The sequence below is a fragment of the Alosa sapidissima genome, chromosome 20, assembly GCF_018492685.1.
Source record: "Alosa sapidissima isolate fAloSap1 chromosome 20, fAloSap1.pri, whole genome shotgun sequence".
Lineage (NCBI taxonomy): Eukaryota > Metazoa > Chordata > Actinopteri > Clupeiformes > Clupeidae > Alosa > Alosa sapidissima.
The window spans coordinates 6,928,347-7,146,177 of NC_055976.1; the positions used below are offsets into that span (position 1 = coordinate 6,928,347).

The 217,831-nt window shown below is 42.9% G+C and overlaps 28 protein-coding genes across 61 annotated transcripts in view; 16 read left to right on the plus strand and 12 right to left on the minus strand.

Annotated features, from left to right (window-relative positions):
- The window catches only part of nlgn3a (neuroligin 3a), a 111,954-nt gene extending 111,055 nt beyond the window's left edge, over nt 1-899 (plus strand). For all 3 annotated transcript variants that reach the window (XM_042074824.1, XM_042074826.1, XM_042074825.1), the window contains one exon: nt 1-899. This exon is cut by the window's left edge and continues 47 nt beyond it. In XM_042074824.1, coding sequence (XP_041930758.1) covers nt 1-872 — 872 coding nt within the window. In that variant the 3' untranslated portion in view covers nt 873-899.
- A 9,309-nt stretch (nt 900-10,208) lies between these two features.
- Nucleotides 10,209-13,206, minus strand: si:dkey-27i16.2 (regulator of cell cycle RGCC-like). Of its 2 annotated transcripts, none has more exons than XM_042075110.1 (5): nt 13,045-13,206; nt 12,738-12,914; nt 12,160-12,240; nt 11,274-11,336; nt 10,209-10,902 (listed from the first exon to the last, which is right to left on the minus strand). In XM_042075110.1, the coding sequence occupies exons 1-5, from the start codon at nt 13,064-13,066 to the stop codon at nt 10,895-10,897; spliced, it is 351 nt and encodes a 116-aa protein (XP_041931044.1). In that variant the 5' UTR covers nt 13,067-13,206; the 3' UTR covers nt 10,209-10,894. The 2 variants fall into 2 exon arrangements, with proteins under 2 accessions (XP_041931044.1, XP_041931045.1); XM_042075111.1 differs by having other exon boundaries at nt 12,738-12,911; nt 13,045-13,173.
- Nucleotides 13,207-14,010: 804 nt separating this feature from the next.
- pcdh20 (protocadherin 20) lies at nt 14,011-18,655 on the plus strand. The gene is made up of 2 exons (XM_042074526.1): nt 14,011-14,140; nt 16,037-18,655. Exons 1-2 carry the CDS (start codon nt 14,117-14,119, stop codon nt 18,539-18,541), a joined length of 2,529 nt encoding a protein of 842 aa, XP_041930460.1. The 5' UTR covers nt 14,011-14,116; the 3' UTR covers nt 18,542-18,655.
- Nucleotides 18,656-21,737: 3,082 nt separating this feature from the next.
- On the plus strand, nt 21,738-28,210 carry plp1a (proteolipid protein 1a). 4 transcript variants are annotated; one of them, XM_042074680.1, is made up of 7 exons: nt 21,738-22,245; nt 23,614-23,800; nt 24,299-24,455; nt 24,719-24,887; nt 25,181-25,254; nt 25,438-25,503; nt 27,483-27,727. In XM_042074680.1, exons 1-7 carry the CDS (start codon nt 22,242-22,244, stop codon nt 27,552-27,554), a joined length of 729 nt encoding a protein of 242 aa, XP_041930614.1. In that variant the 5' UTR covers nt 21,738-22,241; the 3' UTR covers nt 27,555-27,727. The 4 variants fall into 4 exon arrangements, with proteins under 4 accessions (XP_041930614.1, XP_041930613.1, XP_041930611.1 ...); XM_042074679.1 differs by having other exon boundaries at nt 21,742-22,245; nt 26,066-27,727; XM_042074677.1 differs by having other exon boundaries at nt 21,743-22,245; nt 27,637-28,210.
- Nucleotides 28,211-28,361: 151 nt separating this feature from the next.
- Nucleotides 28,362-32,818, minus strand: rab9b (RAB9B, member RAS oncogene family). Of its 5 annotated transcripts, none has more exons than XM_042074683.1 (2): nt 32,736-32,818; nt 28,362-31,657 (listed from the first exon to the last, which is right to left on the minus strand). In XM_042074683.1, the coding sequence occupies exon 2, from the start codon at nt 31,613-31,615 to the stop codon at nt 31,004-31,006; it is 612 nt and encodes a 203-aa protein (XP_041930617.1). In that variant the 5' UTR covers nt 31,616-31,657; nt 32,736-32,818; the 3' UTR covers nt 28,362-31,003. The 5 variants fall into 5 exon arrangements, with proteins under 5 accessions (XP_041930617.1, XP_041930615.1, XP_041930618.1 ...); XM_042074681.1 differs by lacking the exon at nt 32,736-32,818 and adding an exon at nt 32,581-32,663; XM_042074684.1 differs by lacking the exon at nt 32,736-32,818 and adding an exon at nt 32,569-32,586.
- Nucleotides 32,819-33,464: 646 nt separating this feature from the next.
- Nucleotides 33,465-37,589, plus strand: fut11 (fucosyltransferase 11 (alpha (1,3) fucosyltransferase)). Its single transcript, XM_042074847.1, has 4 exons — nt 33,465-33,634; nt 34,087-34,752; nt 34,895-35,517; nt 36,894-37,589. Exons 2-4 carry the CDS (start codon nt 34,087-34,089, stop codon nt 37,039-37,041), a joined length of 1,437 nt encoding a protein of 478 aa, XP_041930781.1. The 5' UTR covers nt 33,465-33,634; the 3' UTR covers nt 37,042-37,589.
- A 269-nt stretch (nt 37,590-37,858) lies between these two features.
- Nucleotides 37,859-39,783, minus strand: LOC121694641 (zinc finger protein 185-like). The gene is made up of 5 exons (XM_042074848.1): nt 39,594-39,783; nt 38,954-39,007; nt 38,764-38,841; nt 38,329-38,428; nt 37,859-38,194 (listed from the first exon to the last, which is right to left on the minus strand). Exons 1-5 carry the CDS (start codon nt 39,629-39,631, stop codon nt 38,096-38,098), a joined length of 369 nt encoding a protein of 122 aa, XP_041930782.1. The 5' UTR covers nt 39,632-39,783; the 3' UTR covers nt 37,859-38,095.
- A 10,345-nt stretch (nt 39,784-50,128) lies between these two features.
- scyl1 (SCY1-like, kinase-like 1) lies at nt 50,129-58,751 on the plus strand. The gene is made up of 18 exons (XM_042073871.1): nt 50,129-50,317; nt 51,000-51,140; nt 51,695-51,817; nt 52,015-52,235; nt 52,530-52,620; nt 52,902-53,057; nt 53,208-53,366; nt 53,451-53,558; nt 53,874-53,987; nt 54,140-54,295; nt 54,508-54,696; nt 55,172-55,247; nt 55,469-55,666; nt 55,815-55,951; nt 56,490-56,579; nt 56,909-57,247; nt 57,650-57,731; nt 58,226-58,751. Exons 1-18 carry the CDS (start codon nt 50,210-50,212, stop codon nt 58,348-58,350), a joined length of 2,613 nt encoding a protein of 870 aa, XP_041929805.1. The 5' UTR covers nt 50,129-50,209; the 3' UTR covers nt 58,351-58,751.
- A 1,144-nt stretch (nt 58,752-59,895) lies between these two features.
- LOC121693988 (phospholipase A and acyltransferase 3-like) lies at nt 59,896-62,956 on the minus strand. Its single transcript, XM_042073874.1, has 5 exons — nt 62,801-62,956; nt 62,071-62,155; nt 61,849-61,957; nt 61,168-61,436; nt 59,896-60,722 (listed from the first exon to the last, which is right to left on the minus strand). Exons 2-5 carry the CDS (start codon nt 62,083-62,085, stop codon nt 60,600-60,602), a joined length of 516 nt encoding a protein of 171 aa, XP_041929808.1. The 5' UTR covers nt 62,086-62,155; nt 62,801-62,956; the 3' UTR covers nt 59,896-60,599.
- Nucleotides 62,957-64,465: 1,509 nt separating this feature from the next.
- Nucleotides 64,466-68,520, minus strand: LOC121693987 (phospholipase A and acyltransferase 3-like). Of its 2 annotated transcripts, none has more exons than XM_042073872.1 (5): nt 68,386-68,520; nt 66,497-66,581; nt 66,274-66,382; nt 65,668-65,936; nt 64,466-65,529 (listed from the first exon to the last, which is right to left on the minus strand). In XM_042073872.1, the coding sequence occupies exons 2-5, from the start codon at nt 66,509-66,511 to the stop codon at nt 65,407-65,409; spliced, it is 516 nt and encodes a 171-aa protein (XP_041929806.1). In that variant the 5' UTR covers nt 66,512-66,581; nt 68,386-68,520; the 3' UTR covers nt 64,466-65,406. The 2 variants fall into 2 exon arrangements, with proteins under 2 accessions (XP_041929806.1, XP_041929807.1); XM_042073873.1 differs by lacking the exon at nt 68,386-68,520 and adding an exon at nt 68,134-68,366.
- Nucleotides 68,521-68,588: 68 nt separating this feature from the next.
- ints5 (integrator complex subunit 5) lies at nt 68,589-72,982 on the plus strand. The gene is made up of 2 exons (XM_042073870.1): nt 68,589-68,869; nt 69,439-72,982. Exons 1-2 carry the CDS (start codon nt 68,790-68,792, stop codon nt 72,485-72,487), a joined length of 3,129 nt encoding a protein of 1,042 aa, XP_041929804.1. The 5' UTR covers nt 68,589-68,789; the 3' UTR covers nt 72,488-72,982.
- Nucleotides 72,983-73,478: 496 nt separating this feature from the next.
- Nucleotides 73,479-84,743, plus strand: ganabb (glucosidase II alpha subunit b). Of its 2 annotated transcripts, none has more exons than XM_042075054.1 (24): nt 73,479-73,581; nt 74,349-74,450; nt 74,639-74,747; nt 75,393-75,520; nt 75,814-75,996; nt 76,293-76,362; nt 76,550-76,637; nt 76,833-76,929; nt 77,063-77,243; nt 77,707-77,860; nt 78,082-78,317; nt 78,532-78,658; nt 79,151-79,230; nt 79,747-79,887; nt 80,276-80,372; nt 80,551-80,652; nt 80,851-81,094; nt 81,431-81,495; nt 81,663-81,739; nt 82,081-82,155; nt 82,367-82,480; nt 82,621-82,733; nt 82,931-83,031; nt 83,207-84,743. In XM_042075054.1, the coding sequence occupies exons 1-24, from the start codon at nt 73,562-73,564 to the stop codon at nt 83,311-83,313; spliced, it is 2,811 nt and encodes a 936-aa protein (XP_041930988.1). In that variant the 5' UTR covers nt 73,479-73,561; the 3' UTR covers nt 83,314-84,743. The 2 variants fall into 2 exon arrangements, with proteins under 2 accessions (XP_041930988.1, XP_041930989.1); XM_042075055.1 differs by lacking the exon at nt 73,479-73,581 and adding an exon at nt 73,630-73,764.
- A 120-nt stretch (nt 84,744-84,863) lies between these two features.
- Nucleotides 84,864-91,004, plus strand: si:ch211-114c17.1 (pre-mRNA-processing factor 39). Of its 7 annotated transcripts, none has more exons than XR_006025880.1 (14): nt 84,864-84,996; nt 85,606-85,853; nt 86,043-86,168; nt 86,349-86,467; nt 86,665-86,832; nt 87,009-87,195; nt 87,288-87,392; nt 87,505-87,753; nt 87,854-87,980; nt 88,321-88,592; nt 89,233-89,417; nt 89,548-89,642; nt 89,766-89,894; nt 90,195-90,268. XR_006025880.1 is itself a non-coding variant. In XM_042075062.1 (14 exons), exons 1-14 carry the CDS (start codon nt 84,891-84,893, stop codon nt 90,630-90,632), a joined length of 2,208 nt encoding a protein of 735 aa, XP_041930996.1. In that variant the 5' UTR covers nt 84,864-84,890; the 3' UTR covers nt 90,633-91,004. The 7 variants fall into 7 exon arrangements, 4 of the variants coding, with proteins under 4 accessions (XP_041930996.1, XP_041930998.1, XP_041931000.1 ...); XM_042075062.1 differs by lacking the exon at nt 89,548-89,642 and adding an exon at nt 90,558-91,004 and having other exon boundaries at nt 89,820-89,894; nt 90,195-90,360; XM_042075064.1 differs by lacking the exon at nt 89,548-89,642 and adding an exon at nt 90,558-91,004 and having other exon boundaries at nt 87,009-87,192; nt 89,820-89,894; nt 90,195-90,360.
- Nucleotides 91,005-91,899: 895 nt separating this feature from the next.
- ubxn1 (UBX domain protein 1) lies at nt 91,900-95,499 on the minus strand. 3 transcript variants are annotated; one of them, XM_042075069.1, is made up of 10 exons: nt 95,438-95,499; nt 94,894-94,956; nt 94,717-94,770; nt 94,501-94,631; nt 94,319-94,409; nt 94,024-94,215; nt 93,466-93,517; nt 93,229-93,354; nt 92,710-92,887; nt 91,900-92,281 (listed from the first exon to the last, which is right to left on the minus strand). In XM_042075069.1, the coding sequence occupies exons 2-10, from the start codon at nt 94,950-94,952 to the stop codon at nt 92,241-92,243; spliced, it is 924 nt and encodes a 307-aa protein (XP_041931003.1). In that variant the 5' UTR covers nt 94,953-94,956; nt 95,438-95,499; the 3' UTR covers nt 91,900-92,240. The 3 variants fall into 3 exon arrangements, with proteins under 3 accessions (XP_041931003.1, XP_041931002.1, XP_041931004.1); XM_042075068.1 differs by having other exon boundaries at nt 95,391-95,497; XM_042075070.1 differs by having other exon boundaries at nt 95,384-95,488.
- Nucleotides 95,500-101,671: 6,172 nt separating this feature from the next.
- On the plus strand, nt 101,672-112,988 carry ehd1a (EH-domain containing 1a). Its single transcript, XM_042075067.1, has 5 exons — nt 101,672-102,465; nt 105,774-105,871; nt 108,818-109,230; nt 109,844-110,008; nt 111,683-112,988. Exons 1-5 carry the CDS (start codon nt 102,068-102,070, stop codon nt 112,211-112,213), a joined length of 1,605 nt encoding a protein of 534 aa, XP_041931001.1. The 5' UTR covers nt 101,672-102,067; the 3' UTR covers nt 112,214-112,988.
- Nucleotides 112,989-114,746: 1,758 nt separating this feature from the next.
- Nucleotides 114,747-130,934, minus strand: LOC121694748 (schlafen family member 11-like). Of its 6 annotated transcripts, XM_042075057.1 has the most exons (6): nt 121,139-121,497; nt 120,524-120,589; nt 118,782-119,860; nt 118,559-118,675; nt 117,552-118,236; nt 114,747-115,933 (listed from the first exon to the last, which is right to left on the minus strand). In XM_042075057.1, the coding sequence occupies exons 3-6, from the start codon at nt 119,857-119,859 to the stop codon at nt 115,120-115,122; spliced, it is 2,694 nt and encodes an 897-aa protein (XP_041930991.1). In that variant the 5' UTR covers nt 119,860; nt 120,524-120,589; nt 121,139-121,497; the 3' UTR covers nt 114,747-115,119. The 6 variants fall into 6 exon arrangements, with proteins under 6 accessions (XP_041930991.1, XP_041930992.1, XP_041930993.1 ...); XM_042075058.1 differs by lacking the exons at nt 120,524-120,589; nt 121,139-121,497 and adding an exon at nt 130,760-130,934; XM_042075059.1 differs by lacking the exon at nt 120,524-120,589 and having other exon boundaries at nt 121,139-121,143.
- LOC121694923 (schlafen family member 13-like) lies at nt 126,492-129,952 on the minus strand. The gene is made up of 5 exons (XM_042075321.1): nt 129,185-129,952; nt 128,531-128,647; nt 127,459-128,143; nt 126,660-127,247; nt 126,492-126,525 (listed from the first exon to the last, which is right to left on the minus strand). The coding sequence occupies exons 1-5, from the start codon at nt 129,822-129,824 to the stop codon at nt 126,492-126,494; spliced, it is 2,064 nt and encodes a 687-aa protein (XP_041931255.1). The 5' UTR covers nt 129,825-129,952.
- A 4,507-nt stretch (nt 130,935-135,441) lies between the features above and the next one.
- map1lc3cl (microtubule-associated protein 1 light chain 3 gamma, like) lies at nt 135,442-136,613 on the minus strand. Of its 2 annotated transcripts, none has more exons than XM_042075073.1 (4): nt 136,423-136,613; nt 136,316-136,332; nt 136,075-136,181; nt 135,442-135,768 (listed from the first exon to the last, which is right to left on the minus strand). In XM_042075073.1, exons 1-4 carry the CDS (start codon nt 136,478-136,480, stop codon nt 135,609-135,611), a joined length of 342 nt encoding a protein of 113 aa, XP_041931007.1. In that variant the 5' UTR covers nt 136,481-136,613; the 3' UTR covers nt 135,442-135,608. The 2 variants fall into 2 exon arrangements, with proteins under 2 accessions (XP_041931007.1, XP_041931006.1); XM_042075072.1 differs by having other exon boundaries at nt 136,277-136,332.
- Nucleotides 136,614-144,162: 7,549 nt separating this feature from the next.
- On the plus strand, nt 144,163-168,709 carry si:ch211-107m4.1 (heterogeneous nuclear ribonucleoprotein U-like protein 1). The gene is made up of 16 exons (XM_042073791.1): nt 144,163-144,178; nt 158,913-158,918; nt 162,014-162,802; nt 162,917-163,034; nt 163,134-163,210; nt 163,329-163,468; nt 164,044-164,146; nt 164,370-164,482; nt 164,957-165,223; nt 165,570-165,692; nt 165,854-165,955; nt 166,078-166,246; nt 167,703-167,900; nt 168,104-168,174; nt 168,309-168,362; nt 168,540-168,709. The coding sequence occupies exons 3-16, from the start codon at nt 162,073-162,075 to the stop codon at nt 168,615-168,617; spliced, it is 2,343 nt and encodes a 780-aa protein (XP_041929725.1). The 5' UTR covers nt 144,163-144,178; nt 158,913-158,918; nt 162,014-162,072; the 3' UTR covers nt 168,618-168,709.
- si:ch211-168f7.5 lies at nt 146,070-153,312 on the plus strand. Its single transcript, XM_042073790.1, has 4 exons — nt 146,070-146,711; nt 149,429-149,597; nt 149,940-150,152; nt 150,615-153,312. The coding sequence occupies exons 1-4, from the start codon at nt 146,472-146,474 to the stop codon at nt 152,993-152,995; spliced, it is 3,003 nt and encodes a 1,000-aa protein (XP_041929724.1). The 5' UTR covers nt 146,070-146,471; the 3' UTR covers nt 152,996-153,312.
- ttc9c (tetratricopeptide repeat domain 9C) lies at nt 153,476-158,465 on the minus strand. The gene is made up of 4 exons (XM_042073801.1): nt 158,308-158,465; nt 154,736-155,054; nt 154,251-154,433; nt 153,476-153,980 (listed from the first exon to the last, which is right to left on the minus strand). The coding sequence occupies exons 1-4, from the start codon at nt 158,308-158,310 to the stop codon at nt 153,835-153,837; spliced, it is 651 nt and encodes a 216-aa protein (XP_041929735.1). The 5' UTR covers nt 158,311-158,465; the 3' UTR covers nt 153,476-153,834.
- On the plus strand, nt 159,123-161,597 carry zgc:153018 (uncharacterized protein LOC767701 homolog). Its single transcript, XM_042073798.1, has 4 exons — nt 159,123-159,883; nt 160,028-160,165; nt 160,319-160,397; nt 160,593-161,597. The coding sequence occupies exons 1-4, from the start codon at nt 159,561-159,563 to the stop codon at nt 160,812-160,814; spliced, it is 762 nt and encodes a 253-aa protein (XP_041929732.1). The 5' UTR covers nt 159,123-159,560; the 3' UTR covers nt 160,815-161,597.
- A 2,849-nt stretch (nt 168,710-171,558) lies between the features above and the next one.
- On the minus strand, nt 171,559-175,693 carry nudt22 (nudix (nucleoside diphosphate linked moiety X)-type motif 22). 5 transcript variants are annotated; one of them, XM_042073794.1, is made up of 8 exons: nt 174,651-175,327; nt 174,089-174,145; nt 173,964-174,053; nt 173,060-173,684; nt 172,762-172,875; nt 172,556-172,653; nt 172,327-172,420; nt 171,559-172,067 (listed from the first exon to the last, which is right to left on the minus strand). In XM_042073794.1, exons 3-8 carry the CDS (start codon nt 174,047-174,049, stop codon nt 171,948-171,950), a joined length of 1,137 nt encoding a protein of 378 aa, XP_041929728.1. In that variant the 5' UTR covers nt 174,050-174,053; nt 174,089-174,145; nt 174,651-175,327; the 3' UTR covers nt 171,559-171,947. The 5 variants fall into 5 exon arrangements, with proteins under 5 accessions (XP_041929728.1, XP_041929730.1, XP_041929729.1 ...); XM_042073796.1 differs by lacking the exons at nt 174,089-174,145; nt 174,651-175,327 and adding an exon at nt 175,358-175,693 and having other exon boundaries at nt 173,964-174,052; XM_042073795.1 differs by lacking the exon at nt 174,089-174,145 and having other exon boundaries at nt 173,964-174,052.
- On the plus strand, nt 175,003-185,024 carry dnajc4 (DnaJ (Hsp40) homolog, subfamily C, member 4). 2 transcript variants are annotated; one of them, XM_042073799.1, is made up of 8 exons: nt 175,003-175,096; nt 178,828-178,892; nt 179,157-179,291; nt 180,917-181,007; nt 182,297-182,475; nt 182,594-182,755; nt 183,605-183,691; nt 184,080-185,024. In XM_042073799.1, the coding sequence occupies exons 3-8, from the start codon at nt 179,200-179,202 to the stop codon at nt 184,171-184,173; spliced, it is 705 nt and encodes a 234-aa protein (XP_041929733.1). In that variant the 5' UTR covers nt 175,003-175,096; nt 178,828-178,892; nt 179,157-179,199; the 3' UTR covers nt 184,174-185,024. The 2 variants fall into 2 exon arrangements, with proteins under 2 accessions (XP_041929733.1, XP_041929734.1); XM_042073800.1 differs by lacking the exon at nt 175,003-175,096 and adding an exon at nt 178,334-178,361.
- Nucleotides 185,025-186,074: 1,050 nt separating this feature from the next.
- Nucleotides 186,075-197,909, plus strand: vegfba (vascular endothelial growth factor Ba). 3 transcript variants are annotated; one of them, XM_042073495.1, is made up of 8 exons: nt 186,075-187,190; nt 189,735-189,777; nt 190,357-190,553; nt 191,755-191,818; nt 192,464-192,496; nt 193,560-193,646; nt 194,642-194,837; nt 195,014-197,909. In XM_042073495.1, exons 1-8 carry the CDS (start codon nt 187,113-187,115, stop codon nt 195,033-195,035), a joined length of 720 nt encoding a protein of 239 aa, XP_041929429.1. In that variant the 5' UTR covers nt 186,075-187,112; the 3' UTR covers nt 195,036-197,909. The 3 variants fall into 3 exon arrangements, 1 of the variants encoding a protein (XP_041929429.1); XR_006025598.1 differs by having other exon boundaries at nt 186,079-187,190; nt 191,755-191,828; XR_006025599.1 differs by lacking the exon at nt 192,464-192,496 and having other exon boundaries at nt 186,076-187,190; nt 191,755-191,828.
- Nucleotides 197,910-201,357: 3,448 nt separating this feature from the next.
- On the plus strand, nt 201,358-209,564 carry stx5a (syntaxin 5A). Its single transcript, XM_042073494.1, has 11 exons — nt 201,358-201,467; nt 202,537-202,779; nt 203,308-203,378; nt 203,604-203,659; nt 203,750-203,820; nt 204,013-204,129; nt 204,268-204,324; nt 204,499-204,580; nt 204,780-204,886; nt 206,439-206,560; nt 208,095-209,564. Exons 2-11 carry the CDS (start codon nt 202,711-202,713, stop codon nt 208,252-208,254), a joined length of 912 nt encoding a protein of 303 aa, XP_041929428.1. The 5' UTR covers nt 201,358-201,467; nt 202,537-202,710; the 3' UTR covers nt 208,255-209,564.
- A 412-nt stretch (nt 209,565-209,976) lies between these two features.
- Nucleotides 209,977-212,210, minus strand: zgc:162144 (RD3 domain-containing protein). The gene is made up of 3 exons (XM_042073496.1): nt 212,028-212,210; nt 211,057-211,361; nt 209,977-210,622 (listed from the first exon to the last, which is right to left on the minus strand). Exons 2-3 carry the CDS (start codon nt 211,359-211,361, stop codon nt 210,259-210,261), a joined length of 669 nt encoding a protein of 222 aa, XP_041929430.1. The 5' UTR covers nt 212,028-212,210; the 3' UTR covers nt 209,977-210,258.
- A 937-nt stretch (nt 212,211-213,147) lies between these two features.
- On the plus strand, nt 213,148-216,855 carry LOC121693835 (centromere protein F-like). Its single transcript, XM_042073497.1, has 4 exons — nt 213,148-213,329; nt 214,662-214,906; nt 215,630-215,826; nt 216,724-216,855. Exons 2-4 carry the CDS (start codon nt 214,745-214,747, stop codon nt 216,833-216,835), a joined length of 471 nt encoding a protein of 156 aa, XP_041929431.1. The 5' UTR covers nt 213,148-213,329; nt 214,662-214,744; the 3' UTR covers nt 216,836-216,855.
- Nucleotides 216,856-217,831: the final 976 nt, after the last annotated feature.

Sequence of the window (217,831 nt, forward strand, 5' to 3'; positions counted from 1 at the left end):
AGGCCAACCGCTTCGAGGAGGTGGCCTGGTCCAAGTACAACCCCCAGGACCAGCTGTACCTGCACATCGGCCTGAAGCCGCGCGTGCGTGACCACTACCGCGCCACTAAGGTGGCCTTCTGGAAGCACCTGGTGCCCCACCTGTACAACCTGCACGACATGTTCCACTACACGTCCACCACCACCAAGGTGCCGCCGCCCGACACCACGCAGAACTCGCTCTCCACCCGCCGGCCCAACGGCAGCAACAAGGCGTGGCCGTTCAACACCAAGCGGCCGCCCATGTCGCCGGCGTACAACAGCGAGAGCGGCAAGGAGCCGTGGAACAGCGAGGAGGCGGCGGGCCCGCTGGTGGTGGAGAACCCGCGCGACTACTCCACCGAGCTGAGTGTCACCATCGCCGTGGGCGCCTCGCTGCTCTTCCTCAACGTGCTGGCGTTCGCCGCGCTCTACTACCGCAAGGACAAGCGCCGGCAGGACTCACAGCACCAACCGGCCAGCCCGGGGGCGGCCGCCGCGCAACAGCGGCAGGCCACCGCCAACGACATCGGGCACCACGGCCCCGAGGAGGAGATCATGTCGCTGCAGATGAACCAGACGCACCACGAGTGCGAGGCCAGCATGCCGCCGGCGGGCATCGGCGGGGGCGGTGTCGGCGTCGGGGTGGGCGACCCGCTGCGGCTGGCCTCGCTGCCCGACTACACGCTGACGCTGCGCCGCTCGCCGGACGACATCCCGCTCATGACGCCCAACACCATCACCATGATCCCCAACTCGCTGGTGGGCATGCCCAACCTGCACCCGTACAACACCTTCACGGCCGGCTTCAACTCCACCGGCCTGCCCCACTCACACTCCACTACCCGCGTATAGCTTTAAGGAGCCGAGCAGGAGCCTAGGGCCAGGGGTGGGGGGAGGGGAGGGGAGGGGGGGAGGGGATGGTGGAAGGAAGGCTGGGGGTGTGGTGGTTTTATAAGCATCATGGAAGCAGGAGAAGGGGAATTGAAAGAGGAATAAAGCGTTTTAAATAGACTTTTACAGAGGGGGGAGTCACAGAAGCTCTTTCTGGATGTCAAGTTGTGCAGACCTGCCAAAACAGAACTGCTTTCTCTCTGCCCTTGTGGAAGGGTCGGGCCTTTCAGCAGTATTTTTTTCTAAGAATCATTTTAAAAAGAAGCCTTTTTAAGCAGACTGGGGAGATATCAACATTTTTTTCTTGAATAAATAACAAAAAAAGAAAGAAAAGTGCTTTTTATTTCCCATTTTAGTCTGTGGGAAACTGTTATCATAAACTATGGCCTCTAAGATATCTGCATAATATTTGTGTTGCTTGATTTCATTTTTTCAATGCCTTACAGAGAGCTTGTTTTTTTTTTTTTCTCTATTTCTATTTTTCCCTGAAGGAGCACGTAGTGTGTTGTTCTGAATGATTGGATTGACAAACAAGAGGAAACGCAGATGTAGAAAATGCATATAGGATTGAATCAGCACCAAGCAACTGTTTTTTTTTTTTTTTTCAGTTGCTTACCCTGGAAACAACCACATACGTTTTCTTATCTTTTTTAAATCCAGGATTAAGGGTTCGTCTGGAATAGACTGCACCAACAGAGGAGACTGTGCAGATCATACTATGTTACTGTGATTGTTTCGTTAAGGGAGAAAAGTACATCTTTTACATCAAAACGATCTCTATCTCTGAGCGCCACACACAGCACACTTACACATAATGCTCCGGGCACGTGTGTGTTTGTGTGCACAATAAGGGAGCATCTGGACATGTCAGTTTTTTGAAAATGAGGATACTCTGTGTGTGTGTGTGTGTGTGTGTGTGTGTGTGTGTGTGTGTGTGTGTGTGTGTGTGTGTGTGTGTGTGTGTGTGTGCATTTGTGTGAGTTTGTGCATTTGCGTGTGTGTGTGTGTGTAAACTCATATGGCTGTGTACATGCAGGTGTGTGTGTGTGTGTGTGCGTGTGCGTGTCCTCTTTTAGTTTTTTGAGTGTTTGTGTTGTGAGGGAGGGACGGGTGGGGGGCTTGTTTATCATGTTGATTTGGTTCACCACAAGTAGTGTTTCAGCTGCGTCTCTGGTTGTCTGTCTTTGCGAAATAGCACTTTTGTTCTTTTAAAAAAATGTTATATATGTCTAATTTTGCTTAAAACAGATTTATTACAAAATTACAAAACAGATTTATTACAAAATAAATCTATTATTTTATGTGTAAGAGGAAAAATAGCTAAAGATTCAAACTAACTGACATGATCCATTGACTTTGTAAGAGTTCTGCCCAAAAAGGGGGACAGTGGCCTGTCTGCACTGACTAAACTTCAATCAGAGCAGACGTGTGTTTCTTTCTATCTATATCTATATATATATATATAAATATGGGCAAACATTCATATATGTATAGGGCTTTTATGAAGATTTAACTCCAGGGACCTGATTCAGCAAATGAGCACAGAAATCAGATTGAATGCATCAATGTTCTGACGACAGAGCTGTCATTTAGTGTTTGTGCTATTTGAACTCCTATGTCCATCCGCTGAGACAACGGCAGACATCTTTTTAAAAGCTCTATGTATATATTTATGTAAAAAATATATTTAGTATTTATTTATGTATACCAGATGTATACATGCTTATTGTGCCATGTGCCAAATTAAAACCATAAAACTGGAGAAAAGAAGGTTTCATAAAATACTTCTTTCTTCACGCAAGCTTTTTCCCTTTCCTCTCTGAAGTATGTCAAATACTGATTTGTTCAACTTGAGTTGCCATTTTAATGGAATTATTAGTGAGCTTTCAGTCCTCTTCCCCACAAGGACAATATTTTGTACCACAAACTCTGCTTTCCTTAGTCACATGGCCTGGGGAGAAACAGAGGCAGACACTTCTGTGAGTGCAGATAGAATTACCAACAGGAAATCAAGAAGAATGATTCAACAGTCAAGAGGGATTTCAGTAGCGCACACACCCACTTCATGGTAGAACTGTCTCTTCATATTTCACCAGGTATGAGTGCTGGATTTGGATGTTTGGTTGGGATATGAGAGAAAAACACTCAGCTCTTACTATTGCCTCAGAGAAACATCACAGGAGATGGAGACTGAAACCTTTGCCTTCATATTGTCCAGCAAGGGGCCTTGTAATTGTTCTGCTCTCTCTAATCAACCCCTTCTGGTCTGACTCAGCAGCCACAGGCTTAAGTGACACAGTCCACCTAAATCTTTGCTCGGTTCTACTATTAATAGTGTGTGAAGTTTGCTTAACAAGGTCACCTGCTGATCGTCTGTAAAAAAAAAAAAGTACTTCAAATCATCCACCGAACAGCACTGTTGTCGTAAGAATTTAGCAGGTCTCTTCCCAGCGCCACCACAGCCGCCTGCAACCGTTTGTCACCGCAGCGACCGAGCAACAGACAGGAAACCACATGCGCGCGTAGCGCCTAATGCAGATAAAGCCTAATGTTGTGCCAAATAGACACGCCGAGCCATTGGCTTTGATTAGGCCGAGCAGGAGAAGCACTCAGTCATCAACGGGTCCAGCGCGTCCTGCTCAATGAGGGGTGGACGTGGCGCTCGCAAATCCACAAAAAGGCCTGCATCCTCCATTTCAAGTCATCAGCCGTCTTGCGGGGTGCAAATTTGTCTATATCGGCCAAGTGGGTAATGAGTAGTCACTGGCTCTGAGGAGGCTTGGGCCTTTATAGCTGGCTGGGACTACATGGGTCCATTAGTAATCAAAAGACAGGAGGAAAGAGAGAGCACCTTCCACCACAATAACACACATTTTTGTTATTAGTAATTCTTCCTATTAGTATTTAGAGACTCCACTATTTTGGTAAAGGTAAAGTAGTTTTATTGCGAGATATTTTCAATAATATGGTGCATATTAATTAGACCTACTCTGCTCGGGGGAGAGAGGATCAGGATGGAATGCCAGTACTACACATCATTTGTGTTTTCAGGGTTGACCATGCAGAAGTCAGATTGCGTGCCAAATATCATTGTGCCACCCACTGGGACTGAAGGCAGAATGTAGATGTGATCCGGTACATTTGGCAAGCCAGTCAGTTGGGAGCTGGGTGCCATACGCACACCCACACACTCATCCTAGCAGAACCACTGTTAGGCTGGTATTTGGTGAGTTCATACACATAGTGAAGCCAATTATGTTGTCTGAATAGCATGTTTGGTCTATAGGTCACAGTTGAAATGGTGGCATTTTATCCACGTTCACAATAATTTTTCAAGAAAGGAAACTATGAACATTCTAACAAAATATTCTGTTCCGCCACAAAATGAGGAATGTGACAGATTTAATCAGATCTTTAATCAAATACGGTGATTATCTTCACCGATTACATAAAATTGGTGTGCAAAGTTCAATCAGACTACACGGTTTAGAGTTTGTTTGCATGTAACCACATTGATTGCCTGTGCTGTCAGTGCATTCAATTTCTGAAGTTTGAAGTTGGAATTCTATATTATGTGGGGGATCATTTGACCGCTTAGCTAAGCCAGGCAACGGATGAACGGGCAGTGGTGGAAGTCTCTGTTTTCACATGGGGATCCACTCTTCACTTTCACACAAATGTTGGTGTTTTTTTTAGGCTGAACGTTTAGTTCACAAGACGCTGGGCTGTTTGAATCATCTCATTTAGGTGTTCTGAAAATCTTTGTTAAAAAAAAAAAGAAAAATATGTGAAAGATCAATAAAGACTCCAAATGCTTTTTAGTTATATGTCTGAGGTTAATCATTCTCAGTAATCACTGTACAGAACAGTTTTATAAGAAGCCCTGTTATGAATATATCTATGTTATGTCCATAGAATGTATTTATAATTGTGCACATAAGAAACATATACAAAAATAAAAAATATCTATACATCTTTACACACAGCATTTCATTGTGGGTCTTTGAAAAACAGGAAACATCGCAAGTAGCTTTTTTCTGCAGACTTTGTAGTGCACACATGGCCTAGTTCCGCTCTCAGAGGGCACGTGCATGTGTGCTCACACACACACACACACACACACACAGCTCTCCTGCAGCTGCATGGTTGTTGCGATGCGAGTAAGAAAAGGAATATATTCAGTTTCCATCTCCTTATTGAAGCCGACAGGAATAATTGACCTCTGATGGCTACATAGAGCACTACGAACATCTCTGAAATCCTTATCTAATCGGTTCCCTGAGGCTTCATACCCTACAGGCGTATGTAAAAGTTGGTCCTATGGTCATATATACCACCACATCTGCTGTACTGGACATGGGGTTTTTGCTGCTTGCAAGATGCAGGCTGCTTATACATCATTTGCTAATACTGTTGTAGCATTATAAGGGAGTTGTTTATCTTTTTATCATGATAAAGGAACAAGGACATTAATTGGACAGGGCTGTGGAGCGGCGACTGGAAAGCTTCCTTTCTGAGGGCCAGAGGTCCCAGCTGCTGCTGTGACTGGTACTATAATGATCCAATCTCCATGATGGATGGCTGCGAGAAGCTACAAGGCTGTACTGAGACCAGGAAGGGGGGGGGGGGGGTGCTGTGAATACCCAGCACCCCCTAATCATCTGCGCTACCAGATAAACCCCCAATTACATTACAAGTTATTAGGTACGATTCAGTCTGCCTCTCAAAGCAGGCACGTGTCCATTTAGGAGGCCTATCAGTGATCTGTACTAATTACTGTGGGCAGCAAATCTTCAGGGCACATTCAAGGCAGGGCCAGCAAGCATGCACTCAGGCGTTTTAAAGTGATTCCGATCCGGGCCCAAGCTAATGACATGGCTGAACCTTTATTAACTTTATGTACGGCTGATAACGACCCCAGATGCAGGTTTCGCCCTAACCCTTTCTCTCCCTATCTCTCAAATGAGCCATAAAGCCGACTCTTTGGCTCCGACTATTGCTCAGAGGGCCGTGACAAGAACAACGGAGTCCACCGCCGCAGCAGAGGGCAGAGCGGGGTTGCGCAACCGCTGGAGATGGCCGCCGGGAGCAACGGGGGAAAGGAACCACAGACAATGTGGCTCCTGTGCAGCAGTAGACGAAATATAGGGAGACCATTAAAGACCTCCAGCCGATGCCTGGGCCAGCGGAGATCAAGCAGCATATCACAGGCGCCGGGGAACACTCATCATTCACCCCCACCCTCCCCGTGGGAGCATATTTCACAATGGAGCGTCATTCCATTGTCTGTCACAGACTGCCTGTGTGAATCAGCTGGTTCAGTGGCAGTTCAATGGAAATTCCTGGGGAGTCCTCTCCAGGCAACAGGTGGATCGGTCGAGATCCGGGTTAAAAACATTGGGTTTGCCCTGGAATAGAATATCACAACAAAAGGTGATCAAAAAATATTTTAAAATCATCATCAATTTTAAAATCATTTGAAAATGGATGACCTTTGAGATAGTGTGCTCACTGGAATGTACATCATAATCATGAGGGCATTATGAGTCTAATAATAAATAACTATAATTGACATTGTTACTTATGGAAAATATTAGGCATGTTCACATTCCTGAGACATTGATGTGGGCTTTGTCATGCAGGCATTCATCTCTCATGCGGGAACTATGTAATACAGTTGCATCAGTTGCAAGAGTCTGACCATCAGATGGCGGTCATTCATGCCCTATACAGCCTGCTGAAGCAGAAAGGTCTAAGAGTCTGGCAAAGATTAACTCTATGATATTCTGTATTTTAATAGACTGAGGAAGATATGTATTTGGTAACTGGGTGCAGAAAACACTTCAAATATTTCTGGATATATTCAATGAAGCCTTTTTGTTATCCTTTTTTATTTTAGGGTTGTCTTTCTGTTAGTTACTTTTTAGTTCATGTTTTGCTTTGTTTTGTTTTTGCTTGTTGTTGTTGTTTTGCTGGTTGGTAGTTGTCAAGTTATTTTGTCGAGTTATTTTGGTCATGTGAGAAAAATAACACATTCAGTCATGTGTCGGGTCTGACATGATTTGAAGTTTTGTTTGTAATGCCCTCTCAGGTGACATTTCCTGAGCACTGATTAACAATGTGGTGGAAATGGCCCTGCACATACTGCAAAGGAGATGGCAAAGGGTAAACTAGCAATAAACAACGTCTCTGAGTCTCTTAAGAAAAAAAAGAGCTAAAAATTCCAGTCACCACACAGTGGAATTCAAATACCTCTGAAGTAACCATTCTCGCTAAAGAACTCTGTGCATTTCCTGTTCCTCCCAGTGCGCTCTGGAATGAAAAATAGCCTGACGGCAAGTTCAGTCATGGAAGACAGATCTAACTTAGCAACCTAACTGTGGTTGCCGTTGCTACCTTTAGATATATTTAAAAAAACAAACAAACTGGTTGACCGAGAGGGGGAAAAAGTTCATTCATTTCAGATGGTGGCGGAACCCCTGGGCCCAGTAGGTTTATTTTCTTTGCACCAGCCGTCCAATGTAGAAGCCTGACAAACCTCCAATAAAAACAACTCCCTGGAACTGTGGGTTCCTTTCGGTTACGTAACGTCAGCGCTCTGCTGCCTTCATTAGGAGGTGGCTGGTCTCCCTCCCTCTCTCGCTCCTGCTCTCTCAGCTCCTCACACAGAAGCCGCTCGCTGGGCACGCGTGTGCGCTCGCGTACGCTCCCAAGGGCACCACACTGCTCGGTCTCCTCCATTAAACAGACAACATGAGGCAGCATGAAGCGCGCTGCGCTCGTCTCTTAACGATCCACCCAACAGGGCTTCCTCTCCCGCCGCTTTGGTGTTGTCTTTGTTTTCCAATCCCAAGATGGGCCATACGGCAATCAAAAACAATTTACATTTTTGTGCTTAATTGGGTGAACAGGGTGAAGCCATAGCAACTGCTTTTTTGTTTTGTTTTGTTTTGTTTTTCTGCCATACGTACTATTGAAACAAAACAGCATGCTTAAATCCTGTCTAGAAAAAAAACAAAGAAGAAGAACTGTGTATTTTCATATGAATGGAGTTGAAGCAGACGTGCCTCCATTCATGTTCAAATTGATAGCCACTCATCCCTGCGAGCTGTTTCTGTCATGCAGATACACTAGACGAGGCACCAGGCCCCGACAACCGTCTGCTCTCACAAGCTCTCCATCCTCACTCCAGCCGCACATGCTAATTAAGCAGGGCATGGCTGCTAGGACACAGCAGGCCTGGTTCAAGGTGATGCGGAAATTTTCAACTATTTATGAATTACAGCCCTGCAAAAGTGTTAAGTCATGTCAAATACTGTCCACAGTGTGTTGTTATACACACATACACAAAACATCACATAGATTATTGATATTTGAGAGGAAGACATCTAGAATCTAGTTGAGAATAAAAAAGTGTCAATTCCGTGAACACATAATGTGTTATGTTATAACCGAGACAATGGCCACTGCAGTGCTTTTTCTTTCTATTTTAGTATTTTTCAGAAATTGCTGGAACTTCCTGTTTTGTAGCTTTCACACCCTCTCTGTGCAAATGCGTTCCAAAACTTTGCCATAAAAGGAAAGTCCCCAAACCCAGAAGCCAAGAAAGTTTCGGATTCCTAAACAGCTGTGGCCTGAGTGCTGCGTCCACCCCCACTCTTTGGCTCTCCCTACCCAGCTACCGTGGACAGAGGTCAGTCTGTGGCCAGCAGAGTCAAGTGCCAAGTTCAAAGCCAACTCCTTGAGGAGGACACTAAGGAGAATGGCCAGAACACAGTGTCTTTAAACAAACTAAGGACAGGATGCTCACACTAAATACTGAATAATGAGCCCTCTCTTCCCCCCCTTTTAGATCCAAGGCGGTATTGCGTAACAGAGGAACCCAGAGTATCACTGTTGCATTGTTTCACAAATGGATCACTGTTGCATTGTTTTTCCCTTACCAAAAAGTAGCTTTCTGTCATCATGTGTGAAGAACATTCAGTAGTTGTCCTTGTATTTATTATCCCCAACAGCAGATCCTGTGGCCTATTTTTCACTCTCTCAAATCTGTTCACCCCCACACCTGCAAATTTGACACTGACACACACCTGTCGTTTAATATCAACAACAACAACAACAACAACAACAACAACAACGCCACATTGAGTAGTGGGGCTTTTAAATCTTTCAAAACGTTGTACATGGATAGTTTCATCAAGTTGTGCTTTGATGTCTCTAGCCTAGTTGAGATTCTCTATCACCACGGAGATCCTTAATGTGTCAAACATTGCCTGCAGATGATATGAGGTTTTGACAGCCTGTGGTTGACTAATTGAGCTAGATTGAGCAGGGCCTGACTTTAGTATTTCATCACCATTTAAGAAAAGGATTCTATTAACGGTTTGAAGGATTACTCAGAGACATTACAAATTAACCTGCGCTCTCCTACTCCTAGCCCTACCCTAAGGCAAAGGTCGAAAGAGGAGACGCAACGTCAGCAGAGACATTTTAGCCTCTCTTGCTCATGTTTACCAAAAATAACTCAAGATTCTGCAATCTTGTCTGTTTGTGTGTGATACCCAGTGTCACATGCAGTTGTGTGAGTAAATCACAACTAAAACCACAAGACTCTTAGGAACTGATTTCATCATAACTGTCACAGGTTTTAGCTATCCTCTGATCTCACAACCCAATTTTAGCACTACTCTTTGTGATGAGAAGTGCCATTGTTGGCCTTGCTGTTACATAATGTTCAATATCTGCCTTGTGACATAATGTAACCTAAACAAGCTAAAAAGGCACATCTTTCTTCATAAATTGGCAAATGGCTCTGCTATGGTCTTGTTCTCTGTACTCTTCTGTTGGCGTAGCTGTGGGACATTCCAGGCAGTATTTCATCCCACTCTAAAACATGGGCTTTCAGAGGGCAAGCAAGTGCCCCCATGACTCCTCAAATAGCCCCTGACTCTTGGGCAGACACAGACAAAAATGCTCTCTATTGTTTTGCACTCGGCATGGTTGACGCACATCCTGTCGAAGACATCCACAGACTAGGGTCTTTGTCTTTGTTGATTTCCTTGTGTGCTCTCAGAAATGCTCAGTAAAACATAATCAAAGCACGGCGATGAAGGAAATAGAAACAAAGCATAGCAGACACACAATGCATGGCAGGCACGGCTACTGACACTTTACAGTCTCTGCGTACCTCATACTGTAAACACTCCAGTAGGCTATAGAACATGACTTAACATAGATATTAAAAGATGATGGCGGAATGCATTGATTAAAAAATACGACAAACATATGACAAATGAATGCATAGATAAAAAGCTTTATTGGTCTGTACATTCATCAGTTGAACATAATCCAGTTAAATATGTCTGTGATGATTTAAACATGACACAACCTCCACAACAGAAGAAACAAATTATACACCATTATATGACATAGGACTTCTGTACAACACCTTCATCAACCATATTCCATCATATTTCACAAAGTATAAAATGCTACATCAAATTAAAATTCAATAGCCGTTTTAGCTCTCATAAGAAAAGTATATAAATAGGGGGACATCTGAAGAAGGGTTAGTAAAAAAATATTTTGAATGGACAATGTAATGTAAAAGCCATTTTTTACTGGGGACACCGCAGGCTGGTCTGATTCCAATTGCTCTTACTAATTAGACCACAGCATGGGGTCTTTTCATGACCCACCATTAAAGCGGGAGTCTTAATTAAAAGACATTTAAAAGAATGTCACACTTCCTTGTCAAAGGGTGAAGATGATGTAGTCCGGCCACCATTCCCGACAGAGCCCTCGCCGACATGATTTTCTTTGTGGCCCTGAGGTTAACCTCTTGTAAAGGGGGAGTGGGGGGTGGAGATCGGGAGGTGTCGCAGCAGCGAGCGAGGATGTCGACTTGTCGCACTCCAGTTCGCTTTGTCTCTATTGAACTTCGGGCTTGTTACACTGCCAGTCACGTGGACCCCTTTTCCCGCTCACATCTCTGTCAAGGAGATAAAAGTTGTGACAGCTTAGTGGAGGAGAGCAGTTAGGATTTGCATGTGCATGGCAGGAAGCGCAGATGTTGGGGGAGTTATGATTCACGAGCCGCACTTATCTGTACACCCACAGATAACACAAGCTGCTCAGTGGAAGGCCATTTAAAAAAAATCACTATCTCTATTGGTATGCTGCACAGGAATGTGGCTTCAGCAACTTGAAAAGCCCACCAATGATGTCACCTTGCAGCTGATACTCTACTCTGATGTTATTGGTTGAGGGTGGTCTAAACGGTGACAAGTTGTGATGATGACTGATCTTTCTACTCAGGGTTTTTCTACTACCGGCAAAATAAGTCAGGGGTTTTCTACATACCAGCAAGTTCACGGTCCAAGTTGTCGATGAAGCTCTGAAGGTCCCCTGTGTCCCCAAGTTTGGCTGCAGAGAGGGAGGAGGGAGAGGAAAGAATGTGAGTGCACAGCAGCAACGCTCCCAGCTGCACAGAGGCAGTGCTCAGAGCACTGGCATTTCCTCTGGAACATACCGAGTCGCCCATAAGAAACGCGATCTTCCACTTGAAATTACATAAGGGGATTGAGAGGGGGGGGGGGGGCAGTGCAGGACGGGAGGGAAAGGGTAGTAACATCTAAACCCCCCCCCCCCCCCCCCAGTACATTCTTTTGTGTGTGATAGAAAGGATGAGATACATTCGTGGCCACACATTCAACTGGCTTTGTCACATTGTATCATAAACAGCCCATAATCCCGTGAGGCAGTCACGCCTGCGGCCCACCTCGCCATGCACCAGGCCAAGGATCCTATTGAAAGGGTAGGTCCATCAGTGGCGCATGTGAGCTAGACAACAGGCTTTGTGCTGTTTCCATTCTCTGGGCTCTTGTCTACAGGGTCTTGTATTATTGATAAGATTCATGCATTTAAATGAAATGATGCTCCTCAAATTCAGATTCCTACACTGAAGCCCCCCCACCCACCCACACACACACAGACACACGCACACACACACACACACACACACACACATTCACATACACACATACAACACAACAAGGCAACACAAGGCAAAAAAATGAAATAAAAAAAGTGTTGTATAGCAATTAAATCGAGTGCAGATAAGACGAAATAGGGTGACTGAGTACCCAACCAACCCAGGGTCAAAAATAGTTGGAATTGGGGGCAACCCACCCTCTGGCATTGTTGTGTAAATGTGATGGCTATCTGGATAGAGATGTTATGGTAATACCTTTAGGTGCCGCCGTCATTCCTGCAGTGTTCAACTCCTCCTCGCTGGTGTTTAAGCTGTTTCCAAGAGACGGTTCACTGCCTGGGGAGAGTACACCAGAGTTATACAACTCATTCAGTGTGAAGTTTGTCATTTTGATCTGTAATCTGTTGACACTTTTGGTTTGTGGTCAGAGAGCAGTTGATGAAGAGATTTTATTCTCTGTGTTGCAGTTTGATTTCTGCCTGGTATTGGGGAGGATTCATTTAGAGTGATGTCAACGAGGTCACTGCATCACATTTAACTGAAATTAGCTTTTTCATGATATGACACACAAGTATTGCATTGTAGACACTGTTCAATGTTAATGTAAGTGAAGTGTTACATTGTGTATAGCCAGCATATTAAATGTCACACACAAAAGTAGAAAGTAGCCAGCTTCATGGTCCCTGATGAATAAACCAAAACACTGAGGTAGTGCTCTTGTTTGTTTGTTTGTTTGTTTGTTTTACATGTTTAATGAAGAATTTATGAGGTCAGACGTGACTGAATTCTACCACCTCAGCAATCACTTATAATATAATATGAAAATAACTCACTGTAGTCGGAATCATCTATGCCGCTATCGCTCACACCATCATTAAGTCCAGTACGTCGCTTTGCTTCATTAAGAAGGTGACCATACGCGTATGGGGTACTTTGCGCCGGGACCCTCAGTTCTTCAGCAACATCGTTGAATTCTTGAAGCAAATCCCCCAATTCTATATCCAGGTCTTCTAAGAAATAATCGCACAAAACAGTAAATACTGGAATATTTGGCATAGCCTATGTATGCAGCAAATCATAATTTTGCAAATAGTTGGTCTCATGAGCTGCTGACATTATGGCTAATGATCAATTCCTCACCTGTGAATGTTTGGCCCGACATCCTTGTATACTTGCTTGGTTAGACAGAGGTCAAAAGTAGAGTGGACTGAGAAACTGCTTACTTGGACGTTCAACTCCCCCATTTATTCGGGCGCTCCGCCTGCGATGGAAGGCGCCTCCGTAACGTCCAATGAACGTTCAATACAGCTTTTGTGGTTTCCCTTGTGCATTGGGGGAGGGCGACCAAACTTTCCCTCGTAGCGAAATCGGAACATTCCACTAATATAGAAAGTGACGCAAATCTAACTGGGTCTTCATGGGTGTGAGAGAGCGAGTAAACGTATGCCCTAGACACCATTCGGATCAGTGACACCCATTTCTGAAGTGTTCTACTCTGAACAGTTCAGTGAACTAAGATATTGCAATTTCTACACATCATTCACAGTCAATGAGAATTTAAAAAAAAAAAGATAATGTGTTAGCACATTTTGAATGAATTCTCTGATTCTATTTTCATCGTAGGCTAGGCTACTTTGCTTCATGACTGATTGCTGATATTCAGAGTCTGTATGGAAACCATTGCAGCATAAATGACAACTGTGTAGGCTAATGTGTTAGGCCGACGAGTCTTCTTACACCATGAAAAGTAGGCCTACACAAGGTGACCGCATGATGGCGGCAGCTCTTCATTGAACCGGGTTGTGCGGTATCCTATCTGTGGTGTTCTAGTTGACACGGGCTACAAAATAGGCTTAATTGCACATATTTCAAATGAATGCTTTACGATGTTTTTTTAATGAATTAAACATAACACGTCGCTCCGAGATTAAATTCCAGTGACAGCTGTCACCTGTGCTGCTTCTAGCACAGCCACCTAAGAGTTAATGAAATGGAATACGAATGTGAAACCTGTTTTTTGATTGGTCACTGTAGGTTATAGCGTTGCTAAACCACTATTTGTACAGTGGAGGCCACGCACCTGAATTGAAGAGGGCGGGGACCATTCAAAGGTAGACTCCGTGTCTTGTGGTGTCCGGTGCAAGCACATTGTGGCTTCTCACCTGTTAACATGTTTTAAAGTAGCCAGCTGGGCCATGGGATTTGCGATAACATGAATACCGTTGTCCTACTACAGGTAAGACTCAAACATTGTTCTCAGTTAAGGAATGTATTTTATTCACTCTTGTGTAGCCTAACACGTGTTAGTATGCTAAAGTCATACAAGCATGTTAACAGTGAACATTTAAGTTTGACAGTAATGTTTGTATGACTAAATTAACTTGAAAATAAATGTAATTCCAGGGAATTACCATTGCATGTAGCCTAAAAGCAAAAAACTGCTGTGTAGAACATTATACAGAATGATTATTCAGATTTCATAGACTTACAGTATTCTTGAAAACCACTTCCTTGGTTAGATGTTAGCTTAGAGTATATGACAGTCAGTACAAATTGTTAATTCAATATTGATCAACATTCTTTGTTTTAATACAGTAGGCTACTGCAGAAACAGCAGAATGATACTCCGAACACACTAATGAACACTTAACAACCAATGCAAGCTTAACGTCAAAAAAATCAAAGTTGTTGAAACCAATTTTAAAGTTAACCAGTAATGGATATGGGAGAAACCAGATGTCTACTGAATTTGCATTCTTACAGAACTTGATGATGCCAATCATATTATCCTAAGACAGATCTATTTATCAGTTTTAATTCTGAACTGGCAGCAACTGCTAGAGGCCTCAGTTAAAGGTGCCATGTGTAATGTCCGCCAAAAAATCAATTCATACTCCACATTCCATAAAAGATGGGGCAGTATACCTCCAGAAAGTGAGTTGGTCTACCCTAGAGTAACAACCGAGACACGTGTATTGCAGTTTGGCTGGCAGTTATGTTGCCCGCATACCGCCTCCCATGGCCGAAACTGGTATTATGACACCTGTCGGGCTGTGGCTAGTAATTTAGCATGCTAATTTAGGTTGATCTCTCTGCAGCACTATACTTTGTTATTTTTTTAATGACATCATCACCCTTATTTCTTCTCATTCTTTTGATGTGTGTAGCTCATTTTTTGGATATTTTTACCTCAATTCTTACACATGGCACCTTTAATGGTAATAGGTCAAATTTGATGGTGATATACAGAAGAATAAAAGAGTCAGCCCTTCGGATGATCGGTTTTAGACAGAACTTAGGTTAGAATCTTAATTTTCACACAGTGAAATCTTAATTTTCGCACAGCTCAGGTCTAAAAACAGAGGTCTAACAGCACAGCTAAGTTTCACAGATGTCACATCACAGGTATGATTCAAATGTATGAATGGTTAACAAATATGATTCACAGGTATACAAGTTCCATATAGTTAGTCAGTATAGTCCTCACACAACAATATAGTTCTCAGAATGTCTCAGTGTAGATCTCAAATAAGTCTCAGTATGGTTAAATGGTAAGTGCACAGATATGTTGAGATATGGTCACATGTTGTTAGAATGTATGTTAGTAGGTATGTTAGATAGATAGATAGATAGATAGATAGATAGATAGATAGATAGATAGATACTTTATTGATCCCCAAGGGGAAATTCAGGAAACAACAACATTGCTAGCAACATTGTCAGAGATGTATGGTTGACAGGTGTGCACAAACAGGCACACACGCAATGTCATACATGGTCATCACCACTGGTCTGGTCTGGGACCTAAAAGACAAAAGCAAGCAAGTTTAACAGTTATACCAAAATAATACAAGGAATGTCTGCAATTGTACAATACACATTTACATGCAATGCAATTAGTTAGTTTAGTAGAAATGTAGGCCAATGGTATTAACCATGGTTACACATTATGGCCTACATAGGCCAGTTAACTTGACATAAGTGTTGACTACAGTCTGGTCCATGTGCTGGTTATGAATGAAGTCCAGCTCCTTCAGTGTGTAGGTGTGGCATTGCAATACATGTAATAAACCTCAATAAGATCATGAAAACGGTTCCCTGTTTCAGTGCTTGTTTTTCTCTTTCCTTGTAGAAAGTGCTTTTTGTGGTTATTTTAAAGCAAACAATGTGCAGTACACTGCGTTTCCAAGTCGAAGAGGAACAGCAGGAAGGTGTCTACATTGGAACTATCAGCAGAAACTATCTGGGCCCATACCTGCTGCATGATGAGGACTTCATTAGTCTACATGAAAACACCGGCAACCTGTATACTACCAAGCAGATCATAGATAGAGAGAGCGTGTGCCCTCCTCAGCAGCATGGTGATTGCACCATAACCCGCTATGCTGTTGTTGGCCCACAGAACATCACAGAAGTCATAGAGATCATACTGAATGTGGCAGACATCAATGACAATGCCCCGTATTTCCCTGAGCATGCCATGCACTTGAGTGTGGCAGAGGATGTAAGTGTTGGGACAAGTTTCGTCTTGGATGGTGAAGCTCAGGATATGGACTCTGGAATCAATGGTGAGATAAGTTACCATTTGCAGGATGATAGTGAATTCTTCTCTGTGATAGAGGATGGACCCTCTCTGGTGCTTGTTTTGCAAAAGGAATTGGATCATGAAATTCAGGATAAGCATCAGATGACTGTTATTGCTACAGACCATGGTCAGAGACCACTCAGCAGCAGTGCCACAGTGATAGTTACTGTGTCTGATGTCAATGATAATTGCCCAGAGTTCGATCCAGACATTCCCCATTCAGTGACCATCAATGGAAACACCCCCAAGGGCTCATTCATTGCCCAGATGAAAGCCACAGACAGAGATGCAGGCCGCAATGCCGCCATAGACTACTCGTTTAGCAGGAAGAACTCAGAGAAGGCCATGGCCTTGTTCCATCTGGACCGACACAGTGGACTGATCACCTTAGCTGATGACGTTCAGGCTGACAGCCCGCAGGAGTTTGTGCTGAAAGTCCTCGCGAGCGGGCCCCTCTGCTCCCCCGTCGCCTCCAAGGTAACCATATCTGTGCAGCCAAAGACAGGGCCCGAGCCGGTGATCGAGATCAGGTTCATAGCCGAGCATGAAAACCAGACTATACTGTTACAGGAGAACATGCCACCATCAGCCCTGGCCCTTTTAGAGCTGCGAGACGGCCCCAGCGGCTGCACCCTCTCCATCGAGGAAGACGTGCCATTTTCCCTAAAACCACAAACTCAAAATAGTAACTATCTCCTTTCAACATCAAAGTCACTTGACTTTGAAATGCGTTCTGAATACCATGTTATAGTTGTCATTGCAAACACCCAGGGCAAGCATCTGACACAGAGGAAGGTGATCAAAGTGCTGCTAGTTGATGTGAATGATAATGCCCCGCAGTTCAGTCAAACACACTATCAGGTACATGTGGAGGAGAACAATAAGCCAGGGGCCAACATTCTTCAGGTCAGGGCGTTTGATCCAGACAGTCAGCAAAATGGAATGCTATTTTACAGACTGAGTGAGAGCACATCCCCGATTTTTCATGTGGACCGTGTGACGGGTGAGCTGACGGTGTCAGTCTCTCTCGACCGAGAGCAGCGTGAGTTTTACTCAGTGACTGTGCTGGCCCGAGACAATGGCTCCCCACCGCTGGAAACGGCAGCGTCTGTGTCTGTCCACGTGCTGGACCAGAATGACAATGTGCCCGCTTTCCTCACACCTCACTTCATTTTCTTCGTGCTGGAGAGCGTCCCCCGTTTGGCGCCTGTGGGAAAAATTGGGGTGACGGACATGGACCAAGGTGGCAACGGGCACATGGAGGTGCGCGTGTTTAACGGCACTGGCCCTTTCGTGATGGACAACGCCCAGGGAATGCTGCGCTGCACGAAACAGCTGGACCGTGAGGAGCGGGACCATTACGAACTCTTCCTGGTGGCGGTAGACGGGGGCAGCCCCGCGCTGTCTGCCACCGCCCAGGTCACGATTTACGTGGAAGACGTCAACGACAACTGGCCCCAGGTGATCCTGCCCCGCAGCAACCTCACCTGCCTCACCGTGCTGCCGTCCACCCCAGCCGGCTCTATGGTCACTCGCATCTACGCTGTGGACGACGACTCGGGGATCAACTCAGACATCACCTACCATCTTGTCGGCAGCGAGCCGGCGCAAAACTGCCCGTTCCAAATCGACCCGCACTCGGGCAACATTTCACTCGCCCAGCGTCTGATGGGTCAGGACTATGGGATGCACCACCTCTTCATTGTGGTGAGCGATGGGGGGAAGCCAACCCCACTCCAGACCCCAGTGTGGGTTAACCTGCTGGTCAATGAGACACTGGCGCAGTGTCACCTAAACAGTGTTCCAAAGAGCCTGCCAAGCACACTCCCGCGGCCCACTGTGCCAAATCGGTGTGAGACCAGTGAGCAGTATGGTCAGAATCCCAAGTTAATACTACTCCTTGGCTTGGGCATGGTCGTTTTATCTCTGTGTCTCTTATCAATTGCCGTGGGGCTGTTTGTGAAGCAGAAGAACATGAGGCATCATGTAAAGGCTCGTGAAAGGATCCCTCTGAGGGACAAACATTGCTCTGATCACTGGGAAAAAGACTGATTCGTGTAGTTGCAGAATCATTTACACCTTCAGCTCTACGGAGAAAATATTTTTTATCTACACAAATCTCTATGCAAATCTGTATTCTGTATTAAAAAGTATTTTACATGTTTATATTGCGTACAATGTTTACATTAAGAGTTGTATGGAGACAAATAGAAAAAGTAACAGAATACGACAGGTCGTTTTGTCACTCATTGAGTCAGATTTCTATAAACCAGTTTAAACCACTTTAAAAAGGGAGATAATACTTTTTATCATTTCATTCTTAAGAAGAATAACATTCTCCATCTTGAAGGGTGACTTGAGATTGATGATCTCTGATATGAATTACTGTTAGGATTCCATGGTAAACAAGTTTTTCCACTGAGAGTTTCCTCAGTAAGCTTTCACTGATTGAGAGCATTGAGGTTTACCTTTCGTGAGAAGCACAAAAGAAAGGAAATTGGCAGGTCAGAGATTGATTTAGAAATTGTACACATTTTGATAACAATGTCAGGTTTATATTTATGAAATAATCAGGGAAGTGCATTCAGATACTGTGCAACACTTCAATACTGTGAGTTATTGAGTGGTTTACTGTCTCTATTGTCTTGTACTGGATTTATGAGTTGATTTACTATCTCACTCAACTGCTTTTAGAGAATTGTTTAATGAATGTTAATCTTATTTGGCATGCCCTACCCCTTGGAAATGCTATAAATGCATCCTGGAACAAACTGACAAGGGGAGAGTTTTAGTGAGTGTAATTCCTGCTATTAGGCAAGTGGACCTGTTGAATTAGGTAATCCTCTTCTTAGGGGTCTCTCGGATTTCTCCGCTATAATTGATGGAAGTCTCAGGTAATAGTGAGCACAAAGAGGTTTAATGTTTCCCTTCAAGGTAGGTGATGAAAGTGTCCCAAGAACCTGGCTTGGAGGCAGGCCAGAGGAAACTAGGGGGGGTGGCACGTCAAGTGAGAGCGCAAAGGAGGTGCCCTCCATCTCAAGTCACAAGGTGACACGCTGTTATACGATAGCGCCGGCTCGCTGATGCCCCACCAAGATAGATCTCTAACGATGTGCTGCTGTATGGTAGAATTTTGTTGGACAAAATGATTAGTATAGGGATATAAACATGACCATGTTTCAAATTATGTGATGTGGTTAACTAATGATCTGATCTTTACAAACTGTAAGATCACTCATGTATTATTGATCGACTTTTTATGTGAAACAGTTAAAGAAGGGCGAAAAAGACAAAAGGTAATTTTAAGTAAAACCTTAGTCCTTGTCAATATTTCAATTAATATATTTGGCCATATTTACCTTAGAGAGTGTTTGGTCTGCTTAAATGGCATCGCGGCCTACTTACTTTATGTATATATATATAAAATGCATAAACATGGAAACCCATTTCCACCACTTGGGGAGAAAATGGACAAAAAGTCAGCATTCTGAGCCAGTTAAATTCTGAACTTTTGGAGATAAAATGTGCAATTATTAGATGTATCGCACAATTTTGACTTTTTATCCCAACTTAATGATCTACATCACCTCAAATGATTGTATAGGTCCAATTAATTAAATCTTAATATGTCATTTACAAATAATCTAATTTTAAAATGAATGTGACCTTGAAAGTAATTGTAATGTTATGATCCTACAATATTTTGGAAAGAAAACTGTATTGCACTGCATAGTGCTGCACTTTATACAGACATACAAAATCTTGGACATGAAAATGTACTGCATTGTACTTTACAAAAATTGTAGCCTAACTTGTCCATCACAGCATTTGTTTTGTAAAAATGCAACAATCTTAACAGTTACTGTTAAATTGAATAATTTAACCCTTTGACAGTAGCTAAGAACACATTTTAATGTGATCTTTGGCTTATTTCCAACTGAACTTCCTCATAATTTCCATAGGTGTGTCATCAGGATAACACATGACATTGCTACCATGAAGCACTTCAGGCTATTGCTATTATAATGTGAGTGAGTGAATATTCCATGTAGAAACTTGTAGAAAGTTGTTGTACCTTTCCCATGCCCTTAGCAAAATTCTCAGGTCCACTGTCAATGTTTATTCAAGCAATTATCAGTTCAGAAGTATCAAACGAGTCAGTCACAATACATTTTCAACAAAGCTGAGCTGTAGCTCATACTTTCTTTGTAAATGTTTGATTCAAGAAAAATATTGCAAAGTTGGCAAGATTGACATATTTAAATCATTTTCTTCTAATAACTTTACTATGCCATCATTTAATTAAGCTTTCTTTGAAAATGTATTCTTGTAAACAGAAATCCCATCAATCAAGCACAGTGGGGAAGACTGCCATCTGGTGTTTAAGAATGACAGAACATGCATTATGCTCCTCTGTACTTGCTGACATTACACCACGCAGTTTCTGAAACTGGGGCTCTCTCTCAAAACTACACAGAAAACCAAATATCTTGACATTTCATTCAAATCTATATAACGTTATATCACATTCTATACAATAAGAACATATTTATTTCCATATGCCAACTGCACTCTTTTGACAAAACATGTAGACCTATATTGTATGCAATCATTCAGAACAATTGAAAAGAAATACAAAGGAGAAACAAAAAGTGTATTTATTTTCAGTTGGCAACACTCATATCCATTATAGTTTTTCAGATACAATAACACTGAAGATGGCATTAACATAGTTAGGCCTACTGTCAAAATACAGTAGGCCTATATCGCAATGAAAAGTTCTTCTCGTCCACAGAATCAGAATCAGCTTTATTGGCCAGGTTTGCATAAACAAACAAGGAATTTGACAGGCATCTGACCACAGCACCTCATCAACATCACGAGCTTTGGCCAGATATCAGGGTATCACCTATAGTTTTGAGTGACATGTCCAGCCCTGGCATGCCACCACACCAATGCCACAGGCCTCTTCCATCACCCAAGGGGCAGGAGAGCTGTCATTCTGCACTTAATAATAATTAGGCTACCCTTTAAATAATTGCAATGGGCCAGACAGACGCAATGGAGGTTGATGAGGGGATGGTTGGTTGGTTGCCTATACAATGTATCAGCCATATCGCATGATGAATTAGCATATAGCCTACTCATTGATGAACAGATTTTTATCAGGAGAACTAGTTTAGAATGTCTTTGAAAATTGCGCTGCACTCTTGGGCTTGAGAAATTCTCATAAAGTTGCCATAATTAGCCTAACTAATGTTAAACCATCTGGAACAGGTGCCGTCAACATAACCTTAGGCGCGTAGCCTATGTTCACATATTAATATGTTGCAGTGTTTTGGATGTAGCTTAAAACAACTGTACTGAATATGATTCAGCAGCACCAAAACCTTCGTAATATTTGATCGTTTCTTTTTGCATTATCTGCTAGAAAATTGCCCCTCCAGTGGTGCAAATGAAGGCTACGCCGCTAACAATGAGGTGAACCGAGTTAATTTCTCAAGGCGTAAGGAACCTTGACCCTTCATTATTCGCCGACTTGAACTCAGGCCGCTGTGGTGTGAGCCAGCAGCACATTCAAAGGCCACATTGTTTCTTCAAGCCTCGACTTTGAGGCAGCAACGAATCTGCTCATTGTTGAGGAAGCAGAGCAAGGAGTCAGATTGATAAACGGGGAACTGCAGACAAATCGCACACGATATCGTCGGATCAGGCGCTGTGTTGGTGAATAAGCCCAACAGACGTCCTCGAGATGGGTAAGTTTAATGATGTCCAATGCTTCAGCATCACTGAGACGAATTAGGCAGTGATTTTATTTAAATAAAAATGTGTGTTTGACCCAAAAGTAAACTCTACAAAGATATATGGTTGGACTGTTTATTTAAGTTCCATAACTTTGTTTTAAAGTAGCCTAGCTTACATAATAATATTGTTGAGGATTCTGTTTCACCTGTTACAATGTGGTAGCCTACATAGCAAGGTTAACTTTACTTTAACTGTGCAATCGTCCAACAGTTGATTGTGGGACCTCTTGTTGCCCCACCCCCCTCTCCCAAATTGAATTTTGACTTGAACAGTTTCCCCCAAAATTTAACGAAAGTATTGTGTAGATATTTGGATTATCTGTGTTAACTGTGTCATTGTGTGCTTGAAAGGTTGATATTTTGTAGCTGTGGTAACTGTAACCTCATCATTGTTCCATATGACTAAATCTGTTTTAGTTCTAAATTATTGGGTAAATACATTATTGTGAATTGTGACGTGATTTTTATACATTTATTTCTCATGTTTCTCATCGTTGTGCAAGGTGTTGTATGAAGTCCTTTCAATAGACCCTTCTTCTCTTTTTGATGCATGGCCCAGTTGTCAGCTTTACTGGCACCAGCCCCTAACATGTGTGCAACTCCAGCAAGCTGGTGTCTGACGCCACAATTTGCCTTTTCTCCACCACCTTGGTCTGCTATCCCTTTCCCTGGCTGACGATTCCCATCCCACCCCCTCCGTGCTCAGGCGTGGATATACACTGGCCCGTATGAGGGATTGAGGTGGCTCTTGCCTTTTGTTTGCTTGACACTGCTGGCCCTTGTGTCCCCACTCTGCAGTGGGACAAAGACTATTGTCCATGAAGTCACAAAAGGAGCCTCTCTCTCTGTCTCTTCGTCAGGGAGCTTGCTGGACCTCCTTCTTTTCTCACACTCTCTTCGAGGCACAGGCCTTGAATGGACAGTGGAACTGAACTGGAGTTGGTACAGGCCGACCCATCTAGCCCCAGTGCTCAGATTCAATCAGCACATGACTTTCTGAGGCAGCATGTCTACTGAGACAGCACAGACAAGCACTCAGACCCACATGAGAAAAAGCTTCTATTTTTTGTCCTTCATATCTCTGTGCCTTTAGTAAAGTGGTCTGATGTGGAGGCTGTTGTGTCTTTTCATACACCTGCTCTCTTAGTTACAATACGCAGCCTAATGGGCTTGGGAACGCTCTGTAATCAGGTGGCGAGCACAAATAATAATGTTCCTGCACCAGAATACTCCACATCCTTCTTGGACAGTGTGTTTTATCTTGTAATTTATTGGAATATTCTGTGCATGGAATCATAAGGTGTTTTTTGATTTTCTTAGGTTGTTATGAATGCTGCATGCGATGCCTCGGCGGAGTGCCCTATGCCTCCCTGGTGGCAACCTTGCTGTGCTTCTCTGGCATCGCCCTATTCTGTGGCTGTGGGCACCAGGCTCTCACCGAGACCGAGAGGCTCATAGAAACCTACTTCGCCCGCAACCTGCAAGACTACATTACCCTAGCATATCTGTGAGTGTCCATCCCAGTAAGACTACATTACCCTAGCATATCTGTGAGTGTCCTGCAAGACTACATTACCCTAGCATATCTGTGAGTGTCCTGTAAGACTACATTACCCTAGCATATCTGTGAGTGTCCTGCAAGACTACATTACCCTAGCATATCTGTGAGTGTCCTGTAAGACTACATTACCCTAGCCTAGCATATCTGTGAGTGTCCTGTAAGACTACATTACCCTAGCCTAGCATATCTGTGAGTGTCCTGTAAGACTACATTACCCTAGCATATCTGTGAGTGTCCTGTAAGACTACATTACCCTAGCATATCTGTGAGTGTCCAGCCCAGTATCTCCACAGCTTGTCACTGACATCAGATCCTTTGACAGTGACTCAGTCCTAACTATTTAGATCACATTAAATTTCAATTTAGTTGAAGATTGTGTTGCTAACACGGTTACCTCCGTAGAGTTCTGTATCACTAAGAGCTCTTTGTGTTCCTCCCCCTCAGAATTCAGTATTTCCAATACATCATCTACGGCCTGGCCTCCTTCTTCTTCCTCTACTGCATAGTGCTGTTGGCCGAGGGCTTCTACACCACCAGTGCCATGAAGCAGACCTTCGGCGAGTTCAGGAGCACCGTGTGCGGCCGCTGCCTCAGCTCCACGGTAGGATCAGCAGCTCTGGCATGACATTACAGTTCAGTGACATCTTAATGTCTTACGCAAGCACGTTCCACACAGAGGTGGGCCGGTTAAGGAGCACGGTTTGCACTTTGAATTGGAACCATTAATTTCCCTGTACATTTGTCTCCTTTTCAGTTTTTATGTAAACATTCTTTGTCTGAATCAAGCAAAAAATACACAAATAAATTCCTAAATAATTATGATGTCTCTGAAGTCTTACAATGGCCTCTTGCATCCATTCACAGTTTATTGCGGTCACATACATCCTGGCTGTCATCTGGCTTTTAGTCTTTGCCTTGTCAGCACTGCCAGTGTACTTCTTCTACAACATGGATGCCACCTGCCACACGATCGATGATCTGACTGAGACACCAACAAGCATCAACCAGCTGTGTATCGACGCCAGACAGTATGGTTAGTGCCCTGCAGATCTGTATGGAAGTTCAGTCAGATCAAGTGCTGTGCGTATAAAAATATATTTTCCCCTTGGATACACAGTCAAGAATCATATTCAAAATTGCACAGTGAAGGTGGTGTGTAGCTCTGTCCTAGGCCCTGTCTGTTAAACCAAACCCCTGTGGAGAGTATTGCAAGTAATTTCATCACTTCTTATAGATCCGGGGCATCCACTTCTATTCGTCTACTAACACTTGCTCTGACAAAAAAAAAAAAAAAATCAAACAGTTCTTGTTTCTTGTCTCCCTAAGGGTTGCTACCATGGAATGCTATTCCAGGGAAAGCCTGTGGAATGACCCTGTCAAACGTGTGCAAAACAAGAGAGGTAAGCTCAGCCTAAGGCTATGTGTGATTCTCGACCTCCCAAGTGAGTCCGTCGGGACCTCCATCAAAAGCCTGCCACAAATGAAAGTGACACTAAAAAAGAAACCACCCCCCCCCCCCCCTTCCTTCTGGCTTCAGTCGCCCTTTGCTCAGACACTGTATTTTCTCCCCTCTCGTCTCGCAGTTCTTCCTGACCTATGACCTGTACATAGCAGCATTTGCGGGCGCCGGGATCACACTGCTGGCTCTGGTGAGTACACAGCTTGGGGCACGGCCTCTCATGCAACACAATGGAGCCGTGCCCTTAGGAGCCGCTTGTAGTGGGAGTTGAGGAATCCAGCTTGCCATTAGTTATGCACATTCAGACTGTGGCCCATCTGTTCCCCACTGGCCCCGACAGTCTGACTCAACCAGCTGAGAAGCGTTTTTGCTTTCAACCAGCTGCAAAGTGTGGGGAACATTTTTCCTCAGTAAGATAATGTCGTGACGTGTGTATGAAACTGAATTTGACCTTTATGTTTTTTCGCCTATACTAAAGCTCTGGTGTCTTCTCTCTGGTGTTTCTTTCTTTCTTTCTCTCTTTCTCTCTCACCAGCTGACCTATATGGTCTCCACCACCTATAACTTTGCAGTGCTGAGGTACTTGGGGAGAAAGGGCATAAGTCCACGGTGTTAGACTGTCCTCCTCTCCTCCCTATCCTTCCACTGCTATGAACAATGCACGTCAAGGCGCACACTTCCAAAACAAAACTGGACTTTGTGAACTTCTTAGACTGGGCTTGTTGCTAAAAATGGGCATTTTCATTTTTCAGCAAGTGCAAAGCTGTAGGATCTATACTTCTGTGCTTTATCACTGGGTCAGATTTCTCACCTACTCACGATAGCACTGTTATGGCAGTTGAGGAAGACCATGAGGATAAACTTGGACCTAATCTATGTTTTTGTAAATGTTGCTGTGATGTTTTTGGAAAGAGGACCTAAACCATATTTTTGTGATTGATTATGTTTTACACTGGCACTGTTTGCTTGTTTCAGGCCAGATTCAAATGATATTGCCAAATGTTGGTCACTGCATCTGTCTTTTGCTGTTTTTGCTTAGATTTTTTTTGTCTTTCATAACCAACACTTTGTTAGTTTTTATTTTAATTTTTTTATCATTACGATAAGCTGTGACCTTAACGAGGAGACTCGTTGCCCCCAAAAATGTTGATATGACATACTGAAAATTTGCCGCTGAGGCCTTCAAACATGTAGCACTGGAGATGACGATGGGTAGTGTGAATACCATTACTTACATCTGGTTGCCATGGCGTCAGACAAAAAAACTAGTACTTGCAGTCTTGCAGGCTGTGACCTCAGTGCCTCTTTCTCACAGTCCTTTTGGTGGGCAGTTGAAAGGTTCTCACAATAGAGCAGCGCCTTCTCAGACAGAGAACCAATCAGGGGGGTACTCTAGCGCAAACCTGTCACTGTGCCCCATGCAAGGGGTCATTTTACATGTCAGAGGAGAGCCTGCGCACACAAAGAGGGCCTGAAATGGTTCAGCTGCTTGAATGGAACCCTTATGTGACGGGCACATGGCTCAAGAACAGCCCCTCTCCGGTGGTAGGCACGGCAATGGAGTCAAATAGTTGGGGTGAGCTCTGTCTTTGTCTCCGATGGCAGCCAGATGTCTTGGGGAGTCAGATGTTCGTAATGGTTTCCAACAATGCATGAGAGTGAAAAAGGGTAGAACGGTGTATTATTATTGTTATTATTATTCTGTGCTCGGAATCGGATGTTTGCTTTTTAAGATGAAGAGTAGCCTTCGTTTAACAAGGGAATAGTGTGAATATGTGCCAAGAAGATGGCTATATGTTTCTGCAGAACCGCAGGTGGTTTGTGTGTGTAGACTCCTCCCAGTGTTAGCCAAATGCCATCTCTTTATGCAAATGTAATGTCATCTGAGTGGATCTGCATGGTCTTGATCAGTAACTGTCAAGTGAAAAATTAGTAGTTATTGTATAACATGTCTTCTCTCACCTAAGGCCAATGTGTAATTATTCCTTACATAAAAATGTAAGTTATATTCCTGTGAGTATTTTGATGTCCATTACTAACAATATTTGTTGGAATTATAGATAGATGATATAGATAGGCCTATTTGACACATACCATGTCCAACAGTACAGGTTACATTTTCTAACCTGGTGACTGTAATTTGGAGAACTTTTATTTTTTGCATCTTAGAAATGTGTATATTTTCAATATGAAGTCATGACCTGTCAAGACAAGTCACGTCATGCATGGCTACAGATGTAAGGTGGTACGGTTCTGTGTACACGCCTCGCCTCCACGTCACCTCCAGGTGCAGGTGTGTAGCCGCCTCTTCTCTCCCCTGCAGGTCCACTACTCCACACACCTGGCAGTGACCCAGGTTCTGCTGAGGAGGCAGCAGCAGCACCAGCGCAGGAAGGAGAGCAACCAGCTTGCCCTGTTTGGGAACCTGCTGAAGGACCGCAACGGAAACCTCTGCTCGCCCTATGCCCCATCCATACTGGACATGTAACCAAGCAACAGCTGCCTCACTCCCATCACCCAAAGAACAGGGAAGGTGCAAACACTGTACTGGAAAGAACTGACCAGCTGAGTTTAGAAACATAATGTTTAGTGCATAATTGTATTGTGATTTAGCTAGCTAAATATTTTCTTTAAGGTAGCATATTGTGACAACCTAGATGACGTTTTAAGTCAAACAATATTATAATTTGTACAATGTGTCAAAAGTGTTTTGAAGTGCCTCTATTATTTTCATTATGGGATATAATTGGATGATGAACTAAAACCCTTTTCTAGTCTAGAAATCTAGTTGTAAAGCATCTATCAGATTATTTGGATTTGTTTACTTGTTTCAATTCAGAGTGTTTCAGTTAGTTATTGTAACTTAAATGATTATAAACAACCAGTGATGTCACATACCCACAAGCACTGTATTTTTTAAATGTCTTCTTTACTTTTGTCAGTTACTACAACAGTGGTCAGATCATGGTTAAAAAAAAAAAAAAAAAAAAAAAATCTCAAGTTGCATTTTTCTTGTCCATCCTGAAAAGAGATCACTCAGAAGGCATCTTTTGTTTGGTATTCTGCATGATTTATTTATAGCATTGCCACTGGATATTCACCACTAAATTAGTAAGGTTTGTAAACAAAGCCAGTCCTGACCTCCTTAGTGCAACTGAAGAGATGATCGGAGATGGCGAAGGTTGGAGGTTGAGGGTTGGATACACGAGGCGCTTTCCAGCCATTTTTTTCAGGGACCATTAAACAATTTGTTCTCAGTTCAAAGCATCTACTAGTGCAACACTCTGTGTCGTAGGAAACTGTGGTTTTGTCCAGTGTCAGTTAGTGCAGTACTTACGAATAAATGCCCATTGCTATGCGAATCAGCCACCTGCTTGCCAGAACACTCTAGCAAGTCTGCACAAACTGCCACTGCTTACATTCTATGCAGTCTAGCCCTCTGAAAATCAGATTTTGGCATCACTTAAAAAATCATGACTGGTGCAGTGATAAACAAACATAATGCACAGACCAATGATTCGAAACAGAAATATGATCCAACTTTGATACCCATAAGGACTTCAATGACAAATATCCTCTTCACGCTATTTTGAAAACAAAAAGTAATATCCAGAGAACCCTTCGGGGCTTCAAGGTTTTCCAATGAGGAAAAGCCATAGAATTATGTGGGCACCTTTCTTGTAAGAGTGTACCGATTCAGGCAGCATGCTATAACTCATATCCAAGTATTGACTGAGCATAAGGCAGGCTGCAGGTTTATTAATTAATTGATGCCCACCTGGCTTTAAATATTTTAACAAAGTTGGATAGACAGTCAGCACTCCCCTAGAGGGATTAATTTAACAAGCCCCCGGGAATGTAACGCATAAAACAGTAAGACTAGTAACATCAAAGCGCAATCAACCGATCAGTTTTGCATTCATACTGACACCGGCTGCTCTTCTGTTGCTAACATTTTGTACCAGACTGTGAGCATATCATACAAAATCATTAAATACTGTTAAGTGTGTTTTTGAACTCAAATGCAGACAAACTGCTTTCCATAAGCTTAATTCAGTACCACAATATTACAGTGGAAGTAACAGTGTTTTACAGAGTTGTCGTTTCCTATTCACAGTGTACCTTTCATTTGCAACACTGAAGATTCAGACAAAAAGAAGCAGGGAAAGAAGAGCAATGAAACGGACATATCACAATCCTAATCAAATAAAAAGATGTCCTGCAGATGTGAACAAGTATGAAAACAATCCCTAGTGTATAGGCGTTGCGGCAAAAACTTATTATGGTTCTACATTGTAACAGAGCACATAAAACAATTATTCACTTAGAAATGTCAGATTAAACATAAAACAATAATATCCCAATAATTAAATTATTCTAGATTGCGGAAATCTATTCCAGACTATGCAGCAGAGTGGTGGAGACAATACCTTGTAAATCAGGCATATCAAAGGACGGATACATTTTTGGCTTGGGGATGAACAGATAAGAGCCAAGTCACTGAAGTTTCAGATACCAATCAAAACAAAACAGAATTGTTTGTTAAAAAAAAAGACAACAAAAAGATCATGGGCGTCCACTCAGCTCCACTGATTTGCATACAGATTTGTGTAACAAGTACAGACTAGATTTGTGTTATGGATTCAGAGACTGGAATGTTCTCAAACAGCCTTGTCAAGGCACAAGACAGCAGTAGAGGAGATACAGATGTCAGCTACACTGGTTCAGTGTAACATGGACCAAGTCTCATGGATTAAGTGATCAATACGTTTTTTTGTTGAGACTTGAGATGGGACTTGCAATTAATTCCTGTCACTTTGAGAAACACTTCAAAAGGTATTTTAAAAGCCATGCAATAATTTAAGGAGCAAAACAAGTCAGCTGTTGTAGGGCATCCTATTTGTTGTCATTGTTACATGGGACAAATGCCCTGCATCACAGGTTTTATGAACCAATCCACACACACACACACACACACAACACTCCAGAAAGGAACAGGTTGTGCAGTCAGTAACAAAAACCACCCAGTAAAGGAGAGTATAAAAAAACTGTAAAAGTTTAAGATCACTGTAACAAAAAGAGGATGAAAGAAGTGATGCTACCGACAGGTACTCAGTGTTACATAGACCTGTATAAAATCCATGCAATAAGAGAAGCCCTAATGTCTATCCCTTTCCAAAAAAATACATACATTCCCTTTGTACCCATACACTTTAGACTTAGTACAATAATGTAATATGTCTTCTCTGACTTTTCTTAGTTTGACACAGAACTCAATAGTAAGTAGTTTTATGCAGATGTACGTTTGTCTTTCCGCCATGTTTAGTACTGTAATATGAGCTGTAACACTGCTGGGAGAGGAGACTGCATGTCAAGTACCGGTTACAACCTTGAAATGTGAAACTGATGTGCAGCAAGCTGTGCTCTTGGAAATACTTTAAGGTATACCGACAGGGGTCCATCAGAATTCTGAAATGTGTTTTAGTACCAGGCAGCAAATGTATAATGTAAACTGAACAGCATCTAGGACCATAGTGCCACAATAGTACCATGTCTCAATTACACTCTTATTATTAGCAGTTGTGCCTGTACCTGTGAAACAACATAGGCCGGGGGTGAGGGGTCAACCAAGCAAGGATGGGTCAGGACAGCACAAGGCCTGAGGCAGAGCAGTTCAGGATGGAGCTGACTCAACAGCAGCCAGAGCGGGTGGCTTTACGGTTCCCATGGAGGTCAATGGTGCTGCTGAGCAGGGAATGGTCAATCTGGTCCTCGCCTTTGATGACCTCTCGCACGGCTGCCTCAAAGGCCGAGCCCACGTTGGTGTCGTCCTTGGCGCTGGTCTCAAAGTAGGGGTAGCAGCCGTTCTCCTCGCACCACGCCCGCGCCTCGTCTGCCCCGACCTCGCGCTCCTGCTCCTTGTCCACTTTGTTGCCCAGCACCACGAAGGGGAAGCGCTCTGGGTCGCGCACGTCCGAGTAATACATGAACTCCTTCTTCCAGCAGCCCAGATTCTGGAAGCTCTGCAGGTCGTCCACGGCGAAGGTGAGCAGGCAGCAGTCAGCGCCGCGGTAGAAGGGCGTGCGCAGGCTCTTGAAGCGCTCCTGGCCGGCCGTGTCCCAGATCTGTAGTGTCACAAGGCGCCCGTCCACCTCCAGGTCACGGTTTAGGAACTCCACGCCGATGGTGTGGAAGGACTGGGAGTCAAAGCGGTCTGTCACATAGCGGTTCATCAGAGAGCTTTTGCCCACGCCACCGTCGCCCAGCAAGATGACCTTCAGCAGCAGGCTCTTCCCACTCATACTGGCCCACTGGCTGGTTGATTACTGATGGATTATGGTAACCTATCAGGAATACAGTCTGTCAGGATAGCCTCATATGAAATCAAATTCAAAAACGTATTACTCCCACTTTTCCACATTTTTTAAAAGCTAGAGAAAATGAACACGACACACACAGGCCTACTACTTGTTTACTTATAGCCTACCACAGACTGTAAAAAGGTCAATGACCAAGCATGTTACAAAAGATGACCACCCTCTCCACATACAGCATGGGATTGGTCAGCTATGATCAATGACAGTTGCAAACTAAATAAATAATTAATAGGCCTACAATAGATAACCGGTTTTGTTCTATCATCGGTTTGTGCCTATCATCTGCAAACTTTCAACAAGTAGCCTACGCTATCAAATAACATGTGTTCTCCTTAAGGATTGACAGTAAATTCTTCGTTTCATTCACGAGACTTCAGAGCAGATCAAATCTAAGGTTGTCTTTAGAACGAAAATTAATGTTTTCCCGATATAATTGTCCCTTCTAATATTAAGGTTTCTCCATAAAACAGCATCAATGAGTCAGACAGATGACACCGAACCAGGAAGTAGCCTACCAAATCTGCGCATGACCAGCTAACAGACCTCAGCAAATGTCTGGCTAAGCCTTACCATTAGCTATTATTTCGAAGTTGCAGAGAAATATGTTAAATCTTCAATCGCACTTATAAAACGCATGTAGTGTCTGATTAAAACGGCCCAATACATTACAATTTACCAGAGACATACTTTGTGGAGAGTCGCTGGTTAGATGTTAAAGCGGTTAGTCATTGCTCTCCTAGCTTGTTATTATCGGCAGCTGGCTTGTTTGATGACAGAATCACAGAATGAAAAACAAACAGAAATTCCTCGCGTAAACCTAATTTGCAAACACCGGAATTAAAACGTACACTTAAAACAAAGTTAAACTGTAAACCAACCCAATAATTTACCTCATTCTGTACCATGATATAATGAATCCTTGCTTGCACAGCTCACCACTGTGATTTAATATGCTATTGAACTGGCAAGGGATGCGCCCTCCCGCATCCCAGATGCCACGGTCCTAGAGCCCATCATCGCATGTGATTGTGCAGATATCGCTTACCTGCATCGGTTACACTGTGGCATACACCGAGCTTCAAAGTTTTCTCTTTAATTTCACTTTGCGGCTAGCGCCCACACGCTGTGAATCAGTCTTATAATTAGATAGCAAGTCACGTTCTCTCCTTGGGAGAAAATTAGTCTTAACGTTAGACCACAAACGTCACGCATGACTGATTATGGCCTTACTTATCACATTAAGTTTGACATTAGGCCTACGTGCCGTAATTTCATACTTTCAAATCACTAGGAGTAGGCTACCGAAGGATCTGCATGTTTTTGTCTTTCCATTCGTCCTTTCTTGCTCTGTGAATTCAGAAGCAACTACAAATAAAGTCGAAGCCTTTTCAAGAAATTGTCACAACATAAGGATTCGACATATAAATATATACCCTGTCTTTGGTTTTGGGATGGGAATTTTCTGTGCAGTAGCCTATATTGAACAAGCCAATTTCATAATGTAGGGTAATTAGCCTATGTTTAAAATAGTTTTAAACATTTTGATAGCCAAATTGTTTCCAAAAGTATTTCCTGCACTTTCTAGTGAAGCGAACTGTGCCTGCGGTGTTAGGATGGATTATATTTATTATATTTATATCTGAATTTCAGAAATCGTATCCCTATCCACAATATTAGTATTCTGACTTTAGGGCTTTTGTCCGATCAGTGGAACAGTGGACTTTTATTTTGAAATTGCCACACAAACTTTCAAGGAACCGGAAATATATTTCCCTTTAATAACGCCACTATTTTCCTGTTGAGCAGTCACAGACGCCTATCCATATAACATGTATTTCCATGGTTAAATCGGACAAAGGAGGAAAATATATGCAACATGCGATGTGTACATTAAATTTATTTGATAAGGGTTTGGAGCTTCCCTAGTTCTGAACTGTTGTAAAGGTAACGGCAATTAAATTGCATTACAACTTCTCTGGAATGCACCTCCGAAAAGCATGACAAAAGTGAACTACTGTTCTTATTACTCTAACTGATGCAGATGCATTCTTGTTACTCTAACTGGTGCAGATGCATTCTTGTTACTCTAACTGGTGCATCATTCTTTTGCAGAGGACTATTCTCATTAGCCATTTCCCAAATGTAATTATATACATAGTTTTGATGGTTTCATGCTCTTATGTGCCAGCAATTCACTGCACGCCACACACTGGGGTTTATGTCCCATTTTGTCCGATCTGGAAGGTCTGATATTAGATCTGATACGGTATCATTTTAAATATGTGTTTGTTTTGTTTTTTTTAACCACAAGCTCCGCGACCCACCCAGAATGGTTCCCCGACCCACCAGTTAAGAAACACTGCTCTACAGTTTATCAAAATACGTTTGTTTCACAGATGGGTGTTGTCAGCTTGCTGTTACTGCTTCACTCACTCCCATGCTGGGGTCAGGAACTGTTGCACACTGGGGACCATGGAGCATTCCTGCCTCAGAGTGCTTTGACTGACATGGAGTTCACCTCAGTCAGCTCTTACCGAGGCCCTGGCAACAACGACTCCCGGGGCAACAAAGAGCTGCCAATCATCCTTTGGTGGAGTGCTGGCCTCTTCCCCCACTTCCCCGGTGACACGGAGCGCATCGACTGTAACCACTCCTCCTGTCTGGTCACGCGCAACCGCAAGGTCCAGCTGTACAAGCGCACAGCAGCCATCATCTTCTACGGCACAGACTTCCGGGCCTACGAGGCCCCCTTGCCCCGGTTGCCCCACCAGACGTGGGCACTGTTCCACGAGGAGTCGCCCATGAACAACTACGTGCTCTCCCACGGCCCGGGCATCCGGCTCTTCAACTACACGGCCACGTTCAGACGGGAGTCCGACTACCCCCTCACCCTGCAGTGGCTGCCCACGCTGGAGTACCTGCTGCAGCCCACGGCTGTGTCTCTGCAGGAGAAGAACCGCTGGAGACGGGCCGGCCTGGCCCCAGTGCTCTACATGCAGTCCCACTGCGACGTGCCGTCCGACCGGGACCGCTACGTCCAGGAGCTCATGAAGTACATCGAGGTGAGGGCACTTCCTGCGCACTGAACTATGAAGAGACCGTGTGACCGACAGCATTTGTACAGTTTTTCATTTTTTTGTTATGATTTGTGATTCATCTGTCTGGTGCATCTGCCTTCTCCCTCTCTCTCTTCTGTTTTGTTAGATCGACTCCTACGGAAAGTGCCTGAACAACAAAAATTTGCCAGAACGTCTGGAGGACACGAGCACAGCCACCGGCGAGGACGGTGAGTTCATGAGCTTCGTGGCGCGTTACAAGTTCCACCTGGCCATGGAGAATGGCCTGTGCTCAGACTATATGACCGAGAAGCTGTGGCGCCCACTGCACCAGGGCTGCGTCCCCATTTACCGAGGATCCTCCTCCGTGGCCGACTGGCTGCCCAACTCACACTCCGCCGTCATCGTCGACGACTTCCCTAGCCCTCGCAAGCTTGCAGAATTCATTATGGCCCTCGACGGCGACGACACAGAGTATTCGCGCTACTTGGAGTTCAAGACTCCCAGTAAGATAACCAACCTGCGGCTGCTGGAAGGACTGGAAAGTCGGGAATGGGGCGTCAATGACATGAGTAAGCCCAACTATCTCAACGGCTTTGAGTGCTACGTCTGTGACCAGGAGAACAAACGCCTGGCAGCTGAGAAGGCCCACCAGCAAAACCCGGAGCTTCACGCACCTCCCTCACCAAAGACGGCCAACAACTCCCACATGGGCTGCCCACTGCCCAGCCCAGGCTATGGGGAAGTTGACGATATTCATCCAAATGATGGGTAAGATGATAATGTGACCTAGTCCTAATCTTTTGCTATTATATATTATACATTAATATTTATTTTCATCCCAATGCATACTGGCATACTGGATCAGTATTAGAGCCCCTGCTTTTCTCTATTTACACCACTTCCTAAGGTGAGACCATTCGCTCCCATGGATTTGACCATGCGGACGACACTCAACTTTACCTATCTTTCCCACCTGATGACTAGCGTTTCCCATCGGATTTCTGCATGCCTTAAGGATATTTCCGCTTGGATGATCGGCACCTTCAGCTTAATCTATCAAAGTGTTTGGTGTTTCCAGCTAAAACAGCTATTCCCCAACAGATTAACATCCAGCTTGACTCAACTTCACTGACCCCAACTAGATCGGCACGTAGCTTGGGCGTTGTAATTGATGACCGACTTAACTTCTCTTTGCATGTAGCTTCAATTGCAAAATCATGTTGGTTTATCCTTTACAACATTAGGAAGATCAGACCTTATCTGACACAAGATTCCACACAACTTCTTGTTCAGGCTATGGTCACCTCCAAGCTGGACTATTGTAATTCACTATTAGCTGGCTGGCTGCTTGTGTAGTAAGATCGTTACAGCTGATTCAGAATGCTGCTGCATGCCTGGTCTTAAATCAGCCAAAGAGGACACATGTAATCCTCTCCTAGTTACTCTCCACTGGCTCCCTGTAGTAGCCAGAATTAAATGTAAATCTCTCACTTTGGCCTATAGGACACTGACTGGATCTGCTCCCTGTTATTTGAATTCAATGATTAAGATGTACATCCCCAACCACCCACTGCGGTCTTCTGATGAGCGTCTGTTGTGTCGACCAGTCATAAACGCTAGGTCAAATTCAAGACTCTTTTTCCTCAGTGGTGTCATGTGGGTGGAATGAGTTTCCCAGTGCTCTCCGTTCCTGTGATAGTTTTCATTTTTTTAAGAGAGGTCTAACGGCATATCTGTTCATCATCTACTTATTTCATTAAGCGCTTCTTATGTGTTATGGTTTGTATAGTATTGTTTATTTTCATTGGTTGTTGATTAACATTGTTGTTTTTATTGATATTCTCGTTAATGTACTCTTACCATGCTATTGCTATTGTTATTATATTATTGATTGAATGGACATTGTTTATTATTGCTATTTTCCTTCATTTTCATTTTTTATTTCATTAGGCTGTTGATTGAATGGATATAGCTGATTATAATTGCTATTGTCCCTATTGTAGTCTGACCAACATTTTAAATTGTTCCCTGTTAAATTTTGTTTTGTATTTGTGTGTCGCTTTGGACAAACGCGTCAGCCAAATTCTATAACTATAACTAAATAAGTGTGTGTGTGTGTGTGTGTGTGTGTGTGTGTATGTCAGTTGGCTCCAGATGTGGCCCCAAGATTACTGGCAGAGCTTGGACCAGGCAGAAGGTCTGGAGTCTCTTATCCGACTGAATGAGTCTGACCCTGGACTGCTGTGGCATCACATACAGAAGATAGCAACGAGAAGAGCGAAAGGTCACTGACTCTGAGCTCTCACTCGGACAACATTTGTCCCATCTAGAGACTTCAAAGCCTCAAAGTCTTTTTACCGACTTTGATGCAAAAGGTGACAGATTGGTGCCTTTAGACACAGTCACCAGGAAATGTTTAAGTGGTGCATCTTTTTAAAACACTAGGTAAGTGGCAAACATGTACACTAGGAGAGAGACAATCTTGTAAATGTCAATATCCTTTTACATGAAAAAGGGAAACAAGTATAATATTGAGCAGTAAGTCAGAAAAGTTAAGTCAGCAAAGCACAGCCACCAAACTCTTGGCTCTCAGGAAATGGACATGGATATCTATGTGATAGACACACAAATATATTATTAGAATACAAGCCTTCTGAGTGGGAGGCCAAACTGCAGAGTTCACCAAATCCATATTATGTAGCTATTTGTAAACACACAGTTTTTATTGTTATCAGTAAACAGTGTTATTCAGTGCTGTAATGTTTATACAACTTTTTTACAATCATCTGTGCTTTTTATGTTTTTATAAGGCAAAGCATGACATAAAATGATACAACACACTTAATTTGAACAAATTTGTATTTTGTTGCCAGAATGCTACAAGGTATACAGAAAGACTTAAGTGATATGGCCACAGATCATAACTTGATATGAGGTATCAGTTACAAACAGTTATGTTGTAACATAGGTTATGATTAAAAAAATGTACATATTTCTAACAACTCAAAAAGGATCAACAGCAGTGGTTTTTGACAACATTGCTGAGGTGATATGTCTCATACAAAAAAAATCATTTCTTCATTCAAGTATATATTTACGCATTGCTTCCTTCAAAATGTTAAAGTAACATGACTTAGCTTATTTGCCTTCCAGCCCACAGTTAGATGAAAGGATGCACACCTATAGCTAATAGGGATCTATAGGATAACTGGTGTTACTTCCTAAGCTAATTTCTCAAAAACTTGGCGTATACCTTTAGGAGTTAGTTCTGGTGATGATGTAAGATGTTTGAATGTACAGTATCTCACTTCTACTTTTGCATCTGAACTCTAATTTACCTTTTGCTTTAATTGACTTTTGCATAGCAGTTCCCACAATGAACTGTCCCTTGACGCAGAAACATGTTACCGAGCAGGTCCCCCATTGGCTTGCTGCATATGCCACACTGCAATAAAAACCATCTACAATTACTTCTGTTACAAACAAATATTGATGTAATGTTAATGTGATGGCATTTCATGGTTGTGATGCCATTTTTATTTAAAGGGCTCCCAGACTTTTACTTTTCAAAGACTGTACCTTGAAACATGAGGGGTGGCAGGATGTGTTGAGGTCCTCAATGGTGAGTATGACATCTGTGTCCACAGACTCTCCGCAGTATGTGCAAGCAGTCTTTTCACTCAGGAGAAAAGTGCAAAATAATTATTGTTACCCTTTTGGAACTCCGCACATTAGCCTCTTGAGCAATTAACCCGTGGAAATGATACTCCTGACAGCTGGGTTAGAAAGCAGGCCTGCTGCCAATATTAATGTTCTTTGAGCACTTTAAACTTAAAAGGGTATTTTATAATAAGATAGACAACCTGCAGGTTAACAAGGCATTTACATCTAAGTATTCCCTCAGGCATAAACATACTAGAAGCCAGAAGACCATAACACATCCATCTGCTGAGAGGATCTGAATAGACCTGCGTTGTTAATTATTACTCACTATATGTCCTTTTGTGCCCTTACCTGCCCACAACGTTATGCTTCAAGTCATGTTTGGACAGCGCTGATGTGTTGACATACTCCTTCAACAGCACAACGCCCCTATACATAGACGTTTGAGGACAATATCAACACTTTCAGTTATTATATGTTGATCACTTGACCTGAGATTCCCCTTCCAAAATTATACATTCCACTTTTTCCATTCACATACCTTTTTGAATAATTGACTGGGTACTTGTAGGTCTGTTCTAAGCCTTCTAACGATCTGTGGGAGGTATTGTAATGGAGATAAGATAAGTCAATTTTGCAATGATTTAATTACACAAGGACCACAGATTTCTTCCTGGTAAACATTGTACTGTCATGTCATTGTATGTTATTGTGAAATTCTCCCTCAGGCTTCATGTTCCTAACATGACAAATTAATTAAACATACTATATCAAAACAATCATAATACTATTTATTGACCAAGGCTCTTTCAAACTGGGCTGGGTGTTGATTGACATCTGACACCCTAGTTTTACACGGTTTGTTTGTTTCTTCCCAAATGAGGATTGTGCTAAGAGGGTGGTGTAATTCAGCAAATAACACAACGCATGGTGGTAATGCTAGATTGTAATGTGAGGATCTAGAATGTTCTGTTCAATTCAGCTAATGAACTACAAAGACCACCCAAAGCGACCTACATGGGAAGAAAATGTTTTAATCCCATTTGTGCTGTGCCACACAGTCAAGTAACAAATCTGTGTAAAATAAAGTACTATAAGCTAAACCAAACCTTGTAGGATGTTGTTATTGATGATGAAATAAACAAAGGCTTTTATCATACAGTGCAAACCAGGTAACTCACCTATCCGTGGAGATATCTTCCGTCTCAATTGATTCCATTTCAGCAGACTAGTCTCTGCTACTCTTTAAAGCAGGGGATTGTTTTTGATATTAAAAAAGTAAGGAAATGTTTTCAATACATCCTAGTGCACTGCCTCAACCTCCCTTGAGATGATTACTACTATTACTACCATTACTCCTTTCCTTTCCTCTCCACACCCACCCCCATTATTCTTTTAGTCAAAGAGGTGGAGTCTCTCTTTATGACCTCTTTGGTGTCTCTCTTGTTGAGGTCCCTTTAACCTTTGCTCAAGTTTCACTGGCATCCATTCCATCATGTAAAAGTAGGCCTGGGTGGGGTACCTTGACCTTTACCACCTCTCCCAATACCTGAATACATTTACCTCTTTTATATATACATATAGTATATATATGCACACACACACACACACAATAAAGGCAAATGAGACAGGATAGAGAATAGACTGACAGGAAGTGGAAGAAATGACTGGTCAGACTCTAACCCAGCTCCCCGTGGGCACCTGGAGCCGAATGTGGTATGGGAGCTGTAGCTGTGTCCCCCACAAACATGTTCTTTGAACAGTTTTAGCATGACCTGAGGATCATGCGTCTATTCCACTTTTGTCTCTCCTTGGGTTATTGTCTGACTATATGGCAGTGGCCAGTGATGAAGAGAATGAGTGTGGGGACTGTGCACATCACTATCCTCTTAAGATGCTCATGTTTAAAAATACATCTGTCTGTGGCCAGTGCACCGACATGCTGAAATTCTATTGTAATTGCCCAGTAGTAGCAAAGGAAAGAGTTCTTTGTGACCAATTCCACTGTACCTGACCTAGATCCAGGAATGCACAACTAGATTGGGTCACTAAAAACATTGTGAGCATGAATAATAGAGGTATGCAGTGAGGCAGAGATGAATGCTTTGCGCAGGGAAGCATTTGAGGTCGATTGAAGGTTCCTCTTCTTTCATCGACACACATACGCACGCACAGGGTTAACATCAAGCAGGAATAGGAGAGTACTTCTGTCCAGCAACCTTCTTTGATCTCTACCCACCTCATATCTTAGCACGATACGTCCTGGGTTTTAGTGTCGGAGGGCTAGCAAAATCTGTCAGTGCCAACTTTGAGAGGAACAGGGTAGAATAAAGGAAAACCATTCAGGTCACAGAAGAGACCGTCTGTGTAGGAGCAAGATTGTCTCCTGGTCGTCTTGTCTGTGCTGACAATACCTTGTGTCTGTCCGTGTCAGTGAAGGTGACACAGCACTGGCTGGCACACTGTCCTCGAGATGTGAGAGGAAGATTAATGAGTAACAAAGCTGTCTGCATTCAAAACAACATGACATTCATTGTTTGAAGAGGTTATCTGAGGAGTTTTATGTCAGAGACAGATTGACATTGGAGCCGCCATTAATAAAATGGGTTGTTTGAAGAAAATACACATTTATGGTTGAACTGTATATTTGTTTTGCATATTATATATTTTTACAAATCTATAACTAAAAAATAAGTGTTGAAGTTTAATAACCTTGAAGCTTTTTATATGATGAGGAACTACATTTGATTTAAAAAGCACCTTTCATGTCACCCAAGGTCACCCCACAAATGCAAACATACAAATACAATTTATAAAACATTAGTATAACAGTAATGTGTCATATTTACAACCAATATAATAAAAACCATGCTAGCCCAAAGAGATTTATATTACTTGTAAAGACTGCAATGGATTCGCAGTGCCTGATGTAATGGGGGAAAGGTGAATTCCAGAGCTTACGGGTAGTGTGACTGTACTGTCCCATGGTGGTGAGGTTTGGTGTTTTGAGTAGACCAGGAGGATCGCAGTGACCGGGGCAGCGGGTCAGTGAAGTACGTACGTGGGAGCATGATTCTGTAGGGCCTTATATGTTAAATCAGCAATGATTTTAAATTGGATTCTGTAACAGGAAGCAGTTGGATGAGATCAGGTGTTATCTGGCTTGTGGATTTTGGAGTGTGTGATCCTTGCTGCAGAGTTTTGAATTAATTTGAGCTGGTGGAGCACTTTATTTGGGATGCCAGACAAGCTGGAGTTGCAATAGTCAGTGACCAGGACTTCTGCTCTGTGCTGCTGGACTGAGGGCTTGGTGTAGTCTTGCAATGTTCCATAGGTGAAAAAAGTCACTGCAAGAAACATTGTGATGTGTGCATTAAATGTCTATGTCTATATTATGAGAATATTGTTCTTTCCACTTCCTAAATTGTCACACAATGTCACTTTGTTGATAACATTAAATGTTTAAAATGAGCTCAAGTTCAATTTATGTAGTGATCAGACAACAGAGTGTACCTTGCATTCTTCACCATCACTGTTACAGGAAGTGACCCATGCCCACCACAATGACCATCTGCAGTGCCTCCCCTCTGTGGCGCGGGAAATGCATGACACAATGTAGATTTCACATTTGCATCTTAAAAGCCCTGTCTTTAAAGTTGAATTCTTTTTTTTGCATGTTTTGTGAGTTATGTGGGTTTTTTTGCATGCATGTGCATATTTTATCTATCTTTTTATCCATCTATTCATCCATCCATCAGTCCATCCCTCCATCAAGCTAACTGAACTGGAATTGACTGACAGGCTGTTTCCTTTTTTCTTTCAGGATGACTAGTATTTCTTTCTTATCATCGGATAATAGCAATAACGGCGCCACAAGACAGAAATCAAACTATCTGTTATTGCCACAGAGTCAGATAATTGACTATAAATGCAGCCTATAAATCAGTCTTGTTACTTGGATGTGGTCTTCGTCAAAGAATTAGTTAACATGTCTACATGTTTTTACTGTGTTGGATACTTGAATACCTTTAGGCTATGGCACTTGAGTGTGATAGAACTTCAAACACTTACCATGGTTTATGTTATGACAGTGGCCATGGTAACTCTATACATACTGATGTTAGTGCCCAAACAAAGTTGTTCTTTCACATTAATCATGAAAAGTAGTGTTTGTGAGTAACTTTGACTGTTCAGTCATTTGCATCAGTCATTTACATGGCTTCTGTTCCATGCCTAAAAATATATTTGATGCTTTAACAATTTTTAATTGCTTACATTAAATTGTTACACAATATTTTAATCACTTCCAAGGAGACTTTGTGCACATCCCAGGTGCTGAACAAAAAAAGGTCAAGTTTTTTTAGGAAAAAGTTCGCACACTCCTTGGTACTCTTTTGTTGAGTTTATTTTCTTATTATTTGGCACATGACGTTTCGACCTTGCGGTCTTCCTCAGATTCACTTGCAAACACAGGCTTGGTACATCATCTAAATCACCTGTTTAGAGGGGTGGAGTCAGCTCAGTAATTCGTTAACCCTTGCAGGTACAGCATGCAAGCTTGCAAAATAAACTCAACAAAAGAGTACCAAGGAGTGTGTGAACCTTTTCCTAACAAAACACAATATTTGAAACCTGTCACTCAAACACCATAACCACACCATCTGCAAAACCTAATTCTCAGCCTTTGACTGAGTTGTCAATTTCATAAAACACCACATACTCTCTACCCAATTTCAAAACTCCATGGAGTTCATTGTATTTTTGCTTTGTTTGTTTTTTTCTTGTTGGCTGTAAAATACTATTTTTACAACAGCAATTTATTTGTAAAAAACAATATTTTGGTTTCAATATGGCTTACATGTTTACTGTGTTCAACTTCTCACTGTAGATGACTTTCAGTCTTGTAAGGAAATATACATAAGCCCCTGAAAGACAGAAGAGGTTTTGAGCAACAGTGTGTACGATGTATACAAAATATCATTATGATGACAAAAATGTTTATAATGTGAGGTGAACGCTAGAGATGTGTTTATGACATTTTGAATGGTGTGTGTCATTTTGCTTGAGATTTGAGGCATTTTGTGTGAGCATTGTATATTTTGACAAATAGACAAAGAACTTTGAAAATGTGTGTAAACAGTTGTAAGAAAAAACTGTAAGTGAGTCTTAACGGCATTCAGTCTCTTACCACAAGACTAAAGGCTTCTGGGAACATGACCCACAAGAAGAGTAGCAACCAGTAAACAGTAATACACCAGCTACCTACTGTATCTACAGGGGAAACAAATCTCCCAAAACACTATAAGCAATACCTTATCATCTGCAGTTTTGATTTGGAATGACATATTAGGCTATAATTCAACATAAGTGAGAGGGAGGGGAGATGTGAACAAACACAAGGTGCTCTCAATAAAATGATTTATTTGTAATTATATCATTCAATTAAATTTGAAAACCGCGTAGATGTTTTACAATAAGGTTCCTTCACATGTTGAAACTGAACTAATGGACCTAGAGTGCCCTCAAGTGGAAAGTTAGAGCAGCATAGTCAACAAACTCTTTGTCACATGTTTCAACATACTGATCTTACTGACCACTGATCTCATCACAGGTGAATCACATCATGCCATCCAACTTTACATGATGCAATCTCAACTTTTAGCACAATAAATATAAATATAACAACTGTAAAGGAGGCAACATGATTCTATAAAGTGTAAGTGAGCTGTGAAAGATTATGGGTTATTTTTCCAGGGACCTGTTGCAAATACAGTAACATCTGTTTTTACATGCATCTGCTCAGTGTCATATCTTCCATATGGTCCAATAAATCAAAGGACGCAGGCTTTCACAACACCAATGTTCAAATATGTTTTCTGTCCTTCCCCCTCTAAAATGTTATTGCTTATTTTGTTTTGATTCATTTGTCCATTCACTACAACTATTGTCTATTTCTTTTGTTGTTTTATTGTTGACATCAACGAAAATTAGGACTATCCTCAATGAACTTCCAATAAAGACTGATAGGCCGGGAGCCACGTATACCCCTCAGGATGTTTTTTGCTATGTTTTTTTCACTATGATTTCCTGTTAGCCTATACCCTGGGCCATAACGAGTTGATAGGGACAACTCCCAACTCGGCCCCGTTTGGTCTCAGGGCCCAAAAAACCATCATTTAAGGAAAATCTGCAGGCGAAATTATATAGCTGTAAATATTAAGGTACTGCAACTGCAAAAATGGTCCTAGAACCCTGTAAATTTACATGGATCACCCTGTCACATAGGGGAACCAACCTGAAAAATGTTTCAGGTGCTTTTCTTCTGTCAAATATCATCTTTAACATACCAAAAAAGCCCAAAAAATGCTTGTCCGCCTGTCAAATTGTCTTCAAATTTGATCATTTTCAACTCTGTTATGATATGCATTAGTGATTAGTCCCTCAAATGTAAATAGAAAACTACCCAAGTTCATGAGCTTCAATTTAAGTCCAAGGTGACCTTTCTAGCTAGAGTACAACAGCTGCTATGTCCAAAGCTATTCACTGCAGCCTATCCGAAAATACTAGCCTCCTGGCCGGCATTCAGACACTTTCAGGCATTACCATTTCATTTGGGATTATGAACATCAATTTCACATAAACCATATTTTTAAAGTGACCTTGACTTGAAAATGGCTATGAATGAAAGTATGAAGTGAATAGCATCAAAAATAACTAATGTTACCACCTATTGGTGGACTGTGAACAGGATGCAACACATGGTACTATCACACAAAAGGAATGTATCAAATGAGAAATGTATGTAAGGAATGGTTTGTATTGTACAGCAGTAGTGTAGAATGTGAATAAGAACTTTCAATCATCATTTAATAATCATCATTATCATCATCATCAAATATATGTGAGAAATATTTTCCACCAGGGAATCTGGGAATGCCATTTAGAATTATTCATCATTTAGGCTAACAAATACGCATGTTCAACGACAACGTAGTCTAGTCTAGGCATAATGATTTTTAGAGGGTGTAAGATAGCGATTTTTGGATCATGCATGCGCCAGACCACACCTCGCTAATTACCACACCCCTGGCGCAAGGTAAACTAAAGAGGAGCACATGGTGAAAAATCCACACTTTATAAGATAAGAATATAAGCTTTGCGTCGTGCTTTGCGCCACCTTGTGCCGGGTGCACGATAGGGACCTAAGACTTTGACATTTTCTTTGACTTGCACAAACATCAGTGCCACTTCTCTGATAGCCAATCACATCTTCTCATTACACAGCACTTTGCAGCCTCCTCCAGGGACTTATAAGGAGGAGACTGACAGAACTGGTGTGAAGAATTCTATTAGTCTATTCCAAAGGGGATGTCAAATGATGTGCTCTCCACCAACCTTCATTACTCTGTCTATGCCGTAGTGTACTTATAGCTGGTGTAATTAGATTGGGACAGGCTGTTAAATTAATTTCCAGGAAACTTGAAACAGTTAGAGTTTCAACAGTTGAAACAGTTAGAGTTTTGGAAGAGTTGTGGGTATAAGGTCTGTAGTTGCAGGAGCCGTTAGATTAGTGTATTAGTGTGCATTTTTCAGTTAGATTTAACAGACAGTTTGAATATTCACAAACGAAAGAGTAAACTTCACAACGTTATCCATCTCATCAGTGTTCAGTGTTTCATTTTTTAGTCTTCAATTTCTCCTTTTTCCCTTGCCTTCCCTTTCCCTTGATACACATCTACCCAAAGCTCAGCAGGGTATATCACATTTACATTTATGCATTTAGCTGATGCTTTTGTCTAAAGTGAGTTGCAGAAAATGTAGACAATCAACAGTGTAAATACAAGACAATAGTGTAATGATAAGAACTACCTTGTATAAGAAATACTATGACAAATACAGTCCATTTAAGTCAGGGATATTTAAAGCATAGACAGGATAGAGAAGAATATCATGGTAAGTGCAAGTTAAGTGTGTTGGGTTGTTAGTGGTGTTAGGAGAGGAGGTATTCTTGGAAAAGTTGGGTCTTGGGTCTTCAAGAGGTTTTTGAAGATACAGAGGGACGCCCCTGCTCTGATAGCAACTGGTAGCAACTAGTAGCAGGTTCCACCATCAGGGGAACCACCGAGGAGAATAGTTTGGATTGCCGTGAGCATGCGGATAGCAATGCCATGGTAGTGTTCTTTGGAAGAATGCAGTAGGTGGTAGCATGTACCTTTATGAGAGCAGTTCAATCTTTGAGAAGTTCCGTTTCATCCATGAGGATAATATATTATGTCTGAGACATTCAGAGATCCGAGGTGTCGTCTGGTGAGTATTACAGAAGAGTTGTGTATCATCTAGGCCATATGTATATGAGAAGCTGTGTGAACGAATAATCAAAAGAGGTGGTGTAAATTGCAAAGATATGGAGCCCTGGCACTGAGCCTTGGGGTACCCCTGTGATGAGGTATTGGGATGCAGATACTCTAAAAGTATTGGATCACCTGCCTTGACACGCATATGAACTTAAGTGACATCCCATCCAACCTTTGGGATGGATTGGAGCGGAGCCTGAGAGCCAGGCCTTCTTGTGCAACATCAGTATGTGACCTCACAAATGCGCTTCTAGAAGAATGGTCAAAAATTTGAACACACCCCTAAACCTTGTGGGAAGCCTTCCCAGAAGCGTTTAAGCTGCTATAGCTGCAAAGGGTGGACCGACATCATATTAAACCCTATATGGATAAAAAATGGGATGACACTTAATTTCATATGTGAGTCAAGGCAGGTGACCCAATACTTTTGACAATATAGTGTAGCTGTCCCTTGAAGTGAATTCAAACAGGAAAGTGCTGCCCTTAATGTTTAAGAGTATAGAAAATAGGGAAGTAGGGGAGTAAGATTAAGTGGATATATTAAGTGGAAGGCAGCTGCTAATTCGAAGTATGGGAAAGAGGAAAGTGAGTATAGAAAGTACTGTATATCAAAGGCATTCAGCTTTAAATAGCGACCTGTGTCAGGATTCTGGTCAGTGATGGACCTCCTAAAAATGAGGTTCACCCTAGGCCTGCATCCCTTATCCCTAAATTTGTATTGAGTCTTCACACCTGCCTCATACCAAAAAGTATGAACCAAAAACCTGTAAATATGACGTGTCAATAAAAAATAAAAAATGTAAAAACTATTTGTGTTCATAATGTATAATGTCTCACTGTGATAATGGGTGTATTTAGAGCGAGAGGTAGCCTCTTCAATTATTATTATGATAACGCATTATCTGGTGTTGACAGGCGAGTTTCGAGATTTGAGTTCAGCATTGTTCAGGAGTAGGCTAGGTGATAATGATTGCACCTGGGAGAGGTAGGCTACATTCCCTTTATTATTAAAATCACTATTGATAACGCATTATATACGGAACAGGCGAGAATGCATCTCGATCAGCAAGTGTTACTGGGTTTCGCCTGAGCGTTGTAGATAGATACCAAAGATTCTAAAGCTCTGTTCTAGAATCTTTGATAGATACCTTTATATGGCTCTGGGTTAAGCGATTTGATTTCAGCATACGCTCATTTCTAAAAGATGCATTTAATCCGAAGTCATGTCAGCTCTCTATGCAGGGAGTAGGGCTGTCACTTTTTATTCGAACATGACGTGAAATATCCGTAGTCGAACTATAAATAAACTATTCGGTTTTTAGTGCGGTGTAGCGCATTTCTACAGTCTATGATTAGTTTTATTTTATTGTTTGCCATCTCATTCAGTGCTATATGATCCAGGGCTCATGTCCAAATCAAGCCAATATAATAGCCAGTAGCCACAATGAGCCCATGCAGCCATCCTGTTTCGACAATCAAAGGTAACGCACAGAACGGCCAGCAGACAGATAATTACGTCCCCAACTCATCTAAAATGTGGTGTCTTGAAATACTTTGGGTTCTACACCATAGATGGTAAAGTGACCGTTAAATATAATGTTAAAGAATGTATCTGTGGATTGTGGCTTTACATCGGTCGAAGTTGACTCCATGTCGTGGTGTCTCACGTAACTCAAAGCCAGGCAAGCTGAGGACAGGCGCTCTGTTCCATCGTCGTTATGGTAACCAAACAAGTCTTCTTCTGTCTAGGTTTGTTTCTAGGTTTAAGTGTTGTTCTTCTATGTGGTCCACCTACTGGAGGGAAGTGTTTACAGCAGTTCCGTTTCACACATGCGCAGTCTACGCGTCACTTTGACGCACGGTCTTAAATTTCGGTCGACTCAAAGACGCGACGCATGCTGTAAAAATGACGCAAATCTCGTCACGCGCTCACCAGTGCCGCGTGCGCGGGACGCAGACGCGGGACCGTACCATAGGCTTTAGCCTGTCAGCGTGAGGTGTTAGTCCGGCAGCCAAATGCCATAATTTAGGTGAACCTGGTTTTGTCGGTTAAAGTTTTTTTTTTGCTGTTTCTTGTGACCAAGGGGTAACTCAATAAGATTAGAGAGGGTGCCCGGTGATATCCCTTGGGCAATTCTCGATATTAAGCCTTTCTTGTCCAATGTGTTGAATATAAGGCGAGGCACCACAGGTGAATAGGGTAAAAAAAATAACTAGCAGATATCACTATGAAACTTCCCCAGTTGATTACTTACATTAATATGAAAAAATAATGTATTACAAGTTATCTGTAATATAAAGTTTGAATATGCAAATTAAGCATAATCCAATTAAATATGTGCTGATTTGCATAAACTAAAAAAAACTAAATCGGAACATTGGATGAAGCCAGGTTCAAAATTACTTTTTCATTGTGTTGACATACTAGATGAAAAGTCTTTACACAGGGAATTAGATATCTCTTTTATTTATTCCGTAAATCAGAAAGTACTGCCAATAGCCTTAAAAAATAAATTTTGTCCATGTTTTTAGGAATAAAATGTCATATAAAAAGGCTAGGAATAATATATCAACAAACCCCTCTGTAGAAGCCTTCTAAATATAGTTAGGTATAAGACTGGAAAGTTTGGTATGTAGGTGCTTCTGAAGTACAGATTTCATTCTCAGAGTGGGGGAGGAAACTAATCCATGGGTGCTACATGCTAGCATCTCTCGCTAGCACGTCTCTTAGGTGTGGATGGAGGTTTACCAGAGACTTTCTAATGAGGAGTCACAGCACTCCAAAAATCCTCCATAGAAATGCATGGGGTTAGTTTGTAACGCCAATATGGCAGTTGTCTACACATATCCCGCCCCTTCCGCGGCAAAAAAGTCAACATGTAAATACATTGTGCCAATGATGTGGTGTGTTGTGAATACATTGTGCCAATCATGTGTTGTGATCTCAGATTCTTCAAAAAGAAAAACTTTAACCGACAAAACCAGGTCTGACTCCATGGCTGCCGGACTATGTCTAATAGGTTGTTTGTAGCCTAACCTATAAAACTATTTGTTGCTGATGTAAAACAATGTCTGAAATTAAAATAATTAGTAAGCCTAACACAATAGGCCTATTGCATGGAGATAAGTGCCTGCATGCACTTATCTATTTCATGATTGTAGGCTGAGCATTGCAGTTTTTTTCTTTCTTCACTATCCACTGTAGGCTGTCGATGTGATATTCCACTGTCTTCATTTCCCACCCGTTGTAGGAGGTGTGTAGACCTAATGTTCCAGGATGTTTGACTGTAGAATAATGTAATGGGAGTGTTGCTGGCAAAGTTGATTCTTTGAATGTTTAGTGACACTCTTTGATGCCTCCTCACGCCCCCCACAGGCTAGAGTAGATCCAGCTCATATCCTCCGCCATTACCAGTGTTTGATGTAGACTTCCACATATAAGGATGTGGTCGTTTTTTGCACGGGATCCAATAAAAGATTTTAATTATGAGATTTTACCGGAGACCCAAGAGGCCTCGGGAATATGGACTCTACACCGAGGCAAACGAAAGGTAAGAATACCTCTATAATAGATGGATTGGGCGACAAGTCATGCAAGCTGAATACAGGCCATTAGCAAGCTAGCAAGTCCACGGGCTGTATTTTAGCTAGCAAGTGTAGCCTAGCCTATCCATGATCATCACTGATCAAACAGTACACACACTTTGGGAATGTCTGTCTTCGTCTGTTGTTGATGTAACTTAAGCATGCAAGCGCATCCAACTCTTTTTAGCTCATCACATCTCAGAAAACATATAACTAACTGACCGGTTGGTTGGTTGGTGTTCACAACCAAGCTAACAAGCAAACAGACCTGGAGAAGCCACGTACTGTACCGCCACGTCAATCTCCTGATCAACAACACAAACCAGCTAATGTTAACGTTAGCTTTGGAGGTATCTGACAAACTAGCTTGCCACAGACTGACCGTAAAATCAGTTCGTTTTGTCACGTCATGTCAAACCAACATAAGCATAAGTAGAGTTGAATGTACACTATGTGACATTAGTCACTATGTCTGAATATGTGTAACATTGAACATTAGCAGTCAGGTTATCTGACTGACCGCTAGCCTCTCTGTTCAGACTATGATTACAGGGTAACGTTAGCGTGTTATTTGCATACCATAATAAATTATGATACATATTTAGGGAATGTAATGTTTTCAAGTCTCTGTCACATCATTTTATGCAGACGACTGGCGAGCCGGTGTCAGTCTTTGTTTACGAGGTGTCCCAGGGAACGGAGGCCCAGACCCAGCTGGCCAAGGCAGCGTTCAAGCGCATGAAGACGCTGAGACATCCGAATATCTTGGCCTATGTGGATGGACTGGAGGTATACTTGAGTTCTTTGTATCAGTAAACAAAGGAGCCTTATCTGAGGGGATATTCGATAGACATTTGATGGTGTGATTTTTGGTAACACTTGACAGTGCGAGTTTGTTTCTTAAGCCAGTGAGTTAAAAAAAAAAAAAGACAGGCGTTGATATAAGTCAATAGACCCAGTAGCCCTAAGTTAATGTTGCAGATGTTTCTGAAATATGACTATCATATTACACTTTTTAATCATTTAATTTGAAGTACAAGTCATGTAATGTATTTACTACACTCGTAATGCAGTCCATGTTTGAAGTAGCCTAGTAATTTTGCTCCATCACAATCAACTTGCCTTTGTATTTTCACCCCTCAATGCAATATCTTGTGCAGTCTGAGGTGAGTGCCAAAGAGATCTGTACAGGTACACCTTTGTTTAACCCTGTGACCCTGTCCCAGTCTTGTAGAGCTATAGCTAGAAGACTCCTCAAATATCACCATGTTGTTCATCAACTCGGTTATGAAAACAAAGTATTGATTTCACTCATGTTTGTTTGCATCATGTTTGTGTTCCAGACAGAGAAAAGTTTGTACCTGGTTACAGAGCCAGTGATTCCTCTCTCCACCCATCTGAAAGCCCGACCTGATATGGGTGGTTCTGGAGAACTGGAGGTGTCTTGGGGTCTTCACCAGATTGTGGTAAGAAATTGTTGGGATTGATTTTAGATCCATTTAGGATTCCTAGCCTCCAACCCAAAGTCATCAACCACTCTTGATCACTACAATTTACCCAGCCTTTTTGCTAAACTGTAAGATATCATGCCTTGTTCATGCCTTAACTTTTGTGTGTGAATTACTTTCTGCTGATGGCTTAGCATCTTACCTTCGTCTTACAGAAAGCTCTGAGCTTCGTGGTGAATGACTGCCATCTGCTTCATAACAACCTGGGCATTTGGACGGTGTTTGTGGACCGAGCCGGCGAATGGAAATTGGGAGGGCTGGACTACATGACATCTCAGCAGGGGGACACCTCAGGCTTACTCCCACCCAGGACCATACACCCTGACCTGGAGAAGTATGACCCACCTGAGAACCCCAACAGTGGTGGAGAGAAATGGTGCGTAGTAGTGCACAGTACATTACACAAATGCAGTGGGGAGTGGGAGGGGGCGTAGTTTATTGGTTAATGTAGTGGGGATATAAAAAAGTTTTGGTAGCAAATGGTTTAATTTTAGATGTGTATATTTCTCAATTTTAATTAAGTTATCATTCTTAAATTCCACCTCATCATTATATTACCATCGACCAGTCTTGTAATTGTTTGGTTAGGTATTTTCATCCAACTATCTCTCATAGTCTTTCTCTCTTTCTCTTTCTCTTTCCCCTTCTCTTTCCCCCTTACTCTCCTCAGGGCTGGGGATGTGTGGCGACTGGGTTGCCTTATATGGGAGGTGTTCAATGGCCCTCTTGCTCGGGCATCTTCCCTACGGTCACTGGGAAAGGTACACCATTCTGGACCACTGTGCACCATTGCTCAAAATACGTCATTATCATTCATTCATTCATTTTTTATTCTATTACTGTACAATGCCAGGTCTATTTCAGACGTGGTCATTGTTCACTCATTCTAAAGAGTGATGAATCACTAATGAAGTGAACTGATGTATACTTGTATCTGTGTATATACTGTAGCCTTTGGTCAGAAACAAAAACAATAGATCAGGTATTTGGCATTTATTAACGCACCAAATAACAACAGTTCTCTTTCATATCAATTCTCTAGGTCCCTAAGTCCTTGGTTCCGCATTACTGTGAGCTAGTTGGAGCAAACCCCAAATCCCGACCAAACCCGGCAAACTTCCTCCAGAACTGCCGTGCATCTGGAGGTTTCCTCAGCAACAGCTTTGTGGAGAGCAATCTCTTTCTGGAGGAAATTCAGGTGATTGCACTCCTCTGCACTAAAGAACATCTCACCGACATGTCCAACCTGTTTCTCTCATTTATCATGGTTAATTGTGTCATAGGATGCACATATGAACATATTCAATATTGACATGTAGTGACTGTGTGTGTGTGTGTCTGTCCTCAGATAAAAGAGCAAGCAGAGAAACAGCAGTTCTTCCAGGACCTGAGTGAGAATCTGGACTCGTTCCCTGAGGATTTTTGTAAACACAAAGTGCTCCCACAGCTTCTAACGGCCTTCGAGTTTGGCAATGCCGGCGCTGTGGTCCTCACTCCTCTCTTCAAGGTATGTGATCTAGAACTTTCCATTGACCATTATACATTTAATTATGTTTGTTGCATCTTCAACATAGGGCCCTGTGTTTGCCAGGTGGGGAAGTACCTGTCGACAGAAGAGTACCAACAGAAGATCATTCCAGTCATAGTAAAGATGTTCTCCTCTACGGACAGAGCCATGAGGATACGGTTACTTCAGCAGGTGAGGAGGTTTATGGATACCTGTCTGGGTTTATTCTGTAGGTGGTGACAGACGGAGCTGCCCTTTAAGCAATGTTGCTGGGCAACCACATAACTGGTTCCATTTGTTCTGATTAGATGATCATAATAATTTGACTTCTAGCAACAAAGCCTGTGCAAAGATATTCAGGAACATTGCCCAGCAACATAACTCAAAAAGTTGCCATGTGCGTCATCAGCTTCAGGCTGAATTGTGTCTGATGGAGACCTCAGGAATTTTTTTAATATGAGAGAGAAATGGGTGAGTAACTTTCTCATTTCCTTTTTGTTTTGTCAGATGGAGCAATTTATTCAGTATCTGAATGAAGCTGCAGTCAACTCTCAGATCTTCCCTCACGTTGTGCACGGTTTCACTGACACCAACCCTGCCATCAGGGAGCAGACGGTCAAGGTAAAGGCAGTACATTCCAAATGCTTAAGAATGATGGTCAGCAATCATTTAAGTGCCTAGATTTAGCACTTTACTGTCACTCTGTCGCAAACATAGCTACCCCCCCACACCAACTTGACTGTCATCTCTCAATCTGCCTTCCTTCCCTGTAGTCTATGCTCCTTCTGGCCCCCAAGTTAAACGAGGCGAATCTGAACCAGGAGCTGATGCGCCACTTTGCCAGGCTGCAGGCTCGTGATGAGCAGGGCCCGATCCGATGCAACACCACTGTCTGCCTGGGCAAGATCGCCCCCTACCTCAACTCAGGAGTAAGGGGCCTTTATTGGCACTATCTTCCTTTCCCCTCTTATCACTGTCAAATAAATAACGAAAATCTTTTATTTTGGTATAATTTTGGTTGATTCAGATCATTGCATGATTTGTGTGTGTGTGTGTGTGTGTGTGTGTGCAGTGAATGTTTTAGCCCACATTTTGATTCTGTTTTGTAATTTGGGGATATTTGTCTCTCACTCTTACCCAGACGCGGCAACGTGTTCTGATCTCGGCGTTCTGTCGGGCCACTAAAGATCCTTTCCCAGCGTCCCGCGCTGCAGGGGTCCTAGGCTTTGCTGCTACACACAACTACTTTAGTCTGGTGGAGAGCGCCGGCCGGATCCTCCCCACGCTCTGCACGCTAACCGTCGACCCAGACAAGAACGTCCGAGACCAGGTACATACTCCTGAGAGCTTCTTTTGGACTCGTGCTTCACTGAGGGAAATCCGCTTATTTGCTGTCTACTCTAGTGTTCTCTCCAGCTACTGACGAGCTTCTAACTGGTGTAACCCACTCCCAGTGAATTATGCTAAGCTAGGCCAGCCAGTGGCAGACTGGGTTATTGCGCACACAGAGAAGAGACAGATGTATATTTCCTCGCTTCTCACTCTGGCGTAGACCACACAAATAAGCTTCTTTTTTTTTTTTTTTAAGTTGGCGAGGTCAGAGAGATCAGTGCCAGTGTCTCCTTATGTTTGGAGTCAGAATGTAGTGTTATCTTGGCAAAATGCACCATAATATGTGACAAATAATGAAATGAAAACAATCATATGTGTCTTCTGTCTTAATTCAAGTCATTGTAGCCATTTCAGACAGCAGTGTAAAGCAGAATGGTGGTATCATCACAGTGCGTTGACTTTGTTCCTTTTAGGCATTCAAAGCCATTAAGAGTTTCCTCAGCAAACTGGAGACTGTATCAGAGGACCCATCCAAGCTGGAAGAATTAGGTACTCTGAATGGCTTTTGATGGGCTTGCTAATGAATGCCATATTGTCTTGTTTACTTTATAGAAGTCAATTTGGCTCCCTGAATGTTGCCCGATCTGCATATCTGACATTTACAATTTTCACAGTTTAATTGAAATTGATGAGTGGGAAGAGTGACTACAGGCTGTGTATTGGGAGATGTGAGGTATTTATCTTGTCTCTGTTCCTGCCTGTTCCAACAGAGAAGGACGTCTTGGCAACGAGTCCCGGGGCCGCAACGTCCGCTGCCTCCTGGACTGGCTGGGCGGTGGGCGGAGTCTCCTCTCTCACCTCCAAACTCATCAGGAACGTGCCGGCAGGTGCTGAAGGTGCGGCCAAGGAGAACGCTCCCGCAGCCACCGCCAACGCAGGGACCCCTGTCCCAGACGGGGCCAGCAAGGGTGAGGGGACGAGATGCGCTTATCTGCTTTTCTTTTCTTTCTTTCTTTCTTTCTTTCTTTCTTTCTTTCTTTCTTTCTCACATGGAAGCTTTTTTTTTTCTCTTCTGTTTTTCTTGCGTCGTCTGAATGATCTCTCGTTTTCTGTCAGGCAACGCTGAACCAAAGGTGCCCAGGAATCCTACCTCCACACCCCCCGCCAGTGAGCCTCAGGCTTCACACGCGCCAGAGGAGCCGGACGAGCCGGTCGGGGATCGCTGGGAGGACGAGGACTGGGGCAGTCTGGAGGTGAGACACTTCAACAGAGGCTGAACGGTTTCACGCACTGTGCTATCGGCCCTATGAAGTTCAGTGTTCCCAGTGCTCAAAACCCTCGGCGGAGACGGGTTTTTTTTTTTTTTTTTTCAGCGCTCAGGGTGCTTCAGGTTGAAATCAACTTTCAGAACAGCGTTGGGCTCATCAATGTCACTTCTCTCTTGCTAGCCAATTAAAATCGAGGAAGGGGCGGGACAAAATGTACAAAGCCTAGAGGGATGGCCTTCTCTAATGCCAAATGAGCTCCTTTTGTCTGTCATGTTTTAATAAGCAGAGTTCTGAAAAATTGCAGCCAATTTTTAGTTAGCTAGTTAATTAGCATTTAAGCAGCGTTCCAAAAAGGAAGTGCTCACCGGCGGTTTTGGCAACCTAGCAACAATAAACACTTGAATGTAGCACTCTGAAAAAATGTGGTTGAGGGTACTGTCAGCTCAAAAAACACGTTTGGTGGACCTAGTACCCATAGGTGATGTTTGCTGTTCTCACCTCTGTCTGTAACCTCTCACAACAGGACACTGAGAAGGCCCAGACAGACCCTGAGGACTGGTCAACGGGTTGGTCAACGGTGTCATCAGGCAAGAAGAAGGCCAATGAGAGAACTGTAAGTGGATGCTAATGATAATATCCATATGATATCTTCTTTAAGCTCATCTTTGGCATTTACGTATGATCATCTGCATAGTATTATGTCCTTCAGAACTACTTTAGACTGCTTTTTGAGTATCCTGTTAACATACTACTAGTGCTGTACTAACTATTTGTAGTATGAGTAAATGTATTCAGAGGTCATTGTCTTTTTGTATTAGTACTGAATGCAGTCTTTTTTTCCTGTGCATTAGCATTAAATACAGCCTTGTTCTCCTTCACTCATTCTGTGTCTTACTGGATTACTGCAGCTCATGAATGACTCGTGTCTCTGTCTCCTCACAGCTGGGCGGGGCTTCCTCGGCGAAGAAGCAGAGCTCGGACTGGAGCAGCTCGGGCTGGGACGCCGACGACAGCTGGTCCAACGAGAAGGAGCCGGACAGCCAGGACCAGACCTCGCCGGCCGACGAGGGCTGGGGCAACGACTGGGACGAGGACGGCGGCCTGGGGGACAGCTTCATCCCCACGCCCAGGGAAGGGTCCTCAGCGGCCGTCGCCCCCAAGAGCGAGGCTTTGCAAGAGGGCGTGCGGCTGGCCAGCGAGTACAACTGGGAGAGCGCCGGAGGGAAAGGAGAGATGCAGAATGACCTCTTCGCCAGCGTGTCCCAGAGGACGGCGCCAGCGGTGAGGAAGGAGGGATGAGCTTAGGAGGGAAGATTAGCTTAGGAGGGAAGAGAGATGTGTCCTTTAAAGGGAAGAGAGATGTGTCCTTTTAAGGAGCTGTGTGGAACTCTGTCTGCTCCAGTTGTCTTGAGCGCAGCCACACGGAACTCGTCCAGTGATTTGTATCTAATGCAGTGGCTGGCCACACATGGTACAGCGTGGTATTACCAGAGCTGAAGGGTCCGCGACATGATTCAGTTGTTGCATAGATTGTCTTTTTTAAAAAGATTAATAAATTGTAAGTCACAAGGATTAAAAAGTGAGGCCCTGTGTTATTATTCCCCCTCTAATGACCCCGAGTTTATTGAACCTGGAGTTTCCACCTGATTGTTTGTGTGTGTGTGTGTGTGTGTGTGAGCACAGAAGGCAGATGAGGGCTGGGGAGCAGACACTGCAGGAGACTGGGGGGCCGAGGAGAACTGGGAGTCCTTGGATGGGGATCAAGGTCAGTGTTGTTCCAGATGATCGGACAGAATGTCACTAAAGACCAGTTAACACTGATTGGACTAAAATTTTCAATTTTCGGGAATGTAAACTTCCAAGTCGAGTTCTATGGAAGGAAACACCTAGTTGATGTGGTTGGTGTGAACTGGGCTTTAAAATTGTATTCTGTAATGAATAGTATATAGTTGTCCTGAATATAAATGTTTTATGTCGTACCACACTGATATAACTCTCAAATAACAGTGAAAATGAAACATAGTTCCTGTTAATGTTCTTACACATTATTATACATTATTATATTATATATATTTGCAGTGTCAAGAAACCAGAAACACTGTCTTTAAAAGCAAAACATTTCACATGTAGGGAATCCATTTAAAAACATTACAGAATGGAACTCAGCAAGCCAGGGAGTGTTCCACAGACCTTCAGTGTCCAGTATGTGTGTCTGAACTTTGCTGCTGCTTACCTGCCACTTCTGATCTTCCCTTTCAGGCCTCAGCAAGGCAGAGCTGGCCAAGAAGAAGCGCGAGGAGAGGAGGACTAAACTAGAGGCCAAACGGGCCGAACGCAAGGCGGTCAAGGGTCCTCTCAAACTGGGGGCCCGCAAACTGGACTGAGGCGGTGGGGTGGGATGGAGCAGGGTGGAATGCCAAAAAGAGAAGGGAATTGGTGGAGGGAGCCTACTGCGCTGTGATTGATCTGGGCTCATAGTCATCCATTCAGGACATTGCTGGATATGGCGTTGGGCTGGAAGAGTTTGAGTTGGAAAGCTAAAAACATTCCGTGATCCTGCAGATGACAAATTCCTGACGACAATGGGAGGAGCAAGAGCTACGGACATGCTAGTGCTTTCTTTCTTTTTTTTGCCCCCTGGCCGAGGCCAAATGCCAAGGGATGCAGTTTTCCCCTGTCACTCGCTGGACTGTGACCTAAGATGATCAACTATGACTTTTTATTTTGCATCACAGCAGTTTTGTTGTCCTGGATGTTTTTATAATAAAGCTGATATTAGAATCTATTTGTGTGCACCTAGCCGCACAACTAGCCATAAAGTCCATAAAGAATCAAATCATTTTTACAGCATAGATATATAGAATTATTTATCTCCATAGCACCATGAGTGTATATGTGGAATGTATGTTTCACATAATCCAAGTGCTTGGCTAAGCGTTGAATGTTTACCAACCAAGCTGACTATCTGGTTTTCATGTACCCTACATGCCCTTCCCATTCTAACCGTGTGCCACTCCCTTTGACTTCAGAGACATGAACTGAACAATAATTCCAACATGAGACTAGTTAATGGAGCCACATGGGGAACGAGTCGAGTGCTTATGTAGAACAGGCCTACCCCTCATGCATGCCTCCCCACCATGTGCTTGACAACATTGCAGTGGCTGTCAGGTCCACATGGGTTGTGGTTATTATGGTAATAGTACATTGTGTGAGCCTCAGGGCTGGGCCTCCCTTTACTGCTGGTGCTTGTGGACCACTGGCTTGCAAGCACTCAGCTGTCAGGTATGCCCCAGAGACATACACTTAGAACAGTCAAGAGTCAGAACTGGAGGAGTCTGGTTATGGCTCCGATTCTGACTGTTGGCATTGACAATTGAAGGGACACCTGGCAGACTGTAAAATCACCAGTGTTAGGTTTGTGCCTTGTTTTTATTTGGTGACAGTACTGTACTTGAAAGAGCAGGGGTTGTGTTGACTTCAATGTCAGCTGTTGTGAGAGGTCATACCCTTTTGATCCTGTGCAATATTATATAACAAAGGGGGTAATCATGTGTATGATGCAAACAACTCCGAAATACAGCTGCGAATTAAATGAAACCGTGTGCATGCTGTGTGTTTACTGGGAAGAGGTGTGAGAACATGATTTACACCTGTCACATGAAAACAATGTCGCTAGTAACTGGTCATAATGACTTATTAGCTCTTGTAATGTCTTATCGATACCAAAGACCAGGGATACAGTTAGTTCAGTTAAAAATCAAAAAGATGTAGAAGCTGAGCAATAAGCTTAGTCACTGAACATTATGGAGCTATGGGAAGAGTTTCGTTTAACAGGGAAATACTGTTTCCCAGTAGAATAACCAACCTGAGGTACATTTGCTACCAACGTGGGAGCACTATAAACAGAAGTGAAAATGGAACATCTGTTCAAAAGGGATCTGATTACATTTATTTTTAAGATCATATGCAGAATGAGAGCAGAGCATCTCTCAGCAGAACACTCGTGTTGGACACTGTGCCACTGTGCAAGCATTGTGACACACTGAACATAGTGATAAAGAAAATATTCATATTTTGGAAATCAGTGAAATGCACCACTGTGTGAGCACCTGAGCTCTTGAACTCACGCTGTACAGATAGATCACTGTGAGAAATAACTAGCTGATTTCGATAAAAGCATCACAAACTAAACTAAAAATAAAAGTCTGTTTGCACACAGAATGCTGGCTTATATTTATTTAAATACACCTGAATAAGACCAATCTTGGCATTCAAGTGTAAAACAGTGCAAATAATACACACCCCTTGTAAAGGCTGTGGGTAGAAATGTCTTCACTCACCAAACAATAGCAATACTTGTGCAATTTTGAGCACATTACTAAAACTGAAAATAAATCAGTCAGCAATTTGCTGGAAAGCAATTTGCTTCTAAATGGCTCACTGCATTGTGGCTGTACCTACAATCGGAGATAAAATTGTTTATTTACAAAAACCTTTTCTTTTTTCTGCTAAATATTTCAGCCCATCATATTTCAGTAGTGGATTTGTGGTCTTTTTCACATTTAGTTCTGTAAGGCCTGCTGGTGTTAGAGTGCGTTCCCCTGAAGGCAGATACAGTAGGCTTTTCTATTTAGCTCTTGTTTTTCCTCTCTTTGCTTCCACTTCCAAAGAAGGCTGCGGCTGCAGCTAGAACACCCATTCCCACCATTGCAGCTACACCGACCCCCACGCCAACTTCAACAGCACGGTGCACCTGCATTAGGCAAAGTACAGACAATACATTCGAGCCAATTAGTTAATAAAACATTATTAACATTTAAACCTGTAAAAAAAAAGGTCAAAAAACTGTTCCAACTATTCATATCACTTAACCAGCTGATTCTAATTAACACAACTCTAATAATTGATATCACCTGTGTTAGTTGCACTGGCCGAAGGAAAATGACATGGCTTTAACTTTATGGGGCTTGTCCACCTGTTCACTTCAGGGTTTAAATGGGGAACTCATTGCATCATCCATTCCCCCTTTTAGGACCACCCAAAATAACATTGTGTAAAGAAAGAACAAGGTGCACCCCCCTATCCCCCCCCCCCCCCCCCCCAAAGCAAGTATCATTGGGCAAAATTACCCCCTTTTAAGTCATCTTCAAAGCAAACAAAAGCACCGTTCCCCTTCCACTCCACCATGTCTCCCTCACCTGACGTGACTCAGCCTTGCCATATCTCAGCTCCGTGGCAAAGTGCTCGCAGTTCCCTTGGAACACGCAGAACGGCACCTCCTGGCCCAGGAGCCTGTGGGCCTCCCGCTGGATCACGTGTGCCGGCCGCGGCTCGTACTTATTATCCAGGCGATTGTTGATGCTGTACTGGTCCGTTCCCACAACATCCCACAATTCCTCCTTCTTTATGACAGCCCTGTCGGACAGCACAGACATCATGCTGCGGGATCCACCGCGTGCCTCTTCAGCTGGGGAGGAGAGAGTGATCAATTCAGTCAGTTACACTGAGCAATAATATAAAATGCTATTGTCTTTCCATAGTAAGGTGCCTGTTTCGAAGTTAACTGATGGTCAAATCAATCGAAAATCTGATATTGTTTGCACCTCCAAGTGGTCTGTGACGTAAGTTTGTGTGAAAGAATATGTTTCATAGTATACATTTAATGTCGAAGAACAGGTGTTCTATCCTGGCAAATATCCAGCATAGTGCAGTGAGATGCCCTATTTTATGAATTATTTCACCCAACAGACCTGTCTGGTCTGGTCCCTTAACAGACCTATCATTACTACAGGTTATGTACTGCCAGTTCTGAAGCTTGTTCTATTCACAGAGATAATTTTGACTGGTATGCTGGTAAGAGCACACTGATTGGAACTCACAGGAGGGTGCCACATGAATGACACATCCATCTCCAATGTACACGGCCCAGTGCTGATACGTTCCTCTGAAGATCTCTATCAGGTCCCCAATCTCTGGCTTCTCATCATACTAAGGAAAATCAGACAGAAAGAATTTCAGTGAAAACATAAAATGAAACACTAATTGTCATGCAACTAATGCATAAAAACCCATGTAACCTTCTAGATGTAGTCACACTTTACCAGAGTGGGTGCCATGACCTCAGTGAACACAAGTGAGGATCTTGGCTGGAAGACACAAGTGGATTGTTTTCCTTCCCTTTGCTTTCTGTATAACATTATACAACAAGGCAGGGGTACATTATTATGGAAATCATTGATAATATTAAGCAATACGAATGTAAAATTAAGTACTTTAAAAGAAATCCAGCTGTTAAATTTGACTTGAGCATTGTCAGCAGCTGGCAGGTGGGATAGCTCAGCATATAAAACAAAGAGGCCTGTCATTTTTACATTGATTCTATGCAAAGAGCTTAGATGGTTTGATACACTTTTGGGGAACTTAAACTGAAATAAGGTTTTTTGGAGAGATACCAGTAGTTTAGCACAAAGAACAGCCATAACTTGATGCAGTAATTAAAGTGTAAAAGGTCAAAGTAGGCCTTCTTCTTTTGGATACTCCTAACTCCTCCTGGGTTGAAAACATCTGAGCAAGTTAGCTAGCTAGCTAACGTTAACTAATTTCTGCTAGTAATCCTAAAACACCTCCATAAAACAAATGTCGTACATGATAGTAATAAACTGTTGGTGTTTTTGTAGCATTCTAGACTAATGTTTCATTACAAAAGTATTCATGTGTCGAACATGGATGTCGTGTATTGTCGACAGACACCGTTTGGGAATGTTCCCCAGGCTAATTCTCTCCTTCAAACCACATGAAAAACAGAAGATATTAATCAGTGATTATATTTACCTTGGTAAAGTAGCCTACTTGGTCGATCTCCGTGAGCCTGTGGCCTAGCGAAAGTTAGCTTGAATCAAAATAGACTAAGTTACATACTTCAATCACCCTGTCGTAACTTGTTGCTGCGAAAGGGAAAGAAGGCCGAGTGACGCAAACGTACAGTACGCGTCAAAGCAGAATGTAGCAGTGGTAGTACCATTTCTATAACGGGAGAGGGCGAGAAAGATCTAGTTTTCACATAACTAAGAGACAGCGCAGAAGCATTGTGATGGATTTGAATAAGATAAAGAAATATTATTTCAAACTCTCATCACTCAATTCGTTAGTTTGTGAGTTAGATCTCTATGTATTGGATTGAATGAGAAGAACTGTCTGGAATCCTATCACCAATAACACTTAGCCTACCATGCAATACTGTAATGGCAGAAGCCGATAAGTGCCAATCATGCGTGTCAATATCTGCAAAGCTGCCGGACCTGATGGCATGTCATGCGCAGTGCAGTTGGCTGGAGTGTTCACAGACATATTCAACCTTTCACTTTCCATGCAAGAAAGCAATTTGTCACAATGGTGTCAGGAAAACTCTCACTTTCAGTGTCACCATCATCACTGTACAGTCAGACCTGTGTCTCTACATAACAGAAGACCTCACCTGAGACATGCACGCTGACCATGTGGTGAAAAAAGTAGCCTACAGCAATGCCTCTGCACCCAGCTGAAAAGGTTTGGCATAAGGACCAAGACCCTAAGGCTTTCTACAGCAACACAACAGAGAGCATCCTGACTGGTGGCATATCTGTATGGTCTGGAAGCTGTATTGTCAACAATCAAAACATGCTGCAGAGAGTTGTGCGGACAGCCCATACCAGGGCATCAGCGCGTGTGAGCTTCCTTCCATCCAGGACTTGTACCTCATACAATGTATCGTTTAAGCCCACAGAATAATTAAAGACCCCAACATCCACAGTACCTTTCAGCTGCTGCCGTCTGGCAAGCGCTATTACAGTACCTATCCTCCTCCCTCCCCAACACACACACACAACACATACTTCCCCCCTTACACACACACAGACACAACACACACTTCCCCAATCACGCACTCTGACACTCACACACACACACACACACACAAAATACATACTTCCCCATCACACACACACACACATAATTTACTCAGACAAAGCTGCTACAAAGACAACATTAGCACATACTCTTATTTATTGGAAGGAGGAGCTGATACCCAAGATTTTTACTCTAACCACGTATGAAGTTTATCAATAAAAGAATCTTGAAGTGTTAATAGTCCTAATACAGAAACCAGTTTACACCTTCTTGAACAATGGACAGTGGATATTTCAATAAGCCAAGCTGTGTGTGCGCAATGCCACTGTACTTGTTTATGGGTTGACTGAATTGTCATGAGATCAGTATTTAAGAGGAAGGGTAAAAAGAACGGAACTGTGTAAAATGAACCGATATCATTGCTGACCTTAAGATGGCCACTTGGAGTTGCTCAACAGCAACAGTTTCTAAAAAGCTTTGTGCCACAGGATCTCAGTTAACAAATACTCTTTTGTTTTGGCCACGGGTGGACAAAGGAGTTTTTCAGTGCATGACAGCTTAATTTGAATACATCTAAATTATTGTTTGACTCTGTGAATAAGACAACTCTCCTTTGCACATGTTTCACAACATTTTATTTTCGACAAAGGGTTTGATGAAATGTATCACATAGTAACATTGTAATGTTAATAAACAGTCACATTTATTACTATTTTACATAAAAGCTGTGCCAACTATGAAATTCCAGTCTTCTGTGAACAAATATTAGATAATGCTGCAAAGTTATTTGCATTCCCTTTTAACTATATTAAACACCCTGACACCTAGTAAATGATAAAATCAGTCACTTTTTATCAATCAAATGGCAATCAATAGCTAAGAATTGTCAGCTGTGTAGCCTAACAGATCTGCCTACTGACAGTAACTGAATTTTGACTCGGAATAGAAAAGAATAGGAAATCCTGTGTGCAAAAGTTTTTTTGCATAAATTTGCATAAAATCTTAAAAACAGTATATGAAATCAACGTTCTAGAGGAGGGTATCCCAATTCCCATAGGGTATAATGCATAGAGGTTGATGGAAATGGGCATTTGTTGCAATTTTATTTAGCTTTTCTGTCAAAGTTGCCCTGACAACCATTATGTTTTGATTCCAGCTGATACACAGCTGTGCACAACTTCAGTTTCTTTACCTGAAAATGTGCTTGAGTTGGAGGGAGACCCAGTAATTGTGTTAATTCTGATCATTTGTCACAGAGTAAGATGTGCATTAACTGACTCAACAGTTTTTACATATTAATTTATATAGATTTACATGAACAGAAAGCAGCTTAATCAATATTTAAACCAACATATGGCACCATCACAGAGAGAGAGATAAAAACCTATAAAATCTGTCAAATCATGACTGACAGTGTGTCAGCTGATCCATACTCCAGTCACGGATGTATTTCAGGGTCCACGCCAGAGAGATGTATGAGAAATGTGGCGTTTTTATTGTCAGAAAGGCCTGGTGGTGGTAGTGTGCTTAGTATTACTTCAAGGAAAGGATATTCAGCGCTTACTTTCCTTCTGCTTGCTTCCACCTCCAAACATGGCTGCAGCAACAGCTACAGCTCCCACACCAATCATAGCAGCCATTCCCACTCCGACACCAACCTCAACAGCTTTGCGTACCTGCACATAAGCACAGCATTATAATTAGGTAAATCATGACAAATGCTTGACAGTGAAGATCACATGTGCTACGTATGAGAGCAGTTTTAACTACCCTCTAGCAGATAAGAGCGTATCTTTGCATGCTTCATGGCTCACCTGGCGTGACTGGGCCTTGCCGTATCGCAGCTCGGTGGCAAAGTGCTCACAGTTCCCTCGGAAAACACAGTAGGGCAGTTCCTGGTTCAGAAGGGTCTGGGCCTCCCGCTGGATCACGTGTGCTGGCCGCGGCTCATACTCGTTATCCAAGAGATTGTTGATGCTGTACTGGTCCGTTCCCACAACATCCCACAATTCCTCCTTCTTCACAATGGCTTTGTCACACAGCACCGACATCATGCTGTAAGCCCCACCACGTGCCTGTTCAGCTAGAGTTGTGCAAGTTGACATTGAGCAACATGTAATACTATGTGACGCTAAAAGATGTAATGATTTAGTAATAAGTTAGTAATAAATTAGTTTTAAATCATCACATCAAACAATGCTGACCAGGAGTAGCCTAATACAAGAGGCACAATAACAATTATTGGCACAGCTTCATGTGTTAGTAATTATCAAAATATCATCAGTCTATGTCCCTTTAAAAATCTATTGTTGGTCAGGTTATCCTGTCTTAAAATAGACCAGTTAATACCAATAGACTGGTTTCACAGGTACACAACCTTGCTTTTTATATATAAAAAACAAAAGCAAGTGATGACTCACTGGGTGGCGCCAGGTGAATGACGTATCCATCTCCAATGTAGACGGCCCAGTGCTGGTATGTTCCTCTGAAGATCTCTATCAGGTCCCCAATCTCTGGTTTCTTATCATACTAGAAGTCAACATATAAATAGTCTTTGTGAAATGAGGCCATTATTTAAAAAAAAAAAAAACTGTCACATTTGTGTAAAAAGGTTATCTAAAATCTAAAAGTGCAAACATTTACCAGAGTTGGTGCCATGCTGACCGAAGCTCAAATAAGGTTTGCCTCAAGGACACACTTGTGTAGTGTTTTCTTACTTCCCTTTGCCCTGTGAGGAATTACACAACATCATATTTATTGAGGAAAAAATGAAGTGCAAGGTTAAGGACAGAAGGGATTCATTTAGAATGTGAATGTCGTTAGATATGTGATCGAAAAAATAAATATATTCTAAGTCATGCTGAAACATTGTCACATTCTAGTAATACAATAGTAACACTTATTCCTACAATAACCATTTAGCCTATATAAAGTTATTCCTTGTCTTTGTAAGCTGATAAAATAAATTTGATAACCACACAGGCAGAGTGGCATGAGGTACCCTTAATCCCATGCTTTAAAGAGAGGTTTGGATTATCTGAATTAATCTGAATTTGTGCACAGTGCAAAGCAAACTGTGAAACATTGCTAGAACCTTTGGTGCAAAGTGCAAAGTTTAGTGGAACAGCAATCTGCAAGTGAAAATGGAAAGTGTCTTAACTGGTTACCTTTAAAGGAGAATTCCGGTGTGATATTGACCTAAAGTGTATTGAAACATGATACCGAGTGTGAACGTATGTCTCATAGCCCATCTCGATTTGTCCCCTGCACTCCAAAATCTGGCGCTAGTTAGCCGATGCTACCAACAACTTTTTCAGTAGTGGTGCTTCGGCATCGGGCTAGCCATGCAAATAAATCACTGTTTTACACCCATTTACGAGGATCAATGTATCTCCACACTTCATTGGTAGACTTCCTAGGGCCCTGACATTTAAAACGAGACATTGATAACTTTGAAAAAGCACTGGTAGTTTACTTACAAGACGATTTATACAGACAGTATCTTCACTGAATTTAGTCACGATAAGTCGAGCAACGAGTAAGAATGAACAGGTATGATAAGGGATCAGATTCCAAAAATAATTCAGTGGAAATGCATGGATTCCAGTTTCTTCCAGTAGCAGCAACTGGAATCCATGCATTTCCACTGAATTATTTTTGGAATCTGATCCCTTATCATACCTGTTCATTCTTACTCGTTGCTCGACTTATCGTGACTAAATTCAAGATGGCTGCAAACGCTAAACTTCGTGAAGATACTGTCTGTATAAATCGTCTTGTAAGTAAACTACCAGTGCTTTTTCAAAGTTCTCAATGGCTAGCCCGATGCCGAAGCACCACTATTGAAAAAGATGTTGGTAGCATCGGCTAACTAGCGCCAGATTTTGGAGTGCAGGGGACAAGCCGAGATGGGCTATGAGACATACGTTCACACTCGGTATCATGTTTCGATACACTTTAGGTCAATATCACACCGGAATTCTCCTTTAACCTAGGCTACCTGCTAGCATTGTCTGTAGGCTATAGAAACCCCCAGAACTGTCCCAAAATAACAAAAACTAATTTTATCTTAGGACCGCCTGCGTTACAACCACAGCAAATAGCCACAACATTTATCACAATCAACATCACAGGAAAAGGTTAATAGAGGGCATTCTCAAAATAATCGACATCTTGAAAATATCTAGAGATAAAAAATAATAATAATAATAATAAAAATAGCATGGCCTGTCATTTTGCCTTGAAAATGACCATTTTAATGAAAGGTCACTGTCTGTTACCTTTTTCGTGACAGCCTCTTAGTATTTTCTGTTAACAGAAACGACCATCTAGGCCTAGCCTACAACGTTAAAGCCTGTTTCCTCGGCATCAACAGCTAACGTCGTGTTAACGGTAGGCTACTATTTACCATCTTAAACTCAGAACGTCCCAACGAGCATTGCCCAACGTTACATTCTAAATAAAAATGGTTTTATCTGCAGAAACACCAATGACATCAATCGTCTCTTATACAGCTCACTGTTTATATTTACCGTGGTGATGAAGGCTACAAGGTTGCTTTCCGACAACTTCGCTCGGATTGAAAGTATCGTGCCAAATATCATCAGTCAGCTGAGCAGGAGGCAAGAGAGCGGGTAGGTGACGAAACCACAACAAAGATTGTTAAGGCGGAGCTCCGCCTTAACAATCTTTGACCACAACATCAAGCAGTACTTCTTCCACAACTGCAGGGGTCGATCAAGTTCAGAGATGTCGAGTATGAAGGAAAAAACGGATTGCACTTCCGGCGGTTGGATGCTGATAAAAGAGTTGTAATGTTGATTTGTCTCTAGAGTTAGCGAGATATTTCAGATAATATCAGCCTTACATTCTGTTCCATTAAATTACGGTCAACTAGACATCTTAAATGTGGTATATGGTGATTAAAAAATAACGTATGATATCTGCTATGTTTAATGGCTCAACTATGACAGCGATGCAGACCACGCACAGTCACACGCCTCAGAATACATATAGGTAAGTAGTTTGATAAACAGACATTCCATTGCCCTCGAAGTTAGAATATTAGTTTAAAAGTTAAATGTTTATAGATAGGCACTGTAGGACGTGTTCCTTGCTTTGTCGGTTCCTGCTTTATCATCTTAATATGCCGGAGTACCTCATTCTCAACACATATTACACTTCTGGAGTGGCAGTAGGAGCAAAAACTGTACGGTTGTTGGTGACGCGTGCCACTTGCCAATTCTTTCTAACCATAACTCTAACCCTAACCCATGTAACAGTTGGCATGTGGCACTGACCCTGCCACTTGCCAACTGTTACATGGGTTATAGTTGGAACACCTGGCAAGTGGCTTGGGACAGTAGGCAAGTGGTAAGGTAGGCTATTCTGGTGCGGGAGAGTAAGTGGTATGGGGCAGTAGGCAAGTGGCACAAGACAGTAACACCAACAGCAGTACAGCAAAGATTTTGATAGAAATAACGTCTTGTTCCTTTTTGTAAAGCCATTTTTTCTCACTATATAATTTAAAATAATTGTGCATTTAATATGCTAAAAAGGTAAACATGCATTGTCTTGCTTTGCAGTCCCCACGAACTGGCCTTGGAAATAAAGGCTTTCATTAGTGGGGTCGACCAGACACAGGGACGCAAACTCAGTGTCCGTGATCATGCCCGCTGTGCTGTCCGCCTTCTCTGCACGGTGCCAGCGTGCCGAGGCGCCGTGCTGGAACACCTGAGGGGTGTGTATGATGAGTATGTCTCGGGCTTCCTGCAAGATCTGGAGACAGAAGGCGATCATGAGGGTGGCAGCAGCATGGACTCCAACCTGGAGGATGTCATCAAGGAAATCCACTTGGTGCTGTCCGAGTTCATCCGCCTGAATCCCAAAGCCTGGGCCCCGCTGGTGTCCACCTGGGCCGTGGACCTGCTCGGTCAGCTCAGCAGCAAGCACGCCGGCCGCAGGGCAGCGCCGCACTCCTCCAGCCTCAACGAACTCCTCCAGCTGTGGATGTCCTGCGCCGCCACGCGCTCCCTCATGGAGATCTACTCTCAGTGCCTCGCCGCCATGCTGGCCTGGTGCCCCGACGCCTGCGTGGACGCCTTGCTGGACACGTCCGTGCAGCACTCGCCGCACTTCGACTGGGTGGTCGCCCACATCGGCTCGGCCTTCCCTGACACCATCATCAGCCGAGTGCTGGCGTGCGGGCTGAAAGACTTCTGCGCTCACGGCTACCCAACCAGTGCCGACAGGACAAATCTGCAGGGCGCTCGCGCCAGTCCTACTTCTGCGCTGGCGGGCATGGACAAAAGCAACAGGGTTCCCAAGATAGGATCGGTGGTGGGTATCCTCGGACACCTGGCCTCCCGACACTCGGACAGCATCAAAAGGGAGCTCTTTCGGATGTTTCAGGACAGTGTGTCCCCCCCGCCGCAGCCACCAGTCTCCACGCCGTCGGGCACGGCTGCCTGGGAGAGCTCGGCCCACTTCCGCCATGCTGCCGTGCCCTTCCTCCTACAGCTCATCGCCCTGTCCCCGACGCTTCTGGGCGCGGTGTCGGCAGAGCTGGTGGATTCCTTGCGTCCGCCAGTCCTCCTGCAGCTCCAGTCCCAGCTCCAGGGCCTACCCCGGGAGGAGCTGGAGAACTTGCTGGGCCTAGCGGTGCATCTGATCAGCCAGTTTCCCGCAGGGGGAGCCAAGGTGTTGCGTTTCCTTGCCGACACGGCCACTCCGTCCTCCGTGATCATCTCCGGACCCTCCCCGTCGCCTCACGAAGGCGTCCGAGAGAGCTGTGACCGCCTGCTGCAGATGCTGCTCATGCACCTCCACAAGCTTGTGTACAACCGGCCTGATGGAGACGAGCCGTACGCCCACTCCTCCTTCTCCCCGTCTGTGCCACCCACCGCCCGAGTGATCCCTTTCCTGGAGGAGCTGCAGTCCCACATCGCCGATCTCTGCGGCGAAACGTTGCGACTGGAAAGGAAGAGGCACCTGTGGCTGCACCAGCTTCTGTGTCTGCTGTCGGTGTACGGGGGCCCCACCGTGGCCACCGAAGCTCTGTGCCACCTGCTTACCCTCGCCCGGAACCCGGAGGAGCTCGCGCTGGCCTCGCAACTCCACGCCCCGCTCTCCAGCTCCATCCCGGGGCTCATCCCGGCTGCTGTTGCGCGCTGCGTAGCACAGATTCACACCCAGAACCTCAGCAGCAGAGAGCTCAGCCAGCTGCTCAACAACCTGGCCACAGCCGTGCAGAGCCAGGAGGAGGACAGGAAGGGAGTGGGGGCGGCCGCATCAGTGCAGGCGTCCATGTCCGTTCAAGTCGGGGCAGCCGTCTCTAACCACCTCCACGATTTCTGTCCCTTGCTCCTTCACGGTGACCATCTCGTGTCGCGAGCAGCAGCTCGCCTGTTATCATGCAGCCAGCTGCCCCGCAGTGCCTCTCCGGCCCACATCCTGGTCATTGCGAGGGCAGCTGTGGCCCATTTCTTCCTGGCCCTCCGGCAGAGGGGAGTGTCTGGACTGCGAGATGGGGGGAGAGGTGGCAGTGAGGCAGTGACCTACTCGATGCGGCTTCTGTCTCGACTGGCGGCGTATTCCCCCCTGACTCTAAAGGCTGTGCTGCAGCAGCTTGTGGAGGGCACACTGCACAGGGGCCACGCCGACTTGTTTGGGGGCCAGGCCACCTGTGACGACACGCCGCTCTCACCCTCATCTGTTCCGGACATGGGACCCTCGCTGCTGGACATCAACTGTAAATTTGGCACCACGGTGAACTTCTCCAGCAGTGTGTGGTCAGTGTTTCACGCCGGAGTGATTGGGAAAGGGTTGAAACCTCCAAGTGTTTCTCCACAGCTGGACCCCGACAAAGTCACTCAGAACCTTCAGACCTTGCTGGCGGTGACCGTCCAGTGCTGCAGCTCGGCCGGAGTGGGCTCTGGAGCCAATGCTGGCAATGGCTCGGGCGCAGGTCCTTCTAACGGCTCCCGCTTCAAACAAGGTGCTGACCCTGATGAACCTGCCCCAATCAACGCTGAGGCAGCTAAGGCCATCGCTGTCGCTCTGGTGGAGAACATTTGCCCTGAAGTAACCAATGGAGAGCTTGCATGGCCACCCGAAGAACATGCCAAAACCACAGTGGAGCGAGACATCCACATACGCCGTGCCTTTGAGGCAAACCCCATCCTGTTCCACCTCCTGCGCGTGGTTGCGGCTGGACGCCCTGCCCTCTGCTACTGCTCAGTAGTCCTCAGGGGTCTCCTCGCCACTCTGCTCTCCCACTGGGAGTCCTCGCGAGAGCCCTTGGTCGTGGACTCCCCCTGGCACCTCCAGGCCTCCTGCCTCCTGGTCTCCTGCATGGGTGAGGGCCAGCTCCTCCCTCCTGTCCTCAGCAACATCCACGAGCTGTTTCCGCATCTGACCCCCTTCGAGGTCAGGCTTCTGTTGCTTGGAATCTGGGAGTACATGCGCGGCAATAGTCCCATGCCCCAGAAGTTCACCTTTAGTGCAGACAAAGGACTTTTCTACCGAGATTTCTCCCGGGATGGGGATGTGGCACGCTACATGGCACCCATTCACAGCGTGCTGCATAAGAACATTGACCAGCTCGGCCATTTATGCTGGAGGTTTCAAGTCTAAGGAACGTGACAGTGTGATGTACATTAGAGCGGTTTGATTGTTGTTACAAGAAGATGCTTGGGTGTAAGGTCTTTTTTGTGATGTTCGCTTTCTGTTTGCGATATTTTCTTTGTGGTGTTTTCTTTCTATGTACCTTTGTTTACACTTTTGAACACACAACACTTGACATTAAGAATACTCTCTAACATTTCCTTTCACTTTTTGTGTGTAGGCCTAATAATGTTCTTACTTTAAGCACACATAATTTTAATTTCTCAATTACATTAATACTGTGTGTGAGGTAGCCTGATGTATGATCTTGTTTTCAGTCATTCAGTACATCTTTCTGCACATTTCTGTGTGAAATATCAGTTTTATAATATCATAGTCAGCCTTTTGTAAGTGTTTCTGCAGCACTCCAGGACTTTTTTTCCATAGTGACATTTCACATTTGTTATAGTGATGTTATTATGGTGTACTGCAGATTCTTTTCAATAAAAATGTCTTCAAGTCAAACATGTAAATCAACATTGATAGTTTTTTTCCGAATCAGAATTAGAATATTTTCAAATATATTTTTCCAGTTTTTTTTTATTGTAATTTAAAAGAGAAATAATTAATTCATCAAGAAATGCCTGTTATGCATGAACACTACCACCAGGAAATGCAGAAAATCAGCCATGAACCTGACCTTGTGAAGTCTTGTTTAGCCTATAGCACACACTCTCATGGCGAGTCCCGATTCATTAAAGTAGCTTAGAATAGATGACCCACACATTGTACATCTAGGGTGCATACGCAGGTCTAGAGCACTTATAAAATTATGAAAATGACGACACTAAACTATTAACTGAAGTGTCCAAGATTATAATAGTTGGCCGAAATATACTATTTTGGGGCGCAAAAGATTAATATTAAAATATTTTTGTTCAATGCACTGACTATACTAGAAAAAGACATAGGGGCCGGTTATATTTCCCTCATTTGTCACCTAGGTTCCCAGAGGAAAATAAATATCTCATGAGACTCATTATTGCTTAGACTCGCACTGTTTTGGGGGGCTGGACTACCATTGGGGGTTGGAATATACCCAAGATGGCTGCCTTCATTGAGAGGTAAGAGGGAGATAGCTAATGGTAGTTATGGTATTTTCATTTATTGCACATCTTTAATTATAACATTTCGATATTAGCACCAGTTACGTAGAGGCAGGACTCGGCACACTTGAATTGTGTAGGAATTTCGAAATAGGTAGTGCAGTGATACGTAAACGTTAATAGCCGGCGATTGCGAAAGAGGTGAGCATCCTTGGATTATCAGCAAGTTTCCCCATTCAGAGCATCATACGGAACTATTGGAAATACTGGACTGAATAGTTCAGACAATAAAACAATCGACTATATGTATTTTGAGCAAGCTGATAGCCTAATTTAATACAGCTCTGCCTTGACCGCTCACCATTCATTTTAGCTAGCGGTGATTGCAAGCTAGCTCACAAGTCGGTTAGCGCATTAACGTTACAGCGGATGTCATACAAAGGTGGTAGCTTGCACCTGTTTCAGTTTAAAATTATGTAGACATAACATTGGGAAGAATTATGGCGGAAGACATGATCAATTTCATATCCAGAGTTTTTGTCCCGTTTGATTAGGGAGCAGGATATTCAGCTAGTTTATTGATAAGCTAGCTCATCTTTCTTTCGTAGGCCACATATGATGACGTAGCCATATGAACCTATGAACCCATCAACATTTCACAATGAGATTTCCTCATCTTGTGTTTTAAGAGAGGAAAAGAGAGTTTTAATGCGAGCTCTGATTTGTCATATGTGTTGATTTCAAAATTAAATTTGGCTCTAAATCGACTTTCTTGTTCTTTCAAGAATGGGGTTGCTGGTCTTGGCCTGTGTTTCATTGTTGGTGAGTGGCTCTTTGGCTGTGGATCGAGGAAACTTCAAAACCTGCGACCAGAGTGCCTTCTGCAAGTGAGTAACCTAATGATTAACGATGCCCACTCTAGTTCAAGTTCAACCTTTCAGAAGTCGTTGTGACCGCATTTACACTTTTCCGTTAGCTTAACTAGCTTTCCTTGTGTTGTCTATATTACCGCAAAACCTGACAATCCATGCTCTTTCCTCTTTTTATGTGCGCGTGTGTGCATGTGCTGTCACAGACGTCAACGGGCTCTCAAGGCAGGCCAGTCGCCGTACAGAGCCCTGCTGGACACGCTGGAACTCAGTGATTCCAGGGTCACACTACAGCTCATCAATGACAACAACAAGGTCTGGCTATCAGCTAACTTTGCATTGAAAGCCCAAGCTCTCTCCTTTTTTCTAACCGCAATTAGATAGATGGATAGATAGATAGATAGATAGATAGATAGATAGATAGATAGATAGATACTTAGAAGGTAAAGACCTAAATGGCATAATTGGAATTTATTTTGCATGCATATAATCGAAACACATCCCACAACAGTTCGTTTGTCGACTAGTTTCTGTATTTTATATTTGTAAAATGGTTGGAAGGTTTTTTCATTATGTCTGAGAGACAATTTCCTATTTGTGTTAGCCACATTCAGCATACTTTCTTCCAAATCAATGAACCCTCCATTAGAGAAGTGTCCTGAATATTTTCAACCAGTTCAGAGAATGTTTATGGCTTTGACCATTTATTTGTTCTAACAAGGGAAAGTAAAAAGGTTTTTGTGTCAGTGAGAGAGCCCTTATGCGTTGAGTTGAAGGTGAGATGTTAGATGACTCCTCAGCACTATGAACTGCTGAACCTCATACTCATCCATAGAACCTTTAGCTTTGTAGAGATCCCATGTACAATTACTCATGTACAATTACAAAGATCAGATGACATTTTCTGTAATGTACATGGTGCTCTTATTTTACTTGTATATCCCCTGTACCTCTGCACAGGTGCGTCTTCTGCTGGAGCTGTACCGGCTGCAAGGCAACATGACGCGGGTCAAGATCAACGAGCTGAAGCCACTCAGGCCCCGCTTTGAGGTGCCGGACGTGCTGGTGTCCGACCCACCCACTGAGCCGTAAGTATTTCAGCCTAGTAGGCTCTCCCATGGATCAAGGTCTGAGAACTAGTCCAGTAGAACTAAATGAGAGAGAGGGATCAAAGTAAGACTCCTTCTACCATGGTGATTATTATGGCACAATAATAGTCAGTCAGTGTGTATGATTCGTCTGTATTGTCTTAAGTGCTAACTTTTTTTCTAACTCGCTCTTTCCCTCTCTGTTTCTATCACTCTGTCTATGCCTTCTGCCCCTCCCTTCTCCCATAACCTCTTCTCTTCCTGTCTTTCCCTGCTCTCCACCGTGTCTGTAGTATGTCGCTGTTGTCTCAGGATGATAACGGCGTGGTGCTGTCCCTGGGCGTACAGCGGCAGCAGAGGCTGATTGTCAGCGCTCGGCCCTTCCGGCTGGACATCGTGGAGGGACCCGAGGTGCTGATGTCTCTCAACTCCCGGGGCCTCCTGGCCTTTGAGCACCTGCGCATGCGCAAGGACACGTAAGTCCCTACCTGAGCTCTCAAAAGTTCTGGGAGAGCACTTGAACTTGAGATGAATCAGACAGAGAATTTCAAGAGATTCTCATGAAAAGTGCTCAGATTTGCTTGAATAAGTACATTGTTTTGCAACAGAAGTCCTGTAGTTGAACATTCTGACGGTCATAGTTTTTCCTGTTGGATTCCAGTATGTTTTTCCTGTTGGATCAGTATGTTTTCTGATACCGTGACTGGTTTCAAGAAATTATGAAATTCATGCCATCTTTTTGTCTGCATGTGGTTTATGGAACAACATGCAGTCAGGCCAATCCTGAGGGTGGCGAGGCGAAGGAGGAGGCAGATGGAGAAGAGCAGCAGGTGGAAGCAAAGGTACACACACACACACACACGGCTAGTCTGAGTTACGAGTTACACGCTTCCTTGCCTTGTTCGTTCACGACTGCTTGATGTGGAGGGTAAGATTCACATACGATTTTGAGATGTTATTTAAAAAAAAAAAAATTGTGTCAACCAAAACCTGTGTCCTCGGTCTCATTCTGTCCCTTCCTCCTTTCAGGAGACCGCAGAAGAAGGTGTTAAAGAAGAGGAGATGGATGGCATGTGGGAGGAGACATTCAAGTCGCACACTGACGGCAAACCGAATGGTACACACACACACACACACACACCATCTTAATAATCCATTAGATTTAGTTGGTTCACTGTCTGGCTTTGTCCCAATTTGTGTGTGTTAATGTAATATGCTTTGCACTTTGCTCTCTTGATGTGATCTCATCTGGGTGTTTGCTTGGAGCTCTGCTTGTGTTGTGTAACTCAAGAGACAACTGTCTGCCCTACAGGGCCGACCTCCATCAGTCTAGACTTCTCTCTGCCCGGAGTAGAACACGTCTATGGCATTCCAGAACATGCCGACACTCTCAAATTGAAGACCACAGAGTAAGGAGTCAACGATACACCTTGCCGAACCATCTCAAAGCCACTATAGACAAGACAAAGTAGCCAGTGAAGTCATTAAAGCAGAGAGTTGTTGTAGATGGCTGTAATAACCTAGCTTTTTTTTTTGTTCTAGCGGTGGGGATCCCTATAGGTTGTATAATCTGGACGTGTTCCAGTACGAGCTGTTTAACCCCATGGCCCTGTACGGAGCTGTACCCGTCATGCTGGCCCATAGTACGGCACGCACCATGGGCCTCTTCTGGCTAAACGCTGCAGAGACCTGGGTGGACATTAGCTCCAACACCGCTGGAAAGGTATGAGGACCCAGTCCACCGCCTCCTCTGATGGCACATAGAGGAACCTGGTGTATTCTGCTGTTTCTGTTTTGCAGTTTTAAGTGGATGCACTAGAGTTGTGCAATTATATAATTAATCAGCAATTATGACTTCCAATGATATTGAAAACTACATAATTGAAATATAATATTCTTTTTTTCTGCAAAACAATGCTATTACTTTCTCTTGAGTTCCAGTGGACCCCTTTAGTGGTTACTGTTGTATACATGATCTTTTTTGCATGTATTTTTTTATTTGAATTATATTTAAAATTCAATTTAATCTTCTGTACTTTTTAAAGTTTAGAAAATGTTTCCAAAATTATTGAGTAATGGTGTTTAATAATTGTGTAGTGATTTCAATATTGACCCAAATTCTCATGACTGATTTTTGCCGTTATCGAGCAGCTCTAGCGTGCCCTCTTGTCCTCTTTGCCATGCAGACCGTGTTTGGGAAGATGCTGGACTACGTTCAGGGCGCCAGTGAGACGCCACAGACGGACGTGCGCTGGATCTCCGAGAGCGGCATCATCGACGTCTTCATCATGCTTGGCCCCACTCCCTCTGACGTCTTCACCCAGTACGCCTCCCTGACCGGTGAGAGAGCGTGCACGGAGACACTGCAGTATAGACACAGCCTTTTTTGTCTTATCATGGGGTTGTCTGATGCCTTTTAAGGACAATGGTGTCACAAGTTATTTGAAATTAAGTAGACTAATAATGGATATTACGAACCAATATACAATTGTCATCGCCCTTCACCTTCCTTTGGGCTTCTGGCTCTCATTCCTCCATCTCGTCCTGCTGATCTATTACAGGCACTCAGTCTTTCCCCCCCATCGCTGCCCTGGCCTACCACCAGTGCCGCTGGAACTACAACGACCAGGAGGACGTGCAGGCTGTGGACAAGGGCTTCGATGAGCACGACATCCCCTACGACTTCATCTGGCTGGACATCGAGCACGCCGACGGCAAGCGCTACTTCACCTGGGACCCCCACAAGTTCCCCACCCCCAAGGACATGCTGCAGGGCATCATGGACAAACGCCGCAAGGTCAGCGACCAGAGTACATTCTTGAATTTCCTCTGGGGATCAATAAAGTATCTATCTATCTATCAGATGGATAGGAGGGTTTCACAGCTCAGAGTTCCTCTGGCTCAACTGCTAAAGTAAAGTGTAGCATCATTAAAATGCTAAGGGGGAGGAAATGTGTATCTGATTCTGCACTATGCTGTTTACACTAAGCTTCCGTTCCTGTTTCCTCCAGATGGTGGCAATCGTAGACCCTCACATCAAAATAGACAGCAACTACAAAATCCACAACGAGATCCGGGCCCAAAACTTCTATGTCAAAAACAAAGATGGAGGAGATTATGAAGGCTGGTGCTGGCCTGGTAAACAACCATCACGTTTTTGTGTATTGTTGAGCAAGTGATATATGATATGATATGATATGATCTGATATATCAAGTGTTGAAGAAGTGTTTGTTGGCACCGTCTTCCACAGAAGTGTTGTGTGCTTTGGCACAAAGCAAGCGTATGTTTCCAACCACAGCATCCTCTCTGAGGTTCGCCCGGAAATGTTGCCTTATCTTTTTAAGATAGCAAATGTATAATTTGCAAATAGTTCTAGTAGTCTTTTATGAAATACCAGCACACTTTTTTTTTGCTCTCGGTTCAGAATAGATCCTATTCAAATGAAAGAAAACATTTGTGAGTTGTGCCTAAAACTAGCACACTAACAAGCTTAACAGCTGAAGGACTTTCCTCCTACATATCAACAAACAGGATGTTTAAAAGCCTGTTAGCTCGCTAATTGATGTATCAGTGTTGTGGCATTCTGGCTGTTTGATTGTGTGTAAATGTTCATGCTTGTCTTTCTCCAGGGAGTGCTGGTTATCCAGATTTCACCAACCCCCAAATGCGGGCCTGGTGGGCTAGTATGTTTGCTTATGACCAATACGAGGTGAGACATCTTAGTTGATGTCAATGTTTGCATTTGGTTCATGTTTTAGAAAGCGTTTGTCATGCAGAAATCAGAAAGCATTATTATTGCCTCAGTTAGGTTGACCCAAATCCAGAAAAAAACATCTACTGTCCGTTTGAATCTGCAGTTGTTCTTGGGTTTAAAAACGTGTATTATTATTATTATTATTATTATTATTATTATTAATAATAATAATTTATTATATATCATTGTTTTATATATTATATAATATAATAATAATAATAATGGCATACACAGAATGCAGCAAAGTGCTTTACATTTGGAGCATTTAACACAATAATAGAGAAAAAAAGTAATAATACCAACAAACAAATAAAACATCAGAGATTGAGAATTAAGTAAAAATGAGAATTCACAAGATGGGAAGGAAATAGATACAGCAACACATACAATACCAATACAATACTTGCTTGAAGCATCTACATGACTTCTGCTTCCCAGACCTAAATCTGTGTGTGTGTGTGTGTGTTTCAGGGTTCTATGGAGAACCTGTACACATGGAACGACATGAATGAGCCATCTGTTTTCAATGGACCAGAGGTCACCATGCATAAGGATGCTAAGCATGGCGACTGGGAGCACCGTGATGTCCACAACCTCTACGGCTTCTATGTGGTGAGACATACTTAATGAAGAGGATGACAGACAGACAGACATAGACAGACATAGACACAGACAGACAGACAGACAGACTGCTTGATTCCCATTCATCTCTGATGCGCATCAAGGGAGAGACTGCATGATCCATCAGCTGCTCTAACAAGGAAATAGTTTTAAAATAGGGTTTACATATTGACAACAAGAAATGATGTCAACCCTGGTGCCTTACATTATCCATGTTTAGGAACAGTACAGATATCTACTACACACACACACACACACACACACACACACACACACACACCAGCCCTTCACATATACTTTTACCTGAAGAAAATGCATTTAACTGGACTTTAAGTCAGATGAAAAAGACCTATGAACCTGGCTTCTCTGATCTCCTCAGCAAATGGCTACTGCTGACGGTTTGATCCGCCGCTCTGGGGGAGTTGAGCGTCCGTTCGTCCTCACCAGGGCCTTCTTCGCTGGGTCTCAGAGATACGGTGAGTTCCTCTGCACGCTGGTGTCATTAACCCACAGTGATTGGCTTAAGGTTTTAGGCTGGATTTCCTCTTATCTGTATTACGTTGTTGATGTTTTGGTTGCTTTGAATGACTCTGTAGTTGTTTGAGAAGGTCTGCCCCCTGTCTAAAAACTGTGTGTGTGTGTGTGTAACCTCAGGAGCGGTATGGACCGGTGACAACGCGGCAGAGTGGGACCACCTGAAGATCTCCATCCCCATGTGCCTCAGTCTGGGCCTGGTGGGCATCTCTCTGTGTGGAGGTCAGTGACACACACTCTTTTCACTTGCAGTGCGTGCATGCATGCAACTTATACTGTGCATGGACTACATGTTATGAGCGTACAGCTTTAGTAAGTCATTGAATTCTTTTCTGTCCTTCTCCTTTCCATTCCATCCAAAACACTTCACCCTTGTGGCCTTGTCCCTCTCTCCCTTTCCATGTCCTGTCTGTCTGTCAGCTGATGTCGGGGGTTTCTTCAAGACGCCCAGCGCCGAGCTGTTGGTTCGCTGGTACCAGACGGGTGCCTACCAGCCCTTCTTCCGCGCCCACGCCCACCTGGACACCCCCCGCCGTGAGCCCTGGCTCTTCGGGCCCGAGAACACGGCACTGATCCGTGAGGCCGTGCGCCAGCGCTACGCCCTCCTGCCCTACTGGTACCAGCAGTTCTACCAGGCCTACAGGACCGGCCAGCCCGTCATGAGGTGAGGGAGGATTGGGATTGGGATTTTATTTGCCTAGCACATTTCATATGACGAGCACAGACTCCATGTGATTTAAAGGACAGAATAACACATCAAACATGACAGAACCGGAGAGTGTGCTGAGAGAGGTAGTGTGTCCTCAGCCAGTATAGCCAAAGATCCTTGATTCCACTTTAATCCTCTCTGGTATAGTTATCTGTTGGTTTAGTAAGCGGGAGTGATCTGAATATGTCAAAGCTGCATTAGTAAGTTCACACATAAGTCTTGTTTTTGCCTGTCTTTGATTTTGAGGTTATTTGTGTGTGCATTTTAAGTCATGTACTTTTTCTTTCACAGACCATTGTGGGTAGAGTATCCCAAGGACACAGCCACGTTCACCATGGATGACCAGTTCCTTATTGGTAAGTCATTCAAAGACTCAGCCTGTAAGTGAGCAAGCAAACAGCCGTTTACACAGAGAATTTGATAAGATGGTGGTGTTGGTGTATCATATGGCGTGAGCATGGCTAGGTCCACAAGTGAGGAGTTTCACTTTGCCGGCTCCAGTTTCACTCTGTCTCTGCCACAGGGAAGGACTTGCTGGTGCACCCTGTAACTGAGGAGGGCTCCCGGGGCGTTACGGCCTATCTGCCAGGACATGGAGAGGTAAGTGCCGCCACAATGCCCTCATTCTCCATTCAGAGGCCGTTCCTCTGCTCCACTCTAGTTTCTCGCCATGTTTTATGCTGTCTCTCGCTTAAGGCAGGCTGTGTTGGACTAACAGATTGTTGTTTGTTTTGTTTGCGGTATCTCTGAGGATATAAATGGGCCACTTGTTTAAAGCAAGTCAGCTAGCAGGTGGAATGCTTAGCAGTATTTGTTGTAGAGAGTAGAGACTGCTTTGTGCTAAAAGAAGTTGCTATGTGATCTGCAGCTCACAAATTGTTAAACGTTTGCACCAATTTGTGTTATAAATTGTGTTTGGTACATTTTTTTTTTTTTTTCAGGTCTGGTACGATGTCCACACATTCCAGAAACACAACGGAGCTCAGAGCCTGTACATTCCTGTTACCATGAGTTCTGTAAGATAGCTTTTTGACTTTTGCCAACATAAACTATTCATGTCACATCTACTCATTTTAATATCTAACTTTGATTGGTTTTCCACAAACCAACAAATACTGCGATATGAATTACGTATGAAGTAAAAGGAAGGAAATGAAGTACATGACGCAGTGCTGCTTTTCAGTTTCTTCCTGTTGGCTCATAGATCCTCATCCTGCTCTTTCATAGATTCCAGTATTCCAACGTGGTGGTTCCATTATTCCCAAAAAGCTCCGGGTCCGGAGGTCCTCCTCGTGCATGGAGAACGACCCCTATACTCTTATTGTGGCTCTGAGTCCCCAGGTTAAACATTCATTTTGCCTCCCAATGCGGTCAGAGAAAGTCTCTTCTCAGAAACCTGACCACTGTTTTGGTTTGCCTTGTTTTAGTTGTGGTATAAACAGCATTATTTAATAAAGCTCTGTATGTCATGGCTACCATAGAGGACTGCAGAGGGAGAGCTCTACATTGACGATGGCCACACCTTCAGCTTTGACACCAAGAAGGAGTTTATTCACAGGAGCCTAACCTTTGCCAACAACGTCCTCTCCACTAGGTAAGACACCATCCTTCATCCTAATCACTTACATCCTCCTATGTCTCTTGCCTCTCTCCTCCTAGCCCTCACTTCTCTCCCTAGTCTCGTTTTCATGTCTAAAGTGACCTCAAAAACAATAGTTAAGCAAAACTGTACAAAAACCATGACCTGTTCCATGTGTCCTCAAACATGTGTTGTAACAACCTACTCTGCAGGAACCTGTGCCCTGAGAGCCAGCTCTCCTCTCCCTCCTGGATCGAGAAGGTGATCATTCTTGGGGCCAGTAATCCCAAAGGGGTCAACCTTAAGACTGATGGTACGATACACATTTCTGCCTCCTCCTCCTCCTCCTCCTCCTCCTCCTCCTCGAACACAACACATGTTAATTGTAGTACACCATTAGAATAGCGATTTCTAATTCACTATATAATATTTGAAAATGCCTAATTTTCAGTTTGTTCTGTTTGTTTCTCCCCTCTCTCAATGTCCAGGTAAAGTGACTCCACTGGACTATGAGTTTGATGCCTCCATGTCGGTGCTGACCCTCCGTAAGCCTGGCGTGAACGTTGGTGCAGACTGGACTGTGGAGCTGCTGTGAGGCTGGTGGGGACTGGGCTCAGGATCCATAGGGTGGATGTGGCCACAGGCTGTGGTGACCACACGTGGATAAATGACCAAGGCAGGGAAGCTTGTAAGAGGCACATGGAGACCAAGCTGATCGAATATGGGACTACGATCACATACACACACACACACAGACACAACACATACTTTCCCCATCACACACACAGACACAACACATACTTCTCCCAACACACACACTGATGTTCATCAACACAGAAATGCAAGTGAATTTCCCCGAAGTAGACCAATGGGTATGGGACTCTTTAGAAGCGAAACAATCACACACACACACACACACACACACAATACATCTATGATCATCATAACAGGTGATGACTTATCACCTTTGCCATCCAGGACCACAACTGAGTTATTACTGCGTGACCATGTCATTAAAAAATCTTAGATGAACTCCTAGGACTAGGTGTTTTGATTTTCCTTTTTCTGTTTTTATAAATGTCCATGTCTGTCAATTCAATCTTGATCATGTGATTGTTGAATATATATTTAACTGACAAAGTCTAAAGTCAAAATGTTTTTGTTTTTTGTTTTTCTGAGAAATTTCAGGCATTTCATCTGAAGGTATTTCATCTGGATCTCTATAAATCATTTTAGTAACCTAATCATGCCTTGTGAAAATCAGTAAGTCATCATAGCATGGTTGAGCCTTTAGAAATCGTCACCCATTTCTTCTTACTATCCTGAACAACACAGCACTTGGTATTGTGCCAGATTTTTCTCTAATTTGGGAAAATATTGAGATACTGTGTCCTTAACTTCAACTTGAAATACTTGAGAATTCTTTGGGACAGTTTAAATGACTTGCTAGTACTGGCTCTGTGTATTGTAATGTGATGGGTGGGTGAGGGGAAATGTGGCAGCTTAAGCAGGAAATTAAAATCAAAGAGTTGTTACATGTTTTCAGGGGAATAAACCACTGAATCTAGAACAACTTCATTGTTTTTGTTCTTTGCATTCTGAGATTGTGTTGAATTCAGGATAAGGTGAGAGTGAGTAACTGGGGGGGGGGGGGGTTGCAAACATTGTTGCAATGTTTACAACAATAACCTGTAATAGAATTTGGGTTGTGGGTTTGTAGAGCCTTATTGACTGCTGTTATAATGATTTTATCTGTGTGCAGGTGCAGAAATATAATGCTACATTGTGGACTTCTGGTTGTACGGAAATGTGACATGTCACAAAAGTCAACCAATAACTATGTTATTTTTTTCTTGGTAGTATGGATTAGTGTTGATTAGGGATCTTGTTCAAACTAGGGCTCATGCCCTCTTTCAAATAACACATTTGTAGAGGATTGCCTTGAGAGAGGTTACTCACAAGCTAATAAAGACTAATGTTTGATTGTTGGATCTGATGTGGGTAATAAAAGTGTATTATACCGAACGTTGGCATGTGATTTCAGATAAGCCTGTGTTGTCCGCAAAAGATATTTAAGCTAATGAACACAATATTTGTGTAGTAGATCATAACAGAGAATGTCCGTAAACGAGCTCTGATCCGATCATGAACAGTAAAGGCATGAATGAATGAATGAAAAGACCGTCGTGGATTGATGACGTCTTTGTTGTAGCCTCAGACATGGCGGCAGAAGGTTCTGAAGACCTCAGTGGCAATGGAGAAATGGATATCCCAGAAGGTTGGGTTAATTTTATTTCAGAGCATGGAAAGTTTATAACTTCTGTAACTGCCCGCTCTAACTGTGGAGTTTCATTCATCTGGAAAATATTACTCATTAGCGTCCTTAGACACGATGATGGCTAACTAGCTCACAGGCTAGCTGGTAACGTTAACAGCAAATGCCACATTATCTTAACGTGAGCCAACGTAGCGAAGTTCCCCTGGTCTTCCACCTATTAGCAAATTTTCTATGTACAGCATTTTCTGTTAACTGTAAGTATTTACATTAACCGTTTGCCAATTGTGTTAAGCAATAGAATCTATGAGGGACTGCTAATTTAGACACGCAACGTAACACGAAGCTATTAACGTCAGCGAGCTAGCATAACAATTGTGGCCGCAAAACATTTTCAGAAGTTAGGTGACCATTCAAATGAAATGTTTAATAATAATAAAATGTGTCTGGTGATTGTTCGGTCGGAAATTAGAAGTCATTGATGTCATGCTGTTTACCACAAGTACATAATAGTCATTAAACAACAAATAAAATAGTTTGAACATTGTTTCTTATGTAAGAAACATTTCCGCATCATTAGGCTAATTATCACTGTTTGGTATTGTTTCTCAGGAGAGCTCGGAGACTCTGAAGTCTTCGTGGCTCCAAATCCTGAGAGCCAGGTTTCTGGTGACACCGGAGGTACAGTGATGGAAGCGGCTGAAGCTCCTGCTGCACCTTACGCAATGCCCACAGTGGAGGGCGACGAGGAAGATGAGGGCGAGCTCCCAGTGGACTTCGAGAGGCTATGGAAAGCAGCCCACGACAACCCCCAGGATTTCTCTAGTTGGACAGACCTGTTACAGTACTGTGAACAAGAGGTGAGAACTTTAAGATTAATCCATCTGCACATTGATGAAGAATTTGCCTTTAGCACATTGTAATACACTTCTCCACATTGGATGTAGATTGTCAGTTCTCAAGTTATATGTAATGTACTGTGTGTCATCTTTTGTAGTCTATGACTGGAGTATTTGGGACCTCTTATTTACCTGTCCTCCTTCCTCTAGGGTCACATGACTGCTTCCCGCAGAGCTTTGAATGCCTTCCTGGTGCGATACCCACTGTGCTACGGCTATTGGAAGAAGTTTGCAGACATGGAGAGACGAGCAGCAAATAACGTCAAGGCAGAGGAGGTAAGAGAGGGCGTGCATTGTATTGTTTGGTGTTGTGATGTCAACCCCATTATGTGCCTTTGGACACACTGAGGCACAGTTGTGTCCATGAGGAACTGCAAGAGAGCGAAGAGCTGTTGCCATTTAGAGCAGCAGGGAGATCTCTGTGCTCTGGTTGATTGTGTGCTTGTTGTGTTTCAGGTGTGTGTGCAGGGCTTAAAAGCCATCCCTTTGAGTGTGGACCTTTGGATTCACTATATCAACTTATTACTGGGGACTCTGAACATGAACCTGCCTGAGTCCACACAGCGCATTCGCAGGTGTGCAGTTCCCCACAATCGTCCTGTCTTTATCACTCCTCATGTGTCTGTCCACTTTCAGTGAGCATGTTTAAGATCCCTTCCCTTGGGGTGGCAGGTTGTTCCTCTTACGTTTTAAATACGGTGAGAACAAAAATGGAAAGCCCCTTGTTGAAACCCGTCAAACTGACCTAGCTCCCCACTGATGTTTGCTGCAGCGTGTTTGAGGAAGCGGTGGACGCGGCTGGGATGGACTGGCACTCTGACCGGCTTTGGGACCTGTACGCTGAGTGGGAGAAGGAACAAGGGAACCTGAAGGCCATGACTGTGGTCTACGACCGGGCGCTCAGAATGCCTACACAGCTCTACCGAGGACACTATGACAAGTAAGGCAGCCCCACTATGTTCCACTGACCAAGGCCTCGGCCATTAATTGGCTTTAAAGTGCAATTAGAAGTGGCAAGCTTATGGTGTTAATGGAAATATCATGAGGTGTAGGTGATTTGTTTTGCTAAGGCAATTCACTTGCATTAAAGATGTCCCTCTGTCTACGTCTTTGCAGGCTGAAGACTCATATTAGTTCCAATCCACCTCAGGAAATTCTGTCTGCAGAAGAATATGAGAATCTGCGAGCAGAGTATAAACAGAGCCAAGCTCAGGGAGAAGGATCCAACCCCACAGAGGAGGAAGAGGAGAGACCACCGGGAGAGGAGGAACCCGCAGACAACGGCAACGGCAAAGACTCGGTAGTGTGTACCACCTGAGCGAGTGTGTTCACCTGCCTTGCCTGATTTTTTTTGTCCAGGGTGTAATTCTTCATTTCTCTGTTTCATCCAATCAGGAAGAAGCTGTGCAAAAGATGCAGGAGCTCCTCCTTGCCAGCAGGGAGAAGGTGTTCCAGGACAATGAGGCCGAGGTCCGCAAGAGGTGGACATTTGAAGACGCTGTGAGTATCACTCTGACTCCCTCAATACACAGACTTCAATTGGAAGGGTGCTGAGCTGGTAATTTGTCCATGGCAATTCCGCATGAACCTTGTCTGTTCCTGTTTGCGGTAGATCAAAAGGCCATACTTCCACGTCAAACCACTGGACAAGGCTCAGCTGAAGGGCTGGCAGAGCTACCTAGACTGGGAGATGGCCGAGGCCCAGGGTGCGAATGAGCCCCCGGAGACCACTGAGGGGGAATCAGCGGAGGAGCAGGAGGTCCCAAAGCCAGCGGGAGGCATCTCTGACCACAAGCGAGTGCTGATTCTGTTTGAGCGCTGTCTCATCGCCTGTGCCCTCTACGAGGAGTTCTGGACCAAGGTAACGTACGGGGGGCGTCTGGCAGAGGACGAGGAGTCCAGCAATGGATTTTTTTTCTAACGGGGCGAAAGTTAAACCGCGTGTGTTTGCATGTGTGCAGTATGTCCGTTACCTGGAGCAGTCGAGTGTGGAGGAGGCACGGATTGTGTTTAGGAGAGCCTGTGAGGTCCACCTGCCCTACAAGCACTCCATCCACCTGCAGTGGGCCACGTTTGAGGAGAGGCATGGTGAGAAATGTACACTATGCATATGAAGGTGACCCTAATGAATTAATGCCTTAGGTCCCCTTCAGTACTGAAGTTTAATTGAATAATTGCAATTATAATGCAATTATATAGTTGTGTAATGGGCAATTCCATGGAAAATTGTCACGTCCATAACGGCAACTAAATACCACGGCATTGTGTTGGCGTTATGGATGTGACAGTTTTGCGCAGAATTGCCCTAATGCATTGTCTTGGTATATTCCTAATGCCACAGTCCTATTTTATGTTCTAAATGTGCTTGCTGTCCATTACATGAGGGTGTCTGGTGCTCTCATTGTCTACTGTGATGTGTCTCCTGCAGGTAACTACAGTGAGGCGCAGCGTATTCTCGAGACCCTGGAGCAAGCCATGCCGGGATTGGCCGTGGTGCGCCTGCGCAGGGCGGGCCTGGAGAGGCGATTGGGCCATCTGGACCGGGCAGAGACTCTGCTGACGGAGGCCCTGGAGCAGAGCAAAGAGAATCCCCAGCTGCACGCATTCTACTCAATCAAGCTGGCCAGGCTGCTCCTCAAGCTGGGCAAGAATGCGGCCAGGGCCCGCAGTGTCCTTCAGGAGGCCATAGACCTCAACCCTGTAAGTCAAAGTCCACCACTCACTGTGAGCATGGGCCATGGTGGGCACTGGTAGTGTTAAGGGACTTGGCTGGCATGCAGTGGTCATAAAAAGTTATGGGTTCGATGACTCGCTGAAGGCACTTAACCCCAAGTTAATCCAGGGATACTGGCTACTGCAAAGAGTCGCTTTGGATAAAAGTGTCATCTAAATGTATTAGTACTCACGAGACATGACTGAGAGCTCTCAAAGTTTGAGTTGTATCTGTGACTCTCAGTCCTCTTGGAGGTCACAGTTTGATTAGTATTGCATAGACTTGAGAGTTATCCTTTGGGGCAGCCGTGGCCTACTGGTTAGCGCTTCGGACTTGTAACCGGAGGGTTGCCGGTTCGAACCCCGACCAGTAGGAATGGCTGAAGTGCCCTTGAGCAAGGCACCTAACCACCTGCTCCCCGAGTGCCGTTGTTGTTGCAGGCAGCTCACTGCGCCGGGATTAGTGTGTGCTTCACCTCACTGTGTGTTCACTGTGTGCTGAGTGTGTTTCACGGATTGGGATAAATGCAGAGACCAAATTTCCCTCACGGGATCAAAAGAGTATATATACTTACTATACTTATGAAGGAGTCTTGTCTTAACTTGTGTAATGTGGTGTTTGCTGTAGGACAACAGTAAGCTGCACCTGAATTTGCTTGAGCTGGAGGTGTCGGGAGACCCGCGCACCAACATTGCCGCGGTGCAGCAGTGCGTCACCCGGGCTCTGGCTGCCCCGCTCTCACCCCGAACCAAGATTCTCTTCTCCCAGCGGGGCCTGCAGTTTGCCGAAGACTTTGGCACCACCGTGAAAGGGTAAGCAGCACCACACAACCGAAGAAAGAATGACTTCTGCAATCTGATTTTTAAAAAATCAACAACCCGAAAGGGGGTCTTGTCTGTCCTTGAAGTTGTCATTGACACGGACTTGAATGTTCTGCTTAAGGAGTCAGGGTTTCCCCCTTGCCGCTCTCAAAATCTTGTCCTATACCTAAGTAGCAACTGCAGAGCATCAGATAGCTGCTACAGCAGCTGCTAAAGGCAAGTGAGTCAGAGCATCTCCTACACTGACACCTTATTCATTCCATCCCTCTCCCACCATGCACCTGGCCTAATTAATACTTGTGTATGTATGTGTGTGTGTGTGTGTGCGCGCGCGCCCAGTGGGGTGCAGTATGGGGTCACTTCACTCACTGGGTGTTGTGTGTTCTCTCCCAGCGTGCTGACCATGTATGATGAGCATCAGAAGCTGCTGAAGGAAATCGGCCCGAAGAAAAGGGGAGCAGAGAATGGGTGAGACTGAGCATCATGAACAGAACCTTACTTTCTAAGAGTTCCACATACCCTCTAGTTTAACAGCATCCGTGGTAATTATGGCAATACCAGCAGCTTATTGTAATAATAATAAGTGGTGGTGTAGTTTTGGATGATGATGATGATGATGATGAATGAGGACAATTATTTGATCTTTTGAACAAACCCAGGGCCTTTTCCAAGGCCTTGTTTTCCTCCAAAATACTATTCAGGGCTGTGAATATTGAAGAGAAAGTAGTGCCATCAGCTGTCCTGTGTTTCTCATTGCCTGTCCTGCAGAGATAGTGATGACCCAGAGAAAGTGAGCCGCGCAGACGATGGGTCTGCCTTGGCCACTGCCCAGACTGCCCCACCCACTGTACCACCTGTTCCCATGACCGCGCCCCCTCCTCCCATGATTGGGGACATGAGCAGCTCATACGGAAGCTACAGCAGCTGGTATCAGGTATGAGGAGATGTGAGCACGTCACATTACTGCTGTACTTACAGCTCATTTAACAGGGACCGTGTATAACTGAGCCAGATTATAGCAGAGGCTCATTCACATCTGTAGTCTCTGGGCAGGAGTTGATGTTATAAAAGTTCCACTATCAGCATTTATTTATGCCCTTTGGCCTCTTCCACTACTTTCTCTCTCCCCAGCAACCTCAGTATGGAGGGTATGGAGGATACCAGAACCCATGGAATCAGTATAACCAGTATTACCCACCCAGCTAGGATGAAAGGCCTGCATGACTCACGGCTGGCCACAGGAATTCTGGGATACTGTTTGGTTTCATAGAGATATGCACCCATTCACTGTCGCAATATCCCGGGAAGTGATTAGAGCGCTCCTTAAAAACAACGCTTGACCACAGGAATAAGGATAAGGATCAAAGTCATTCAAGGGTTTGAGATGAAGCTTTACAAATCTTTAAAGTTACGATTTTATATTCATTGTTTTCTTCTGTGAAACAGTGTCTAAAAAGAGGACATCCAATATCAGCTCCACATTGAAATATTTTAACAATGTAGTCATGTTTCAAAAGGCCCGATTCTTCCCCTTCATTGAGATTTTAAGGTGTAAAAAGTTTGTAATTCCCATATAAAGTCTAGTTTTACATCGGAATTAGTATGATGAAAAATTAGAATGAAAAATTGGGCTCAATGTGTTAATTCATGCTGGGTTTTTACTATCTGCAATAAGGAGCACATACATTGGTATTTTAAATCTTGCATCATTCCGGCAGAAAACAGGGCGTTTTTTGTATGTACAGATATTTTAAAAATTTGAATGGTAAATACTCGCAAAACATCTCATGATTTTATTTTAGTCTGGACCCCCCCCCCCCTTTGCATTCTTTAGCCAGTGGATCGAGAGCTGATTTTCAGTGCTTCAGCTAGTCATCACGTCGACTACCTCCCCGTACTGTAACATCCATTTGTCCAGCATATATTTGTCTGTAAATACATTGACACAAGAGCTGCCTTTGTTTTACTTTTGTACCTAAGAGGCTAACTGGTAATGTTTTGAAGAGGTACTGATTTTGTATTGCTGTATTTGGGCATTGAGGAGGGAAAAGTTGCTATGGTGCTGCAACAAACCGAAGTCATTCTTAGACTAGAGATCTGGACAGAGCCAGCAGGGTACTAGGTATTGCCATGTCTGTGTGAATTTACTGATCAGCAACTTTGAGGCAAATGCTGCCTTGCTCCACTCGTTATCGAGTGTACCAATACCATTCCAACCTCTTCTGTTGTATGCTTTATTGTTGTGCAGGCAGTAAAACCACATGTTTTACACACTTGTAGACATTTATTTTTACAAACAGAACCCCATAAGTGACCTGCTGGCTGTTTTGTTTTTAATTATTATTTGAATGTCTTTCATGCAAATGTGTTTTTTTACACAGTGCTTAATAAAAGTGTCAGTATACCACACAGGCATGTCTTCTGCATGTCTGTTTTGAGGTTGATTTGTTGCTCTTTGCAGGAAGACAAGTCCTGGGAAAATATTGTTGATTTATTTCAAATGGCAAAATGGTGGGTAATAAGCAGCGGAAACATCATTATTCCTGACAGCACCTGGAAAATAGCCCATCGTCATATCCTTTGACTTCTTGGGATGCTGTTTGTTTATTTACTTTACAATTGTAACAGAATCATAACTGTACCTCATCTTAAGGTGCTTGCTCTGTTTTGATCAACTCCAGTATTTAATCATTAAATAAGAAAAGAAAAGTGGCGGAGGGGGGAGGTCCATTGCTGAGTCAGATGTACTCTCCATGTCAGTGGTAAAACAAAATCTGGAAGAGCTGCGTCATCGGTTTTGTCTCTGGAACCCCTTTACTTCTTGGTAACAACGAGGACTGCAGAAGGCACCAAACCTGTCACAACAAAGCACATCATAATATATTACATTTTTTGCACTGATATTTTGGTTAGGCAACCTCATGTCTCTGTTGGACCAAAGTCCTTTTAAGCAAGTCCCTCCACTCGGTGGCCATATTGTAACGCTTTTTGGTCACTTATTGGGAATCTATTTCCACAGAAATGTGCGTATGCAAGGCTTCACAGCAGCAAGATCACAACACATGATTGGCACAATATATTGACTAACTTTTTTTGCCACAGAAGGGGCGGGATGTGTAGACAACTGCGTTACAAACTCACCCCATGCATTGACATTGCCATCCTCCATAGAAATGCATTGCCGTTACAAACTAACCCCATGCATTTCTATGGAGGATTTTTTGAGTGCTGTGTCTCCCCTTTAGAAAGCCTCTGGTTGGACTCCCTGGTCCTTGTTTCTCACCTAGTTCCCGAAGCGGCTTCTCCATATCCAACTCAGTGTAGACGCGGCGTGGGTATGGCGACAGCAGGCCGAAATCTTGATCGCTGCCTCCGTTCATTTGTATGTAGACCCGCACAGCTGCTAGTGGCTCCTGGGCTTTGAATGTGGCTGTGAGTGCTGAGCCGTCCAGCATGCGCACCTGGACATGGCATGAGCTTAGTTTCACAACTCAGTCCTGGCTGAAGCAACAACACGCCTGTATCTTTTTTTTACATTTATTCATTCAGCAGATGCTTTCATCCAAAGTGACTTACAGAAAGAGAATAACATTCAGGTTAAAGTGCAAAAAAAGACCTTAGCTATTAATCATTAATAGACGGGCGCGTTTCCCAAAACCATAGTTGCTAACTAAGTAATGCAATTTACCATTGTATGCAATGCAATTTACCATTGCCAATCAACTAAGTTGCTAACAGGTTAGCAACTATGGTTTTGGGAAACACAGCCCAGAGTAGGCGTAGGGCTTTTCTGCTTCTTTACCTGTATCCTGCACTCATCGTAGTCCTTCTTGGCTGGTGGGGGGCCCTGGTTGTCTGAGGGGGTTGGTGAGGTTGCCTCAGGTGGGGGAGAAGAAATGCCAGTCCCTGAAGCATTGCCACCGCCAAACTAAGACAACATGGATGGGGTTAGTACAAGGGTGTTGAAAGAACATGATATGGCAACATATTTCCAAGAGTAATGGATAAGACGGGTCTATCAAGAATCCTGGCACAATACCTTCTGAGCTCTTTCCTCTCGATCACGGGCTATCTTGTCTCGGACCCGCTGCCTGATTCACACAGCAAAAAAGTAAATGTAAATCAGGTTTATAGGCCAAATATATTTGCATATACAAGGAATTTGGTTTCTGCATTTATCCCATCCGTGAATTAGTGAACACACAGTGAGATGAAGCACACACTAACCCAGAGCAGTGAGCGGCCTTCCTACAGTGGCGCTCGGTGAGCAGTGAGGAGTTACAGTAGGTGCCTTGCTCAAGGGCACTTCAGCTGTGGATGTGAGCAATGCTCAACCACTTACCCCGCCCACATTTTTACTACTGGTCAGGGATCGAACCGGCAACCCTTCGGTTTCAAGCCCTAACCAGTAGGCCACGGCTGCCCCGCCAGACATTTAGAGGCATGGGTGGAACTTTTATTTACTCATTTATTTTGATCAGCCTACCATGAATCTTCCAAGTCTGGCCTGTTTATCACTGGAGGCATCTTGATCCAATCAATACCGGCCAGAATCTCTGCGGCAGTGTCATAATACCTTGTGCAAGGGGGCTCTTACTTGGCTAGCCGATCCTCCATCTTCTCCTTCCTCCGCTGGTCAGCCAGCTTCTTCATTTCGTCATCCTGGAGTTTGGATTTAATCTGCAGGAGCTCCTGGCCCTGCTTCCGGCGCTGTTTCTCCCGCTCCACCTCGTCCTTGCGCTCCCTCTCGCGCCGCTCTTCCTGCTTCACCCTCATCAGCTCCTCCAATCTGGAACAAGAGACGGGGCAAAGTGGTCCGTTTTTGTTTTGTTTTTGTACTGAGACCACACCTGTAATTCTCATGAATTAAGTGACCAAAAACATTAACCAACCTTTTCACCTGTGCAATCCTCTCTTCCTCTGTCATGGCTTGCTTGCCATCTCCCTCTCCCTCTTGCATCATTGCAATGTCATGCTCCGTAGCTATCAGAAGTGAAAGTAAACGTTCAGTTAAGTTTAGGTGCAGACAGAGACAAACTGAGCTTAACATGCATGACACCATGGCATCTCATACATTCTGAAGGTTCTGAAGGTTCTAACGGTGGTTGTGCTGCGCTCTGCTGATCAGTTCCTCCGCCTACAACATTCCCTGCCGGTGGCACGTATGGCTCATCGATGTCTGGGTCGTTTTCGTGTTCCATCAACCTGGAGTGAGAGGTATGAAATAGAACAAACCATTCCAAACATGTTTACAAGTAATAAACTAATCATGGTCCAAAGATTCACTCACCAGTCCATTGCTCTTTCTATTCCCTGGTTTCCTGTGTGCGCCACAGCCTTCTCTCTAAGAATAGATAAACAAAGAGCCAAAAGGCCCAAACTGAATATGGAAACATCCGGACTTCTGTGATGATGAGCAGTATGTAACAGACAACAAACACTGAATCTGTTCAAATATTAAACTTACGCTCGGTTTCTGCTGAACCCCATTTCAAGCAGACTCTCTAATGTAGTGCATTCGGCCATGGTTCTGAGGACATTCCAAAATAGTAAATAAATATACAGCCTAACTACAAATGCTACAACTTTGGTGTGACCACTCTAGCTTGCTAGCTGTCTGTCTCTCACCAAACCGGTACATCAGTGAAAAATCACTTATAGTCTTATTTCAGAGGACACATTGCTAGATAGTAAAGTTAACAAACAAAATCACTAAATATCGCCCAAATATGTCACATCGTTATGATGACAAGGATTTTCATGTGCAGTTTCAGAGATAGCTATAGCTGGCTAATGTTAGCCGCAAACTCATTAGCTAAAGCTACAATGCTAAGCCAACTAGGATAATATAACCAACTGTTAAGTTGACAGTTGGGCCGTAAAAGGTGGGAAACGAACTTGAGTCAAAATATTTCGCGTTACTAAAAGTATATGGCAATTCAAATATATAACGATACCACGAACTTGAAAGCAGTGTGTCTGAGTCTCCAAGGTAAGCAAACGCTTCTCACATTGGGACAGGGTTTCGTTGTTTCCCCCGTCGGTTTCATGCACCTACGACTGCCTGACGAGGACAAACTGTACGTCAGTTACAAGAAAACTCATTTTCCTGAACGAATGAATCAGCCCAAAGCCTCTTTGAGTGCCCACTCCACTTTTGTTAAACGTCTCTTTATTGGCAAGAGGAGCCAAAACAGAATCTGACAGAGCAAGTTGTAGCATAAAGATATTGTGAATGTGGTGTGTGTGTGTGTGTGTGTGTGTGTGTTTATATGACTATCCTACAACTATCCTAAACAAGGATGCAAGATGTGTTGTTGAGAGGTTAATCGGGTAATGGCTAATAGACTATCTCTCACAGGAGCACCAGTTATACATTGGATGGGTGCTTATCCATTGGAAAATAATTAATTTAGATTATCAAAAGGCTGTCATACCAATAGTGCCTTTGGTGTTGGTACTAGCTAAGACATACCTGCCTCTGCCACCAATGCTTATCTCATAAGAAGTGAAACAAATGTTTGCTGTTTGTTGGTTGGAGAGAAGAGGGTCGCAGAACTTCTCCACATTTTGTTTTTGTTGGGGGGGGGGGGGGGGGGGGAGGTTAGGGTTAGGTTTTGTTCGTTTGGTTTTTCCGACTGTTTCCCGAACATGCTCGTAGCGTGAACGCGCGTGCACTGCTCTTAAGATGCTCTTAAGAGGAGCTGTCCACGTTAATAGTTCTGAAATATCCTCTGATTTGATGATGATGTCAGACAGCTATAGGCCTACCATTTAAACATCAGATCTACACATTAATTCACATCAATACGAAAATAGAAACACTTTGACATCTGCATGTAAGCATCCCAAGTAGGATATACCACACACAGACATAAATAATTGTAATTATTTAAGATTAGATTGCAATACTTTTTCGCTGTGTCAACGTTTGAAGAAGTCGATTAAGAAAGTGAGGAAATGTAGGCTTAGATTTTGATGCATAGGCCTACAGACTAAACCACATGTTCCTTTCTCTGCTTGTACCCTTATAGGCCTAATAAAATATAGCCCTCACTTAGCAAAGATAATGGCAAACTATTCTGGCAACGTCTCGTTTCATAACTTGATTGCATTTTTGTCCGCTTTTCATCACATTATTATGACCATTAAATTTAGGCTATGCTATTTTGCAGGCTAAAATCTAATTCATCACAGGTAAACACAATAAAGAATGGGAACGTAAATTGGATTATGTATTCTAAGTTGTAATTCCTCTGTATGTCCTGTTGGTGACCTCAGTGAGAAGTAGCATACTGTTAGACGCTCTTAGCCGGTAACGAGAACTCTGGAGCACTCGTAGATCTACGAGTGTTTTCACGACGCTCTTAAGGTACGATGGTTTCGGGAAACAGTCGGCAAATCTTAAGACGTTCGAGAGGGACTTTACGACACTCTTAGACTTAAAATGCAGACTTAAAATTTTTCAACAAGTTCATCAGAAAGTTCACCCACCATTTGATGTAGTAGCCTATTTGTCACAGCAGCACGAGGCATGGAGTCATTCATCTGGACTGAGAAGCAGGAGGAACGGTTGATAGGCAGAATTTTTTTAGACCCCTCCTCTGCCTTGCAAAAACATAACATTTATCGTTGTCTCTGCTTAACATGATCAGTGCACTGTATATTTCACTTAAATAGTACAATCAACTCATTTCTTTTAGTTATGACATAGAGTTTTCACAAAACACACAAACATTAGTAGTGACCACCTAACATATTTATTACAACTAAATCTGGGTTTAGAGTGTTGGAACATGGAATGGTGGCTGATAATGTAGATATTGCATTAAAGATTAACCATTTCTTTCTACAACAGTCAAGAACCCTTTTGCAATTATGTAAGCACATAATGTAATCGGAAAACTGCAGCCCTGTTTAAAAAAAACAATGCAACTGATCTCAGCTGGTATTCAGTCATATTCACCCTTAGCTGGGTCCTTCTTTTCTTTTCTCTATAATTGTCTAACATTCTGTAAAGCGCCATGAGACATGACTTGTGTAATGTTTTGGCGCTGATATTGAAAATTAGATAAGATAATTAATAATAATATAATTCCGTCTAATGGAGTGGAACTGGAGTGAAACTTTTGACCGATAGTGTATATATCACTGTATATTCTTAATGTACTATGTTACAGCAGTGTAAAACTGCTTGTAGATTAACTTTGTGTGCTACGTAACATATATCACCTGCTTTACAGCATAATGTGAATTTGTGTATTTGGGTGTTTCTGCAACTAGGGACTTAAAGTCCCATACTGCAATTTGAATTTCTTTCAAAATTGTGTCATATTGGTTCATTTAGGCCTACACTGTGTTATTATGTATTTTTATATTTTGACTTGAATATTATTAATTAATTATTAATACTTTGAATATTATGAAAATGTGATTATTTGACTTCAAGTTTCAGTTGTGTGAAACTATGATTAACTATGATGCTGAACTTTCCACGTCAAGCTAGATCTGCGCCAAAGATTCCTAAAAGAGTGTGATGGCTCGGTGGAAGATGGAGGAAAAGCTGCCTGAGATAAACACTGCACTCAGAAAAGTGTACAGGAGAGATGGAGTGAGAGAATGACGGAGGGGAAGAGATGAAGAGAGCTGATAAAAGAGGAATAGCTGATTTTTTTTAAGCTTTGATACTCCAATCTATTTTCTTTTTCTGAATCTCTCTTGTGTGTCAGTGTAGCTGGCACCGTAAAAAAAACAACAACAAAAAACAACCTGGGTTAAAATCAGAATCAAAAACAAAGTCAGCTCTCATACATGTTTTATCATTTTTTTTTTTTTTTTTTTTGTCTTCAGTTCAGCTCTGGTGTCTGTTACATGTGTTCTGTCGTCACGCTGTGTGTTGTCCAGTTGCGCTGGTGTTTGCACAGTTCGTCACACACATTGTACTGTTCTGCTGCTCCTGCTCTTTGATACCTTGGTGTTTTTTGTGACCCTTGGAAAAACAGGGCCGTGGAGGCTGTCCAGGTAGGATCAGTCACCGCCACAGGGGGGCGCCATTGCATATGAATGCAGACGACTCACTTCTCTGCTCTCCTGTCTCTTCCTCTCATTTTTCACTCACTCTGTTCAGTTTGGTCTTGGAAGAGTATGCCACGGCGAGAGATGTCATGAGGGTAAATTATTAAATCCCACCCTAGAACTTTCTGGAACTGGAAACAAACTTCATGTTTAGCTGGAGGCCATAAGTCGGCACACACAGAAAGAGTCCATAACAGCTTTGGAATGACCAAACAACAATGTGTAGTGTGCCAGTGGGATCCACATTTTGTAATCAACTTCACCCACAATGTCGGGGAAGTCTGAGTGTTGTCAAGCCAACGGCTTTGTTTTTTTTTTTTTAAAGTAGGCCTATATTTTTTGGGCTTTTTTGGAGATTGACAGGAAGTGAGTGGGAGAGAGAGTCGGGGTGGGATCCGGAAAGGACCACAGGGCGGGAATCGAACCCGGGTCGCCGGCGTACAGTGCAGATGCCCCAGCCAGTCACGCCACTGCTGGGGCCAGCCAATGGCTTTGTTACAGACACATGGGCCCTCTGGTTGTGCCATCTCCTTCATGCCCATGTTCTCCAGTTCTCCTTCTGTTATCAGTTTAGCTTCACACTCATAAATCGTCCCTCTATCCAGCTGGCTCAGTTTTCTTTTAGGTTAGGTTCACTTTTAACCTTAGTTTGTTTTGCTCTCCCTTCAGTTTTATTTGCTTATAGGCATCACTACTTAATCACAAGAACCTTGGCCACAATCATCAGGGTTTGCGTCTCTGTTTCTTGTTTCCTTTGTCTATAATGTATACATTGTATGCATTATTTACAGATGTACTGTGAGTGAATATGAACAGGTCATTTGTGATACGCGTGTGTTGGCGTATGACCTGCTTCTGTTTTGGGTTTATCGGGGGGCCAATTTACAGATTGACCTTTACAACCAGGTTCAGCAGTGTCTATCTAGCAGTTGAGTCCATGCACATATTTTCTACACAGTGAACCTGTGACCATGATCACCACATCAAGCCTTAAAGGGGCATGAATGAGAGATAGAACGAGACTCCATTTTATGAATGCCATGCAATGTTATGATCTGTGGTATAATTTTTTAACAGTGCATTTGTTCCATTAGTGGTGAGTTGCTCTCTGTCCTCTTACATCTCTTGAAGGGATGTGAACATTTTAGATTCACATCGGTTCTTTGATGGATGATGGACTGTCTTATGAGATGTCTTTAGATCTAAATGCTTTTGTTTTGTAGCTGTTTTCATTCTTTTTTTATTGCTGGAAATGTTAAATTGCACCTGAATCACGTATGCCCACAACCAAACCACACAAGTGAAAATAAGGAGTGCCACATCTGAGCTATAGAGCCTTCAGAGACCTGATGTGGTTTGGTGAAGATACAATGTTTTTATTTTGCTTAAAGGCAGAATTGTGTCTGGGAGATGTTTGATGAAAACATGTTTGTAAAATGTATTTACTTGAGGAACATTTCAAAAACCGATGACTGAAGTGCTATCGATCATACCACTGTAAATATAAATGGCAGAAATGACAAATATCTGAATTAACACGTATAGAGTCCAGCCAAGATAAACATGTGAACAGTGCATCAAACATGTGAACAGTGCATCAAACTCATTACTTCCGTGTTTCCGTCCAAATCAATGGCGACGCGTGTAGATACAGTCATGGCAAATGCTGTTGTTTTTCGCTGTTCTGTTATGTTGTTAGCGGAAGGGCTAAGGAGAGAGACTGCCATCATCAACACTAGCAGACTTCTAGGCAGTGTGATGTCTTGATCCACAGACACAGCCACACAACTGCGGGATATCAACAGGAAGTAAGACCTGCGTGATGCCCAACACACTGAGAGGAAACCACTGAGGACGCTCCTCCAGTCTCTCTCATGCTCATGCCATACACCTGTGGCCCCTCACTGTACAGATCGCTTGGCCACTCGGAAGCAGAGAGTATATATAAAGAAAAAAAGGAGAGAAAGTCTATTAAGGTTTTAACTATTTGAAGGTGTCGTTTCTCCCCCCCCCCCCCCCCCCCCAGCTTTGCTAAATGCAACCTTTTTTCTTCTTATTTCATGGTTCAGTTTGGTTTGGTTTAATGTCCAAACAATGTGTTTTGCACTTTTTTTTCCGTTTGTTCCATTTGGTATGCTTGTTTCTCAGCACTGAATACATTGTATTGTGTTAACTGTGCCAATTAAACATTCAGAAAACAAACAAAAAGAAAAAGCTAGATCTGCGCAGCACTGCTAAGGCGCTGCATTGTGCTTGAGTAGAACTACCTTAAAACGCCACAAGAGTACACTGGTGATACAAAAGATGTTCGCTTAAATTCTTGCAAAAGAGGTTCTTCCAAGTCAATGTGACTGAGAGGTAGGACTGCATGTAAAGATATTGACCATTATCTGAGGCCCTGAATAATTGTGAGACTGAAATAAAAATGTAAACTGTACTTTTTGTGTGAATCAAAGAGAAACTCTTGAGCATTTCAAAGAGAAACTCTTGCGTATTTATTTTGGTTATGCCCTCATACTAAATTACTTTGCAGTAAATTGTCTCGGTAATTAGCTGATCTTATTTACCCTGAACTCTCCTTGTACTGGGAAAATAGGTTATTATTTGGTTTCATTAACTATAACACAAATCTCACCTCTCAGTTTTATTTAATCAACCTGATTTTGATTTTGACCAAATTTTACATCCATGAGTCCAAGTTCCAAAATAAAACACCTTCATAGAGTTCTCCATTCACATTAAATACTATATTTCTACTATATCATGTTGCAGTAATAAGAAGGCTGTTAGAACACACACACTATTTGTACTTTTCAAATGCTTTATGTAAATTGAGTTGTTTTGTTTCTTTTTTATTGTTATTATATTTTTTGTATCTCCCCTGGTGTACTTGACCTGTTTGACCTGTTGGTATTGTATACACACATGACTGTCTTCTTTTGCTTATATATAGGCCTAATATATAATAGAAAATCTTTTTAAGGTTAATTATAGATTGAATGGTTTATTATTCTTAAATCCATTGGTAAACATATATTTTTCTACTTTCAAGTTCAACATGAAATGTTTTTATAGGCTACATTAGGCTACCCTTTCACGATGGGCTACTGCCAGTGAAGGACTTTTATTCTGACACGTGCTATACACCTCAATGTCACACGCGGTTTCCTCTGTGGGAAAAAAATCGGGGGAAAAAATGCGAGAGGTAGCCTAATGGCACAGCTAGCACCAGGACGTTAACGACAAAGTTTCGCTCTAGTGGTACGGTACAGTCACGAGAGAACAAGCAGTTTTCACAGGTAGACTTAATTAAATGTCATTTCCGGTATATAAGGACGTTTGACTATTCCTTCTATGAAAAATCTGCTGTTTCATTCTCCCTGCGGGACACACGACGACATTTCTTCACTGTATGAATCAGCCGTAGTTGCGCTGTTGTAGGAGGGGTGGTGGTAAGCTAGCTTAATTACTGTCAAAACCTGAAACTGAACAGTCGGGCGGACATCCTGGTCATAGCACTTGCATTTTAAAGTTCCTGTTGTATCGGTCAGTGCCAAAGTCTCATCATGTTTAGCTGGTCCAAAAGAGACGGGAAAAAAGATCCAGAATTATTTCAGAATGTCACAGAGGGGCTACGTCGGTTGTACCGAACAAAACTCTTTCCACTGGAAGACGCTTATCGTTTCCATGAGTTCCACTCACCGGCACTGGAGGACGCCGATTTTGACAACAAACCCATGGTACTCCTGGTTGGTCAGTATTCAACCGGCAAAACAACCTTTATTCGGCACTTGATGGAGCAGGACTTCCCAGGTATGAGGATAGGCCCAGAGCCAACTACAGATTCCTTTATTGCCGTAATGCACGGTGAGCAGGAAGGTGTGATACCTGGAAACGCCTTAGTGGTTGACCCCAAGAAACCCTTTCGTAAACTCAACGCATTTGGCAACGCTTTTCTGAACAGGTGAGTGTCCTTTTATTAGCTACATCAAAGCCATGCTACAGGGGGGATACATTGGTGAACGTTATCACTGAACAAACTTTTATATGCCAACACTAACTTTTAAAGGGTTCAAAGGGTGCTTCATTTTGGTCAGGCAGTAAGTTAACTTTATCCAGATTTGTCACAATTGCTTTGCTTCATGTCAAATCAAGCTTCACTTCATCACAGATACCAGACTGAAATTGTGAAACTAGACACTCTTGGTTGGAAAGCACCCTGTCAGGTCATGGTCTTAGTAGGGCATGTTCATGTTGCGCTGCACCGGATATGGTAGGTGATCGTTCTGTTCTGATGACACTTCTGGTGCTTTCTGGGTCCACAAACCGATGTTTATTAATATTTGGGGTGGATTGCTTTGGGACATTTTTTGCTTTTCGGACTTATGTAGGCTATAGATTATATGAGGCTACTATGTGTAGGCAACACATTAAATCCACAACCTATATCTTTGGCTTTCCTATTATTTCACTGACATTCATTAGTTTGGGGAAGAGCCACACCCACTGGAGCTTAGGTGTCCCACATTACGCAGGGTCCCACATTACGCAGGGTCCCACATTAGGACATTTATGCCTTGTCTTCCCCGTAAACACATGGCCCCCCTCTGTTCAGAAAAACTTTTTTTTTTGTCAACTGAGTCCATGATCTCATCCGGAACTATTAGATAAAAGAAATCGTGTGTGTTGGCGTCTACAGATTGTGCAACACCTGTTTTAGATCGTGTTTGCGCCCGTGTATCGGTAGATCTGTCATATTCCACGGGCCCGTGCTTACTTGTACTGTATGGAATTGAGCAGTCACATTAGCACAAAGGCAGCAACTCAGAAATATACAAGAGCAGCTGGCCTCATTACTCACACCCTCATTGTGCACACACACACACACACACACACACCCATGTTGGTCACACCCATGGCATAGTCGGATATAAGGTGGTACCAACTGTCCAAGAACTTGACCAGCACAAATGGAAGTGACCCAAGCACAATCCTAACCCAATGTTTTTGGGGCAAGTCCAGGTGTTTTATCTTCTCAAGAGGATTATTATTGCCTGGGATTAGACACTGCCCTCATTCGCCATATGCTAGTTAAGATTAAACTGTTTCCGATTGGTGCCACAGGATTACATCCATGGTGTGAAGAGAGAATTTACTCCAGCTGAGTCACCATTTCTGTTGTGCAAGCTGGTCTGATGGCATCCTCATAAAGTGGAAGTATGACAACAATTATTTCAACTTCTTCAGATTATACGCACACAAGCCCCCCTTCTTTTTGTTTATTAAAGTTACACCATAAGTAACATTCCTAGCCTTAAGCTCTTCATCAGACTGGTTTATTAAAGTTACACCATAAGTAACGTTCTGAGCCTTAAGCTCTTCATCAGACTGGTTTATTAAAGTTACACCATAAGTAACATTCCGAGCCTTAAGCTCTTCATCAGACTGGTTTATTAAAGTTACACCACAAGTAACGTTTCGAGCCTTAAGCTCTTCATCAGACTTGATTAGTACTTATGGTGTAACTTTAATAAACAAAGTAGGGAAGCCTGTGTGCGTATATTCCTTCCTATTTTTCACGATATCACTTTTTTATCCAGCACCTACTTTTGGATGTGCACACATTACGTTTCTTTGAATCTTCTTCAGACTACCTTCTTCTATAGATGTGCATCTTATTATAGCACTTGAGGCCTCTATCTATAGGAGCTAGTCCAAACCAACACATTTGTAGTCGTCACCTGAGAGGCAAGTCAGATTTAATTTTAGTGTTCTCTCAATCAAAGACAAATGCAGATTGCTCACGGCCAGCTGCTTTGCCAAACATGATTCATCAGTATGTGACGCAGAACCGAACAGGACTCAGGGCTGAAATGAGTTGACTCAGGGGTTTGTGTTGTCGCCTGTCACATGACTGTGTGGCTCCCGTCAGGAGGAGGCAGACAGAAGCCATGTGTGATCGTGCTGCAATCCTGGGGCTCTGCCCCTCACACCCCCCACACAGCTCAGCCAGGAAACCCCTCGAAAAAGAGAAGCTGATGTGGAAAAAGTCCACGTCCCCGAACTGCGCGGAACTATTTCTCTTCTCAGTTCCATTGTTTGCACTTCCTCAACACGGATGATGACTTTGCAGAAGGGTCTTTTTGAAAGGTTGACAGACAGACAGAGAGCGAGAGGGAGCGTGCAAGATCACACAAACACAAACAGTCACACAAACACAGAGGAGGAGAGGAAATGGAGAGAGGGAGAGGAAGGATGGATCAGAAAAGGATGGAAGTAGGATCAAGGGGAGATGAAGGATATGTGTTTTTGGCAGGTAGTGGCCCTGAAAAGCATTTTTCTGATATTATGAATTTATTTCATAAAGTCCAAAGCTCAGTTGAAGGATGTCATATAGCCGATGTAAATAGTCTCTTCTTCTGCACGCTAACAGTATGCTTTCCCACTTTAATACAAGCAGGGTAAAGGAAGAATAGCTTTCCTGAGACAGATTCTGATAACCACTTTGGAAAAACCAGGCTTTTATCCCCCCCACCCCCCCACCCCCGAATAGTTTTCATAGTTTCCACTTTTGGTTTGGGTTTAAATAAGCCCTGTTCTATTGGCCCCTCTTGTACAAAGAATGTTCTGGCATAAAACGAGAGTCTCATGACCAGGATCCTCATCTGAGTATTAGCTCCAAAAGAGCGGCCGGCTAGACTGGGGCACTAGCGGTATGTGGGAACAGAGAAAATGTTTTAAGAAGTGTAAAAAAAAAAAGTGAAAATTTTCAAAAGAAACAAACCACTTTCTAAAGACCTGACCACAGATCATTTGGTTTCCACCTCTCTGTTGAAATTTGGCTTTATCCTGATCTTGCAGTGTAAACAGACTACACCAGGAACGGTGTGTCTAGTGCTCTGCGTCCTTGTGTAGCTGTCTTGATAATGAAACTTTCCATTTAAGAAAACAAAGTGAGTGGCTACGCACACAATGTTTAGCCATTTAATTTGGATGGATTGAATTTGACAGAAGGATTCTTTTTCGTTTTGGCTGGATGGATCACTGGCACATCTAGGGTTTGTGCCTAGTTTTAACGTTCCGACTAAGTGTTTTCATATTAACCTACTTGTTACCTCAAGGAGGAATTTAGAGTGTACTAGCAATGTGTGCATGTCAAATGGGCAAGTTTCTGTGTGATGGAAAGGAAAGTTTTTTTTCCCCTGAAGACTTAGATGTGAGGTGTTGCTTAACCTCCCTAAACCTGTGCCCCCCCCCCCCACACCCCAACAGGTTTATGTGCGCTCAGATGAACAACCCAGTCTTGGAGAGTATCAGTATCATCGATACTCCAGGAATCTTGTCTGGAGAAAAACAGAGAATCAGCAGGGGTAAGTGCACTCGGTGATCTCTCTCTCTCTCTCTCTCAGCTCTCTCTCTCTCTCTCTCTCTCTCTCTCTCTCTCTCTCTCTCTCTCTCTCTCTCTCTCCTCTCTTCTTTTTCTTCTCTCACTGTTTTCTCTTCTCCCTCTCTCTCCTCCCCACAGTGTCCCTACCCCATCTTGACCTCTCTCCTCCATTCCCTAATTTCATTCCTTTTCACGCTTTCTGTCTTTGTCAGGCTCTTGCATACCTAACTTGTGTGACATTGCTTTGTCTGACATCAGGATGCAAACTAGTAGGGAGTAACTCCCGCCACATTTAATCATGATGCCATATTTGCATGTGGAATCCTCCACAAGGAGTACAATAAACTTTAACAGCTCATTTCCTTGGATAAGTGGAGGACAAGTGGTTCAGTGGATTATGGAATGTCGATTTTACATGGCGTATACACGTATGCTTTGAGCAATGCCTCTGTTATATGTCAAATGAAAACGACCTATCCATAAATAGAGCTGCTCATTTTAACCTGAGTCAGCATATAAGCTTTCAGTTACGTTGGTGGAAAAAAAAGTTCAGCGTGAGGGATTTTCTCATGCAAAAGTTCATCCTCTTAATTCTTTTGCCTGGCTCAGCATTTGTTTGCATGCCCGCCCTACAATCACTGCTATGACCAGCACAGAGCTATTGTGATTTGAGACATTACAAGCTCCTTTAGCATGTTGGCCATGGGACTTTTAGTCTCACTAAAAGACAGGCCTGACCATGCCTTTGACTGTGGGGCTGTATTTTGCTCCTGGATGAGCCATAGGGTTCACTGCCTTCCGTGTATGTTGTGTACATTCCACCGGAGCTATCTGCTGATGGGTATCAGCGCGGGCTGGCACACCTCTGTCATGTCACGTGACCCCCCCCCCCCTCTAAGCCCCTTCCTGCCGCGGCTGCGCTTAGCGCTCACCGTGCTCATGCTGCCAGGGAGGTTCTCAGTTTCCACAATCAACCGCAGTGCATTGCACAACAACTCTTGCAGAGTGAACACGTCAGTAAATTGTAAAAATTTGCACGGGCCTTTCCACTGTGTCAACCTTATATATATATATATATATATATATATATATATATATATATATATATACAGTCCATGGTGTCTCAGTGGATGGAGAAAGAGTGAGTTTGGGGTGGTGGGGGCTAAAAAAAGACTTGTTAAAAGACTAGTGAAAGGATTTGTCCTGAAAAAGGCAAAGGCATAAAGACAATAGTGTGTGTCAATGACAATGAAGAGATGCCTATCGGAATGTGAGGGGGTCAAATAGAGGCACACACAGAGAGTGTGGAGGGCAGATGCAGTTGAGAGAATGAAAAACAAAACTGACAGCAACTGAACAGAGTGGTGGTTAGGGGAGAGAAAGAGAGGTGTGAATGGGTAGGGAGAGGGGGATGGATGGGTAGAGAGAGAGAGAGGGGTGAATGGGTAGATAGAGAGGGGTGGATGGAGGATGTGTTTGGTCTGTGACAGGCCCCTCTTTGTGTGGCCCTGATCAGGAGGCTGGGGGTAACCTGACACCAGGAGGAAGATGCCCTTCATTCCACAGACAAGGCAGCCATTTTATCAGTCGTCAAACAGGACAGACAGAGAGAGATACAGCTCCGCTCCAAAACACACACACACGCGCGCACACACACACACACACGCGCACACACACGCACGCACACACACACACACACACACACACATATACACACACACATGCGCTCGCACAGGCACATTGGGAAGTTTATGGGGAAACTACCTTGTCTTGTCAGTGTGCCACAGAGCTGGATTGCTCATGAGAGGGTGAGGCTTTTGGTTTTGTCTCAGAAGGTCAAAGCCACTGTCCCAGCATGTGGAGAAAACCAGTTATTATGATGCTCTATTGTCCTCCGTTTTGTTGTTGTTGTTAGCTTATTTATGTCGCTTCTGTTTTGACTGATAAAGCAGAGGAAGAGAACGGATGTGAGTGTGTCAGTGAGTGCAGCTGAAGGATTACTCAAGTGCACAAGTCATTCTGCAGAAAGAATGTTTGGGGCTTTTCCCCCAGGGACTCTGTTCTTACCCCTCTCCCATTTTAAAATGCTGCTCTTCCTCTGCTTGCACTACTTTCCTAGACAGCCTTTTTTGTTTCTGTCAGTGGTTATTAGTCATTTTGGTGCCTTTATCATGTACAATCATTTCTGTGTTGCTGTGTTTCATACATGCATAGACACAGAGCACCTCCCCGGAGGTGTTTGCGAAGGCAAATTTCTTTGTGTTTTCGTGGCCCTGCGAGTTTCGAACCAACTGTGTCCTTGACGGATCAGATGACGCTCCTCCATAATCAAAACCATAATTTCTCCCCCTCGGCCTGTCTTGCCTCTCCAGGGGTGTTTTCCCCTGGCAATTTCACAAGGGGGAGGAAAAGCGAAGGGTTCCTTTACTTTAGTTGTAGTTTACTGTGCACTGTGTTGAATCTGATTTTGTGTGTGTGTGTGTGTGTGTGTGTGTAAGAGAGACTCCAGCCAAAAGGCTAACGATGTAGCTAGTCCCTGAAACGCCTTAAAGGCTAAGTAGCTATTGAGCTCAGTAATTACCATCATCCTGTGTTTTGAGTTGATACAATGTAATTTTGGCCGTTTTAGTCCACTGATTCTCACTCTGCTGTTTCCAGTTTCACGCACGCTACACTGACACTAGCTGGGCTGTAGAGAATAGCTCTGAGCCGGTCGCCCCTCTCCAGGGGCCCTCCGGCTTCACAGATTAGCGGAGTGTGGCCAGCAGGCTGTGGATTAGGAGGTTGAAGTAACTCTATCTGGGCACAATGTTCTGACCAAAACAGACCCCCTCACCCCCCTCGCTCCCTCCCCTCCTCCGCATCTTCCACTACCACCGTTAGATCCATCATCTGACCCACTCTGATCCTCTTCCTCTCTGTCCGACAGGCTATGACTTCGCCGCCGTGCTGGAGTGGTTCGCCGAGCGCGTGGACCGCATCATCCTGCTGTTCGACGCCCACAAGCTGGACATCTCGGACGAGTTCTCGGAGGTCATCCGCGCGCTCAAGAACCACGAGGACAAGATGCGCGTGGTGCTCAACAAGGCCGACCAGATCGGCACGCAGCAGCTGATGCGCGTCTACGGCGCCCTCATGTGGTCGCTGGGGAAGATCATCAACACGCCCGAGGTGGTGCGCGTCTACATCGGCTCCTTCTGGGCGCAGCCGCTGCTCGTGGCCGACAACCGCAAGCTGTTCGAGGCCGAGGAGCAGGACCTGTTCAGCGACATCCAGGGCCTGCCGCGCAACGCCGCCCTGCGCAAGCTCAACGATCTCATCAAGCGAGCGCGCTTGGCTAAGGTGAGCCGTAGCTGCGTAGCCGTAGAGACAAGCTGCCGCGCTTACGTCCACAATGTCAGTGAACCGTCAGATCTGCCGCTCTGCAGCGCTGTGTTCGAGCCCAACAGTATCTTGATTCAGTTGACGGATTGCTTCAGAAGTAGCTGAATGGTTTGCATTAGCTGTGCGTGCCGCTAAATGCCACAGAAAGGCGGCTCGCCAGGCAGCCCTGGGTCTGCTTTATGTCTGTAAGTAGTCTGCATTTAAGGTGATTGGAGGGTTGGCTTGGCTTCCTGCCTCGTCCTGTCTCTTGAAACTGTCAGGCTTAGCCACAGTAAGACGGTGTGTAAATCATTGACTGAGTTTCTTTACTGGTGTGCAGTGTAAGATAAACAACATATTTTTTCACTCCATTCTCTGAAAGCTAGCCTTTTATTTTCCACTGCCATCAGAATCACTACAAATAATACACACCAACATAAATCCCTGCTTCACCTGGCATGTTGACAGTGGATGAATCAGAGATCATACTCTCAGCCTATGTGGAAGGATAGTCGATTGATGGTATTTATAGTAAATGAAAGGAATTTGGTCAGTGTCTCTAAATGGATGGTATTTGTTTATCTTTGCACAGGTGCATGCTTATATAATCAGCTCCTTGAAGAAGGAGATGCCAAGCGTGTTTGGGAAGGACTCCAAGAAGAAGGAGCTGATAGCCAAGCTGCCGGAGATCTACGCCTCCATCGAAAGGGAACACCAGATTTCACCTGGAGACTTCCCTAACGTTAAGAAGATGCAGGTAAAGAAATTAACCGTATCAGTGAATCATGTGTAGTAGTTAAGTTCCCTTTTGTTTTAGTTTTTTATTAATCCACAGTAGTGTTGCACGGTGTATCGATACTAAAAAGGTATCACGATGCCTTCACGCAAAAAACGATACGATTTCCGACGTTTTTAGAATCGATACTTTATTGAAATTAACGTGCTGTGTCTGCATGAACTGCTGCTCTCACTGCTCCTTGCACGCATCTAGGCAAGTGGGCGTGTCAAGCAGGCAGCTCTGAGTGAGTAAGTGCGCAGCCAACGTCAACATACAGTAGTTCTTTGCCGACCGTCCTCGGCCTTGTGGATAAAACAAAAGGTCAAGTGAAATCTGCAACTATTTCGGATACATCGCGAATAGTGAAGGCAAGCTATCAGGTACACAGAGGCCCGTTTGTGAAATATGTTTCAAAGTCATTTAAAAGCAGTAGGCTACGCATGGAACTTGGCTAAACACCTCGCAGACATATCCCAACATTTTTGTTCAAAGAACGACAGGTTAACGAATATGCTATAGAAAACACGACTACATGGTTAGTGCCAAGTTCTTCTCTTCTGTTTTAGTCTAGCCTAAGTGAAACGAGTATGGTTCTCTGGGATAAAGCGAACCTTCCTTCATCAATGAATTTTGACGAGACATAACGAGCTGTAATCATAGGGTGCTAACGTGATGAAAGCAGAATGTTCACGCCAGAATAACATTACCATAACTTGTAAACAATCTATTTCATGTTCGGTCAGTACTACTGGTAATATTTGTCATGGCATGTAGACTGCAATTTGTTCAATAAGTATTGCCCAGATGTAGGATAGGCTACCCGAAATGCGCTAATTAAAGCCCACAGCATATAATACCACCAAAGCGTGTTGAGTCCTAATAATAATAGCGGGTTATTGTTATGTGGTAGCAAATCATGTCATCAAAGAAATAGACGTAGGCTAATGTAGGAATGCACACAGACATATTGCAACAGGTAATGGTGTAGGCCTATCTGCAGAAGACCTGAGTGGTTGGAACGTCGTACTTGTACACTGGGCACAAAGAAGACTATCCTCACATCTTTCCCTTTGCAACTGTCAAAGAAATCCCATGAACACGGGAAGGCCTAGGGAAGCCTATACTGTACATCAGATGGCCTAAAGATTAGGCCCCTCTGCATAGCATTCAGTGATTTGCATGCAGTAATTTCAACACTGACCTTGATCTAGCCTAGTTTGGCTATTTAAAGCTACTTTATTGGCAAAACACAACACAATGTAAATGAACTATAACAAAAAATAAAGGACTTAATCACACAAAGTAGGCCTACTATTTTACTGACTATAAAAATAATAATTATTTAGGAAGTTTAGAACCCAGAATTGACCTGCACACTACAAAAGTGCATCGAATTCAACACAAATGACTCAATACACTTGGAGGAGGTATGAGTCCTTTCTTTTCCAGGATTTCGCCGTAGTATCGTTTCAGTATCGAGCATCGTGATATTTATGGCAGGTATCGTATCGAAGTCATAATTTTGGTATCGTGACAACACTAATCCACAGTATGTGAACTGATACTGAGGATGGCTCCTTCGGACTGCCATGCTGTCTGAATGATAAATGATGATTCTCATGACTGGTTCTCATGTCTCACTTGTTCCCGTAGGAGATCCTTATCAATCAGGACTTCACGAAGTTCCCATCGCTGAAGCCCAAGCTGCTGGAGGCTGTGGACGACATGCTGGCCCATGACATCGCCAAGCTGATGACCCTGGTGCGGCAGGAGGAGGCCTCCATGCCCACCCATACAGTCAAGGGTGGTGCTTTTGAGGGGACCATGAACGGCCCGTTTGGACATGGCTACGGCGAGGGAGCGGGCGAAGGCATTGACGAGCTGGAGTGGATCGTGGCGCGCGACAAGCCCTCCTACGACGAGATCTTCTACACGCTGTCGCCCGTCAACGGCAAGGTGTCCGGCGCCATGGCCAAGAAGGAGATGGTCAAGTCCAAGCTGCCCAACACTGTGCTCGGCAAGATCTGGAAGCTGTCGGACGTGGACAAGGACGGGTACCTGGACGATGAGGAGTTTGCGCTGGCCAACCACCTGATCAAGGTCAAGCTGGAGGGCCACGAGCTGCCCGCGACACTGCCCGACCACCTGGTGCCGCCCTCCAAAAGAGGGCAGGAGACCATGTGAGCGAGGAGACTGTGGAGGAGATGATGGATTTCATTGCAGTGTGGGTTTAAACCAAAACAAACAAACAAAAATAAACAAACAAACAAAAGATCAAATGTGCCAGTGAGAGACCTTACATTTGGTGGACGTGTTTTTCAGAGGGGTTGGTACAAAACAAAGTGAACTTTGAACTTGTGTTTAGGGGTACGTTTTGGTGGTACTGCAAGGGACAACTATTGTGACCGAGATGTTACACCTCATGCATTTTAAGAGAAAATCCAGTTCTCATAAGAGTGCTAAATGTGATTTAATATATATATATAAAAATGATATACATTATACATCACCCTTTTCCAGAGTTAATATGTCTAACTTATTCTTTTAGTTTTGTCTGTTTTGTATTTTCAATGTTGGACAGCTATGAGAAGTTTATTTCTGTTCATTTTACTCCAGTTTTTCTCCTTTATGTGCAGTTTGCAGTTGTGCTTTGCTCATATAGGACTGGGAACTCAGAAGTCCTCAAAAGCTTTCACCTTCTACTTCAGAATAGACCACTGTGCTATGTATGATATGGAACGATGTCTTAAGGGTGACATTGATTGAGTTGTGTTTGAGATCCCCATACATTATATGCAGTACCGGTGTTTGCTGTTCCAAGATCTGTCCAAGTGCATCGTTATCAAACTCCATTTACGAATGCATGATTAATGTCTTGTGAGAAGATTTGACAGACGTGATGTGTAAGCCGTTGTACATCCGGTTCAGAAACTACCATTAAAGACGTGTCTAAAACCAACACACCCCAGCATGTTGTTCAAGGAGGGAAAACAATCAATGAATGCTTGTTACTGTAGTCTTGACTATCTATGGATCTGCTTGGTTTGGGCTTTTTTTTTTTAAAAGACGCTGTGTCGGCATCAGTGGAAAAATAGGATCTGGCCAAGAATGTGAGCAATGCACAGTAACTCATCTGTTGTCATATATGACAGTGTGTCTCCATGACACAAATAAACACACACACACGCCCTGACATGCTTGAATACCATTTGTACCATAGGTCTTAGGAAATGCAATGCTTTACATGCTTGGCTTTTTGCTATGAGGTGTTAATTGGTCACTTGTATCTTCTCACAAGGGTGACAATTGGCCTTTTTTTACCTCTGAAATTTTAAGTCTCATGTATGCTTGAGGTCTCGTCTAAGAGCCTTGATTTCTTCACACTGCTTGAACCACAATGGGCCAGTTTCTTTACAGTGAGGGCTTGGTAAAGTAGTTCTTGCAACAATAGGAAAAAATATTTTCTCTGCTCACAATAACCAGAGCAAAATCTTGACTTACAGTGACCCCTTATGGTGAAAAGTTATATTGGGTTGAACCTGCTCCTTTGTCCCTAAGACAAAAGTCATTTAAATGTCTGAGATCCTGGTGAAAAGCTGTTATTATCTCAACTCAACAGTCAATCAAAATACACCCCTTCCATCTGTGCTCCGGAAGCAGCATAGTGATTAGATTAGATTCGATTAGATTCAACTTTATTGTCATTGTGCAGAGTATAAGTAGAGGCAACGAAATTGGCTGGAATAGTCCATGGCTCGTATACAGGCAACTTTGCTTTGCATTTACAGAACCTGGACAAACACCAGTTTTTTTATACACTGATACAAAATGGTAAAGGCATGTGAAGAACAATTCACTGAGTTTGACCAAATCATGTATTGGTTTATAATATATTCTATAAAACAGAATAGAGTGACATGCTTCTGAACTTAAATATTCTAGTAGTTTGAAAAAGAGAGCTGGTTTTCATTTTTAATTCTGTCTAAAGTCTGGAGACCTCCATTTCAAGACATTATTTGTTAGTGTAAATTAGAGCCTTTGGATTTTTAAGTTAGTCAGTGCACCTGATTTGGAATATTTGCTGCTCTGTGTGCAGTTTGGTGTTCAGTGAACCAATAAAACAACCTTTCACATGGCATGATATCAACAGGTTCTGTCTGACCTGTTGTTGGTCACACTTACAGATGCTTCTTGCTTGCTGCCTTCAGGTCAAGGAGGCGGCATACAATCATTTGGGTGCCAGAATGAGCACAGATGTGAGATGGGTGTGAGAGTTCCGTGTGTCTTCTCTTAGTCATTCCTGCTCTCCTCACCTTCCCTCTCAAAAATATGTCACATGGGGTCCCTTCTATACCCTGTGACGGCCATCTCTCTTGTCCAGCCGACACACTGACCCAAAGTATTATATAAGGGAAACGAGTTGCATAACTCGCTTCTGAGAAGAAGGTGTGAGTGTGATCATTGGCACTGCGTCTCTTGATCGCATTGAGCATGCTTGTTTATGCGTGGGAGTTCAAGACTGACCATCACCAGTTGCTTCTCTATGACTGACTTGATTTACATTCTGATGAGTTCTCAATCCCCACAGGACTAGGCCTACCATTGTGTAAAACATGTATACTGGTTTCTTCAACGGCAAGTTGATCCTGAGCTGTACCTACATTTCCATTTGATGTTATGTTTCAAGATGAAGAATTGAAAGACAGATTTATTTCCATTGGTTTCCATTTATTTCAAAGATTCACAAAGATAATGTTGGATGCTAAAATATAGCATTAAGTAAAGTAAAGTAGAAGAACAAACAGATATATAGGCATAATTCTCAGACAGTAACCATATCATATTCCTTAAACTTCTAAATGACTAACCCTGAAGATGTACATGGATAGCCAGGGAACAAGACAAATCTTAGAACTCATTGCATTTGTTCTGGCAGATCTGTCACGTCAATATAGATTTATGCATATAGACCAATGGATGTTAATAATTTTCAGCTGACAAAATGTGAGGCAATAGTAGGTAGGCTACAGTAATACAAAAAAAAAAACCTCGTTCACTTTTTTATACTGTCCATAATATCACTTGTGTGACTAGGACAGAAACATTGTGGGACACCTGCACAACCACACACTTTCTTTAGACTTAACAACATATAACTCGATCCTTGCTCTGGAATAAGCAGAAATAAGAAGGTTAGGCTTAAGATGTTTTAAACGAGGATGGACAGACTCTGAGGGATTGACCAAAATCACAATGTTCCGTTCCAGACCTGAGAACCTGCAGACAGAATCCACCATCACTGTCTGACTAATCTTCTCGACACTCCTGAATAAGGGGAATTGTGTAGTCAGTTTGTCTTTTTCTTCAGTCAGCTGCTCCTGGGTTGAAAAAAGCACAGCGATGTCTCCAGCAGTGTGGCCCTTGTCGAGGAGACGCTCCAGGATCTTGGTCACACATTTCACCACCTTGTCAGGGGCCACTTCTTTGGTGGTACAGGAGCCCTGGAATGAGTGGTGCAGTGCCCTTTCACTGTTAAACTGTATGTTTTTTAAATGTTGCGTTACCTCAGATTGTGGGCCCTTCATGATCCTATGCATTTGACACTGCATAGCTTTCAGGACATTTGCAGAATTACGAACAACTTTGCACAAGATAGCTTGGTGTTGGTTTGAAAGCGGTGGAAGACCATCTGGAAAATCATGGCATTTCTGGTAGTAGTCCAGAAAAACCCAGAACATCCCATCCGCTCCTCTCAGCTTCAATGCCTTCTCATACCAGTTGCTTTCCCCTTCTTCCACACGAAAGTTCTGGGCTTCATCCACAATGATGTGTTTTACCGCCGAGAAATCCGTGTGTTTATCCAAAAACTTTACTCTTGTCTCACATTGGCAGATGTTTTGCTCTCTGAAAAGGAACCATGCATGTTATGAGTAATTGACTCAATTATATAGTATCTAATACGTTAAGCAATAAACCCAGCGAGGCTGTATGTTCTAGTAATTTAACAACAGCTAAGGAGTGTTGTTAGGCGTGACTCCATACAGCTCTGAGTTTCATAAGCAAGGACCGAAACTTTTTAGAATATCAATTATAGAATAGAATTCCATTTCAGAGGGACTGCAAGAATGGGCTTGATCAGGTGCAGTTTGCCAAAAGGATTGCAACAGTACCTCATTTTTGAAAATCACACCGATCAAAAGTTGTCTGCATTAACACAACATCCAATAGGCCAAAACGCATAAATAGGTTTTCATTATATCCAAACGGTAATATTTTCCCTAAGAGGGGGCGTGTATCTGCAGCACATAGAAAGTTCCCTGATGTGCCGGTTCTGGCGCCGACAAGAGTGGCAGCATGTCGAGTGTCTTTTCTTGAATTTCCCCTGGGGATCAATAAAGTATCTATCTATCTATCTATCTATCTACGTATGGTGGTTGCTATAGGGTCACATTATAGTGGTGTTTGCTGGTGGTTCCTCGGGCATTGCTAGGGTACATATGGTGGTTGCTATGCAAAATAATGTGGTTGCTATGGTGAATGCTAGGGTAATCATGTTGGTTGCTATGGCGGTCGCTAGGTTTACATTATAGTGGTGGTTGCTAGGGTGTTGCTAGGGTAATTAAGGTGGTTGTTAGGGCGTTACTAGGGTACATATTGTGGTTGCTATGCAAAATAATGTGGCTGTTATCGTGGTTGCTAGGGTAATCAGGTTGGTTGCTAAACACAGGTTGCACTTTTGGCGCTGGCGCATAGGCCTAATGTGATGGCTGCATAAAACCTTCGTCTTTGTCCGTTTACATACAAACATGCAACCGAATTTTTCCAAAATCTCCATTCTAGCAGGAGTTTTTTCTAACACTGTTAGAAAAAACTGTGGTTCCAATAGTTAACACTGTTTGCGGGGAGGGGGGGAGCATTCCGCCATTCATTTCAATGGAAAATGAAAAACAGGAATAACACACCACACCATTTATACAAGCAGGATACACCGCTTTAGGCCTGAATTTTTAGAGTTGGACCTGTGTCGATAACTCAAACGCTAGAAGCAGTAGTCGATACAAAAATTGGGTGAAAGGGAATAATATTTACTTAAGAAGAACAATAGTGGGCTTCACCATGCTGTGGACTTGCTTGATCAAGCCCACTAATTACATAGAATATCAATATTTGAGCACTGTTTCCAAGCTTTTAATAAGAGACCTGTATACTAGTTCAGGGCAGCCGTGGCCTATTGGTTAGCGCTTCGGACTTGTAACCTGAGGGTTGCCGGTTCGAACCCCGACCAGTTGAAGTGAAGTGCCCTTGAGCAAGGCACCTAACCCCTCACTGCTCCCCGAGCGCCGCTGTTGTTGCAGGCAGCTCACTGCGCCGGGATTAGTGTGTGCTTCACCTCACTGTGTGTTCACTGTGTACTGAGTGTGTTTCACTAATTCACGGATTGGGATAAATGCAGAGACCAAATTTCCCTCACGGGATCAAAAGAGTATATATACTTATACTTATACTTATACTTAGGACATACCTCATGAAGCTTCTCAATCCAAAATTTTCACAAAGGTAAAGGATATTTTTTTCCTCGCAGCAATACAAGTTCTTGATCCTTCTTATGAGCACCATAGCAATCAATGTCTTCCCAGATCCAGGCACACCATGAATGAAGTTATTCTTGATTGCACCATAGGTCTGAAGAATTTTAAACTGTTCTTCTGTTAGCAAATTAAGGAACTCACAGCCAATTTCATCACTTAATGGGGAGGTGAAACTCATCACCACAATCACCAAGGAGCGGAGAAGGGCTTTCACGTCTTTTTCCTGGTTCAGTCTGTAACTATTGGGGTATATTGAGGGGTGATTCAGCACTGTCCAGTTCTGGCTGTTCACCAGTTGGGGGATTACACAGAGTTTGCCTGTATAGCCTCCCACGTTCACCAGCTTCTGCTTCAGGTGGAATGCTGTATTGGTTGCATATTTCCACAAATCAGGACCATCCGTTTTAACCACACAGCAGAGAGTGGGATAACTGCCTGTGCTGATGATCAGAGCCTCACGAATGACGTCTTTATTCTTGGGGAGATCTATATCAACTGCCCAGCTTGGGGAGAAAATGCAAATTCCCGGACTCTTTGAAGAGTTGGCAATAAGGATGGCATTGGAGAGGGGCTTGTTTTTAAAGGCATCTGGCATCACCTCGATATTATTCGTTGGGACTAGAAAGAACAACACTCAATAAGCACAAGATGCTGCATTACATCATATATTCTATTTAGAATTCTATCCTGAGAGTATTGGAATCAGGAATCAGGAGTTGAAATCATTTTTACATCACAATTTTACATTACAATTTACGGTGATAGCCCTTGTCATCATTTCTACTTGCTGGTATTTCTAAGTACTGACATGCCTAGATATAGAATGAATGTTAATGGTGAACAGTAACTGTGAACACACATTAATAGACATATCTTATGTTAACCAAACAAATTAAATGGCAACAGCATTTCAACGAGTTAAAAATAAGCATGTGCTCACCAGGGAAAAGTTTCTCCTGTAGGTGTGTCAACATCTCGATGCTGTACACTGATTTACACTGAGGTGGGGCGTCTCGTAGACTCAGCACATTCAGAAAGCGTTTAGACAGGTCTGCATCTGAAACAAAACAAAAAAAACGTTTTTATTCCAACATGATTGCAAATTTTTAACAGCTAACACATGTATGTCAATTAATGTGTGTAATTATGTTAAAGAAAGCTACCTGGGTCTGAGAGCTGCATTTTCTTCATCCACACAGTAGCTCCCAGTCTACAAACCATGCCTCCCTCAATGTGCAATGAGTTTGGATCTTTTTCAAAGACAGCACAGCAAAATACTGGAATCTTGATGGCCACTACATATGCATCAGCTTCTGAGGATTCCTGTGCTGTGACTTTGATAAGTCTACACTCTGGAGACCAGCTTGCATCCTTGTTGCAGTCAGAGGTATGAATGGCCTTTGCCTTTTTGCACACATCTTTAACCTTAATGAGCAATTTCCCTGCATCAATCCCACTACCACACCCAGTAACTTCTTTACTTTTGTCATTTATGCCATTAAACAAGAAACCACCATCTGTATTTGCAAAAGCCGATATCATTTTAGGAACGACTTCCTTAAGCCTCTTGATGAGATTCTCACTGCTGCTAACTTCTCCCTGAAACTTGTCGGTGAAAATTTGACCTCGAAATTCTTTTAATTCTACATTCGTACTTTCCCCAAATTCTAAACATTTACCTTTTTCCACCGAGTCCTTCATATAGAATTTCTCAGCACAATTCTTTATTATGTCATTGCTTGTCCGTGGTTCATATCCATCTCGATTCCTGTTAGCCCTGTCCTTTCTCTTACTCAAGAACTCAGACACATCTCTGGGACTAACATGATTAACTGTTGACCCTGCTCTTTCACGTAAACCAGTATCAATGCTGCAAAGTCTTGATCTATTGGAACCACAATGCCATGACCTAACATAGATATGAACTTTGTCACCTTGAGGGATACATTCAATCATATCTTCAAAAGGGGAACCCACTAAGTCTAGCAGATGCTGTTCAATATCTAATCCCCTTCCCTCTCTTCTATAGTTGTATGAGTTGGCAATATCCAAAGTGAAAACTCCTCCTCCAGAGTTCAGAAGAGCACAAATCCCATACAAAATGCATTCTCTTTCTCTGTCCCTTTTCTTCTTATCCATCTGATTTCTAGCACTCTCCCCTAATGTCACCTTATCAGACCACTTGATCTCAATATCAGGAAAGTCCTGAGATTCCGTTACAGTCAGACCACGTGAAGCCATCCTGTGAGAGAAAAAAATTGAAAAGTACATTAAAACTAGAAGTACTGCAGAGTGGTATAAAATATGACCGCCACCCAGTCCTGCAGTCTCTCCGCAAAAATAAATCACACATGACAATTTGTCTCCATCTCCTGACTTACTCCATCCCCTACTCTTGCAACTTTTGTGTATGTAAATTAGTGTGCATGTGTGCGTTTGCTTTTGTGTATATGTGTGCTTCTCTGTGTGTGCGTTTTCGCTTGTGAGTGTGTGTGTGGGGTTAATGGGGGGTGTGTGTGTGCGTGTGTCTGCTTGCCTGCATGTGGGTTTTATGTGTCTGTGTGTATGTGTTCGCTTGTGAGTGGGTGTGTGGGGGTAATGGGGTGTGCAAATAAATCACTGTTTTACACCATTTACGAGGCTCAAAGTAACTCCATACTTCATTGGTAGACTTCCTAGGGCCCTGACATTTAAAACGAGACATTGAGAACTTTGAAAAAGCACTGGTAGTTTATTTACAAGACGATTTATACAGACGAATTTATTTACAAGACGAATTACATTTGCTGCCGCTAGGGTGCGTCTAGATTTCTAGGCTAGTCTACTGGGCAAACTAAATGACAACATTTAAAAGTAGGCAACCCAAAATTGAGTGGAGAAAGCATTATCAAACAAAGTAACCTACCTACTAACTTGACAAGGATATAACTCTTCAACCTGGAGAATTCCACAGTATAGGCCAAGTTTATGTCTGAAACACAATGAAATTTCAGTCTTAATTTTTTGTAGAAGAGGTCTTTAATTCGTGCCAAGATTAGTCAAAACTGTAGTTATGCTCTCTGCTCTCCACCCCCTCACCACATTCTAATCATACTAAATGTGTGTAAGTTGGTATGCTTTCTTGGAAAACTTGTCAGCTTTCATTTTGGCATCCAATTAAAAGATTCCACCTATTCATAGACAAACAGGTTATGCCACATTCACATCGGATGGGTGGCATGTGCATGGCGACTTCATAGACCTCTGGAGTTTACCAACAAAAGTTACCATCTTTGCCCATGCAAGGAGATCCATGCCCATGTAATTTTTTCCAATGGGAAAATAACATGGACATTTTGGATAATCGCTTTGCCGCCATGTACATATAGTATATTAAAAGATATTTTAATTGTCATATTGACATGAATACCATCAACCTATCTAACTGTGGAGAAAGCAATGGAGTAGGTCTATCAATGTGGAAACGTTCTCAGATAATGAAGAAACCATCTTTATCAAACAAAGTAACTCATCTACTTACTTGACAGGGATATAACTCTTCAACCTTGAGAGATCCACTGTAGGCTCTATGTTTGATAGACAACAAAATGTCACTCTCTTATTTTATCGCAGAAGAGGTCTTTCAATCTGTGCCAAGATTAATCGAAACTATAGTTGTGCTCTCTGTGCTCTATCCCTATTCATATGAGGTGCGTGCTGTGAGTTGATAGGTGCGCTTTCTTCCAAAAACCTATCACTTTCCATTTTAGCATCCAATGAACAGATTCCACCTGTTTATAGACTGCATAAAGAGGTTACGCCCCATTCACACCAGATGTGTGGCATGTCATGTGCATGGCAACTTCATAGACCTCTGGAGTTTACCTACAAAAGTTGCCATCTTTGCCCATACAAGGAGATCCGTGTCCATGTGATTTTTGTCCAATGGGGAAATAACATGGTGATTTTGAATAGTCGCTTTGCCGCCATGCATATTAATATATTTGAATTGTCATATTGACATGAATAACATCAGCATTGCATAACTGACACTTTTTTTTTACTGATGTTTTGTATCAAAGTGAATGACATATGCTGTATACTCGGAAAGGAGAGAGCCGACATAGTTTTTGCTGTAATCAAATTATGCCATATTCATTTTTGAAATGAAGTGGCAGAGACAGTCATTCTCTACTGCTCTTGGTGAGGGCAGTACATTTCCACAGCTCTCTCTCCCAAGGAAGGGTGATAAAATGATATTGTACGGTATAATCATTCTGTGATAATAAATAACTAACACAGCCTACATGTGTAAAGACGGGGCTGGCAGCAGAAGCACGCGCATCTGAGACATTCCTGATGTCGCACACGCAACTGCAACACAGCAGTGACGAAGCACATGCCACAGGTAGTGTGAATGAGCTGGTAGGAGCAAGGACACTATTCATGCAGCCTTTATAATGTAGGCCTATCCTGAAAAGACATATAAACGACCTTTCAAGTCAGTTCACAAGCAACAGCTGGTGGGCTGTCTAGCTTGTTTGATGGTGTGTTCATGAGGTCTGAGAATGATGGGAACGTTTCCAGTGATGACATCGTTATTCGAGCTGCGAGCGAGTGTTCATGTAATTTGCAGTCCAAATGTGGGAAAAACATGGACGACACAACCAAGGTTCAAACACAAACATAAACGATTGTATTTACTCAAATGTATCAAGCGACAAAACTGCAAATTCCCAAGTTCACATTGAAATTGCTGGACTTGACAGTCCACATGGACTGCTATGCAGATGATACCCAACTTTATCTATCCTTCCTGTCTGATGATGCCACAGTCTCTGTGCAGATCTCTAACTGTCTCTGATATATCTGCTTGGATGAAAGAACATCACCTCCAGCTAAACCTCTCCAAGACTGAACTACTGGTCTTCTCATCTAAACCATACAGCATAACATCAACATCAAAACTGACACTCTCTCTCTCTTGCACCACCTACCTACTTAGGTGTCATGATCAGGGACGGATTAAACAAATATGGGCCCTTGTGCACAATATCAAAAAAGGCCCCCCCTCCCACTGACCGCGACGCGCGCGGGCGCGTTTGCGCATGCGCGTGCAGCCAGCGCTTCTCTCTTTGCTGTCGCTGTGCAGGCTGGTGCACAATTGCACACAATGAAAATGTAGTACATTATGTCATATATTATAACTCAGGCCCACACAGAAATGAATTCCAGCAGCTGTTTTTATTACTAGGCTGTAATCTCCCTTTGCTGTCCAAACAGTCTACAGCAACATTTTTCACTAAACGGACCGGTAGCAGGGACGTTGATAGTATTTTGTGAGAGGTGGTGCTGATCATATTACGGGGGGTTCGGGGGTGTCTCCCCCTGGAAATTTTCGAAATTCTGGCTGTTAAATATACCCTTTTAACGCAGTTTGGAAGGGGCATACAAACTTTAACAGAGCAAGCAGGGCCCGTTTTCTGTCTGACTCAGGTGACGTGAACATTGGCTACCTGCATGATAAGGTTTTCTCTTCACTGCTGCTTGACACTACCTTGTATGGAGACATATTTCACGTTAACAGTGGAGATGCTAGCAAAACTATAGCGTTTGGTAAATGGAGATGCAGATCATCTCCCTAATTAATTTATTTGCGCAACAGTCCACATTATGCGCTCACTCCAGCGAGACGAGTGAAATAAGTGTCTGTCATCGGCATCGCCATAGGCTATTTGCTACGATATAAGCTACTGTTAGGCCTACAACAAGTCGCGATTTATTAGGCTATCCAATCGCTATGCTGTTTTCATGAACATTGCAGGAATCCACTTCATTCACCTACCCACGAGTGGGCAGAGGCGCACCTTGTCAATAGGCAAGGCAGGCAATTGCTTGGAGCCCCGAGCTGCTAGGAGGCCCCCCGAGACCTGGTCTCAGCGCGTTTGCCGGTGGGACAAGCGAGAATTCCGTTCATAGATCTTGAATGATTGAGTGATTTTGCGTGCTCCTGTCCTGTTGTACAAACAGAGCATCTGTGTATGTATGCTATGGACTTATAAACAGAGGATCTGTGTTCAAAAGAGTTCAAAGAATCCGTATATGGCCTACATATTTAGGCTATTGTGGTAAACTTCAATCGAGGGTGCAAAGTGATGACGGATCAACATCGGAGTTTGGCATTGACTCAATGAAGTTATGGTAGGCTAATGTTAATTGACAGAAAGATTGAACATGGTTTGCTACATCTGACAATAAACTTGAGCTAGCTAGCGACAGTTACAACTAGTTAAGCAAGGATATGTTAATATGTTTGTATTAGGGCTGTCAATTGCGATGCGATTTGGCTAATATGTCAATATGACAAGCAAGTATAACGCATTGATTTTTTAAATCGCGTGCAGCCAAAGATTTTTAAGTTTACACCATCACTTGTTCTTTTATCAACGATTATCTTTGGCTGCTAATATTTTGACACTTTGATGCACCGTTTCTTGTCCTCAAACTGACACAGACACTTCTCCTCCTGTAGTCATGAACACTAACGCAGTTCTGCTGAACTCCCGGTCGGCTGAATAGGCGTTTTACTTAATTAAAAAAAAAATAATAATAATAAAAAAAAAATAATAACTCCCTGTCGGCTCAGTCGACATGGAATTAAAATATCACTGAAACACCTCACATTTAGGCTACGACATGGGTCGGCAACAGGCGGCCAAAGCTGGCCCGCCTCTGAAATTATTTAGCCCAGCCAGATTATTCTGGCAGTCCAATTTGTTTAGTGTTTAGTTTGTTTATTTGTTTTATTTTACAATATCGATTTACATATAGCCTAGGCTATTCACCAATTAGACTGCGAGTGGTGCTTAAACAAATATGAGAAAGAACACCAGAACGCACTGGATCCTGCTAGCTGTGCATACCCCGCTTTTGTGCTTCTGTTTGGAGCAGATAGGCCACCTTGAAGGTGCCGCTGCGTTTTGTAGTGCGTTATGATATTCTTTTCAAACAGCAACAGCGTTGTTGCATACAGTATCAGATACACAGGCTTTGCATTTGGGAAACCGGGTAAGATGAATGCAACATTTTCTTTCTATTTCTCTTTATAGGCCCAGCTATTTTTCTCCCAGCTTCAACTTCTGTAGTTTGCTTCTCGCTTCTACTGTAAGCATTGTAACATTGTCAGGAGATGGGCCAACCAAGTAGCCTATTTAAGAATAAAAGTAAGATAGACTTTATCCAAAGAAGTAATTAGAATAAGCCAGGCTCCGTGTTAAACTGTCCATCAATGCCACAATTATTGTAGCCTTAGTGTCTCATGTTGTAGTGCCCACATTTACTATTCACAATATTGAAAGGGGAGTTCGTCAATATAAATAACTTTATATTTTGTGAAAAGGTTTTTAAAGTAGGCCTAATTTACTGTATTGTTTTTTTCGTTATTTATTCATGTTTTATTCTTTAGGCTACATTTATATCTTCAACATAACAAGGTTTTTCATGTCAGATTATTTACAGCCTAACATATTGGTGATGAACCCTGTTTGGTAGGGCCCCCTAGGAATTTTTGCTTAGGGCCCCCACAGACTCTAGAATCGCCTCTGCGAGTGGGTCAGTTTCACTTTCGCAAACACGCATACACATTGAATGAGCACTCATAGCCTACCACTTCCACCTAATGTTATGCCTCTATATTTTATGAATTAAGAAGTATTTATTGATCAGGAAAACATTTAGTTTATTTTTCTTTCGGTCTGCGGTTCCATAACACCATTCAGTTGTGCCGCAAATTAACAGACAGAAGCACCGGGCATAATCTAGCCTAAATTCATGGCATTTTTTTTTTTTAATCCGAGGGCCCCCATTGGCTGAGGGCCCCTGTGCACGTGCACACTTGGCACAAGCCATGATCCGTCCCTGGTCATGACTTATTGCTTTTCTGACACTAGCAGGCACAGGGCCTGTGTGGAATCCAGGTCAATCTTACTCCTGGAAAGCAGAGACTTGTTGAGTGAGAGGGTTAAGACATTATTTACAGGTCTACATAAGTAACAGAGTCAAAAGAAACTGTGAGTGGAAAATTGGCAAACTCGGTTGATAGTGAGTTGTTTGCCTATAGAGTGAGAGAGGGGAAAGCTGTTTGCAAAAGGTGTTTAAGGCCAGCATGTCTATATCATTCACATACTTACAATCTCTCCATCTCTCTCTCACATAAACACACACAAGTGATATAGACACATGGGGTCATCTGAAGTGTGCAAGTTGATCCTGAGTTGCACCTTAAGTTACAGCATAACTGCAGACTAGATCAGAAACCCTTCACAAAATGTGGAAACAATTGAATAGTTTCCAAAATGCTAAATCCTCCATATTAATGAATTTCCATATTTTCCATCCATTTATTGCTTTCAAATTTCAGTAGAACTGTAGTTGGGTATTGTTGTTTGATTTATCTCCTCAATCAAAACAACATAACTGCAATTTTATTGATATAACCTGAAATACACAATTAAGTGACATGACTTTTTAATGTTTTTAAAAATGGAGATGTAGCATTTTCAACTCTTCAAATAGATTTTTAGAACTTTTCTGTAATTACATACAACGAGGGTGTTATTCTCTGTACATTTCCATTTGATGTTATGTTTTAAAATAAAGAATAGAAAGACAGATTGATTTCCAGTGGTTTCCATTTATTTCAAAGATTCACAAAGATATTGTTCGGTGGACAATATTAAAATATATAATTAAAAAGTGAAATCAGTCTAAGAAGAACTAACTTCAACAGAAATAGATAAAGGCATAATTCTCAGACAGTGACCATGTCATATTTCTTACACTGCTAAATGACTAACCCTGAAGATGTACATGGATAGCAGGGAACCAGACAAATCTTAGAGCTCATTGCATTTGTTCTGGCAGATCTGTCTGGACATGACAATATTGAATTATACATATAGACCAATGGATGTTACTGATTGTCAACTGATAAAATGTGAGGCAATACATATATGACAAATAAAATAATGATAAATTCATTAACATGATAAATCGTAAAGTACTCCTGCACACTGCTGAAAAGAATGGGGAATTTTGTCTTCAGTTTGAACTCCTCTGCAGCCAGCTGCTCCTGTGTTGAAAAGAGCACAGCGACGTGTCCAGCAGTGTGGCCCTGAGAGTGGAGATGCTGTAGGATCTGGAGCACAAGATCCACCTCCTTTCCAGGTGCCTCTTTTCTGATGATACAGGAGCCTTGGAATGAGTGGCTCAGTTCCATCTGCTTGTCTATAGCTGCTAAATGTTGTATTACCTCAGATTGTGGGCCCTCAATTATCTTATGCATTAGACACTGCATAGCTTCCAGGACTTTTGCAGAATTACGAACAACTTTGTGCAAGACAACCATGTTTTGGTCAGAAAGCGGTGGAAGGCCATCTGGAAAATTATGGCATTTCTGGTGGTAGTCCAGAAACACCCAGAACATCCCATCCGCTCCTCTCAGATTCAGTGCCTTCTCATACCAGTTGCTTTCCCCATTTTCCACACGAAAGTTCTGGGCTTCGTCCACAATGATGTGTTTTACTGCCGAGAAATCTGTGCATTCAGCTAAAAACTTTACTCTTGTCTCACACTGGCAGAGGTTTTGTTTTCTGGAAAGAAACCACACATGTTATGAGTAATTGACTCAATTATATTGTATCTAATTGTATTATAATTATATTGTATCAGGTATGCAATAAACACCCGTATGTTCCATTTTCCATTCAACTATCCATTTTAGAATATCAATTATAATATTTGAGCAGTGATTAGCATATCCAAGCTTTTAATAACAAGCCTGTATACTATTTCTGAACATACCTCATGAAGTCTCTCAATCCAACATTTTCACAAAGGTAAAGGATATTTTTTTCCTCGCAGCAAAAAAAGTTCTTGATCCTTCTTATGAGCGCCATGGCAATCAATGTCTTCCCAGATCCAGGCACACCATGAATGAAGAGATTCTTGATTCCACCATAGGTCTGAAGAAATTTAAACTGTTCTTCTGTTAGCAAATTAAGGAACTCACAGCCAATTTCATCACTTAATAGGGAGGTGAAATTCGTCACTACAATCACCAAGGAGCGGAGAAGGGCTTTCACGTCTTTTTCCTGGTTGAGTCTATAACTATTGGGGTATAGTGAGGGGTGGTTCAGCACTGTCCAGTTCTGGCTGTACACTAGTTGGGGGATTACACAGAGTTTGCCTGTATAGCCTCCCACGTTCACCAGCTTCTGCTTCAGATGGAATGCTGTATTTGTTGCATATTTCCACAAATCAGGACCATCCGTTTCAACCACACAGCAGAGAGTGGGATAACTGCCTGTGCTGATGATCAGAGCCTCACAAATTACATCATTATTCTTGGAGAGATCTATATCAACTGCCCAACTTTGGGAGCAAATGCAAATTCCCGGACTCTTTGCTGAGTTGGCATTGAGGATGGCATCAGTGAGCGCCTTGTTTTTAAAGGCATCTGGCACCACCTCGATATTATTCTCTGGAACTAGAATAAAGAACAACACACTCAATATGCACATAAGGGCTGCTCCACAACATACAGTATATTCTATTCATCCTGAGAGTACTGGAATCAGAACTTATTATTATTTTTACATTCATAAATAGTTTATATTTAAAGCAATATAAAAAGTATTCCACAATATCTTAAAAGTGTTACAACAATGTTAAAGCAATGATTTACTTCAGGTTTATGCACATATGGTATTAAAAGAACAAATAAAAGTATTATGATAGCACTTGTCATCATTTCTACAGATTTCTACTGATACTGACTTGCCTTGTTACTGAATGAATGTTAATGGTATGTAACTGTGAATACACATTAAAACACACGTTTTATGTTAAACAAACAAAATAAGCATGTGCTGACCAGGAAAAAGTTTCTCCTGTACGTGTGTCAACGACTCGATGCTGTACACTGGTTTACACTGAGGTGGGGCATCTCGTAGACTCAGCACATTCTGAAAGCGTTCACACAGGTCCTCATCTGAATAAAAAAAAACACACAAAAAACAGGCTTACCCTTTCTTTTCATTTCAACAAGATTGCAAATGTATGACAGATGTAAGATTTTACAGTTTACCCTCTTTAAGAACATCATAGGCTACAAGGTGATCTTATCAATATCACTCAAAGGTCCATGCTATGGCCTCAGGTGTGAGAACACTAACATTTGGAGAAACGGTATGGAGGAAGGCATCTGATAACCATCCCAGTCAAGGTGTTATCTACTCATTAACATTTAGAGTGTAGGAGGGACTTTTGACACAGAATATATGCCAAGAGTTTGAGATACTCAAAAGTTAGTTCGTTTTTACTCTTCAAGACTCATCAAGGGTCACTCTACAAGATTGGTGCCCAGAAGTACGTCACATGTACTTCTGTGATTGCTTTTTATTGGAATAAAGATTGAAGCTGCATTAACCGAAGAAACATCCTTTTTTCCTATGAACACATCGTGTTTTTCCTTGCACAGATAACACATTTATGTCAATTAATGTAAAAATATGTTAAAGAAAGCTACCTGGGTCTGAGAGCTGCATTTTCTTCATCCACACAGGAGCTCTCAGTCTACAAACCGTGCCTTCCTCAATGTGCCATGAGTTTGGATCTTTCTCAAAGACAGCACAGCAAAATACTGGAATCTTGATGGCCACCACATATGCATCAGCTTCTGAGGATTTCGGAGTGATGACTTTGATAAGTCTACACTCTGGAGACCAGCTCGTATTCTTCTTCTTGCAGTCAGAGGTATGAATTGCCTCTGACTTCCTGCACACATCTTCAACCATACTTTGCAATGCCTCTGCATTAAGCCCCCTACCACACCCAATGACTTCTTGACTTTTGTCATGTATACCAATAAACATGAAACCACCATCTGTATTCCCAAAAGCCGATATATTTTTAGGAACGACTTCCTTAAGCCTCTTGGAGAGATTGTCACTGCTGCTAAATAGATTTAATTCTACATGCACACTCTCCCCAAATTCTAAACATCGATTTTTTTCCACCCAGTCCATCATATAGAATTTTTCAGCTTGTTGTCTTATTACGTCATTGCCAGGCAATGGTACTGCATGTCGCTTTGCAGGAGGATACACCTCATACTGATTTTGATTCCTTTCAGCCGCGTCCTTTCTCTTCCTCAAGAACTCAGACATATCTTTGGGACTAACACGCTCATCGTTTGAACCCGCTCTTTCCCATAAACCAGTATTAATGCTCCAAAGTCTTGATTTATGGTAACCAGGATGTCCTGACGTAACATAGATATGAACTTTGTCACCTTAAGGGATACATTCAATCATATCTTCAAAAGGGGAACCCACTAAGTCTAGCAGATGCTGTTCAATATCTAATCCCCTTCCCTCTCTTCTGTAGTTGTATGAGTTGGCAATATCCAAAGTGAAAACTCCTCCTCCAGAGTTCAGAAGAGCACAAATCCCATACAAAATGCATTCTCTTTCTCTGTCCCTTTTCTTCTTATCCATCTGATTTCTAGCACTCTCCCCTAATGTCACCTTATCAGACCACTTGATCTCAATATCAGGAAAGTCCTGAGATTCCGTTACAGTCAGACCATGTTACAGTCAGACCATGTGAAGCCATCCTGTGAGAGAAAACATTGAAAAGTAGACTCCATTAAAATAAGATAACGAGTTGTCCATCTTTCTCGGTCACATCTCTGATTTTGTTTATGCATTAATGCTGGCAGTCACAATGCTAAAAGGTCTACACATCATAGGCTAACGTAACTCAAGATGTAAAACATCTTTAGGCTATTTAACTGACGTAGCTGCTATATCAATCAAGGCTGCAATGTTAAGAAAATTTGCTGACGAGCTGCCTAGGCTTTGAAGAAAATGGCGCACCATATTTTAAATATCGAGGGCCACATTTCGACTGACAGTAACATTAAGGTTAATAATTCTCTTGAATTCATCAACTGAGCAAATTAGATCACAGCTTTTAAAGTAGACAACTAGAAATAGCCTCCTTAACCAAGGAGAAAACGATGCAGATGATATAGGCTAACGTTAGTGTGCAAAAGATTCAGATAACCAACTTTATCAAACTTGGTAGCTTATCTACTTACTTGACAGGGATGACAATCCCACAGTAGGCGTCTTTTATTTTTGATACACGACAAAATGTCACTGTCTGTCTTAATTTATCGTAGAGATCAAACGAACATGTGGTCAGTGGGTGGCGGTCGTGCCGGGCGGGTGGTCAGTAAGGAACTTTGAAGTTTGGTGAATATTCAACAAGACCCTGCCTACTTATTTACAACGCTTTGCTCTGCTTCCGCCCTTCCAGTGCTGGAGATTCACATTTTCACAAGCCTACAGTGGCGACAGAATATGAAGCAAGATCTTGCCGAAAACACGCGGAAATCACCAGTTCATGTATAATGCATGTCTGCTTAAGCATCCACACAAAATGTTGTGCAAACAGGAGTGTCAAAGTAAATCAGCGAAGGTTTTGTTGGGTTTCGAACATGAGTCTCACTGAGGCAAAATGTTCCAAGCAGCAAGCACTATCACCAATACACCACAGAGAACAATGCTTGTCATTATTCTAGTAGAGTCTAGTCTCACTAGTTATCCTGATGTCCATGTTAACTGGTGATCGCCTATGACATGAGCAAACACAGCGAATGCATGCCTTGAATAATGCAGATGAATTTTGCCTCAGTAATTTTGCATCACAAACAGTAACAAACTGGCATGACCTCATCAGACGTTGTTCGTTTTTTGTGCAGAAACACACATCGTGCGCAAACATTATGAAGATCACTTGTGGGCCTCGAACTGCTCACTAAAATAGCAAGCTAGCAGTAATAGGCCACCCTGTTAACCAATTGCACCACTGGTCATTTTGTATCGCTACGTTAGCATGGTGTTCCAATTAAATGAATGTGTAGGCCTATGTTGTCTTATTGTGACAGCTTATTTGTCAATCGATCAAGATATTCATTATAGCAAACATCTAGGCTACGTGAATGTTTTGCAACAGGCTGCTGAGCAGTAATAGGCTGCAGTAATAGGCTAAAATATTTACTAATTTAGGCTACGTGGGAATCTGAAACGGCAACATCTGTCATCAAACTCTCTAGCTACATTGAAGTTGTCTAATCCATAAATATGCTACCATGATAACCATTTTGTCTTTGAACCATTTTAACTCGGAGAAAATAAGTTTCATATGTTCACTTCAAATCACTAGACTACTACACTAGACTACACTACACTAGACACTGCCTAACTTCACCGAGACTAAGATAACACTAAGTTATGATCATTTTTGCACATGACACATATTATCAATTAGTGTTAGTGGGGACATGCCAGTTTGTTGTAGCCTACATCAGTTAGGTTTTGGTATGTGAGGCAAAGATGAACCTACTTTGTTGTTTTGAGGCTTGCATATGTCCATGTTAAATTGTGATAGCACCAGTAAACATGGGCATATATTTCTCACATATGTTAACCTGTGTTAACTTTGACTAAAAGTTAAATATACATAGAAATCTGGCATCAATTTCAGCGGCTCGTAGTGGTATAGACAATGTAGAAGCTTATCTGATGAACTTTCTTGTCCATGCATGGTTCGAATCCCAGCTAGATCGCTAGTTTTATTTCCCCCCATTCATTCAGTATGTGTCATATTTGTGTGGATAATGCTTAAACAGACATGTATTAGACATACACTGGTGATCTTTTCAGTGATATCCGTTATATTGTCTCACTTGCAAACACTTCGTGAAAATGTGAACCTGCACTAGGCTGAGGCAGAGCAGAACGCTCTGAAGAAGTAGAAGATCTTAGAAATATTAAAGTTGGAATTATAGATCACTGTGTCATCAGCATATAAGTGAATAGAACAGTCTGAGCAAGCTTGTGGAAGGTCATTGATAGACTGAAAATAGGAGAGGCCCTAACGAGGATCCTTGAGGGACACCCTCAAAAATGGAAATGGGTCTATAATTGTTAAGGTCAAATGGATCACCTCCTTTATGGATTGGGGTTACCCTGGCACATTTCCATCTTAATGGGACCTCACCAGTGGTTAAAGATTGGTTAAATAAATCAGATAGTGGATATGACAATATATCAGAGGCGACCTTGATGAACTTGGTTTCCAGACCATCTAAGTCTCTACCACTGCCTGTCTTTAGTTCAGATATAGCTCTCTGTACATCGACGGGACTAATAATTGAAAAAGAAAAAGAGGTAGGCCTACCACAAGAGTATTGAGCCATATTTAAGATGTTGTTGGAATTAGGAGACTGGGTTTTGCAGATGGAAGCAAAATGCTGATTAAAAGCATTAGCTATTGCAAGTGGATCAGAAAGAGTATAATTTTTTAATCTAATTTTAGCTGGAGCACTTGGATTAGATTTGTTAAATAACTCATTAAGATTTCTCCAAAATTTCTTGGGATTATTATAGTTATTTGATAGAGAACTTTTAAAATACTCAGATTTAGCATTCCTTGTTTTTGTAGTATATATGTTCCTTAAATGTTTATATGTTTCCCAATCTACAAGGTCCTTAGTTGAACGATATTTGCCCCATGCCTTATCCCTTTGTTTAAATAGTGTAAGTAGTTCACCACCAATCCAGGGTAGATGTCTTCCTTTTACCCTTACTGACCTCCATGGAGCATGCTTATCAATAACTTGGAGAACCTCGGTGTGAAAATAATTCCAAGCATCCTCAACAGCGGGAATTAAGTTAAGCCTATCCCATTTAATATTCAATAGGTCTTGAATGAAATGCTCATCATTAAAGTTTTTCAGTTGTCTTACTTTAATAATTTTAGGTGGTAATCTTGGTAGTCTCATTTTCCATATGCAAGACACAATAGAGTGGTCACTAAAACACTCAGGAAGTACTCCAGATTCAATTATCCTATCAGGGTGGGTGACCAAGATCCAGTCTAATAGGGTTTTGGATCTATTATCAACGCGAGTAGGTTCTTTGACTAACTGAGTTAAGTTAAGGCTCTCAAGAAAATGTCTTTCATGAAGAGACGAACGGTCTAGCCAATTGCGATTAAAGTCACCAAGGACGATCATCTCTTTTGAACAGTTTAAGGAGCTAATGGTATTGGCAATACATTTTATAGACTCAGAGGGGGAGCTTGGTGGTCTGTAAATATTACCTATAGTCAAATGTTTGTTTTCATGGAGACATAATTGTATAAAAAGACATTCAAAGGACTCAGGAATTTCATTAGGTTTGACAACCTCTGAGGATAAGTGTGATAAGACATAGGTGGCTACACCACCACCTCGCGCACCCCTATCAGATCTATACAGTGTATATTTATCGAGCTTCATTTCATCGTCTGAGATATTACTATTAGTCTCAGACAAAGTAATAACATCTGGTTTGTTGTAGACCAGCCAGGCTCTTAGAAGGTCTATTTTATTTGTAAGACTCCTAATATTTAAATGAATTACATGTAAACCTTTGTAGCCAACCATGTAAACCTCTAGAATGAAGAACAGCAGACGGCTGCTCTACAACATTCTATTTTATTCCAAAACGTTTTTGGTATCTTGTGTGCTTTCTTTCCCAAATGTATTTCGAGCTTGATGAAATCAATGTTTAATCTAATTGTTTTAGGTGGATCTACTGTGCTCACTGTCTAATATGGCTGTACATGTCAGTGATGATAGCACTGACACACCCAACAAGAGAAAACTACCTAAAAAGCCAGTTGCACATTGTTAGCCTACACACTATTGTGACCAAACTTGTTCAAACCGGAAATCATAGCAAAACGGAGCAAACCATTTTGATTTGAACATTCCCCTGTTGTTGGCATGTCAAATTGTCAACTGCCCACTCCCCCAAACTTGACAACAGCTGTTTTGTTGAGTGACCACAAATTGCAGGGATTCCTCTAAGAATAACAGTTACAATCCTAACCAGCGTTTTATCAATCATATTACCAACCTTGGCCTGTTTGGGCCTATACTTTATTTTGTAGCATGTAAACACAATAAACTTTCTCTCTCAGGTCTTAAACTGATTTATTGTGTAGTAGATTTGGGTAGTATACAGTACATGGCAACTGACCATACTGTCATGTCAACCAAACATTTCAAAGATGTTTTCAAATTGAGCTTGGCATCTAAGTATAAGTAAGTATAAGTATATATATACTCTTTTGATCCCGTGAGGGAAATTTGGTCTCTGCATTTATCCCAATCCGTGAATTAGTGAAACACACTGCACACAGAGAACACACAGTGAGATGAAGCACACACTAATCCCGGTGCAGTGAGCTGCCTGCAAGAACAGCGGCGCTCGGGGAGCAGTGAGGGGTTAGGCGCCTTGCTCAAGGGCACTTCAGCCATGCCTACTGGTCAGGGTTCGAACCGACAACCCTCCGGTTACAAGTCTGAAGCACTAACCAGTAGGCCACGGCTAACGGTTAATGTTGCCTCCATGATATGCTTCCTCTGACGGTGGAAGACCTATGGAGAATTCATAAAGATGAGAAAGCAGGACATTGTTTTTCAGTCCAGTAGGTCAGTAATCGCATTCAATGGTGCCAAAAGTTAAAAGTCCTTGCTGGGCTCGCGAAGATGACATTCTGTTGGCAAAAGAACATATTTAATTGGAGGTATCAAATGCTGATCACAGAGCCTTGGAGTCTTGTCTGCTTTTTCCCCTCCTTCAGACTCCAAATAAATAAAATGAATCATAAATAAATAAAATCCAGGGTCATCAGGGAGGAAGTCTTCTTTGGACAGATCTCTTCCAGGTGGACATGGGCTGTTCTCTCTGCTGTGGTTCACTGACATCATGGCAAAGCAGAACTTCAGTACACCGTATCTGGAAGTATAGAGTGCAGCTCAGCTGTCAATCATAGTGGATGGTAGAGAGACCGGTATAGATGGCAGCTTGTGGAGCATCGGTGGGGTGACGTCAGCCAAACATGTCCTGTGAGGCGTAAGTCATGTACAGGAAGCCATCTTGGTCTCTGTACTGGGAGTACACCTCTCCCATGCTCGCTGTCATGCAGGTCATGTGCTTTTCTGACACTAGCAGGTACAGGGCCTGTGTGGAATCGAGGTCAATCTTACTCCTGGAAAACAGAGAAATGTTGAGTGAGAGAGAGTTAAGACATTATTGCTGGTTTACCTATTTAAAGTATAGCCTAGAAACGAGAGTCAACAAAAATTGGCAAACTTGGTTGATGCAGTGTGAGTTGGTTGCCAATAGAGCAAGAGGACAGCTGTTTGCAAAATGAGGTGCTATAAGTCAGGCCAACAGACCTATCATATTCACTTCTTCATCTTCAAAAAATCTCTCCATTAGGCTATCACAAACAAACACACACACAGTAACACACACAAACACAAGCAAACAAGTGACAGACACATAGGCTCACCTAAGAAGGCTTATGAACTGACCCATTGTGAGTTCAAATGGCACCAAGAATTTAGATTTGTCGAGCAGAGGAAACTGTTTTTCACGGAAGTATCGCTCCACAATTACCTGTGGGGGCGCGAGAACATTGGCGATAAGTCAGCTTTTCACCTTGCCAAAACAGCGGCGGAATACATTGACAAATTAAATAAGCTTTCACCTACCGGAAGTTTGTTGGGAAATTTTGAACGAATAGTACTCACTTCGTCTTTTCTAGTAGCTGCACAGTATAAACGTACATATAATAATCAGACAATTGCTGCAAAAGGGCTTTTTTTGCTTCATGTGGTTTGGCTAAGTTAGTACATACCAAGGCATTTCCTTTGCTTGAAAGGCATCATTTCCATTGATTTCTCGAAGGGAGCCATATGGTGTGTCGGTCTTGGTGTGTTGCAGTGGGCAGTGGTGAGTGGATGGCTGTGGAAGCTGTTGTCCGGGCTGACAGTGGTCCCCTCGGGTGGAAGTTTGTTTCAACTCCACTGAGGAAACCGTGCGTTTTTATACGCCTTAGGGATGGTGGTGTAACAGGCAGGAGGGGAGGGCGGGTTGCATTTCTGTTATGATAACTGCTTACTTGCAAGAAAGACCGCCTCGTTAAATAACGGTACGATTTAATAAGTACGCATCCACACCACCTTCAGTCAGCATGACTGCGTGCGTCTCACACATACAAGTTAACGAAAGAGTACCTCTTCAAACATTGGTGCTAGAGTACATTCACGCTCTCCCAGTGCACTGTTTAATAGCAAGCTATGGAGTAGGCTAATAAATATTGTGTTTGGGGGGCAGGGGCGGGGGGGGGGGGGGGGGGGGTGACCCTCAGAGGTTCGGAGAAATAGGTTCGTTACTGTACTGGAAGAAGGCAATTATTTGGAAATATTCATAGGCTTAGTAAACATGAAGTAGGCTATATGCTATGTGCTCTAAAAAGTTGAATGTGAAGATCACAAATACATTTTTATTAGACTATATTTCGAGCTAATATCTGAAGATTTGTGTCTTAGCAGACAATGAATTTTGTCTTCAAAACAAGCAAACAAAAAAATACCGTGAGACCCTCTAAAACATTAGTGCAAGAGCACAGCCCTGTGGGCGAAATGCAGACTGCGATGCAGAAATCACAGAATCATTTGTTTTACAGTTTTTCTCGGTTGCTTTGGTGCATTTCTGAAATCATCTTGTGCACAAGTGAATTTCGAAACCATTTGTTCCAACTAGGATCCACAACACATAGTGGATGATTCGCAACTTGTTCAAATGTCTCAAAAGTAAATAATTAATTAAACAACATGTCACTACCATTGGAATGGCAATCCTTTTTCATTGTTTACAAACAAGATATAGACCGGGGGGGTATTCCAGAGGGGTATTCCAGAAAGGAGGTTTAACAAACACTGAGATAAAACTTAACCTCTGGGTTGTCTGAACCTGTGGCGACTACCGCCGAGCTGTCGGTTCCAAAACACCGGTTACCAGTTAGTTCAATCAACCCTGTGTTAGATAACCTAGAGATGTGCGCGTTCACGGCGAACTTATAAACGCATCATCTATTGAGAGTCGAAACCATGAGTGAAACGAAGAGCACCGTATTTTTCAGAGGCGGAGTAGTCGAGGCTTACGAGGAGGAGAGAACTGTAATAACAAAAAAAAGAGCAATACTTACATGTAAGCGCCTGCTTCCGAGACCTTGCTTGGCAGAGAATAGCCTAACTGACCGTGTAAATGCGTACTTTTAGGATAGCCTATTTAATGTCAAAGGCACAATTAAATAATTCACTGGACATCACGTATTGTATTGACTGCTTTGAATGATGCTTTCTTAAATTAGCCTACCTTGTCACAGATTGAGTGGGCCATAGAATTCTTTGAGAATCCCAAATGTAATTTTCTATTTTAACGCGGGTTCTGCAGCTGTGGGCCAAGTTAAACTTTTGCGCTCCATCATCAGAAGGGTGAATGTCGAAAGGCATGGGTAGCCTATTGGATACATTTCGGGGCACATTTGGAAAATGTAATACGTGATGCTGACCTGCCAGTTGGTGAAACTACACATTAATGATCCTCGTGGGTTTGTGTCCAGGAAAACGAATGAAGTTGCGCAGGAACTTTAGCGCAAGGCAAACTTTACGCACCAACCGACAGCTTGCCGATATGCTCTGCGTCTCCAACACTACAAAAACTCCCAGTCGGAGAGCGTGTGTAGCCTATTAATTTTTTTTTTTTTTTTTATCCCAAATGCCATCAGCATTCTTAACCAAACTTAGTGACAACATGCATACCCGGCTGAGCTGTAGAGCTATATTTAAACTTATTTATTAATTTTCTATAGGCTATGTTTCCCCTTTTTTGTACTGTACTTGTTTTAATTATATCTTCAATGTGTCTGAGATGTTGTTTGTCCATCTGTCTGGTGAGCCAAACACAAATGTCCACTATGGAGTAGGCTAGCTAGCCTACATTAAAGATTTATTTTATTGTATTCTAATCCACCATGTGTAATGTAGGGATGGAGAATGCTTTTCAAGTAGCCTATATTTAGGATTCAGCTGAAAAACTCTAGCGCTCTTGAAAAACTCGTTTGGAAAAGAATGGATAGGCTATCATGTGATGTTGTGGTCTTATCGCCCTCTCACGGTGAATTGCACAGATGAATATTACATGATTTTGTGCTTCTTTGTCAATCGTCAAAATGAAACGCCATTGTGTGACAAGTGTAAAAATAGCGGCCTAATTGAACATGCACTGAAATAACCGAACATAATTGAACATAACCTGAACAAAACCTACCCCCTACCAGGTTAAGTTCAGAGCCTATGTTATCATAGTTACTTACATAGCCTGATCATATTTGAGCGTTCTGGAACTGAAATCCCAGGTTTACCGTTAACTCTGTGTTAACATACCCAGTTAAGCCAGTAAACCTGCTTTCTGGAATAGGCCTACCCCTCAGAGGGGTTAACCTAATTGGAGTTTGTGCGCGTTCACATAAAAGGGGCGGGTTGCAGCGCAAGTCACCACTTTCAATGATGACGCGATCACCTTATTTTACGGATGAATTATTATGACAAGTTATGAGCAATTAAAACCCACTTTACGACAAAAATCAAATACGTCGGCAGTGAGCAAAGCAAGGCTGTTGGCAACGTATTGCAGATCGGGTAGCCTAAATGCCTAAAAGTAAAGTTTTATTCCCACATGTTCTTCAAATATGTGTTATGGAGGATTAGTAGCTTGCGGAATGTCTGAAATGAGTTGAAATAATTAAATAGCCTATTTTGAGTTCATAGAAAGGCCTACAGATGCAACCCAATTCAGAAGTGGGCATATAGATTACAGTAATACGAATAATTGAATGTTTAAGTAGCCCCCATTGACTGATTTAGTGTATGCCTAATCCTGTGAACATTTCAGATGCAACACCATTATTCAGAATAGTAGGTTTATATAGTTATAGCTTGCATTAATATTTCTTAATTATGAAAACATGTAGGCCTAGCTTATAGCCTTCACTTGGCCTCTGTTTTACAGCTAACAAGAAAAAGGTGTCTTTGAACACTACTGTAGGAGGAAAGGCACCAGCGTGTTTTACAGTAGCAGAAGAGTTGGCCATCGCAAATAATAGTGGAAGGCCGATTTTGGAGGGGGTTGAGGGAGGCATTCGGTCGGATTCTGGTGCTGTGGAAATGTGTAGCCTTTATGTGCAGGGTACAGTAATATGACATTCAATTCAACAAGTCTGTTAAAACTGTGATTTTAATTTATTAGGCCTACTGTAGGCTATGTCCGATTTATTTTAGGCTATTCTTGCTCAGATTTTCAGCATACTGTAGGCCTATGTCCGATTTATTTTCGGACATACAGTATTCTTGCATCACCGATGGAATACATGAATGTCCACGTACGGGCATTGCTATGAGACGTCTTCCTAGATCATCTGACAAAGATATCGAATTCCCTTGGCTGACAATATATATCTTCATAGAGAATATCGTCCGGGTAGGCTATATATATTTTCTGGCGGTCTCTAAAACCCCTCGCCCTGCGAAGAGAGTCCCTCAAGATTTGCGCTCCAATGTCGTATGGATCATCCAGGTACGCCGACATGTCTCGGGAGAAATTGTTAGTGGAGGGGTGGTAGCCTACTTATAAAGGGTGTGGTTAACGGAAACCTCGGGTTAACCAAGAACATAACCTGGTCGGAGCAGGTTTGAGATGCAGCGTAAATTGCCATGGCAGCATACCTCGGTTAAAACCTATCCATCTTTCGTAGTACGGGTTAATCGGGAAGTTACGCCACATGTGATCAAGTTACTCTCGAAGATACCCAGATAAGCCAGTAACTCCGCTTCGTAGTACAGGCCCCTGGTCATAGCTTTGCAGTCAGTATAATAGCCTAGTTCACTTTACTCTGCATTTTCTTATGCAATCTATGGCAGGTGTCAATATCTATGATTGAAAATGCATATGCTTAAAATAAAATCACAAAAAACACAAAATCTAGAAACTAGATCTACTACTCCATACCCCACTCTTGCAACTTTTGTGCAGGCCTATGTAAATGAGTCTGTGTATGTGTGTGTTTGTTTTTGTGTAGGCTATATGTGTGCTTTTCTGTTTGTGTGTGTGTGTGTATTCGCCTGTGAGTGTGTGTGTGTGTAGGGGTAATAGGGTGTGTGTGTGTGCCTACTTGGGTGTGTGTATTTGTGTGTGTGCGGGTGTGTTTATGTGTGTGTGTATGTGTGTGTGTGTGTGTGCATGCATGCGTGCATGTATGTACTGTATATGAGTGTGTGTGTTTGTGGGTGTGTGTGTTGACCTGCATGTGTGCATGTGTCTTTATGTGTGTGTGTGTGTGTGTGTGTGTGTGTATGAATGTATGTTTATGCATGTGTGCATGTGTCTTTATGTGTGTGTGTGTGTGTGTGTGTGTGTATGAATGTATGTTTATGCATGTGTGTGTGTGTGTGCATGCGTAGAATGTCACTAAATAATTCAATTATATAAAAGTCAATTAGATAAAAGTCACTAAATAATTAAATTTCAATTTATTGTGCTTATATAGCGCCAAAACATTACACATGTATCATGGCGCTTTACAGAATGTAGGCATTCAGAGAAAAAGAAAAGAGGGAGAAAAGAAAAGGAAGAAAGAAAGAAGGAAGGCCCATGGGTAACAGGGGCGAGGAAAAACTCCCTAGAATTGGAGATACATATAGGAAGAAACCTCGAGCAGATCCACGACTCAAGGACCTGACCCATCTGCCAAGGGTCAATACGGACAGTAAGGTCTGTAAACAATGACAAATGCATATGACAGTCAGGTGTGGAGAATAGGACATGGTGTTTAAAGCACCTGAGGTGAAAGTTACAAAAGGTGGGATGATTACGTATCCGGTATGATAAAGCATAATCATGATTTAGTGAGAGAAAGTGCAATAGTCCGGCGTCGGAATTGTCCAGGAAAGAAAGTTGTGAGGGGGCAAGTGGTGGGTCAGCAGACAGGCCAGAATCCGGGCAGAGTTGTCATAGGCAGGTGATGGGGCTGTACGGGGCAGGAATCCAGGTAGGGGGACAGTAATACAGCAGTCAAGGATGGGACTTCAGGTGGGATGGGTAAGAGGAGGGCCAGGCACACGGATGGTTGATGACTGGTGATGATATACCTCACAAGTGAGGTACAGTAAGGGAGAAGAAAGAGAAATGTAAAATGGGTTAGTATTACTTGAAATCAATGTGGTTAATGTCAAGAAGTGATCAGTGGTGCTATATATTGTTACAGCAAATCATAGTGAGAATGGGCAAGAGAGGCAGAGTTGAGAGAAAGAGGGTAGGGAGGAGAGGGAAGGGGGTTGTACGGCGTGGCACATGAGAAGTCCATGACAGCACTATGCTATAGCAGCATAACTAAGGCATGGTAAGGGGTAGTCGACACCAGCGCAGGTATGGTCAGTGATCACCCCATCTCACGCGCGACTGGGGTGCCAGTCACACAAGGACTCAGCAGGGTGGTCCATTCCAAAATCCCCGAGATAGGTGAAGTTCCACACCGCACCATACCTAACTATGGGAGGCAGTAAAGAGGTATGTTTTAAGTCTATACTTAAAAATAGGGAGGGTGTCTGCTAATCGAATTGAGGAGGGTAGATTATTCCAGAGGAGGGGTGCGCGATAGCTGAAAGCTCTGCCACCTACTGTCGTTTTTGAGATTCTTGGAATTACAAGAAGGCCAGTATTCTGTGATCGTAACGGTCTGGGCGGGTTATATGAGACTAGGAGATCTTTAATATATACGGTGCCTGGCCATTAATGGCTTTGTACGTTAGAAGTAATACTTTGAAGTCAGTGCGACTTTTAACAGGCAGCCAATGTAGAGATGCCAGGATAGGGGAAATATGTTCATATTTTTTAGTTCTAGTGAGTGTGCGAGCAGCTGCATTTTGTATAAGCTGTAAGCTCTTTAGACAGGTGTTATTGCAGCCAGCATACAGAGCGTTGCAATAATCAATCCTTGAGGTTACAAAAGCATGGATTAATTTTTCAGCGTCTGGTAAGGATAAGGACTTCCTTATCTTTGAAATGTTCCTTAAGTGATAGAATGAAGTTTTGGTAATCTGTTTTATGTGATTACTTAGTGATAGGTCTTGGTCAATTGTAACTCCTACATTTTTAACACTTGTGGATGAGGATAGTCGAAGATCAGTAAATGTAGCCTTTGATGAGGATAGGATAGCCCTCATCTTTTTAGGACCTACAACCATGACTTCTGTTTTATCAGAGTTCAAAAGCAGGAAATTATTTGTCATCCATGTCTTTATATCTCTTATACATGTGTCAAGTTTGGCTAACGGAGTTAATTAGTCAGGTTTTACGGAAAGGTATAGTTGTGTATCGTCTGCATAAGAATGAAATTTAATGCCATGTTTCCTAATTTCAGAGCCTAGGGGAAGCATATAGAGAGAAAATAACAGGGGCCCTAGTACTGAGCCTTGAGGCACCCCATATTTTACCATAGTCTGGATAGAAGGTTTATTGTGGACTTGTACAAATTGTCTGCGGTTAGAAAGGTATGATCTAAACCAAGCGAGTGCTGAGTCTTTAATGCCTATCAAATGTTCAAGCCTATGAAGTAGTATGTCATGGTTTATGGTGTCGAAGGCAGCACTGAGGTCCAGGAGGACTAAAATTGATATATGTCCATTATCGGCAGCAATGAGGAGGTCATTAAACACTTTAACTAAGGCTGATTCAGTACTGTGGTGAGCTCTGAAACCAGACTGATATAATTCTTCGATTTTATTCATGTGTAAGAAGGCACTAATTTGTTTGTACACTATTTTTTCTAGTATTTTCGACAGAAAAGGGAGATTAGATATAGGCCTATAGTTGGCCAGGCTAGGGTCAAGGGTAGGTTTTTTGAGGGATGGCTTAAAGGAACACGCCACCCAATGTCAGTAGTAATATATGTTCTTACCTTAACTTTCACGAGTTGAGTCATACCTCTCCCGTGTCGGTACGTGCACTCAAACGCTCTGGTGCGCGGCTGGACTGTGTTAGCATGTTGCTATGCTAGCGGGCTTTGCCGTAACTAGCCGTAGAAGTAATCAAAAACATCCACGTTTTCCCGACTTAAATACAGTTGCACGAGTCGTTGATAGAAATGTCTACGGCCACGCAACATGAAACGTGCCGATTTTCCAAGCGAATAAACAGGAGAACTACAATGTGTGGCGCAATAGCACTTGGGAGTACTTCGACCTAGCGTAGTAGTATTGTTAACACCTAATTGTAGATCCTATCCACCACAGAGTTTAGAATCCATGCTGGATCGACCCTCAGCCTCTCCCTCCCCTCTGAGCGAGAGAGAGGCACACACACTAGAGATGCGCTGATGGGCTATTATTTCAACCATAACTGCATAGCAAAACTTATCATCCATCAGCACCAAAGTTTTTTGACCAATTTTCAAAACCGCACCCGCCCACCATCCGCTGGTTGTTTTAATGTAGGCTATATGGGTGATGCAACGCTGCTGACGTGAGGCTAGAAAGCCCTTGCCTGTTCTAGAAAGACTGATCCAGACTGAGCAATTTACAAAAGATGCACTGAACAAAAATGCTGATGTGGTACATGAAAATTAGCTAAAAATGTGGAGAATGCAATGCAATCAATCATGCATCCACCTCCAAACCTCACTGTTTGGCATTTTTAGGGTGATGTACAGTGCCATTTCTCCTCCAAATATGGTGTATAATATGACATCCAAAAAGTAAAATTTTGCTCTCATCTGACCAGACTACTATCTTTCTAGATTATCAGGGTCTGGATTTTCCAGGCTAGATGACATACAGAGCAATGTAAAAAACACATCTCAACAAACAAGTGTTTTTCAAAAACTGTTTCGTTATCATCATGTTAAGCTCGTCTCAATGGATATGTTTGTTGCCCAGGTTTAGGAAGGAGCATTGGAAATGGGAGTGAATAGCTCCCATTTGCAGAGCAAATTCAAATTTGCCAAAGGTTTGTCTGGGTTTATAGGCTACTGATCTATTGTAATTAGCTATACTTGCAATAAGTTAAGTGCTGACCGATTGTTATCTTATTTTTTTTTGAGCACAGCCTTTTGGTTATCATAGGCCATTGTCAACCCACAACATCACTGCCAAAAATTCACTTGTGCATGATATTGGGGCGGTGGTAGTGTAGTGGTTAAGGAGCTGGGCTAGCGTGCAGTAGCCTGAAAGTAGTCGGTTCAATTCCCAGCTTCCACTGTTGTGCCCTTGAGCATGGCACTTAACCCCAAGTTGCTCCGGGGACAATGTGATCCCTTGTAATATAGCTGACATATGTAAGTCACTTTGGTCAAGAAGTGTCTGCTAAATGTAATGTAATGTAATGTAATATTCCTGTTGATGAATCACGATTCCCTTTGCCTGGAAAACAGCCAGACATCTCTGGGAAGATCTATGAGGGTCTCCCTTTGTTCAAGTGTAGCCTGTAGCCTTAAAGTTCCAAAACTGCCTAGTCACAAAAAAGCCAGAAACCCTGACCAAAAGGACTATAGGCCCATGCAATAGATAAGAGAGGTATAGCCTATATAACAATAACAACTAAGCTTATGCATGGGCGGATTATGAACTTTCGGGCCCCTGGGCCCAGATGTATTAAGGCCCCCCCACTAATTGTTATATATGTGGGGGGGGGGGGGGGGGGGGGGGTTGGGGGTCCTCCCCCAGAAAGAAAAATTATTTGTTTGATGTGATTCCCTGTATTCTGGTGCATTTTGGGGATGGCCAATACTAAATTCAATTAGATTCATAGCCTACATCCTGATTTGTTGATACTGAGGCAATGATTCCATGCTTGGGCTTCAGGGCCCCCTGACCCCTTGGGCCCCTGGGCCCGGTAGGCCCATGCAGTAATCCATCCCTGGGTTTATGGACGAATTCCTTTACCTCTTCCATGAGAGTTTTGATTATATATAGCTATACAGGATAATAGTGCACTTCAATTTCATGATGTCAACACGACTCTGATTTCCATGATGTTTGATCCTCTGTTGATCCATAGGGTAGGCCTACATCATCAATGATCAATGATTAAAATGAATTCGTTTGCTTGAAAAATGTCATTATTTTAGTGTTGTGCCAAAGCAAGTTTCTGCAGGATACAGAACCTGCCCAAAATGTCAAATAAGTCGAGGTCAGTGCGGTCAGCACCGTAGCCTACTCCCATTATAACCAAGGGTGTATGTGTCACTTTGTATCTTCTCTGTAAACGTATGACCAAGCGATGCAGCCAGGCCGATTGCTTGGACACAGTGTGTATTTTCCAGATACCAGAAGGACTCTGAATTTGTTCAAAACGAGCGTATTCGAAAAGTTCCCTGACCAATCTAATTTGAGTTTAGGCTTCGTTGCTCCACCCTCTCAACACTTTCCCCCTATCTCCCAATGTGCACCCATTATTCGCGTGATTACACAGATTGTTAGCGCACCATTGGTGTCGTCTGTCTGGAATAGCTTTTCTTGTTCTCATAAGTACTAAAATCAATTGGAGACGTGGTGTAAAATGAATCATTTGGATTCTAATACCGTGTGCTGGCAAATGATCTATATGTCTTTGTTGCTTGTGCATCTGCGAAAGTTAGCTCTCAAGGTGTAGCGTTCCTGATCAGAATGACGTTCGTAAATGTGGTATCAAATTAAACAGGCAGGCTACCAGCGAATGTTGCCATTTGCGCTTACTGTTGCATTGGTGGTGCATTTGACAATCGCTCCAGCAATAACGCATCCGGGCTGAGTAGCTTTTGTCTAGGTGGCTGTTTAGCTGGACAGGCTGAAAAGCCAATTTTCATTCACAATGGCCGGGCGTCGTGGCTGTGTGAATTCGCTTTGGTCGGGCAGCGAGCGTGTTCGAATCGGAGAAAGGTTGAAGGCAACCTTAGCAGGAATACTGGAGCTGGAGCTGCTCAGGTGTCGTCACTTGGAGATGGTCGATGCCGCGTTGGACAAAAAAGAAATACTCGATGAAACCGACCAGAATGAGAGAAACACAGAAAGCGCCACCGACGACGATGCAGCAACATCCCACAGGCAACAGGTCAGTAAAGCAGAGAAGGTTACGGACGGGACATGGTCTCACGCCCGAAAATAACTTTAAGGTTTTGACAGAGCAAGACTTCCATGTCAATACAAGCTCAATTTAAAGATGCCCCCTGTTAAGCATCACCTCGCCATGCTCTGCCAAAGATTCCAATTTAACCATTTCCCGCATGTCAAGGTTATGAAAGTCGCCTTGAGGCACATTCAATGCGGTGAATATTAACTGCTGGTCAGTTGCGGTGTGAATTACGATCCCAATTATGGAGCCTTTGAGTGGAACAATAAGTTGGGAAACCATCTGACATGGAATTTACGCCATGTGGATGTTCTGGCCAGTCTCAGACACAGACATTGCAGTTGTTAGTGGTCATCAGAATAGAGCCCCTTTGATGTCACATTATTATTCTTTGAGGGGGCAATCGACTATTACTACAAAACAATAGCATAGTCAGGGTGAGATATAGGCCTAGGTGCAGTTATTTAAAGTTCAAATGAGTTAGACAGCACAGGAGAGTGCACAGCAGGTGCATCTCCTTAGATGTAAATATCCTGCACTCAGGCATGCATCTCTTGTGGGGTCAAAGTTGAGATATTGTTAGAATAGAGTTGTGGTTTATGCCAAACATTCAATCATCTTAAGAATTCATTAGCTATCTATCTTCATTAAGGTTAAACTGTATGCTGGAAGAGGAGGTGCAATCATTTCTCCCAGTCAATTATTCCCTCATGATCTGGTGAAACACATGAGTCACGTTCACAGACCACTGTTGTTGCCTTTCCACCAACGCATCCCCGATTTGCATAAACAACACATGGACATGCGTCATAGATATCACCTCTCTGCTGCAACCCACTGAGGGAGAGGGAGAAGTGAACTGTGTGGGGGCACGAATCGAACGAAGTTGGTGGTAAACTGTACAGCTGGTGATTATACAGGGATAATGGTGGTGCACCTCACAAAGGCTTTCAGATGGACAATGCACATGAATACATTTTCCACAGCTCTTTGCCAAACATAGTGCTTGGGATAACAAGCGGCAAGCATATACAGAAACATCTTTTGCTCACATTTGACTGACATTTTTTTTAAATGTTGTGTCTCATGGCTCTGGTGTTTTGTCTTGCTCTTCTATGGATTAGGGAGCAGCATCCCTGTTGATGAGCAGGCTCTCGGATGTCTCCTGAGTCCTCGATACATGCGTGTCATTGAAGGGTTCCAATAATAGAGGAGATGGATCACACCGCCCATGCCTGCTCATCATCTCTATATTCCCCCTTCATTTTTCATCATTAAAATTATATAACACTCTCACAGCACATGTGCTGTCTCTCTCCTTGTCTTTGGCAAATTGATTTATACTTGGGATAATGGCCAGAGCTCCATTCAGAAGACTCAGATCAAGTTTCCTCAGCTAGGCTGATGCCAGCTACTTAAGCCCCATTCTCTACTTATACAGTAATGGACATGGCATTGTAACCGTATACTTCAGCAGAATGGATTTGGGCCTGGGGGTTTTGGGTCTTATGGGAGGATTAAGCGAGGCAAGAGGACTTATAGCTTTTGCCATGTGTTGACTGTTTCCTACATGCACACGCATGTTAAAGCTTTTGTGTACGAGTAACAGAAAAGTGTAAATCAGTTTTCTGTCAGCTAAGGAAAGAGTTAAGCACCACCGCTGAAGCGGGTGTGTGGGCGATGCAAGTGAGAGGCAGAGGAGAGAAGAGGAGCTTGAGTTGTGTGCTGTGCGCTGTGGTGGGGGTGGCAGAAATATCCAAGAATAAGAAGGAGTGGGGGTCTGGATGCCTCCCTCCTGCGGCTCCTCTCACCAGGCAACCCATCCCCCGTCTCTGCCCTCAGTGGCTTACTGGACTTAGTCACCCTCTCACTTTCCTCTCTCCTCAGATCGCTTTTGCCCTCTCAATGCGTTAACCATTCCAGAGTATTTCAGCGCCTTTGTCTAGCACTCGGGTCGATCAGTTTGTGCAATTTTGTGTTTTCTCACACATTCCTGCCCATCTCCATATGGCTTGCAGAGAGAAGAAGAAGAGAGGAATCCTGGGTAAACTGCTAGAGCAAAGCAGAGATAAGCCTGGTCAAAGTCTCTTTTAGCCCCCCCCCCCCCCCCCCCCCAACCCTTTGACACCCCCCAACACACACACACACACACACACACACCACCTTCTCCTTCACTGTTCTTTGTTACGTCATCTGTCTCTCTGTTTCACTCCATTCTTTTTTCTGGGCTCCCATCCCCCTTTTTCATTACAGCAGCATGAGTCACCTGCATTGTCTCAGCTTGGTTCTGTCAGGATCCCAGGACTGATTTGGGCTTAGAGGGCTGACAATAGGCCCTGTTGTCCATGGGCTGTCCTTTAAGTTGAAACCCTAGGATTGTTTGCCTGAATACTGAGAATGCCTTTAATTAGTTTACCTCAAAGTGAGTCTTGACAGACATGATAATGTGAGTCTGCAGTATTGGCCTGTAATTTGCAAATAAATGTGAATGTAAAAAAGCCTGGTTGAAAGCTTCTTTGTGCTATGCAGTACCACGTAGGACACAGTTCTGCATTGGATATTGTATCGTAGCAATCCAGTGTTGGGTAAATAAACATTTCACAACTATCAGCACCTACTTGAAAGTCAAGTGTAATTGCTAGCCTGACATGAAAATCAAGCAGTAACACGATTTGTTTTCTTCTCTCTCTCTCTCTCAGACCTCGGCTCTCTCCGAGTCAGTGCTGCCCTGCTTGAGCAATTCAGGAGAGGAAGTAGCCTCGCGATGGTCCACTCTGTCCTGGGATATCCCATCTGAGCTGCTTTCCCCTCTGACCCCAGACACTACCAGCACCACCTTAGTGGATGGAGACTCAAGACCAAGCTCAGGTATCCCAACTTTGATCTACAAAGGTTGTATTCCATCCTTCAACAAAGTTCCATTAATGTCCATCGTCACAACAGTCATCTGCACCTCTGCCACATCAGAGTGAGACAAGTTCTTGAAGTTTTAAAAGTTGGGTGTTGCTGTGGTAAGCACACACTGCTCTTACTGGTAGCCATTAACTTGTCTGATTCATGGTTTGTTTTCAGCGTCCCAATAGAACTAAGCAACCATTAACTTGTGCGTTGCTCAACTTCCCATCATTTACGTACGTGTGCCTGTGTGGGGCCCCCCTCAGTAACCTCTGTCTCCATTGTTCTTTACTCCTCCCGGCACTGTTCCTTAAGGTTTCTATTCGGTGAGTGGGAGCTCCTTGTCCGATTCCAGTTACTCAGTGTCCAGTGAGATGGCTCTTGGGGGCTTGGTGAGGGCTGTTGGGAGTACGTGCCGACCACTGTCTGCAGATCACAGCGCCATCCAGTGGAGAGAGGCCTCACAGTCAAATGCCCAGAGTACTGAGGAGACCTTGAGGGAGGAGGACAGGAGACCTGTCTCCACAGGTTGGTGGTGGATGTGATACTTGCAGGATAATAAGCAGCATGTCATTGGCACTCTGTGAAATGTGTTTGTTGTGTCCGTGTATTGTTAGTGAGGAATTCTTTCTTGGTTATGCATCAAGGTATAGAAACACCAACATCACGCTCCTGCTGAAATGTACAGTACATACCCCACCCTGTTGTTTGTATAATTTATAGTTTACTAAAATACTTATAGCATTTACATGTGTAGCACATTTGAATGAATTGGATTTACCAACACATTAGGCTAACAATAAATGTGCCATGTGCAAACATTTTATGAAACCAGTGATAAATACTTGAGTATACATAAACAAAACTCCAAATCAATCACTGAATGAGTTTCATGGCTATTTCCAGATCTTGTTCAAAACTAGGCTGCAGACATATATTTTATACAAACCTATCCTTTCTTTTATCATGTTTTGTTCCTGTTCTGAACAGGTGACCTGGAGATCCCCGGCCTCGTGCTGCTGTCTGACCTCTGCTCCAAACTGGGTGGGCCTCAGCAGCCTCCTCTCCTCTCAGACTCGTGCAGTTCCTTACATTCCCGAGTACAACTGGACCCTAAATTCTGCTCTGACTTGGTGTCCCGCAAAACAAAGGAGGTGTATCCATACCCCAGCCCCCTACATGCGGTGGCTCTGCAGAGTCCCCTCTTCACCTTCAGTCAGGACCACTCATCACCCCAGCTCTCACCTAATCCAGAGACTGAACATCCAGAAGAGGACACGTCGCCACAGAGGACTCCGCCTTCAGCGCCCCCATCACTGACACAGCTGGAGCTGTACATCTCAAGGCTGGTCCACCAGTATCATTCTAGGACAAGGCAAGATGCCTTCAGCCAAAGCCTTCAAAAAGCCATCTCAGGTTCAGGCCAAGATACATTCCAGTGTAGAACTGCTATGGACAGTCACGGTTCCGCATCAAATTTGACTGGCGTCACCCCCTGCAAACTCGGGAACTCTTCAAGAGTTCGTTTGAGCAGCATAAGCAAGAAATCAAGCAGAAACTCGATCAACTTGGGGAACTTACCATCTGTGACGGGGGAGGATTTCAACATAAGCTTCCACCTGAATTTGAATTTGAACTTAAATCCGAACATGAACAAATCTCTAGATACCAAAACCCTGAAGGAAGACATATCTGCATCATGTGGTTACCTTGGCACCAGTATTACTACCCCCTCCGCCTCGCCTTCCTCCTCGACCTTGTCTTTTACGCCCACTCCTACATCAAGAAGCAGGCCACGGATATCCACTTGTCCATCGCAGGTCAATCATCGTGGGTCTCTGGAAGTGACTGGGAAGGTGTTTGGTCCCATGGGCTTTTCACGGTCCCTAGACTGGAGTGGGGCCTCCAGAGAGGAGGCAGAGGGATGTCCTCCTCCTTCCAAAACCCAGGATGGGTCTCCCAAGCTCAGTGAAGACTCTGAGGTGGTGTGTGAAATATCCCGTGTGTCAGGCCTGCCCTGCTCGGTGGTGGTAGGTTTGATGGAGGAAGGTGTGGAGCTGGACACTGAGTGCTTTCGGATTGAGCGGGAGAGAGGGGAGGGGTCAGCCTCACCATCCCAGCCCCATCTGTCCCCGTCTCCGCGCTCGCCCTGTCAGATCAACACAATGTCTGACCTCGCAAGGTTGCACTCCGACGGTCAATCACCTAATCGCTGGATCCCGAGTGTTGTGGCTGGAGAAAATGGCTCCCATCAGCGCTGCCTTCAGATCGCCCATTCAGGCTCCCATTCAGGCCTGACGTCTCAGTCTGCCAGCCCTGCCTGCTCTGAACACTCTGGCCCCACCCCGACTCATCATGTGAGGAGAATGTCCCCTGTTCTGCCGGTCCCACCCACTCCTGCATCTTCTGACCCGGCCTCTCCAGGATCCTCGTCTATGTCCTGCCACCCGAGAGTGCACTCCCCTCCTCGTCTGCTCTCCGCCTCTGCCTTCACCCCCGCGCAGCTGTCCGTGTTCCGACGCGATGCTCCATCGCAGTGCTCTCTGCCTCGGTACCGGGCAGGCAACTCGCCACAGGAGGGCAACGCTCTTCGGCCCAGGGGAGGGTCACTGAGGCAGGAGGCAGGGGCTGGGTGGAGATCACAGGACCAAGGTTGGAGGAGAAGTGGAGATGGAGAGAGGCTGTACCAGGGCAAGCACGCGTCCCGGGAGCTGGTCAGGGCCTCAACGGTCAGCAGCTACTCATCAAGAGACTACAGCACATGCTGGGATGAGGAAGTGAGTGCTCAGACACCAAAAAAGGGTACCAAATTTTGGAAGGGCTTCGATGGACGCTTCTGGGGTAAGGATGGGGACTCTGATTGTGGAGAGAGGGATGCACGAGGCAGCAGGAGGAAAGACTACCAAAAAGAGAGGTCCTGGAGCAAAGAACAGGAAGGAAAGCTGAAGCAGAAGGGAATTCCCTGGGAAGGCCGCAGCTCCAGTCTCCGCTCATCCCGCAGGGCGCTTTTCCGCAGCGAGTCCCAGGGAATCCTCGAGCCGTCATCTCAACAACGCAAAGGTCGACTCCGCACCAACTACTGGGCCTCCTCCTTTGAGATTGCACATGAGGGACACACGGATCAAGGACGGAATCTAGCAGGAAGAGAAGACAAAAATCTATCGTCCACTGCCAGTCTGTTTCACCTCTCTCGTTCCCAAAGCCTGGAGGGAAGCTCCCAGTCGCTTTCTCCACTTTCTTCACCATCTTATTCTCCGTCCCCTCCACCCTCGGCGCCCCTCACGCGGTCCAGGTCCTTCAGGGATCTTGGGAGACGTGTGTTTGGCTCAATGAGGTCACTCAGTTTAAGGGGCCACAAAACAAAAAAGTGATCATTTGATCATTACAGTCAATATAGTCTAGTGTAGGCTTAATTAAAATAGATTACTTTCTGCTCGTGACTGTGCCTCTGCATGCAATGCTGTGCTGAGTCTTGTTCCTGTGTGGTTTATACTGTATATATGTTGCCCTACACTTTGAAAAAACAAGTTTAAAATTGTGTTGATCACAATCCAGCAATGGTAATGTGTATTTTGACTTGATGTGCTCAGGGCTATTAAAATATGATAAAAGTTGAACCACTGAAAAAAAAATATATTGTAATCCATGTCTTATTATTAAAGTTAAATATTAAATTTATTGGAACAAATTTGGTTTTGTACATTTTTGTATAAGTGCATATTATTGCATGCTGGATATGCAATGTGTTAGATTTTGAATGTTTAGTTATTGCCACTAAAAATACATGTGGACTATTTTAAATGGATGTTCAGTTGATGTTGAAGTAAAATTCATACTGGTCACAACAACAGTTCACTTCAAAAATATTTATTGATTTCATTAAAACAAAGTGGAAAAAAATGAGGGTGTGTTACCTATTCAAGTGGTGACAAAAGATCAACCATTTGAAGACAATCACTGCTGAAGACAAACATAACCTAGGAGTAGATAGCCACTTCTCTCAGTCAGTGCAGGAAGTTTCATTTTGACAGTCCATCATCTGTAGCAGTTGATGGTTCTCAAACATCTCATCCACCAAACCTCAGTCTCGCCCGATTTACAGGGACATGTTTCGTAGTGTTTGGCAAGCAGTAACAGGTAGCATTGCTCACATCTTTAGCCGTGCCCTTAGGAATCTGAACTTTAATTCAACTTTAGAACATTAGTCCTGTTAGACATGTTTCTGGGTCACTGCCATGTCTCCTTGCCCTTCTTGCTTCTGTTGGCTGAACATGCCTTTGTACAGGGCCTTCTCTTTCTGGTAGTCTTTACTGAGCCTCTCCTCCGCTCTCTGCAGCTGCCTTTTCACATTGGCATCTGAGGAGAGGAAGACAGAAAAGCAAACAAAGAGCAAATGACGATTTATGGTCAATTCAGAGTTAGTGGTTTTCATTCTGTTTTGAAGGGCTACTTTCTCTGACAAACACAGTGCTGCAAAACTGGACTAGAAATCAGTGACCTCAGACAAAAACCTGAAAAATGTTCTGATTTACTGATATCCTACTGTCAATATTTCAACATGGACAACTTTCATCAGAGCTGACTAGCCAATGCAAATTTATTCCGTAACTTCCAATCAAATCTCACCATTAGGTTTCCCCCTGCTGGCCTGCATGAGATACTGCCGAGCAGATTGAGCATCTCCTAACTCCAGGGTGGCCACCCCAGCTCTGTAGAGTGCTTTGATGTCACCTGGCCGCAACTCAAGCACATGAAGGCTGTATTCCTGCACCCGTGAATAGTCCACACTTTCCCGCTGTAGCAAACAAGCTTGGAAGGAGAGAACAAGATTCAGTTGTTAATACAGGTGAACGTTTTGCATAATTAAATCCTCATTGGGGCTATATGCAGTCATGCACATGGCAATGATGACAATAGAAAGCCAAATAAATTGAAGCTCAAGTAAGGAAAAACTGAAGTAAGTTTTAAATGCATCCTGTCCTCTGTGACATAAGGTGTTGGAGGCTGAGAGACGGTCAGACCGTCAATTAAAAAACAATACATTCATGGAAATGATGCAAGAAATAAGAACCACCAAGTTGCATGCAGTGCAGCTCCCTGTTGTGAAATACCTGCCAGATTGTTATAGCAGTCGATCTGTGTGTTCCTTAAGAGTTCCTGTTGTTCCGAGTTGAGTACAGGTGCTTTGGGTCCGAAACCTTCGACTGCAGACGTAACCTTAGAGTCAAGGCCACGTAGAACAATCAAGGCACGATGATAACGTCCAATGGCAGATCGAATATTTTTGTCTCGATAGAATGTGTTGCCTTCTGTTTTTAAACGAACTGCCTCTTGGAGTTGACTGTCGACACGCACACGGTCTCTCGGTGAAGCGGAGCAGCTGGCTGTGGCCTGCTCTGCTGCATCTTCCAATTGCTCCTTGTCATCCGCCTGTTTCCAAAACAAAGATTCCTTAACTTCATTAAAGTGAACATTTACGCCTATGAAATTATGGTATTAAAAGGACTTTGTTTCGTAACAGGGTACACATCTTTCTTTACAACTTTTTGATCTGCATTACCATTCACTCTGCACAGTAGGCAAACTTTTTAATGTAGTCGGACAATCTGCAGGCAACACATTTGCAGTGTTGCAGTGGTATACCAGTATCACAGCATACCATAGTATGAAAACTGATGGTTATCATACAATGAAGTCGACTTATTTATCACCAGTAAAACAAATGCAACCAATCAGATGCCAAGTGGCTGCAAAGGGAAGAAAACCCCTCTGTTAGCTCATCTTTATGAAAACCATCCTTTTGTGCAGAATCAGATCACAGCATGTCCTGACATTTATATCTTCAACTCATGACTAAATAAAATCTCTGAACATTTAACCATCAATCATAAAAACACAATAATTTTGACTGTGACTACATTGTCTGTCCATTCAGTAACCTCTGACATTCCTAAATGTTTTCATTCACTTAACATAATTAGAAGAGGGTCATTCCACCATTCCGTCAATTCAACCAGGGCCCACGCACTTAGGTCTCAAAAACTTCTGAAAAAATTACCAGGTGTACCTATGTTACCCAGGAGACACACTGTAAAATTACTCTTATGTAAGATCAATACTTTCCAAGATACAGCCAGTTTTACAGGGGGAGGGGGGTGTCGATTTTGTTCGAGCTCTTTTTTTTGTCAAAGTTCACAAGCCTAGCCTGGCGAGTCAGACCCACATTAAAATGTAGGGTCTGGGCACTCACCGTTCGCAGTGCTCAGTCCGAGGGGCGGGATAATCAGTTGTCTTTCAAATTCCCTCTGCACGCAATAGGACGCAATAGGATATTTTTGTTTTCAAGTAGCAGGGAATTCAAGCCAAACCGTTGCAACTCTGCCATCAATCATTATGTTAAGCCCACCAAACGACTCTATACACAATTTCAATGCCTGATTAAGTTTCGATTTCTGGAGTTCACAAGTCAACGGAGAGTTGCTAGACTAGCCCTGGCAGCAAATGTAATCCCGTCTAGATTTCTAGGCTATCACAAGCCCACAGCGCAAGAACTAAACCATGTAGGAGGCTCAAATTTAGTATGCTGGTACATAAATAGGAATAGTATGTAGCAAAAACGTCACGTTTGGTCTGGATAATCCTGCATGGTCATAGCTGTCCCTCAAAGTTGATACAAATTTTATTGGAGTTTTTGGCTGGGCTCTGTTTAAGCCTTCAAAAGACATATTTGTACTCAACATAGGCTCTTGATTTATTTTCCTTACGGAGATAAGTAGAAACACTCTCACAAAAAACAATGAACAGAAAATAAATTCCTTCAGGGTCTGAACAGCAGACCTTAGAAGTCTAAAAAATAATTTTGGTTATCATTTTCAGAGCACCTAAACACCTTGTGGGAATATACAAAGATTTTTTAAATATTTTTATACATATTCTCCATGATCTTTTCTTTTTAAAAACACCAATTTGACTTGTCTTATGCAAATCTTTCTTTTCCACTTTCCACACTGAACATGGGCAAAATGCACCACTGACATCAATATGTTTTGTATAGAGCTACCACAGGTTACTCTATACAACCACAGGTGGCAGTGTGGTGACTATGTAAAACATATTGATGTCAATTCAATCCTTCGTCCAGTCTCTGGTTCAGTGATATTAACATGGTAAAACTTTCTTTGCAATTGTCATGGTTTGTTGGTATATGGTAGCCTATGCTAGGATGGTTTCTTCTTGGGTCATTCCACGTCAGTTCAACCAGGGCCCACGCACTTAGGTCTCAAAAAATTCTGAAAAAATTACCAGGTGTACCTATGTTACCCAGGAGACACACTGTAAAATATAAAACATATTGATGTCAATGGGGCATTTTGCCCATGTTCAGGGTGGAAAATAAAAAAGAAAGATTTTCATAAGACAAGTCAAATTGGTGTTTTCAAAAAGAAGGGATCATGGAGAATAAGGAAAACATATTTAAAAAATCTTTGTATATTCCCACAAGGTGTTTGGGTGCTCTGAAAATGATAACCAAAATGATTTTTCAGACTTGTGAGGTCTGCTGTTCAGACCCTGAAGGGATTTATTTTCTGTTCATTACTTTTTGTGAGTGTTTCTACTTATCTCAGTAAGGAAAATAAATAAAGAGCCTATGTTGAGTACAAATATGTCTTGTGAAGGCTTAAACAGAGCCCAGCCAAAAACTCTAATAAAATTTGTATCAACTTTAAGGGACAGCTATGACCATGCAGGATTATCCAGACCAAACGTGACAATTTTGCTACATACTATTCCTATTTATGTACCACCATGCAAAATTTGAGCCTCCTACATGGTTTAGTTCTTGCGCTGTGGGCTTGTTAACTTTGACAAAAAAAGAGGCTGGACACCCCCCTCCCCCTGTAAAACTGGCTGTATCTTGGAAAGTATTGACCTTACATAAGAGTAATTTTACAGTGTGTCTCCTGGGTAACATAGGTACACCTGGTAATTTTTTCAGATTTTTTTGAGACCTAAGTGCGTGGGCCCTGGTTGAACTGACGTGGAATGACCCAAGAAGAAACCATCCTAGCATAGGCTACCATATACCAACAAACCATGACAATTGCAAAGAAAGTTTTACCATGTTAATATCACTGAACCAGAGACTGGACGAAGGATTCTGGTATTTCAAGTGACAAACCTGGGTAAGATAACTCGCAGAGAAGTGGTAAACCCACTGAAGGTAGGCTTTGGCTTACCCCGGTTTGCCAATAAATAACATACATCCCTGATTAGTTGAGCAGATCAGTATGATCAGCTGCTGATCAATTGTATTGGCAATAACTGACTGATAGTATGTTTAGCAGGTAGTGGACAATTTCCTGTGTAGGAGGGACCCAGCAGGTCCTTGATTTGCGTTATGCACGTTATATTCAACGGTCTATAGGACTACTTTATTAACAGGCCAAACGTCAGTTAGCTGGTTTTGTAAAAGTCTAACCTGGAAACGATTCCTTGAATTGGCCATAAACACTATGAGTACCGTTAACCTGTCGTTTAGCCTAACGTCAGTTTGTAGAGGAAATTGTGCTGCCAGTGCGTAAGAATTACCTAATTTCTTCCAAAATGCAATATTTAAACTAATCTTTGTTAAAACAATGAGACATTCAATGTCACATAAACATTTACCCTTCTTGATACTTACCATTAAATAATAATCAAATATTACAGGCACCGACTGAAGTAATTAACTTAGCACCAATTCCTGCTTCTCTTCTTCTATGGATGTAGTGTTTGGCGTTTCCATCCATTGGTGTCCCAGTGCTGCCACCTCGTGATGTGTTTGTTACCTACAGTTTTCTCGCAACAATTCAAAAGCTCTATTTATATTAGCGGAACGTTATAATAATGACTGCATATGTATGAGTGGCGCAAGGCTGTTCCCGAACCATTTCCAGCAATCCAAGCGGTAAAGAGTGTATGCACGTCTTTTTAAACAATCGTTTTGCCTAGCTGTAGGGCAAACCAATCCAAAAAACAACTGATATGCAGCACAGCATTTGAAATGTAGCATGGATTTGATTCATTTTCCAGGGTGGAAATGATATATATGATGCATATATGATTTAGCACTTGGAACTACATGCCCACCACGCCCACCCATTTGGAACGCGACAGATTTACTTTGTAAGAAAATGTGATGCCCTTTAGCCCTATTATTTCTTAGCGTAGGCCTATTTAGTTGACGAAGTTGAATATTTGTGTTCAATTTAAAGAATTGGATTAAAATTGGATAGGAAATAAAGTGTTTCTTTGGTATCTCTTGTGCTATCGTCCGGGTGGCCCAACTCCATGGGCTGTTCTATTTCTGTTTAGTGGGGGAGATGTAGGCCTAGTTCGTTTTGGGTGAGGAGGCCAAAGCAAAGCATTTAACCCACATTTGTGTTCCACTAACCGAAGGAATGTGGCATAGAGGAGTAGTCTTTTTTATTTGTAGCTCCACCCACCCATCTTTAACGCATGCATCACACTGTACTGCAGCCTGTTGGATTAAGGACATTTGTCAGTTGCGGCTGTGCTCTATTTTTACAATTCAAAAGGACAACCTAACATCACTTAGGCCTATTTATTTAAATATCACTGAGTCGTCGACATACATTCAGCTTTTTCACAAGAGCGTAGGGTAGGGTAGGCTAGGCTAGGCTACGCGCATGTCGTGTAATGCGTCACCACCCCCCAAATCTGTGACAGACAGATAGTCATGCAGTCAGTGCATGCATCGGCCCGGCGTTGTATAACAGGAATTCGGCAATAGCGAAGCGTAAACGAAGAATGTGGAGCACTTGAACATATGTGACGCACATCAGAACCATCTGACCAGGAAAACGTTATCGTCTTTTAATGCACCTTTAACCAAAACAGCAATTCCTTTTAGTGGGCCTTCATCTAAACTTAGACATGGAGCTTCATCGGCGACTGTTGCTTGCCCACTGTGCCGCCCACACCCTTTCTATTTTGGCCGGACTTCTTATAGTGATACCCCTTGCACTTAACGGATCCGCGTTCAAAGGGAGGTGCGCGCTATTCAGTCAAGGATTTTGGCGGACGGAGAATCAAACTCTGATCACTGGGGAGTCAAACGAGATATCTCATTTGGTAATACAACAATGGGGTCCCCCAGCCGCCTGCCAGTTCGCGACATTCGTTGGAGTGTTCACCGTATTGTACGGAGCAGCGCAGGGATGGCGAAGCTTGTTCTACCTTCACGGTAGACATGATGAGTATGTAGGCCTATTCCAGTATAATAGCCTAATGCTAACGAATTATGCTCAATGGGAATTAATTGATTAATTTGGTGTTGACTTTGAAATAATGTTACGGACAATTTACATGTCTAATATAGAACCTCTGCTTTTTTATTTCAGCACCCTCCTCTCAGCTTTCCTCACCCTTCTCTTGAGCCTCTGTCTGTTTTTTCTCTCTGGTGGGGCGAGTATTACCCTCTCTCTGGGACTTGTGTCCTGGTGTGATGTTGTGACAGAACACAACTCCAGACCATACAGGTAAAATAACACAATGAATGTAAGAGTAGGAACACAGTGTTTAAGTGTAAGGTCAACAAAATAAATAGTAAATGGTCAATTGTGAGTAATACTTGCATAACATCATTCTTGTCTAGCCTAATGAAATTCCATGTCTATTTTGACCCTACCCAGTTGTGCAGAATCACAGTCCATACCTCTATACCTGGATGTGGAGACCTCTTCCTTTTATTCAGAGTTAACCTGTGCACAGGTACGTATAATTTAACTCAAGCGTAGAAGTTTCAAAGCGAGAGCGAGCTGTCAAAGTCAACCTTATGTATTTTAAAAAGGTGGCTGTTTTGATTTTGTTTTGTTGTCTCAATTTTGTTGGCGTCTGTGAAGTTTAACTTGATGTGTCTGGTCCTTCTGCACATTTCACTGACTCATGCCCCCCTTGCCTCCTCAGCTTGCTCTTTGGTGTGTGACCGGACTCTGGCTGATCCAGGTCATCCTGTCTTTCCTGCGCCTCTATCACTCCCACAGTCAGCACATCAGCGGGCCATGTCTGGCCAGAGAGAAGGAGCTTCTGCTGGGACAGGCCTACTGCGACTGTGCCTTCACCCAGCACCTGCATGCCCTCCCGCATGAACACCCACACCTCTCTCAGACAACTGCCGTCCTCATCTGATGGGAGAGTTTAACTCATCGACTCTGTCCGCCGTAAACAAAATGAGTCTCTTTTATCGTGATAAATGCTAAATCAGTAACTTATTAATTTTACACATTCGATGCACTGTCCGTTTTATTCGTTTTGCATAACTAAAATAGTTCTGCGCACTGATGCCAAGCACTTGAAAGTCAAATATTTGAAGCCTGTGCAAATATAGCTGAATATAGCTGGATGCAATTGTTGGGCAATGGATGCAGGTTCATGCATGTGATGTTGTCCTGATAGCAAGCTCAATTATAAGCTTGCTCTTCTGTTTTGACATTAATGAGACCTTAAATGGTCTTGTTTTGTATTTCATAGACTTTTAGGAACACTAGTGAATTTGATGCATGTTCATGTGCACAATCCAAATGTCCTCTCTCCCTTGTATGAAGGTTTTTGTATGACGCTGTTTGGGTAGATGCAGCAATACGGGGGGACTGATTCCCACAAAATGCTAATGTCATTGAGTGCTTGGGGAGGATGGGAGAATGTCTAAAGGAATTCCAGCAATTCCTTTCATTTGACATATGATCTCTGTACCCCAACCCCGAATAGATGCAATGACACACAGATGGCAGAGCAAAAAACTGGAATGAAGGGGAATTTCAGTCCTTTATTATTAGTAGTATTGATGTATGTTTATTATAATGTTAAGGCATGTTTACCTTTTGTGTTTATGTTTTGTAGTTATTTATATTTTTACCAGGTATCATTTCTGAAATATCTGACATTTCAATAAATCCTCAGGTACAAGGGTAACATTGAATCATTTGTTTACTGAATAATCCTCGTTAATTTCTACCGCATACAACTTTGAAAATAATGACTCTGTGGTGGAGTGATGTTGAAAGTTCATTAGTTGTGTTTTTAAAGAAAACACTGTTATGCCTACGCCTGTAAAAGCCAGGTCAGACGAAGAGAAACGCAGTTTGGGAAAGGTATTGGTCATTGTGCTGATAACACGTGAACATTTTCATGTATCAACAAAAGATAAATAGTAACAACGTTACCTTTAAGAATTTGCGTTCCTATACGTTCTAGGCTACTAACCAATGAAACACTCAGGTGAGCAATCTCACCAATAGCTATCGTGTGTTTGAAAATTAAGGCGGGATTATTTTATGACAGGCCAATGAAAAGTAGGGGCTAGTATTTTTATAGGACGTCTACTGTAGCTCGCTAGCTTCCAACATAATCGACCAAAGCTTGGGATGCGACCGGTGCTAAGTGAAATATGTCAGATACAGTGCCTGTCGTTATGAAGCTAACAGATTTAAAGAAGCTCAAAGTAGTAGAACTGCGTGTCAAACTGAAGGAACGGGGTCTCGATTCTAAAGGTTTGAAGTCCGAACTTGTGGCACGTCTTTGGTCTGCGATCGAGCACCAATCTATTACAGAACAACAACTTCCCAGTGGTGGAGATCATGGCTCGTCCGTTACTGAAGAAATTCATGTGGACGTAGAGGAACAGTATGGACACACATCTGAGACATTGCAAAAAGATATACAACCACGGGAAACAGTTGTCACGACTACTGTCTGTTCTGCAAAGGGAAGAGATTTAACAAACCTAGAAACTCGAACCTATTTAACAGATTTAACGTCGATTTGTGTTGAAGAAAGTCCTGCTGAAACAGGTAACGTTCCAGTTAATGTAGATTGCCATGTGAGCTCTGATCGTACAGTGAGTTTTGTCACACAACAAATAACATTTCAGCAGCTCGAAATCGAAAAGTCAAGCCGCTCGATCTCACCAGATGGGTCACCCTGTCATCTAACGACTTCCGAAGAGGTTTCCCACACAGCAGAAACATGGGTACATGACGCCACAGGACCTGCAGACCTCTGTCTTGTTGCTGGAGAAGAGGATAAACCGAAGATATCAAACCCCTCATATATTATGCACACTAACACCAGTCGGGCAGAAGATGAACATTTACAGCAGTTGAAAAGTGTGGACACAAGTAAGTTGTTACAGGCCTTGTTTTTCCCTTCTCTGTCCTTTAATCATTTGTGTAAACAGTGAGCAGGTTATACTCTATTGGTGTATAGAATTAACTTCCCTCTTCCTCTGCAAGCTTTATGTGGACCCACAACACCACTGAAGAATCAGGGAGAAAGTCAGAACAAAAGGCTACTGGAAGGCATAAGGAACAGGGGCTACTATGAGTTCAAAGAGGAGGTCCAGTATAACAGGTGAGAATCATGATTTGAGCTCTCATACAGGATAATCAAAATGTTTCAAATGATCAATGTACGGAGCAACTACACCATTCCTTGATTGCATTTTTTCAGAGCCAAGAACCCGGAGTCTTACACTGAGGTCAATGAAGATAATAAAGTTGATGACCAGCTAGTTGTGTTAGATTCCTGTGAGTTGAGAACATGTTTATTTATTTGGCAGTAAAATGGAAATATGAAGTCATTAGTTGCCACCAAAATGTATTGTTGTTATATGCAAGTACCAGCATATCTCTTCCCTTCTCGCAGATAACAGTGACCTGCATTTTAGAGTTGGAGAGGATGGAACGAGTGGGCAGCCCTTCTTTTGGGAGAAGTTTCCTCTCCTGTGGTCAGGATGTAGACTGAGCCACGGTGTACAATATGGGAAGGTCAGCTTCGAGGTCAAGGTATGTCTATGAGAGGCACGGGACTGGACACTGAAAATAAGAGTGGTGTCTCTCAGGTGTAGCTAGAAGGTACAAGGTTTGAGCTATTAGCTTAGTGCATTTTCCGAGTTTGTTGCACACCATAGGAAAAGGTACAGTGGCTTTTGCAAGCCAGGTTTCTGCCTATAAAAAAAAATTCACTCCCCATCCAGGGCACTATGTAGTGCACTAGTACAGATATAGTCAGAAAAGATACAACCTTTGTTCTCCACAAGCCTGTATTAGGCTACCGTATACAACAACAACAAATCAAATATGTGATTTTACATGTAAAAAGCCATTTCTATACATCTATAAGGTGTTATAATTTGAACACAACCCACAACGCCTGATTTCCGTCAATTTACACTCGGAGACTCATAGTTTGGAATTAATTTCCACACCACTTTTGACATGTTTTCAGGAATAGTTTCCTGACTTACAGTATATAAGGTGTTTCCAAATAAATATCTGATTTTGATTTATAGGATCTTTAATGGTTGTAATTTATTGTGGCTGTTTATGTGTATTGGGTTGTGTGCCTTTCCCGTGTACAGTATATGAAAAGGCTGGTGCCCTGTGGTCTGGAGAAGGGGATGGACCCTGAACCCCATGTCCTCAGGGTGGGCTGGTCCACAGACAACCCCAGTCTGCAGCTTGGTGAGTGATGGCAGGAGGAGAGTGGAGTAGAATAATGTTCAAGATTAGATGAGTGTGTGTGTGTGTGTGTGAAAGACAGAGAGAAAATTAGCTTATATGATTGTTTTATGTAAGATTGTCACACAAAAATATAGACAAAAATAAGATCATATGCATGAACTGGTTATGCATTTGCCTATTTAGACCACATTACCGTGTTTTGTTTGATTTTTTTCCTACTCAGGTGAGACAGAGTTGTCTTATGCGTTTGACAGCAGAGGCCGTACAGTGACACAGGGAAGAGAAATGGACTTTGGAGAGACGTTTTCAGAGGGAGACGTCATCAGCTGCTATGCAGTGAGTAACAGGGATGCAACAATGCACTATGAATCTACAAAACATCAATACAGTTGTGAAGATTACAACTGGTTGAGATGAAAAAATGAATAGTGATGCAATTTTTAAACAGAACAGGGCATAATCTGATTTAGATTTTACTTGTTCAACGTCAGATTGGTCAGAAGATACTTGTAATTTAAACAACCTCATCAAGGTGCCAGATAAGACAGAATATGCATTAACTGGGACAAGGTGAAGAGTTCAGACCTTGTGTTCCTCTCAGTTTATATAAATAAAGGAATATCTTTCATTCAAAAAATTGTGAATCGATATAAAAATTGTAAATCATGAGTTGAATGTATCGTTGCATCCTTAGTGAGTAACTTAACAGACCCTCTCAGACATTTAACATTTACAAGGTGTTTCGAAACAAATCTCTGATTTGGGTTACAGAGACTATTGCCTGTATTAATGCTTGCTTTTTCATCACAGTGGATCAGTGACACAGAGGAATCCGAGCTCTCCTTCTATAAAAACGGCCTCTCCTTGGGTGTTGCTTTTCGACTGGAGCCCTCCCAACTGAAGGGCCACACCCTCTACCCTCATGTTCTGTGCAAAAACTGCTCTGTGTCCCTGAACCTCGACCCCGTGGGTGCCCCCTGGTACTGTGGACCGGTTGGGTTTACCCCCCTCCCTGCCCTCCAACATCACGAGAGAACTCGGGCTCCACAGCCTCCGGCATCAAGGGAGGAGTGCGAGGTGAGTCTTCACATGATTCATTAATTTACAACCGTGAAGGTTTTAGGAGTCCCAGTACAAACTCTTGTATTTGAGTCACAGCCTTGATTCAGTAAGTAAGTTAATCTTGAATGCATCACTATCAGCACCAAGCCTTGTAGCTAAATACTGCAGAAAGGGTTAGTATAGGGCTTAAAGGTATCAGGCACTGTGCCTAAATTCGGGCGTAGGCCTGGCTGCTTAAAATTTCGAATACTAATGACCTTGGAAAATGTCTGATAACTTCAGGCACGGAAATATTCTCTGCTTTAAGCTCTGGTTAGTCTGTGTAAAATGTTCCTCTGTCTTTGGCTGTCCCGCTCCTCAGGTTGTGGTGATGGTGGGCATGCCAGGCTCAGGGAAGACCCGCTTGGCCCAGGCCATCATGGCTCAGCACCCAGACAAGCGCTACAGCCTGCTGAGCACAGACTCAGTCTTGGCCTGCATGAGGGTGGGTTTCGGGATGACCACTCCACGGTCCCTTTGACATTCAGCTGTGCCCTGATGAATGAAGTGGTTTGCTGTACATATAAAGGCAGTTGCTTAATCGTGTGTGTATGTGATGGTGCAGCTTGTCTGTGTGTAGCTATAGTAATGTGTGATGTGTTTTAGGGAGCTGCCCAGAGGGAGGTGGTGCTTCAGCAGGCCACTCAGTGCCTTACACAGCTCATCAGGGTGGCAGCTGGCAAGAGACGCAACTATATCCTGGATCAGGTAACTTCAGGATTGTGTGTGTGTATATTTATGTGCATGTTTTCATACGTGTTTTCACAAGCCAACACACTTCTCAAACTTTAAAATGTCACTTTGTCCTTTCTCTCTTCCTAATGCTCCAGGCCAATGTGTACCTATCTGCTCGGCGACACAAGATGCTGCTCTTCAGTGGTTTCCGGCGGCGGGCAGTAGTGGTGTTTCCATCTGATCAGGAGTGGAAGAGACGCCTTGCACAGCAGCAGAGGGAACAGTGCAAGCAAGTGCCTGAGGAAGCTCTTCTCAAGCTCAAAGGTAAGAATGCATAAGTTTACATATACTTTTCATTATCCAATCATATCTGCAAAATCTGCAGGTCCTATGCCTGCAAAATCTAGAATCTATGAAGTTAAGTGAACCAATGAAACTTTTTTGCACCGCCATGGTTGTTAGCACACTGGGTTGTCCCAATCAAACCACACAGACGTGCATTTAGAAGCTGAGTTTAGTTGTGAGGGTTAGTTATGGCATACTCGTCTCATAGAGCAATGTGGCATTAAAGGAATTATCCGGAGTAAAATGCACTTTAGATCGATTTACCGATGATTGGGAGTACATACGTTGAGTTGACATCCAAATCATGTCATTCGAATGTGTTTTGAGAAAGTTCGATGTTACCGTTTTTAGTCAAAGCTCGTTAGCGTGGAAGTGAGAAGGGCATATTATTTCGCCGCTACAAAACGCTATTTTTATACCTCTTCTACAGTTCCAAACAACATTGCACTTACGTGGTAGTGAGTAGAGGGTCCCTAAAGCCAAACCGAAGTACCCCGAGGTCTTTATGTGGTCGGATAGAGAGTCCAGAATGAATTTCATCAAGCCAGTACCTTTCCGGAAATGTTGCCATCTTAAGGGGAAAGTCCGTAGGAGTCGATTGCCAAGTGTGCTCTGGAAATTCACAATTTCGTCGCCGTTTTAAAAAAAAAAAAAAAACATAGTCCAGTCCATACAACTTCATTTCAATTTCAAAAGAAATACTGGACTATGTTTTTTTTTTTTTTTTTTTTTAAACGGCGACGAAATTGTGAATTTCCAGAGCACACTTGGCAATCGACTCCTACGGACTTTCCCCTTAAGATGGCAGCAAAGATGGTTGAAACTCTGGTTGAACCTCAGTATGAAGGAGGTACAGGTTATCTTGGCTATCTATTGCCTTTAACAGAGGCTTAGAACAAGAGTGAAGAGTGGAGCTTTTTCTCTTTATTGTTATTGGTTAGAGACAGTATATAAAAATGCGCTACTTTTTGTAGCACACTTTTATAAGCAACTAATACAAGGGCCATCTTCAAATGAGCTTCAATGATATACTGTATGGTCATGAAAAGTACAGATAAACACACCATTCAAACTAACCACTTAGGCTGTGTACTATGCAATTCTGTGGTTCAAGTCCGTCACGATATGAAAATGTATAATAAATCTTTCACAGGCTTGTGACCTTACTACTTCTGTAAGAGTGCATCATTTGTTTTGGACGTTTCAGTATTTGTTTATGAATAATGTTCCTTAATGAATGAAGCTCACCAAACAAGTCTTTAGGATTCATCAAACATATAATAAATGAAATGGGGAAAGAATGGCTTCAGGTGTGAAAGTAGAATTTGTTTTTGGACAGCAAAATTCTCTTCAAATATGTCACACTGCAGCCAGTTAACAATGGTGTGAAACTGCTTTGTTATTCGTGTGTGTTTGTGTCGACTTGGGTCTCCAGTTACGTTCACACTGCCAGAGACTGGAGATCTCCTGGAGGAGGTGTTATTTGTGGAACTACCAAAAGAGGAGGCTCAGAGGGTCCTGACTAGGTACAAAGAGGAGGCACGGCAAGCCCTGCCATCACCACCTAAACGCAAGAAACACAAACGCAACAGAGCTCCTCCACCCGATTGGAAGCTGTGGAACACATCCTACAGTAGGTGACATCTTAAAAAAAAAAAAAAAATGATCAGTTTTCTGTAATCTACATTATCTTAACAAGAAAATAACAACATCTAGGCTTGTGAATTGCTTGGGTCAATCTGTACTTGTAATACCATCTCTTTCTTAGAGCAGTGAAACGGCTTATGTTTAGATTTCCCATGTATAACACATCTTTTTGGCTGTCTGTAAATACAGAAAGGCACCCAGGGTGGATGAACCCACCTCCACTTGCCCCACCACCCTACTGGGGTCCACCACCTGGACCGGTATGTAGACACACAGTCAATTTCACATTAAGCACATGCATGTGCACACACTTAGGCAACGCTGCATCATGCATCTATATGGTGTGTTGTGTACATCTGACTCATAGGCTTTTGTTATGTTGTCGTTTTAATAGGATGTGTATGGCCAGCAGAGATCCAGGAATTACTACGGCTACCCTGCGGCACAGGTGAGAAGAGCCAACCCAGTGTAGAGGCCAGCTACTTGTAGATGCCACTATAACAGCTACTATGTGTGGTGGTGTCTTTAAGGCTATCCTTTAAATGTCAGTGCTTACATGGAAATTGCTCTGAGTGAAGTGCAGCTTGTCTACAACTCATCTCCATTCCCTCTCTTTTTTCCCCAGTGGAATCCATATTATGGAGGCCCGCCAGGATATTTTAGCGACCGATACTACACAAACTGTGTTGGCCAATGGTATTAGTAAAAATGAGTAAATTCACCATTTTAGTTACAACTGAATCAGGGATGCATAGTCAACAGTATGTATAGTCATGAAATTACTGTATTTTAGGTACGGTATGTAACAGAGCCATATAAAGGTAGAGTTAAGGTCACGTGGTTCATGTAAACTTCAAATAGTTCCCGGAAGTGATTGACAATGGATTAGAATGCATTAAATAGGCTACTGTTCAATGAGACAGAGCCACGATTTTGGTTAATTGACAGTCAATAAATGCATTGATATACAATATTTATAACACAGTGTAATTATTGTGTAAACTATGTAGTTATCCTACCATTACAACAATATTAAATTAAATTCCAGACCTTATATCTTAGCCTGCTATATAAGGTGACGTTTTTTTCCGCCTTTTTACGTATGTGTCACTTAATATTAATTTCTGTACAAAATCAAGACGGGAGATTCTTTAGAAAACGCAATTGCACCCACCCCATAAGTGTATCTAAATTATCGCTATATAAAATAAATGACCTCGTACAGTGACTCGAAAAGCTGTGAACAGTGTTTTTGAGACTGCGTGTAGCCTACAAAAGCGCATGGAGCTCCTGTGAAATTTTGATTGCAACGAGAAACTGTAACACAGCTAGTCTAACATTACTTGTTTGAGCTTTCTACCCCGCGTTTCCTCTGGTAGTCACTGATCTGAGCTAATGAGCGAATTACCTAGCCAAGCCTAGCCTATCGTCGCGGCAGAATAAAAAAAGTTTACAAGTTTTTTAACATCTCCAGTGTAATGGTGGGCATTCTAAGTTAACCGTAGCATTAGACCTACCTATTTAGTAACCCCATGGTAATGCGAGTGATCATAATGAAATATAAAACGTGACATGTAAGTCCTTCGATAAATAACCAGGATATGAACTCATAAACATGAACAGCATTTTGTCATCGTTTGTCATTCACCGTGCTGTGAACAGCAGATGCTAGGCTAAAGAGCTTGAGATTCAGACAGGTGAGCACCTGGAAATGGTGTGCATTGTGTCAGAAAATAGCAATTTGATCAGTGATCATGCATCATCAGCGCAAGCTTGGTTTGAAACTTTCTGGGGATGGGGATTTTACACGATCCTTCATCACTGGGCTAGTGTGCCCTGCTGTGTTAATATGACCTGCTGATGCTAACAGCTGCAGCTCCCTCGAATCTAGGTTCTCTCATGCATAGGCAATAAAATGAATGCAAAATAAAAAATAAAAAAACAGTCCTGCTCCTAACTGAAGAAACGTTTACGTTACCAACAATGTTAACAACAAACTCAGTTTCACTGCTACAAGTAGGCCTACAAAGTTGGCTGTAAATATGCTTCGCCATATTTAACGAACCAGCTAGCTTTGTGATAACAAAATCTTACCTTTTATGTGTTTAGTCCACTGAAAGTTATCCACATATCAAACGATTAAATCCACAGTTATGGAGGAATTGTTTTGGGGAAGCAGTTGCACTTTATCCCACTTTTGCTGCCCTTTTTAAAATTAAACCACTTAAATCCATAGCCTAGATAAGCATTGCATAACGTTACAACTATGTTGACATGATGGTAAAGCTAAATGCCCAAGACACGTCACGTCATAAAAGTTGTAGGCTACAAACGCAAAAACTTAATGACAGCTCGTTTGTGGTGTTGCCTAGTGCTGCCTAATTGAAATGGTATAGGCAAGGTTTATCTTATATTAGGTTTTTATGTGTGGCACATTTATTGGGCTTTAGCCTCTTTTAATTTATTTGATAAGGAACTGATAAAAACTGAGCAGCAGAAAAGCTGTCATAGTCGATACATAAATAGTTTATTATTATAATTAGGTTATTAATACTATTACTTTACTGTTGTTACTGTTATTATTATTATTATTATTAGGATGAGCCAATAATGTAAATCTGAGTCTGAAATGTTGGCTACAAACAGTCTGTAACTGCACTGCTGCTATTATAAATTGTTAATTTTCGGGAACTATGAGGCTTCCATTAGCCGCCATTGTTGAAAAAAAATGGAACATTAGCGTCAATGGAGTTGTCGCAACTCTACCTTTATATGGCTCTGGTATGTAATATAACATAGTTCTGAGTTGGGTGGTTTGAGGTTGAAGATGGTTAGCAGTACTCCTGTTTAAAGATAGAAGATTCCTCTGCTGGTTTGAAAAGGGAACCCTTTAGTTAAATCAATAATTAGTTACACAGGCAAAGATATACACAGATGAAGAACTGAAGAATGCTATTAAAATTGTCTCCTTAATTCCAAATGGAGACACAGTTGACCGAGTAGATTCCAGTGTAGTTAAGAGCAGGTAAAACTTGAGGCTGGCTTGCAAAAGAATAGTTCTTTATTCTGGATGTAACAACAGAGTTCTGGTAACCCTGTTGTACGCACAGCACAGCACAATGTTGCAAGGTGAAGCCAAGGTAAGAAACTGAAGTCAAGATCTGGGAAACTCCTGGCTAATTATAATACCAGAATATACATTCACGTCTGGGGTCAAATTGGAGGGGGGAAACAGACAGTGATATAGCCTTATTGAATTAATACGTCTTGTGGGGGAACAATTAGTTAGGTACACCATTTGCTATTGTAAGGTGACAACATTCTGTCTGCTTACAATAAACATCCTGTCCTCGCAGTTTCTGCAGTATTAAACAAAGAACCAAAAGAATGACATACAGAAAACCACTAAAATCTAACAGAACCATGGCTGTATGTAGAGCCGTGTTAAGAAACTGTTTTCAAAACAGATAACCTACAACCTCAGGAAACAGAATGAATGTGTGAAATTTTATTTTGTTGACTTAGTGATTTTTGTTCTCTTTTTTGTATCTAAATGATTACATTTTTGCTTTCTAGGATGCATACTGAATATTTATGATTCTTTTCATGATTTGTAACATCGGAAAAATAACTATTCTATCAGATTAGAAGTGCTGAAAATGACCTTTAATACATCTGTAATACATCTTTAATACATCTCTTTACAACATTTAGGTAAAAAAATAAAATCAAAATAGACAAGAACTTTTCAAAAGGTATAATACATCTACAGTCCTGAACCTGTAAGATTCATAGTAAATCAACTATTGTACAATTATTAACAGTGCAATTTAATATCTACATAGAACAGTTCTTTTCACCCCAACGGAAACAGTATGTTTTGTAAAATGTAAGGTGTTTATCTTTACCTAGATTATTCTCAGTATGTTGTAAATCCATTGATTTTTCATTTGCACTACTGTGTTCTGGTTGTGAAGATGTTTTAAAAAAGCAGTTACAATTTTGTTCACAATAAAGAGAATTTTATATTCTTTTAAACATTTTGATTTTGATCATTGACTGGCATGACTTTTTGATGGAGAATTATCGCTCCTTTAGCTGATGGACACAATTCTGACCACAGGGGGGCACTTTCATCCAAAGCCAACCATTCCTTGAGTGACGAAAAGGGAAGGCCATGAAAACATCTATTTTAGGACCAGCTATTGGCTACAATAATGTTTTTTTTAGCTATACTCATGCAAACATTTAAAATAAGAAAGGACAGGACTTCACTGACAAATGAGATCTAGTAACTTTTCAGACAGTTGAAGATTCAGCTTTTTGAGACTCACATGTTAGTTCTATTCTTTGACAGCTGTAACATACCAAACTGTATGTGCATTGTGAATTGTATTTTATGCACTCCTTACCGTCTCTTCCAGGAATACAACATCAGTAGATTCATTAGCCTCTGGACCTCCACGCCGGTAGACAGTTTTAACTTCATCTGCAGTCAGAAAGCACCTATTTGCACATCATCATCAGGTGCACAGGTGCATGTAGAATTGGGTCAATATGAGAAATGTGCAATGCAGAGTGTAAATCATGTGCATGATATGAAGATAGAGTTTGAGCTGTATTCTGTTACAGTGTTAATACCTGACATAGAACTCAGCACTAGGCCTTCCAGCACTGGTGTGGTTCAGGGCAATTCCCAGCAGAATTGGCTCACTTAGAGAACTAAGAGGAACATTCACCTGGGGTTAAAGGAGAGGTGGAGTTATTTTATCCCTTATTTTTATTTTAAAATATATATATATATATATATAGTAAGTACAAAAAAGGTTGACAGTGTAATAAAATACTTCATCTCGTATCTCTGCTAACACAGAGGAGAAGATTTCCTTAAGGACGGCTTCCTCTTTGCCCTGGAGCGACTCTATGGTGATGCTCTCTTCGCTGATGCCATTACAGACAGCCTGGGAGTTAGGGCCAAAGTATGCAGTAAGTTAAGGCTATACAGCAAGAAAAAAAGCTTAAACAGTTGAAAGTTCTTTCTGTCCCATACTCACAATATATTACATAGACAGAAATTACAATATTGTGCTCCTCATTCATGATGGGAATAAACTTGGTCAACCCTTGATAATCGTCAACACTTGCCTTTGGTTCGGGATGTCCTCCTGGTATATCTAGCAGTCCAGCGGCCTCTGCAACCTTCTGGCTCCTCTTTAGGAGGACCACTTGTCCATCAGCGGTTGCCATGACAGCCCCCACACCTAGAGGCTGGGCCAACAGGCTTTGTGGATTTCCAAGCTCAACTGCTCCTCGCCTCTGAAGCTCGCCTACCCTTTCGGACCAGTTAGTTCCCAGGTAGTCTTTGTAACAGGTTAGGCCTAACTGCAAACTCAACAGAACTCTCCTTGGCTCTCCTAGGCATCCTGAGCCCTTCAGAGAGTGTGACTTCACAACTGGACTGTCGCCACTGTAGGTGTTTGGGAGTGGGACAGCGTGCTGCCCACCACACTGGGCATGTTTGTGTGCCTCATCACGCCCTTTCTCACCTGAGCAGCAGCACTGTTGTCCGGACGCTTCTCGAGTAGTCTTCTCTTGGACTTGTGCACCCTTAGCATCATGTGGTCTAGATGTAGGGATGTGATGCGTGGTCCAGTTGGTTGAGTGCAGTCTGAATTTGGCCCCATTGAAAAGCCACGGTTCTCTTTTGATCCTTTCTTCCCACATTGACTCTATATGCTCCTCTATATCTGGTGATGCATGCCTGTTAAACCTGAATAGGAGTGGTTTGTAATGTTATGTCACTTACTTTCATGACTAGACAAGTCATGCCAGTAAAGATACTATGTCCATTTGAAATCCAATGCATTATAAACTACAAAAACATTTAACTGACACTGATTAACCAGGATCAGAGCAATGCCATAGTAAGTAAACAAATAAACAATTCTAATAGAATGTTGAATCGTGGCTGTGTTTTTGGATGTGTGTACTGAAAGGTTTTCGGATCTGTTAGAAACAAACATATGGCTCTGTAGATTTGTTCCTTTACCTTGAGGAGAGTTCCACTTGCACCTGCCATTCTCGCAATCCCCGCCAGGAAGCACAGTGAAGTAAAATAGACACGTCCGGATCCATGTCCTTTAAGTACGAAATACTTTATCTTTCTTCCTTCACTCAATCCAGTTAATTTGTAGATATGGCTCCGCTCAAACCTACATACGTGACTGTATGCTAAAACTCGATGAATGACTTTTTATCAATTGCCTCTGCTATGACTACTCGGAATAACACGTGACCAAAAATAGGAGGGTAATGCGGAAACACGTTTCTTGTCATAGAATGTAACATCCACAAACGAGTTGTACACAAATTGACAAGAAACAAAATACCTACATGCCTACACTTATAAACAAACGGGCAGTAAGGACACTGATGCCGTAGTGGGTTGGTTTGCTTGCTTTTGGCTTTTGGCAATCCAGTTAAACCCACACACACAATGGTCAGAGTCGATTTGAGAACTACTAGACTAGTCTTGCAGGTTTTTAACAACTACTGATTACATAATAGATCAACAAATACAAAACGGCTGAGAAAACACTGTTTGCTCTTTGTTACAGTTGCTGATTAGGACTATTTGGGTAGGCAACTGACCTGTCCCAATGCTCCAGGATGATGTCAAGATCATTACGTTTCGTTAACTTGCTAGCAAACTTATGCATTCTGAGCAGCGCCTTACCTTCAGAGATTTGCGTGGGATGTGTAATAATCTGATTAAACAAATGTATCCTAGTTAGGTAACGTTAAAGCTACAACGACACTTGACAGAGAGCTAACGGTTACGTTGACGTGAAAAAGTTTACGCCAACAACTTTAAAGTACATGTTTAGTGATTTCAATAATGATAACGTTATTAAGCTATCCGTTACAACACAATGAAATAATGGGAATCAACTGCCTATCAAAATACTTCAGTCAGGTGATGGAATGATGGAAAGTAGGCTAGTATCAACAGAACCAAAAGACTAGACTACAGAGGACGAAGAGAAACTGAACACCACCACAGTGCTGAACACCCGTGAACGAGAGAACGCCCACTTTTGAGAACGTTTGGCCCCGCCCACCAATACACTCAAAACATGCGACGGGTGAAGTGCTAGCAGCATTGCTAACAGCAGGCATCAGGTAAAGTCCAGACAAATATTACCACAACTGTTAGAAATGCTCAAACTATTGCCGTATTAACGTTGGTATATAAACTACACGGTTAGTTAAAGTGGTAGACAGCAGCTAAATCTCGAGTGTGCATTGTCTCAATGTTTGCAAAATGTTTAACTAAACAAAGGAAATTAAAATGCATTTGTGCTATTTCTATGAAAATAACGTTATCATGTTGTAGTAGGCTGCTATTTTAGAGAATGTTGGCACAGGGTTGTGAATACAAACCGATAGTTGAACAAAATGTTTCGCTTGCTCTCCTCTTGACTCTTGAGTTATGCAACACTGTTGGAAGTGAGGTTATGAAACCTTTGTGTAGGCGCCAGTCTGAATGTCAGTTATTTGGAGATAGCGGAGTAAGCCTACTGTTAAAACAACTCGTTTAACTAAGGTTAAATCAAAATATTATGTGGTCACCAAGTAAGACGCAACTATGTCTTTGTCAAAACACCCCTGCCAGTTAAAACATGGACTAGCCCATGTAGGGTGGATTGCCCTAATGTGCAATGTGGGACATGTTTTACTTTTCGGACTTAGCTGTATGTTACAATGTGAGATCAACACATTAAATCCATCCAATTTTGATCACAGGACCCTACAGCTTTGACTTTCCCATAGTTTTACTGACATTCATTAGTTTGGGGAAGAGCTACGTCTACTGGAGCTTAGGTGTCCCAGACAGTGTCCCACATTTAGGACAATTTAGTATATGTTGCCGATAGGTATTTGTTTCAGGTTTTAAGCAAGGCTTGACTGTAGGTTAGGCTACTTTCTACTTTCAGCTGCATTTGTAATTTTATTTTGCCGCTAAATAAACGATTCTTTCTGTGCTTTGTCTACCTTATCTAAAGATAAATGGTTTGTTCTTTCATTATTATTGCACCTCGTCCTAGTTATCAGTTAGGCCACATTTGTATTAGACAAGTGCTATTTCAAGAAAAAGTCCTTGTATATGGGTCTAGAGGCATTTCTTAGTAAAAGTTGGGAACAGGACTTTTTATCATAATTAACATGTGCTGAATCCAACTAGCCCTGTTCCCAAGCAGAATTGTGCTTTTTTGCTTATATTTTTTGCAAAATATAAATGCAAAAAAAAAAGTATTATTATGCTAATTAGCATTATTATCATGTTATTATACTCTTGACTATGTTTACGGTCCTCTTTGGCAAAGAGTGTGGCCTGACTTCATTGGTAAACATCTTCTTCGTGGTGGGTGGACACATGTTTGGAGTTTAAAAGCCTCCTTGTTGTCCCTGTGAAGGTTGCCATCGATATGGACACCTTAACAGGCACAGGCAAGGAGGCACCGGGGGGTGGCAGTGATGCGTTGAGCAGTTTTCACCATCCTCTGCCGTCCTTTCCAGTCGGAGGCAGAGCAGTTGCCATACCATACTGTGACACAGTTGGTGAGGATGCTCTCAATGGTGCAGCGGTAGAGGTTTAGAAGTTCACCAGGATCTGAGGAGAGAGGTTGTGTTCTTTAGTCTCTTCAAGAAGAAGAGATGCTGGTGAGCCTTCTTGATCAAGGTAGAGGTGTTGAGGGTCCAAGAGAGGTCCACAGAGATGTGGACACCCAGAAACATGAACTGGTGACATGCTCCACCTCAGTCCTGTTGATGAGGATGGGGCTTTGTGTGCTAGCTTTTGACTTCCTGTAGTCCATAATGAGGTCTTTGGTCCTCTTGGTGTTGAGAGCCAGGTTGTTGTCGGTGCTCTGCGATGTTAGGTGCTGGACCTCCTCCCTGCAGGCTGTCTCATTATTGTTGCTGATGAGAGCAATCACTGTAGTGTTGTCTGCAAACTTGACAATGGTGTTAGAGCCATGTACAGGTATGCAGTTGTAGGTGAAGAGGGAGTAAAGGAGGGCTCAGCACACGCCAGTGTTCAGGGTGAGGGTTGAGTGGGTGAGGTTATCTAATCTAACAGACTGCGGTCTGTTGGTTAGGAAGTCCAGAATCTAGTTTCAGAGGGAGGTATTGATGTCCAGTTCACTGAGTTTGGTGATCAGTTTGGAGGGGATAATGGTGTTGAATGCTGAACTGAAGTCAATGAACAGCATTCTCACATAGGTGTGGCTATTGTCAAGGAGGGACAGGGCAGAGTGAATTGCCGTAAAGATGGCATCCTCTGTGCTCCTGTTCTGGCAAATTCTCTTGAAGCATTCTATACTGCAAACAAAATCTACCTCTGGGTACAAATAAAGTAACTTGAACTTGAACTTGCACTAGTTATAAAGTTATTCATCTAACTATTAATTCACAGGACATGCAATCATTTTAGTAACACAAATGTTATGAAGAAATATGGGTGACACTTTATGGTAAAGGTACATGAATTATCATGAATTCATGCATTAATTAATTAATGATTTATGCATTACTTCATTCCTTTATATCCTATGAATCATCAGGAATTGACATGAATTCATATACTCTCATTCATGATGACCTCACATATGAACAACACATCAACTAAAGCATTAGGTGTGATGGGTATATCATTATGATTTATGATTTCTTAAGCATGATCATCATGATTACATGAATTTTAGGATAATTGCTCATGCATTTATCATGTCTGTGGCCCCTCAAATAAAGTAGTGAATAATGACATGTGTTTAGAGAACTCCAAAGTTATGTTCAAAGAATTTGAGCAGTGATGACCACATTTTTGGCAGAAAAATAAAGTCATGATCATGGTTAATACATCATAATTCATAATGATGTGCCCACCGTACCTAATACTTTAGTAATGTGTTCATGTATGAGGTCACAACTATGAACTCAGTAAATATTAATGAATAAATCATGAATTAATTAATGTACCCTTACCGTAAAGTGTTACCGAAATGGGTAAAGGCCTGTGTAACTTACTCCGAGACTACATACATTACCAACCCAATTTGCTTCAATTATGTAAATGTAATGTAAATCAGGTTTTATGGCCAAGTATACTTGGGTATACAAGGAATTTGGTCTCTGCATGTATCCCATCCGTGAATTAGTGAACACACAGGTCACACATTGAAGCACACATTAACCTGGAGCAGTGACCTGCCTTGCTACAGTGATGCTCGGGGAGCAGTGAGGGGTTAGGTGCCTTGCTCAAGGGCACTTCAGCCGTGGATGTGGGCATGGGAGACTAGTGCTCAACCTTTCCACCACCCACATTTTTCCTACTGGTCGAGGATTGACTGGCAACCCTTTGGTTTCAAGCCCGAAGACCTAACCAGTAGGCCACAATTTTAAACTTTACATTTCATTACTACACATCTTTCTTGACCCTCAAAAAACATAAGTCTCATTCGTCAATGGTTTTTCAAAGGTTTTTTCAAAGGTTTTTTCAGGTAATTAACATGGGCATAATACTAGATTTTTTTTTTTTTCACAGCCTGTATCCTTGATCTATTGGCCAAGGAAGATTTCTGTGAACAATATGAATTAATTTACATGGTATAATGACATCCGCCCAATGAAAGTGCCCAAAATTGCCATTTTGGCAACCATTTTGTTTATGCTAATTCGATGGTCATAAACTCAAAATTCAGCTTGGGAACAGGGCTGGTTGGATTCAGCACACCTTAATTATGTTAAAAAGTCCTGTTCCCAACTTTTACTAAAAAATGCCTCTAGGAAGCACATATCTCAAAAATATCACCTGTCTATATGGAAAACCCCCCTCTTTTCTTCTGTTTAAGTTCCATCACGTGTAGAACACACGAGTTCAAGCTATGCTGACTGTGCATCCCCGATGGAATGAATGGTAGGCTACGTTCAATGTAACAGCAAAAAACGCACCTCAACGAACATAACATTTCTCTCTCTCTCTCTCTCTCTCTCTCTCTCTCTCTCTCTGTATTTGTTATGTTTATGGCTTGCTAAGCATAGTGTTACTTAAACTGGCATGTCACTGATTGCAGTGGAGAAACAAACCACGGAATTTCATTCTATTTAAAGCTCCTATCAGCTGTGTGTTCCTGGCCCTTTAACCTGCATTACTTTCTGTTTTGTATATTTCCCCCTGCAGATTGGTTTCTCACAATTTCCCTGTGCACACACTGAGCGACACAATGCAGCTGGAAGCCCAACTCCGTCTTTCACATAGCTGCATTTTTTACTACAAAAGTGCAAAGCTTCTGTTCTCGCATTCAGCAGTAAATCGGTAAGGGACTGTGTTTTGTTTAATATATAAACCAAAACAAAATATATCTTAATCTAACTTTTGTTGTAGTCTGATATGTTAATCTCTTCTTTTATTAAAAATATGGATTTCCTTTATATCAATTGCCATCCCCAGAATGATGGTCTATGAAGGTTCAAGAGGTGTGTTTACAGGCCAGTGCATTCTGTACCTGCAGTCATTGGTGTCAGTAGTCTTGTGTGCTCATAATCATCTATACAACATTACACCGTTGTGGTCTTGAGTACCTGGCATGGGTGAAAAAGCTATTTAACTTTTTGGGTTGAAATTCTGGCCTGATTACATTGTCATGGATTTGATGAGGGGCTCAGCTCTAACCAGGTCACTGAATGTAGAAGCAAAAAAAGAGCTAATTTTGAGAGTAATTCTTACCTTAAAGGGTAAACTTTAGGGGGTAAAAAGATTGCATGTTAAGTTTATTCACAAAATACAACAAACCCTAATTTTCGATCAGGCTGCTTGTTATACAAGTTGATGTCAGTAGCAATTATACACTAATTTTGAAAAGTTTGGAATTGCAAAAATTGCATTTTCCAGCCACATTAATTATTATCCAGCTACAAAATTAATTGAATTGAATTCATTCTCTGTTAAAGACTTATTTTCTAAATGATCCTATTTCCCCCTCCATAGTTGAGAGAGAGTGTCAAAAAAATGTGTTATGGCCTTTATACATTTGATAAAAAAAATGTAATCTGTGTGATCCAAACACATCAACTTTGGTCAGAACACATTTTTTTGTTGTCTTCCACCTAGTATCTGCTTTCTTTTGCCAAACCTGGATATGGGTTATGAAACTCTGCCTAGAAGGCCAGTATTCTCTGGCAGAGTCTCTGATGATAAGATACGTGTTTTATAAATACTAATACTGCCAGCTGAGGACATGTGAGGCATGACAGGCATCTATTCCTCAAACTAGATTCATCCACCTGCACAGTTTCCCCTGAGGTCTTCCACTTCTTATTGTGTCCAAGTCGAAACAGGCATGCACTGAGGACTTTGTGCTGCACATGTTTGGAAGATATACAATAACTTAGGATTCCTGGCCTTAATATTCTTAGAACAATGATGGTCAGCTGTGTTCCAGCAGAGAGCTGTTTCTTTTTGACAATTTCCTAATCAATATGCAATGTTCCAGTTGTTCAAGCACCCGAAAGCTACTTGATATATAGTCTTGATATAGTCTAATTGGTTCCATAAACATTCTTTATTCACACAAACCTTATTGCAGAAAGTTCTTCCAATAACAATTTTAGCCTTTTAAACATGCTAATTTGGGGTTAGACATTGTAATGTGATGTTGAAAGGTGTATGATTGTGATGGTAAAATATGGTTGTGATGGTAAAATTAGCCTTTTTACGACTCAATGCCTTAATATTCCATTCAGTTCTCAAATAGTTTGAATAGAAAGTTGTGAGCGAAGTGATTTTCTTTAAAAAAGCAAGGACATTTCTCAGCGATTCCAAACATCTGTTAAGTTTGCGACAGTGATTCCAAACGACTGTTAAGTATGTTAGGTTCAATGAATCTATTCTTGAATTCTACAAATTCTTTGTCTTTATCTACCATCTACCTTTTTCTACAGATCTACAGCAAATTACTACGATCTACTTGGAGTAAAACAAGATGCATCATTGGAGGAAATCAAGACAGCATTTTTTGACAAGTCCAAAAAGGTTGAGTGTTCTACCCCTCCCCCTTCTCTGTCTGTCTATCCTCCTCCCCGCCTTCCTTCCTTCCTCACTCACTAATCTCATATACACATTGGCACTCACATTCTTAATTTGTAGTAATTCTCAGGAGGAACAAAGAGAGCTTGTATAGTTTAATGAGTGCAGCAAGACCGTCTCTGAATCATAAGAGGTCATTTATCTCTGAGATAAACCAAGTATCCCGGCCTCAACTGGAAGAGTCTCAGAGTCTTTAATTTGAGAATGATTTGAGGGCTTTAGGCCCCATGAGAGTCTCTCATGAGCGACGAGAGTCTTTTTCATAATACTCATTTTCCCCTCAGGGGGGCAGTATTGTTCCACAAAATGAATGCCTCATTAAACTCATTCAATAGTGTAGTATTCATTGGTATGTATGTTCGCATCATATGTTTGTTGGTGTTTATTTTCAGTGTTATCATGTGTATTTTTACAGAAAGTGTTGTATATGTGCTTCATGTTTACGTTCATGCGTGGCACATGAGTTTATTTCTTCGTGCCTTGTCTATATGTGTCCTGTGTGTGCATGCTCTCTATCAGGGGATGTGGGAACAGGGGGGAGAGATAGGGGTCTCTTGTCCCATGAGAAAAACAGATTAGAGCTCTATGATAAATCTCTAGGGGACTGTGCAATCGTAGGAGTAGGAGGAAAAGAAAGATTCACATTGATTAGACATTGAAGTATGTCAAGCAAGTTCTTTCCACGAGCAGGTTACTCAATCATGCCCCAAATGAACCTTTCATTTGCTCTCAGTCCAATTTTTCCACAGTTGAATCATGGCATTGCATAATCTAGACTCTCTAATGTGTTAAAGGCAAAATACTTGGCAACTTTCTGTAAAAGTTGTTCATTCATTCTTGCATTTTTTCCAACCCACCAAACTACTTTCCAGTGGGAATGATTTTTTTAAACATATTTTGTTCTTCTACACTCGAGTTTACATACAAAAACATACCTCAAATGGGAAAAAAAACTGTCATGTTTCATGAATCAAAAATATTGCATTAACTTTTGAACAAACCCTCAATTTTGATGTGTGTTTGCAACATTGACAAAAATTTCTTGATTCTATTTGCTTTTAACACTTGCATGTATCTTCATTGAAGTATTGTATTATAAAGATGAGTAAGGCAAACAAGCGGGTTACTACTTCAACAGTGATCATTCAAAATGTGTTTTCATGTTTTTTTTTCATCCCACTGACATGTGTACTAAGTTCCGGGTTGCTGAATCATGTCTTTGTTGCCCCATTCAGGTGCATCCAGACAGTGACCCCACCAACCCCAAACTTCACAGCCAGTTTGTGGAGCTGAGCGATGCCTACAGGGTCCTGAGCCGAGACGGGAGCAGGAAGGAGTACGACCTCCGGCTCCGACACCCCTACCCAGGCAACCAACCCTTCAGACCAACGTCCACTCACACCTACACCCCCAGGTGAGACACCCAGCAACAATCCTCATGTACTTTCTCTTCTCCCAGCGCTTCATTCCCACACATCCCAACCAGCCCCTTCTCTGTGCCCGTGTTGACTCCACTCCACTGTGTCACTTAGTGCGGACCAGACGGAGCGCATGCGGTACTGGGAGCAGTTCCGCTACACCCAGGACACAGGCAATGAGCAGTGGGAGCAGAAGAAGAAGAGGAACATGCGACTCGTGGGCTACTGCGTGCTGGTTATGGTGCTCAGTATGGGAGCCCACTTTGTTGGATTCAGGTGAGGAGGATGTGGTTTTGGTGTATTGTTGCTATTATTATTTTTATTAGTATTATTACTATATTTATTTATAATTTTAGTAATGTGCGTGTGTCTGTCAGTCAGCGTGTTCTCATGCTAATCTATCAGTTGCTGTTTCTGGGCCCGTGGGGGTGTCTGAGTTGACGCTTGTTATTCTTATTTGAGCATGAAGGTGACATTTTCTTGACATTGTATTGTTTATTTGTGACCTGAGATAACATCTCATTCAGAGCAGGACCAATTCAAATCAATATTAGTTTCCGCTGTGTATTTAAATTGTTGTGCTGAATTTATTCTCATACTTCGAGGGTTTGTTGCTAACAAGCGCCTGGCGTTTGTTCCCCCACCACCGTGCCCAGATAAATCTCATTAATGTGTGCTCATGGCTGTCCCCAGACACACGCTCTGTTTTCTCTTCTGTAATCTGTGTTTTTGCATGCCGGGTTGACAATAATGGGGTCATATCACAGGAGCCACAGTGCATTGACTTGCTTTGTGATGATACAGACAGATTTAATTGCCAAAAGCCTGCTTTAGTCTGAGTGCTGGTAAATGGTAAAAGCTGTAGAGGTGACAATGCCATGGTACTTTAGGCTTCTATTAGGTTTTGTATATTTTTGTATATTGTGGTCGGAATGTTTATTTTTTGAGACCTATCACACAGGATGAGCTGACATCACGTGTTTCCTGTTTGAATGTCATTGTTCACCTCATGTAAGGCCAGAAAGCTACATGTTGTTTGAGTATGTGTCCATGTGGCTTTGTCTATTGTCTGTATGTATATTTCTTAATTCCCAGTGTGAAATATGTATGGTTCTTGTTGATCAGAAAACTGGAGGAGGTCCACAGTAACTTCATGGACAACAAGGACCGAGCTATCACTGAGATTTACAATGAGTCCAAAGAAAGAGCCAGGTGTGTAAGGACCTTTCAAGGATTTTAGAACACATTATGATATAATTTGGAGTGTTAATGAAATTATATAATGCCCTTAACATTGACCTAAAAGTCAATTTACTCCATGTCAAAGTTTTCCTGAATGGTAATGCATAAAACATAGGTATAGTGCCAAAGCATGGGCACACACACATACATATGCACAGTGAATTGTTAGCGAGACCAAAACTCTTACTGACGAGAGGCAATCTGAGATTTAGATTATATTTTGTTGGACAATGTGTGCTCCATGTACCCAGATCTTTTGCTCAGAATTTACTCCATTCTTAATTCAACCTGGTTGCAGGTGTCCGTTGCCTGTAGAACTTGTTATGAAACTGGTGTGTATTTCCTTTTGTCTTCTCAGAATGAATGGTTTCAAAAAACAGACAGAAATCCTGAGACAGAAACATGCTGAATTTCTTGAGAAATACAACGTGCGTAACAAGGACGATAAGTAGAATACTTGAAAAAATGAGTGATGGCTCTTGGAACCAAAGGACTTCTCCTCTGGTCCTCAGAGAATGCTACGTGTGGAAGCCGTTCTTGTATGAAAATGTGTTAGCAGTTAGCTGTGTTTTTTGAAGGAGTGTTTTTGAGCCATTCTTACCTGTTTGTCTCGGTTATGATGACTGAGACGGAAAGTGTGTGAATTTGGTTCACCGAAGTGAATGTTTTTGGTTCTTTATAGGCACAAGTTCTCATTAACGCTCCTCACTTTGGGTGGGATAATGTAATGTCTCAGCCGGGGAACTGATTAGCAAAGAGCTGTTGAACTTTAAGCTTCAAAGGCATTTGCTTATCCAGTTCTGGACTCTGATTCTCATTTGGTTACACTTGCAGAAGCTGTGGTTGTATTTGGCATTCCAGACAAAATTGTACACTTGAGTTCTGTCAGTAGATATCTACACATGTATGATGCAGATGGGAAGTTTTGTGAGTAAGAGGATGGTGCTTTGCTACCTGGAAACCCACAGTGGAGGGACTTGCAGTACATGCAATCAATTTACAACTCAATCTGAGTTACCCCATGCAGTGCAATATTTGATTGTGAATCATAAAGATATTATGCCTCACTTGATAGGCAATGTTTTGGAGAAGGTTGTGTAAGTTGTGTATTTTAATTAGAGATAAAATAGCTCATACATTACATCACTACGTGTGAGCATGTGTGCAACTTGTGGTAATCAACATTACCACAGTGCCTTCATGTGTGGTAAAATAATATTGTGTTGATTGCCTTAATATTTAAAAAATGTAACTGTTTTGTGCCATATTGCACAATAAAACATTGTCATGTCTCAACTGAAAATGGATTTGTCTCACTCCTTCCTTACAAATATCTTTTTCTTTTTATTGTAGTGTAGTTGCTGACTACCAGTCAGGTCCTAGATCCCCTTTAAATCAGCCCATTTGCCCTCATGCCCAAAATCATCCTCACAGGAAAATAGTTAAAATGATGGATCCCTTGACGGCTGAGGTGCAACAGCATGGCACTTTCCGGAATGTCTGGTACGGATGTTGACGTTCCCCTGTGACTCTGGGGCCAAGGACTCATTGGGATCAAGCTCAGATAACATGGTGGCCCATATGCAGGTGCTGGTCTCCACCACGATGAAGGAGATATGAAATGGGGTGGAATGACTCAACGGCAGCAGGCATTTCTTGCATCGTTTCATATAAAACAGACTAGTAGTTAGAGGTGCCACCAAGTAAACACAGACTAGACAATTAAACAAATGGACAACTCTGACCAAGATGCAAATCTATCCAAAGCATTTTTTCTGGAGGGTTAGTAATTGGGCATTGATGATCAGTGACCACCTCAGACTCTCCTCTTAAGCAGTTCCATAAAGCACAACAGCTCTGAAGGTTTGCTTTATGGAATTGTGTTTGAGTATGCCGCCCGTTTCACCCGGTGCAGGGCAGAAACCACATAAGAGTAGATAACACAGCCCTCATCCCACTATCCCACATGTGGTTTGTGCTTGTTATAACCCAAACAGATTTAACTGTGACGTTGAGGGACATTTGGTGTGTGAGAATAATGCTCCATCAAAGGATTATGATGAAATTGGATCATTTACTACACAAACAGACTAGAAGGGGGTTTTGCACATTTTCTGTTCTTGTTGGATACAAGATCTTAACTGCTTGAACTGTGACCTAAGATGCATGCATTAAAGAGTTAAGCTACTGGGTTTTAATATTATTCCCTGGGTCTATATCCCTTTTAGAGACGACAGGCTAGGTTGAAGAAATGACCAAACGACGAGGAAAGTCGCGGTTAATCATCAACCGACCAACCGGGTCACGAATGAAAAGAGCGAACGTTACACCTGCGCCCACATAAGCGCGAATCAGGTCTGGCTAAAAAAGTTGGCAGTGCAATGGTTACGCGCAAAAGGAGAGTTGCGCCGCGTGCGCCTTCACTGTTCTGAAGGGCAAAGGGAATGAGGGAAACGGTCACAACAAATAAATATAGCGTTTTCTTCCCACGATGTAGCCTAGTTAATCTGTGTTTGATATTAGACACTGGTGTTTCAACGAGTATTTAGTTAGACCGCACAATCGTTTAAGTCAAAGAGAGGAGCGTGTCTTCAACGAAACGTCATCTATTTGACTTGAAAGCCATAGCCGGGGGATAGACGATTTAACAGTGACCTCCAGTAGTCGTGAGATGTGCCGCGTGAGGCGGATCGGACCAGCCTGTCGTCAACGATTCACAGAGGACCACATGCATAGGCTACGCGCTTTCTTTTCTAGGTGGAATATCAAAACTATTATTGCCTGAATATGGATTCCTATTTAGCTTGTAATTAACCATCGGTTGATTTTTTTTTTCGACCTAACTGGGCAGCATCTATGAGAAAAGTCTTACCAGTCAATTCAGTCTGTTTCTGCAATCCTGTTTTACGAAAACTCTTTCATTAGGCCTACATTATAATCTACGGAAGACACATTTGATTCATTCGCCTCATTAGTAAAGTGCTATGATCTTTATTTTGTAGGCTATCCTACATAGGCTACTTGACAACCAAAATTAAAGCATTTTTGAAGCGCGTGATTTTAAGTAATAGTACCAAAGCTGACTGTTAAGTTGTCTTACTAACGTATAGTCTTCGCCCGTCTGCACAGGTAGGCGAGAACGAACCCCATGAAGTTAGCTTAATCAGTCCAAAAGACACATGCAAAGCCATGATGGGGGCAGTGACCGCTCAGTGTTTAGACGTCCTACACAGCAAATTATCACGGCTTTCACCTACTGGGTTACTCACTGTACAAAACTGGGAACAATGGATTTAAAAACGTATTGGTGCTTTTAGAAAGAATTCAAGGAAGAGGACATAAGCCTTTTATAATTTACAGAACTATTCCCGTGTCTTTGGAAAACTTAATAATGGGAACAAGACTGCAAGTTATCCTTGGAGTGTTTCAGTTTGTTTCTCTCACAGGAATACCCATATGTTGTGGCAAGGTATGTATAGCTATATTATTTTACCTTTTTTTCCCTGGAAGGCTAAGCCTGTTAATCGAACCGGCTCGACCGCCCGATTGATATCAAGTTGCGCCAGCAGACTGTGACGACTTCTGAAACCTATGTTATCATCCTACGCAGGTTGTGATGTTTGCCACTCTTGAGTCCATGGCATTTTTTTCACGTTTATGATTTAAACATTTGTCCGTGGCGGCCACTGACATTTGCCTCAAGTGTTTTATACCATACAGCGTCACAGGAGGTTATGCGCTTCCAGCTCATATTTAAATCGTGACCACAAAAAAGGTCAAAATTCGGTGAACGCGCAGACAAAGACCACTTGGACATGGTCTCGCTGTGAGGTTGTGCTGATTCATTCTAAACGCCAAATTCTCTGAAGACATAGAAGTCTTGCCATTTAGCCAACACAGCTGCCACAGCTGGCTACTCAGGAAAAATACTTAGTCAGAAACATGTTATGGGTTACATTTGGACTAATAGAAGATACACACAAGTTACACGCAACTGGTTTCTAGTTCAATATTTATCTGAAATAGGTAGTCTATCCTACTTATCTTAGCGTAGGCCTATAGACTAGTGATCCAATGTTTTGGAGGGAATACACATTATTGCTTATAAGTAGGCCTTCGTTTTAAATCTGATGTTTTCTATTAAACGTGTTGATGGGCTATGAGGATAGTGTGTATTAAATATGTTCTAATTCTAATTAATCTAAACAAAATCTGATTGCTCCTGTATCTGTCAAGACCGTTATTGCACATGGATGAAATCCACCACATATTGGAGAAAATAAATCCACCACAGAAAATGTAAGATTCACATGAGGGATGGATGACATCACACACATATTCTTGTCTCAGTGTTGTGCTGAATTGAGAACCTTTGCACTTATTGCTCACTCAGTGCCCTAGGTTTAACACATGAGTGAATTGTAACAAATGTTGTATATTAATTAACTGACTGTACAATTGCACTTTTAGTATTAAATGATCTCGGTGCACAGTCACAGCAGTGATTTGACCGGGGACCCATTGTGCCGCTTTGATCTGTGTGCATGTGTGTTGGCATATTTAGTTGTACATGTGTGTAGCCTATGTGCCACTTTTGCCAGTGACTCACTCACGAGAGGGAGTTATCTTCCGCTTGTGATGATGTCACAGTCTGTGAGTCCCGGCTTCTGTCACCTCGAGCCGCTCTGCAGAATAGTCCAGTCGCTGCTCGCCATGTCAGCTGGACAGACTCAGACCAGAGGCACACTGGACGATGATTCAATTGAAATATTATACAGGAAAGCCCCAACTGGGGGACGTACTGTGTCTGCGCTGCTGTGGCATCAGCATCGGGAGATAGGGGGGAGGATCACGTCAGTGATGTTGAGAAAGCAGCTTTGCTGGGAGCGGGTGGGATGCTCTTCACAAACCTCAAAGGAGGCCGGGTAGAGTTGACGCAGAGAAGCCTGGATAGAGCGACTGCCTCTGCTGCAAGAGCTGGCACTGCTTTGATTTGTGTGTGTGTGTGTGTGTGTGTGTGTGTGTGTGCACGCATGCGTGTGTGTGTGTCTGTCCATGGCAGTGCCAGTCTCCTTTTGAGCTTAGATCTTGGCCCCGTATTTCACAGTAGTTCTGATGCCAGTGAAGTTTGTGTGTGTGTGTTTGTGTGAAATGGTGGTGGTGAAGAAATGATCTGCCCCTTCCCTCATATTACAACACGAACACCCACTGGGTTTGCTGGCAGCCAGTCTGCTCTGGCCTTCATTTTTGGTGCTCAATAACATTGTTGAAACTGTGTATATCTGAAAAGGTAACAAACGAGTCACGTGAAAATTTAAAATAATCTCTCCTCGTCTCCCACCGTTTGGGTCTGCAGTCCTTCCCAGTGTAATCTCCTCTTCCCTACTTCATCGTTCCTCCCTCCTTCACTCCCTCCCTCCCTCCCTCTCTCCCTCCCGTGTGTACTTGATATCCTCCCTAAGTTGTTTGCTCAATTGTTTTGATTTATTCACATGTATATGTATACTAGAGATGTGTGTGGTGGATAGTATGTAAGAATATAGTTGTCACTTGTTAGTTCCTAGAATATCAGAAACAAACACACAGCGCACACACGCACACGCACACATACACACAAACATGCACAGCCATACACCCCCGCACACACAGAGAGGCAGAGACCTGGGCAAAGGCAAATGTGGTGACAAAGAGGGAGGGGGAGAGGGGGCAGAGTTTAGAGCAAAGTCTACATTCCCTTGACAGTGACCTTGTTCTAAAGCCCAGACCGGTTAGTATCCAGCCAAGGAGTGTGTGTGTGTGTGTCTGTGTGTGTGTGTGGGCACTCTTCAGATTTTCACGCTTGGCCAAAGGTTCCAGGTTGAGATTCAAAAATGACCGGAATTTACAGTCCAAACAAAGGTCACATTTACTATAGCACTTCATGCATGTTGAAATGTTATGACATTGCCTGTATAGTGTTTTGGAGCAGTTTTCCCCCTAACATTTTCTCCTGTTTCTCCCCCCTCTCTTTTAGCTAACACAGTGGCAACCTACAGAACCCCACAGATCTAGAGAAGGTAGTTATTCCTTTCGCTTTGACACAACATGCTTATTCATGATCAGATGGATGAACATGTATAGCTTCTCTATGCGGCAGATTTAAATAATGCCTACTGTCTTTGCATCCTGGAAATCTAGCCTTGAATCACTAAAATAGATGCTCTCCAGAACTCTAACCGGCTCTGTAATCAGCAGCTAAAATTGAGCACGGCTCTTTGAGCCAATCAGAAAACTTTTATTCTCACTGCTATTCCTGCCTCCCATTTCTTGAGTGCGCACAGCACTTGTCAGGAGAGGGACTCACGGGAGTTAGCAAGCTCCCAGCTGGCACATGCAATGCTAATGATTTTTCTTGGCCTTCTGTTTTCCATGGCCCTTTGCACTCTGTTGTCTGTTTCAATGAGCTCTCTCTTTCTCACCCACACACCCTATCACAAACACACACTCACACACACACACACACACACACACATGAAACTCTCATACACATACACTCTGTGTTAGTCTGTAACCTATGCTCACCTGGTCTCATGTCCTCCATCACTCCACTCTCACACTCTACTTTTCTCTCCTCCTCTCCTCCCTCTCTGGTGAAGTGGTGAAGTGGATGGACGTGTACCAGCGGAGCAGCTGCCAGCCGCGGGAGGTGTTGCTGGAGGTGTGGCGGGAGTTCCCAGAGGAGACGCACCTCCTCTACCTGCCGTCCTGTGTGCCCGTGCGCCGCTGCGGGGGCTGCTGCGCCGACGAGGCCCTGGAGTGCGTGCCCTCCCGCACCCACACACTCACCATGGAGGTACGGATGGCTCTCCATGTATACACACACACACACACACACACACACACACACACACACACACACACAGAAACACAGACACACACAGAGGAGCAGAGGTGCTCTCATGTAGTTCACACACACACACACGGGCATGCACACACATACACACACAACAGGATTCCATGGATGTTTACACACACACACACACACACACACATACACTCACATGCAACCACAAGCTCAGTGTGGAGAGACAGAGATTTACATCCATGCTCACACTGAAGAGAAACTTCACAGACATGGACATGTACAGACACACATACTGACACGCTCTTACTCCAGAGCAGCACTTTTCAACCAGTCGTGAAGCCTTTGCTGCTGGTCCCTGACAATGCATTCAGTACTGTGGCCCTGTAGGGGATCACCCCTCAGACACCTTCTTGGTCAGAATGGTGGTACCTAGATCACAATCAGTTTAAAACCCCTGCTCTAGAAATCGTCTCTTACTTTCTCACATACGCACACACATACACATACACACACACACACACACACATACACGCGCACACACACACACACACACACACGCACATACACACACACTGTTGGCTATGGTGATTGTGTGCACTCACACTCACAACACTCACCTTCCTAATGTTGCCCTGGAAGTAAGTCTCCACACCACTGTTCAGACACATCCAGACACACACAGACATTCCCTAAACAGGAGGAGGGCAAAGGTTATGAAGGTAAGAAGCAATACATCACACTCTTTCTCCCTCGTCTTTTTACCTCCCTCTCTCTCTCCCTCTCTCTCTTTCTCCCTCTCTCCCACTCTCTCCCTTGTCTATCTTCTATACACAAACACGTTAGAAATCAGTATTGACACACACTCACTCGAAAACATGCCTCCTCCCCCCACGTAAATTCTCCACACACACACACACACACACACACACACACACTCACTCACTCACTCATGCACACACACACACTCACACCACGTGCCTGAATGTGAGCCATACATATTCAGATAAGGGCAAAATGTGAGTCCTAATGGACAGGAGCTGGACTTTGTGCACGTTTGTGCTCTGTATGTATAGAAGGTGTTAGTGAATAAAAGATGCTGTCATTACTATGCATGCCAGTGCAGCATGCCACCCCGATGGTGATTCGTGACCATGGCTTTCCCTCCCTTCCTCCCTCTCAATCTCCGCAGTTGATGAAGACCTCATACATGAAGCATGAGATGGTCCAGCTCCCCTTCACCGAACACACTCAGTGTGAGTGCAGGTGAGCATGCGTGTCCACATCCTCATCCTCAACCTCACACACACACACATACACACATGCACATGCACATGCAAACATACATGCAAATACATTCTCATCAGTACAACTCTTGTCCTACCAATACAGTGAATACTTGGCCACTCTTTGGAGAGTACGCTCCCTCCTTTGCATATGCATATTGACCTCCCCGCTTGGTCCCAGTGGAGCACGTTTTTTTGTACAGAATCCGAAAGAAACGCCCCCATTTGGCTCGCTGCCTGATTTTTATTATAAGTCATTGAGAGCATCATCTCAAAGGACCATTCAGAGATTGAGGGTTGGGATTAGGGTTTAACCCAGGGTCTCAATGAGAGTCTGTAGACTGGGTTCTCCCATGCAGAGCATTTAATACTGTATGGATTCTATATCTCACACGGGGACTTTCAGTGAAATCCCAATATAATGAGCCTGGTTTGTGTTTCTTATAGTCATTATGGTAATGTATGTAAGATGAAGACAGTTTACCATTGTTCTGTGATTGAATAGATTTATGCTATATGTCCAGAATTCTTTCCAAACCTAACTTTTAATGTCTACATGTTGTTTCTCTTTCTCTCTCTCTGTGTCTCTGTCTCTTTCTGTCTGGTTCTTTGCAGACCAAAATCAGACATGTACACCCCCCCAACCAGGTACTAAGTGTGTGTGTGTGTGTGTGTGTGTGTGTGTGTGTGTGTGTGTGTGTGTATGTGTATGTAAGAGAATTGTTGCTTTTGTCCTCCACTTGAAATCCCAGTCACCAGATAACATCATTTTGTTCTCTGTCTGTTGTAGTCTTTCTTTTCTCTGCCCATTCCTCCGCCTCTCTTTCTCTCTCCTGGTCTTCCCTCTCACTGTTGTTTGCGACTCCATGGTGATGGCTGAGATCATTTAGCTAATTGACTGCGAATGAGGGGAAACTACCTGCACCATCAGACACTGGTTCTCCCTAATCTCATCCTACAAGGTCTTAGGATAGGATTTTCACGATGGACAAAAACAAGATGTTCCAGTTGCTTGCCAACTGTAGCCACCCAATGTAAACACATGGTCGAAAATAGCTGTGATTAAGTTTACATATGTAACGTTTTCCTCAGGCCATTCTAAGTCACTTTGTGTGGAGGCCCCCATTATACAGTACCTCTCCTGCCCTGGCAGTCAGGCCAGCTGGCCAGTGTCTAGAGTCTCTGGATGGGTGTCAAAGTCTCCTGCGTTGGGAAAGAGGACATCCATTTTATTGCTTAATTAGGCCAGTGGCCTCTTAGGGGCTCTTAAAAAAGTTGGAGAATAACTTGAATCAGAGAGGGAGGAGGAAGAGAGAAAGAGAGAGATGAGTGTGTGTGTGTGTGTGTGTGAGAGTGAGAGAGAGAGAGAGAGAGAGAGAGAAGGCTCCAGGCGAGTGATGCATGAGTTTTGTTTTGAAAGAAACTAGCTTTTTACGAATCCCCGCTGACTGGAGGTCACTGAGGCAGAGAATGCCCGTATATAGAAGGAGATAAATCACTGCACTTCTTAACCTCTTTTTGACACCGAACAGCACATTTCTCTGGTCATGTGAATGCACTCCCAAATCCTCATATGTTTCCTCACTTTCCCTCACACACATGATGTACAGGATTTTAGATGACTCTGAAGAAATATCTTTTGTGCTAATCCCTATGAGGAGTGACGGGCACAGCCAGCGCTAACGTGTCTCTTTTTTTGTTTCCTCTCCAGGCAGGAAGATCACCGGCCGACACGGAAAGACAGAAAGAGGGAGCGTGGAAAATCGCGACGAAAGAAAAACCGCAGGATCAAGCCCACGTATGTCCCTCTCACCTTCCAAATGTGCTTCGCAGCTCACACCTCCACCCCCACCTGCCAGATTTGCCCTAGTAATACAAATGTGCAGCGGTGTTGATGTGTGTACCTGCACGTAGGCATTCCCACACAGCCCCCCCTCCCCCCCCCCCCCTCCCTCTTCACAGCTAGACTGATGAACTAAAGAATTCCTTTTCATTTCCTTTCTCCTTTTCATTCGTACGGCCCCTCGTCAGTCACGTCTGACCGCCTCGAGTCAAGGTCAGTCCGTTTAGACAGTGTGTCCCTCACTGCCATCCATCATCCAGCATGCTTGGATTGAGTCGGTGGCAGGTGTGAAATCAGGCTAATTTGCTCCCTTATAATGCTCAGTCGCTGTCTCCCAGCCGACTGGACAGAGAGCCACTTAAGTCGAGACAAAGATTGATTCTCCCCTTAATTAAGTCACTCAGCTGTATATTTCCTCTTTCAGGCCTGGGCTTAATTCAGCCAGGGAGAGTGACAGCTCCTTCTCCCAGGCGACCAATTAGAGTAGCTTGAGGCGGCGTTTCAAAGTCCTGGGTGGACTCTGACCTCCACACCACAGTCTTTAAAATCGTTGTCTATCTCAACTGTGGCAGCGCATGGCTCTGCCTCCATGTCCCAATGCATTGCACCCAGCATTTTTCCCCAGAGCCATGGAAATGACTTTGTGAGGATGTAAGCTGTATGGTTTTTTCCACAGTCAGACGGCTTAACTGCTATGGAACCACTGCTGCTGACTCCAATTTTATGGAAATGTGTGTTAATGGAAATGAGTGAATGAGTGCATTTGTGTCCATTTTTTAAGAAACTAACCCATCTTGTTTGAATGATAATCATTTCCGTTAGCTTCCTCTTTCATTTTTGTAGTCAGTATAAGCAGCGACAGTATAGCAGTTTTGTCCAACATAATGATACAGTTAAGACGGTTGTCTGAATGAATCACACAGATTTTGCTCATCTTCCCTCCAACACAGACGGCCAGTTTGGACCACTGGTCCTCCTAGTGTTGCCCCCACGCCCAGTACCCCCTCCTCCCCCCGCACTGGTGCAGTGCGCGCCCTGCCCCGGGCGCTGGCGGACCCTCGACCCCATGTCATGTGAGTGCCAGTGCAGGCTGAGGGAGACGGGCTGCACACGTCGAGGAAAAAGACTCAACCAGCACAGCTGCAGGTCAGACACTGGGCACAACTGGACACAACTGTCCCCCTAATCCCCCCCCCCCCCCCCCCCACACACACACACACACAGACACTTAGCAGTGACCTGATGTCATGTTATGGACCCAAAATGGAGTTGCCTCTGTACTTCATGGCTTGATGTTTGCCCTTGTTGTCTTCTCCTTTCAGGTGTGAACCGGTGAGGGAATGATGTTGATGAACACTCACTTCCTCCTGGTTATAACCACTGTTGGCCCTCATAGCTTTAAGGAGAGGAGAGGAGAGGGATACGCTTCTCCGGGTGTTGGGAGGACAGTGGGGGGCGGTAGGGGCAGGTGGGTGGTGAACTTCCATAGACTGTGAAAGAAGACTGTGGGACAGGGAGTGTGTGCCGTTGACTTTCTCATGATCCCTCTCCACTAAACAAAGCCATCCACCACAGCATCTGCAGATGCTCTGATCTACCTATGTGTCTGTGTCTATGTTGTGTGTCTTCCAGGCTTGCCACATACTTGCTTTGATAGCATTTGCAGCTGAACGTCACCATGTGTATAGACAAATATATGATGTTGCTTCTTTATGAGGTTAAAGGGTAATGTAGACAACGTAAATGTTTGAAAAAGGGAAATGACCCGAACATGTCAAGGTCTCCTGGGCACAAGACTCAAATACCAGGACTATTAGAAGGGTATGGAAAGGGTATGTTATTACCCTTGATGGCAAAATGGGTGTGCAGTTTTAACAGATCTAACCTGAAATGGATTTATTGCAATCCTAGCTTTTTGCTTATAAGGGTTCTAAATGTAGGTTACAAATGACAAATCTAGGGAATTTTACATCTACTACTTTAACTTACTATAAACTGCCTGTGGAATTGAAATTACTTGAATGTCGCCAGTTGCCATATGAATGCTTCTACGTGAGTCAGGCTTTCCACCTAACATAGTTACACACTTATGACAAGATACCTGACAATTGAGAATACAACAGTTTAAGACAGTTGTAGGTTGCAGAGAGATTGGCTGTATTAAACGATAAGAGAGCTACTGTTGCAATGCAGTAGAAGAGAATAGCGTCATGTCTGTGGTATATAGGATTTAAACATGGCAGATGTGATCATCACTGCAGATATAGTGGATGGTGTGTGTCTACACTGGCCATGCTGATTTTAACTGTGGGCTCAGGATGGTTGGAAGAGATATCTGTGTGGTCCATAGGTCTGCTCATATATTCATAGCCTTATCACGGGCCCGCAGATTAGATCACTGAGTCTTTTTGTGTTTGTGTTTGTTTTGTTTGTTTTTTTCCCCTCCATCTTTCTTTTTTTCTGTTAGGATTGAAAGAGCCTTGAGCTCTGGCTAGGCAGTGAGGGGAATGTCAATAGTAAGGGGAACTGGCCTTATTCCATGAGTGCTGTGAGACACACACACACACACACACACACACACACACTCAGTCGTACACACACACACACACACACACACACACATACACACAGTCAATCTTACTTTCAATTGAATTAGTCCCTTTGATTCATTCCTTTTTAATTCATTACAGCCACTCTGAGTAGTCCACACAATCTTAACCACCACATCCTAAGAAAAGCTATAATGTCATAATCAGTCTCTTTCCCGCTCCTCTCTTTTCCTCTCTCTCTCTCTCTCTCTCTCTCTCTCTCTCATTCTCATTCTCATACTCACACTCACACTCACACACACCTCATACTCATTCTAGATGTGTAGACATGTGCGTTTGTGTTATTGTCCTTATGTTATTTTAGCCTCATTCTTTTGCAGATAGTATCCCCAAGACGTGTTTCTTTTGCACGCAGTGTTTCTTTGTTTCTCTGTTTTTGTTTTCTGTTAATCCGCCTGCACAGAATCTGTCTGGGTGGCCTAGTATGTACACATTTGGCATCCACACACATGTCTGTGTTTGGACTGAATTTAAACAGGGGAGAAAGGGGAAGGTTAAGCAGGCCAGAAAAAGAGAAATAACTATATAGTGTATTAATCAACAGCAGCATCAACTCTGAGCAGTATGGGGAAAAAGATCACAAAGTCACTCATGTGTTTGTGAACATACTGTTTGTGGACTGGATTGAACTGTACATTATCTGGAGTTTAATATATTTATTTTTTATATTGAGTTTTATATTGAGCTATGCATTATTTCTGTGAATTTGTGAATTTAATTGCTACTGTGACAACACACAAACAATCAGTGTTCTACATGGAGGACAATTATCAATTTATACATTTATACATAATGGTTGGTGATTAGACTGTGGTTAATATTTAAAGATTTACAGTTGCATAGATATTAGTATATTTTGTTAATGTCAAACATTTTGTAGTGCCTATTATTATAAACCATATAAGAGGTGGAAGCCTGTTTCAAAGGAAGATATTCTACAAGCACTGAATTTCTTATGAGTTCATAGCCAAACTTAAGTCTGCCGCTTTCTTCACGCTAACAATATTTTACATGACCTCTTTTTTGTTATTAAACAGAGGCATTGGACCCAGCAGTGATGATGACGATATTATATTGTTAAGTTTCCCGATGGCTATTCTGCTATCCAGGGAGGGAAATCAGACAGTTGCTAATTTGAATAATACCCATGTCCAACAATGGGCTCTGTTGTGCTTTTCACATTCCATATCAAAACATACACATGTGTGCACGTCCCTCTGTTTGCAGTATGTGCCCATTCATGTTTTAGCTGTCTGTTTATGTGTGGGCCAGACACGGTGGATGTCTCCTGTTTCTTCTCTCTTGGTTCTGGTTCTTTTCTTCCCTGTTTGTTTTGGCTGAAGTGTCACAACCCTAACACCCCATCATTATGTGACAGAACAGAGGCTCGTGTAGGGTCAGTAGGTGTGTGGTATTTCAGGCCCTTCAAATGGATATCGGGGCAGTTAAGCGAACAGATGCACTAGCAGTTTAGACACTATTATATTTATACTGGGCCCCATTTTTCTTTTCATTTTTAGAACATGCAGTTGAACTGCTCTCTCTCTCTCTCTCTCTCTCTCTCTCTCTCTCTCTCTCTCTCTCTCTCTCTCTCTCTCTCTCTCTCTCTCTCTCTCTCTCTCTCTCTCTCTCTCTCTCTCTCTCTCTCTCTCTCTCTGATCCCAGAGACTTTGGTATGACCGCTCTTACTTTTGCACTTTTGACTTGATAGGTTCAGTTCAAAAAGGGGATAATCTAACCAGCGTACAACACAGCCCCTTCATTAGTTTGGCATTTTGCTGGCTACTTCAAAGGCAGGCATCCAGACTATTTAGTCTCTAGCTCGCTACAATGTCTTAATTGTATGGCTAGCCCCCCCCCACAAAAAAAAATCATTAGAAAAACATGTGCAAGGGGATCCCCCCTCTCTCCCTGCCTATGCGTCTGCACATCATGTAGACTTTTGTGTATAAACAGACAAGATCTATTCCGTGGCAGCCGACATAGACAAAGTGGAAGCTGCAGTGTAGGTCAGACTGTGTAGAATATGAATGTACTGATCCTGTATCTGGATTGCACGCCCCTCAGAAACAGTATACTGTGGTAGGTAGCACAGCATCCATGCCCGCCATTTAAGGTCAGTGTTAGTGCAGATTTTAGTTGATGTGTTGATGTGTCCCATAGTAAGCTATATACCTGAATACAGTGTTCAAGTTCAAACAAACAGACCACTGGTAGTGCTACAACCCACCCAGAGCCTATTTTTTGATCTATAATGTTACCTGTATTTCCTCTTGTATGATAATGTGTGTATTATATGATGTTAATGAATACTACTGCTGCTGCTGCACCATTTGTGCCCTTTATCATAACATTATGTGTGTATGTGTGCAAATGTTCAAATCAAATTTGTGCTACAATATACAACAATGCCGGTCTTAAAATGCATATGTGATCCGCTTTTATGTGTACAGTATGTATATAAGCTCCCATATCATTTTACTTAGAAAAGAATCAAGAACTACCTGTGACATATTACAATGTCTTTGACACTATTAAAGGGAAATGTCTTATTTTTGAGAAGGGTGTCATTATTTACTGGTTTGGACAGCTGTATGCCTTCTCAGCCTCCCACTGTAACGTAACCTCCTGCTCATTTGATTTACTCCTTCATCTCTCATTTCATCCCCCTCTCTCATCCTCCCTTTTTATATCCCTCCCTTGTTCTCATTTCGTCTCTCTTTTAATGGTAATGAAAGACAAACAGGGTGGTAATTACCGGCATGTGCTAGGAGGCAGCAATGGAGGGAGGGGTAGGCCACCGGGAGGTGGGTGCGAGTGGTGTGATGTGAAAAATAATATTATCTCTCGGCGTCCTCGCCCTCCTCCTCCTCCTGCCCGCCAGGCTGCTGAGTCAGGGGACAGACGCCCCATCTGTCTGTCTATCTGTCTGTCTGTCCGCTCGCACTCCGACTGGATGGGCACTGCTAACCAGCCAGGCCTCTACTCTCTCGCCACGCGGCCAGACGGTCCTCTCTGGCTCCTCGCCGCCCGTGTCAGCAGTCGGTGCCAGACCGTGACGGTGGGATGTCTGGGCAGTCTCTGAGTCATTCATCATGGGGAAGCTCGACACAGGGTATTAGGTAGCACAGCCATCTTGCAGCTTCGTTGCATCATTATTGTGGGCTGTTAGGGTGAACCTATTCGCCAGCAGCGCCGTGATTTCTAATCTCTCCCCTGAGAGGGAGTCCTAAATCTAAGAGGTCAGACGCTCATCACACACTGACGTGGCATTTTCTCCCCACTGCAAAATATGGCCTCATTATTGCCACTGTTTGGAGGTGACTGAAATATGACAGGTGAAATGATTCGACGGCTGCTCTCGTCACGTGGCCCGTGCGAGGATGCAGAAAGTTTCTGTGCGCCTGTTTTGTCTGGAAGGAGACAGGACCCATTCAGAGCAGATGCTGCTGCCTTACTTGCCAGTCAGGGCATGCTGCCAAGCCTAAATATAGCAGCTGAGCCGGCATACGTTTGAGGGGAAAAATGGATGAGATTAGAAATGAACGAAACAGGAGGAAGATAGAGATGGGAGGGTGAGTGGAAAGGATTCAGGGAGTGACAGAGAGAAAGAGATAGAGAGAAAGAGGGAGAGAACAGACTTGGGGGAGAGGAGAAAAAGACCGAGCGAAGGAGAACAGGAATGAGTCATCCAGGAAGAGGCTGATGCTGGAGTGCTGCGCTCTGCCACTCCTGCTCAGGATTACTCCATGGCTCGTACACATGGAAATGCTTGGAGAGAGAATGCCTTGCTCTCTTGACAACATTTATGACATATGTGTATTTAAGTCTAACTTAAAAAAGTATGTCTGCCACAGTTTTTCAGTGATATTTATTATTTATACTATGATGCTTCAATCATTTAGCTAATACACTTTATAGACACTTTCCTTTTTTTCATTTCCAACCATAAACATTGCCTTGTGTTTTTTTCCACTGCTGTCTTTGTGAAGAGCGGCGCTTTGCTAATGATAAAACCCTCAGTGTGTTTATGTGGCGACCTTTTGTTGAGGCAGCTGTGTTGGAGCAGGTTCTGGGCCCTATCTGGACAGCATGAATGTGTGTGTTTTGATGGTATCTCAGACAAAAAAAGACTAACAAAGTCAGTGTATGTTTGAAAACACGCACGTGTGTGCGTGAGAGAGAATAGGTGTGGGCCAGTGTTCAAAGTGCTGTGAGTCTACATGTGTGCTGTTAAAGGCCCTATCTCACTCACAGGCCTTTCTAATGTTGTGGAACCGCCATCTGTGATGTCAGGAGTGTGTGAATGAAACAACAAAAGTGTGTTATCTTCCACATGAGTATGGACCTTTTACATTTTATTTTACTACTGTTTTTACTTCAGTAACACAGTCCAGTTATTTCAATGTTCACATAGGCCTCTGTTCCTGATTAATCTGCAGTTGGACTTCTTTCAGCATCATGGCAGCACCATGCAATGTCTGCCAGTCATTAGTACAAAAGTGACTACATCAGAAAACATACTTAGAGAAAACAGAGTATGTCAGACGACAGAGAAGAGGACATATCACTTGTTCTTAACATGCTGGCTCTTGTTAGTCATCCATGCGGGTGAGTTTGGGAACTAGAGTTAGTGGACTTGTATGACAGAAGATAGGTAGAATGTTATCTATTGCCCCCACCCATACATGTCTCCTTCCCTCTCTTTTTCTTTGCTGCGCTTTCGCCTCCTACATAATATTATCATTACTCCGTTGGTCCATTATCCTGTGAACATTCATATCCACTTTCCATTTCTTCAATTTGTGATTATGAGTAGCCTATGCCATGATATCTTCTCAAAAGAAAATGCAAATGTGAAAAACATGTTACACTCACGATGAATCACCTGTAACTTCATAAATCATGGTCAACAGAAGTGTGCAGTCTCATCGAGCCCAATAATTATATTGAATTTCACAATATAAAAATAGTTAACAGCGGCTCCTGGTGGTGATCTGAAATTCTACAGCAGTTGCTATTTTGCTTACACATTGTGCGCGTGCGTAAACGGGGACGTGGCAATGACGTCAAAATCCGGAAGCACCCGGACGGAAAGTGAAATACAGGACTTGGGAAAATCGAGAGGCCTTTTTATGAGAAAACTCACCTTTGTACAACATTAACAGTAAGTTCGAACGGCTCAAATGGCATCAAGCAAACCGAAGCCTTTTAATGGATTGTTTCCGTCGAGAGACCATCGGAACACATCTGTTTAATTTCGAGTTTATCGCCTGCGGCTAACTACCCATTAGGCTAACCATATAGCATACGTAGCTGCAGCGAAAGGGTTTTTGGTAGCACTAGGTAGCAAGCTAAACAGTTCACCAGCGGCATTTAAATAGCTACGGTTGTCGTCTGATAACTGTACTGTTGAAATACGTAACACGGTGTAATTTTAAATGTCAGACATTGATTAAGATGTGAGTTTCATTAACCTTTATTAGTTAGTCGGGTGTAAGTTAAAGAAACCCTGCTCTGGGTTGCCGACTTAATCCAATAACATGAACTGTTAGTGGTTAAAATCTGTTAGTCTGGTTACGTCGGACTCTATACTTAGGTTTCTTCCAATACGCTTATCGATTGTACACGTTTCGAAATGGATACACAGCTCTCAGATGACAGATCTTCGTAGTCAAATACTGTAAAACAGGAGTACAGTAACGTTATACGTATCCTAAATGCTGTTCTCGGTGTTTCAGTCTAGTCTGATGACTGTGGTTGTCCAAAACGCTGAATTTTACTGAAATTCTGTGGGCTCATAGAGACCAGTATTGGAGTTCAGATGAGTGTCTCTTTCTCTATTCCAAAGCAACTTGCCAGGGTGACCTCTTCACGTTAGGTTAGAAACCCCTTGATCGCCCTAATTGTTATCGCTGCATACCAGTACTCTGGGGAGGGTATACACAACTAGGTAGACTTAATTGTTAATAGCACATTCTTTCAAATATGACGATGAACAGGAAACGAATTTACAGTCCATATATTGTCATGTTGACATGTGCACTTGTTCTCGGGCTTGTTTTCAAACTTCAAAATAGAAATTACTCAACTTCAATGTAGGGCATATTGCCATAGCAACGTGTGCCATCTCCTGTTCTCAGATGCTCAGTTTTATTCAGTTGATTTGCTGAGAACAAAACATGTGACTGTAAGTGATGTGTGATTGATATCTGAGACATTTTTTATTTCTCTAGATGATGCTTGGAGGGAGAAGTCAACACTCATCACCACCAGACTCCTAGGGTAGGCCTGAAGAGGTTGTGCCACATTTGACCCAGTGCTAGTGGGCTCACGGCGAAACTCTCACCTGCTGGCTGAAACAACCACGCCTTTCTCTGTCACCTGACGGGCTGCTGGCTTCGCCCATCATGACCTGCAGAGATCGCACTCTGGAGTTCCAGTCCGCCTGCAAGTCCCTCCAGGGCAGACAAATACAGGTGCGCTTGCGATGTTGGACCAGGGCCCACTGATGTAGTGACTGAGTCACACTCTGAGTTTGCAAAGGTGTCCTGTTCCTCAAGTTCAAGTGCTAATGGCCTCTAGCTGACGTGCTCCATATTTATACAGTGCTGTACCATGTTGTTATTTGCATTGCCAACTATTTGTGATATTTTATTATTGACCTCAGAGATGGTCTTTAGGACTTGGGAGATGGAAAAGGGGAAATGATTAAAGGCAGTGGAGAATGGCTTTAGCATGGTTTGTTGGCCTGAGGTGTCCAGTTACATGCAGTGCAATGTGACTAGTCTAATTTAAGTCACCAAGTCTGCCTAGGTATTTTATATTATTATTAGTTATTAACTTTGAATATAATATTATTGCATGTCATTCCTTGTTCTTCATTGTTAACTAATATATATTTGACGGTTCCTGATTACCGTGTCATTCCATTCTCTTCCTTGTTTCAGTAGTAAAATATGATGGTTTTTGTTTCTGTCTCTTCCTTGTTTTCATTTTCTTTTCAGAATGGGACTCCTTCAAGTAAACCAGCACTCAATGCCCTCAAACAGCGCAGTGACTTCACTCTTATGGCAAAGTAAGGCGCAAAGATTTTTTCCCCTGTCATAGACTTTGTTTAATATGGCCTGCTGTTTAAGACTTTGTTTTGATATGGCCTGCAACACATTAAATCATTAAAATGAGTCAGTATCCCTTATGACGTAAGAATCTGAGGATCCTGTGTGATTGTTTCTTAATGTTTCATTTCAGTGGAAGTTTTAATGTGTTTACTTTACATTGTTTTCTGATCCTCTCCCCTCAGGAGAATTGGAAAAGACCTGAGCAACACATTTGCCAAACTGGAAAAGCTAACAATACGTAAGGTTTTGTTTTAAGTCTTATTTTGTTTTAAGATTTCATGAGGAAATATGATAAATAGCTATTAATTCAAATGTCATTTAATTGCAGTGGCCAAAAGAAAATCCTTGTTTGACGACAAATCTGTTGAAATAGAAGAACTGACCTACATTATAAAACAGGTGAGTGGTTATATTGTCCCATCTGTATGCTAAGCTCATGTATCAATGCACTTGCTCAATGTAATTACTTTGTATGAAGAGTTACCTTAAATACCATCATCCCAAAGTTACACGGGGCAGGGTTTTGGGGTGACATTTTTAAAATGCCCTTTTGTTTTTGGTTCATTTGTTTCGTCTGCCTCGCACTTGCAGGACATCAACAGCCTCAACAAGCAGATAGCACAGCTGCAGGGGCTTGTGCGCTCCCGAAGTGGACAAAATGGCCGGCACGTTCAGACACATTCCAACACCATCGTGGTTTCCCTGCAGGTTTGTTATATGACTTGATCCCTCTGAAGTGCTCTGATCTGGAACCAATCTAAGATGCTAATCAATGTTGTGTGTTGGGATGCTTACAAACAGTATGTTGTTACTTGCAATGATTTTTATTTTTTTTTTCATTTTCAGTCAAAGCTGGCATCAATGTCAAACGACTTCAAATCCGTATTGGAAGTCAGAACTGAAGTAAGGAAAATGTTTTTATTGTTATCAACCCTGAGTAAATCATTCTTGCAACATTGAAGCTGAAGTTTGTTCACTTAATGAATTCAAAGAAACCAGAAAATTGTGGAACTGATCATTTCATCATTTTCAGAACCATGTTTTACTCTTTCTCTTTACGGCTGCTGTTTTTCTCAGAACTTAAAGCAGCAGCGCACCAGGAGAGAACACTTCTCAAACGCTCCGGTGGCTGCCTCCCCTCTTCTGGCCAATAACTTCGGTGAGAGAGAACACTTCTGAGAAAATCAGGAATGCTTTCAAAACATTGCTGACATGAATCCTATCAAATTTCAGCTGGTGACATTGAATCGTAACCCAGAAGAGTCAACAGTAGATTTTATCGGTGTCAATCTGACGGCTTGGGAAAACAAAAATGTTTATTTTGTATCTCTGTCTCTGTCTGCTTTCTGTGATGGTAGGGAGCTCCGTGTTGCTGCAGGATGAGTCGCGGAGCATGGGAGGTGAGGTCTCTATAGACATGGAGTCCCAGGCCAACCCCCTCCAGCTGCAGCTCATCAATGAGCAGGTAACACCAATATCCAAACACAGCAACGTCCTTGGCCTTAACTCTGTAATGTAAACCCACTGAGGGCGATAAAGTGTCGGCAACTCCAGAACATTGCTCAGGAGTTAAGAATCAGAAGTCACAGTTCCGTCAGTTGTCTGCCATAGTTAATTTCAACCATCAGCTGCCCATATTTTCGTAAAATAAGATGACCACTTATTCCATCTAGATTTTTCACTCAAACCTCCCAGGTGGCTTCAAACTGTCTTCACATCACTGGCCATGGTATCCAGGGTTTCCCGCAGTAAAATTGGTTAGTCAAGGTGGTAGGGTGGCGTTTGTGGGGGCAAATGTGCAAAGGTGATCACAGTCACTGTTTATGGCAGAGCTGACAGCATTGCTACAAGCATCCTTCTTGGTTTTAAAAAGAACAATTCAAGGGCCCTTTGATAATTGCACTCTTTAACAAGTGCAGACCATTTATGCTTTCATGCAGGCTATCAGACTGTTGCCCTGCAACCTGTTCCGAAAGTCTGTCTTAATCTATACACGGAGAGTAAATGAAGTTTAGATTATTTTATACTTTTGTGTAAGATTTACAATTTTGAATTAGAATGTTTGGCGAACGATGATAGATAGCGCGATGACATTCAACCACCAGATGCCGCTGATTGGATGCATCACATGATTATATAGCCTAGGCCCACCCGTAAATCCTCAAATTATGGCCGGAATAATAATTGCCAGAAGTAGCCTTTGACTATCAGTCCATGAGCACTAAAAAACATTGTTTTGATTTAACTCAATGAAATTAAAGAGCTTTTATTAATAGTTTATATTGTTGGTTGGTTTAATTGCCTACTGTTGAATGAAAAGTCGTTGTCCTAATGGGTCTCAACACGTTGCTCTCAAGCTACCAATAGCTTGGGCTACTACATTTAAACACAATTGTTGCTGCGAGGCATTCCAGCATACGAATTTAATAAAAAAGTAAATCATGCATAATTAAAAAATAACTCAATTTAGGCTACCGTAGGCCTACTTGGCGACGCAATAAGGTTTTCCATTACATTTTCCTGTCTCGCAATAAACACAGCGGGTGGAAATCCCGACACTCTTTCAACTACATGAAACTTAATAGTGAACCATCAAATACCCCCCAGATTTCAGTGCCTATCAGTCCCGACATTTAGCAATATAATCAAACAGTCCAAAATTTGAGGAATTACAGTATTAAAAATGTTTAATTGTTTTTTAGTATTATTTTTTTTTATGCGTTCTGCAGAGAAGGGAGACAGGCGTTGGTCACGGTTTGGAATGAAAGGGAGAAAACAGTAGGCCTAGAGTAACACGGTGGATATCGCTCATATAGGCTACTTATTAAAAAAAAAAAAAAATTGACGAGTTAAGGCGGCAGGCGTGTGTTGCTAAGGCGGCCGCCTTAGCTGCAAAGTGCTGCGGGAAACCCTGGTATCAGTCCCTGGCTATGAGGCCACGGTTTGGAACTCATGTGAAAGCTGTGTTTGCTGCTACAGCTTTCTTCATCGCTGTGTATTTGCCTGTGTACCCTCAGGACTCGTACATCCAGAGCCGGGCCGACACAATGCAGAACATTGAGAGCACCATTGTGGAACTGGGCTCCATCTTTCAGCAGCTGGCGCACATGGTGAAGGAGCAGGAGGAGACCATCCAGAGGTGAGGAGAGAGTACCCCACTATCTTTAGGAAACCTGGCACTGGCAAAGCAGAGGAGGAGTTTAGTATCCTAAACATGGAGAGAGTACCCCACTATCTTTAGGAAACCTGGCACTGGAAAAGCAGAGGAGGAGTTTAGTATCCTAAACATGGAGAGAGTACCCCACTATCTTTAGGAAACCTGGCACTGGCAAAGCAGAGGAGGAGTTTAGTATCCTAAACATGGAGAGAGTACCCCACTATCTTTAGGAAACCTGGCACTGGCAAAGCAGAGGAGGAGTTTAGTATCCTAAACATGGAGAAAGTACCCCACTATCTTTAGGAAACCTGGCACTGGCAAAGCAGAGGAGGAGTTTAGTATCCTAAACATGGAGAAAGTACCCCACTATCTTTAGGAAACCTGGCACTGGCAAAGCAGAGGAGGAGTTTAGTATCCTAAACATGGAGAGAGTACCCCACTATCTTTAGGAAACCTGGCACTGGCAAAGCAGAGGAGGAGTTTAGTATCCTAAACATGGAGAAAGTACCCCACTATCTTTAGGAAACCTGGCACTGGAAAAGCAGAGGAGGAGTTTAGTATCCTAAACATGGAGAGAGTACCCCACTATCTTTAGGAAACCTGGCACTGGCAAAGCAGAGGAGGAGTTTAGTATCCTAAACATGGAGAAAGTACCCCACTATCTTTAGGAAACCTAGCACTGGAAAAGCAGGGAAGGAGTTTAGTATCCTAAACATGGAGAGAGTACCCCACTATCTTTAGGAAACCTGGCACTGGCAAAGCAGAGGAGGAGTTTAGTATCCTAAACATGGAGAGAGTACCCCACTATCTTTAGGAAACCTGGCACTGGCAAAGCAGAGGAGGAGTTTAGTATCCTAAACATGGAGAAAGTACCCCACTATCTTTAGGAAACCTGGCACTGGCAAAGCAGAGGAGGAGTTTAGTATCCTAAACATGGAGAAAGTACCCCACTATCTTTAGGAAACCTGGCACTGGAAAAGCAGAGGAGGAGTTTAGTATCCTAAACATGGAGAGAGTACCCCACTATCTTTAGGAAACCTGGCACTGGCAAAGCAGAGGAGGAGTTTAGTATCCTAAACATGGAGAGAGTACCCCACTATCTTTAGGAAACCTGGCACTGGCAAAGCAGAGGAGGAGTTTAGTATCCTAAACATGGAGAAAGTACCCCACTATCTTTAGGAAACCTGGCACTGGAAAAGCAGAGGAGGAGTTTAGTATCCTAAACATGGAGAGAGTACCCCACTATCTTTAGGAAACCTGGCACTGGCAAAGCAGAGGAGGAGTTTAGTATCCTAAACATGGAGAAAGTACCCCACTATCTTTAGGAAACCTAGCACTGGAAAAGCAGGGAAGGAGTTTAGTATCCTAAACACTATCCAGTAGTAGATTTGTAGTCACACTTATGTGTAGGCACACACATATTTTAACTGGGGGAAAAAACAATACAAATGGTGTTAAAACAGTTTGGGTATGAATGCAAGCAAACATGCTCATGTTTCCTCCTCTGTCCTGTCAGGATTGACGCTAACGTGGAGGACACACAGCTGAACGTGGAGGCAGCCCACACGGAGATCCTCAAGTACTTCCAGTCGGTCTCCTCCAACCGCTGGCTCATGATCAAGATCTTCCTCGTCCTCATCATCTTCTTCATCATCTTCGTGGTCTTCCTCGCCTGAGATCCTCGAAGATGAGGCGGAATCGAAGGAGGACGAGCTTGTGGTGTTGAAGAAATGGACTAATGCACAGATAATGAGTGGGAAAGGACTGTGGACGATGGAGAGAGGGGAGGGGAGGGGTGCAGAGCAGAGATTGATTAAATTATAACTGGACTTGATGCTTTTAGTGACGAGACTGAAGTCAGTTTATGCTCAGAGTCTCTGTGTGGTAGGCCCCAGTGCATACCAGAGAGGCAATGAAGACTTAACTTGTGCTGCATCTGGGTGTCCGTGGAGAGACTTTTGAGTTGCACAGACTTCACGTGCTCCCCTGTAGAGATTTGCAAACATTTGAGCCTTCAAATCTTTGTTTCCCTTTTCTCTATCTCTTTATCATCACTATTATTGTTGATTATATTAAGAGAGGCGGAGGCTTTTATTTAAATTGGTTTGATTCTGCAAACTAGTCCTGGTTTTGATTTGTCCCTACAAATTTTTGTTTATAACTGAAGTGGTGACAAGAGAAATGACGTATATGACTCGTGAGGTAATGTGAACGACTGTAGGACTTTGGAATCGCCCAAACGGTTTTTGTTGCGGTCTCTCTCGACCACTTATTATTCCCACGTCTGCTGGCGACGGAGAGGAGAGGCGATTTGTGTGAGATAAGAGCCCTAGATTAGGGCAGGTTGCTTTGGGAGAAAAGATTTGTTTTTCTTTCGCTTTCAACTCTTGCTTTGCCAAATAGTTTTGCGTTCATGAACATGTGGTGGGACTTCAACCATGCTCCAGAGGCTGCCCTGTGTGGAGCTGACCGGGATTTATTAGTTAGTCTGACCCAGAGAAATGAAGGGCTGCCTCGCTGTCACTGTCCTCATGGCCGGCCCTCTTCTGCAGAAGCTCCGCCGTACTGCCATGACTTGAGAACGCTGTGAATTAGCGTAGCATCTGAAGTTGGGGTACTCTAAACGTTACCTCTCCCGGTCACTGTAAATCTGAAGTTGGGGTACTCTAAACGTTACCTCTCCCGGTCACTGTACATCTGAAGTTGGGGTACTCTAAACGTTACCTCTCCCGGTCACTGTACATCGGCTCCTTCATCACGCTTCATTTATTGTTTCTCAGGTGTAGTCTGGTCGGAGGTCTCGTCTCTTGGCCAGGTGCCTGCATTAATGTACAGTGAGATATTAAACTAACGTGCACTTTTATGATAACTCCTGCTTCTCTTCACACTTTTTTTTTAGCCAAATGCCTTGCCTCCTCTTGTATAAAGTGAAAATAGTAACATGTAAGGAAAATGAAGTGCATATTAAAACATCATTTGGAAATTATGAACTTTGTATCTATGCATCATGTTTTGTTGGTTAAAGGGTTTGAGGCGGTCACCATCTAGTCACATAGACACTAGTGTCACATCTCATGAGGAATAGTTCCAGTATCTTGACATCACTGCATCATCAGCAAAACAGGGTAAAAATGACAAACATGTTACATAAAGTATATATTAACAATGAATAGGAACAGCATAATCCTCCTGTAGCATTACGTGTCGGCAGTATTTAGTTGTAAGCCTAATCTAAGACACATGTGTCTAATATTCAGATGCCCTTAGGACTTAATGAGGAATAGCTGAAGGGCAGGGCTGTGGGCACATGAGCACATGGGCTTACACAGGAAATGGCAAAAACAAATGCTTATATTCACATTATATTAGCATTTATTCACAATGTATAAATTACAATATGCATAGGCAGTCACTTTTGAAAAACAATTACACCACAAATTTCATAGAAAACGAGATGGAGATGTTATCTCAGGAAGCTACATTACTGTGACCAGATAAGCACTTACAATACAATTTAGTAGGTAAGTGTTTGCATTGTATGTATGTATTTGTGCCTTTGTTATCAACCCTGTGTCCCTCATGTTCTTCTGGGTTCTGTTTTCGGTGTCTCTCCCTTCCTCTCTCGTCCTCCAAATCCTCCTCTGCTCCCTGGCCTCCCATCCCTTCTCCTCCCCCGGCGCTCAGCTGTGGACTCTCTGCTCCAAGGGGCTGATGTCCGGCATGCTCCTGCTTCGCGTCCTCCTCGAGCCTCGCTGCACCGCCACCTTCTCGGGCACCTCCTCCTCCTCCTCGTCCAGCCACGCCTGCTCCTGCAGGTTGCCCCGGGAGCCGCCCAGGAAGCCGCCGGGGCCGCGGGCCGAGCGGAAGCGCGAGCGGAAGCTCACGAAGGAGAGGCTCCTGCTGCGCTGCTTCTCCCAGAGGTTGGCGCGGGCCTGCATCTCGGCGTCGCTCTCCATCTCCTCCAGGCAGTTCAGCAGCACGGTGCGGAAGAGACGCGGCACCTCCTGCACGTCGGGCTCCATCTCCGTCACCACCTTCCGGAACCTGCCCAAGGGGCCAGACCACAATCAGGGACCTCGCATCGCACGCAGCTGTGGGGTGTGGCCTTAATGGCTACTTCGTAGGAGAAATCACAGTACGCCCTAAATGACCCAGTCCAGACCAAGCACTTATAACTAAACAGATGTCGTAAATGAAGAACGTACCTCTAATCATTCTAATCTCTATCAACCTCCAAACAAAATGATAGCATGTCACATTTATATTTGCTGTATAACAAATCTGTTATAATGTTGTAATAGGCATTTCACAAATACATAGGTATTATGCATTAGTATAGGGGAATGTCTGTCATACAGACATGCAGTTAACCCCTCTGCCAGCCCAGGGGTAGCCAGCCTACCTGTTACCCCTCTGCCAGCCCAGGGGTAGCCAGCCTACCTGTTACCCCTCTGCCAGCCCAGGGATAGCCAGCCTACCTGACGATGGCGGGTCCACAGAGATGCGGAGGGATCTTGGAGCAGAGGTCCTGCAGGCCCATCACGTCACCGGGCGTGAGCTCGAACGGGGCCTTGACCGGCACCGACGCCAGCCAGCTGTAGTCCACAGAGGACGAGGAGCTGTGGCGTCGGCGGCCCTGGGCGGCGCGCTCCAGACGCACACGCTCCGTGCGCTTCACCATGGCGCCCAGCTCCAGCATGAGCGTGTTGATGACCAGCTCCTCGGATGTGCGCTGCCCGGGCACCTTGGGCTCGAGGGAGAACACTGCTGACCATGGGAACATCTGGCAGTGTGGGGAAAAGATGTTCAATTACTGCATCAGTATCTACACAAACAGCTCACAATAGCTAAATGCAATTCAGCTATTTATGCCTTAAATACATGTTGTATCCTCTTCCAAGGATACATCCTCTCCAAACACTTCTAACAACCTAACACACACTTACCATGAACTTCCCTCTCTTCCTCCTTCTACCACTTTCTCCTCCTACCACACTTTGACTAGTACTTGCCACTCTTATCTCTAGTAATAGCATTGACAGATGCATGGTAATGCCTAGCTAAGGTCTCCTCTGCACTGCAGCTTGAGTGGTATTCTCTTGCTATAAGTCGCTTTGGATAAAAGTGTCTGCTACATGAATACTTGTCAATGTAAATGTTTATGCTGTGTTGTGGATGTTTGCCTTTTGTGAACTAATGTGGTGGACTGTCAGCAGTCAGAACCAAATCTGCAGTAAAGTAGTCTCTTGCACATTTGACATTTTACACATTTTAAAATATAGGCTTATTTTGTGATCATGAAAGAGTGAAAAGGTATTATGATAAGCATGTAATTCAATACAACCATGTCATGTGTACCTGTTAGCTGCAAAAGTTCTGAATATAGAGTTTAAATATCCAGTGGCATAAAAATGTCAATCATTCATAAGCAGGCAGGACTGAAGCTTACCTCTTCAATCTGATAGTCAGGCCTTCCCAAAGTCAAATTTTGTGTTTGGAGGTTTGTGAAGGTGCAAAAATATCCAAGAAAGAGGTATCCTGGGGTGAAGTTGTAGTACTGCAATATTCAAGTTGCCTAATAAATCCAAGTGCAGAATGCTGGATGTGGTCCCAAGAACATGACTGACTTGACTACCTTGCAGGTCTCTGGTGGACAGTGGCACAGATGTAATCCGCTATTAATACACTGACACCTCCTACTTATGCTACATAATTAGACAGCCCACATGGCTTCATGCATGTGATGTTTATGTGAAACAATGGCACTGCTTTAACAACAGGTGGCTTCAAATGAAAGCATTTTACCTAAAGTGAGAGCAATGGTCACTTTTGAAATAGACTGCCATTTTTTATATACTAGACGATGCATAGAGGATAACTGCACATATGCTCTTATAATATTTTTTTTTATTCCAGTTAATATTTAAGTAAATGTATGTTTGTATGCTTAAAAGTGTAGTAGACCAATTGGTCTTGATGAATTGAGTAAGATTACATAACACACAGCAGGTGAATCTAGAAGAGGCCTCAGGTTTCCATGGTGCTCAGCGGTCTAGAGGCTCAGTCATCAAGGATTATTACAATACAGTTCCTAGAAGTGTTAAGATGTTATAACTAATATGAGATAATCTCATTATACTCATTAGTAGCCTACTGTTGCCATGAAAGAGATATAGGCCTATCTCAAGATACAGGACACTGAAAACAGTTGGGATATGTGTGGTGGAATGGCTTTAAGAATTAAAATAATTCAGAAATCTGAAAGTTTGCTATTTTCAGCGGCCAGGGATGATACTCAGCAAAGATGAGAATCTTCAGCGTCTTTGAAGAAATTGTAGACTGGGTAAACCCAGCCTAATCTGCCGGCGATTTTTTTTCCCGCCCTGCAGCAATGTTCGACCTTAAAAGATGGAGCATTGTCTGGTGATTCTTAGACTAAAGAAATTGTGCTCTGCATTAACTTTCTATTTAAGTCTGTGGTATTGCCACTAGATGGCGATAGTATTAAGATTTCAGAAATTAAATTTCCCCTGCCTGAATATCCAAATTTCCCACCAGATCTACGTCACTGACCGACCCCCACCTCGTGTGTCAAGTAGAGTTTAGAGGGATCCCTGACAGCACGAGACAAACTAGCTAGCCTGCCCTGAGATAGAATAGCCGTTTTTGTGTAACGTTAGCGTTTTGATCAATCGTAACTGGCGGACGTTACATACGGTAAAGACGACGGATTTACTCTTTGGATTTCAAAGTAAGTTAATTTCTCTACTTTACATGGACTGAAAAATAACGAGTCCCCACGCTATCAGTTTACACTGGCAACAGTGTTTCAATTAAAAGGCGCGTAACGTTAATAATCTGCTAGCCACGATCAGTTTTTTTTTTTTTTTTACATTTGACACTCTAGGAACAATCCTCCAACTCTGGCACTGTTGCTTGACTCCCGTTTGTAAAGTGGAAACCAACAAAATAATTTGCTAAGAAACTCCCTCCTTGTTCAGTAACGTGTTCGCTAGCTACCATTACTAGCCTTTTCTTACCCATCATTGACCAGAATCACGATAGCTAGATTATGAAGGTTAACAGTTAGTGTTGGCGGATAATTTACGTTATGCTAATTTAGCTATCTTAACTGTCAACTTAAGACGTTTTTCCCTGAAGAAGAAGCAAGAGCAGGCATAACGTTAACGTCAACGTTAGCAGCTACCCATGTGAACAGCTTCTCAGCCCGAGCTTGGTTTGTAACATTAATGTTACGTTATTATCAACAAGAAGATACAATGTGAATAATCATGAAAATGATAAAGAGTGCAAGATAAAATGTTAGCCTAAATGAGTTGAATTGTCAACAAATCTCTTTGAGTAAAACCATTTAATCTTATAAAACAATATCCATCGGTCATTTTTTGCTAACTGTGTTACTTAATGAGTGTTTACGTTTTTTTGTTATCGTCCATGGATAAGGGAAGCTTAAGAACGTGTTTTGACATGAGCTCACACTATATGACTCGATAAACCCAGAAGCAAACAAATCCTGAATGTCTGCATTCCTTTGTTTAAGCAGGAGATCCTGCGTTTATAGTGTCTTTGTGCGCCGGGGAGGGAGAATTTCTTCGCGACTAATTACCCTTTTCCATCTAGCTTCTACGTTATTCATTCAATTCACTACACATCCACATTCACATTCTGTATTGCAGGGGAAATGACAATGAGTAAAGGCAAGTTTACAAATGCTAAAACAATGTATGTACAAGTTATTTACATTTTATGCATATCAAGCGTGTGTGTAAGGGTTTGTTGTCAAGTCATCCAACCCCCTTGAGAGTTAACTGGTTTGCACTATTAAGGAGAGGCATCACCAGTGCACAAACACTTCCACTCACATGCAGTTTTCTCAAGGGCAAGCTCTCTCAGATATTGCTTTGGAGCAAGTCTAAACAGTAGTTTTCCATTCCACCTCTAGGCAAAAGTATTAATCTCTTCACAGGCACATCTTATAAAAAAAAAAATGAAATTTTAAAAGGGAGATCTTCCCCAGACACTTAACTGCTATGTTGCTCTGTTTATTTATTTACATTTTAAGATGGACCTTTGATAACACCACTGAGTGGTTTCTGACCTGCTTGAAGTTCTGTGTGTGGGTGGGTGTGTCACGGTTCTGGCACCATGAGCTGGGCAGCGGACGACTGGACGTCGGGCCTGACGGGCCAGGTCCTGCAGAAGGTGCGGGAGCTGCAGGCCCAGCAAGAGCGGCTGGGCCGCGAGAGGCAGCAGAAGCAGCTGCAGCTGGATAACGCCGAGGCGGCCCTCCACAAGCACAAGCTGAAGGTACGCTAACGCCACTACCATCAGGCATCCCTCTCTCACTCCTGCTGGTCACTAGCTGATGAGCCTCACTCTGTGTCCTCTACCATTCTTAGAACACAGTGCAGGACACATCATCCTGATTCCATTCTTGGTTTATTCTGAAGAATAAACAAATTCGCAGTCCCAGTATATACTATAGAAGTATTCAAAACACGGCTCTCTCCCTCTTCTTATGCAGCGCGTGCGATTTCGAAATGCATTATCTTAAAAAAATTAAAAAATAAATGTTTGTAACCCTTATCACTACTTACAGAAATATTAAAAGAAAGTAAAAGTTGGAGTACTACCTTTTTTGATTTCCGGTAAATACTATACCCTCTTGATTCGGGGCTGTTTTTGACTGACTTGTGACGAAATTTGAGTGTTATTGTTCTGGGAAGTCTTGTTGTGTCATAGTTCCTTAGAATTAGGTTCTCCACTTCTTCCTATTGACCTGCAGCTACTCATTTTTCCTCATACCAAGCCTTGTTTATGTCCATACCTGAAATGCCATATAGGTAACTTCATCATAGCGTTGCAATGTGGTCATGGCGCCATCTCCGCATGCCTCATCCTGATATGAGGATGCATGTGCCTAAGTGCCTAAGCCTCCTCTGCTCACAGACCCCCCCCCCCCCCCGTCTCCTCATGAAACTCTCCTCTGTCTGTGCCCCTGCCTGTGCCCCTGCCTGTGCCCCTGCTCAGAGTGAGGAGGTGCGGGCGGAGCTGACGGCGGCGCAGCGGGAGCTGGCGGGGGTGCGGGAGCAGGCGCAGGGGGAGGTGCGCGCGCGTGAGCGGCTGGCCCAGGACCTGCAGGCGCGCCAGGCCCAGGTGTGCAGCCTGGAGGGCCAGCTGGAGGCCGCCCACACACTCACCGGCAACCTCACCAAGGAGGTCAAGAGGTCAGTACGCACAGACAAACATCCAGACATGTATGTAGGCATGAACATATCATTGTATCAGTGTATATTCAGTAGGCATGGCCAATGCAGTGTTGGACGTAGTGTGTGTTGGATGCTGTGTGTGTGTGTGTGTTGTGGTGCTCTGATGATGCATAGCAGCTGTAACAATGTAATTGTTAACAAAGTAACAATAAGTCATTGCCTGTAAAGGATGTATAAAACAAAGTCTGTAACAAAGTCATTTCCTGTAAAGGATTTAATAAAGTACCAATCAGTAACACCAAATCCCCTCGCTGAGTTTGTGAAGAGGTCAGTGAGAGACACAGGAGAGCACATGCGTTCAGTTTCTTATGCTCTCTCTTAGGCTCCTGTATCAGTCATTATCTCCTAATAATGAGGACTGTGTTGTATTGATGATTGTATTGATTCTGCTAGTGCTGTTGGGATGATTCACTAAAATCTAGATGTTATAAAAATGTATATGGTTTGTTGAGGCAACCAGCGTATAGCTGGTCTGGGATCGATCCTTAGTAACTTAGCCTCAAGTACACCACATTTCTGGTGTTTGAATTTGAATAGTTTGAATTTACCATGACCATCACACACTCAAGTCAATTCAACTAAAGTTACAGTACTCTTCAACTGTAGTACTGCTCCACAGTGGTCAAACTCTACATAGTGTCCTCTTGTAATGGCCTAAAGTGCTTTTAGAGTGGTTGGTCATAGTTCACATCCATGTCTTTCTCTCATGACGACTCCTGGATGTCTCCCCTGGCTCTGTGTCCATAAACATGTATTAAGAGTGCTGAGTGTGTTTGCTTTGGCAAATAGAGTTAAGGTCTTGCATAACGGCCTAACATGATTAGTGTCGGTGTCTTCGGCGCTCTTCTCCTGCAGGCTGGAGGCAGAGCTGGAGAAACTGCAGAGAGCCAACGGCTCTGGGGACTCCATGTTGTTTTCCACTCCCTGCTGGAACATGGCATCACCCTGGGAGCACAACAGTATGTGACTCACACACCGTCACTCAGTCTCTCTCTCTCTCTCTCTCTCTCTCTCTCTCTCTCTCTCTCTCTCTCTCCTCTCTCTCACTCTCTCTCTCTCTCTCCTCTCTCTCTCTCTCTCTCTCTCTCTCTCTCTCTCTCTCTCTCTCAGTCTTTCACACACACTCACACTCTCTCTCTCTCTCTCTCTCCTCTCTCTCTCTCTCTCTCTCTCTCTCTCTCTCTCTCTCTCTCTCTCTCATTCTTTCACACACACACACACACTCTCTCTCTCTCTCTCTCTCTCTCTCTCTCTCTCTCATTCTTTCACACACACACACACTCTCTCTCTCTCTCTCTCTCTCTCTCTCTCCTCTCTCTCCTCTCTCTCTCTCTCATTCTTTCACACACACACACTCTCTCTCTCTCTCTCTCTCTCTCTCTCTCTCTCTCATTCTTTCACACACACACACACTCTCTCTCTCTCTCTCTCTCTCTCTCTCTCTCTCTCTCTCTCTCTCTCTCTCATTCTTTCACACACACACACACACTCTCTCTCTCTCTCTCTCTCTCTCTCTCTCTCTCTCTCTCTCTCTCTCTCTCATTCTTTCACACACACACACACACTCTCTCTCTCTCTCTCTCTCTCTCCTCTCTCTCTCTCTCTCTCTCTCTCTCTCATTCTTTCACACACACACACACACTCTCTCTCTCTCTCTCTCTCTCTCTCTCTCTCTCTCTCTCATTCTTTCACACACACACACACACACTCTCTCTCTCTCTCTCTCTCATTCTTTCACACACACACACACACTCTCCCTCTCTCTGTCTCTCTCTCTCTCCCCCGCTCCCCACACACACATTTTGTTTCCTAGTCCACCTCTTTCTGTCTCTGGGTCTTTCTGTAGCTCTTGACACTTTGTTGTGTTGTTCTTTTGTGCTGTTTTGCTCTGGCCTGCTTTGTTTTCCATCCTGTCGTCTCCACCACCTCACTCTGACAGCATGGGCATTGATCTGGGAAAAGT

Coding starts and splice junctions, on each gene's coding strand:
- si:dkey-27i16.2 (XM_042075110.1), bottom strand. CDS start 13,066: ATGTCGGGCCAAACATTCACAG. Junction 12,915..13,044: donor GTCGGGCCAAACATTCACAG/GTGAGGAATTGA, acceptor ATTATTTCTTAG/AAGACCTGGATATAGAATTG. Junction 12,241..12,737: donor CATAGATGATTCCGACTACA/GTGAGTTATTTT, acceptor TACTCTCCCCAG/GCAGTGAACCGTCTCTTGGA.
- pcdh20 (XM_042074526.1), top strand. CDS start 14,117: ATGAATACCGTTGTCCTACTACAG. Junction 14,141..16,036: donor ATACCGTTGTCCTACTACAG/GTAAGACTCAAA, acceptor CTTTCCTTGTAG/AAAGTGCTTTTTGTGGTTAT.
- plp1a (XM_042074677.1), top strand. Junction 23,801..24,298: donor TACATTACCCTAGCATATCT/GTGAGTGTCCAT, acceptor CCTCCCCCTCAG/AATTCAGTATTTCCAATACA. Junction 25,504..27,636: donor GGATCACACTGCTGGCTCTG/GTGAGTACACAG, acceptor TCTCCCCTGCAG/GTCCACTACTCCACACACCT.
- rab9b (XM_042074683.1), bottom strand. CDS start 31,615: ATGAGTGGGAAGAGCCTGCTGCTGAAGGTCATCTTGCTGGGCGACGGT.
- fut11 (XM_042074847.1), top strand. CDS start 34,087: ATGGGTGTTGTCAGCTTGCTGTTACTGCTTCACTCACTCCCATGCTGG. Junction 34,753..34,894: donor AGCTCATGAAGTACATCGAG/GTGAGGGCACTT, acceptor CTGTTTTGTTAG/ATCGACTCCTACGGAAAGTG. Junction 35,518..36,893: donor GATATTCATCCAAATGATGG/GTAAGATGATAA, acceptor TGTGTATGTCAG/TTGGCTCCAGATGTGGCCCC.
- LOC121694641 (XM_042074848.1), bottom strand. CDS start 39,631: ATGGAATCAATTGAGACGGAAGATATCTCCACGGATAG. Junction 38,842..38,953: donor CCAGTCAATTATTCAAAAAG/GTATGTGAATGG, acceptor GTCTATGTATAG/GGGCGTTGTGCTGTTGAAGG. Junction 38,429..38,763: donor AAGCATAACGTTGTGGGCAG/GTAAGGGCACAA, acceptor TTTTCTCCTGAG/TGAAAAGACTGCTTGCACAT.
- scyl1 (XM_042073871.1), top strand. CDS start 50,210: ATGTGGTCGTTTTTTGCACGGGATCCAATAAAAGATTTTAATTATGAG. Junction 50,318..50,999: donor TACACCGAGGCAAACGAAAG/GTAAGAATACCT, acceptor CATTTTATGCAG/ACGACTGGCGAGCCGGTGTC. Junction 53,367..53,450: donor TCCTCACTCCTCTCTTCAAG/GTATGTGATCTA, acceptor TGTGTTTGCCAG/GTGGGGAAGTACCTGTCGAC.
- LOC121693988 (XM_042073874.1), bottom strand. Junction 61,437..61,848: donor CATTCATGTGGCACCCTCCT/GTGAGTTCCAAT, acceptor TCTCCTCCCCAG/CTGAAGAGGCACGCGGTGGA. Junction 60,723..61,167: donor GCAAGGCTGAGTCACGTCAG/GTGAGGGAGACA, acceptor TGCCTAATGCAG/GTGCACCGTGCTGTTGAAGT.
- LOC121693987 (XM_042073872.1), bottom strand. Junction 65,937..66,273: donor CATTCACCTGGCGCCACCCA/GTGAGTCATCAC, acceptor GCACAACTCTAG/CTGAACAGGCACGTGGTGGG. Junction 65,530..65,667: donor GCAAGGCCCAGTCACGCCAG/GTGAGCCATGAA, acceptor GCTTATGTGCAG/GTACGCAAAGCTGTTGAGGT.
- ints5 (XM_042073870.1), top strand. CDS start 68,790: ATGATATCTGCTATGTTTAATGGCTCAACTATGACAGCGATGCAGACC. Junction 68,870..69,438: donor ACGCCTCAGAATACATATAG/GTAAGTAGTTTG, acceptor CTTGCTTTGCAG/TCCCCACGAACTGGCCTTGG.
- ganabb (XM_042075054.1), top strand. CDS start 73,562: ATGGCTGCCTTCATTGAGAG. Junction 75,997..76,292: donor CTGCGCATGCGCAAGGACAC/GTAAGTCCCTAC, acceptor AACAACATGCAG/TCAGGCCAATCCTGAGGGTG. Junction 76,638..76,832: donor CACTGACGGCAAACCGAATG/GTACACACACAC, acceptor TCTGCCCTACAG/GGCCGACCTCCATCAGTCTA.
- si:ch211-114c17.1 (XM_042075062.1), top strand. CDS start 84,891: ATGAAAAGACCGTCGTGGATTGATGACGTCTTTGTTGTAGCCTCAGAC. Junction 87,393..87,504: donor GGTGGACATTTGAAGACGCT/GTGAGTATCACT, acceptor TGTTTGCGGTAG/ATCAAAAGGCCATACTTCCA. Junction 88,593..89,232: donor AGGCCATAGACCTCAACCCT/GTAAGTCAAAGT, acceptor TGTTTGCTGTAG/GACAACAGTAAGCTGCACCT.
- ubxn1 (XM_042075068.1), bottom strand. CDS start 95,476: ATGAAACCGACGGGGGAAACAACGAAACCCTGTCCCAATGTGAGAAGC. Junction 94,957..95,390: donor CTCAGACACACTGCTTTCAA/GTTCGTGGTATC, acceptor GAATGTCCTCAG/AACCATGGCCGAATGCACTA. Junction 92,282..92,709: donor GAAGCCGCTTCGGGAACTAG/GTGAGAAACAAG, acceptor TTGTTGTGACAG/GTTTGGTGCCTTCTGCAGTC.
- ehd1a (XM_042075067.1), top strand. CDS start 102,068: ATGTTTAGCTGGTCCAAAAGAGACGGGAAAAAAGATCCAGAATTATTT. Junction 109,231..109,843: donor AGCGAGCGCGCTTGGCTAAG/GTGAGCCGTAGC, acceptor ATCTTTGCACAG/GTGCATGCTTATATAATCAG. Junction 110,009..111,682: donor CTAACGTTAAGAAGATGCAG/GTAAAGAAATTA, acceptor TTGTTCCCGTAG/GAGATCCTTATCAATCAGGA.
- LOC121694748 (XM_042075058.1), bottom strand. CDS start 119,859: ATGGCTTCACGTGGTCTGACTGTAACGGAATCTCAGGACTTTCCTGAT. Junction 118,676..118,781: donor AATGCAGCTCTCAGACCCAG/GTAGCTTTCTTT, acceptor GTTTTGTTTCAG/ATGCAGACCTGTCTAAACGC. Junction 115,934..117,551: donor GGATTGAGAAGCTTCATGAG/GTATGTCCTAAG, acceptor GTTCCTTTTCAG/AGAGCAAAACATCTGCCAAT.
- LOC121694923 (XM_042075321.1), bottom strand. CDS start 129,824: ATGTCTGAGTTCTTGAGGAAGAGAAAGGACGCGGCTGAAAGGAATCAA. Junction 128,648..129,184: donor AATGCAGCTCTCAGACCCAG/GTAGCTTTCTTT, acceptor TTTTTTATTCAG/ATGAGGACCTGTGTGAACGC. Junction 126,526..126,659: donor CTTTTCAGCAGTGTGCAGGA/GTACTTTACGAT, acceptor TGTCATGTCCAG/ACAGATCTGCCAGAACAAAT.
- map1lc3cl (XM_042075072.1), bottom strand. CDS start 136,480: ATGGCTCCCTTCGAGAAATCAATGGAAATGATGCCTTTCAAGCAAAGG. Junction 136,333..136,422: donor CAAGCAAAGGAAATGCCTTG/GTATGTACTAAC, acceptor TATACTGTGCAG/CTACTAGAAAAGACGAAGTG. Junction 136,182..136,276: donor AATTTCCCAACAAACTTCCG/GTAGGTGAAAGC, acceptor GCGCCCCCACAG/GTAATTGTGGAGCGATACTT.
- si:ch211-168f7.5 (XM_042073790.1), top strand. CDS start 146,472: ATGGCCGGGCGTCGTGGCTGTGTGAATTCGCTTTGGTCGGGCAGCGAG. Junction 149,598..149,939: donor AGACTCAAGACCAAGCTCAG/GTATCCCAACTT, acceptor CTGTTCCTTAAG/GTTTCTATTCGGTGAGTGGG. Junction 150,153..150,614: donor CAGGAGACCTGTCTCCACAG/GTTGGTGGTGGA, acceptor TGTTCTGAACAG/GTGACCTGGAGATCCCCGGC.
- ttc9c (XM_042073801.1), bottom strand. Junction 154,434..154,735: donor CTGCTATAACAATCTGGCAG/GTATTTCACAAC, acceptor TCTCCTTCCAAG/CTTGTTTGCTACAGCGGGAA. Junction 153,981..154,250: donor CAGCAGGGGGAAACCTAATG/GTGAGATTTGAT, acceptor TCCTCTCCTCAG/ATGCCAATGTGAAAAGGCAG.
- zgc:153018 (XM_042073798.1), top strand. CDS start 159,561: ATGGAGCTTCATCGGCGACTGTTGCTTGCCCACTGTGCCGCCCACACC. Junction 160,166..160,318: donor CACAACTCCAGACCATACAG/GTAAAATAACAC, acceptor GACCCTACCCAG/TTGTGCAGAATCACAGTCCA. Junction 160,398..160,592: donor CAGAGTTAACCTGTGCACAG/GTACGTATAATT, acceptor TTGCCTCCTCAG/CTTGCTCTTTGGTGTGTGAC.
- si:ch211-107m4.1 (XM_042073791.1), top strand. CDS start 162,073: ATGTCAGATACAGTGCCTGTCGTTATGAAGCTAACAGATTTAAAGAAG. Junction 163,211..163,328: donor GCTAGTTGTGTTAGATTCCT/GTGAGTTGAGAA, acceptor CCCTTCTCGCAG/ATAACAGTGACCTGCATTTT. Junction 165,224..165,569: donor CATCAAGGGAGGAGTGCGAG/GTGAGTCTTCAC, acceptor CCCGCTCCTCAG/GTTGTGGTGATGGTGGGCAT.
- nudt22 (XM_042073796.1), bottom strand. CDS start 174,049: ATGGATCCGGACGTGTCTATTTTACTTCACTGTGCTTCCTGGCGGGGA. Junction 173,685..173,963: donor CAAGTGGAACTCTCCTCAAG/GTAAAGGAACAA, acceptor ACTCCTATTCAG/GTTTAACAGGCATGCATCAC. Junction 172,654..172,761: donor TAGCAGAGATACGAGATGAA/GTATTTTATTAC, acceptor CTTTAACCCCAG/GTGAATGTTCCTCTTAGTTC.
- dnajc4 (XM_042073799.1), top strand. CDS start 179,200: ATGCAGCTGGAAGCCCAACTCCGTCTTTCACATAGCTGCATTTTTTAC. Junction 179,292..180,916: donor TCGCATTCAGCAGTAAATCG/GTAAGGGACTGT, acceptor CTTTTTCTACAG/ATCTACAGCAAATTACTACG. Junction 182,756..183,604: donor GCCCACTTTGTTGGATTCAG/GTGAGGAGGATG, acceptor CTTGTTGATCAG/AAAACTGGAGGAGGTCCACA.
- vegfba (XM_042073495.1), top strand. CDS start 187,113: ATGGGAACAAGACTGCAAGTTATCCTTGGAGTGTTTCAGTTTGTTTCT. Junction 189,778..190,356: donor ACCCCACAGATCTAGAGAAG/GTAGTTATTCCT, acceptor TCTCTGGTGAAG/TGGTGAAGTGGATGGACGTG. Junction 193,647..194,641: donor AACCGCAGGATCAAGCCCAC/GTATGTCCCTCT, acceptor CCTCCAACACAG/ACGGCCAGTTTGGACCACTG.
- stx5a (XM_042073494.1), top strand. CDS start 202,711: ATGACCTGCAGAGATCGCACTCTGGAGTTCCAGTCCGCCTGCAAGTCC. Junction 203,821..204,012: donor TGACCTACATTATAAAACAG/GTGAGTGGTTAT, acceptor TCGCACTTGCAG/GACATCAACAGCCTCAACAA. Junction 206,561..208,094: donor CAGGAGGAGACCATCCAGAG/GTGAGGAGAGAG, acceptor CTGTCCTGTCAG/GATTGACGCTAACGTGGAGG.
- zgc:162144 (XM_042073496.1), bottom strand. CDS start 211,361: ATGTTCCCATGGTCAGCAGTGTTCTCCCTCGAGCCCAAGGTGCCCGGG. Junction 210,623..211,056: donor TGTGGACCCGCCATCGTCAG/GTAGGCTGGCTA, acceptor CCCCTTGGGCAG/GTTCCGGAAGGTGGTGACGG.
- LOC121693835 (XM_042073497.1), top strand. CDS start 214,745: ATGAGCTGGGCAGCGGACGACTGGACGTCGGGCCTGACGGGCCAGGTC. Junction 214,907..215,629: donor TCCACAAGCACAAGCTGAAG/GTACGCTAACGC, acceptor GCCCCTGCTCAG/AGTGAGGAGGTGCGGGCGGA. Junction 215,827..216,723: donor CTCACCAAGGAGGTCAAGAG/GTCAGTACGCAC, acceptor CTTCTCCTGCAG/GCTGGAGGCAGAGCTGGAGA.